At 33.9% G+C, this 288358-nt stretch overlaps 1 protein-coding gene and 2 long non-coding RNA genes across 5 annotated transcripts; 1 reads left to right on the forward strand and 2 right to left on the reverse strand.

The window, feature by feature from the left end:
- Positions 1 to 21993: 21993 nt before the first annotated feature.
- Positions 21994 to 231740, forward strand: LOC116281280 (uncharacterized). 3 transcript variants are annotated; one of them, XR_012072331.1, is made up of 7 exons: positions 21994 to 22070; positions 30278 to 30458; positions 60531 to 60601; positions 140477 to 140550; positions 143126 to 143175; positions 209940 to 210103; positions 231348 to 231740. It is a non-coding gene; the product is annotated as an uncharacterized lncRNA (long non-coding RNA). The 3 variants fall into 3 exon arrangements; XR_012072330.1 differs by lacking the exons at positions 140477 to 140550; positions 143126 to 143175 and adding an exon at positions 213649 to 213716; XR_004190687.2 differs by lacking the exons at positions 140477 to 140550; positions 143126 to 143175.
- SLITRK3 (SLIT and NTRK like family member 3) lies at positions 59329 to 69463 on the reverse strand. The gene is made up of 2 exons (XM_006200846.3): positions 69180 to 69463; positions 59329 to 63484 (listed from the first exon to the last, which is right to left on the reverse strand). The coding sequence occupies exon 2, from the start codon at positions 63461 to 63463 to the stop codon at positions 60527 to 60529; it is 2937 nt and encodes a 978-aa protein (XP_006200908.2). The 5' UTR covers positions 63464 to 63484; positions 69180 to 69463; the 3' UTR covers positions 59329 to 60526.
- LOC140696333 (uncharacterized) lies at positions 174427 to 175210 on the reverse strand. The gene is made up of 2 exons (XR_012072521.1): positions 174619 to 175210; positions 174427 to 174538 (listed from the first exon to the last, which is right to left on the reverse strand). It is a non-coding gene; the product is annotated as an uncharacterized lncRNA (long non-coding RNA).
- Positions 231741 to 288358: the final 56618 nt, after the last annotated feature.

The following is a 288358-nucleotide window of genomic DNA, read 5'->3' on the forward strand; positions in this document are numbered from 1 at the left end:
AAATAAAACATACCAAATTCTCATATTAAAATACGTATTTATTTTCAGATAACATTATGTATTTGAGTTAGCATCCAGAGGTACCCTAAATGTAGGTTGGGAAGAGCGCTTCTCTAGAGATTATTTTAAAGTGTATTTGTTTAATTTAGTTTGGACCATGTATCTCTTTATTTTTATTTATTTTTAGTTTTTTGCAGGGGTGGAGGTAATTAGGTCTACTTATCTAATTATTTTTAAAGGAGGTACTGGGGATTGAACCCAGGACCTTGTGTATGCTAAGCATGTGCTCTACCACTTGAACTATACCCTCCCCCATGGTCCATACATCACTTATCTCTCCTAATCTTCAAGTTTCCATGGATTTTCTGTATTCTGATTGTTAAATAAGTTTTAATTCAATGGCATATACCCACATAGAAATTTAGAATTTCCATGGTAAGTGTTCTTATAAATTGCCAATTTTAAAATTAATTTTGGGGGCCTCTCATACTAGTCCCTCCACCTGTATCTGTTTATGTCAGTTCAAACACTCACTTGACCCAACCTAAAAACTTTTCCCCCTTCCATATCTTTCTACTACATTCGATCATTCAACAAGTCATGTTGATTCTACCTCCAGAATATTTTCAGAATTATACCTATATTTTATTCCCTCCAATGAAACATCCTTTTTGGACAACATATCTTTTACTGCATGCTGTTTAATCTTTCTTCAATTCTTTCACATCTGCTCTTCTAGGTTAGTTCCAATTTATGCCCAGTTCAAATGCCATGTCATATGTGAGCGTTTTCCTACTTTTAGATATACAGTTTATCTGTCCTCTTTCCATTTTACAATAGCACATGGCATACCTATTGCAATTACTTATGCAAATGTTAATTTCCTCCACTGGATTGTTACATTCTTAATAGCAACAATCATGAATGTAGTTCAGAGCCTGACATCGAGTAAGTACAACGAATGAATGTTTAAAGATTAGCGTTCAATTTTAGCTTATGATTTCCTGCTACAGATATGTAAGCTGTTTATTGCATCAGTAATCTTCAGAGAACCCGAATGAATGTAAGCTAAATTTAATCAAAGCGACAGGTGATATATGAAGCTGTTTAGAAAATGAAACACAGTTGCTCAGTGTTATGTGAGAAACGACATAGTTGCCTTTAATGTTTAACTTTAAATAGCTTAACTCTCTCACTCAAACTAATTTCACTTTGAGACCAAGAAGCCGATAAAAAGGACTGCGCTTTTCTTTTGTTAAGGGAAATCTAAAAAAAAATGCATATTGTTGCAAAGCTAACTCTCTCTTACCTAGAAAAATCAAAACAAAATTAATGTACCAAAATTGTATTATTTATATGAATAAACAATCAATACTAAAGTTGCTCGTATGCTGTAGGCAGTAATTATAGTGATAGTATTTTGGAAGACAGTAATTGTAAGTAAATTTGGAGGGAAGAATCATATATTGATGTCTTTTCTCTGTATATTTATTTTCAAAATGAGTAATACTTTGTTAGTTGGTAGCTTGATGTCTGATCTTTGAAAGATTTGCTAGAAAAGATTAAATGTTTTATAAATGTAGTATTCTATTCAGCACATACATATTTTCTTAAATAAAATATATTTAATCACACGTAATTATAGTTTCTTTATAATTCAAAATATTTTTTATCATATTTTCAAATATATGGAGCAGTTAAAATAAACCTGCTACTTAAGACTGACAAAAATTATAATGAAGAGCTGGGCAAGGAAAATATTCTTATATCTTTTAAAAACTTTAGAAATGTTTTTTCCTGTTTTAGTACAAAGGGTAATATTTAAAACGGCAAATGAATATATGTTGTCATTGCTACCTGAAACAAGTACAGATAGACAGGAATATTGCTAACATAAGTTAGAGGAACACATAATTACTTGGAAACATGAAGTAACAAAGAAGTATGATCGGTAAACTTACCTTATTTCATAGCCTGCTCTTTTTGTTATGTTGTACCAGAGTTGGGCAAGGCTGCCAAAGTAATGATCAGGGAAAACTGCCCAGCTATAATTTGAGTTACTCATAAAGTTTTATTGCACTGTCACCAGCCTATCAGCATTTAATAAACTTCTGTTCAACGTGCAATTGTAAAAAATCTTAACCCTGAAAATACTTTGCATAAATATTTTTCTTTGGGAATCTAGGTTAATTAATAATCGTGCTCTCAGATAGTCTTTGACTCCTGGAAGCTATGAGCTAGCCCTAGAACATTAAAGTACTTATTTATATTTTTTACTTTTTAAAAATGTATTTCTTTTATTATTTGGGTGCTATTTTAATTACTGTTTTATATAACTGTGTGAAATTTAAACTTTCACTGGAAAATAGAAACATATTTTTAAGCTAGGATTTGAACAACATTTTCAGGAGCTAAAAATTAGCAGATACTATTTCATAAAAGGCAGTGATTAAATAAGTTATCTCCTGTGTCTCATTATTAACCTTAAGGTTGAAGAACTGATGAAATCTGTTAAGAATAAAATGTAAAAGTAGAGACATATAAGTAAGTAATACAGAAATAAAATCAACATTTTATTTATTTATTAGTTATAGCACTAATTTAATTATCAAAAATTATAGTGTAAACACATGCCATTTCATACAGGAAAAATATGTAGTATCAATTACAGTACTGGTTTAAGCTAGGATAGTGTTTAAGAGCAAAGGACTTGATAGTAGAGACCTGGGTACAAATACCAGCTGTACTACATATACCTGAGAAAATGTGGGCAAATGTATTAATTTTTTAAAGACTCAATCTCTTTATCTACAAAGCAGAAATAAAAATACTTATTCATAGGGTCATTGTGAGAATTATGTGAGTTCATGTAGCCTATTATCATTATTCCAGCTCTGCTCTCACAATGAGTCCAATCTGACTCTGAAATGGTTAGTAACTGAGTTCTGCATATAATCTGGGCACTACCTTTTCAAATAAATATGTATTAAAATAATTTGGTTGCACAAAGTAGAGTACTTAGTTTTTTGAGGCATCTTGAATATGAGTTTAAAGAGCAACAGTAAAAGAAGTATATGCATGGATTACTGCTAGACTCTGGGGAGATAAAAAGAATTTCCAATATATAAAGAGCAGTGATATGGAAATAAGATTAAAATTATTCTAGAATGGTCTCAATGGGCAAGACTAAGTCCAATGTAACAAATTATAAGTGGTTTCCTCTCTATTCACAGAGCACATAATTAGATAAGTGGAAAATCTTGTTAAATCAACCCCGAACTCCTAGAACCAAGATGTGAGCGTAGCAAGGTCACAGGATATAAGGTCAGTATACGAAAGTCAATCGTGTTCCTACAAAACAGCAATGATGACTGGAAACTGAAACTAAAATATAGGTAGGTAGATAGATAGATAGCAAGAAAAATATGTATCATATATAGAGATATATAAATAAATGATCTATGATAGCATGAAAAATGAGCACTTGGGTATAAATCCAACAAAATATCTGTAGAATCTCTTCAGAAAACAACAAACTGTTGCTGAAAGAAGTCAAAGAACTGAATAAATGGAGAGGTAAACCATATTTATGGATTGGAAAACTCAATATTATTAAGTGGGTGTTCTTAACAATTAGATCTATATATTCAATTTAATTTCAATAAAAATCCCAGCAAATAGATATAGGCAAGTTGACTGTGAATTTTCTGCATCAGTGTTTATAGAAACATTACTAATAATTTCCCCAAACTGGTAATAACTCAGGTATCCATCAACACTTGGCATATGTATACAATAGTGTACTACTCAGCAGTGAAAAGTCAGGAATATTGATTGATGCAAAAACATGGACCAACCCTAAAATTTGGGTTAGTTGGTTTCCCTTCAATTTCAGTTTTCTGACTGGATCAAAATAAAGTAATTAATTAGTGGTTTGCCCACCATTTTTTCCCTTCTTGTAAGAGTTGAGAATAAACACTTTCCAGCTTCCCATAGCTTTGAATTGAAACTAAATCTCTGTTAAGTTTTAATCAGTCATCTTTTAGATTTTCTTTTATATGTAGACACATTTTAAGTGATAGTTTCTGTGCTATTTAAAAAGCTTCATATGATTTTAAATTTTCATATCTTCAACTTCATATCAAGATTTCCCCGTCTGGTGCCATGAGCTGACCTTTGCTTTAAGCAGTTTTTTTGCTCTCTCTGTTCCATATATCCTCCTAACCTAGTTCTGTTCTATTCATTAACCTCACCAATAAGGGAGCAACATCCTCATGAATTGCTTAGATGGTAAATTCAGACAATACCACAATATAAGGGTACACAATTAAAGATACAAAAAATTACATACAGTAATGAAAAAAGACATTTTAACTTATAAATATATTGTTTTTCTTTCAAAGCAATTATAAGTTTTAAAAATTTCATTTATTAATATACAAATTATACAAATATTTACAACTTCATGAAATAAAATAACAGATAAATTGAGTTGGGTAGGCAATAGGCAAAAAACAGTTGCAAATACCAAGAGTAAAATTAAACCATACCTGGTAACTGACATTTTTAGTAATCAGAACATTTAAGTGCTCACCTACTCTCTTCATGGACTTTACTGTATTTAGACTTTGAAATATGCATTTCAATATAACTTATGCGTATCACTTATGCACATGCATATAACTTATGCAACATACACTCTAGGTTAAAAGTTATATGATTTAATATTCTAGTTTCATATATTGCTGGCCAGAAGAATACAAAAAAGGAGAAGAGAAAAATCTGATATTCACAGTGATGATGCAGAGGTACTTTGAAACCCTGAATCACCAAAAGTGTCCTATTTCTTTCAAAGGCCTATGAAAAATCTAGAAAAAAAAATGGCCATATAAGTAGAGAAGAAGGGCTGTAAGGAGGTTCTAGGAATTGTTAAATTTGTTTTGAGTTGTTATCTCTTAAAGCCAGAAGGAGATGCAGTAGATACAAATACAAAGACAGAAGCCAAGGTTCCTGCTTCAAGACACATATAAAACATTGAATAGAAAGAAATTTAGAGAAAAGTAAAGGGCTAGAAGCCAGCACCACGAGAGAGACCAAAACCCGGGGGACTACGTGAAGAGTGCCAGAAAATAGGACATAGATAAGTGCTAGTACCTCAGTCTTATCATTCACTGATAAAACGGCACAGTTGACTCTCCTTTTTTTATATTTAGGTCTCACTATTCTTAAAAGCTTTAGACCCAAATTTCCAGATAACTCATCTTTAGCAGATCTAAACCAGAAGTCATTATCATCTCCATCAAGATCATTATCTATCTATTTATTGTAATATCTCATGTTTTCTCCAAGTCATAAAGGTTCAAAATTTTCAACTCCTTTTTGTTCAGCATCATATGCAGACACTTAATTCTGCAAGTGCCCTCCCTCGAGATCTTATACACAATCTTTCTTTACTGCTTTACTGCAGTCGCTGTAATTTATAACTTCAAGTCTACATTACTGTAATTCTTTCCTAACTTCTTTTTCCAGACTCCAGTTATTCTAGTTCTCTCTTTTCCCCTAAAGAATCCTACCTCTCTCCAACAAAATAATGCAACTTGTTTTAATCCAAATGCAGTATTCCAACAGCACCAACTGCCTGGAGGTAAAGATCTAAACTACTTAACCTTATATTTAAAACTCTAAATTTAGTGTTTGCCATTTTATCTTACTTCCCAGGCAGCTCACTCTCTGGCCATGCTAAGCTCTTCCATTTTCTTAAGCTCACACCTGTGCTTATTTGGTCCAGAAACTGCATTACCCTTCCTTAATGCAAACTGTATCTATCTTTCCAGTATCAGTTGACATCATTCTTCTTCCAAAGAAACTCTTCAAATCCATCTACTTGCCCTCAAGAGCACTAATTTCTCCCCACTCCCCTCCGTAACAGTGTATTTTATACTTGGTGTTACAGTACTCTCTTAGCCTCTCTCATATTACAGCTATCCATGCTTGCTCATATTTTCCACGAGACTGAGAATAGAGAGCAAGGACAATACCCTCCTCACCTTTACTTAATTCACAATAACACACTACATTTTTTTTTTTATGAAGCAGGGTATAGCAGTGACTATCAATTGTATACCTACATCAATATTCCTTGTCAAATCCCACTGGCCAAAGATCACCAGGAACACGACTGTAGTCAAACAAGAAAGAGCAGGGTGTTTCAGCTAAAGTTGAGAGGTATTTATTACAGGACTTGGACTTATGCTAAGGGAATGTAAAGAGAAATTAGAGAAGGGGCGGGGACTGGATCTGGATTGGATAATGTCCAGAAGTGAGGGCAATTCAATAATTAGGTGTCATAATCCTTGTTCAGGAGGTGGGAGGAACAAAATGGAACTGGGGACAGCATTGATAATAAAGCAGCAATATGTTTATAAGTCAATTTTTGCAACAACAGTATAGCCTACTTAAAAGCATTGTTTATGACAGTCTCGCCAGCAGCAGTGCCAATTTTTCATCTCTCTTTTCTTCCTTTTAGTGGCAGAATCCCCTAAATTTAATAAGGTGCATGCCTATCCATCTATAAATTACATTGTCCAATCTCTCAGATGCTGATTTTGTCTATGAAACTAAATTCTAGTCAGTGGGGTGAAACCAGAGTTCATGCATGCAACTTCTACATTATATTTTTAAGAAGAAACGGCTTGCCCTCCACATCCTCTATTTGATTCTTTCTGTAAGTCAAACACACATATAGTTCTGAAAGTCAGCTTTGACCATGTATCCCCAAGGAGTACTGAAACAAGAAACTAGGAGAGACTCAGAATCCTGGATCACATTGTGAACCAGAGTTACCTATCCAGTCTAAATCATTAACTTTCCTCTGAACTGTTATGAGAGAAAAATAATCTATCTTCCTTGAGCCGGTGAAGATTTGAGTCTCTTTATAAGAGTACTTTATACACATATAATACAGATGGTGAGAATAGATATTGGTTATTGAATTACAAATTCTAATGATGAAATGTTACATATGTCCAGTATGGATCAAGAGATTGCTAGCTGGATTATGTGTATGATCTATTATCCCCTCTGGCTTCCACTGTATGGCTTGCCAAGTATTTTCACAAATCAGGAAACTATATGCATATATACACTGCATAAACATCTAGGACTAATAAGAAATAATAAAATCTTAGGACTAATACAATCACTATAAATGATTGCAAAATGGAAATTAAAATGTATTATTACTTTATTACTCATGCTTTGCTATTTTGGGGTAAAGGTTTTATTTGTTTTCGTCAAATCTGCATTCTTGAAATGTGAACAGTGACCTAGATGGGAAGAGTTGGTTCATGTCGAATACAAGTTCTCAAAGAACTCTTAGTAAGTTAATTTTCAAAATCTGTCATTTAATCATTAGGGAAAATAGACAAGATAGATTGTTACCTACTACATTTCAATCATATGATAATAAAAAAATTATTTTTTCTATGTAATATTATAAGTCTTTGCAATCCACAAAAAATGGAACAAATAATAAAAATGAATGCCTGAGAACAATCTTTCTAATTATTATTGTATATATATTGCAAATATTATTGAAATGATATTTGGTTTATGAAAATATTCCTAAAATTTCCAGCTTAATAATTTTCTTTACCTTATTTCCATATTGTAATTAAAGGGAATTTATTGTGGGAAAAAACCACTTTTTGGATGATGGGATATTCACTCACATATTGGAAACAGGTGATAATAATAGAGACTAAATAATGAATTCAAAGTATACAGACCATATTTCTCTTGAATGGCTATTTAATGTATACATTCTTGAAACAGAAGTTATATATATAACAGTGGAGAAAAATAAAAATAAATGGACTAGAGGATATTCTAAAATTAATCTGATGCCCTTAGCACTGTAAGATTTACCTACTTTAATAAAATATTTAATAGAGACTTAAAGTCATATTTATTTGGCAAATAAGGTGAGAACACTGAAGTCAGCTGAGAAACTTGTTTTCTAAATTTCTCTGGATAATTTCCATATGTTAAGAATAATTAGTAAAAATTGTGTGTTTAACAAATTTCCAATTCTAATTTGGTAAAGGTTTTAACAATGATAGTAAGTTCTCAATGAAAAATGGACTAATCACTTCAGATTCTTATTTCTTCACCCTTAACATAATTCATGAAATATTCATTAGTTGGCAATTACTAAAAAGGAAATTTTAAATTAATTAAAATAGAAATTATTTGAAGGTAATGAAGTAGCCCCTATGAGTGAACATCTCTAAGATGTAACCTTTTTAAAATTTCAATTAAAATTACATCAAATATTTTCCAATATTAATTTTAGTATTCACCCAAATCAGAAATAGTTTCATAAAACATTAGTTTTTAGAAGGGAAATACAGACTCAAAGCTCATTTAACTCATAAGTTTTCCAAGCCAATAAGCAACCACTGAATTAAGAAAATCTGCCCAGCTCTAATACTCACATTCACTACATTCTGAGATTTTTATGACCATTTTAACTATTGATATGTTACCAAATGCCAACTTTGCATTAAGAAGGATAACGAGATGAATGGTACTCCCATTTCTACAATTACTGCCTCATAAAGTATGTGAGACCTTGCACTGGGTACAAAAGTCTTAAGTTATAAAACTATGACACAATAGGAAAATCGTCAATTAAAATGAGAAAACAGACTATAGTGATATCATTTTATATTACTAGCAAATTTCCCAGATGTTTTCAGTATATACTAAACAAAGGTTACAATACTAATATTGTAATAATTTCCCCAGAATGTCTGAGAATCTATACCTACAATATAAAGTCAAACTAATTGTCAGGGTTAATTTTAGGGTTTGGACTACATTATTTGAATTATATTAAAAGAAATCCTAATCCAGGAGAAGTCCATGTGTTGCATGTCACTTATAATATACACATCTAATTAACTTTTCTACTCCTTCCCCAGTAACAGAGGAAAACAACTCAGAAAACATCTAGTGTTTGCTTTGAATAGTCACAAGGTTATCTGCACAAAACTGATAACTACTTGCACCAAGACATGTTTTGGAAGGAAAATATATCAGCTTCTTCCAGGAATACTGAGTTGTTAAGATTTTCTACTTTTGGAGAGGTCAATTTTAGCAACCTGATTTCTCAAAAAGAGGTTTGTTTTACTTACATTTCAAAATGTGGAGATTCCAACTTTCGCCTGGAATACAGAAATCTGGAATGATCATAATGCTATCACTTTTTAAACAATAAAAAAATTGGTCCCATTGTTCATTTTCACTTTTATTTCTTTTACCTTAGAGGGCAGATCCAAAAAAATACTGCTACAATTTATGTCAGAGTGTTTTGCCTATGTTCTTTTCTAGAGGGTTTATGATTTTAGTTAACATTTTTATTACCAATGCTTTCAATTCTTTGTTTGGTAAATCGTTTATTTCTATTTCCTGATAAATTATGTTTTCAGGGGTTTTCTCTTGTTCTTTTAATTGGTTGTAGTTCTTTTGCTTTTTCATTTTGCTTAACTTTCTCTGCCTTTATGAATTTAGGTGAAAGAAGTTACCTACTGCAAAGAGCTGGTCTTATATGGGAACCTCCCTGCACAGACTGCATATGCTCAGTGCCTCTGATGAGAGAGCTGGATATGGCATGGATTTAAGTCAAGTCTTTCCTCAGGGCATACTGGCAGCTGTCATTTTGGTAGAGGTCGGAGCTGGAGATGGAGGGGATAGAGCTGGAGCTGGGTGTGAGGCAGGAATTTCTCTCTGCTCAGTGGTTATCACCTCCATATTTGGTGTGGGGTCTCATCCCAAGTTGCTGCAGCAGAAGCCTTGAGGATTGGGTCCAGGTTGGCTCTGTTCCATTTAACTGTGTGTTTTTTCACTCTCCCTGCACCAGACCCTTGCCTCAGAGTAGGTGAGTGATGAAACAACTGGGACCTGTGTGAAATGTCAGCTTGTATAAGCCACAGAGTTCCAATGTGCTGCCTATGCAGGCACCAAGTGCTCTGCTCACAGTCTTGGGTGGAAGTCTCCTTTGTTCTTCACAGTTGATCACTGCTCCCAGCCTGTGCTGACCCACCCTGTTGTGGAATTGTTCCAGAGGGCAGATGGGGCCTTCATGGCCTCTGGGCATGTATCAGTGGTAAGTTGTGGAGGAGTGGTCACTGTCAGAGCTCTGGGCTGCTTCTGACATATTTCTTGAGTAAGCACCAACAATGGCGTCTGCCGTCCCACCCAATCTCTGTCTCAGGACTGGGTCACCTCTGCGTCTCTTTTTTGAGTCTTTTCCCCCGTCGTGGCCACCCCAGATCCAGTGCTGTGATGTGGAGTGATCAGGGCCTGAGCATTCCCTTAGTTTGGGCTAGAGTGCATGACTGGGCAGTCATGGGAAACCAGGCAGCTGCTAGAGCAGACCTCTCTCCACCCTGCATCAGAGGCAAGCCAGTGTGCAAATGCTCTTCATGAGCAGAATCCAGGATTCTCATAGCCCTCTTCTGTTAGTCTCAGTGGTCCTCCAACCAGACAAGATGGCTTGCTTCCCTCACATAGGACCCCAGGATTGGGGCATCCAATCTGTTGCTCAAGCTGCTCACTCCCCAGGGTGGGTGTCCACCTGTGTAATCAATCCTCCTTTTCCTCTGAGTCCCCTCCCAGTGGCACAGGTCCTGATCCAATGACTTTTCTCCCCTTCCTATCTGACTATGTGTGTATTTTTCTTATAGCCATGATTGTACAGGAGTCCTTCTGCCAGTTTCCAGTGAGAATTGACCCATATATAGATGTATTTTTGATGTGTTTGTGGAGGGAGGTGAGCTTCATGTTCTCTTTCTCTGCCATCTTGATATGAATCTCTCAAAAATATGTGATTTAAAAAAACTTAGGAAGTAAGAGTTTAACAGTGTCCATGAAAATATCTGATAACTCAAGTGAAATGGGTAAGTACAAATCAAACCCCTCAAGCTTTTTAGAAATATAAGACTAATTAATGAATTGGAAGAATGGGGAAAAAAATAAGAAAGTATAGACCATAACTATTCTCCTAATTATTTCCAAACTTTCCCTTAATTTGGATTTTGAAAAAATACGTTTAAGATAGTAACATTAATAAAAGAGAAGATAACTTTGATCTTTGGCCAAAGATAAAGGATAGGCAATAGAGGAAAGCAGAAAGTATGCAAGTAACCTTTGATATTTATTCCAGAATATTATTTAAAAGTTTCATAATAGTAGGCACTCAATAACTATCTATTGAATGAGAGCAAATTATTGGTTAATTAATGGGATATTAAATTCTTTCTTCCCGTCATAATATTTCAGAAATAGTAAAGTTCATTTGTTTGCTGTTCCGTCAGTTTCTTCTAAGACTAGTATAAAGTTGGGATAGTTCACATCACCGTACCTCAAACTCAAGGCAACTTGCTCTCCTGTCTACCTAACTGAATGTTGTTCTGGGAGATAGCTCTTGCTGAACTACTGAATATTTATATTTGAGATTAAGCAAGTTATTTCACATTCACTTCATTTTTCTCATGTACAAAATAAGTTCCATTTTAAGTAAAGTTCTGTCATATTTAATTTTTTCATCTCAGACAAATTATTTTTCAACCCTTCCTGTCCTTGTTTCCAGAATAAAATACCAGGGCTAAAACTAGGAAATTCTTATTTGTGTGTATTTCTATTTGCATACATTTCTTGAATAGCTATAAAGACGATGCTTTTGGATCTACCTGTCTCAGGCAGACAAAAGTATTTCCGACATTTGAACTTTTCTTCCTTCTTTCCTGTGTTTCCGTATCTCTGTTCTTTACAAGGAAGCAAATTTCCTTTTTGGCTCACTAACTCCTTTCCTTTCCCTCAATATTACTGATAATATGCCCACTGATATCTACTAACAATTATGTTAAGTTTTGCAGTTAGGATGACTGACGCACATGAAAAGGAGAGTAGACATTGAACAGGATAATTACTATTGTTTGAGCACTTTATGAATTAGAAAGGCCACAAATGTCTGTCATATGTGACTAGGATAATATCAGAAACAAGGACTGCATGTGCAGATTATAAAGAGTAAGGACGTCAACAGTCAAATCTCTTGATAGTGACCAGATAATGAGAGATTATTTAATCACACAAACTATCTCTTGTCCCTAATGTTTAACTCCAGAAATCAAGAATGGAAGCCCATTATATAAACACTACACTCATTTCTTTAAATCATCATTTTCTTGGTTTCAAGGTTAGCTGCAAGACATAAAAATGCAAAATAAGAAGCAAAAAATAAAGCTGGATGTAGGAGGGTATACATTTAAATAATCTTATTCTACATGTGTTTTGTTGTGATCTCTTAACATTTAAATTTATTTCCTACATTAAGCAAGAAATAAAAGTTTGCAATTAAATCAGATTAAATTTATTTTGAGTATTCTGTTGGTCACTTTGTACAAAACAGAGTGGAAGCACATGCTGTTTCAAGAACATCTGCCCTACTACTGCAATAACATCAATATTCAAGTTAATGCCAACCAGTCCAAGTGAATTGTTTTTGAAATGTCATGAGCCTACATTTTATCTTTTTAGGCCACTAACAGCAAAATAATTTTAAGAAAAACCACCAAAAGAAGATAAATCTGCAAAAGAAAATGACTAAAAGTCATGTAACACAGACATAAAAGCATTTGAAACATAAAGCAATATGATAAGAAATCAAGTCATGTAATCACTGAAAGTGTACAATGCTATGTGACTGTAAGTTGCTTTTTATTAAAAATTAATATATTAATTGAAATAAAATTAATTACTTGAAATATTTTGGGTATTTCAGAGCATTGCATAGTCACCTTGTTCTTAAAGAAAAAGGAATTTACATTTACAAACTAGTTTCCCTAGAAATGACTTTGAGGAATAAAAATACTTTAAAATGGTAATAACATATTGGGAGAGTTATTATAGAAAATTGCTGAAGTAAGTAAAACATCCGGTATTATGAAACAAAAAGTTTCCAGTAGATAAAAGGATGGGAGTTCCCCTATACTAAGTTTTTATATAAAACACTGTACTATTCTTTTCTCATTATTTTATTTTATCCTCAAAAAAAAAGGAAAAGAAAAAATATGAAATGAACAACTGCTCTAGAGTTACAAATGGGGAAGGAGAGGTTCAATATACAGTCAGTGCAAAAGTGAGACATTTCTGTCTCAAAAGGCCTTGCTCTTTGCATAAATAACTGGAGTTTAGCTTATTATATATTTTAAGCAGTAAATAATATGTTCATGCACAATATGGGTGTGAATAAGCTCCTCAGCACTATCTGAATTACATGGGTGAAGCCCCAGCGTTCACCAGGTCATTTTGTTTACAGGGATATTAGCTTGATTGTGAGAGTGTACATGCAGGAATCACATGTTACAATAGTCACTAGTTTCCAGTGAGGCACTTTGTCAAGGCATATTTCATTTCTCTTTCAACCATGGAGACTGAAGATATGAAAAGGGGCTGAAATTTTTTGAATTAAGTAGATAGTTTAAAATGCATGCAAAAGGTAAATATTATTGTATATCCAGGATGTTTGTACAGTCTTATGTATATCTAAGACTCCCTAATTACCTTCAGAAATTCTAAAATAATCTATATTTAGATAAGCCTGTGATACCAAATACCAGATATAATGTTTATTTTAATGATTGAGTCTTCCTAAGGAAAAAATGACTTAAAGTGTACTACTGTCACATTCAAGATTTTTCATTGACAGCTCTTCCCTCTTGCTGACTTGATTTCTTTACCCTCTTTACCCCTAATTGTTACCTACCTCTTGCTTATGGAAGTTGCACTAAAATCAATTTTAAAAGTCTCAGATACATTAAAAATGTTAAAATAAAATAAATAAAGTATAAAATACCAGAAGAAAATAAGAAGTTTTCTTATTCATTCTCATCTGCTTTTTAAAAATAAAAACTGAATAGAGAAAGCATCTAAGTATATTTCAAAACTCAGAAGATAGAAAAGAAAAAAGACTGGTAAATCAAGTGCACAAAAATATAAATGATCTTCTTTGCCTGAAACACCCTAAACAAAATAAAGGATTAAGAAGACAATTTGAGAAAATTTTGGAATCCATGTCAAGTGCCAAAATTTACTTTTTGGAATTAAAGGTTTCTACAAATCAATAAGAAATAGACTAATGATCCAATCAAAAATGGAAAAAGATACAAATTGACATCACCCAGGAAAAAAAGTGACTCAGTAAATAAATATGCTCAAAATCACTGATGAGAAGAGGTATAAAATTTAAAACTGCCAGATCATGTTTAACCCCTGAGCAATAAAATAATTGGATGACACTGTGATGGAGAGTGTGTAGGGAACAGTCCTCATATGTGCTGCTGGGTAGGAAATTGGTGCCAGCTTGGTGAACAGCAATTTGGGGAATGTGTACTAAAATTTTAAGTGTGTATGTTTGTTGACCCAGCAGTTACACCCATAGGTCTTTTTCTTAATACATGTATAATTGCATACATTCAAATGATGTATATTCACTGCAGTTTTGTCTATAACAGCAAAAATTGGAATTTTTAGTTCATTATATAACTAGTTAAATAGCTTATGATGCACACACAAAACAGAATATTGTACAGCCATTTAAAAGAAAGACACATATATAGTGACTCATATGGCAGGATCTCCAAGGGAAAAAAAGCAAGAACCAAGTAATGTGTATAATATATATCATTGACACATAATACCAATTTAGGAAAAAAAGCTGGATCTGCTGAGAAACACGCATATAACTTTTCTTAAATCATCCTTGTTAATATGAACTTTGTAGTTATTGTTATATAACTTAAAAGAATCTTACATACTTTGAGGATTTACAGTATTGACTTTAGATTTTCTTATTAACCTTTAATTGCCTTAAAAGCAGTGAAAGCCTAGACATAATATTATTCATTTTTATGATACATGTTCCCATCTCTTTAAAAAAATGTATTGTGTAACAAAATAATTTGAGAATTAAAATATGTAGGGTTTAATTTTGTATTGGATTCTTGTGCGAGAGAGGGGTTTGGAGGTAAGCTTCAGGATAACAACAGACAAATGGCACAATATGAACTGGAAAGTAGTAACGAACATATTTTAGCTTTGGTCAAGAGAATATGTCCCTTTCTACACATTCTTTAATTTCAACTTACTTTTGGAATATTTAAAATAACTTTAATATTTGCTTTCCTTAAATTAAAATAGTACAGCAAATGTTATATAATAAACATGATTCTGGTTGAAGAACATTGGCAAGTCACAGTCACTTTGGCTAAGAAATTGTACACTAATTCACACAAATGGTTATGTTGAAGAACTTATATTTAGAGCATTAATGTATAATGCATTCAGTGCCAAATCCAAGTTTCAGGCTACCAAACGGTTGTCTTGTTTAAACTTTCCCTTGGTTATGACATTTGCTCTATGACCATCACATTTAATTAGCAAGTTTATTTTATCAATGTGAACTTATATATCCTTACTATCTAAAAGATACATTTTCACATACATAAACATCAGTTAGAAATCAAAGTCAGATTATGGTAAGTCATTTGAAAAAAGAAAGGAAACTAAAGGAAATAGGTGACAGTGCTCTATGCCCATAATCACTTTTTAAAACAGCCTGAAGGCATCATTGATACACTATCATTCAATAGTATTATTAAAGATTAGAGTAGAAAAAAGAGTCTTAGACTGTACATCTTAGTAAGAAATTCTTCCCATTCAAGTAAAAGGTGTTTACAGTAAAAGACTATGAAATGAAATAAACAGCACTCCAGGATGGTCAATAGACATTTACTTAAGGACCAAGTGAATCACTCAAACACATTCCTTCTCTCCAAGTTTTACCCAGAATTTGGAGATTTATATTTGAAAAAACATTTCAAGATCTACTGAGCATTCTTGGTCACTGAGTTAGAACATATTCTTAACCACTGAATCTATGCAATAATTAATGATAAAACATAAATCAAGAATATGTATTTACTGGATCAAAGACATTTCAAGCTTACTTTTATTTGTTAAGGAAATATAAATGAAATAGAGCTATAAATTTAAAAACTGTTAGTGTGTTTTGGCTTTAAACAGGTAAAGATCTGAATTTGATAATATTTGATAGTACTGTCTACCCTCTAAGATTTATTTAGTTCATAACTCCTAGAATAAACATGTCTTGAATATCCTAAATAATTTTGAAGTGCATGGATTATATAATTTTCAGAAATAATCCGCCAATATACAAAGCATTCTATAGTACTGGCAAACATACTCATAAATTTCTCCAAAAGTAGGATAAAAAGCATTCTGATTGTGATTTAAAGATGCTTTCTACAGCATTCTTTAGTTCCTTTCCCAAAATTGTTGGGACCGTCATATGTTTTCCAATATTAGAATAAACTCAATTGTAATTATTGGATGTGATGCCTTTCAGTATAATGTCTTCCAATGTGGAACTTCAACTCAAGACTTAAAGAAGGGCATATAAGAGTCTCAAGGAAAACAGCTTGATTACACCAAGACAAAGCAATCATACTATTATAACAGTCAGACTACCAAAGTTATCAACAGGTGTTCCAAGGCATCCTCTGAGGCTTTCTGCTATCAAGGTTTTTAAAAAACCAAAGGGATAATTATTTTTTATTTTTAAAAGAGTAATAGATATTTCCTCAAAACATTTGTATGCACCAAGAATTTCATTACTATAACTGAATAAGAGACAAAACTCATTCAAAGGTACATTTGTAATGGGTACATTTTGTTGTATATAAATTTACTCTAGAAGTTGAATTCAAAAATTTACAGAGACTACAGAAGCAATGTCGATAAGAATCTAAGGCTCACTCATATTTGGTGGCCAGGGTCTTCCAGTCCTCCCAAATTCAGCTGTGAAGAGTTTTAGAAGTATGTCTTCGCCAAGCTAACCCATATTTACCAAATTCGTGTAGTCATAAAAAGGTCTGTGTAATTGGTAAACACACAGATTTCAGGGATCAACTAATACCTACCAAATCTGCATGTTTAACAATATTTACCACATGATTCCTAGAATTTGTACAGTTGAGAAACAGGGATATTGTTTCTTCAGTCTCTATTAACAATCATTTTTTTAACTCAGTTCTTCAAGTGAAATTCTTCCAGCTCAAATTTCTGTTAGTCTTTGAGTTGTCCAAAGTTTTATGGACCTATGCTTTCTAGAATTCCAGACATTACAGTATTAAGATGATTCCTAATCAGGAACTCAAAAAAGAATAAATACAAGAAAAGATTAAAGACCTCCTACTTTGGCTCATTACATCAGGTAATGGAGTGAAAGAAAAGAAAGATATAGCATTGGCACTTCCAATGTCACCTTCCTAGTATAACACCCAAAATGCTATGTACTTTGCTCAAAAACAAAGAAAAAGATTCAAGTATTTTGAAAATGATTTAATATCTTTGAAACAAAACATGAACAAACACCAAACAATTCTGTATAATTTCACTACTCACTGGGAAAAGCACATTTACTAAGTTAAAAAAGGAACTTTAGGATGCCAAGCAGCTACTGATTTTGAGTCCAAAGGAATGCATTATAATACCCACTTGTTCTGGTTATAAACATTTATTGATGTTAAATGTTCAGTGAGTATAGCTCTCATTGAATAATGTGGCTTCACTAAAATTAACTATTTTGGTTACCTTTACAAATTCCAATCGCTGAATCATTTCAATTATGGTTACAGAAAGTTGTCCAAACAGAGTTCAGACACTGATAAACACCTGAAATTTCTAATACCCAGAATAGGAATGACCAGAGAAGCAGCCTCCTGGCTTGTTATTAGCAAGGCTTATTTACATTTTACTGAAAGAGATCCTTAAAGAAGTCACATAAGAATCACTTGGTATAATCAAAAACAGACTCCTGGACTCTGCCCAGGAAATAATGGATCCAAATCTTAAAGGCAGTGGCCCAAGAATCTGTATTTCAACTAGATTTCTAGGCAATTCACATGATGAAACAGTTTGGGGAAATCTCTTTATATTTTAAGAACTCTAAAGATGATCAAGATAGAATTCTTCCACTACCAATGAAGTCATGGCCCTAAAGCACAGATGTATGTGAATGAGTGTTATGTTGATGGTCTATAAAAGCATTTCTTCCAAAGTAAACAAATAATAAGAGAGTCACTAGAAAACCTTCCTCAGAACAATCTGACATTGATTTTTGTCTACTCCTTTGTGGATACTTTCTAAGGCCACAAACTGAAAGAATGCAATTTTTCCTTAAATGACACAATGCTGAAGCATAGTCACTCACTTGCTTTATGCTGTTTTGTTGAAATTTTATATTCTTTATTTGTTCATACATAACATTCTGTTTCCTGCCTACTACTCTCTTTCTCCTCTCTTCCTGACCCCTGACTTTCCATCTACTCTATACACTTTCCTCATTCATGCATTTCTTAATCCAGATGGATTATGATCACTTTATCTTCAGGTGAATAGTTTATCAAGATTTTACAGCATGTACTTTAAATATTTTGGACGACAAGATCTGACATAAAACTAATTCCATTTAATAGCAAGCCATATTATAACAGCATTTACTTCTGCTTGTTTTAAAATGATCTCTGTCCGGTACACAAATCCTATGATAATCAGCCATAAAAACGATTAGATAGCACACAAAATTATGGATCAGCTTTTCCCCACATGGTTGGAAACGTACTTTTTCGAGGCACGTGTGTTAACTCAGAATACAAACACATTGGTATACAAATCTATATATCAAACTTACCAAGGGAAAGATAAACATTTCATTCATTTCATTTATTCAATTTTTTCTCACCTTTTAAAAAAAGTCCTTTTGAGAATGGCTGATAAAGAAGAGTAACCAGCACTGGTTTACACAGAAATTGATGCTCTGTAAAGCCATTTACTAAAGAGCAACCTGACTGCCTGAAAGAGTCAATACATTTCGTAAAGAGAGGTTTCTAGGAAGCACAGAGAGGGTCTAGCAGAATATTTGTGTGGTGCCATTTTAAAATAGGCTAAATAATTTATTAACATGGCTCCTTTTCTTTCACAACATTTTGAAAACAGAATGCTTCTAAAATTGAATAATTATTTAGCAAGATGAATCCTTCAAAGATAACAGAAAAAATCTGAAGAGATGCAATTAAAATTATGACAAAGCACTAATTAATAATTGAGCACATGTTCCAATATGAATGCTTTTATGTTTCTAACATACAATCCTGAAGAAATTTACATTTTGAAGCTGTAATTGCTTAGATGTCATTTTATAAAATTATTGACTTCTATTATTATGCTCATTTTATTTATTTTTAAATCTTAGGTAATGACTTTCAGTTCCATGTTTACACATATGTTATTAAAATTATAAAATTACTTTCCCATTCACAATAGTTTTAGTTTCCAATTTTAATTTTAATATGTTAAAAGTTCCTCTTAAGTCTCAGAAAATACATATGTACATTATAAAGTAGCAGGTATGTATGTGTGTACATATAATAGATATATAGACAAATGTAAGTAGATAAAGTAGTTATACTTGTATGTGTATATACGTAGTAGGCATGTAAATATGTAGGGATGTGGTATATGAGTATGGTTGTGCACGTGTGTGGATGTTGATAGGGACTTTGTTTTGACTCTTATCCTACTATAATGTTTAGTCTTCAATGAGTAGATAATGAGTGATTTATGTTCCAAAATTTAGCATTAAACTTTAACTGTAAAATCTTCACATAGTCTTGAAAATAAAATATTCAACTTCAGCAAAGTGTTGATGTTTCATTTACATTCAAATATAAACTTTTCTTCTGAAACTTATGCCACAAGCCTTACTATTTTGGGGATGAATTTTTGCATTTTTATACTCTGTATTGAAAATTTACTAGTGCTTCAACCCTAATGAATTTTACTCTTTAATAATTAAAACAGATACCTCTCTGTCATATATTTTTTTTCAATTTTTAAATTTTATATATTTTCCTATAGCTCCAGTTTAAAATAGTGTGAATGATGTTCCTCAAAAATATTCTATAATCCAGATCCACTATAATCCAACTTCCACAACCTGAATGTATTTTCAATTCACTGTACAGTAATGACTATCTACCTGTTATATAATCTAAGTTAAAATACATCATAAAAGGACTTTCCTTTTTCCTAACCTCAAGGTAATCTACCATGAATATGCATCTTTCAAACTGTCCTTCATATGTTATTTTTCACATGACATTATAAACAGACCAAAAGACTGCAAAATTCTCATTCAGGTAAAATAGTTTTAAAAAAATTTATGCATGTAATGGTAATATGGCATGAAATAAAATGATACAAAACTAATAAATGCAATTCATTTATTAAAAAAAAAACACATGATCCCAGGCATTGCTCTAGGAAACAGGAATAACAAATAAGACAGGTATGATCCATGATCGGATGGGAAGAGTCTATCAAATAATAAGAATATGACATTATTTACATAATCATCTAACACTCTTATCCACATTCTATCTTAAGATAGAGGTATTTTAAATTAGTAAACATTCACAGAATTTACCTGGAATGAAATAGCTGTAAAGAGATTACCAAGTATATACTAAGTATACTAAGTGTATACTAAGATTTTTACTAAGTAGTATATTTAGATATTACTAAGATAACTTCTAGCTTTATCTTTTTATTTGTCAGTGATTCCGCATGATCTCAAATTTCTGCCGACAGCACCTGGAGATCAGGCTACTGATAAATATTAACACCTCCTGCCATTAGAGGATACTGTCTTTACTAAGTACCAAGAAACGTTATAAATCTCTCTAAACAATTGCTCTCATACTGCCTTGTTTCCCCTCTTATTCTCACTCGGTTCCTAATCCTCCCAAAGTCTTTCTTTCATGTTAATAAACTTTCAGGCTTCTCAATATTGTTAAACTACTGGCAAACAGAAACCATGGGAGAATACCATTGACTGCCTACTCTGTCTAAACCTGAAATGCAGAAGACTTAGGGAAATTTAACTGTCCAGACTAGATCAGGGGTGACACAAAGTTTGGCATGTTGCTCACAAATTCCAGAGTGCCCCAAGTCATAACCAGTCCCTTTCCCTAAGGCCATCTTCAGAAGCCCCACTGGAATGGGAAAACTTCTATGATCTCAAGCTTAACTGTCCTTAATGATACTCCACCATTCTTCTGTTTCTCAAATAAGCTTTCTCATTCAACTACTATGAAATCCAAAATGCAATGGGAAGACATTACATGGCTTCAGACAGGGGAGTAATATAATCAAATCTGCATTTTAGAAAACTCTCTAAATGCATGTAAAGGGATACATTGGATAGTATGAAGACTAAAGGCTACTGTGATGATTCAAGCCAAGGATGTTTGCTTGCATCTAGATAGCGGCGCATGAAGAAAAGAGCCACCTCTGAAGCAGAACACAAAGTCCTTGCTGTGACCTAAAAGCTAAAGCTGGTATGGCTGAAGAATTTTTTTCTTTGCCCTGAAGAATGTTACCTTGTAGCAGAGCGTTACAGAAGACAAAAAAGTAAAATGTCTACCTTAGAATAACTGAATAGTCGGCTGAACAAAGAAAAAGTAAATAAGGAAAGGGGCATGGATCACAAGGGTGATTTGAGCAACACCTTGAAAGCCGTGAGGGAGGGTGCCACATGCACACCTGGGGCAATTACTGCGGGCAGAGGGACAGGAGGCGACAGAGAACCTAAGCAGGCGCTTACCCGGTGTGAGAGAAACAACCGGAGCTTGATGGCTGTGCAGAGTGCCTCCACGGGCTGCTGGGCTCTGCTCTGCACGCCTGCTCCTCACTGTCCCCAAGGCCTCGCTCGCTGGCGGGCCAGAGTAGGGAAAGTCCGCGCGCGTCAGCTCTGGGCGGCATCACCTTTGACCTCCATCCGGGTACCGGGCCCCAAGGGTCCACTTCCCGCTTCCCGGGCCTGCCGGGGCCTCGTTGCCTGCCGCCCGAGGACCGGTGTTGCGGTGAGTCTGACCCCGCAGACATGGAGGAACGGGGCTGGCGGGGTTGGACCCGTCGGTTTGGACCCTGGGGTCCAGGCGGGGTCCCTGCGGTGCTGACGGTGCAGACGGTGCAGACGGACGGAGCGGAGGATGGGAGTAGGAGGCACAGGCTCCGGCGCCTCAGCGCAGGGCCGCGGCCTCGCCTGAGGAGGAAGCGGGTGCAGGTGCGGCCCGAGCTGCTCCTGCTCCAGTGAGGCGTTTTCAAAGCGGAAATGGGGGGCCTGGCCTCATGGACAGTGATAAGTTTAAGGATTTACCTTAAGATGAGTGGGAACTATTGCAGTTTTGAGCAGTGAAGTAACGCAATCGATCTAACTTCTGTTAAGTAAGGCTCTTCGGCTGTTCTGTGGAGAATAAACGGTCGGGTATCACCCTTAGAAGTAAGGACAATCTGTTGCAAGAATTGAGCAGCCTGGTGGTGGTTTGGCCCAGAATAGTAGTGGAGAAGGTGGTGAGAAGTGGATTCTCGAGATACAGATATAGGTACAGATTTCTATAAATGCGCGAGGCAATAGGAAAGAAACGGCCATCTAATTATGAGCCGCATTGTCCTGAAGCCCCTCTTCTCTGTCATCTCTACCTGGCAGCAGTTCTCGAGTTAGATTAGTGTTGCGTAACCATATTCTCTTCTTCTGTGCTTTTGTTGTTTTCCTCATTGGTGATGTTACCCAAACATTTTGGTTTTCTTCTCAGTCACAATATTCAGTTCCAAGTCCCCAGGAACCCAGCACAGACCTGAATGGCATAAAGTCAAACATAGCAGAAACTGTCTGGCTCAGATTAAGGCTGTGTTCCTTTCACGTTGGTTTTTTCTGGATTACAGTGCATTCAGTGTCTGGGAAGAGGGTTGAAAGAGCATAGTCAAAAATGACTACTGTTTTGCATGGTTTAGTGATTATCATTAATTTGAAAGTCCTGATAATATTAAAGAGAAAATGCGGGATTTTTTTGTATTTATCAAAAGTGGCCATAGCTTTATAAATGACAGAGAAAACATTGTATCAGAGGATTATGCATTATTTGGTGTTATTTGGTTCTTTTCATTCTTCCATCCAAGGTAAAGATTTATGGTCATTTATGATCAACAATGTGTTACAATTGCTTTTTTATATATAGTTTTTGAAGTACAGTCAGTTTACAATGTTGTGTCAATTTCTGGTGTACAGCACAATGCTTCAGTCATACATGAACATACATAAATTTGTTTACATATGCAATTGCTTTTTTTAAATATATTTTTGAATTACTTCATTGCTCCGTTTGAAAGAAACTTTTGGTAGTGTAGTGAGTGTCAAGGAAAGGAGAAAGAGAGCTAGGGATTTTATTTAGTAAAACTTTTTAGTTTGAAATTATTATAGATTTGCATATAGTTGTAAGGAATAATTCAGAAATATCTCATGTATTCTTAACCTAGTTTCCCTCAATGGTAACATCTTGAAATAATTATAGTACAATATCTCAACCAAGGTATTGATATTGATACAGTCAAGATCAGAACATTTCCATAGCCATAGGGATCCCTCATATTGTCCTTTTATAGCTCCGCACAATTCAGTCCCAATCCCCACCTTCTCCTAATTCTCAGCAACTACTCATCTATTCTCCAGTTGTATAATTTTGTCATTTCAACAATGTTACATAAATGGAATCATACAATAAGTTATCTTTTGGTGTTTGTTTATTTCACTCAGCATAATTCTCTGGAGATTTATCCAAGGTGTTAGTAGTTTGTTCCTTCTTATTTCTGAGTAATTTTGCATGGTATAGAAATACAAGTTCCTTTAACCTTTCACCAGTTTGACACTTGGGTTGTTTCCAGTGTTGGGCTTCATGAGGAAATGATTTATAACAAGTTTTTGTGTGAACATAAATCTTCATTTCTCTGGGATAAATGCCCAGGAGTGCAGTTTCTGAGTAGTATGGTAGTTGTCATGTTTAGTTTTAGAAAACTGCAAAACTTTTTGGGAGTGGCTTACCGTTTTACATTCCCACTAGCAATGTCTGCGTGATCCAGTTTCTCTGAATCCTTACCAGCATTTGGTGTTGTCACTATTTTTTTTTTTTAATTTAGGCATTCTGGTAAGTACTATCTCATTGTGGTTTTAATTTACATTTTTTAAATGATATTGAACATGCATGTGTTTATTTGCCATCTATATGTCTTCATTAATGAAATGTTTCTTATTGGGTTTTTGCCCATTTTTTAATTGGATTAACATTATTTTCTTAATTTTTAAGTTTTGGTATTTCTTTATACATTCCAAATACTTGGTCTTTATTGGATATGTAGTACACAAATATTTCCCCTTGCTTTGCAGCTTTTCTTTCCATTCTCTTAGCAGGATCTTTCACAGAGCAGAAGGGTTTTTTTTAGACATTTTTAATGTATTTTTTTTTAAAGGTAATGTTTATTTTATTTATTTATTTATTTTAAACTTTTTTTTTACTGGGAGCAGAAGTTTTTAATATTGATGTACAACTCATCAAATTTTCTTTTTATGAGTGGTACTTTTAGTGTCATATCTAAGAACAAATTGTCTAGCTCTAGATCCTAAAGGTTTTCTTCTATTCTGTTTTCCTAAAAGTTTTATATTTAAATATGTGATTTCACTTTGAGTTAATTTTTGTATAAAAGGTGAGAATTTTTCCCCCCTTTTGTATGTCCAGTTGCTCCAGGACCATTTTGGGGAAACACTGTGCTACATCCCATTGAATTTCTTTTATCTTCTCCAAACATCAATTGGGCATATTTTTGTGGGTCTATATCTGGTTTCTGTATTCTAACCCGTTGAACTATGTGTTTATTCTCCCACCAATACCACATTGTCTTGATTATTGTACTATATAATGTCTTAAAATTGGTAGACTGTTTCCATTTTCTTTTTTTTCAAAATTGTTTCAGAAACTGGAAATAGTTCCTTCTATTCAGTTAGTTCTCTTTTTTTATATACATTTTAGAGGAATCTTATCTGATCTATGAAAAAAATCTTGCTTGGATTTTGATGGGAATTACATTAAACCTGTTGCTTATCCATTTAGGGATATTTGACATTTTTACTATGTTGAGTCTTAAATACATGAACATATTATGTCTGTCTGTATATTTAAATCATCTTTGATTTCTTTTATCAGCTTTATGTAGTTTTCAGCATGCAAGTCCAGTACATTTATGTCTAAACGTTTCATTTTTGTGTGCAATTTTTTAAAAAAATTTTAGTTTCCATATATTTATTGCTAATATGGATTTTTAAATTTTAGCTTCTATCTTTGAACCTTGGTCGTCTCACTTATTAGTTCTAGCTATTTTGTAATTCCTTGGATTTTGTATGTAGGCAATCATGTCACATGCAAACAGGGGCAGTTTGATTTCTTTTTTTTTTTTTTTTTGCCTGATTTGTATAACTTTTATTTCCTTTTCTTGCCATATACTGGTAGGAAGTTCCAGTGCTATGTTGAATAAAAGTAGTGAAGGTGGGCATACTTGTTCTCAGTCTGTAGGGGAAATAATTTATTCTTTGAGTATTAAATATAATGTTAACGGTATTCTTTTGTAGGTGCTCTTTATCATTATTCCTGTTATTCCTATTTTTATCATATGTGGGGGTTGAAATTTGTGAAATTTTATGTATCAACTGATAAGATCACATGATTATTTTTCTTTAAGTTGTTGATATGGTGGATTACACTGATCTTCACATTTTGAACCAGTTTTGCATATCTGGGATAAACCCTACTTGATTATGGCTTATAATTCTTTTAAATATTACTGAATTCTGCTTGCTAATAATTTGTTAGGACTTTTGCTTCTGTATTCATGAGGGATGTATGTTTGTATTTTTCTTTTTTGTGTACTGATTTTTTTGTCTTATTTTGGTATTTAAGTACTACTAGTTTCATAAAGATTAATTGAAAAATTTTCTGTTTTCTTATATTTTCCAGAAGAGATAGTTTTGAATTTGTGTTAATTCTTTAAATGTTTGGTAGAATTCTCCAGTGAAATCCTCTGGACCTGGATATTTCTCTTTTTCTGGATTTTCAAAGTTGTGAAATCATTTTCCTTAATAAGTATAGGGATACTTAAATTACTTATTTCACATTGGAAAGTTGTGATAGTTTGTGTTTTCTAAAGAATTTCTTTCTTGTGTCAAATCCATGTGTGATATGTGTAAAGTTGTTCACAGTATTTCCTTGTTATTCTTTTGATGTCTGAAGGGTCTATGGTGATAGTCTCTGTTTTATTTCTGATATTGGTAATTTGCATCTTTTCTGTTTTTTTTTTCTGGTTTTGCTAGAAGTTTGTCAAATTTTATTGATTTTTTCAAAGAACTAGCTCTTCTCTTGATTTTTCTGTATTGTTTTCTGTTTTCAATTGAATTTAAATCTGGTCTAATCTTTACTATGTCCTTCTTTCTGCTTGCTTTTGATTTATATTGATTTTTCTAGATTCTTGAGAAAAGACCTAGATTATTGATTTGAAATTTCTTCTTTCTAATACATGCACTTAGTGCTGTAAGTTTTACTCTATTCATTGCTTTAGGTATGTTCTACAAATTTGATATGTTGTATTTGCATTTTCATTCAGTTCATTTTTTAAACTTTCCCTTGAGACTTTCTCCTTAGCACCTGGATTATTTAGAATTGTGGCGGGGTGTGGGGGGGTTTGTTTGTTTGTTTGGTTGTTGTTGGGGTTTTTTTTTCAGTTTTTTTTGTTTGTTTGTTTTAGTCTCTAATGGTTTGGAGGTTTACCTGGTATCTTTTCTGTTACTGATTTCTGGTTTTACTTCAAAGTAGTCAGAGGATACAGTCTTAAAATTTCAGCTTTTTAAAGTTTTTTTTATTGCCCAGAGTATGGCCTATATTGGTATATATTCTGTGGAACATTAAAAGAATGTATATTCTGCTGCTGGTGGGTAAAGAGTTCTAAAAATTTTAATAAGATCCAGATGGTTGATTTTGTTGAGTTTTTTTGATCCTTGCTGCTTGTCTGTCTAGATATTCTATCAATTGCTGAGAGAATACTGTTGAAGTGTCTAACTATAATTATGGATTTTTCTGTTTCACCTTTTAGTTTTACCTATTTTTGCTTCACATATTTTGCAGCATTATTGTTTGATATACTTAGGATTGCTGTGTCTTTTTTTTGAATTGGCAGTTTTTAGTATTATATAATGCCCCTCTTTGTCCCTGTTAACTTTATTTTTTCTGAAGTCTATTTAATTTGATAGTCACAGAGCAACTTTGCTTTCCTTTGATTAATGTTTGTATTATATATATTTTCCATCCTTATACTTTCAACTTGTCTGTATTAGTATACATGAATTTCATATAGACAGCATATAATTGGGCCATGATTTTTAGTCCAGTCTGCCAATCTTTGCCTTTTAATTGGTATATTTATATCACTTATACCATTTGCATTTAAAATAATTAGTGATATGTTAACGCTTAAGTCTGCCTTTTTTCCCTATTTGTGTTCTTTTTTCCTTCCTTTGTTTTTGGGTGTATCTTTCCAGTGTTTTTGAATGTATCTTTGTGTAGTTTTTAAAAATTGATTGCTCTAGGTATTACATTATATATACATATTTATTATCACAGTCAACTTGGATTATCATTTTATAAATTTTTGTGAAGTATAAAAATCATTTCCCTCTGTATCCCTTGTCTTCTCACATTTATAATATAATTGTTTTAAATATTTCTTCCATATGTATTTGGAACCACATTAGACAGTCTTATGATTGCTTTAACCTTCAAACATAAATTAGAAAACTCAAGGGGAGAAGGAAAGCTTGTTGCATTTACTCGTATTTTGCTTACCATGCATGTTCTTTCTTCCTACTGTTGTTTCAGGATTCATTCTTTTATTGTCCCTATTATGTTTAGAAAACTTTGGTCAGTTTTTTAAGGGAGGTCTTCTGGTGAAAAATTCCCTTAGTTTTTCTTCATTGGATAACGTCTTGATTTTCCTTTTGTTACTGAAGGATATTTTTGCTAGATATAAGATGCTGGTTGACAGTTCCTGTTTTGCCAATTCTTTATGATTTCTGTGGTTTCTGATAGAAAATCCTCTATCCTTTAAATTGTTTTTCTCTTAGAAGTACAGTGTCATTTTTCTCTGACTGCTTCCAAGATATTTTCTTTGGTTTCAGCTTTCATCTTGATTATGATGTGTCCTGGTGTTGGTTTCCTTAGGTTTCTCCTATTTGGGATTTGCTTATTTCTTGAATTTGCAGGTTCATGTCTCTTGTCATATTTGTGAAGTTTTCAGCTGTTGGTTCTTCAAGTGCTTTTTCAGCATTTCCCTTTCTTCTCTCCTTCCGTGACTGTGATGACAAAAATGTTAGATCTTTTATTATAATCTAACAGGTCCCTGAGGTTGTGGGTTTTTTTCTGAGTCTACTTTTTCTCTGTTCAGACTGGTAATTTTATGGTTCCATTTTCCATGTTACTGATTCTTTTCATTATAATCCAGCTCATCCACTGAGATTTTTATTTTAATTATTATGTTTTTCAGTTTAAAAATTTTCATTTGTTGTTTCTTTATATCTTTTTTTTTCCTTTACCAAAACTTCCTATTTATTCACTGAGGCTTTCTGTTTTTTTTTTTCCCCTTCCTTTATTTCGAGAATGATCATAAAAACTGCTTAAAAATTTTTGTCAGATAGTTCAACATTTGACATATTGATTGTCTTTTTCATTAGTTGGAGGTCTTCCTGGTACTTGGATGATCAATGGTTTGTGATTGAAACCTGAATATTTAATTTTATATTATGACTCCTTACATCTTACTTAAATCTTCTGTTTAACTGGCTTTATTTGACATTGCTCCCTACATTGGGAAAAAGAAGGGTACCTTCTCATTACTACTAGAGGGAGGGAGAAATCTGAGTTTCCCCATTTGGTCTGCATTCACACATGAAAGGGAGGGTTTTCATTTTACTGGGTGAGGGTGGGGCTTCTGGCTCCCCAGGTGTCCACTAATGCTGCAGTAGGGATGACTTCATTTCTGCCAGGTGATGGTGAAAATCCTAACTCCATTAAGCATCCTTTGACACCATTCCAGAGGGGAAGGGGAAGGGCATCTGGTTACTACCCAGTGAAGGTTCCAGTCCAGACTCCCCACGTGATCTCTACTGAGATAATCCCAGTGAGGTTGTAGAGGCACTTTAGTACATACTTGTGAGGGTAGAAGTCTACTCCCTACTCAGGTTTTGCTAATGTGTGTGGACTTGGGGGTCACAGTTTTGTTTTTGGGTTTTTGGTTTTTTGTTTTTACTGTAGTAGAGTGGTTATTGTCTAAAATTATTTTTGTCTTGTTAGGCTGCCACTTTCTAGGGTTGTTTTTCTGGTAACCAAGAATAAATTGCTTATGGCCATGTGATACAGAGGGGCTGTATATCAATATGTAAAGTTAAATAGGATATTATTCTGACAGGAGAGAAATGTACACTAAAATAGATTGTGGTAAAGATTGAGGCTCAGAAACTTCATTAATCCACAACTGTTATCACCAACTACTTAGATTCCTGGGATAGGAGGAGCATGGAAAGTGCAAAGGAATTAAGAAATCTAAGAAACCTCATCATGTAGCACAAGTCATGTGGGACCAGCCGTTTAAACTTTTCCGATGTCTATTTTGTTCAACTGAAAAATGAAGAGATAGGATTGGTTTGATCACTTCTAGCAATGTAATTTTTCAATTCTGTTATGTGATTATACATACAAGGAGAAATTAATAATTATTTTCTATTGATTTCACTGAAATTAAAAGTAATTTATTAATATCATTTCGGCAAATCATGATGTGATTCAGAAATTATTCAATACTAGCCAATGATAAAATTTGAGGATGCATTTTCAATCAATGTAAACTACAAATTAAATAGAAAATTGCTGAAAAGTGATATAATCTGTTAGAACCAATCAAAACTTGCCTATTCTGTGTGACTGTATCTTTTATGTAAAAAATGCTGTTTTGTCAGTTAATAAACTATTTCCAATCCAATAAATACTGGAGGACAAAGAACTAAAAATTCAACTCTGTGGAAGGACAAAGCAGATACTCTTCACATAATAGAAAACACTCTGCAGTATCATGTTGAGATATGATCCATTTAAATTACAGGCATACCTCATTTTATTGTACTTCATTTTATTGCATTTTACAGATACTGAAGTTTTCACAAGTTGAAGTTTTGTGGCAGTCCTGCAAGGAGCAAGTCTATCAGCGCCATTTTCCCAACAATATTTGCTCACTTCCTGTTTCTGTGTCACATTTTGGTAGTTTTCACAACATTTCAAACCCTCCACCAACAAAAAGATTATGACTCACTGAAGGCTCAGATGATGGTTAGTGTTTTTTAGCAATAAAGTTTTTTTAATTAGATATGTACACTTTTTAGGCATAATGCTAATTTACACACTTAATAAACTACAATATAGATAAACATAACTTGTATGTGCACTGGAAAACCAGAAAATTTGTGTGACTCACTTTATTGCTATATTCACTTTATTGTGATGATCTGGAACCTGGAACCAAACCCTCAAAATCTCTGAGGCACTCCTGTACTTGTAGCCAAGTACTAAGTTTTTATGTAGCCTTAACTTTGTTCTCACTGGAAGTATGAACTCAGACAACTCACATTTTCACTATTTCCTCAATTGTAAAATGATGACAGCTCAGCAAGTCTATCTTAGATATCCATTTCAGTTTTAAAGTTTATGATTTTATGGTTTAGATTAACTTATTTGTTATTTAGTTATTTGTGGTAAAATACCAAAGGTTAAACTCTATCACTAAAAGAATGTATTATCCTCCTTTATCAGAGCCATATCCAGTGATATATACCATACAATTTCACCTTGGTGCCCTGTCTGGTACCTTCACTTTATAGTTCATGGAAGTCCCCTCTGCCAAATAGTTACAACTCATATGAACAATTGCCTCTTTGGACTGATTATCACTTGGAACAGCTCTATTTCCATGATGTTAAACTCAGAATATTTCCCTGCCACTTTCATTTTCCCACCATTCCTTCTCCCTCAGTTCCACTTACTTCACATTTTCCTTACTCATGTTGTTAAATTCCATGATTCTAAGCACTACAAAAAGTCACCGAATTGCTAATTGAATCCCCTAAAAAGTCAAGTAAGTAATTTTAGAGAAGTCCTCAACTTTACCAATCATTTCTTTTATTTATCTACAGTCAAATGTCAATCTGCTGTTAGATAAGTAAACATGGTCACGTTTTTAATAATTAATGGAAAAAATTCTTCTCTTTATTCTGGTCCCACTTAAACTTCCATACCACCAAATTTCTTGGACATATTACACTGTCATTCAGTGCTTCACTATCTTATACATTATGACTATGTTTTTGCATTAGATATCTGCTCACAACCCTTCCTGGATCTCAAAGGTCAGATACTCAGTGCCTCATAAATGCCAAATCAAATGACACTTTCTCTGTCCTCACTATACCTTTCATTATCAGAGGCCTTTTCATTGTCAACCACCAAGTGCTTTTCAGTTTCAGGATTTTCATTTTCTACCCAACCAATACATTTTCATCCCCAGGGTTCTTTCTTTTTTTCTTATTTTCTTCTTCTTATTATGTTTGGGGAATGTTATTAACCAAGAGACTTGAATAACTGTTTCTCTGCTGATCAATAGCAGATTCTTACCTACAACCAGATTTCTCTGAACAATGTATTTCAACTGCTTACTTGATCTTCCCATCTGAATGTCCCATAGGCTCTCAAACACAGTGCACTTAAACTGAACTTCCTTTCCCAATTTAGCTATTCTGCTGTAATTCCTTTTTCTGTAATCTCCATCCGCATGTTATTACTTTACTTTTCCCATTCCTCATTGCAAAATATTTCTATAAAACCTTTCAATATACCATCTTAATATTTCAAATCATACTCTATGTTTATTGCCATTCCAAAAAAGCAAAACAAGCAAATGAGAAAAATGAACAAGCAACAAAACACTAACCAAAAGTGTCCTTAGAGATCTAAAGACAGTCATAACTGATTGGTGTTAGAGAAACCAGGCAAGAAAAATGGGATTCAAGGAGATATCGTTAAATAGTATAGTGCTGCAGAGAAGAAAAATAAGTTAAATACAATATATTTAGCGCTGATGTTGAGGACTTTAGGCTAATATCACATTTAGAAATGAATGGCAGATTAAGAGGTAAAGGCAGTGAGTGTTGACTATTCTATTTAAGTTATGTGGCTAATGATCACAGAGTTGAGGAAGTAGAAGGACGTGGAATTAGAAGCACCTACACATGAAGCATCAGCAGCAAACAGTAGGAGAAACCATCTACTAAGATAGGCAAAAAGAAGGCAGACAGATATATCAACAATAATTAATAAGTAATAATAAGTAATAGCTTTTATTTTTAGTGCTTGCTTTGTGTCAAGCCCTGTGCCAGGTGCTTTATGTATACTACCACTTAATAATTTTTACAAAGAAATCCTCTGTGGTAGGTTTTATTATTTACTAGATCAAAAGTTTCCTAAGTTTCCTGACTGGTGAAATGGAAAATAACACAAAGTTGCTTTAAGCTTCTATTATAAACTTCTTCACATTAGAGGTAACATACTTTATCTATAATAACATCACATAAAGATTTACAGATCCTGACTTAAAATAATGATACACACAAATGAACTTCAAATGGAAAATGATTTACAAAGAATGCTTTCTAAAATAGGAGGTTAGATTTTAGGAACAGAATATTCTAAATGTGATAATATTCTTATATGATATATTTTTAGGATTTTGAAAAAAATTAAGATTAACATTTAAATCAGGGACAGGACTAGGATGAGGTAGATAAAGGAACTAGTGCAAAATTTAAGGAAGCACTCTTAGGTTCATATAAGTGCATGGTCAGCATTTGGACTGGAAAGTGAATGCTTCCTTAAACTTTTTGCCTTGGGCACTTTGCTTGCCTCACCCTAGTCCTAGCCTTACCATTTGTCAAACTTAATTATATGGTCTAAAAATCTTACAAAAAGTAATGCAGCATAGAAATTAGAAACTCTTGCTAAGGCCTAATAATGTTATGTGTTTATAGACTCTAAGACCATACTGCTTCATCTTCAAATTGTATACAGTATAAATTTAATTTAAAAATATTAATTAGCCAAGATGAGAATTGTTAAATAAGTCAGTATATATTGTATAGTCATTAAAGATATATTTAAGTGATTTTAATGATATTGTAAAATTAGCATGTATAATATTAAGCAAAATAAGCTGGCTCTAAACAGAAGTTTTATTATCTGATCCAAATTATATAATACACCTACATTTAGATATATTGGTTTATGTGCATTTTTAAAAAGCCTGAAGAAAATATATCAAAATATAAATATTTAATTTTTGTTCATAATCTTACTGGTTACTTAAACATTTTGTTCTGTATTTTTTGATATTTCCAACATTTTCTTTAATAATCTTGGGTTAAGAAGGAGAAAATAATTTTAAAAAAATGTGTTTAGTGAACACCTACTATGTTCCAAATGTAAAGTATTTGAGAATTAAATACAACATAGTCCCTGTCTTCTTCAAATCCCACTAACTAGCAGAGGAGACAGATCATACACACACACACACGCACACACACATACAGTTAGTTGTTGTGGTATAATATAGCAGATTCTATACCATAGTGCCAAAAAACTCTATGTGATAGCAAAATATTATGTTCATTCATTAACATAATAATAAATTGCATGTGAAAACCAATAGAGCTGGGTAGCATTGCTAAACCCAAAACATAGTTCATTCTTTTTTCTTCTAAGTCAGTTTTCCCTAAAAGCAACAAGAGGCAGTGTTCACCTCTAGAAAGTGATCAGTTGATGCCTATACTTCGACATGTGCTTCTCCATGCAACAGTGAATGGCACATGAAAAAGAGGGAGTAAAGGGTTGAACATATAGTTAATAATTGTTGTAAAGTTATCTTTGTCGATTGAAAAGATGTAATTTTTATTCTCTTTCATTTATATTCATATTTTGAGAAGTTATTGATAAATTTTGACACCTTTTGCTGAACACAAGTTCATATCTATATGTGAATATTATATCTTTAAGGCTTCGCACATTACACATTTTGTTAATAAACTTAAATCTAAGTATATGCCCCCTGCTGATGCAGCAAAAGGCAATAACAGATATTTTAAGTTACTGTGGATTCCATTAATTTATCATTACTTTGAAGTGATGATTACTCTGCTTTATTTGACTTCAGTAGTTACTGTTTTATAACTGACATAATATTTTGTACTTAAGTTTTTACTATTTGCTAGCAGCTCCTGTTATTTTACCTTATTCCATATGTAGCCTTAAAAAAAATTGAAGGAGTCTGTTCTGACAGTTCTTTTTATACAATTTAGTCCCCACTTTTAATTATTCCTAAAATTTTCAACAAATACCTGAATGTGATAGTTGAAAGCCAAGTGCTTTTCTTCTCTCTTTCTCTGTGCTTTTGTAGGTGTCCACGAATATCCAGAGAGCTCCTTAAAAATTACGTTTCACAGGCAAAACAATAGAGACATTAAAAAATACCAGTGAATACCTAGGACTCAGGGTGAGGGAGTGAGGAATGAGTAGGTGAAGCACAAGGCATTTTTAGGCATGAAACTATTCTATATACAACTGTAATGCTGGATGTATTAGTTTCCCAGGCCTGCCTAAAAAATTACCCAAAATTGGGCGGTTTAGGACAACAGAAATTTATTGTCTCACAGTTCTGGGGGCTAGAACTCCAAGATCAAGGTATTAGCAGTGTTAGTTCTCTTTAAATGCTGTGAGGGAGAATCTGTTCCATGCCTCTCTCCTAGCTTCAGGTGGTTTTCTAGAAAACTGCATTCTTTGGCTTATAGATGCATCACCATGAGCTCTGCCTCATGTTGACATGGTATCTCCCTGTGTGTATCTCTATATCCACATTTACTCTTTTTATAACGATACTGGTTCTATTGGATTATGGCTCAGCTCAGTGATCTTATTTTACATGTTATCTTTTTAAAGACTCTGTCTCAAATAAGGTCACATTTTGAGGTACAAAGATGTTAGAACTCAAGCATATACTTTAAAGTTGGGACAGAATTAAACCCATAACAGTGGGTGTATTATGCATTTTTTAAAATTCATAGAACTTTCCATCACAGGGTGAAACATAAGTATGCAAATTTTAAATAATAATTTAGGAAGTCGGAAGATCCTAAGAAAGAATGACCACTGTGACAGGGGAATCTAATTGCATTACAGATGTATGAAACAACCTTACTGGAGTGAGTGAGGCAAAAGGTACTGACGTAAGTAAATTTGGAAATGAATGGAGTCTGTACGATTAAAAGGTAAAAGGACCTGTACATAAGCACTGTACTCTAGTTAATAAGTTTTTTTCCCCCTCAGAGATACATATTAGCAGTCTGATGCTGCTGTACATGATACTAGAATTCAATAAGTAGGTGGTGGATGATGGGAGCCAGAGTTATCACTGTTGGAATGGGAATTGACAAATTAGCAAGGAGAAAAACAGTAGGATTATTCCTGGGATAATGGATTAGAGTTAGAGTTATCAGTTAGAACTTATGTTTAACTGAGATAACTGATGATTAGATAAAGAAATATTCATAGATATATGTTTATATAAGGATTATTATATAAAGATAGGTTTATTGTCATTATCTGTTGAAAGGGCCTTAAAAAAAAGACATCCCAGTAGTAACAAGCACATCTAGAACCTGGGTCTTGACTCCTATTACCATTTACCACTAAAAGGAACCAGAGTTTCTTATAGAAATGATTATGGCAGGAAATACACAAGATGAGCATCTTATAGTGCTAGAAAGTAGAGGAAGTGCTAAAAAACAAATCACATTAATGGGGCATATCAAAGGTGCACAGGAGCTAAGTGAAAGATTTGAAAAACAAAAAATAAAGATAGTACTGGATTATAACCAAACAGATAAAATAAATATCCATGATTCCATATTGATATAAATAAATGATTGACTAAATTAATAAATGGGAGGGAAAGATAAATCCTCCCTGCAAAAGAATTTCAAACAAATTATATAGAAATTTTACTTAAAGGAGTGAGCACATCACTCCCCACTTAAGTGTGGGCTGTGCAAAGCATACAGTATAGAAAGGGGAAAATAAAGAGTAACTTTATGGTGGAGAAACCTGACTTCAGCCTTGATGTGTTCATGATCAACATCAAGTTCTAAGTCACACTGATTATATCAGCCCTTGATATGATGAGATGAATGTGGCACTTTGTGTTCTTCCCGAAAACCCATTAAAAATTACATTTTTCCTTGAAATTTCAAATTCTATTTCTCTAATTAATGAAAGTACTGATAACAATAGTTGAAGTGCATATACAAATTAGAGTGTGTTATTGACTGTGCCTCCTTTCCAAATTCATATTTTGAAGCCCTAAACTCTAATGTGGTATTTGGATGTAACGGCTTTGGGAGGTAATTAGGTTTAGATGAGGTCATGATGGGACTCTCATGACAGGATTACTGTTCTTATAAGTAGAGGAAGAGAGATCAGGACTCTCTCTCTCCGCCACGTGAGGATACAGTGAGAAGCAGGCCATCTGCAAGCCAGGAAGTTCTCACTGGGACATGAATCTTCCAGCACCTTGATCTTGGACCTCCCAGCCTTCAGAACTGTGAGAAATAAATACAATTCAGTCATGGTATTTTGTTAGAGCAGCCTGAGCTGACTAAGACAGAATGGTTACAGTACTCAGGAAGTTTTGTAAGTGTTTTATATATATTTTGTACTGTAAAAAATTGATTCATTAAATATTCCAGAATTCCTATGAGGTAGACTTTACTATAATCCTATTAAGATTACTTGCCCAGTGTCTCACAGAAGTTGCAGAACTGGCTTTTGAACCCAGGCAATCTGATTTCAGAGTCAGTATATGCAGTGCTGTTTGTCAGACTGCTTGACGTTTACAATACATCAGAAAAAAGTAATGATAATTACACATTTGTGTGTGTGTATAGAATTATTGGCTACTTATCAGCAGGAACAAGTGTTCCACTCGTCTTCCAAATTCTACAGTTACTTCACTCTAAACCCAAATATGGTGGTCAAAGTGTTGTTTTAGTGAATTTCTGCTGCCTCCATAGCAGGGAAAAACTAACTACATTATACTTCTTTTGAAAATTCAAACATATCCTTGTTATTCATGGATTTTATATTTGTGAATTCACCTCCTCACTGAAATTTATTTGTAACCCTGAAGTTAATACTTGAGGCACTTTTTGGGATAATTGCTAGACATGTTTAGAGCAGCTGAAAATGTACATATTCCCAGTTATGGTCAAACGTGGTAGAACACTGCCTCTGTTCAGTTCTCATTTAGAGATGAGCAGAAGATGGAGACTGTAGGGAGCAGTGCAGTGTATTGCAAGATGCTCCATCTCTGACGCTGGTTGGATGGGATTTGTATCCCAACTCTAGCACCTATTAATGAGACAGTGTCAGGAAAGTCACTTAACAATTTCTGAACCTCATTTTCTCTTATGTAAAATAAAGAAAATAGAATCTACCAGGATGAGTTGTTTTTAGGATTTAATATAATCTAGATGTGACAACTGTGTGCATAGTGTGCATACATGTATATACACACACATATGTAAGTATTTTCCTTAGGAGTAGCAGTTCTCCTGACCTTTGTATATAAAATAACTACCCAGAATAGCGAGAACAAACTGTTTTTAAGTGTCTTATATGCCAGAAATTCTGTTAGATACTAAGATGTGCACAACCTCTGACCACAGAGAAGTTACAATTAAATGGGAAAAGCTATTATTTAATAGAAGAAATTTTTAATTTATTTTCTAGCTCAAGTCAAAAGAGGTAGAATCTCAGCCCTATCTAGAATTTTTGAACCATAAGGACTATTTTTCTTGATTCTTCCTGATGATTCCCAACTATGCAGTAAGATCTGTGAGTAGAGCAAACGTATCAATAATTCCAACTTAATGCTCAGCCTTTTAAAATAATTCTCAATCCAGTTCCCAAAGAAAACCTTTAGAATGTGCCCCTCCTCTCTGTTTTATGGCTTCCAAAATTACCCATAGCACATAGTGAAGGTGTGCCTTATACTTTGACTGACTTCAGGCACTAATTATAAGAACTTATTTCCTTGTGGCTGGGTGCCTGTGGTTTTTGAATTAACCATACCCCCTCCTTATCTAGTACACTGGCACTTCTGTTTTTAGGTACTGAATAACGCAAACATCTATTATGCCATCAAAGTTAATTTTCCTATTATTTTTACTCTTAATAGATGACACTGATAAGTCAAAGAGCCACTACACTCCTATTAGTGAGTTTAAATGGTTTTTAGTTTTTGTGCTAAAATTTCTTTAATGAATTAACACTTCACTCAACACTTAAAAATATATCAATCTCTACTCCCTGAAACTGAAACAAGTTAATTAAATTTAAATAACATATTTTCAAGTAACGTATTTATCCTGTTGCATTCCAACACAGATTTATGGTATGACACACATTTATAGACTATTAGTCTACCATGAATACGGATTAAGAGTGTATAAGTTAAACTGATAGAAAGTATGATATAGATCAGCTCTACTCTTTATCTTATTCCCCCAATCACTGACATTTAAGCATCAATTTTTGGAAATAATTTACTAAAAAAAAGATAGCTACCCAGTTCTAAAGTCCTGTCTCATCTCAGTATGTCTCCTTTGAGACTGAATTGTATCATTCCCATTCAGGCCAAATTTTAAACACTTTCCTTATTCCAATTTTCACTTTAGTCTAATCCTACTAGTATAAACTCTATTATATGGTCTGAGGAAAACTCTTCCTGTCCCTGGTCTAACAAAGCTTATTGTCCTATCCCACTACCATCTAAACCTTGGTCTAGTCTATACAAATCCGTGGAATCTTACTCAGCTGAGACAAACCATGTTAGTTAGCATCCTCACCTAATTTCGGGAAATTGCTACTGTCTATCTTTTGTTTTTGCCCTCCCTCTTTACCTAGCAGAGTTATTCAGAGTCTTCCCAGAAAGTACTTACTCAGCAGGTGGATGGTGCCTACAATTGAGAGATAGGCAGCTGTTGGAACAAGGGTCACTTGTTCCAGTATCACTATCAGCAGAAGCAGTAGGTAAAGGTCTTCTACATAGAACTCCTGTTTTTCCATCAGAGGCCAGGAATGACCTGAGTAAACTGAAAAAATTTGTTAGAGACATTAAACTATTCCTTTGAGCATTAACTTCTCACAGTTATTGCTAGATACCTGTCAGACTCATGAAAGCCTCTAGCACCAGGTATTTATATTTGATCACAGGATTGGTCCTGTGTATCCTTTTATGGTACTTTTAGTGCCACACTATAATTTCTTCAAAACTTCATTATACCTCTTAATTCTATACCCTCAGCATACACTTCTAAGGAAACAGAATTAATGATAAAGTTCACATGTGACCCATGCTTCATGTGACCCTGAAAAAAAAACATTTTATTATACACTCCCATATTCTTTGTGGTGGTAAAACTAACATACATTTTACAGTCAAGGGAAATAAATTATCCCACCCAAATGTAAGTTTTCCAAGATTATTATTCAACTCTGTAACCTTTTGCATTATCCTTATCTATGTAAGTTAGAAGCATACATTGACAAAAAAGCAAGAAACAGAGACAGACAGACAGACTTTTTTCTTTTAGGAAACTTTTGGTCTGTTAAGACCGGTATATAAAAGCCTGTGTAGCCTAATAATCTATTTTATTTCTTTTTCTGGACTTTCTTCTCATTCCTGAAACCTGACTCAAACAGAAATTATTAAGTCATTATTTAATGGAAAGATACAAATTTTATATTAATCCTAACCATTCTACTTTAGTCCATTTGGGTTGCCATAACAAAATATTATGGACTTGGTGGCCTATAAATAACAACAGAAATTTTTTTCTCACAGTTCTGAAGGCTGGGAAGTCCAAGATCAGGGCACTGGCAGATTTCTGTCTGGTGAGATTCCATTTTCTGGTTTATAGACCACAGTCTTCTCACTGTGTCTACACATGGTAGAAGGATCAAGTGAGCTCTCTGGGGTCTCTTTCTGAAGGTGTAAATCCCATTCATGAGGTTTCTACCCTCATGACCTAATCACTTCCCAAAGGCACCACCTCCTAATACCATCACACTGGACACAAAAATTTAATATGTGAGTTTAGGAGGGACACTAACATTCAGTCTATATGTATATAGTACATTCATAAAAACAACACCAGCCCACCTAGTTGGAATGTATTCTTAGATTTAACATAGCAGCCCCGCCAATATTAACTCTCAAAATCCAGCCTTCCACAGGTGTACTACTCTCTTTTTGTGTACAACTCCAGAGTGGATCAATTTTATAAATTTGTGCTCTCTTTAGTTTTTCTACATAGCAGTACTTCATATATTTTTAAATTTAGTTTAGAAATAAAAAATGTGCTGATTTAAAATTTCCTTTTTATACCCAGCCAGTGCATTGTTAACAAATTTTCTGAATAAATATTAGGCTTTGTGTAAAAATAGAAATTTCCCCTTTAAATGCATGAATAACATACTAACATGTTTAGTGACAAAGTATTAAAGAAAAGTACAGTTGAAAATACTTTCCCAATAGCATTTATACCCTTTGAAGAACTCAATTATATAATAATTGAGAGGAGAATGATATTCATTACCTTATACCTTAAAATTATATCTAAAATGTTTCTTTATACAATTGATTTGTGATGATCTCATGTGTATTTCAGTCTTAAAACAAATGAAACACATGTTTAAAAAGAATTCATGATTTCATCCCACCCTTTTTAACTCATAACATAATATTTCATAAATGGCTAGGGTGCTTTAAGAAACCATAGTGTTGAAACTCTGTTTTACTAAGGCTGAATAATTAATGTGAGTTCCTTAAAAACCTTGATTTTTAAAATTCTATTTGAAAGTTTGGGACATTTCATATCATGTAAAGATTAATTGTATAGATAGATTTTGTCAGAACTACATTCTGTGATTTTTCTTTCCTACAATGGGACATTGATGAGCATACATCTTAAGGGGAAGATTTTATTCTCCCATGAACTTCTGAAGCCCCATTTTAGCTTCACTCAGTGAAGCTAAATACTGAATAAGACCTTCTGAACATGGTATTAATTTTTTTTAGGAAGGCAAGACCATTACTTGTTGCTGTCTTACTGAAATGGGGTAAGGACCTCAATGTGTTTTGTTCTTTACTTTTGTAAATATACACAGTATCTGTCTCCTCTCTAGTACCTAATTTTGCCATAGATTTTTCTATGAAGAGATAATTTATTTCTACTTAGTTTTTGTTTGGGGTAAGTGGAATTGCCTTCCATTATTCATTTGAAATACATGTTTGAAGACAAGCTACATTAAAAAATAAAACTTTGTAGAGGTTTCAATGCAATCTGCAATATCAAACTAATGAATTGAAATTAAAAATGCAATGATTCAATATTGAAAAGAACACAAATGTCTACATCAAGTTTGGAAGATATAACCTCAGTTGATAAAATGTAGCATAATGATCCACAAATATTAAATTATTAAGCAAAATAAATGCTTTGACAAAAAGACAAATATATTAATGCAATTACCCTTAGAAAAACTTAGAGCAGAATATGTATGTGAAATTCAAATTTTATAGTTTTAATTTGGTACGTGTATCCTCTTACACACATGAACACCCACTATTTAAACAGAATTTTTTGTTATCATTAACTACTATTCAGAATTTAGAGAGGTCCTTGGGGTTTTAGAGGAACCAGCACCAGCTTCAACTCAGGTGAGGATAGTCTGTTCCCAAGAATTTCCTGTCTCAAGGCCTCTACATATAGTTTCAGGGATTATGCTTTGACCTCATCACATCTTGATCAAAACACCTTAACTGGTAACCCTTAGACATGAGACATGATTTGGCATTTCTTTAATCAGTAAATTTGCCTCTAGGTCTATTTAGTTTTGCTGAATTGAAACTCATCTTATCTTCTGAGTCTTAGATCTTGATAGAGATTCTTTGGTAAATGAGGTGAATGGTCTGTTATTTGTAACAGTTTCAGTATGTTTTGGGAAATTTTTATCACTCTTGCAATGTCACTTTATGTGGTCAACTGATATTCCTTACATAGTGTTTTGTTTTTGCTATCATTGGTTTATTCTTATTAGTCAGTTGAATTTTTAGCCTTTTGTTTTCTATCAAATATACTTATTTTACACACACACATACATACACATACACATTCCAAATCTCCAGGCACACTCTTTTATAGCTTAGTCATTCCTTCTATTCAGTCCCACTCTAATTGAGTCATCAGTAGATGATTTCAACAAAAAACTCAAAACCAGTGCTTGGCATTGGTAAGTACCGTGCTGACTGTAACACTTACTATTCCAGTATACTTTAAACTGCTCAACATGGCTTCTTGTTACCAAGTTATTATTTTGTGCTTTACTAGTAAAATATTGACATGATAACCTTCCTCTTATAATTTACTGTTTCAATACCTACTGGTATAATTTGTTGCAAATGGTCATCCACCTGCTTAGAATTTAGGTGTAAGAACTGAACCATCCTCTTAGTTCCGTTACAACATTCCTTCTCTTTTCTATGATGCAGTTTCTCTTTTTGAAATGTTCAACTTCTCCATTACATAAGCATTCCATAAATAGTTTTCAGAATTTTTCAAAGGAAGCAAGCATCCTTTAGTTGTTATTGACAGTTACATACATTAGTAAGTCCAAAAACACAAATCACTTTTATTTGATGTGAGCTATTGCATTCAGACATCATTTTAGTTTGAAATCATATTTGTTTAAACAGGAATTTTACTTTTCATGTATCTAAATTACTTTGCCTATTGTCTTCTAGTGAGTTTTATTATTCAGTTTTGCCAAAATAAATTTTTAAAAGGTTAAATAAATTATCCACATCCTAACAAGTTAATATCTGTACTTCATCTTTCTTCCTCCTTGTATAACTAAGCCCATCTGCCAAAAGAATTTGTCCTGTGCAAACAGTGACAGGACAGGCTCTTGACTTTTTAAATCAGAAAATCTCCTTTATTGAATCATAAACACCTAGATGATAAGAATTATGTCTCATTTAGCTCCAGATTTCTCTCCCTTCACCCTGCCTTACCTCCTCTTATCAATGGTTATTACAGTGCTTTGAACATAGTAGGTTATTTTATTTAGGGCATCATTATTACGGTTACAAAGCATTATTTTGTCCCATGAACTGGGATAAACAGCAGTGCATGTACAAATTCACATCTAATTTTCACAGATTGGTACTGTTCTTATTATTCGCATTTTATAGAAAGGGAGACTAATGCTTAACAATATAAAGTTACTTGGCCTAGGTTACATAGCTATTAGGTGGAGTGCTGGGACTCAGTACCAGCCATTCTAATTGTAGAGCCCACCTCTTAATCAGCACACTGTTTAACTCTGTATTCTTCTCCCTTTCTAGAGATGCTGACCAGTTTTTAACTGGCATACTTTTAGACTTGCTATGATGCACTTACATCCAGTCCTTATTATGTCTGATGCATGCTGTTCTTTAAATGCAGCTGACCAAGCAGCCACAATGTACTACTTTGGACACTCCATACTGTGAGGAAGAAGGCTTGTGGCATACAATTTCCCCAGACCTCTCTTTAGTTCTACTCAACCTCCTCTCATTTTCATTGCTTTATCTACTGAATTTCTAGCTCTATATCCTATGTTTCTATATACTTGAAGTCCTTTCTAGACATTATTTTTTTGAATTTTACTTGAACAGATTATGCTTATGCCTTTGATTTGAGGTCCACTGCTGCCTTGAGCGAGTTGCATTCTTCAGAATCCTGTCTTTTCAGCTCTTCTGCCTCCTGTCCACCAACGGAGGACAGAAGGCAGATTTGTAAGGCTGACTCATATTAAGTAAAATAATAAGAGATTGATGCATAAAGTAGAATATCAGTATCTTTATTTATAGTGAGAACTGTCACAGAGATCAGAATTGTTGCATCTGTTTCACAGTGGCTTTTCTTTCTGAAAAAATAACAAGGAAAGAAAAAATTGAAAAAAGAGTATTGTTTGGTGGGCATAGAATCAAAGCAGGGGTAGTAGCTGGATAATCTTAATGGATATTCATTCTGATTCACAGCAGGACACTTATCCTTGGTGTTTCTTCATGAGGCACCTTCATTCCTGACAACAGTGTTGGTGAAGTAATGACCAGTTCTTGCTCACTGACTTCCTTTAGTCAGTCCTTGGCTTTCATAGTTCTTCCTTTAACTTGATTAAGTTTTAGTTTTCATTTATTCCTTGAATAATTTATTTAAAATATTTATTGAACACAGACCACGTGCTAAGTACTGAGTAAATCGGTGAAGATACCACATTAACAAGGCAGACAGGGTCTGTCCTCACTGAACTTACAGTTCAGTGATGGAGTCAGTTATTAAAGAGGTAATCACACAAAAACTAATTACAACTGCCTTCATTACTCTGAAGAAAAACTAAGTGGTATTATGAGACTGCAAAACAGAGGACCCAGTTTTCTGTGGGAAATCAGGGAAGGCTTTCCTGTGGAAGTGATTTTTAAGGTAGGACTTAAAGGATTTATGGCAATGACATGACAGACAAGTAGTGGAAGAGACTTTTAGGCAGTGGTGACACGGAACAAGGTCCTCAGGTAGGAAATAACCAGAGGATTTTAAGTAATTAGTAGAGAGTGGCTGTAGCTGGAATTCAGTGAGTGAGGGGAAGAGGAATTAATGATGAGTGGGTAGAGGTGTGGATTTGGGAGGGGGAGACCCTGCAGGGCATTCCTGAATATGTTACAGATTTTGGACTTTATAGGAAGTTGAACGGTTTTTATGCAAGGAACAAATTGATTAGAGTTACATTTTAAAATTATCAATTTATTTGCTGTTGATAAGGTATCTGTAGAGGGTAGAGTCAAGGGTGATAATAGAATAATTAGCTATTTCTATAGTTCAGGAATAAATTATGATGGTTTAAAGAATGGTTTCTTAGAGATGGGGAGAAGTAATTCCAGAAATATTTGGGATGTAAAATCAATAGGCTGTCTTTCCTGCTATGGATTCCTAAGACTACACCTAAATTATTCTGATCATATATAGTTATATAAGAAACTCATTAACAGAAATAACTGCCTGGATTATTCTGGCTAGAATAGATGGCTAATATTTTCCATTGTGAACTGAGTGTATTATGCTTATGATTTTTACTTGAAGAGCCTCTTTTTAAGTTCTAAGGAGCAGAGTATTGCGGACTCCTATAGATTTCCTGCAAAGATCAGTAATTATTTACTGAAATTGATAGAATATGTGCAGACTGGTGAGTGCAATGATAGCAACCTGGAAGAATCCGGAAAAACCTGACCTGATGCCCAACTGTACAACCATTCTCTTAAGCCATTCTCTCATAGCAATGTGAGTCCTTTCCTACTGTTCACAAAAGCCTGCATGGAAACAATGATTATGATTTAGTTCAGAGATAAAGATGGCAGTACAACCAAATTCAAGGAGCTGGAGTTTAATTCCATAAAGTATGCCTAAATGAATATTTCAAACCATGATGAAATGAAATTGTTTTTTTCCTTGCAAAAAAAGTGTAATGATTTCAGATGCAGTTGTTGGAACAAGTCAGCATTTTTCTAAATCTGAAACTTTTAAAAAAAAAAACTATTCACAATAGTTTGAATAATTATAACTGTGACATTAAGTGATTCTGTAGCTAAGGACTTTTAAATATTGAATCACAGTTCATCTTTTCCTTCAAGTAATTTCCAGACGTTGCTGTTCTATACACTTAATAGCTGATTTGAGCTAATACAGACTGAAACAGAAATGAGCTGGGAACAGGGTGCTAGGAGTATATTTTTCAGAATTTCAAAAGATTCTTGCTTAGAGCTGACCTGAATATTGAGGACATCAGATTAGATACCACAGTATCAAACAGTGTCAAACAGCAATTCAACTCCTCCTTCATTCCTATAGTGTGTTCTGTCTATACCAATGGTTTTTAAAAAGCTTTAAGTAATTTTGCATATGTAAGACACATCTCCCAAAACTAGTCTTTCATTTCCTTGATATAATATAGCTTTGTTTTCACAGTGGCTTGCCTTGAAGTAAATGTTCAATTATCTATGCAAAATATGGTAGTATTTATTTTTGTCATTACCTTATCAAGTTCTTAATAAGTAAGTTTTCATTCCTAGAACACACCTTAAAGTCACATTTTAAACATCATTTAAGAAGCATCATTATATGATTTTATTTATAAAATTCCTGCATTTTGTTGCCTATTTTATAGCAGCTTTAAAATTAAAAGTGATAGAATTAAATTCTTCACTCAAAACAAGAAATGATGCAAACGGGAAAAATTACTGGTGCAGAAACAGGACTAAATGCAACTAAGAAAAGTTGGGAACCAGTATCACAGACAGCAAGCAGTGTTAAAGTCATTCAGAGTTCAGCCTTTGAAAATTACATCTCTTACTTTAAGGAAGAAGCCTATAGAAGCTTATTTAGAGAACTGCCAAAGATATTTTTAAATTGTGCATACATTATTGAAGGCTCTTCTCCTATTTCTATTCTAACAATATTTAAATTATGAAAACAGTAGATTCTCCACTCAGCAATGTGGCGGCTGTGTCTGCATAGGAAAAGAAAAGTAGAGAGTTGAGACCATTATTTCAAATAACATCAGCAAGATTAAATAACCCTGTGGATGAGGAAGAAGTGGTAATGTTTTTAAGCATTCACACTCTCATCATTCCTATACTTTGTGAAGTCAGTCTTTATTGACATTTTGCCTATCCCCAGGGGCTGCAGTTACAGGACTAAATCTACTAATGGGATTCATGGCCTGAATTCTACCATGCTAATTCTGAAAGAAAACATTCATTTTCTTAATAACATTCCCTTGTTTGTGAATGCTTTAAACTTTATTTATTATTCGCTACTGCTTAGCATGCAGTATTTGACATGTGGTCAAAGAATAAAATATAAGGAGATCTAATAAAAAGATATATGTAAGGCCCCATAGAAGAGAGTAAATATAAGACTATATAAACAGAAGGGTAAGTTAAGTCAGCTCCAGTACTTTCTTTACAGTTCACACTGAAGAATCTGAGATTCAGGACTTATGTCAACACAATGAAATATTTCTAGATAATTTGTATAGTGCCCAGTAATGCCAGCATAGGAATCTACTAAATACTTCAGTCAAAAACAAAGGTGACTCCTTTTGCTAAATTCACCATTCTCATCCTCAAAATATCTGTTCTTACTTCTCTGAAAAGCACTGTGGTTGGAGATGTACTGAACATGGAAAATCATGTTGCTTACAAGGATTTTTTACGTTAGAATTCCGTTATTACCTTGATGTAGGTTTCCTACTGAGAAGGACCTTGACATTACAAAATTATATTATCTCCTCTCTACTTGGATAAATTCTAAACTCCTTAGTATGTATTTAAGCCCTTCTCACTATGGCCGCAATTTGCCTTACTAATTCTCATCTTTAACCATTCCCTTTCACTTACCAAACCTCTTACATTTTCTTAACATTTCATGTTGTGTAGTACCCTCTCAACTTGGCATTTTACAGTGGAACCTCTTGTACTGTAGGGGCCCCAGTTAGGACCCCAATTCAGGATAGAGAAGAATGGGAATGTTATATGCATGTCCTTCTGCAGCCCCAAGCAAGGCCTGGCATTTCCAGCTTACACTCCCTTTGAATAGGTCTCTGAAAACACTCTACAGAGAAAAGTGTGGAACCAAACAGGAATGCCTCTCTCACTGGCACCTTCATAGCAAGTTTCTTTGCAATCTGAAGTAATGTTGAAATTCCTTCCTGATGATAATGATAGTGATAATGGTGATGATGATGATGCTCATTGCATAGTGGCCATCATTTATTCAGCATGCACTAGCCATTGATCTAAATTGTTTAGATATATTATTGCTAATAGTCGCATCTTAAAAATCTAAAATGAAACTCATGATTTTTGTTCTTAGCATATTTTCAACCGCACCCCACCTCCAGTCATCCTGTCTCAATAAAAGTCACTAACATCCACTCAGTTCTTCAAGTCAGAAGGTACAAATCATCCTTGATACATTTCTTTGCTTCATGACTTTATCTATTAGTTACTTCACCCATTGTTTCTAGCTTCAGCAAATATTTCACACCTGCTTCCTTCCATTTTCACTGCTACCAGCTAGTCTAGGCCACCAGTATCTTTAGGCTGGAATATGGGAAAAAATAAAATTTAAAAAGTAAAAGCAACACTATTAAATGCAACATGATATCCTGAATTGTATCCTAGAACAGAAAAAAAGAAATTAGTGAAATTGCTAAAATAGAAATAAAGTCTGTAGTTTAGCTAATGGTAGTGTACCAATGTAATTTCTTAGTTTTGACAAATGCACCATCAGTAAGTATGTGAGATGTTAGAATTAGGGGAGCTTGATTGAATGATACACAGGGAGCTCTCTTTACTATCTTTACAACTTTTCTATACGTTTAAAATTACTGCAAATAAACAAATTTTTAAAAAATCCTGTTTTCTTAGCTGTCATCTAGTCTCCTTCAATCCATTCTTCACAGCTGCTAGAGGGATCTTTTAAATACAAATCTGGCCCTGTCAGTTAGAGAGTTTAAGCATCTCAGAAAGGCTAAAACAACCTGTCCAAGATTATGTAGGTATTAATGGTTGAATAAGGATTCTCACCCAGATCTGACAGAATTGAGTATCTCTTAAGCATTATACTGCTGCTTCTTTATGTGAATGATGAATTCGGCACTTGCCACAAAGAAGTCAGTGTCTCCCAGGTTTGCTTATATCTCATTCATGGTTTAAATTCAGTCTAATTCAAAATCCTAAGAAATCTTTACCAATACCAACTAAACTAATAGGTCAGGAGAGTGAGGAAACGTTTTTATACTTTTCAGCTACAATACAGTGTCTGAGATCTTCTCGAGGTATGAGCTAAGGTCTTCCTGTGAGGTTATTTCAGTAATCACAATTGCCTTCACCATGATGGCTTACAGGATGGACATCTTTGGATGCACCAGCAAAATGGTCATTAGCAGAGGTCCCATGTTCTGAATTTGGAGCTTCATTCTCTCTTTTGTCATGAAGCAATTGCTGGATCATGAAGACATCCTTTAAAGTTTAGTCCCATCCCATATTCTAGAGTGTAGTGGAGAATCAAAACTATGTAAAAAAAAATTAAATGATTTTTAAGCTGTATTATTATAGCTTACTCATCTTAGTATTATGTCAGACAGCTCTAGTATCCCAAGTTCTGTTTTCATAGAGGGGAAAGCATTTATCAGTGAGACCTATTGTCTTTGGTTATCTGTGGGATCCTCATTCGAGTTAGCTTTCTATTGAACCATACATAGTAGCTTTAGTGGAGAAACTCTGACAAAAGAATGAGATTGCAAACTATAGTAGTCTTTTCTTATCCAGTCATCACTTCAACTGATAATAGCAGGAAGCAGAGGAAATCTAAATCCCTACAGTACTCATTTAACAAAGATTCATAGTTGTTGGGTTTTGTTTTTCATATTTTTCATTTGTCTTGATACTTTTGTTCTTTAAGGTAAGACCAAATAATACTGATCAAATAATACTGAATCAGAGCAGAATCTACATCCTCAACTATTTAAAGCAAATTTGATCATATTGCAATTTTAGAACTATAAACAATCAAATAAAGTACATGTTAAAAGGTGGTGCAGAAGACTTTTTATGTTTCTTAGATACCAGCATGCTATAAAGCTCCAGTAAAACTTAGGTTGACTGTGAGCATTTTTAAGGCATGGGAAAGATTTTCCTGGGAATTATTAATTATTACCATATCTGTCCTTGGTAAAGCATCATGTTTTTACACAGCTGGTTATTCAGAAAAATTAAAGTTGTTATGTTTACTAACTTTTTCAATGGGTCAAGATAGGAAACTCAACTTGTGTCCCATGTTCATAGCTTTTATAAGTTGTATATTAACTTCTTAACATATTGTTACAGCATTTTTATTAATGGAAATAGTAATAAAAGTATGTGGAATATTGGTACTCATATCTATACATATGAAGATTTTACTTTAAAACCCCAATGTATTCATTAGTCCTAAATATCATATTTTTAGATTTTAATTTTATATGAGCTTACTTTACATTTGAAAAAATTGCTATCTACACATCCTTGATTCTGTTGACTAGCAAGATAGTCTTATAGTACATCTTCTAAGACGTAGTATACTATATGCCATTTATTTGCTGTGACAACATTTTGAAATTCTGTAATTCTTTTGTACAACAACTTCTAAAATACTTGAATTATATTCTAAATGCCTTAAAAGATATAAATGTACAATTTAGGATCATTTTTTCTCTAATAGAATTAGAGTTCAAATACAAATATATTCAAGGATAACATAAAATGCCAACAAGAATATACAATTTTAACACAAAGTCAAACATCCAAGACAGTTAAGGTGTAGCACCACAGTGGCAAGCTTCCAGATACCTCAAAATAACTCTGAATTTCTATAAGGATATCCATAGCTTTAATGAAAATAAATTAAATAAATGCCTGCAAATTATTATTTTTTTAAAGGATGTCTTTGTATTTGCCTCACATGTTTCTTATTGGGCTAAATTTACCATCAGCTAAACTCTCATTGATTACTTTATTATATCCTTTGGTAAGACAGAGAATATGATCATAGTAGCATTTCAGGATTCATATTTTAGTAAGAACACCTATGATTTTTTCTCTTCTTAATGTCTCACATTAACTAAGTGAAATGTGGTTAACTGTGCATTAATATTTTGATCTTGCAAGGTAGAAATATATTTTATATATTCATTCATATGATGATTCATGCACTTCTTCATTCACCATCTAATTTTGCCCCATGTTTTTGTCCCCAGTAGGATCATGGACAGATAAATATATGAATAGAGATAGTCATATTCTTTCACTGTAAGTGTGAGCTCGTATATTTGGCTGCTATAGAAGAGATAAAATTTTTAAATTACACATGTCTCTGAGGTGGTACATATAATGCTTGTTTGTTTGCTCTGTTTTACTTAATACCCTGGGTTGAATTAACACTCCTGTACAATTTCACTAAAGTGTAGAAACTTCGGTTAAGCAATCATAACCAAGAAGACATCAGCAAAGCCTACTAAATTATTGCTGTTATTTATAAACATTTAGGCAACTAAGCACAAGTTTCACTAATGCCACATCTGCTTTATTACTGGGCAAGCTCCCTTCTCTGCTTTGGCTGCTATTGAAGAAGATAAAACTAAGTTTTATAGCTCCTCCTTTCCTTCCTTCCTTTCCTCCCTCCTTCCCTTCCTCCCTTCCTTCCTCCCTTTCTTTTCATTAGTTTCTCCCCAGAGATATCTCTCACTACTCAGTTTCCTCAGTCTTATTTCCTTGAGGTCAATGAATGTATATTAATAAAGAAATCCAAGAAAAACACAAGAACTTATTATATTTTCCATACTGTCACACTTCTTACCACCTCTTCAACACTCTGTCTTCCTCCATCCCTTTTCATCATTTCTCTGAGTTACGTACCAAAGGGCTATCAACTTTTGCAATACTGAATAAGACATACTGCTTTAAAATTCTATTCATTCTGTCAACAAATATTTACATACTGTCCATTATTAAGGCTGTGTGTTAGATATTAATAGGAAGAAAGGTAGTATTGTAGCTATTCTAGAAATAAGACAGGATCCATGAAACTCAGAAGTTTGACCAGAATGTTATTTCCCATAGCTGTGTAAAATATGGTCCTAGACATGGGGCTTCAGAAGACCCTGAAGTTAGTTTATATTCTTAAGTACTTATAATGTAATTGAAAAGCCAGAATTCTTGGAACAAACAGGCAAAGTGACTGAACTGAAGGACACTTAGGATAAAATATTCCAACATATTTTATCTAAAACAGCATAGAGTAAATAGTGTGCATAAGTGTTCGAGAGAATATCAAAATTCAGTTTACTGTATCAATAAAATACTGGATGAAGGAAATTTGAAGCTAAATTTTGATACCCATGAGAGAGATGTATTTTCAGAAAATTAAAGAATAACCACAGTGATTTGCACAAATATGGGAATTAGCAAACTGCATACACAAAAGATAAAGTATTTGCTTGGATGTAACTAAAGATACTTGTTGAGAACAGTAGTTCTCATAATGGGGATGGATGAGTGGGCATATTAGAATTACCTCAGGAACTTTTTCCAACTGATTACACATTGTCTTCCCTCTCTCATTTTCTGTTTGCAATATTTTAAAATTACTATTCTCTGATGCCCCTTGCACAGAAAATAAGAGTGGAATTGTGCTTGTTCCAGTTAGGTTAGGTAGATAGTAGATTGAAGAGAAATTCCCCAGAATTGATATCTCTACCCACCCTTCTTTAGGACACAATAGCTTATAGAAATGCTAACTTTTATTTTTGAAATCGGGTGGGAGTAGTGAAAGTATTATCTCAGAACTGGGTAGCCATGTTTGAATTAACATGAAATAAGAGGTGATTTATTATCAAACTCAAGCCTGGTTCATTTAACAAATAAAATATTACCAGCTAGTTTTTATGTGTTGTTCACACTATGTCTTACCTCATTTTGAACCTTAAATTTAAATATTTTTTTAAAATGTCATTTGTGGAATGATGCATTATGCACTTTTTTGATAAAGTTGTAGTAAAAAAAAATCCATGTATATGTGTGTATGTATAGATACAGAATATATATTCAGAATTCATTTGAGCGAGGTTCAGCTACCAGTTATCTACATTTATAAGGGGAGGAGAGTATGTGGCCCAAATTAAGGAGCAATTTCAGTATCATTTATACTGATAAAATACAAATCATAAATACCAATAGAGAAGAACAGTATTACAGCTAATGAAAAATATTTTAAACTATATATGTTTAGCTTTAGAATAGTGATAGCTTTGGGATATATTACATGACAAATTATAGTAAAATTTAAATAAATAAGTGTTCTTAAATAAATATTACTTAACTGAATTTTGTTCCTTAAATAAATTCTGATATGGGGCTGAGGATAAATTTTTAAATGTGGCTGAAAAATCAACCCATGGGTAATAAAGATTATTATTTGTCCAGGAAAAATTACTAATTAATGTAAAAAAGAAAAGAGGACTTTATAATTCACTTTACACATCTATACCATGAATTAAAGCTAAATCTCTTAGTTTACATTGTTACTTCAGTTTCCTTGTGATTTATTTTGCCTTAAAATTTACTTTTAATTATAATTGGTTTAGTTACTGTTAACCTTTGATTTCATGTCCAATCATGTTAACAGACAGTAATCGAACTGGCTTAGTGTCATCTTTGAAGATATAGTGAACCTACTATGGAATTTAAATCCTTTCAAAGATAAAATGCCAAAAGGTTTATATGAAAGTCTGGTTCAGACTTTCTCCATTAAGTCTTTATCAAATAGCCTTCAAAAGGGAAAACATTTTCACTTTTTTCCCTTCTCTTTCCATTGTCTTTGTTGAGGAAGGGTTACTGAAGGAAAAATGAGAGATTCATGGTCCTAATTAGTCCACAGACAGATTATTTATACATGTTAACATTTTCTGTAACCACCTTCCTTTTATTGCCAGCTGGAAAAGTAAGCATCTAATAAATTGTGAATTAGAAATAGAGGAACAGAGTTCACTTTTAAATCCAAATCTTGTGAAAAAGAGCACAAGTAGGAAAAAAAATTCCAGCTCAATTTAATACATTAAAATGTCCAATTTAAATATACTTTAAGGGTTTTTTTCCTTCAAATTATAGTATATGGTTAATAGTTTACATTATTTACAGACTTGTTTTTATCATAAAACTAGTTACCACAGACCCCCCCAAAAAAAGACATTTTAAGATAAATTGCTCTACTGGAATTCTGTTAAAAAAATAAACAAACAAACAAAAAAAAAACCCTTCAAATTCCAAGCAATGATGTAACAGCTGAATATTCAGAAAGTTTACACTGTAAATAAGGAAAAACTGCTGAAAAATGTGTGAATTCCAGTAGCAGGAAATAGTCTTGGTACAAATATTTTATATTTGATTTTCATTTTAATTAAACTAATATTTTGGCTGCCATACCAAGGATAAAGGGCATTTCCCAGAGAAGGAAAGGAAAAGGCTTTGAGATTTTAAAGATAAATGTCATAATTTTACAGCATTTACTGATTCTCTCTTGATCTTCAGAAGTGGTTCTAATTTTATTATTATAGATTCTGACTTTTTTCACGAGACTTTGTAAATGATTTAACCGTGAAGTGAAATATGTTGAATTGTTTTCTCACCTTAAGGTACAAGATAAGTGAATCAGACATTTGGTCCTTGGTTGCGGGAACTCATCATTCCCTGATCTTTCCTTGGCACCTAATTTGAGCTCAATGAATATGCCCTTAGTCACAAGAATATCTTGGTACTGAGACAGAAGCAGAAGTAGAAGCAGGGCTGTCAGGAATAAGGGAAGAATATAGAGCCAGGAAGGAGAAGAGAACTTCTTTCCATTCTTCTACATAATAAGATGACATTTTTGTTTCAGCATCTTTTTTCAGAGCTAACTTTGCTACCCTCAGGATTGTTTTAAATGGTACTGAAAATCAATTGTGTAGTCTTTCATCATGCACTAATAAACTCTAAACCTAGAAGTTTGTAGTAGAATGGGTCAAAAACCACAAAAGCCCTGTATTCACATATAATACAGTGTTGGTAATGTGGTACCTTTCATTATCAAGAGAGCAGCCTGCTACTTTTACAGGTGAATTAGAATTAAGTATTCAGGTTTTTTTTACTGGTCATTAGCACATTTTTTTTGATGAAACTTGTTTGATTATGATACAATTGAATACACTGCAGATTCTATCAATTCACTTATAAACAAGTGTATGAACTGATATACCAAAGAAACATTTAATTAAGTATGCTGAGCCTTTTTGTCACTGGGTATTAATGAAGAAGTTCTCCTTTTTACTAGTGTTCACTGATGTTTTAATGTTTAAAGATATTGAGAGTTTGGGTCAAACAAATTATAATGCCTTCCTAGCTATATATCTTTGAAGTTCACAAGTATTATTTTCTATTACACTTTTAAAATCATGTGAAAAATAATCTATATCAATGCAAGAGAGAAGAAAGAATACATATTCTCAAATATATGTGTATTATTTTCAGGAGCAAATATTATCAGAATTAATAAAGCTAGTCAAACTGTTACATCTTCACAACTAGCAACCCCTAGAATACACCTACTTTCTTAATACAAAAAATCTTCCCCTTCAATTCAGATCTTGTAAAATCATACTAAAATGATCATCTCTTTATTATTATTATTATTATTAACTTATTATTATTATTACTAGAGTGTTATACATTTTAAATAGTGATATTAAGAGTATTAAAATAGGATGACAAATGTCTCAAATATGACCTATATTTCTCTTATATTTACTTTCAATACTTCACTTTTTCTGTATACCTAGATAAGTTACAAAGGTCTTGTCAAATTAATAAAGCTACTGAAATTGTTTTCACCTATAAAGTTTATTCTAAAAATAGAAAAATGAAAAAGGAGCACTTATTTTTCATTTGACTAATGTTGCATATTTATAAGAGATTAGTTTCTTTACTGTGAGGACTTGACTTAAAATAAATCACAATTTGACTGAGGTTTGTCTCCTATGATTTAAATAATAAAATGAAACAAATTGGAAGATAAAAGACTTTTAAGTTCAAAAATATTAATTACAGTTACTTTTTACATTTGAATATTCCCAAAGTGAAGACTCATAATTTCATCCAGCTTCACTTGGATGGTAGCTAGACAGAACCAAGGAAAATAAATGCATGAAACTGAAATTGTTATACATGAAAGAAAAAAATCCATAGTTTACATGTAAGTATAATTCAGCATATATAAACTATATACATGTATATACAGTGTATACACATATATAGTAGTACTATATATATACACACACGATTGCCCCATTACACATGTGTTATTGCTCCTATTACTTTTAAAAGTCCTATAGTGTATGTATTAAACAAAATACTTGTATGGTGAAATTCATGATAGTTACGTATGTTCTGTTTACCTGATCTTCCCAGTTGAGGATTTTGAACTATGAGTTATAAATGTCTAAGCTCAGGTTAAATTAGCTCCTATCACTTAAGATGAAGTGGATGTCCTTTTATTACCATTTCCTCTTGTATTATCATGACTTGTTATAATTGTATCTCACATTTTGTTAAGCATTTCGTTAATGTTTCCTTTATCATAGCCATTTTACAAAAATGCAACATTTATTGGCTTAGACAACATAATTGCTAAAGGAGAGGACTGTATGAACAATGAATTTACAGTAAATCAAAATAATGTGTTGCAGTGGTTAAATAAACATCCTTATGTTCTGCAGTTACACTGTCAATTTTCATAACTCCAAACACACATATTCTTTTCAGATACTAAGGTTTAAAAGTAATACTCCAAGGTGAGAGAAAAAAAAAACCTTTCAAGCTCAGTAGTTAAACTTCCCTTGTCATCTCTCTCTAAACTTTTATTTCAAATTTGGTGGTCATCATCCTTATATTTTTCAGTATTTTGCAACTAGATGAAATAATACAACTTCTCAAATAAAAACATAACAGCATTCACATTATAGTAACGTATGTGAAAAATAATATGTTAAAACTGGTACTAAATAAAACTGGTATATCAATTTATATTATTTTCCACTCATCATCTCATAGTTAAAGGGACATTACAATACATTGTATTACTTTCAAATATTATTATTATAATTTATAATAAAAGCAATGAATAATAGCAGATATCTGTCAGATCTGGGTCTTCTTCAGTCTGACTGACCACTATGAAGTGAATTAGTAATCTATTTTTTCTTAAAACTTATCATTTTGCTGCAGCAAAAACAGAACAAATCCTAATCATAGTACCTACATTAATATCCATGGTACTTTAAGACAACATGTCTGGTATTATAAATTAAAACTAACATAAGTATTTCTAATGCACAGCTAAAATAAATGACCTGGCCAAGGGAGTAGAAAACTCCATGGAAGCCAAAATTATTTCCTTTGATACAAAATTCCTTCTCATATAAATTCATTTTCACTAAATAAATTTACTCCTCGTTCAAGGGTAAAATTACTGCTTACGTATAAGACAAGACTATCTTACTTTCTGTATTTAATAAATAAAATATAAACATAATTATCAAGTTATATTGTAATTTCATATGGTTTATGGACACTCATTTTTCAAATGTCAAAAGCACTGGGATTGTTAGGGATTGTACTTTAAGCTAATTTGTATAATATGCCATGTTATCAATGTGCACAGTTATTAAGAAGATGATAATTACTGTTAAAAGTAGCTTTGCACTTTGAGTTATTAATATGCACATGCTTTCTACTATTCATCAAAATTTTTGATTAGGAGGAATGGGGACATGATAAATAACTAATTTGGAGGGACTTCATAAATCAGATTTTAAAACACTAAGAGGTTAATACTGACTTTCTGCACCTTAAAAAAAGACTTCAAGTAAAGGATGAAGAGATAATTAGAAAGAACAAGGAAAGTGAGATAACTATGAAAAAGGTGACTTATGAGACAGTAGAAAGAAAAGAAGAAGAAACAGAAGAAGAGTCACACCTGTTTAATAGTGGGTCTGATCCCTTTGCATAAGAGCTGCATTTCAATACTGTATGTAGAGAAATAGTGAATCATGTCTGTGAGCTTTTCTTCATCTGAACTACACTTCAAATAATGGAGGACAAAAGTTTTCGGTACAAGGTACCAAATGCAAGGTAGCCCTGAAAAGTTGCATTTTATATTGATATACTTGTGTTTTTGATTTTATGCATACCTATGTTATTAGCCATATAGAATTAATCAAGAGATATATAAATTTGTTATACTTGGCATTCATGGGGCTTTTTTTTTTTTTTAGGTACAGTGTTTTAGTTTTATATCAATCACACAGCTTTAGAAGCTGCCAGTCCCCCTTTTTATGGGAAAACAAAAGTGATGTAAGGCATCAGTGACTTGCAGTGAATTACATTCCACATATAATGATAATTTCTACTAAGGGCAGCTTGAGGAAACACTAGAAGAGAATACTGGCCTCACTGCAGGATTCTGCAGTTACCAGGTCTATGAATCTCTGGAGCTCTGCTGTCCTCTACTGGCCTAATGAGACAAGTGCCTGCCTCAAAGCTCTTATATTTCTTTGTATCAGTTTAGTTTTCTCCACAAACAAGATACTGGCACCTTAAAAATCATGTTTTCTTTGGTTTCGCTCACATGTAAATGGATCATAACTTGGATTATTGTCAAATTAATTTCACAACATCATTTTAGTGTCACAGAGAAAGAAAGACTCATTCAGCATCCTCTCTATCTTAGTTCAAGCATGATTGGGGTCAGGTGTAGTAAGTGATGGGGAAAAAACAGTAGCAAAAATATAACAGTGACAGTTTTCACAGATAAAAGAATTCTGAAAAATTGGTACCAAGGCATTATATTTTGATTGGTTGGTGTGTGTGTGTGTAAGTAATTTTGCTGTACATTTTAAAAAAGAATAGTAACTTTACTTTCCTTTTCCTTTGTTTTTAACTATCATAAGATTCATGGATCCTCGAGTATCTCCTAATTGATCCTGTACTTCTTAGAAATATAGTTACTTTATTTTCTCCAGGTTGCATCCTGCCTAGGGAAAATGGTGCATCATTGGGGTGCTAAGTTTGAAATTCATAATCCAAGAGAAAGAAGTGAACTATATAAATCAGATTTTTTATGTCCCAATTGTATCCGGGTATGGGATAGGCATGGTGGGTTATAAGATTTATTAACATCACAGTGCATCAAACTTGTTAATAAACTAGCTTTCTGTATAAGAAGTTAAAGAAAGATTTTTTTAAAAATGGGAGCACGAAAGGCATGGCATAGCTGGAGTTTAAGGTTCAAGCTTTGTATCCTCTATATATAATGTATTATGTTTTTCAAAAACTTTTTATTAGGAAAGCTATACCAGACGCATAATCACTATACAATGATTAAACATTACCTTTACAATTTATAATCACTGAAATTACAGAATAAATATATGCACATTTCTTTTGAATCTTTGTGAGAGAGAAAACATTAAAAGTGCTTCCTACAAAGCTGTTAGTGATATATACCCAGTTGCTTTTTTATTTTTTTTTAATATTTTATATATATATTTATATATATATAAGAAAGTGCAGATGTTCTCCAAAAAATCTTGACATCAGGATGAAGTGTCACAAAGAAGGTGCTCATCCCTAGCTGTGTGCCTCCAGCTGTTAAACCACCAGGCCTCCACTTCAGTAGGATCCAGCCTAGAAGATGACTTTTCTCAGGGTGGTAGGAGAGATGCTGTAAGCTGTACACTAGGGGTGAAGGAAAGGTGGAGCTATGGAGAGAAGAGGAATGGATCAAACACGAACCAATTAGATTGAGTTGAATGGGAGTGCTGTGTGTGTGTGTGTGTGTGTGTGTGTGTGTGTGTGTGTGTATACCTGCACCAGAAGGAAGAGGCCACAGGTTTAGGGACCTGCTTGTGTTCAGGGGTTTGTGATTTGCCTGTGGGTATATGTGTGAGAAAAACGAGTGGGTGAGAACATTCGAGCAAGACCCACCCCTCCCTCCCCGTCTTGCAGTTTCCAGGCATGCAGCAAACTGCATTGTTAATACATGTACAGAATCTGTGCCATGATGGGAAGAAAAAAGAAAGCCACAAATGTCAATTTGTTCCCCCCATCCCTGTCAAACAAAACTACAACTGAAAAAAAAAAGTTACTGAAAATAAAGACACACTGAATTTTACTTAATTAGGATCAATACAGCGATCCCCAATATACCTTATACATGGCACAGTCAAAGTCTCAAGTTTCAGTATAAAAAAATAATGATAACATTTGCTGGCAAAAGTCTGCGAAGGCACTTCATTGATTAATGATCTGAGTATGGCCCTTCCTCCAAATCACATCTGAGAGGGGAGAGCATACATCTGTATTTTCTAGTTATCATGCGGTTTCAGTTCTGTTCAGGGCAGGGAAGTTTGTGAGAATGGAGTTATTGGGACAAGTGTAAAGGGAGCAAGGGATATATTTCTTTAATTTTTCTTTTCTTTTGAAAAAAAGCACTAATTTATTTTTTCTTTTTCTGTTAGAACCTATACGTTGTCTTCTCCAGGACTTCGAGGTAATCCGGCTTGGTTTGAAGTTTGGCCCTTAACTCGAGGTAATCACTTTTTTGGGTTTGGTGGTCTGTGAAGCCCTTTCCAGCCGAGAAGAGAAGGGTTTCTTTGAGCCTGGCGTCCTGCTGTAAGTCTGGGTATTGCATGCCAGGAGGGTGGACATGCAGTTCCTTTAATTTGGGCACTGTGCCATAGAGACAGTCCACAAATCCCACTGTGCAGGGGGCTGGTTGTGGCCTCTCTCGGTCTAGTAGCATACTGCCACCACCGCAGCCTCCCCCGGGAGGAAACAGCACCACCCCACCATTCTCGTGGTGGCGGAACCCACCCAAGTCTCCCTCAGTTCCCGCAACTAACCCTGAAACCCCACCAACTGCTGGGTGGTGAGGGTGAGGGTGATGATGATTCATGGTCACTATGGTGTTGAGCTGGGAGCTGGACACTGCCAGGGCCCACTCCTTTTCTTTTTCCAGCAAGGTCCGGTAGTTGGTGTGGTTCTCCTTGGGTGTCTCAGCAAACTGCTCACTTCCTAGGAGAACTTCACTCATTCCTGGCGGTTGTGTCCCAGGAGCCCCACGTTCGGCACTCCCTACCTCCTGGACTGATGAAACAGCCACCTCCTCCTCCTCACGAGGCTTGTAGATGGGGTTGTTGCACATCTGAGTAACTGGGTGGGGTATGTACTCATATACATGACCCACAGGCGGGGCCTTCTCTGGGGAAGAAATAGTTGGTCGTCCCCCACCTCCATTTCCACCTCCATTACCTCCACTATCCTCAAAAAGCCGGTGGCATTGCATCTGGATGCCAGTGAGGTCCACACCTTCCTGCCGCTTGCTTCTAAAGGGCAGCTTCTTCCGGCGCCGTCGAAGGACATAGGCAAAGAGGCCTGCAGCAACAAAGACTGCTGAGAAAAACAGAACCAATAGGCTGAGAATCAACACTGAAAGTGGCACAGGGCCCCCAGGAGCAGAGAACTCATATGGTGATGCACTCGTAGGCCCTCCAGCAAGGTGAGAATCTCCAGGCTGGGCTGGGGATGCTCCAGCTGGTGCGATGTGCAGCATCTCTGGGCAGAGAACTTCCAGCTCAATAGTGCGCACATCACGGTGGGTGAGGTTCTCAGGGCTCCTGCATAGCACATCACCCACCACACTGACTGAGCTGATGGTTTCAATCCACTGTTTGAAGGGAACCAGGTCACAGGTACAGTCCCAAGGATTCTCATTGAGGTCTATCTGGACAATGGCATTCAAGTGTTCTAGGACACCAGCCACAGGAAGGTAGAGGAAGTAGTTCTTCCTTAGGTTGAGCCGGGCCAGGGATGTGCCTGCAAAGGCATCCGTTGGCAGGGTCCTCAGCAAGTTATTGTTGAGGAATAGCAGCTTCAAGTTAGGCATGAGGCTGAAGGCTGCAGGCTGGATTTCCCGGATGACATTGAACTCGAAATACAAGTAGTGCAGACTCTGTAGGCCTCGGAACATGCCTGGTGTCAGCTTCTCGATATCGTTGCCATTGAGAAAGAGGCTCTTAAGGTTGGGCAGGTTGATGAAGGCCCCATCCTGGACGTAAGAAATACGGTTGTTCCCCAGATGTAAGAGATCCAAGGAAGAGAAATTCCAAAAATCAGAACGGTATATTTTCTGAATCAGATTGCTACTCAGATACAGTTTCTTGGCATTCAGTGGCCTTGGAAGAAGTTCAGAAATGTTATTAAATCCTCGCTCTTTGCAGTTGACAGTCAAGCCAAGGTCATTGATGTGCAAATTACAGGTACACCCAGTAGGGCATATAATAGGAATGGGTGGTCTGGTCTGGTAAGGAGCAATGGGAGGTTGGTTTGGACCAGGGTATAAAGCTTGGGATGTGGAAGGCGGCCTTGGTGTTCGAGGCTGTTTCGTGGGCTTGGGCTGTTTATTTGAGGACTTATATTCAACAGAAGAAGCAGTAAAATGGACAGAGGACAGCATTGAGGAAGGCTTAGTTGGCCATGCATTCTCCTTGTTTGGTGACAAGTGGGGAATCCCCAAACTAGCTTCCACCTCAGAGTCAGACAACAAGGGACAGAGTTCTGTCTTCCTGATTTCTCGTAAGTCTTTTCCATGGAAATGGAAAGGGGTCTCGCAGGTGATGTCTCCCACTAGGGCAGTGTAAGGAATGCGTTCCAGCCAACTCTTCAGTTGCACAATTTCACATGTACAGTTCCAGGGATTTTCTTCCAACTGGAGCTCCATCAGGCTTCTGCCAATGTGGTCTAGCATTCCTCGGTAAAAAAGAACTTTTAACCTGTTTCCACGTAGGTCCAAGTGGGTTAAGGAGACAGCCTTAAATAAGTTGGCTGGAAGCATGGGGATGAGATTGTCATTTAAAATCAGAACTCTCAATTTACTTAGGTTCCGAAATGCCCCACTCTCTATACGTTTAATGACATTGTAATCTGCCTGCAGATATTCCAGACTTTCCAAGCCGAGGAAGGTGTCATTTCTGAAGACGTCTAGTTTGTTCTCATGTAGATATAGCCTCTTTAAAATCTTAAGGCCATTGAAAGCTCCTGTTTGAATGTCCTGCAATGCATTGTTCCCAAGGTTAATGGACACCGCATTATTCAAATGAAGAAAACTGTTGGTGTACAATTTCCTCATTGAATTCCTCTGCAGATACAGTTTAAAAGGTCTTGACCAGAACTCAGTAATCTGACTAATATTTGTAAATCCTTTACTGTCACAATGTATATGAAAGAGGCTTTCTTTAACTTCACAGTAGCATGGATCAAAACAGGGCTCATCTATTTCCTCTGAGTCCTCTATCAGGGGAATCGGGGTAGTCCATCCTAGAGCAATTGTGCTTAGAAGAATTATCCACAACATCCTCCCTCTGTGAAGCATCTCAGCTATAGAAGGTTTCATCGTTCGTGGTTGATTACAAAACTGCAACAGAAATAAAGATGCAGATTTTTAGCTTTTACTCATATGCACTATTCTCATTGACTCCTACGTGTGGGGCTTTTTGAGAGTGGTATAGAAACTTTAGCAGTTGTTGAACTGACACTCAAAACGACCTATCAACATGCATAATATGTCCTATATTTTAAAATAAGGAGACTCTGAAATATTATACCATGTGATGACATTTTCCTGAATTAAGCCGTACTTGGTAAAGAGTGTATCATACAATCAAAAGCAGCCTTCATTGGCTGTTATAGTAAGCAGGGGAACTGGCATACAGTGATTGCTCTGGGGGTAGGCAGATTCAGTAATAATGGCCATCATTTGGCCATTACACCTGTTTGCATGTAAGAACTCACATTGACACCAGAGGTACCTATTATAGATCTGACTGGAGCTCTGATGGAAGAATAATGTTCTTTAAACTATGGGTTTCTACTCATAAAAAGACATAGCATTCTCCAAAGTTATTAGTTTAAAGAGTATGATAAATTATGAGCTCACTGACCAATATCAGATGTTGAGATGTATTAGATGATTGGTTGCTCAGGAAAACCTAAGATTTCTCTTAAGAAGTAAGCACAATATACTTAATTATAGTGTATGCTCAGTAACACACTATACCCCAAGTGCCTTTTGCCCAAGCACAGATTATTAACATCTCCTTTAATCAAATAATTTCTTCATAGGTGTATCATTTGGCTGCTTAAATCCTTTAGGAATGATTAGCCTTTCTAAAGAAGAAGCCCATGCAATTGTCACAGCTAAAGATAGTGACAGCGAAAGGATGCTGAGCCTGGAAGTGTCTGTATTAAAACACTTGCAGAGTTTAGTTTGGAATGTATATTTGTGCCTTCAAGATCAAATGAAGAACCCTGCAAAAAAGGTGGAATGGCAGGTGGTTAGTTAGAGGAGAGTTGGGTAATTAAAGGCAAGAAAGGGTGGACACCTTGATTCTTACCTGCTGATAAATGATCTATTACATGAAATACATTTCAAAGAAAGACATCATTCTTTTCCAACCAGAAGAAACAAATACAGTGCACTATTCTAATAATAGAGCCTTCCTCTGTGGCTCCCTCTGCTTGCCTAATATCATCAGTAAATGAAAATGCGTACATAAATAAATTATAATAATGCAGTTTTATTAGATTGCCCTTTCTGAGTCACTGAAATATCAATCACAATTGAATGGTTGTATTTAATCAATAAAAATAAACCAGAGTTTTTAGCATATATTTTCTCTCCACACATAAATGCATATACATTAAGGAAATATTTTGCCAACTCTCTAACTTAAAACACAATGATATAATTTATAGGGAGAGAGAAAAGAATAAATCTCCACATTCGACGTGCATATAATGTACATAGCTGTAAGAAAAAGAGAACGCATAAGAAAGCAAAGAGAAATTTGCCTCAGGCATGCAATACTCAATTTTTAGAAACAATTAATTGAAAAAAGAGAAAAGCAGATGAGGCTACATTGCAGTATCAGTTAGTCTTCCCTGCCTCCCTTATAAAATATTAAAATCTACTTAAGTTCTTTCTTTTTCACCATTCTTTTCTTTAATTTTTTTTTCTTCTTTTTGAGGTCCCTGAGATTTAGACAAGAAAGGCTCCAGATGTCTTTGACTTACCTGTTTTGCAGAAGATTTTTTTTTTTAGCATTGACCATCGGGGTGGGGGCGGGGGTTAAAAAAAAAAAAAAGCTTGAGTTTAAGGATTCTCTCTCTCCCTCTCCCTTCCTTCCTTTCGCTGAAGCTGAAGCAATGGGGGATAGAGGGGGTTGGCGGTGGGGGCGGGTGGGGGACCAAAGGAAAAAAATAAAAGGCAGCAAGCTTGAGACGTGCTGGGAATGCAATGGGCCTGTCAATGGGCTTCTTTAGGATGCAGAACTGCCGCTTGGCACACTCAGTAGAGGAGGGAGGAGAAGGGGCTGCCGCAGGCTTCCAGCTTCCCTGTCTCCGCGGCTGCCGCCGCCGTAGCTGCTCTCTCTGGGTACCGGCAACACATCACTGGGCACTTGGAGGAAGGGCGGGAGGAAGGCAGGGAAGTCAGGCTCAATCACGGTGCAGAATCTGTGACTTATCTTGGGCTGGCTTTTTTTTTTTTTTTTAATATGTGCTGTAACCCTGGATCCAGCTTTCCACGTCACAAAAATGAGCTCCAAGGAGGGGAACGCGCTTAGCATGGGGTCGGGCGCGAGCACTAAGAAGCCGTGACTATACAGTTTGTGTGTGTGTGTGTGTGTGTGTGTGTGTGTGTGTGTGAGGGAGGGAAGGAGGAGGAGGAGAGAGAGAGAGAGTGAGAGTGTGTGTGTGTGTGTGTGTGTGTAAGGGGAGAGAAAAGAATTGGAGGGGTGGAGATGACAAACTGTCAAAATAAGAAACAAGAAGGAAGAGACCAACTTAGGGGAGACATTCCTTTAGTGGGGAAGGTGGAGATGGAGGGGGCGTGTAGGCTATTATTTATTTTTATTCTTTTATTTATTTTAACTGCCAAGGAAACCATCGCTTGATTAGTTTGCTCCTCTAGTTCCCAAATCTCTGCTCTCTAGTGTAGATGGTTTGAAAAGTAAGACTACCTTCAGGATTATCTTTTTCACAGCACAAACACACTTGTCTCCAAAAGACGGGGATAAAGGAAAATTCAGGTCTCCAAAGCAGAAGAGCTGAATCTAGCTGATTCTACTTGGGTGTCCTGAGTAAGAGCTCAGGCAGCCTGAGTGACTTGGACTGAGTTTCTCCTGCATTTTGCTTCGATCTCTTTGCACCAGGAATCCTTTTGTTGTGATGCAGCTCAAAGCCTTATATTTCCCCTGGGTTCAACAGCCATGTATTTGCTTCCACCTTTTAAAAGACAGAGATAAGCCACTGCTCTGGAAGGATATGTAGACCACTTGGGTAACAAAGACACATTTCACTTCTTCCACCCAGCAAGACCTCGTAGGGATCGGGGGCAGCATTTCAGGGTTTCGATTCTTCTTTTCTTTCATTTTGTTCCCCCAAATATTTCTCTGTGATATATTGGGGAAGGGGATGGAAGAGAGTCATGAGGGTGGGGGTGATTGAGGGAGAATGTTTCAGTAAATAGGAGCCATCAGATCAGAGCTCACAGGAGCCTCTAAGAAGAGTTTTTAAAGTCTCACCTGGCGATTCTACAGTCCTACCTGCTGGGAGGAAATGCACCTTAGTGGGGAAACTGGAGAGAGGCAAGCAAACAGGTCTAGTTAGCGGGAACTGTGCCTCGTTAATCCCCCCCCCCAAACACACGAATCTTGTTACCAAGTCATGGGGAAGGGAGGGGCTTTCTGGTGGCTAAAAACCTGGACTGAACCTCACTTGCTCAAGGGCTCAAAGTTAGCCCATAGAGATGGCTTTCTCTTAAAGCGCTTTTTTACAAAACCAGATTTTAAAGGAAACACGGCTTATGTATGAATTTCTTACCATTCTAAATGTATATAAATCACCTACCTCAGCAAAACGTGTCTTAAAGTCAGTCATAAGATGTGTGTATGATATTTTGCTTTTGAAATGACCACAACTGTGTCCTCCACTCCACAGTAGCTATCAGAAACTAACTAAGCAGGCGGGGAGAATTCTCTGACATTCTCCACCCTTGATAGTCCAGACCCACCCTATTTCTCAGGTCTCAACCGAGAAGCAGACCAACACCGACAGCCAGAGCTCAGAACGCGAGTAATCCCATCTCCTTCACCAGCTGCCAGCCGCTCCCCCCACTTTTCCCCCACACCACCTTCTGCACCCAATGTGCAGAGGCGGTGACTGTTTCGCCGATCTTATCGGAACCCAACATGCGATGGAATCGATGGGTAACCGGGAGGCTTCCCGGAGCTGCCCAGTGACGATAAATGGCCCACTTTGCATTCATTCTCACTTCTCTCTTGATAACAACAGCCCTCTAAGTTTTTGATTTGGGACATGTCCTAAAGGCTATTTCACTGTTTTCCTTTCCTTTAATCTCAGTGTAGCGTATCTAAGCCTTAGGAAAAGCTCTAAAAGTTAGGGGATGAAGGGCCCTGGAGCCCCGGTTTAGAACACTTCCTGCTGGGAGCGTCCGGCATCATTTGTCCACGGGGAGGACAAGAAGCCCTTTCTCCCCACAGTTCCCCCTTCCACCTCCCCCTCCCCTTTGCCGGATCTCCGAGCCCAGTAATCTCTCCATATCTAAGATTAAATATTCCAATATGGAAGCAAAACGGTCTTCCCTAGAACAAATAATTAAAATGCTGCATCATTCATTTTCTGAAGAGCTCGGAGCCTTCCAGAGGTCCTTTTCTAATCCGCTGTCACCAGGCGAGCGAAACGCACAATGGGTCTGTTTAGAAATGGAAAATGATTAAAAGCTCAGGCCATTTTCCTTCTTACAACAGGAGCGATCCGTTGGGGGAGGGGCCCTCCGCTTAGCCACCTGGCCTATTTTTTGGAGTTACTTACGATTTACTTCCCCAAGAAAAGGGGTCCGAGGGTTTGTTAGTCTCCAGGACCACTCCTGTCATCCTTACAACTAAACGACCCAGTTTAAAAATAAAACCCCCAGCACCTGTAAGCGTACAGAAGCCACTGTGGGCAAACTATACGCTCTACAGTGCACATCCCACACGCGAGAATACTGGTTTCAATTAGGCAAAATAGGAAAGGATGGCGGCGAGTACCTAACCGTGCAGAGCGCTCTCGATCTCCGAGGTTTACTCCAAGGGGCTTCCCAGCGGGAGGTGCAAACTCTCTGGGAGGCTGAATTGTATCCATTATGCCGTCGCCTGCAATTTCTCCTCCAACGGCCACTAACTTTCAGAAAGGCCACCAAATCTCGCTTGTAATCCTTTTAAGTGTTTCCGCCTTTGAGACTTGCAAGGAAATGGTCGGTGCATACCAGTGGGAGAGCCGGGCGCGCACCTAGCGCGGCAATGCCAGTGACAGGAGCTCACGACCACAGTTCTATTTACCCTCGATGGCAGGCAGGAAGCTTGTGTATCCCAGGACTGGGTTCTTTGATTTAAATTCTTGGTGCTCTCGATTCAGCGGCGAGTCTCGCGGTCCCCGAGAACCCTGGCTGAATCTCTGGGTTTTTCTTTCTCGCTTCCTGAAAGGTTGTCACTCACAGCGCAATTCCTGCCCGAGGCCTCTTTCGATACGAGGAGCCGGGACTATCCCTTGCCTTTGCCGGGTGTCTTTGCTCTTGACCCTTTGGGTAGGTGGGAGTGGGGGTGGGTGGTGTGTACACGAGAAAAGAGGGTGGGGAGGGGCGGGAAGGAGGCAGGAAGGGGGCGACCAGATCCCAGATCCTAGCATTGGCCAGACAGCGAAGGTGGGGGCGCGGGGGTGGGGAGGAGAGGAAGGAGAGAAAAAGAGATACGGGATACAAATACAACAGTATGGCTGTACACACCAAATTCGACTTGGATTTAGATCTCGGGCAAAGCACCAAGGTGAAGCGATCCTGTCCTCAGAGAGTGAGCCCCCGAAGAGCTCACTATTCAAGCATCCTTACTTCTCGAGCGGGAGAGGGTAGGGGGCGGGGAAGGGAAGGGACCGCGGAACGTTTCAGGCCAAGGAGACGCTCACGGCGGCGGCATCTTTTAAGACTGACCTGCTTTAAAAGTGCCACTTTAATGGTATAGGAAATAACTAAAATCGGATTACACGTTACTTACCGACGTCTGTACTCAAACTGGGAGCGCCAGGTCGGGTGTTAGAAGGCAGTATGCGAAACGCTGGGCTGGTACCCCAATTCAAATCCATCAGCCACCCCCAAATCGCACACAGAGAGAGCGGCGCTCGGGAGCCCCCAGATCAGCCCATCGCTGATCCGCCAGCTTGTCCCCCCACCCCCCCGCACCCCCGGCCCCTCCTCCGCGCCAACTGTGTAAATCAGCCGCCGCAGTCCTCTCGCCGCGCATCACAGGCAAATCCCTGCTTAGGAAGCAGGGAAGCAAGTGATTTTCTCTCTCTCTCTCTCTTTCTCTCCCTCTCTCTCTCTCTCTCTCTCTCTCTCTCTCTCTCTCTCTCTCTCTCTCTCTCTCTCTCTCTCCCCCTCCCTCCCTCCCTCTCTCTCTCTCAGCTTTACAAAGAAAAACCTTGTAAAATTCAGTGACAGGAAGTTAGCATTATGTATCTGTGGATTGACTTTAACTTTTATTTGCAAATGAGAGATGTCTGTTTGGAAAATTACAGCCCAGACCAGAGGGGGCGGGGGTGATCAAATTAAGAGCATCTGAGCTGTATTGGTGGGCGGTATCGCTAAACGCCTATCAGAAGCTGTTTCCAAGTTATTTGCAGTAGCCCTCCACCTTCATGATACATAGATAACACTTTGCAAGTACAGATATTTCCTAATCTGTTTACACCTGCTAAAAGGGAGGACAATAAAACTGTATGGTGAAGGGAGGTGTGCGGGGGGTGGGGGGACATTTGCTGGAGAGATGCTGGATAGCATTTCCTGACAAATTAAATAAGGACACTTGAACAATTATTACACCTATGTGGAAGTGTTATTACAACATTATATACCCACTGGAGGCGACCATTACCCCCACTGCAGTCATACTAACGCAGTCATTTAATGCTCCATTCAGTCTGCAATGTAAACCAACGCAGTTCTTTTTAATAGATCTCCTTCATTAGAGACTTGTGTTGGAGAAAGGCAGCCCTCTACTAACTCCCAAACTGAATAGAAGGTAGCCTGGGGACTCATCTTTGTATCTCTTGCCATTCCTTCCTCAACTGAGTGCAATAAATTGTCCAAGACAAGGGAAGTTGTGTAGCTATTATAATTGTAGATGTAAAAAGAGCCCACCCTATTTTCAAAATCTTTCAAAGGAACTCTGACTCAACACTTGCAAAGAGACAGTACTCTTTTAATTTATATATGAAAACTTTTGAGAAACAGGCTTGAAGATGAGATTTTAGCCTTTATTTAATGGATTTTCTATATACTGTGTTATATCATTGTCACTCTTTATTGTATACTTATAATACCACAAGTCCAGTGTCCATATTAACCTCATTCAAAGAGAGAAGAGGATGAAACTGGTTATAGTGAAAACCAGGGGCCTGTGGGCCTGTGGAATTTTCTTGGATATTGTGTGTGTGTGTGTGTGTGTGTGTGTACACTAAATTCAGTATTGGTTATAAATAAAATGTGAGTTTAGACTGCTTTTTAAAAATAACATACTTAAAATGTTTCACTTTGTTCTCCAAAATACTCAGTTTTCTTTAAGACTATTTAGATTAACAAGATACCTGCAGGAACCAAGAAAATGATAAAAGCACCACAATATCAAAACCTATTCCTTTAAATATAGCTTGTCACATCTACTGGCATGAATTCCAAACCTCTCTTCAGTGTTTTCTTGCATAATAAATGCTTCCATGTGAATTTTACATATGTTAAAACATGGATATGAAAAGAACATTTGTCTTGGGTTTTCCACTTGCTAGGTCTCCAAATTCAGTTTTAAAGTGCTATATCCAGGAAAGATTGCAAAAAAAGTCCATCCCTGTAACAAATCAGTCTTGATTTAGGAGAAACCAAGCTATATCGGTAGACTAATGAGTCATAGGCATGTTTCTGGCCTTTTCAGGTAGTTGCTCAATTTGAGGAGAATCACTCCTGAGTACACCATATTCTATGTGGGCAGGTATGAAATCACACACACACCCCTGATCCTCAGGGCTGGAGGATATTAGAGTAAGCCTGAAAGACAGCAGGCAATATCATTCCTAAAATAGCTGAATCTCTTTAACTTTTTTTCATTTTATTTGATTTTCAAAGTTATTTGTTGATGCGAGAACTTTGAATATGTTAATATATTTACTCTGAGCAGATGGCTTGATAGTACTGGGGAGCTACAGAAGATTGAATAATAGCTAGGAGGGGTTGTTAGTGTCAGAAGTGAGTACTTCCAACACAGATATTTCAGGCCAGATAAAAAAGTTGTAGGGTAAGTGACTGTGATGGACCTTGGAGTGGTTCTTTAGTGCATTCTGTGAAGGTATTTAATTATCCATAGTTTTATTTTAATCACACATAATTTACTTGTGAAAAGGAAGAATTCTTACAGAAAAAAATGTTCTTTATGGATGATGCATAATGGATAAAAGGAAAATACAGAAGTAATGTACAGAATGTAATTTTCAGTTCAATAAAAATTAAATATTTTTATATTGCTGATTGACATATATTTTTTGTTACAAGGACATTACAGTACTTCACAGCTTCTTTTTTTTTTTTACTACTGTGCCATTTTCCAGAGAAAGACAGAAGGGTATTAAAATGAATAAAGTGGCATATTTTTCTTGTCTAGCATATATTTTACTTACTCTGATTTAAAAAAATAAATACATCGTTTGAAAGATTTAATACTAACTGAAGTAATACTAAAGAGTTTATTGTATAATGGAGCATTCACCCAAAAAAGATCCAAACTGCAGCAATCTATGATTATATATGGCATACCTAAGTCATCTATATATTGTATTCATTTGCTTTTAACTATTGCATAAACATCATGAAGCTGACCTCTTTTTTTTCTTTGTACATTCCAATAATTTTCAGGCCAACAAACTACATATTTCATAATACCAAAAAGTTGATTGTATCCTCATTTCATCAACTTTTTACCACTGTTGAAACAATTGAAAATATTGTTCCACACACAATTTTTAAATGAGAATTTAGCCTAGAAAAAAGTAGGGAAATAAAAGTGTGATAAAACAGGAATTAAATATTTTTAGTTTTGTTCTATTTTAGGGCTTTTTAGTATTTACTGAAAGAATTCAAAGGATTGAGCAATTCATACTGAAGGTTACATACTTACATTAATGTTTGTTTGTATAGATGTTCCTAAACTTCCATAGAGGAAATGTGTTTGAAAAATTTTATATAATGTAGAAAAAGTTTCCAAGCATTGGTAACTATTTTTTTCAAAAGCATCTTGTAAAATTTAGTGAATCAGGTACATTTGTAGGTGTTGACTGCGTTATCATTATAACTAACAAGCTTTAAATATGTAGAAGTAGTTACCAGATATTCAATTGGACACTGATTTTTTCTATCTTGTTTCACTAAAACATTTAGAAACATTTTTTAGGCATCCATTAAATGAAGTCTTAGTTTATTTTAGAAGTAAACACATCTTTTAATCTCAAATGTTAAGTAAACTATTTTAGGACTCTCAGAGTTAATCTTTTGAGTATGAACAACCTTCCAAATTTTTATTTGTAGTATGGATTCAGCATAGAAAGAAGTTGTTTCCTTTATAAAAGATTTTCTAAAATTATTCGGAATTAACAGATTGTAGATATCAAGATTTAAACTACTGAGAGACAAATAAAAGTGTTAAGAGACCAAGTTAAGGGGAAATTAATCAAATATATTTATTGAAATGAATTAAGCTATTGAATAGTACATGAGGAAATAAACAATAGGTGTTACGTAGTGGAAAGAGGTAAATCACGTAAGGTTTAGAAGTGAAGGCAGTTTTTTTTTTTTAATACATCATAAAAGAAGGGAATAAAAGTAATTTTATAGCATCATGGAATCTCAGAATTAAGTGAGACTTGAAAAGTTTGTCTAGTCTGACCAGGTATGTGATATTCAGATCCCTACTTCACTATCCGTTGCCAAGTTGTTGTCCAGACTATGCTTTAATATTGCCTATGATGTGCAGCATAGTATAGTTCAGGGCGGCACATTTTATTTTTGGATAAATCTAATTGATAGAAAAATGTCTAAGCAAATTGAAGAAAATTAGTTTTCTTTAACTTCCCATTCATTTGTCTTAGTTACCCCTTGAGGATTTGTTTAAAAATCTAGGGTAATGAACTTCCTACTTTTTGAGATAGATTTATATGTATTGAGAAAAACTCACCTGGAAGGTAGAAATGCAGAACCAATCTTCAAGAGATAAGTCAGAGCTAGAGAAGGCATCATTTAAATTGATATGATAATTGAAGCTGTGAAACTATAGAATTTGTGGTAACTACTACAGGGACAAGATGTTAGAGGACATTATAGGGCTTAAAAGTTATTTCTGATATATTCAAAATATTGAAGCTAATTTTCATAGAAATCTCTGTGGGACCACATTTTAAGATCTATATGTTAAATCTACTAATCTACCCTCTTAATCTACTAATTTAAAATCAACTACAGCATCATAGCGGAATAATATTGGTATCAGCTAAAGAAGCTAGGGAGCCTGAACAATACATGTAGATATTTATAAGTCAAATCAAATTCCCCCTGGTCTTTGAACTTGTGAAATCTATTTGAAAACATGAATATGAAATGAATATTTTTAAATGAGGCTGATTTCAATATAAGCCTGCTGAAAAATGTTTTCCTTACCAACTATGGGACAAGATGAAAGGTTTTAATGTGATCATGTGCTAGAATTCACAGATAATGTAAATCTTATGTACCACCTTGCAGTTAAGGATAGAACAACAATATTATGAAACACTGAATATATATCTGAACATTAATAATTCCTAAACTGACTTAAATCCAAAAAAATTGTTTTCTTGAATTTAGTTGCCCTTCTACGTCACTCTGCTGAGTGTCTTAGGATGTAGCTTCTTTCAGCTTTTAGGGTCTATCTAAATCTCCCTTCACATTTCTATGTTGTTGATCAATGTTTAGTTATTCCCATGTCTGTAACTCTGTCTTTTGATTATTGAAATTGATGTTCTTTTGTGTCTGTTGTGTTTCTATTGACATTTGGACACCTAAAAGTAAATATATGATTCCATAGATGCCATTTTTTCCCCATCATATCTAAGAAAATTCTCTTCTTTCATAGATGAATGGTTTGAATTTTATTTTTTTGATGTTAGTGTTTTTAAGAATTTGGTGAGTGGGAGAATGTTTTTTATAAATGTTATTTTTAGCAAATATTTTAAATAACAAGAAGAAAAATTAGATAAATAGATGTGGCATAGCTAAGATAATATTCACTGTTTTTTAATGATGGCAAAATTATCAAACAGTGTGGAACCTATGTTACTATAAATTTACCCCCTCCAAAAAAAATCATTAAATACTTTCTAGAAAGCTTCACCAAAAATAAAATAAAGGACAAGGATATTTGCATATTTAAGCATGTATTTTAATGTTGTACCTTTAATATCTTCAAAGAATAATCTGACCTAAAATTAATTTTCTTATTTCTTGTTTCAGTTGAGTATTTTCATTGAAAGGGTAATGGTGAAATGTCTCATGTGATTAATACAGTGACAAAATGTTTGCTACCCACTTCTCTCCCATTTTGAAAAACTTTATGATTGATTTTGTAAAATTTGAAATGCCATGAAAAGTAGCCAAAATATGTCTACACATACACAACTGATACTCACGTATGTGTGTTTCTGTATGTGTGTGAGTTAGAAGGATTCAGAATTGGAAATTAATGGATTCCTTATAAAATCTTTTAATTGTTTTGTCTCTAAAATTATTTTGTCTCTAAAGGTGGGGCAGGGGGTGTGCCTAGTTTCAAAGGCTCTGTAGTGTAGCAAACAAAATAGTTATCCATGAGATAGTAAAATTGAACTATGCATCCTAAATACTTTTTTATTGATGCTGGATGTTAGTATTCATTGAATTAAAAACCCTCGAAACACTTATGTCACAAAGGATCAGATAAATAATCCTAGGAACTGACCTTTTCCTATGGGCTTAAGCCAATGCCCTGGAAAAATAACACTGTTCAGCAATTTAATAGGCCGACATCAATTCCCCATGTGCAAGCACTTTCTATCATTTATAAAAAGGTACCATGTTTTTAACATTCTAATACTTTTTAGCTCTTATGCCAAAATATATAAAAATTTAAAATATCCAAGCCTTGAATATTTTTACTATTTCCTAGAGTCTTTAGCAATCTAGTTTAAGAAAAGGGGAATTTTTTTAAAAAAAGGATTTACAGTGTTATCTCATGGAAATTCAAGGACTGAAACAAGTACAGCCAGACCTCATAGGAAACATAATTGGAAATTAAGCCACACTTTGTCTCTTTCAGGGTCCAAATGGTCTCCCTGTCACCTCTCTCACTTCCCATCTGTTCTGTACAACAGCAGGAATGATTTTTTTAAACCTAAGTCTAATATTATCTTCTAGTAACCCTCTAGTGGCTTCCCATCTCTCTAGGTAATAGCTAGTGTTCTGACCCAGGTTCACAAGCCCTGTGTGATCTTGCTCATTCCATATTTGACTTCAACCCTATCACGTGCTCTCTTTCTCCCTCTGTCCCTGGCAGTTTTCCCTCCCTTGCTATTCCTTTAACTCACCAAGCACACACTTATCTCAGAGCCTTTGCACCAACTATACGCTCTTCCCAGAATACCCTTTCCACAAATACCTGCATGGCTGGCCCCATCACTGCATTCAGATTTCCATTCAAAGGACACGTGGTCAAATAGGCACCCTGACCGTACTACCTCAGGTAGCAATTTCCCCATTACTTTTAAACTTCATGGCTGGCTGGCTGGCTGGCTGGCTTGCTTGCTTTCTCCTTTCTTTCTTTCTTAATAGACTTTATTTTTTTAGAGAAGTTTCAGGTTTACAGCTGAATTGAGCAGAAAATACAGAGTTCCCACATAGCCCTCCCCACCCACACATACATACTCCTCTACCCTCAACACCCCTCATCAGTGTGGCATATTTGGTACAATTGATGAACCAACATGGGTACATTATTATCAGCCAAATTCCATAGGTTACGTTAGGGCTCACTCTTGATGTTGTACATTCTGTGGGCTTTGACAGATGCATAATGACATTTAGCCACCATTATAGTATCATACAGAATAATTTCATCACCCTAAAAATCCCTTGTACTCCATCTATTCATCCCTCCCTCTCTCTCCCCAAACCCCGGGAAACCACAATCTTTTTATTGTTTCTGTAGCTGTGCATGGCCTGCTTTATTTTTATTTCTACAGTTTTCTCACCTAATGAAATACAATTTATATGCTTGTCTCTCCCGCACTACAAGAAGCAGCTTCATGAGAACAGGGACTTTGTCTTAGTCATTGTGGTGTTCCTGACACCTAGAACAGTGCCTAGTACATAATGAGAACTCCATATGAATGTATTAGAGGGATTAAGTGAATGAATGGTCTCTCTAATCTCTACTTCTTTTTGAGTCTTTTTTTTTTTTCCTTTCTGCTAAGCTGCTTTCTCTGCATCAGCTAACACACAGCTCATAATTGCTACATGGCCTTTCATCTGCAACGTTCTCCAACAACTGGCAACTTCTCTCATTTACTTTAGTTCAAATTCCTGAAAATCTAATTGGACAGACATATTTTCCCAGTAAGGCCACACAAACTATAAATTTCTGGCCAGTCTCTGGAGATATTCTTTTTCAGTTGAGCATATGCTCCTGGTCTAATAAGGCTGAGCCACTTCAGAGTACGGATGATGAGGTGTGAGGAGCTGTGCGCAGGCAGCCAGGCAACACAAACACATCTAGTACCTAATGGCATTGGGGCCACAACAGCACCAATGCTTTTCACTATCCCAAGTTCTGCTCATGAGTCTGACATTATTCTTCAAGTCCAATGCATTTACCTTCTGCCTCCATATCCCTTCTTGATCAAATGACTTCTCTAACTTTTCTTTGTTACATTCTTTGTTAGATATAACCATGCATGTGCAAAACTCTATGATAATATATCCATGTCTCTGTAGAGTCAACAAGATGCCCTTGTACCCCCATTATCCTTCTACTTATGCTTTTGGTTGGTAAACAAGAAATTCCATGTGTCTTTACATAGATCCTGTTGTGGGCACACTCTAAGGTGACCTCCAATGTGTCTCACCTTTGCATAATCCCTTCTTCTTTAGTGTAGGTGGAACCTGTGACTTGCTTCTACTCAACAGAAAATGGCAAATGTGAAGAGACTTTGCAGATGTAATTAAAGTCACAGATTAGTTGATTTTGAGTTCATTGAAAGTGAGATTATTCTGGGTGAAAGTCCTTAAAAGAGAGTCTGGTGACCTCCCTGAAATGAAGACATGCTTTCCTGGTGGCCTTGAAGAGGTCGGGGAAATGAATTCTGCCAATAACCTGATTGAATTTAGAAACTTGATTCTTCCCCAGTCAAGTCTCCTGACAAGAATACAGCCCAATGGATACCTAAATTGCAGCTTTGAGAGACTCTGAGCAGAGGTTTCATCAAAACTGTGCCTGTAATGCTGACCTACAGAAACTGTGAGATAGTAAATGTGCCATAATGTGTTATGTGGCAATAGAACACTAACACAGATCCTTCATCCTAGTTCACTGTAAAAGACATGTTTTATATAGTCCTCATGTTATTTTAGTTCTAGACTCCACTGTGTGACTTTGACTTGGTCCTTTTCGCTTTGAGTTTTACATGCTAAATTGTGGAAATAGAAATAATTTTCTTTCTTAGAATACTCCTATTTGAGAACTTACTCTTATCCTATAGTTTTTCTTGTCTTAATGTCTTAAAACTAATTTTAGATCTTCTTTCAGGGGATAGCATGTGATCATGATACTTCCTTCTCTGGCCACATAATCATCTTGTTTGCATGTAGCATCCAACGTTTATCATTTTCAGCTTTTGGTTCTAATAAGGATAAACAAAATATCTTTGGCTATGAAATTCATACATCTCCTTTCATTAATGTTTCTTTTTTTTCTGTTTATGCATATAAATATTTTTTCAACAAAATGATCCTTGATAGTCCAGGGAACTTTAACTTAAAGAATGATTTTATAAGTTCAAAATATTTATGGTGGGAAGTTTTATCCCCTAATTTATCTCTGTGGCATTTAAATGTTCATTTATCAAATTTTGCTTTGTAAAAGTTGAGGATATCTGAGTTTGGTCAGTGCTCACTGCTTTATCATTTATAAATTTCCAAACACTTTTTATTCTGCTTGCAATTTTAAACTATATATTTGAGTGTCTCACCCTTCTGAGAAGTTCTATACAATACTAACCATAATGCAGCATATAATCTTATAATTTAGGAGTCAGGTAACTAATATGTTTTCATATCCCACAGTGGTATGTGTTGAGGGCATAGAAACATGAAGAATTAACATTCTTTTTAATCCCATCAGCACACAGGTTTTCAGAGACTTTATAAACTCACAGAAATTATAGTTTGATATTTGATAGTGCTGTATTTAAAGGGAAAAACCCCTTTTCTTAAGACTATGTTTAATGGTATGCCTTTGAAAAGCCACTGTTTATTTATCATACACATAGAAGTGAAAATTGAGATGAAATATTGATGAAACAGATTTCTTCTATGTTTATCCTACCAGATATTCTCAAACTGTGATTTGAAATTGAAGTGATTAAGAACTTCTATTTCCCAAAGGGGCATCAAGCTCTGGTTGACATTTGCCTAGAGAAATATAAATCACTGTAGATGGGTCCATTATTAAATAGTTTCAAAATCAAATTTTAATTTGAAAGGAAAAGTGAAGTCCCAAATCTTGAGAGGTGCAGGAGATGTAGGATAGTGATCGGGTGGGGATCGGAAATAGTGATGCATATTCATTTTGATCTGTAGGGAATAATGAAACAGCCAATAATCACATTTCTAAATGCATATCGCAGTAGATAAGACTTTAAGTGCTCTAGTCAATTAATTAATTAAGCTTATATCTCATTCAGGTATACAAATTATCCTCTTTAAGGGAAAGAAGCTTAGGGAGATATTTAGAGAGAAATTAATTCAAGGAGCTTTTGTTGAAATATTAAAGTCATATGAACACCTTATCACACGAACTAGAACTGAAACTGGTTTTCTTTGTTATCATACTTAAGTCAGTGTAGTGCATTGATAAGGAACACACTAAACATTTCTAGAGGTAAGGTTTATAATTTTTTTTTTTAAGTAGCAGAGCATGTTTAACACACTTGCATTGTGTTAGTTCAGAAGCATAGATTTCTCTTTTGAAAAGCTGCCTTTGATTTAAATACCAAAATCCTGGAAACTTCTGATAGTAGCCAGTGTTAACTGTTTTCCTTGGAGATGAAGCAAAAAGAAGCAGAAAATTAATTTGCCGTCTCTTGTTATTTGTACATACATGAGATCACAGTTTAATTTATTGTGACATATAAAAGAAAGAGTATTCATAGGGAATAGAATGAGGCTTCTTTATGTTCTTCTCTGTCTTTAAAAAAAATGTGCACAGGAAAGTGTAAATAAAAGCAGTAAGCTTATTTAACAAAGAATTTGCTGACGTTCTTGTTCCGCCTAGTTGTTTTAAGTTTGCTGCAGCTGTCTCAAGGAGCCTCCAGATGGCGCCCTGATGCCCATTCTCCCAGCACAGCGGCCGACCACTTGCCAGCTGCTGAGGAGAATGAGCTTGGAGCTGCCGGGCATAACCCGGCGCGGCTCAGAGGTGGGATGCTGAAGGATTTGGGGAGGCAGCTGCAACAGGGCATCGCTCACTGTCCAAGTGTTTCCGTTTCTGAGCGCAAAAAGAAGAACTTAAGCGGGCGGCAGTTGGAGTTTAAATTGCTTTGTAGTGTTTAAAAGCAGCGTGGATCGTGGGCAGCTTGAACTGGTACGTGCAAGAGAAACTACTGAATGGAATTGTGCTGGGTAGGAACCCATCTGATTATTCTTTGTGTACCAAACGTTCTGTGTCCTGAATTGTTCCTATTTGTATACACTCATTTCATCTTCACCTGGATCATGGGGGCATGGGATCACAGTCTTTCATTTTTCCAATGTGATATAATAAAAGCTTTACAGCACATTGTTTATTGATAAAATATGACCCAAGTAATGGTCTAAAGAAAACATGACAGTGGTACCAAAATACTTTTTCTTTTATGTTTCTTTGTTAGAGGACAAAAAAAGAAAAGTAAACCTAAACCATATTACCATGCAATTTTACCAGATATGACTTTTAAAAGACAATAGCTATATATATATATATTTAGCTACCATGGACTGAATATTAAATCACTTTTACCTGTAGATGTAGACAGAAACACACCTGTAATATATGAATGATTTTCACATCTATGTGCCAGAAAGAATGTTGTGTATCTATGAAAACACTAATGACAGAAAATATGTATCTTGTGTATGTACATTTTGTATGGTCTAATATGCCACGTGAATGTGTGTTGTGTATATGTAGACAATAACATGGTTGCAGAATTATTGCACAGCTATGAAAATGCATATGTTAGATATTGGGTAGATTTTTTATACCTTCACACATACTATTTCTATCTAGATAACTCAGTATGAAGATTATCTATTGAAAAAAGAAGATTTATTTAAAGAATGTACTTGTTTCACAGTTATATTTTAAATTTGCCAAGTTTCATTCAGTTGTGCATTTAGTTTTCTGTGCTTTCAAATTCTGAGGAAAGGTTAGTTTTTATATTTTGAACATAAAATATTGGCTGAAGTGATTATATGGAAATAGAATGCATAGATATATAAATACAGGTTACCAGGACTTGAGATAACTATAGCCAGAATCTACAAGAGCTCTGAAAATTTGAGAGTTCTGACTGGGAGTTTATATTAGAAACTAGCCAGAAAATTGGAAGATTCAAAAGTTCAGAATTAAATTAGAAATAACAGAGGCTGAGGTGTTCCACTTGGTGTTATTACTCTAAAACTAATGTTAGACTTACTTATAAACTTGCACATATTCTCTTGTAATAGATGTGTAACATGAACCAGTTACTGAATTTTAGTCCTGTCATTTGCACACAAGCAAATACAACGTAATTCAACGTAGAAGTATGAATTGAGAGCTAACTATGTAAGGTAATATGCTAAATAAAACCTGAGATGCCAAAAAAGTTTACAAGGAGTCCCTGCCCTCAAAAAGTTGCCAGTCAGATGACTAGGATGGGCATATTTGTGAATATAAGTATACAGTAAAGTACAAATCAAAATAATTGCTTTTAGAGAGCTACATGCACAAGGTATATAGAATTTAAATGGAGGGAGAAATCCGACTTAGGGGTTTTAGTAGGGACTTTATATTGGAAGGCACTCCTCTCAAGGGATGGGTGGAAAGAATGATTTTGGTGGGTGAAGATGACGATGTCCACTCAGACATTTAGTTTATATAGGGTACTGCTTTCTTCATTGGTCTCAAATGTGAGCAGTAAGAGGTCATATTGTACAGGTGGGTGAGGCAATGTTGGAGATGGCCTTGAATCTCAGGCTGGAGATTTTGGATCTCATCTTTAGTTCCTGCTCAGTGCCACTAACAATATAGGCATTCAGCAGTCTTTTAGAAACATTGAGTGCTGTTCATAATAGTGAGAGCCTGTATGAAATTTTACAATAATTTTATAATTTATTTTTGTGTATATACCATGTTGGAATGTAAGTTCCAAGACACAAAAGTTTTTCTCAACATTATATCCAAAGAACCTAGAAATTTCTTGAAAAATATTCTACTGTATGAAAGAATGAATGGTAAAATGAAGGTAAGGTCAGGATTCAATATTATTTACATTTATATTTCCTAATACCCAGCAATGATTAACATCCTCAAAATCTACCAAGTCTTTGGAGCTATTGTTCCAGCTGATTCCTTTTATGGCTCAGGCAATGCAAAACAAATTCCCTAGAATAGCCACTATTGATATTTAATCATACTCTGTTTTTAACCTCTTACCTGAATAGTCTTGCCTTAAAGTTTTTAAAAGGATTATTAAGGTAATTATAAGCTGTGCTAATTATTCACGCAGAATTCACCAGTTTATCTTTATATCTCTTCAGTAGAAATATAGTGGATATGTAACACATGTGAAACTAATAAATTTAAGGAAACAGTTGAAAAGTTTGAGGAATGCTTTTGCAGCCTATAATAAAAATTTGTCTTCTTATATGAACACTTCAAATGTTTGGCTGCCTGCAACTTAGTTTAGCCATACTCTCTAGAGCCTCTTTGTAATTCTGGGAGTTCAAAGCGATCACTTGAGAGATCCTTAGCTGTTTGCTTCCATAGTTTTGTGGGGCAGTGAGGCAGCATGTTCTGGGTCCCAGCCTCTACGTACACAGGTAGTCCTTTTGTCTGTCCCTATGTAATGATCTCTTACCTTTTATGAGCAGTGATGGGCATATGTGAGGAACAATTTTTGTCATTTGAAAGGATGACACTAAATGAAAATAAACAAACATTTTTAAGGAGTTTATACTTGTTATTCCTCAACTAAATTATAAATGAATGTATAGTGTCCTAAAAAATAAAAGGGCCAAATAAACAATGTCATTGAACCAACAGCATTAAAAAAATAAACAACTACCTGGAGTTTCCCCTTTTGTCTAAGACAGACCTTTCTTCTGATGACAATTTATATATCTTAATTTGCTCTTATATGATTCTTCTAAAAATACAGAGGAGTGGAATTCTTCAGTTTAAAAATATACATTGATGGAATTTATGTGTCAGTTAAAATAAGGATGCAGGATTTGCTTCATTTTGAGCTAATCTGCGCAGAGTCAGGCTTTTTTCTCCTTGGTGTCAGTAAGACAAATTTCCACACTGGTCCTCATCTCCATCCTGCTGGACCTGCTGTTAATGTTTTATTTTTAGCCCATGTAAGAAGAGGTGGTAAGATATAGTGACCCAAGATTTTCACCTTCTTTTAAGCCCAGAGGCATGGTTTGGCCTGGAGACAGATGGATTAGGGGAAGCATATTTTGTCCAAAGAAAGCTGGATATTTTGTTTTAGAGAAATATACTGCAATGTGTACTGCAGGATTTTCCCCCTAGTGGTTGCCTTAAAGCTGTTTTGTTTTTTGGGTTTTTTTTTTGTAACAATTGAAATTGACTTTTGTTTATATGTGGGAACTCGTTTGATGACGATTCTCTAACTTATGTTTTAAAACATTTGTGTCAGAATAGCCCATGATTTTCTTTAATCATCATTTTGAAGGATAAAAATACAATGCCTTGGAAAATATACTGGGGTCTTTTCTCTATTCTTTGGAAGACTAGGCATTCAAAAAACACAAATGCAAAATATACACGAATAGTAGAAATTTTCTACTACAAGATCCCATGTTATGCTCCTCTTTCTTAGTATAGTGAAACATTTTCTTCCTCTGGTGTCCTGATGTCACTCTTTTCTGTAGTCAGTGTCACTGAGTCAGTTTAACATGATTTTTAGCTTTTCCAACCATACTTTAAACTCCTTAAAGGAAGGAAGCAAATTCCATGCTTCCTTTAAATCTGTTTCATACTGCCAGCCACAAACAGCACTGGAGTGTGTTTATTGACAATTAAATAAATGATAAATTCTTTTCCCCCCACAGAATTTCAAGTAAGTGGTTATAGTCAAATAGCAGTGACTTCTAAGGGGCAAAATGGAAATCTTTCTAGAAACTCTGTGTACTGGAAAGTCATATCTGATATATCACTGCAGAAAAAGAAAGTTCCTTCTCCTCCAATCAACTGTTTGAGACATCTTTTTTAAAAATAATATTTGGAATATAGATATATCAATAAAGGTATAAAACTTTACTTGGTAAAGTTATTTACATCTGGACTAGATACCTGTCGGCATACCTGCGTCTCTGGGGTGTTGTGTAACTGCAGGTAGAGTATTCCAAAGTCAGAACTGCTAACAGGGTAAATCAGAGGAGTTCCTAACAGCAAGAATTAACCTTAAGGAACCTTACAGGCCTTGACATCCTTTAGAGCCGTTACTGGGGGAACAAAATCATGCATTTTTTATAATAAGTGTATTTATTAGCATACAGCAACCTGCCAGCAAGATGTACACAAATGAGAGTTAGTAGCAGCAAACTTCTATGTTAGCAAGTGCTAGAGGAAAATAATCTGTAGCTGTATTGTTAATAGGAGTGAAGAACTTCTCTTGTATCTCGGGACCAAAGGCTAACAGAAGAGCTCTTGGTTACTAAGATGTGTTCTTTTCTGGTCTCAGGCTCATTAACGATGGAAGTACGAGGGAGAGGGTATAAAGCAGCAGCTGCAGCTGTGAGCACTCTGATCATTTGTCACCTGGCATGAAGTTAGTGTTGGCAGCTCCGGAGTTCCAGCACAGAACACCAGGGGGCAAATGCCAACTGATTGTTGTTCCTCACCAGCTTGCTGGCTAACTCCAACTCATTCTTTAGATCTCTGCTGAAGTCTTCCTTCCTCCAGATAGCTTTGCCTGACCTCTCTAAAATACACTTAGCACCTTTTTCTCTGCTATTATGGCCTCATATCCTCATCCTTGCCATCACACTTAATGCCTGAAGACTTGCTTGCCCTTCTCACTAGGCTAAAGGCACGAGCTGAGTCTTGTCCAATATTGCTCATTGTCTGTGTCTGGCTTACAATATGTTAGTGAACATTTATGAATACTGTCTGTTGCATGATGGTATAATGACTATATATGGGCTTTGATGTCAGTAAAAGTTGCTTTTGACTTTTAGTGTCACATAGAAGGAGAGAAGTAAATAAATTCTCAGTTTGTGTCCTCATGTACTATCTGGCGCAGTTCTATACCTGCCTCTTAAAGATAGTTGTTAAGGTTAAAAATAATATGTATTATTATTATTATGCTATGATAATTTTCTCTTGGGCTTTCTAAATATTAACTGAGTTAATCCTCAAACAAAAAGGCTTATCGAGTTGGTGCTATTATCGTGCTACTTTATATAAGAAATAGAGGCAGAGAAAGGTTAAATTACTTGAACAAGGTTACAGAAAGAAGAATAATGAAAGCAAAAGACCAAGAACAGTGCCCAGGAGAGAGTAGACTTGTATCAATAATGGGATGAGGTACTGCCATTTTATTTTAAGAAGGCTGATTCCCATGTAACCGAAAAATTACCCCACACAGTTAAGAACAGTTTGTTCCCTGATTTCAGAGCCTTCTGTTGCAGATATTTTATCTGTAGGATTCCCATGGAAGCCAAATATGGTCAGAGAAAAACTGATGTGTGTGATCCAAGGGGATCTGTATCTTTTATTGAGTGTTTTACAGTGTTGGGTAGAACAGAAACTAAAGAAACCCTTATAAGAAATGCATTCTTTTATGGATCTCAGGATGGAAAGAAGCAAATGATAACATGGCCCACCTGCAGCATTCTTTATTTGTTCTGTTTTATTTATAAATATTTTCTTCATAAATTTTATTTTAATAATATTTACTTTTTCTCTCTGTAAAACATGCACATAATTTTTAGAAAACATGTAAAATACAGAAAATCTACAAAGAAGAAAACAAAAGTAATATATAATTACTCAACCTAAAGATAACTACTATTACTACTTTGGCATATTTTTTTCTATCTTTTAACAAAATTTCAAGTACATATATTCATATACGCACATGCATTTGTACACACATTTTAATATCAAATCATGTAATAAATACAATTCACATCCTATTTTGTGCCTACTAACTTTGTCAGCAGTTCTTTAAAAATTATAATTTTTAGTGCCTGCATATTATTACACTCTGTGCCTGGCCTCATTTTATTTAATAATTTTGCCTTTGTTTAGTATTCTCCTAATTTTGGAAATTCTCCTATTGTTTCCAATTTTAGCCTATTTAAACAGGCTTGATATGGTGCTTTACATAACAGATGTACCTCCTAAATTACCATATTAAGATGACCAATTAACATCTAGTAATAAGTTTGTTAAAGGTGAGAATACATTTCTACTCAGAAGTTAACAAGCCAAAAGAAGCGTTTTTAAATGGACTCATGCTTAAGGACATAATGAGAAAAAATTAAAATTACAGATGTAAATGGCTTAATATTTCTTTAGTGACCATGATATCGTATGACCTATAAAGGTCAGCATTATAATCACCATTTTACTGTGATTAACTTGGGCTCAGAGAGGTCGAATGACAAGATCAGGCTGCTTTAGTGGCACTGATCTCATTTCTGAGTCCTTCGCCGTCTTCATCTTACCAGGCAGTCTACATAGCATACTGATAGTACTCACAGCTCCACATGATACTTAACTTCTTTGAGCCTCAGTTTCCTTTTGTGTTAAATAGAAACAGTAATTCTCACCGCATAGGGTTTTTGTAATAGTTTGAAAATTATATAGGTACTGAGATCTTAAGAAATATATCCCAGGGCTCGATGTTAGTAGCATTGAGGCCAATAGATATGTCATAAAGTACTCTGTCACACTGAGACAGCTTCAGAATCCCCTGGGAGTTGAGGGACTGGCAAAAGGCTTGTTAACAATCCACATTCCCAGACGTGAATCTAGGAGATTCACATTCAGAGTCTGAGGTGGGTCACTGCGTTTGTTTTTAACAAGTTCCCCTGGTGATTTTGATGACATTATCTTAAATGGCAAGCGGAGATATAGGCAACTAGACAAATGAAGCTGAAGGGAGGATGAAAAGTTTAAGATGAGACAGAAATTTGGCAGTTGTCGGATATTAGTTGAAAGTAGACTGAGCCTACTCCCACCCCCAGGGGAGAGCACAGCCTGCTTAGAAACTGTCAGGATGTAAAAACAACTCAGGGCTTGAAGGCTTCATTTTCCTAGGTCATTTGAAATACAGAACACATTAAAGGAACCTGAAATCAAAAACAAAAATAATACTAAATTTGACTGAACACAAGTGGCAGACAGTAATAATCATATTAAGATGACTAAGTAACCGTTAATAGTAAGTTTGTTAAAAGGTGAGACTGCATTTCCACTCAGAAGTTAACAGGCCAAAAGAAGTGTTTTAAAATGGGCTCATGCTAAAGGAAATAATGAGGAAAAAATACAAAATTGCAGATGAAAATGGATAAATATTTCTTAAGTGACCATGATATGCTATGACCTATAAAGGTCAACGTTATAATCACCATTTTACTGTAATTAACTGGGGCTCAAAGAGGTCGAATGACAAGATACCTACTGAGCTCGGTAGGATGTGCTTTAAAGTAGGTTGATTTTGAAAGTAAATGCACTGGATCCTTGGTCCCTGTTTATCTTGATCACAAGTACATTACCTAAACTAAGAAATCTGATTTGAATTTTTTTATTTGACCTTTTTTTTAAGTGCAATATTTTAGGATTAGATCCCACCTTCTCTCCGTTTCTATTGGATTTTTCCAGCCTTTCATACTGGATAACAAGTAGATAAAATTGATTTTGCCCACTACAGGAGGAGCTCCTGGAGGACAAGATTCCTGCTTTAGTCAGTGACGGTTCCCAACGAACAGTTCTTGAGTGAATTACTTTTTAACTCATATTTTCATTATTTTTTAGTACTAGACAGAAGCATTTGGTAACTTTTAAAAAATTCTTTATGGGGAAACATCTACTACTAATTCTTTAGAAAGATACCAGAAGTTTTAGAACATTTGTGTTTTTTTGTATTGTGGGTACCTGATGTTACTTTCTGAAGAGTGCACTGAATGAAACATTTCTTATATCTAACACCAGTGTTCTCTAAAACTGTTTTTTTTTCCAGAATTAGTAAACTGCCTGACATTAATTTCTTTAAAATTATTATTGAAGGTATTAAATTCCTTGTTGTACCTTCTGCTACAGAAAAAATTTTCAGTTGTGCCAACTAATTTTATGGATCTGTTGCTGAATAGTAAACTTAATGGCGGCTATATGATAGGAAGTGGCATTTCTAGTTTACTAATAGACTTTTTCTGGTTAAATATAACCTATAAGTTCCTTATAGTTATATTTTTGAATTGGCCTTAATATATAATCTTAAAATCTTAGAGGATGAAAGAAGATCGTGAGAAGTGATTTTCAGGCTGAGATGAGAATTTCTACAATATCAAAGCATTTTCAAAGAAGTTATGCCATATCTTCCCTTGCTAATCCATTGCCACACGTAGTTACCTGCATTGTGAAATTTGTAGTTAAACCGTTTCTGAAGTCTCTCTTGCTGCTATATAAGCCCGTGCCTTCTTGTTTGATCTTATTAAAGACTGAGAAAATATAGTCACCATTCTTTTAGTACATTTCTTTTGGACAGTAGAAGGTTATTGTCAAAATCTTCCTTGGTGAGTATTGCTGACAAATCACCTATGTAGCTATGATCTTCTGACTGTTTCCTTCTGCAGAGGGTCTGGAGGAGGGTGCTGCATGCTTCACATTCAGGTGGCTAGAAGAGGGGCTTTTCCAGGCCTCCTTGTCTTCTTATTTCTACTTTTAAAATTGTTTTCCCAGGTTTTGGTTTTATCTAAACTCTTTTCCAGCTGTCACTTCTTGACCTTCTCTGCTTGCCTTCTCGCTTTCTGCTCTTGACCACCCATACTCAGAAACAAAAGAAAAATGGCAGCTGAATCCTAAAAAAATCACTTTACAGTATGATTTCATATATTCATGATCTTGTTTGTAAATTTCAGAGACACCTATCATCATTGCCCTTTAGGCATATGCTATTCATATGCATAGCATTGTGCCAAACATTAAGTGGGTTTATAAATAATGCAAAAGATTAAACCTTGTCCTTGAGATATATGACAGTAACAATAACATTACCACCCACTTGCTGTCCTGATAACAATCCTGATGGTAGGTAATATAAATACACTTGAAAAAAAAATTTAAAAACCCAGAATTGTCTGACTAAGTGATTGTCAGGGCAGAAAAAATTTTCTTCTTCCCCTCTAGGTTTTTTTGGCTGGTCTAATAAGTTTAATTATTTAAAGACATAAAACAGGTTAACAGGAGAAAAAAATTATTTTTGTACATATAGGAGTCTCATAATAGTATGAGAACCAAAGGCAGTCAGGCAGTTGAGGCTTATATGCCATCCTGACGTAAGGGAAGGGATAGGGACCTGGGGCTTCAAAATGGAAGGAGAACAATTCACAGGAAAATGAGAAGTAGCTGTTTAGTAATCAGATGTTTGCCCTGCCATGCAGGTAAGTCTTCCCGTTAAAAAAAAAAAAGTTGTCTCTGGTAATAGCTCTCATCTGGGCCAGGCCCCCTGTCTAAATTTTTTTTAGGCAGTTAAGAGAGAGGTAAAAGTTTTTCCTGAGTCTGGGGTTTCATGATTGCCTTCAGCTCAAAATAAGCCATCTGCTAAAGTGGCACATTTTAGGGTGGCATATACTGTTCCCCATCATGATCATGTTGACCATTTCACCTGCTTCCTGAGTAATAATTTTTTTGTCAAAATAAAGACCTTTTCTATCTTTTAGCTCAGAAATTTAACCTGCTGTCTCTTTTCCTTTAATATGTCATCTTCAGCATTATCACCATAGTTTTATACTACCTAGTTCTAATCACCAAAATGTCAATGGTTTTCTCTCATTCTTCTCATTTTGTAGGATTCTTTCTATTCTGGTATGTTCATGGATTTTTCACTTTGGTAAGGCTTTTACGGTCTCATTGACTGACAGGTTCTACACAGAATCTTCTAGCCAATGTCAAATGGTGCTTATTATGCGGATATCTCAAATACAGGAAATTAGATTCACTATAGACTGGCTTTGTCAAATTTATACCTATTAAAATTGGGTATAATTCATTGCAATAAATTATTCTGATCTGTGTTTATGATCTTGTAAGTCAATTTCAGAGACACTTTTCATATCTACCATTCTGTTCTTTAGAATACTTTTTTTTTTCAGCTTTGCAGATATATTTAAAAAATTTTTTTTCACTGTTCCATGTTGGAATTTTTCTGGAAAATAAAAGTGGAGAGTCATCGTAGCCTTTGTCAGTATTGCAAGATTGGACAAATTACAAATGGCCAAAGAGATAATGTATTGAGTTTGTGAGATATGGAAAACTTCATCAGTAAGAAAAGGATACTGTTTATCTGATTTGATGATCCACATCACATTGAGAAGAGTAAGAAAAATCTAGGATTGTGTAATTATTATAATTATTTGTGTAATTAAATATCAGAAAATTATGCTTTATAGATTACTTTGCTATACTTTTAACTTTTATTTACCTCTGACCAGCAAACTGCAAAACTTTAGAAATTGCTATAATTTTGCCTAAAACTGTACTTAAATGGGTCAGTTACTGATTTGGGTTTTATTACAAAAGTATTGTTGAGCAGGAAATTTCTTGGATGGCAGGTAGAGAATGATAAAGTGTTCCAAAATTATTGTTTGCAAAGGTTTCTTAAGATGTGATAACAAATTAAATTATATCAAATCTAATTTACTACAAAGGAGATTAATAGGAATAAAAGAATTCATCCAGTAAAACTCCAAACAGTATGCTTTCTTTAAAAAACTGCAGTGATGATACAGATATGTTAATTGACATCTGGGGCTTCATTTTGATAGGGTAGTCTATTTACTTACCACCCAAAATGCCAGCAGTATGTTCATGAAGACTCATTTTCAGGTATTAAGTCTGAATAGAAAACATCAAATTATATTGCATAAAGGCAAGAATAAGGCCTGGTAAATAGAAGAAAGAGCTTATCCCCGACCTCATTTTAATTTTCTTATTTTTCTTTTGTTTGTATACAGCACACTCCCTTGTCTTCTCTGCTTTCCTGTTCCATTCCACACCTGGAACAGTTTGGAGTAAAGAGATCCTGTGAAGAACACCAGTAAGACTAGAACACTGTGAAAATAAGATAGTGGTGGTGGGTTAGGAGAAAGGGTTTACTTGCATTCCAAAATATATGCATCTGCACCTGCAAGAAGACTTTTGCCATCACAGTCAACTCTTTATTATTTAAAGAACTCTCTTTTGCAGAGATTTGGCTGTAACCCCAGACTTACTTCTCTGGAGCACCTAACTGTTCTTGGCTGCCAGCAGTATGGTCTCCTTAGGAAGGATTCAGCTTCAATATGGAGGAGGAGACTGTTTGAGTACGTGTGTGACAGTACAAATGAATACAAATTCAAAGGCAAATATAAGGGTTTGGGTGTGCTGTTTTGTGCTCCCCAGAACATGCCACTTTTTCTACCTTTTTAAAAGAGATTTTGAGATTTGTGTACATTTAATGGATTTCAGTGCAGTGCATACTCAAATATATTTCATGAGGCTTCCCTTAGCCATTTAAGATTTAATCATCTGTATGTCTAATCATTTCACTCTTGTTGAATGCATTAGATAGTCAAATATTTGTTTTCCTTTCAGTGCTACCTTCAAAGGACCATTACATTTTTAATGTTCCTTGTTGAAGTTTTAATACTTCACAAAAAGAAAATGTACAAACACAATGATTCTCTCAATTCTCCAGTGGGAGAATATAACATGTGCTGACATTTTTTGATTCATGATGTTGGAAAGTATTTATTTGTAAAATCTGAATATTTAAAAAACACGACAAAGGAAAACATAAATAGTTGCTACTGTGTTTCTTTTGACGACCAAATATATAAAACAGCTATAATCACTATGGTAGGAAAGAGACCATTTTACATTTCCTATTCTTGATATATTCTCTCTAGGAAGGTCTAAGCTCCATCAGAAACAAGATGATAGATGTTCATATAAAGATAATAATATAGTGGAACATATTTAATGTGAGCATTGCTGTCCCTTTCATCCTTAAGTAAAAAATATTGGAGCTTAGGAATCTCAGTATTTAAAAGGACATTAAAAGTATTACAATCTAGCTTCCAAGGGGAGAAGGTAGTAGTATGGGATGAAACTGTTGAGAAAACTTGGGACCAGATTGTTTAGCACCTTTGACATCAATTCAGAGTTTGAACTTTCATTCAGTGGACGCCAGAGGCTTACCTGTGTTTTCTGCATAGGATAATAGGACTGCTGCTTTTGTGTTAGAAAGATAATCCTGGCAACGATGTGAAGGATGAATTGGAAAAAAGAATACTGTTGGGAGAAAATGCGAGACTGAGCTAAGTCAGTGGCAGCAGTGATGAAAAAGCAGGGGGAAGACTTAGAAAGGCATTTTGGAAGTAGCTTAATAGGCAAGGGAAAGTGAGGAGTTAAGGATGACTCTGAGGTTCTAGCTCATGTGATTGGGTAGCTAATGATACCATTAATCACAATACGGAATAGCAACTAAGCTTTTTCAGAGAAGAATTCAGATTTTAAGGGGAAAATGGGATAATGGAGTGGAGATAATGAGTTTGAAGTTGGTCATGTTGTGTTTGTTACCTGTTGGATATACATGTAAAGCAGTGTTTCTTGACTTTGGCACTACTGACTTTTTGGCTGGATATTTATTGTGGGAGGCTGCCTTTTGCATTGTGGGATATTTAGCCATTTCCCTGGCCTCTATACAACAGATACAAACAACACTCTTCTCAGCTGTGCCAACCAACAATGCCTCCAGGCTTTTCCAGGTGTTCTCTGAGTCAAGGACAAATTTACCCCCAGTTGAGAACTGCTGATACACAGACAAGGAGGTTGGTACAATTGTGTGACTGAATTTAGGATACAGATAAAACTTGAAATCAATATTTAGAATCATTAATAGCAGCAATTTAAGCAATGTGAGTAGATGAGACTGTGCAGGGGAAGAATGTAGATGATTATATAGTTATCTATTTTTTGCTTGAACAGCTCTGGAGACTGAAAATTCATAAACTCATAGATTGAGGCAGCCCATTCTATTTCTGGGTACTTTCAAACAATGATATTGTTATCATTGTCATATGTTGTTACATTTTGAGCCACATTCCTTGTGTTGAGCCAAAATTAATCTTTTCATAACTGTCATTCTTTAGTTCTATGATATTGTGATTTATAAGAAATATATATGCATTTGGTCATTCAGATGACAAAAATATATTTTTCATATATATTTTGTCTTCATCCAAAGTTCCTGGCTCATAGTTCCCCAAACCCTTGGAATTTCCTGAGCAGTAAGAGTAGTGGGAGCATCTTCAATTATAATATTTGGTTTCTTATTCTTAGTTCCTGAAAATATTTCAGAGGCTTAAAGGTGAAATGGGTATTTTATTATTCATGACAAGCCCTTTCCATCACAACTGGTTTTATGTTAATGAAGGTGACTTTTGGAGAGCACAGAAGGATGGGGGCTCATTGCCAGGGGAACCAACCAGGGATAGAAAGAAGTTGGAACTTTTGTCCTACCTTCTGGTTTCCAGAAAGGGAGGGTCTAGAGGTGGAATCAATCACCAATGGACAATGAATTAATCAGTCATGCCTACATACTGAAGCCTCCATAAAAGCCCCAAAAGGAGGGTGTTTGGAGAGCTTCTGGTGGGGGAACCAGAACACTTTGATGTGCCACAGTGCAGGGCCCCAATCTCCATAAGGATAAAAGATCCTTTGTTCTGAACCTTGCCCTATGTACCTCTTCATTTAGCTGTTGATTCATATTTAATATCCTTGGTAACAAGTTGGTAATCTAATGAGTAAATGAGTTTCCTCAGTTCTGTGAGTGGTTCTAGCAAATTAATCAAACCCTAGGTGGAAGTTGTGAGACCCTCTGATTTATAGCCATTCTGTCAGAAGTCCAGGTAACAACCTGGGCTTGTGATCGGCATCCTAGTTGGAGGTGGTCATAGGAACTTCCAATTTGTAGCTGATAGGGACCTGAGCTTGCAATTGGTCTCTGAAGTGGGGGACAGTCATGTGGGACTGAGTCCTTAACCTGTGGAATCTGATGCTATGTTCAGGGAGATAATGTCAGAATTGAGTTGAGTTGTAGGACACTCAGCTGGTATTCTAAGACTTGTTTGTTGTGGAGAACCTCCCTATCCCCGTGCGCATTGGAATTAGTGTCAGAACCTATTTACGTCTTAATTTTGTTTTCATGAGACACAAAATAAGTATGTTAGTACAAGTCAAATTATTTTTCCTAAATCCCTTCACACATTCTAATACAGCTATTGAATTAATTTCTAGGATTCACTATTATTCCTCCTGCTAAATATCCTTACTATTTTCAACTTTCCTTTGTATGTTATATTGTGAGACTTTTCGCAATATGAGCATTCTCTATTAGGTTGTGACCGTTTGAAATATCCTTCTTAAGGTATACAGCAAAGAACTGAACAAACTACATCTTTGTCTAGTCCAGTTTAGAAGAAAATAAGCCTTCGGTTTCCTGAGTTTTGTCCTAGTATTTTTATAAAAATATCTCAAAATTTCATTAGCTTTTTTGTCAGCCACATTATACCATCATCTCTTTGTTTGTTACTTTTATTTGCATGAACTTTCTGTTAAATCACATTCCGTATCATATACTACTGACTTTTTTCCCTAACTCAAGCATGGAAATTTATGTTCAGCCCTTTAAAAAATTACTCTCCTTTTACTTAGCCTATCATTTCAATCTGTCCGATCCTTTTGGATTATGATTTCATCATAGACCATGTTTTTTAAAATTTCTCCCAGTTTCATGCCATCTGCACAGTTGATCAGCATACCCCATAGACCTTAATAAAAACATGAGTAAATTAAGTCCAGAGTTAATGGGATTACATAGTGCTATGGATTTTCTCCAGTGCTTTTCCAGCTATTTTTTGCTTAAAGGTCTTTTTATTTTTATGGAGTACTATAGAAATGAGGCGCATATGGATAAACATTATACTCAGCCTTTCCCAGAAAAAACTTTCAAATGTAATTCTCCTGTATGAAATGGTAAGGTACAATATGTTCCATTTATAGAATGAAATTAATTATTTTCATGGGGAAAATTATTTTACTAAGTGATAAATAGTGTTAAGTGATAAAGGCAAGATATAAATCTGAATACAAAATGTGACATCACTGCTTATAGATAGATGTAGACATAAATATAGACATAATGCTAGATATACATATAGAGAACACCAGAATCTAAATGATGTTTCCCTCTAATGGGGTAATTAAAGTTGATGTTTTTACTTGTTACTATTTTGTAGTTTCAAATGCTATGGAATGAATTTGTTACCTTTATAAGCAGAAAAAAATATTAAAATATACTTCTACATTGTATATCTTTGAATCAACAAAATTAAAAACAGAATCTGGGAGAAAATGTATGCATTTCTGATGACATTTAGGTTGCTTCCATGTCTTGGCTATTGTAAATATTTCCGCTGTGAACATTGAGGTGCATGTATCTTTTGAAACTAGAGTTTTTTTTGGATATATACCCAGGAATGGGATTGCAGGATCATATGGTAACTATATTTTTAGTTTTTTAAGGAACTTCCATACTGTTTTCCATAGTGGCTACACCAATTTGCATTCCCACCAACAGTGTAGGAGGGTTCCTTTTTCTCCACAGAAGCACTCCCTGAGATTTTATGCGTGGTCCTATTCTCTCTTTACATTTAAAATTTGTTTTAGTATGTCCATGTATATGGCCTAAAATATCTTCTCTGTGCCTCTAAGTCATTAAGTCAGTCTTGACTTTTTCCAGCCCTACATTTCTGACTCTTTACTATCTCTTCTGATCATCTTCATGTCTACTCAAAGTCAACATATTATAAAAGCTAATCAGATCGCAGTACTGCTCTGACCATCCACCTTCCAAAACACACATGCAACACATTCCCTCTTTAAGGTGTCTTTTCTGTTAAGGACTCTACTATTTCCTGGCCGCCTATGCTAGAACCCTTGTTCTCCCTGGTCTCTTTTCACCATCCTTTATCACCATCACAGGAAAAAAAAAATCTAATCTTAATGATTTCTTCTCCAGTGATACCTCTAGAATCCTTTTTTTTTTTTTCCCTTATCTAGTTCTAAGACTAGGCTCAGGCATTCATGATCAGTCATTTGACTGTCCCAATTCTCTCTTTGTCAAATCAGAATAACTCTTGTTTTATTTCTTCTCAATTCAGAAGTCTTCAATGACTACCCTTTTACCCACTAATTGTAATTATATTATTAAGGTCCCATGAATATCAGTGATACTTCAAGATATTCTAAGCTTTAATGTGTACGGTGTGTTTCATATTATACCCCTGAAGTCCTCCCAAAATTGAAGTCTGACTGTCTTTTCCATATAATATTACTTGAGTATTGCACTCACTGAGAGAAGGAAACAGGTATTCACATAAGGGAAATTGGATTGGGATTTCAGACTTTTGTGCAGAGAATGGAAAATCCATATCTGTCAGTGCAGGAAGAAGTGATAACTTGGCTTCAGCACTCAGGCAGTATGAGGTAATCTTTTGAACGGTGTCAAATGGCTTCAAGTCTTGATTTGTTTGTCTATAGCCCTGTTCAGGATGGCACTAAGGAAAGCTACTTGAGTAGGCCTTAACATTTATTTTACCTTCCCATTGCCCTTCCTTGACTTTTCATTAAAAAGAAATGTGGAATAAAGGGGGATGAAATTAGAAATATTTAATGGAATAAGGAAGTCTTGAAAAGAGTCTAGAGGAAAAGGATGGTCTGTCTCAGAGAAGTATAGCAAGAAACTTCTATTCAGAGAGAGAAGAATGTTGGGTGGTTCTGTAGCCAGAAATGGTGAGTCAGCGGCAGGTTGATTAGAGAAGACTTATCCTGGTCTGAATGGTATGACTTAACACCAAATTATAAAGAAGGTTATGAAGCAGCAGATTAGCAGAAAAATAATTTTGCAGTTCTTCCAAAAACATTAATTTCATGTCACTTGTCACATGTCTCATTTAAAGGAGAAAAAGCAGTTTGTGGACATGAAGACAGTTTTTTCATTATTAAGCATGTCCAAAGAAAATGCTGACCAAAGAAACAAAAAAGATGTTTTGTTTTTTGTTTTTTTGTGATGAAGCCTGCAGACCTTCAAATATAATTTCCAGGGTAAATATTTGAATCCAAATCACTGTCTTTAAAAGCCCAAAGTGCTAATACTATTAAATCTTCTATCTATATATTTTAAATTATTTTTAAGTAGGCTGAATCATACATTAAATGTGAAAGCACATTTTCTTATTTAAAAAAAAAGTAAATGGAAAATTACCAAAGACACGTTCTTTGCAATTTGGGAGATGAGGGAGATAGATCATGCTAACCATTAGGTATATTGTTGCAAATGAAAAGCTGCTTTATAATGTTTATCCAAAGCAGATATTAGTGTGGTAGGTGATATTAAGCATTCCATTTAGGAATTGTCTTTGAGATTTTTCCAGACTTTTACTCCAGTTAGTGGAACTCACATCCTGGGAGTCAGAGATTTTGGCTCTACTGTATTCTAGCCATTCAGTGCCGTGGTCTCAATTTTCACGAATTGTGCAGAGAGTTACAGTGCCAACCAGTACCCTTCTTAAATCCTTCATTCTACTTTTCCATTCTTCAAGAACTAATCCCTATGAAGATACGATCAGAGAATGGTTTAGCTATAAGCCCTTCAAGGTGCAATCTACACATTTTAAAAAGACTATGTAGATTTAAAGCTACTCCAACTAATAGTCCACCTTTACTTAGAAAATGCACTCACATTCTCCCTGAGACTTTTTTTTTAGGAGTAGTCAATATCTGGTTTGAAACAGACAGAAAACTCCAGTCAGAGTATATGAGGAAAGAATGTTTTGTAACCCTAATACGGAGTTCTCAAACAGGGAGTTCTCTCTGCTGTGAATGGGGATAAGGGTTGAAGAGAAGCCTCAGTGATTTAGTTATCTTAGTCATCCCAAAACCTATTTATGAAATTTCAAAAAAATCAAAATTAGCCTGATGCAGAGGTTATTTCTTTGTTATTTATTAATTTTGGTGGTTTTTTGTTTTGGTTTGTTTAAAAGTGTTTTATTGTGAAATATATTATACAGACAAAACATGCATAATATAGATATGTACAGTTCAAAGATTAGTGATAAAATGAATGTAATTGAACCTACCACCTGAAGAAGCAGAGAATTACCAGAACCTTGAAGGCCATGTATATTCCTGCCCTGATAACCTCCTGTGCTCTCTCCCAGAGAGCTCGCCACTTTTCTGAAATATGAGATAATCATTCCTTGATTTCCTTTGTTTTCTTCCAGCACTGTATAAATTTTAGGTGTACAGAATAATGATTTGACTCATATGTATCATGAGATGATTAACACAATAAGTTTAGTAAGCATCCATCATCTCATATAGATGCAAAATAAGAGGAAAAGAAAAAAAAATTCTTTTTATAACTCTTAGGATTTACTCTATTAAGAACTTTCATATTTGTGAATTTTGTTTTATTTTAATAACCCTGTAGAGGTGAGAGAAAATGCCAGAAGAAGATTAGACTTTCATAGTGGAGACTATTAACTATCTTGTAGTTGATAAGTATAAGATGAAGGGTGAGCCAGAAAGCAGGGATAAAATCAAGATAGATCTCATAGAAATACCAAAGATCTCCTGAGTAGAGACCACTAGAGCCTACTAAAACATTGCTAAAAATATTAGACAACTTCAATAGTTTGTTTTCTCCTTCTCCTACTTCCTTTTCTCCTTTCATTCTTTTTTAACTTTTAAACTTTTAAAAAATACTTTTTAGATGATTTTTTAGGTTCATAGCAAAATTGAGCAGAAGGTGGAGATATTTCATACACCCATCTGCCCCCACACGTTATAGCCTCCCCCATTATCAATATCCTCCACCCACGTGGCACATTTGTTGCAGCTAATAGACCTGCATCGATGCATTATAATCACTCAAAATCCACAGTTTATGTTAGGGCTCACTATTGGTGTAGTACATTTCTATGGTTTTGAGCAAATGTATAATGATGTACACCCATCATTACAGTATCATACAGGGTAGTTTCACTGCCTAAAAAATCCTCTGTGTTCTGCCTACTCTTTCCTCCCTGTACCCCCATCCCCTGGCAACCACTGATCTTTTTATGATCTTCATAGTTTTGTCTTTTCCAGAGTGTCATATAGTTGAAATCATACAGTTTATAACCTTTTCAGATTAGCTTCTTTCACTTAGTAATATGCATTTGATGTTCCTCTGTGTCTTTTCATGGATTGATATTTCATTTCTTTTTAGTTCTGATTAATATTCTATTTTCTTCATGCATCACAGTTTATCCATTCACTTACTAAAGGACATCTAGATGGTTTCAAATTTTGGCAATTATGAATAAAGTTGCTATAAATATCCATGTGCAGGTTTTTGTATGGACATTAGTTTTCAGCTTCTTTGGATAAACGCCAAGGAGTGCAATTTGTGCATTGTATGGTAAGGCTATGTTTAGTTTTTTTTAAAAAACCCAAACTGTCTGTACAATTTTGCTTTCCTATGAGCAATGAGGGAGAGTTCCCATTGCTTCACCTCCTCACCAGCATTTAGTGTTGTCAGTGTTCTGATTCTGGCCATTCTAATAGGTGTGTAGTGGTATCTTATGTTTTAATTTGCATTTTCCTGGTGACATATTATGTGGAGCATTTTTTCTTATGCTTTTTTGCCATTTGTATATCTTCTTTGATGAGATGTCTTTGAAGTCTGTGGCCCACTTTTTAATTGGATTGTTTGTTTTCTTATTGTTTAGTTTTTTGGCTATATGCCCCATGTTGTATAATACATCCTTGTAGCCTATCTTTCACCCAATAGTTTATGCCTTCCTCTCCCCTCTCCTGTGTTCCCCCCAATACCCCACTAGTAACCCCTAGATTGTTCTCTGAGTCTGCTTCTTTTTTGTTATATTCACTAGTTTATAGCATCAGATGTATGCAATTAATATAAATTAACCAAGAAGGCCTTGATTTAAAATGATACTTTTTCTTCTAAATTTCTGTTAAATGAAAATTTTCCAGTGTTTTCTATTTTTACCCATGATTTCTTTGTTTCTCACATCACTAAAGTGTCCTGAACTTGAATTTTGAACAAAAAATTATTCTCTAATGTGTTTTCTCTTGTTCTCTCCCTGAATTTATATTGTTTCAACCTGGTAAGCTTGAGTTTAAATCTCTGTTATGACACTAATTATGTGACTTTGGGAAAGTGACTTTATCTTTCTGAGTCTTGGTTTTATTTTCTGTAAAATGGAGATAACATTGCTTTGTAGATTTTTTTAATGAGGATTAAATGATGTGATTTGTGTCACTTAGTGAAGTGCCTGGCATATAGTAGGTCCATGTTAATCCATCTGTCTGTCATCTGCTCTCGTGATATATGATAATATATGGAAGTAAGTTCAGTCTTTTAGAATAGATACAAATGTTAGTAATTGTCAATGCCATTGTCGTAAAACAATAACTAAACATTGATATTCAGGGACAATATATTTTAATATAATTGAAACATGTCCCTTTGTATTTATGTTCTAATGGTTTTGAATTGTCTTATAGATACTATTATATATCAAGTGTTTGTTTTGTTAAAGATTCTGGACCTACCTATAACGGTAAAACCTTGGGTTCCAATCTTACCAATTCTTTTTTAGATTTTTTCCGTTTGCTTGAAACACCTTTGTCTCTCAGCCAGACTGTGGTTGTATGTGTATCCTCATTTTTAAGCTGTTACCTCCATTTTCCTTCCTTTGACCCGTTCTTCAGTTTCCTTTCTTATCTTATGCCTCAGTAATTACAGCATCCTTAGTTCAGCTAAAATGAGCAAGTGTATCATTATGTTTTAAGTTCAGAGCAGTACAGGGAGTGAGAAGATCATGGATTGTTTTTACTTTGATAAAAATTCTTCTGGTTGTACTATGGTTCTGTGTAATAAAAGAAATGACACTGAAGACAGGATTAACTTTTGCCTTTAGTTTTAAGTTAACTTTCTTAGGTAACAAAATTCACAACTTGATGATTGGACATTCTGGAATAATAAAACAAAATGAGAAAAATGATGAAAAGAGTGACTACTAAAGACAAAAAAAATCCTTAGCTGATGAAAATAATAGAACAACTAATAATTAGACTAATTTTAGAAAATTAACAACTATGAAAGATCCATTTTAACCATTTTAAAATTTAATATCTTCCTTTTGTCTTCAAACATAGATGTGTTCTCTGTGTTATAATTTTTTAACTTGACTTGCTATCCCATGTGGTTAAGTCTTTTTGTCTCACTGCTTTATGGTCAAATTGTTTGATACTTTCTATCTTTCCTTTTCTTAATTTCATGTACTCTCGTATCTATTCCACCCCTCTATAGCACCACTGCTCTCAGGAAAGGTCAGCACCTTACATTGGCAGGAGTGATCTTCATGTATTACTTGCCCTTAACAACACATTGGGTTATAAACAGTGTGAGAAGAAATCGAGGAGACTATTTAGTTGAAGTATTTATTTTTCAAATGAGAAACCCCACCCCCAGAGAGGCTAAATGACCTGATCAAGGTTCCTTAGCAAACTAGTGACTGAAGCAAAGTGAAACTCCTGTACCCTGATTCCTAATTCAATGTAGTCATAAGATTAAGTACTAAATAAATTTCTAGTTCTAAAGGTAGAAATAAAACAGGATCTTTTTCCTGTACATGAATGGGGCTTTACTAATTTTGCTGATAGGTAACATCTTCTTATCGAATGCTTAGTGTCTTGCATGGTTGACCTCATTTAATCCTCACATTAATCCTACAAGGTCAGGAATGTTATTAGTCCCATTTTACAGATGGGGAAAATGAGGCAGATAATAACTTACTTAATATCAGGCAGTTACAGTCTCAGTTCATATAAACAATAATAAGATGAAATACATACGTCCAAGTCCTCTGAGATAAAGGTTGCCTGTAGATGGCTGGGGCACTGAGTTCTTTCTTATCTGGTCTGGGCTGGGAAGGAACAGGAGTCAGGAAAACAGCACTGGCCTAGTTGGATCTCAGTGGGTACCTCAGTCTTGGCAAGGATCAGATGTGTGTCCTGTAAGTTTCTGGAGAACAGGGTCGATATTACTCCCAGGGAGTTTAGTACAATAACCCAGTTAAAGATTTATTAAATAAAGGAATAAACTGGACCATGGAACTAGGAAATTTTTTGCTCTACTTGTATACTGAATAGTGAGAATGATATTACTACTAATACTAATTTATATATATAAATGCAAATATGCTTTCCAAGGCTGATGATTCACTTCTGTGAAACATGCTCATGAGGCCAGTAATGGAAATATAATCTTGTCAGCTTCCTCTTCTTTCACGGACATAGACATTGACCCAGACCATTTCTGTACTTTCAAGAAAGACCCTATGAGAGAATGTAGATCAGTTACTGCAAATCCATCTCCATCATCATCAGTCTTAAAAGAATCTAAAGTGCATGCTTTCCTGGTAGTGGGTCAGAAAATGTCATCTTTGCACTGGAAAGTCAGCTGTGTTTTTATGGTTGACCTCACAAATCACGTTACATATAAATTCAACTGTTTTGTAACTTTATCATTCTTTCTTGGCCTACCATAAAAAGAAGTATAGCTTTTAAAATAAATGCCAAAGCATATATCAGAGAATATCCTTAAGAAGCTTTGTTCTAAATCCTCTTCTTTCTAGCAGTAGAGCTTATCTTCTGCTTCTCACCTTGGAACACTTATCCAAGCAACCTGTTATTTCAAACACAGTGATTTATTTAAATAGAATATGAGGAAATTTAAATCAGTGTGGCCTTTAATTGATTAAAAACCAAAATTTTAAGAATCCAAAACTAAAAACTAATCTTATGTTTTGTATATTGAGGAAAGATAGATAGATATACTAATATATCACAAAAGCTTGGTAGTAGTGTTAAAATTGAAGGGTCAGGCTTAATACTAATTTTCAAATTATAAAATTTCTCTGTATGAAATCCAATTTTTAATTTTTTTCATTTTAATAAACATACAGTAATATTTTAGTAAGTATATTTCATTCTCCATCATGACTTATAATAATTTTATAGAGAAAATATTGAATAATAGGAAATGCAAATTAGCTTTTTAAAACCTATTGTTGTAAGTACATAGTTGTGTAGACATAAAATATACAGAATATTCCAAAGATTTTATTAAATTTGTTAAACATTTTCACAGTGAAGAAAATAGGAAAATAACAAACCTGTTTTGGAAAATAATAATAAAGAGAAAATAATTACTGTTAGTATAAAATCAAATGCTAAATGTTGTGATAAAATTTATATATAGCCAAAAATGAGAGAAGAAAAGATAATGCTTAATAAGAAAAACAGATGCAGTCACAAATAGGGAATGAAATGAGTGGTGATATGTAAATGAAAAGACCTGACTTCTAAATTCATCCCCCACTTACAGATTATGTGACCTTGAGCAAGTTACTTACTGCTAATGGAGATAACACTTGTCCTGCATACTTTGTAGGACTTCGTGAAAAAAAAAAATCGGGTAAAAATAATATAAAAGCTTTCTTGCAAATAGCACATAGTATTAAAGTGGATGCTAGTATTTCTACCTTTTACACTAGATTGACACCTAGTATAATTCTTTAGAATTTGACTACAACTAATTATAGCTCCTTCTTTTATTTAGATTTTAGAAAAATCTGTGGGTTAAATTGTGTCACATTAACACATTACTCCTAGATAGGAAAAGATTTAGATTGGATATTTGTCTTTTCTAGTCTTTTTCAGAGGTATTTATGATTTGTCTCTCAATATCCATGTTAGAAATTCAGAAATTTAGGGATACATTGAGTCATAAAAAGAAAATCTTAAATATTTTGAACAATAATTTATGTTTATGATGTTAAAAACCATTTAAAACTGAAATGGCAATTAGCACAATTTTTTTTTAACTTTAACTCCTAGTCTTGTGATACTTTTACTGAGCTTGTATTATTCTGGTGTTTCAAAGAAGGGAAAGCATGGGAAACTTAGACCTCATACAAGTAACTGAATGTTTAATTTAACTCTTCCCTTTTACTTTCTTGCCTCAATTTATATGGAGGCTTAAAGGAAAAAACAGATAACTCTGCATTGCCATAGTCAAGCACCTATGACTGACTCACCAAGAGGATAAGTGACAGGAGAGTGATGTAAGGAGAGAATTTTTGAAGAGAGCTCCTTTAGAGAGAGTTGTGCTATGAATCCCACCTTCCCACGAGAAGGATTTCAATGAGGTTACTCTGAGAACTTGATGTGTGTCCCTGGTGATTGAGAAGGTTAGTGGGCTGGTGATTGAGGCAAGACAAAGTAAGCCAAAGGGAGTAGTGTCAATGGGGTGAACACGTATTTCTTTTGATGGAAAGAATCTATACTTGTTTTTCATGAGTTAATGCTACAGTGTTACACGTTGCCATCACAGGAAGCAAACTCTGGAAGAGGGGTCAGATAGCTCATGAAAATTGTTTTTAGTGAGTACTGTTGGGATCAACACCTGTGGAAAGGAGGGCTGAAGGGGAAGTAGGGCTGCAAGGCTGAATAACTCTTCAGAGTTTACCCGAGGTAGTACAAGAGGGCAGATCCTTTATCTCCCCATGTTAGTCAGTCTTGAGACACTGGCTACCCATGGAAGGAACTGTGACCATAGGTGAGACATCCCCAAAGAGTGCTGAGAGTTGAGTGTAACCCTCCCACTAAGTAGGGGATTAAATTCTTCTTTCCTGAAGGAGCATCTGGGCAGTGCCTCACAGTATCCATCACAAATCCCAGGTTTCAGCTGAGGAACCCACAAAGGGAATGTCAGCCTAGAGTCTCTGCCTTCAATGTGAAGGAACTCCAGTAGTAAGTATAATGGGGTGTATCACTGGGGCACAAACCAAGGATGTATTTGAAGTAACCAACTGAAGGAAGGGCACTGCCACTGCCAAGGCAGGTATATAAGAGGGCATAAGAGGGAATTCTCTTGAACAGCACTGCCCATTATAATGTGAACCACATATGTGATTTTAAACTTTCTAGTAGTCACATTTAAAAAAAAAAAAGGAAACGAAAGAAGTGAGATTATTCTTTTTTTAACATTTTTTATTGATTTATAATCATTTTACAATGTTGTGTCAAATTCCAGTGTAGAGCACAATTTTTCAGTTATACATAAACATATATATATTCATTGTCACTTTTTTTTTCTCTCTGAGCTACCATAAGATCTTGTGTATATTTCCCTGTGCTTTACAGTATAATCTTGTTTATCTGTTCGACAATTTTAAAATCCTGTCTATCCCTTCCCACCCTCCACCCCCTTGGCAACCACAAGTTTGTATTCTATGTCTATGAGTCTATTTCTGTTTTGTATTTATGCTTTGTTTTTTGTTTTTGTTTTTTAGATTCCACATATGAGCGATCTCATATGGTATTTTTCTTTCTCTTTCTGGCTTACTTCACTTAGAATGACATTCTCCAGGAGCATCCATGTTGCTGCAAATGGCATTATGTTGTCAGTTTTTATGGCTGAATAGTATTCCATTGTATAAATATACCACATCTTCTTTATCCAGTCATCCGCTGATGGACATTTAGGCTGTTTCCATGTCTTGGCTATTGTAAATAGTGCTGCTTTGAATATTGGGGTGCAGCTGTCATCCTGAAGTAGGGTTCCTTCTGGATATAAGCCCAGGAGCGGGATTCCTGGGTCATATAGTAAGTCTATTCCTAGTCTTTTGAGGAATCTCCATACTGTTTTCCATAGTGGCTGCACCAAACTGCATTCCCACCAACAGTGTAGGAGGGTTCCCCTTTCTCCATAGCCTCTCCAGCATTTGTCATTTGTGAATGTTTGAATAATGGCCATTCTGACTGGTGTGAGGAAATTATTTTTAAAGACATTTAATAATTTAGATCATTTTCCATTTTTCTAATTGAAAATATATTTTAAGATATTTAATGTATTTTTATTTCAAGATTATAGTCAAAATAAAAATATCAATGAGATACTTTGCATTCCTTTTTTTGTTCTATGCCTTTGAAATCAGCATATATTTTAGAGTAGCCACATTTTAAGTGCTCAGTTGCTTCAAATTGGACTAATACCATTTGAACAGTTCAGTTCTAGAGAACCTACAGAAATGTCCTAGAGGGAAAAAGTCTGCTTTGAATTTCTGCCAGACCCTAGAGGTTGTCAATCCATTACATGATAGTGGCAATCAAATCAGAATTTTTTACACCTCTTATCTCTTTCAAGTTCTGTCCCACAAGGGTCAAAAACATTAGTTCCTGAGTGAGGAAAAAAAGAAGTTACCTAAATCCTCTTCCTCAAAATCAATCAGCCCAAGCTATTTGTTGCAAGATGAAATCATATTTCCTTAAATGAAGATGAAATTGTTGTATATGATTGAAACAAATGAAATGTTCAGAGCATTGTGAATGAAACCAGAAACACATCTTAAAAAGATCACTTTTGTTTCAACAGTTTTGAGATATAATTGACACCCAATCAACTACATATATATAAAATATACAATTAATTGTTTTAACATATGCACATACCCATGAAACCATCACTACACTCAAGATATTGAACATACTCATCACTCCCAAAAGTTTTCTCATGCCGCTTTGTTATTCCTCCCTCTTCCTCTCCCTCTCTTCTCTGTTCCAGGCAAATACTATTCTGCTTTTGGTCACTTTAGATTAGTTTGCATTTTCTAGGATTTTATGTAAATGAAATACTACAGTATGAACTCTGGTTTTTTAAGTCTTTTTCACTCAATGTGTTTTGAGAATTATTCATAGTATTACATGTATCAACAGCTTTTTCTATTGTATGGATTATTCATTAGATTATTCATTAGCCTGTTGATGGATATTTAGGTTGTTTCTATTTTGGGGCTCTTGCAAATAAAGATTCCCTAAACATCTGTGTACAAGTCACTGTACTGACATCTTTCTTGGGAAAATATCTAAGAGCGAAATGGCTGGATCATGTGGAAAGTGTATGTTTAACTTTTTAGGAAACTGCCAAACTGTTTTCCAAAGTAGTTTTACCAATTTACATTTCTACCAGTAGCATGTGAGAATTCTAGTTGTTCCACCTCATTGATAATACTTGGTATTGTCTGTCTTTTAAATATTATCTATTCAAATATGCGTTTAGTGGTATCAGACTGTGGTTTTAATTTGCATTTCCCTAGTAACAAACGTTGAACATCTTTTCGTGAACTCAGCCTCTGTCCATACATCTTCATTGTCATAGTGTTTTTCATGACTGTATTTGCCATTTGTGTATCTCCCATGGTAAAGTAAATGTCTGTTCAAATTTTTGCTAATTTATTTTTAAGTTGCTTGTTTTCATATTGATTTTTGAGAGTACTGTAGGTATTCTGTACACAAGTCCTTTATCAGATATGTGATTTACAAGTATTGTCTCTGTGGCTTAAATCATGTCTTTTGAAGAACAGAAATTTCTAATTGTGATAAAATTCAAATCATCAATTTGATATTTCTTTGATCCTCAGTTTGGTATTGTATCTAAGAAACCTTTTCCTAACTCAAGGACACACAGATTTTTATTTTTTTTTCTAGAAGTTTTATTGTTTTAGTTTTTACATTTAAATCATGATCCAGTTAGAGTTCATCTTTGTATATGGTGGTATTCTGAATTAAAGTTTATTTTTTTCCCTCACCTCATTTGTTCTTTTCTCTCAAGTATTATTGTCCTTCATTGCCTGGTGCCCTGTGTGTTAAAAGCCATTGTTTCATATATTTTCCCCAGTTGTTCGTTTGGTTCAGGTGGGAAGGTAAATTTGGTTTCTTTCACTCCATCTTGACCAGAAGCAGCTGTCAAGAAGTTCACTTTTAATTATTGAACATAGACTACATTTTGTGACTCAAAGTGACTTTCCATTACTTCAGAGTGAGTTGAGAAATTTTAAGAACCTGCATGAGTTTTTATTCAAAGATAAGAAAAGGACTACCCCCACTAAAGAAATTTAACAAGGCAGTGAGACACAAACATGAATGTCTGCCCTGAGTTCTCCTTGTTACGTGTATAATAATCTGCAATACTAGAACATTTATTGTTTACACACTTTTAAAAGAAGTTGATATTTGAGACCTTGATTAATTATACTTGAAAAGGAGGAGATGTTTTCCACTATGAATTTCATAAGTAATAGAAATCCTAATAAGGCCTTTCAAATCCCTCTTTGTATATCTGGGAAATCTCAAGAATAGTTCGCCAATCATGCCAACCCAAATTGGGAAAACTAGAAACATGTTCTAAATATATTCCAATGTAATCAAAATTGACATTTACTTCTTTGAAAGTATATGGTATTAAAAAGGATGATATTTATAATTTCAAATGGAATTTCCAAAGTTTAATATAACATAAGGGTGCCTATTCTGTACTGAATTCCTCCGACTTCTAGAGCCATTTCCTTTCTTTTGTTGAGTCTTCCCACTTTGTTACAATTTCTCCTATATTCAAATCACAGATTTCCATCTATTTCTAAGAGGCTGTATGAAGATCATTGTGAAAGAAATCCATTTTAACTGTCAGTCATAAGATTAACGTACTTTTATTAATTCAGCTCATCAATAAATTATGAGAAAAGTGAGAGACTAAAACCAGTTGGTTTTTAGGCCTGAGGTTAATTTGATGAGTGTGTGTCGGTATTGGGCACTGATATCAAGGGATAGTCCACATTATTGTACTAAAATTGATCCTGTATTTTTAATCATTTGACTGTCTCTGAAAAGTTTTGAGATGAACTGGAGGTCTTTTTGTTTGACCTGCATATTGAGTTTAAAGAAAGTTCTGAGTTGAAATTTAGTGTGCTAGTAAGCTTTTTGCACACCTTGCTATTACTCACCCTGGTGAGTGAGAAGTGAAACACTGGATACTTTGTAAAGAAATTAAAAAGGGAAGAATTTTTAAAGTTTGAAAATATTTCAGAAAGGAAAATAGTAGCAAGAAGATGAAAACTTCCAAAAGCAATGAGTTATAGTTCTCCCAGACAGAAAGTAAGATTTTGATGTTTGGTGTGATTTTTTATAAAGCTAGATGAAGATGAAATGTGTGAAATTCAAGATACTGATATTATGACTTAACCTTTTAAAGAAGAAAGAAATCATGTTATGCTTTTGTTAGAGTTGCATATTCCTAAATCATGGTATTCACTGCAGTTTGTCCTGAATTGTGATCTCTGTAATTGTGTGCCTGTGCAATACTGAAAATAGGGTTTCTTATTTTTAACAATGTTTTTTCCCAAATGTGTTAGAAAACAGAAAATCTGTTAATCCTCAATGTACTATTTTGAAATTTTTACCCAGAGAAACACAGGGGTATGTAATATTTAAAACACTGAAATAATATCTGTGATGTGAAAGTGTGTTAATCATAAAAAATAACGTCTGTTTTAGGGTATTCTCTGAAATGTATGTTATAAAACTCAAAATGCCATGGGAGAAAATTAGAAACCATTCATTTAACTATTATCTTCAATTAATGGAAAGTAAATGTTAAATTTAATGTGACTAATTCCTTGATCTGACTTCCATTCTTTAATATTGAGATGCTTTATGTAGGTCCAAATCAATGAACTAAATTGTAAAGTCAGAATTCCAATCTTTAAATCCTTCTAAGGTTCATTTTGTTACTTTACTCATTCCAAAAGTATGTGAAGTAAAACTAATTGTAAAAAGATATTTTAGTAAAAGTGTTTACTTTTACTCATCCTAGTATATATTCTCAATTCTGTCAATGTTGTAACAACAAATTAGTAGATAAATAATTATTTTAAGGAAGAAGTGATTTTAAGAGTTGAGGAACCCCATCACAACATACTGCAGAACAGAATATGTGGCTTTGACCCACCCAAAGGGTAAAATACCAACACTAATGTTTCATATACTGATTCTGCAAAATAAGGCTGAGGGAACTGAGACACTAGTAGGTCTTCAGTGTGGTTTTGAGATTCTGTGTCTCTTTTAAAGCTTTCAGAGTTAAGGAATCATAAACAATTGTAGGAAAAAATTGACCAGTACCTAACAGTAGCCTACATAAATCAGAAGTAAGTTTGTCTAAGCCCTTGCACCTGACTACTTGATATAGCAGTAGAGAATTCTTGAAACCAGTCATGGTAGCCTTCAATTTTGTTTTCAAAATCTCTTATTAATCTTTCTGTTTCTTTTCATAACACATTATGTACCTTTACCTTGGTTTGGCCATCATCTGAAACCTTGCTATTCCAAGTGTGTCTGCAGACCACCAGCGTTAGTTAACAATGCACAGTCTAGGGCCCTATTTCAGACCTATTGAATTAGAATCTGCATTTTAACAGATGACCAGATTGTCTTATGCACATTAAAGTGTGAGAAACGCTGATCTAAAAGACCTCCTCCCAAGTCTCTGGCAGACAAACTGCTGGCAATATGTAAGAAGTGACATTTTCTCTTGCCTATCCTTGCTTCTCCCTCTGTCCAGTGAATTACTTTTGTTTTTGGAATATCATCTTATCCTTTTAGCACTATTGATTCAGGTAAAACTTCAAATTAGGTTACGTTTATCTTTGCTGCATTCTACTTCATATTTTTTAACTCTTGCTACTCATCCCTTCTTCATACAGCAGTAACAGTGATGTTTTAAAATTTAAATCTCTCTCTCCATTCACAGTTCATGTTACTTCTCTCATTACTTGCCATGATTCAGCCACACTGGCTGGCCTCCTTTCTGTTGAAAACACCAAACGTTTTTCTTGTCTTCAGACCTTGGCCTTTTTTCTTCCCTCTGCTTATAATACACTATCACTTGCCTCTCCATGTGTATATATCAGGCCCTTCACTTGTACAGTCTCAACTCAAATATTCTGTATGTAAGGGGCCTTCTTCTATGTAAAGTAGATACTCTATAAATATCAACTTTATCAGCTTCATACTTAATACTACTTCAAAGTACATATCATAACATTCTCATTGCTAATCGTGGGTAAGAACCTTGTATATCTTGCTCATCTCTGACTCCTATCATTTGAAATAGTGTTTACTAAGGAATTAAGTTCTTCATAATTACTTGTTAAATAAATAAATGAATATAACTCCTTTTCTTGTGTCCTTTTTATTCATTCAGGTAATTAACTGAATATATACTGAACACACACTGTGTTCCAATTATTTTTCCAAATGCTAATGATAAGATGAAGAAAATATAGTCTCAGGTTCTAGTATGTTCATGATCTAGAGATATGTGTGTATAATGAGAAAGATATGTATAATTATAAATACAGTGAATAGATTTTGATAACAGAGGAGCTCATTTTAGGCTGAGAAACATACAAAGGCTGGTATTAACGAACCTGGTATGTTACAGAAATGATGACATTCATTGTGGTTCAAGTGTAACTTTACCCACTTTGAATTCTAATAACAAAAGAAAATCACTAGATAGAAGTAGAAGCTCAGAAAGATAGAAAATGTAACAGCTTCCATATTACTAGAAGGAATGCCTAGGGAAAGTTTTAGATACTGCAACTCAAATTTGAATGTGAGTATGAATAATCTGGGAATCTTGTTAAATGATAGATTGCTCAAGGATATTTTGTGAGATTGTCTCATGATCTTCAGAGACTACTAAGACTCCTCCACTCACCCTACCTGAATACAGATAAATAAAAACAAAATGAACCAAAAAGGCCATGCAAACAAACAGAAAAAAAATGGATTTGAAAATCTATTATGAAAGACATAAATGCACCAAACAATTAAGGATGTGATTTTATTCTGGCTCTTACAGTAGGGTGAATGTTCATCAATGGTGAACATCTCAAGGAGACAGCTAGAAATTTTATAAAATAAAAGAGTGATTGAAGAAAGATGGAAGTGGATTTTTTCTTAGAATGCTCATGGGCAGTGTGGTCTTCTACCATTTCTCTGAATGTAGGCAATTGGGGGGTGTCTTAACCTTTTCTGTTTTCGGGGAGCACAGATCTCACATAAATTTCAATACTGTCATCATAACCTTCTTTCATTTAAAGAGCATAAAGAAGTAAAATTTAACCTTCTCATTTTCTTCTGACTCATCAAAAATGTGTGTTATTGGTGTATATCTCAACTACAGCAGTAGTAAGACAAATCAGAATACACAAATCCAGGTAAAGTTGAGATTATTCAAAACATCTATCATTACCATGAAACATATTTTGGAGTATCAGAAACTTATTGAACCATGTCTTTAATTTTTAGAATATTAGACAATTTAAAAGCTGTTAAGAATTACAATTAGTATGAGAAACATTTTTTGGTTCAAAAGTAACTTTCTAACTCCCTGAAAACATATCATGCCCGATTAAGACATTATGCAAGTCTGACCCTATTTCTCATATTGAATTTTAGTAAGACCAAAAAGGAGAGTGAAATTTGCATATTGTTGGTGCTCTGTAACTATTTACCAGTGATGACTGTAATTATTTACAATTCAGCTTAAATAATATTACTAGATATTAACTCTTTTGAGTTCTACCTAAAGTCATATCCAAAATCTGTTTCTTAGAGATGAGTGGGCATATCCGTTTAACATAGAATAAGTCAGTGGTTCTCAACAGGGGACAGTTTTGCTCTGCAAGGGACATTTGGTAAGAAAGCACTCTTGATTGTCACCACATGACTTGGGGGGTTGCTACTGGCATCTAGTGGGTAAAGGCTAGAGATGCTGCTAGACATTTTGCAATGCGCACAACAGTCCCTCAAAACAAAGAACTATTTGGCCTAAAATGTCAATAGTACTGAAGTTGTGAGTCCCTGGGCTAAATATACGGGTGGAGGGGGTATGAGCTCGTGTGCATAGATACTCAGATAGCATGTATCAATGTATGTATTTGTGATTCCCTAGAAATTCTGAATCCTGCCACTTTTTTCACTGGCTAGAAAAGCTATGACAGTCTGTCACCATAATCTCAGAGAATGCCACAATATTGGTTGCCAATTATTCTGTAATGGAGTAAATGTTCTCTAGTTCTAACTAGAATAGATGAAGAAGTGACTTTCATTCTGATATCAAACTCCCAGTCCAAAAATAACAACAATAAAATTGATGATAAAGCTGACAATGAAAAAACTGATAATACAAAATTAAATCCTAAAGTTCTAGAACATTATTATTTCTGAGTCTTTGACCATTTGTCAGCGTTGAGAGAAATAATGGAAAGAGAAAAATACTTTGAAATTTATGTCTTTAAAATATTTCTCAGAAATATTTTTTCTGTTGGCACATTTGAGAGTTTGTTCTTCTCTTTCTTACCTTAGAGATTCATAGACGTAGAACGTAACTACCCGAAGAGAACTTTCCAACTTATAAAAGGGAGGAGTGAAGGGACATAATAAATTTCTACCATAGAAAGTGGTCAAAGAAGGTTAGTCAAAGAAAATGTAGTCAGTGAAGTTAGAAGTAGCTCAGAAGAAAATCAGAATGGCTAGATTCCTATATCTGACATATTCTGGATTGTAACAAGAAAGGTATTTCAAAAGTTGTAGTCACATCAGAGCATTTGTAACGACAAAATACACAAAACAAAGCTACTGGGAAGTGTCAATCATCTGAAACATAAGCAAGAACAAAAAGAAAGGATAACAATATGAGGAAATAATTGCTACTATGTGTGCACATGTACATGTATAAATTGATTTATGTAGTCATTTCTGAATTACAACTTATAAGGCATATTGATATTTGGAATTCATAAACCATCTCTACACCCAGGGCATTTTTCCTAAATTAAAATTTCCTTCCTCCGTGTATTTTTTTTCCTTTTCTTTCTTTTTTTTTTTTCTTCCCAAACATGTTGTCCTTAGTTCTTTTTTAAAACACTTGGACTGTTCACAATTAATATAAGGTTGATGCTTTCATGAGACCCTGACCACTTTGTAGAACTGGGTTTAAAAAAAGATAAGATTATCAGGTTGACTTAATAGGCAGAAATCTCTTTACCATCTTCAACTGAATTTAACTTAAAATTTGCTTCATGCTATCCCTATCTTCCCATTTAGCATTAATACTCTCATTAGTGAAACTTGAGGTCCACCTAAATGTAAGTAGGTTATCAAGAGCCAGGCAGTTGATAAATTAGTGAAGTAATCTTCATAAGGACTGTGACAAACTGAAGAGTGAAACCTATAAGGAGTGAGTGTTGGAGATGTAGCTTCTGGCTTTCCTTGTCATGTGTCATGAAGGGTTGATGCCCAGTGTTGCTAAACATTCCAGTTTTCATTTCTTTTTAAAAGTCAGAAATTCAGATTTTAAGTGAAATCTCCCAGATGAAACAATAAAAACAACAATAACTTCCTGTTCTGGTTTCTTTGCTTTTGTCTTTTCCCTTTTCCTTTTTTCTCTTTTCTTTTTGAGTATAGTGCATTATACATAATCTGGAAGCACTAGTTTTAAATTTCTGGCCCATATCATCGAAGTGCTTGAAATTTTTCAAAAAGGGTACCAACTAAGAATGTATTAACATTATATTAGAAATCTATTAGAAATTCAGATAGTTGGCGCTAGGGCTTGGTATGCCAAGAATAGCATTTTCATTAAAGAACCAGAATGCAACTCTGAGAAACTGTCCAGCCAAGCAAATAAATCTTGCAAAGAATCCTAAAACACTATTGTTGACTGGGACAGAGACTTGTGAGATTTTTGTCTATAAAAGTAGTACGTCAACATGTCAGATGTGGAACTGGGGAAGGATTTAAGACAATTCAGGCAATTAGAATGTATTTGCATTAGTAGAAATGTTTGTCCTCATTACTGCTTTCTAAACATCGGATTCTCTAACTTTGTGAACAATTTTTTTCTTCTTTTTGCATGGAAATGGTAAACTCAGTAAGCCAATTCAGTGGATCTAAACCAGACATACTTACATACGTTTGCTGTAGAGGTGGTGGTACAGCTTGATTCTTGTTACTTTAATACAGCTCTTGATACTGACTTGGAGATCATTCTACGTCAGTGGTTCTCAGCTTTGACTTATCATTAGAATTACCTGAGGAATTTTTTTAAAATTCTGATGCCCTGACCATGTTCCATAACAATTATATCAGAGCCTTTTGGTAGAGTTTGGGAGGGATCCAGAAATCAGTCATTTTTAAGTTCTTTAGTTGAGCAGAGAATTCTCCATTAAGGCAGTTGATTATAAGAATCTTAAAGACCATGAGGACCAGATAAGTTTCATCAATCCAATCATTCATTTAACAAACGTATTATTAAATGCTTACTGTGCACTAGATGTTTTGCTTGGTGGGGGTTTGCGGGGAATGATATGCAAAGATGAATAAAACACTTTGTGGCCTGTCAAACATTTAGAATCTTATAATGGAAGACAGTTATTGTGAATCAGTAAGTGAAGTGTTAAAATTCCTTTGGTAGAAATATGCCTATAGTCATAGGGAAAAGCCAGTTTGATTTGGAACTTAGTTGAGTTGTAGGGGAAAAAAAAATTACACAGGAATTGTCTTGTGAGTGAACTAGAACAATGGATAGAATTTGTGGTCAAAATGAATGGGATGTTGGGAGGGATACAGTCAGCATGAGTGAGAATAATTTGTCCACCTTTGATTGATTGAAGAGGATCAGTCTGAACGTAACTCACAAGTTGATTTAATGCGCTAAAATTTAGTACATAAACAGTGGTTGAAATTTTGCATTTCCACTAATGTTATTAAATAATTTAATTTAGAATGTTGGTTACATCTGTCAAGTAAAGTTTTCAAACTTTAATATGCATCATAATCATCTGTAGGACTTACTTAAACCCAGATTCTTCCCCATGTACCTCAAGTTTCTGATTTGATAGGTTGGTCAGTGGGTAGCAATACTCTGCATTCTTAACAAGTCTGAGGGATGCTCATGCTGCTGGTGGTCTGGGGATTATACTTTGAGAAACACTGTTCTCTATCAAAACACCAGATTTAGTGTTGCGTAATCTGGCTAGGGCTTAGGTGAGAACATTATTAGTAAACCATTTTATCTTTTTGAACTTCCTCACTTGTAAAATAAAGAGGCTGGACTGACAAAGAAATATAGACACCCCAGATACGCTAATGATGACTATCCTCTCAAATTGAAAATATATTTACCCTTTAAGAGGGGAAGATTTTTTTTATGAGAAAAGGGCAAAGAAATATAACAGAATAGTCAATCCCTACTATGACCCAAGCAATTCATGTCAACCCGTAGACTTTAATACCCAACCGGTGAGACAAAAGCCCAGCTAGACCCATTATCCTTTGATGGTAGCTTAGAAATCATTGCTTCTCCCTCTGTTATCATATTCTCTCAAAACTGCGAACTACTCTTTAGAGTGCGTTTTCTAATCTCAGTCTTGCTGTCCCTGAAAGGCGTTCTGATAGTTAAATATATTAATATGTATTTCTTCATCTCATTAAATTTCCATTGAGATCTTCGTACTCTACAGGGGCTGCCGCCTCTTAGCTGCTGGCTGACCCACCTTTTAATTCAGTGTTTCTAAATTCTCAAGCAGCTCTAGCATTCTGTGGTCTGTATGCAAACTTGGTAGTAGGGGAACTGAAGTGACTTTAGACTTCAGAGCATACAATGACGGTTGGACCAGTGGAGGGAGCTGTTTACTTGAAAATCACTGACCTTGGTCCACAACAGACAGAAACACACTTTTTATTGCTAATGAAGAGCCCAGTGCTAAAAACATTTATTGCTTTGAGTCAGCCTTTTCAGTGAGCTGAACTGCTTCTTTTGCTTTGAATTTCGAAAGAAAATCACCCTAAAAACTGTACCTGCAGTTGCCTTTATGATTAAGTGAAAAGTTGCTAGAAGCTGGGCTTGAGAAGAGATAACCTGTAAGATGGGTGAGACAGGTTTGTTGAATGATGAGAACAGTTCCATATTTAGTGAGATTGAGTGTGCTCAGTCCTAATTCATGTAAGGTATAAATTATGTGCGATAAAAGTGAAAAACAGTTCTTCTGCCTTAGTGCTTATTTATCTTTAGGGTCGTTTTCTTTGGAGTTCCAGAGTTAATTATTTATCTTAATAGAATGAGTAGATTTAAACTGATTAAACATAGAATGTTGAATTTTAGAACTGATGAACAGTGCCACTAATTCAAGGATGTTTAGGTATGTAAATAAAAATAATATTTAATGATGGCTAGTAAAAATCTAAAAGATAAGACTTACATAATATGAAGTTTACTTTTTTGACTGAAAAGTTTAAAATTTTGCCATGATGTCATTCATAACAGTTCAGAATATCTGATAAACTTGTGAATATAAATGTTCACTTCCCTGAATATTTATGAGATTGCTAACAATGATAAATGCAGCTTAGTTTATAAGATGTTCAATTGTTTGTTTCTAATTTCTCTAACTATGTAAACTTTTAGCATAGTTAACATTTAATTGAAAATGATAGCTCAAATAATGAATTGGAAAAATAAACTGCTCGTCAGGACACCTGAATCTCTAGAACTGGCTTCTCCTCTTCTAACATTGTGATTTTGTAAAAAGTATTTAATCTCACTGGGCTTCAGTTTTCTTAATTTAAAACTATAATGTTCAACTTCTAGGTATTTACAGTTTCCATACTTATAATTTTTTCAAATGATTCTTGCTTAGAGTTAGGCCATTTGGTATACCAAAGTAAACTAAAAAGCAGCATATTGTAAAGCCACATTGGTTGAAAACAGATTCTTTTGTGAAAAATATTCAAAAGTTAATGTTCTGTAGTTGATAGATACATACATTTTATCTGATAGTTTTTGATTGCTTAAGTATTTGGGAATACATTAGTACATCTTTTACTAATGTATTTTGTTTCATTATTAAAATTACTATTTCCTCATTATTTTCACATAATATACTTTTATAATTTTTACAATCTACACAAAAACTTAAATTCTCAAGAAATAGTATAGTTTACTTAGAATTTTTTTAAGTTAACAATGAAAAGTCAGTCTAGGTTTATATAAGAGGATAGTCAAAGAACTTTATATTATGCATCGCCTAGTAATAAATTTTATTTTTCAGGAAGAAAACTCTAAATATGATTGTGGTAAAATTATTGATGGAAACTGAAATATTAACCACAATTTTGGAAAGCCATCAGCAGGTTTTAGAAATCCTACTAATGCCTCTAAAATATTATTAAACCACTCTTATAAAAGAGCCTTGTGAACTGCTTTTCCGTTTAATCTAATAGATTAAGCTCTATGAATCCTTTGGTTGAGATTTTCTGTTGATAGCTGGCAATTCTCTGTGATAAAAAAAAAAAATCAAGTTCAGAAGCCTTTGCAGGGCAGTCTGTTTGGTTTTGCAAGGCTTTCTCTCCCTGCTAAAAGATTAGAAATATGACCTATAATTTGCTTCTCTTGCCCCGGATGTTATTATTTCATGATAATACACAGATTTGGATTTTGACTGTATTTCAGGCAATAAGAGATGTTACTAAAGATTTTATTTTACACGCAGGTACATGTGTAGTTTTTGTTTATATATCTCATTCCTAAGAAGCATTAGTATGACTTCCTTAAATTCAAATTTATGAGAAAATAATAGCGAACTATAGGCATAGCCATATTCATTGATTATCGTTATCTTTTACACAAAGGACTATAAGTTGGATTTATATGACAACTTCTTTCTTCTGTGTTTTTTTGTTTTTTAATGTATTAAGTCTTTTTGGATTTAAGACTAGAGCCCCATAATTTCTTGTTTAAAGACATTTCTAATCTATTTGGCATGTATTAATTTTACATGATTCTTAACAATAAATTCAGAATCCTAAGTCTTAAAACTTCACCGTGACAGCATGCATCCAACTTTATTGTCTCCTCTGCTGGCCCGAAATCACTAATGAAATCTCAAATGTCTCAAGGCAATGAGGGTAGCCCATCAGTTGCAGACGCTTAGTCAACTGTGTAATGAAGTCTTGTTTGTTTGTTTTCTTTTGTATAGTACTTAGTGAATCTCGGCACATTTTCAGCAGCTTAGCGGTATTGCCCATTTCATCACTACTTCTAAACTTGTTGCGTCATTTTACTAACAATTACTGAACTTTATTTTGTTCAGTATACCTAATAAGGTAATACCAAAGTAATTGGCTCTAGAGAAGCTAACAGGCACCAAAACAGGAAAATAACACCACTATAAGAGAAAGCATCTCAAAGGTGGTAAGAAATCGTAAACTGCATTTACATATTTCTTTACACATTTTCAAACATTTTAAGACTCAAGTAAAAAGCAAATACATGCTTAGTATTAAAAATAAATAAATGAATACATAAATAAAAGGATTATAGAACAAAATGTGTAAGTTCTCTTTAGATGTACCTCTCCCATTCCTAATTGTAACAGTTTGTGGTTGGTACCCTTCTCAACTTTCTTACTTTGTAGGCTCAGGGCCAGACTTTGTTTGAATTGAAGAAAAAGAAGTAAGGTGTCATATATTGCACAGATGAATCCTTGTACCAAAATTTAAATATATCACATAAATTTATAAGGAAAATATAGTTCCTGGTTTTGATTTTATACAAATGAGATTATACTTTTTAAGATCTTCAGATTATTTTTTAAGATAAACATACCATATTTTATTTAACCATTTATCCTTGATGGACATGTAGCATTATTCAGTTTTTTTATTCTTACCAACAATGCTGTGAGTAACATACTTTTTATATATGTTGAAGTATTTCTGTAGATAGATTCCTTTCTGGAACAAAGAAAACGCACATTTAAAACTGTCCTTCAAAAAGTGCATACCTTAATGCACTAAAACTTACACTGTCCACTAGTCCCATTTCTCTAGGATCTCAGTTAAAAAAAATTGCTAATATGCTTGTTGAAACATATAAACATGAAACATGTAAACATTTTAAACTTGGCCATTATCCTAGAATCTCGCATTATTTTTATTAACATTTGTGGGTAATATGTGTTAATATAATATATAATATCAGGGATAGGTGATGAATCTGATCAAATGTTTATTTAGAGGTTGCACATCTTTAATTACCCTTTCAATTTTATCTAAACTTTTAATTCTTTTCAGATATTTTAACCTTTTTCATCAATTTGGTAGTTAGGATATTATAAGAAATTGTCTGATAATGTAAAATCTTAAGGTTATTAGCTTAAGTTGTATTTAGTCTACTCAACATTTAAAAATATATACTTACGTTCTTTCCCTACATCCATAATGTAGTTCATTATAGTACTTTTTAAAATTTTTGACACGTCCAAAAAAGCTTTCTGTCTTTTGTTGATACTTCTTTTCTTTCTTTCTTTTTTTAATTGAAGTATATAATTGATATAACGTTATGTTAATTTCTGGTATATAACATAGTGATCATTTATACATATATATATATTCCTTTTCATATTCTTTTTCGTTATAGGCCACTAAAAGATATTGAATATCATTCCCTGTCTTTTGTCGATATTTCTTAAAGCACACACTTTATTTTATTACTTGAATTTGTTATTGTTGTCTAATTAAGACTGCTACTGCCGTTGCTTCAAATGTATTCATTGTTTTTACTTTTCTTAGGCTCTTGTATTTTTCTTTAGTTTCTTGAGATACAGATTTATTTTCTTTTCAAACTGTATTTGCTTGACAAATGTCTAAGACTAAACTTTTTCAGTTGAGCACCATTTTAACTGGATTCACAGATTTGTGAGATGGAGGATTTTTATTGTCTTTTATTTCTAAATGGTCTATACTTTCTGTTTTGATTTTTTAATTCAAAAACACTGAATATTCTAAAATTTTTCAAGTTTATTATTCTTTAAATTTTGTTATTAATTTCTAATAGCAAATTAATTTTATAAATTTGTTAATTTTGAGTTGCATTTTATTTTGGTTTCATTATATTCCCAGTATTGTTTCCTTTTTTTTTCTTTGTGGAATAGATTGTGATCTTCACAGCCTAATACATGCTCTTTTTTTTTTTTGATAAAGTTAGCATGACTATTTGAAGAAGAAGTGTTATTTCTTTATATTGGGTACATAAGATTATGCTTGCACATATGAAGCTTGTTATTTTTAGCACTCAGTTTTTAAATAATTATAGTTTCATCCTGAAAGTCATCCATTTATGTATCTAAGCCTGCAGTCTAATCTATGAGTAAAGTTTGATTTGACATTTTTTTCTTCCTGTGATTATAAACATTGAAAATATAAATTGTATATTTTATGACAAAAATTTATGATTTTTATCTGTTTATTTTGGGTAGTATCTATGGTCTATTAATATAAACTATATTTTTTCCTTTTGAATTATTTTACTTTGAATTCTATTCTCTTTGTATATTTGCACTTCCCTTTATTTTCAACCTTTTTAATGATCTAAATAACTAAATTATGTATAGTATCTCAGTAATTTTTAAAAGTATGTCACTTCTTTATTTTTTTAAGTTCAAGAAATATTAATAAGTTCTTACTACATATATGTACATATACACATTTACCAATTATTTGAAATACAGAAGACTTCCTGCCTGAAAGCGCTCGCAATCTACTGGTTTGTTTTTTTTTAATTTAACTATAGTCAGTTAAAATGTGTCAGTCTCTAGTGTACAGCATAATGTCCCAGTCATACATGTACATACATGTATTTGTTTTCATATCCTTTTTCCTTAGAGGTTGTTACAAGTTATTGAATATAGCTCCCTGTGTTATACAGAAATTTGTTTTTTAATCTATTTTTACGTACAGTAGCTAATGCATGCAAATCCGGAACTCCCAAATTTATCCCTTCCCCCTCCCTTTCACTTCAGTAACTATAAGTTTATTAACTATGTCTAAGAGTTTGTTTCTGTTTTGTAGATTATTAGTGTTTTCTTTTTGCTCTTTTTAGATTCCATATATGAGTAATATCATATGATATTTTTCTTTCTCTTTCTGACTTCATTTAGAGTGATCTCCAGGTCCATCCATGTTGCTGCAAATGGCATTGTTTTGTTATTTTTTATGGCTGAGTAGTATTCCATTGTATAAATATGACACAACTTCTTTATCCAGTCCTCTGTTGATGGACATTTAGGTTGTTTCCTTGTCTTGGCTATTGTATGTGGGGTGCATGTATCTTTTTGAATTAGAATTCCCTACAGATATATGCCCAGGAGTGAGATTACTGGGTCATATAGCAAGTCTATTTTAGTTTTTTGAGAAACCTTTATTCTGTTTCCTTAATGGTTATAGCAAACTACATTCCTGCCAACAGTGTACGGGGGTTCCCTTTTTTCCACATCGCCTGCATTTATCTTTTGTGGACTTTTGAATGATGGCCATTCTGACTGATGTGCGGTGATACCTCATTGTAGTTTTGAATTGCATTTCTCTGATGATTAGCAATATTGAGCATTTATTCATGTGCCTATTGGCCATCTGTATGTCTTCATTGGAAAACTGCTTGTTCAGCTCTTCTGCCCATTTTTTGGATTGGATTACTTGGGGTTTTTTGTTGTTGTTGTGGTTGTTGTTATTAAGTTATACGAGCTGTTTATATACTCTGGAAGTTAAACCTCTGTCAGTTGCATCATTTTCAAATATTTCCTCCCATTCCATAGGTTGTTGTTTTGTTTTGCTTATGGTTTCCTTTGCTATGCAAAAGCTTCTAAGTTTAATTAGGTCCCATTTGTTTATTTTTGCTTTTATTTCTATTGCCTGGATAGATTGCCTTATGAGAACATTGCTAAGATTTATGTCAGAAAATGTCTTGCCTATGTTTTCTTCTAAGAGGTTTATAGTGCCTTGTCTTGTATTTAAATCTTTAAGTCATTTTGAGTTTATTTTTGTGTATGGTGTGAGCAAGTGTTCTAACTTCATTAATTTGCATGCTGCTATCCAGTTTTCCCAACACCACTTGCTGAAGAGACTACCTTTTCTCCATTGTATATTCTTGCCTCCTTTGTCAAAGATTAATTGACCTTAGGTCTGTGGATATATTTCTGGGCTCTCTATTCTGTTCCATTGAGCCATATGTCTGTTTTTATACCAATACCACATTGTTTTGATTACTGTATCTCTGTAGTATTGTCTGAAGTCTGGGAGGGTTACTCCTCCAGCTTCATTCTTTTTCTTCAGTATTGCTTTGAAAATTCTGGGTCTTCTGTGATTCCAAATAAATTTTAGGACTATTTGTTCTAATTCTGTGAAAAATGTCATGGGTACTTTGATAAGGATCACATTAAATCTGTAGATTGCCTTGGGTGGTATGGCCATTTTAATAATATTAATTCTTCCAATCCAAGAGCACAGAATATCTTTCTGTTTCTTTCAGTCATCTTTAATTTCCTTAGTCAATATCTTGTAGTTCTCTGTGTATAAGTCTTTCACCTCCTTTGTCAGATTTATTCCTAAGTATCTTATTGTTTTGCATGTGATTTTAAAAGGGATTATTTCTTTATTTACTTTTTCTATTTCATTCTAATTGTTAAGAAATACAACTGATTTCTGTATGTTAATCTTGTATCCTGATACCTTGCTGAATTCTTTTATCAGCTCTAATAGTTTTTGTGTGGAGCTTTCAGGGTTTTCTATATATAGTATCATGTCATCTGCATATAGTGACAATTTTACCTCTTCTCTTACAATTTGTATCCTTTTTATTTCTTTTTCTTACCTGATTGCTGTGCCTAGGATTTCCAATACTATGTAAAAAAGAAGTGGTGAGAGTGGGCATCCTTGTCTTGTTCCAGATTTTAGTGGGAAGGCTTTTAGCTTTTCACTGTTGAGTATTATGCTGGCTTTAGGTTTGTCATAAATAGCTATATTATGTTGAGATATGTTCCCTCTATACCCACTTTGGTAAGGACTTTTATCATAATGGGTGTTGAATTTTATCAAATGGTTTTTCTGCATCTGTTGAAATGATAATGTGATTTTTGTCATTTCTTTTGTTGATGTGGTATATCACATTAATTGATTTGTGTATGTTGAACCATCCTTGTGTTCCGGGGATGGATCCAGCTTGATCATGGTGTATGATCTTTTTTATGTGTTGTTAGATTCTGTTTGCTAATATTTTGTTGAGGATTTTTACATCTATGTTCATCAAAAATACTGATCTATATTTTTCTTTTTTGGTGGTGTCTTTGTCTGGCTTTGATATCAGGTGATGGTGGCTTCATAGAATGAGTTTGGGAGTACTTCCTCCTCTTCAGTCATTTGAAAGAGTTTGAGAAGGGTTTGTATGAGTCTTCTTTGTATGTTTGGTAGAATTCCCCAGTGAAGCCATCTGGCCCTGGACTTTTGTTTGTTGGAAGGCTTTTAATTGCTGATTCTATTTCACTTCTAGTGATCAGTCTATTCAAGTGGTCTATTACACAAAATCTGTGGTATGTAGCAAAAGCAGTCCTAAGAGGCAAGGTCATAGTGATACAGGCCTCCCTCAAAGAACAAGAACAATCTCAAATAAACAACCTAAACTATCACCTAAAAGAATTAGGAAAAGAAGAGCAAACAAAACCTAAAATCAATAAAAGGAAAGAAATAATAAAAATTAAGGAGGAAATAAATAAAATAGAGTAAAAATAGAAAAAAATCAGTCAGACCAAGAGCTGGCTCTTTGAAAGAGTAAACAAAATCAAAAACACCTTTGGCCAGGCTCACCAAGAAGAAAAGAGAGAGGACACAAATAAACAAAATAAGAAAGGAAAATGGAGAAATTACAACCATTACTACAGAAATACAAAAAACCATAAGAGAATACTATTAACAGCTGTATAGAAACAAATTGGACAACCTAAAAGAAATAGACAAGTTTCTAGAAATATACAGCTCACAATCTACCCTTAATAATTTATTTTTACTGAGTATTAATCACATACGCCTTCACTGAAAATAAATAATTTAATACTATTATTTCTAACAATTGCAGAATCATAAGTTTATAAACATGTTCCTGAGAATTTACTTAGACTTTCAGAAATGTCTTATAACTGTATTGCCAGCTATATCGTCACTGAAAGCATAAGAAAAAGAACGTATGTGTTGTAAGCTGAAAAAAAATATTGAAAGGATATTGAGTAATTAAAAAACAAAATCACCACAAAGAAAATGGAGGAATAAAGGAAGTTAGGCAGTACCTAGTCCTATAGTCAAAATCATTTTAGCAATGTGTTCCCCACTGCCAGTGCTGCTGATCATTGGATGTCACAGCTTGTTTTACTGCTACAATGCTAGGCTCTGGCTGTGGCTCCTGCTGTCACTGCTACTTCTGTTTCTGGAAACCACTGTCACCTCTCCTGGCACAATAATGGTTCCTCCACTGTCTGAATAAGAGCATCTGAATAAGAGCACTTAGTTCACTTGCTCATGCCCCCAAATAAAGGAGCCCTGGGAAGAATTTCTTTTTCTTTATCTGGGTTCTTTGGCTTCTAGAATCAGGGATCAATTCCATCTGCAATTAAGATTCATAGAATAGGTGCATTCCAATACAGAAGGTGAATTCATATTTAGGGTAACAGAAGCAATAACAACAAGACAAAAAGCAAATATCCACTAAGTGTAGCAGAAATTAAAGAGACTGATGAGTTAAGATCTGTTGAACTTTTGGGTATAAGAGGTCAACTTTAGTTCACTAAAATATAAGCTGTAATGAACCATGGAAATCATCTCATTTAGCTGCTTCATTTTTTGTCCCCTGAGGCAGCAAAGTTTGAGTGGTTAAATGACTTGTCTATTGAAAACTAGCATGTTATTCATTAATTATTTTAGTAGATACTCAACACCTAATATGTATTAGACATAATTCTATTGCTGGTGAAATAGAAAATAATAATAATAGTAGTAGTACAGGAAGAAGGAGGAGGAGGAGACATTTTCTGTCCTCAAATATCTTATATTCTAATTAAAGATGACTAATAGAAAGCAAGTAATCAGACTGAGTCATGATATTTTTAGAAAATGTTCATTTATGTATTGGGCAATGACCAGGAAGTGACTGGTGTGGAAGTCAGAAAGAAAAGTTGGGTTACACTGAGGAAATGACTTTACAATTAAAACTTGGATGATAAATAGGCAGCTTGCAAAGATCCAAGGTAAGGGTATCTCAAGGCAGAAATCATCTCATTCAAAAGTCATGATGAATGAATAAGCTTGGTGTGTTCAAGGTACAAAAAGAAGTCTTGTATTGCTACACATAAGGAAACAAAGAACATAGTGGTATGAGATTGAAGAGATAAATTTTAGAATCTGGCTCATTTAGAACATTATATGTTTTGATTTTAGATGAAAATTGAATATTAGTATGATTACTGTTCCCTTATGTGTAGTTTTTTTCTGAAAGTTTTCAATTTTCTTTTTATCTTTTTATTCAGTATTCAACATTTTCACATTTATGTTTTCCAGGTCATTTTCTTCATTTTCTTTTGTCATTTGGTAGCACTTTGCAGTCTAGACAAGATCTTTCTTTAGTTCATAGATATTTTCTCATATTATTTCTTTGATTATTTCCCCATCCATCCTATCCATTCTTATGTTCTAAAATACCTTTTTAATGTCTTTTATGGAGATATGGATATATATCATATTTCTGAGCATTTAATTTCTATTTTAGAATAATATTTAGTGGTTCTTCCATTTATTGTTATGTATAATCCTGTCTCATTTGCTCTTTAGAGTGTATATTAGTCAAATTTTGTTGTTTTGTTTTGTGTGTGGGAGGATAGATTCATATTTTGAGGTCTAGAACTGAGTTTTAAAAAACATTTCATTCTTCTTTATTTTCTAGTTTAAATTTTTATTGTATCATTTAAAAAAGTTTTTGTTATTTATTATTCTTATTTGTTTATTTTATTATTTAAAGTTTATTTTTTTATATTTTACTTGTTTTAATATTCAAATGTAAACTTATATAAGAAAAATTTATTTTAATATTTTTACTTTACTTCTTTCATTTATTTCTTTAAATTATTTATTTATTTTGATTTCTTAGTCTTTTTCTTCTACTAAATTTTATTATTTTCATTAACTTTATTTCCTAGGACCCTGATTAGTTCTTTTTGTGTTATTGATGGTAATGGGCTTTTTGGTTGTTGTTTTTACTTTGATTAAAAACTTTCTTTAATGTTGTTGTTTGTAAATGTTTTATGTCTCAAGATTTTCCACTCCATTTGAAGGGAAAGGGTTTAATTTGAACCATATTTGTGGCTAGTAGCTAGAGTGTATTTTCTCATTAAGTAGTTAGGGTCACTATCGTGCTTCTCTGTTCTCATTAATCACTGAGAATCTTCAGTGTCAGAATTTACTAATTTAGTTTTAGCTTTTGATGCAGGGACTCCTTATGCTATTTCTCTAAGATTTTATAAAGCACTTTAATTAATTACCCAATTACATTGAGTTTCTCACATGATTGATTACAATTTTGATTAATTTAATTGTATGATTGAAATATTTTTAATATTTTTAAACTAGAATTTTGAGCAAGTGTAAGAGTAGAAGAAGTACATTTTCAACATGCAGCATCTCAACAATTTATCTCCCATCCTATCTCAAGGAGCTCTTGGAACATCTGTTCCACCAAAACAGTAGAAGCCAAGAAAGTAAGCCATGGATATGATGCAGGAAGAAAGTTTTTATTTAAAAATACTGTATGTCATTTACCTTTGTGAATTAACATCTTTAAACACTGTATACATATTAACTCATTTATATCTTATATATATTATATTATCTTAATTAACTCAAAAAATATATATATATATATTTATATCCTGAGAAGTAGGAGTTAAACCCTGTTAGAACTGGCTTTAAAATGTGCTTGTAAACCCTACAATATACTGGCTCTCCCTATCCATACTGGGAAGGAAATTCACAGAATTATGGTGATGGGATGTTTGAGCCCACAGCTATGCAGAAGCTTTTAAAGCTAAGGCCTCTTCAGGTTTTTGGTGGCTAGAAGAAAACTCATACAATATGTTATGTTAGATCTCATGGTTAATTGAATTAACTTTACTTCAATTAAAGAAAGATTTAAAAAAGAGAAAATTTAATTGAAGGACTATTGGATGACGTGAGAAGATGCATTATAAAGGACCAAGGAAAACTAAAAATGTGAAAAAAAAGTAGTAATTACAAACTTCATGAAAAATGAAGAAACTTTGTCTAAAAAGGAAAAAAAATGTAATATAAATGCAATAATAGAAGCACCAAATGCTGATTTAACATTAATGTGACATAACTGTATTGTGATTGTAGAATAAATGAGTGTAAGAACTAAATAGTTATCCTAATGGAAATAGATAATCTATTAAATGATAAATTCAGAGTTGGTAGAATTTGTATGTAATTTCAAAATGCAAAAATAAATGGCAGGATAAACAATTAAAAGAACTTCAGGTCTCCTAATTCTGGGCAGCAGAATTAGAAGACAGTGGTCTGTTTTTCTTTTAAACAACTTTTAGCATTTTCTCCTATAGTTTGAATTTTTAAAACAAGGGCACATCATTTGCTGAAAACAATAAAAAATTTTCGAATGTAAGAATAGAGGAGAAAGCAAGAGAGATGAATTGACAGAGGAGAACTCTCCACAAACCAGAACCGAGGGGAAGGAAAAGAGGGAGTCAATTCTGAAGTTATTTGATAGACTTTATTGTTAATTTGGGCTTAGAATTCAAAACATTAATATAGCTAATTATTTCATTTTACCTTAGTGTTTTTAGTAAATTTAAGCTCTCCAGATACATCTCTTCACTTTCTGTGCCAAATGTATTATTCTTCTGTGCTCCCATATAAATTAATTGCATCACTCTTCCTCATGTGTATCATGCTTTGATTATGACATCCACAATCTACCAGATCATCTCATCCAGAACCTTGGAGGCATATTTGGCACCTCTATTCTTTTAATCTCCACAGGTCACAGACTACAGTCAGTTCTGTCCAATAATACATCCTGTTTTCTCCTTACTCTTCCCCTCACTACTGCTCTGTTTCAAGTCTCATTGTTTTGTTTATTTTATTGCAATACCCTTTAAACTGCAAACTTCAAAGTTATCTCTTTTATTAACATTCTTATTATGAATAATTTCAAACATATATGAAAGCAGGGAGAAAAATATAATGAATCCCCACAGCAGCTAGTTTAAATTATTTTTATTTTACTTTATGTTAATACTAATAAGGCATCTGTGAGTTTATTTACTTTTCATTTACTCTATTCCCCCACACCATTTTTGATAGTTGCATATTATCACAGTGCATAGACATTATATACTATTTAATTTGATTATAACCATCATTTAATTTGAAGTATGGTTTATACTTAATATTTGCCACTAATCATTATCTGTACTCTTATTTATTCAGTCATTTTAGTTGCATGAATCTTGCTCTCATAGAAGTGTTCATTAAGAACAGTATTCCATGTTTATAATAATTTATAAATTATTTATTTGTAAGTAAGTTTGGTTGTAAATAAAATGTTTGGCTCATGTTTTCTTTCCTTGAATTTTATAAATATATCATTCCATTGATTTGTTGTAGGTAAACATATTTCATTTATAGTATATTTGCACGGGCTTTACCACAATCTTCTAATGTTCATTTTAGTCTTCCTTCCTGTATTCTTAAAGAGAATATGTCAAGATAGCATTTCTAACGTTATGGCTGTAGAACTTCTTTTGTTATTTTTATAGATTTTAAAAAATATAGGCATGCATTTTTTAAATCTGTTGGCTCTCTTTTTTTCCCCATAACTCTATCTGAACCTATTCAATTTAGATTCAAAATCCTATAGCTTCTCTCAGTGTAAAATGTTCTGGAAAGGACATCTGGTTAGTGAGTTTCAAAGATCCATAGGACCCGGCCTCTAACACCACAGAATTTAAATAGTCTCGTTACAGATGTCTTTGAATCAGAATGTGTACAATCCTGACTCAGTTTTGGCTGCTGTGCACTGATTTGCTGACCAGGATTTTCAGAAGTATCATCTGTCTGTAGGTGATGTGAAGTTCTCAGGCTTTCAAGTCTATTAGAGTTTGCTTTGCTTCCCTTCTCAGAGCTTCTTACACCACATAGATCTTGTTTTGTTTTTTGTTTGTTTTTGTGTTGTGTATGTGTTTTACAACAGCTTTACTGAGATATAATTTATATATCATCAAATTCAAATTTTAAAATGTACAATTTAGTAGTTTTTAGTGTATTTATAGGGTTGTGCAGTTGCAATTACCTAATATCAGAAACTGTCATTGCCTCAAAAAGAAATCCATTAGCAGTCACTCTGCGTTATCCCTTACTGCCAGTTCCTGACAACCACTAATTACTCCATAGATGTGCCTATTCTAGACATTTCATAAAATGGAATCAAATAATTGTGTGTGTCTGTATGTGTGTGTGCCTGGCTTTTTTCACTTAGCATAATGTTTTCAAGACTTACCCATATTGTACCATTTTTATAGTGCTGAATAATATTTCATTATTTAGATGTACTACCTTTTGTTTATCCAATTATCAGATGATGAACATTGGGGTTTTTTACCCAGATCATATTTTTACTTTGCAATATCTCCGTAGAGAATTTTATTGCTCCTAGTTCTCTATATCTTCACTGTACCAAACTCTTAGTCACCCTATTAAGTTTTATTTTACCTAAAGAAAGACTATTTTAAATTTAAATATGCAAGTGCAGAAAAATGTAAGTATAAATGAAAGTAAAAATGAAAAAAAGTAAGATTTAAATATATTTGAAAAAGTTGTAATTTAGAAATCATAGATGGCTTTAAGACCTCGATTTGAATGGGCTGTCTTTTAAAGTTTTGGGTGCTCCTTCAATAGAAATCTTCAACCAGTTATTGGATGACAATCTAACAAATGTTACAGAGAGGCTTCTTGCAACTGTCTGAAAGTCAGACAAAATAATCAACAAGATCACATCTGATTCTCTGCTTCTGTAATTTTATTTATCCTATAAATTATGAATTAAACTTTAAATGATCATTAACATTTTATGCTGTCAATTCTATATAGAATTAAGTTTTTGATGGGGCATCTGTTCACATAAAATATAGGCATTTCTATCATTTCACTAAATAGTTATTCTTACAACATCTTAAGCTCTTTTGCAAAATCTAGCATTAAAAATGACAGAGCTTTGTGGTAAAATTAAGGATAGACAAGGCCACTAACAATCTGTAAAACTTTGTAATAGAAACATAAACACAAATAGTGGCATTTCTTATAAATATGCTGGTACGGTTAAAAAATATATGAAATCTCTAGTAAGTATAAATATTAAAGTACATATATGACTTTGTTTACCAAAAAAAAAAAAAAAGCAAGAATGGTAGCTCTGGAATGAGGAATAAGGAAGGTTTTGAGTTAGGTTGCTTTACTGTGGAGACAAAAACAAAAATTACAAGGTATAGGAGTATGCCAGGGCTGCCATAACGGATTTCCACAAACTGGGTGGCTTAAAACAACAAACGTTTATTCTCTCATAGCTCTGGATGCCCTAAATCTAAAGTCAAGGTTTTGTCAGGGCAATACTCCCTCCAGAAGCTCTAGGGGAAATTTAGTTCCCTGCTTCTTCCAGCCTGTGGTTGCACTGCTCCAATCTCTGCCTTCATTTTCACACAGCCTTGTCCTCTGCGTTTCTTCTCTTCTTCTATCTCAAATCTCCCTTTGCCTTCTTCTTATAAGGATACATTAGTAGATTTAGGGCCCATCCAGATGATCCAGGATGTCTTCATCTCAAGATCCTTAATTACACTTGCAAAGATCCTTTTTCCTAATAAGACAATATTCACAAGTTCCAGGAATTAGGATGTAGGCCTGTCTTTTGGGGGCTACCATTTTACCTAATACACAAATATCACAGCTAACTATGTAATAATCATTTCCAAGTTAGAAGAGTTTCCCAACTTGATCCAAGAGGTTGATTGTGGGATCAGTGGATTCTTTAATGGTTTGATGCATTCAGCAGATACTTGGCACAAAGCACAAAAGTGCTAGGGAATATCATGTATGAGCTAACTAATTTACACATCATATTGACATCATTTTCCTGTTTATCAGTTATGTGTGATTAATACACTTTACACATTGTAGCAGAAATACTAACAACTATAAATTAGATGAAAACTCTGCCGTGGTTCTAGAATTTTAAGTTTCTATCAGTTTCAGAATTTTTAGAAGACCAAAATTATGTTTGATTTATTGAGAAAAACTGACAGAATGGCATAAATCATTTAACTAGAATTTGAAGTGAGTATATACAGCAGCGGGAAAATGATTTTTTATCATATGGCTCTTAAAGTTATGTGTGTACAATATAACCTTATTCCTAAAGAAAGTAGATTTTGGAACCATTTAAGTAGGGATATAAAACAGTAATACATTAATAATGGCTCGCTTAAATATATATGTATACATATTTTTTCCCAAAGAAGATATCATCAAAATACAGACTTAATGACTCTTTTCAAGGTTCACAATGAACTACTAAAGTTAAAATTTTCTAGCTTGGTTTTTACCCTTAGACTATTTTTGTCAACTTTAGCAATGTGGAGCATACTAAGATGTAGTATTTCCATTAATACCTTTTGTTGACTCAGGCTGAAACAGAATCAGATCCACTGCATGTCTTTGGGGACTAAGAAGGAAATCCTTTCATATTTTATTTCTGTCAGGTATTCTTTTTAAGAGAATATAAAATACCTCACAGGTTAAGAATTATATTTAGAAGAGTCTCTGAAGGATTTGATTACCTTATTGAAACCCTACACTGATTTCAGTGAAATCATCTCAAGATACACAAATGCATTACAGAGTATCTCTTATTTTGGAGTAAAAAAAGAGATGTTTTGAGATATGACCATAGTAGCGTGACATTGCCTTATACTTGCTTCAACAAATTGACAGTTAAAAATACATTTTCCTTCCTCAATCACTATTTAGGCTACATTTTATAATTTCTCTTAGTAGCACAATTATGTTAAATACTGCTTATAAAAATGAAGATACTTTTAGTACAAGAAGTATGCAGGCTTTGGATTCACAAAATGCTTTTTATATATAGTGTAAACAGATTCTCTTTCAGAAGTTAAGTCGGATTTGCTTTTGAAAAGGGCTGTCAATATTTCATTATTTGTAATATCATTTTAATGATTTATTTTATCATTTTTATGACTGGGAACTATACTCTAAAGAGGGAGAGAATATTGCAAGCATTCCCCATTATGTATCCTCTTTCATTTTGATCCCTTATTGTCTTAAATTCTTAGTTACATTTTTATGTCAGTTTACTTACTCATTTGGTGGATTCCAAAAAGTATCATAATACAAATTTAAGACCCTCTCCCATATATATCTTTAGCAGTTTCTTGATGATTATATTTTAAGTTATTTCAACAAATTCTACAGTTTTAAGCACACAGTATTGTATATGATGCCCATAGTATTAAATATGTTATATATATTTGAGCACATAGTATTAATACTGTGTGGGCAAGTTGGATAGGACATGGTTCCCATGAATGTGGCCTTTCGATCAGTGCAGAAGAGCTCCACAAGTCAGAGGGCCTTGACTATAACTAAATTTATTATAGAACACATGGCTGTTTCTGCTCAGCAGAACACATAAACTTAAATATTTGCTGTCATGATTAACACCATTCAGATCCCAGGAAAAGCTTCATTACGTATGTTGGCACTTGTTCTTGAAGCAAACGGTGACTGTATCCAAATATCTTGAAGATTTGTGGGCTGTACTGTTGCCAGTGTCAAAGACTGACTTCCTTGGACTGCAGAGAAAGTTTGAGAGATAGAAACACTTTAAAAAAAAGACTAATTATTTTGAAAATCCTTTCTTTCAGCTAACACGAATGTGTTAGATTCTTACATAATGAAGTACTGTTTCCCAGGAATGCCAAGTGTCCATCTTCTTGCATCTCTTTGTTCTCTGATTTGTGAGCCTTAAGGTACTCGGAAGTAAGTACATTTTTTGCAACTGTTGCACATTCTGGCTGAGGAACTTTTCAATATTTAACAATTCATATTACTCTTAATGAAGATTCCATCATCACTCTTGATGAAGGATGTGTGCTCAAGAGATATCTGCTCATATAGGGGAAGGAGAAACAGAAAAATGGTTGAAGATAGTATTACAGGATTAAGCCTCACATTTTGGCTGGATAATTTAGTTTTGACTCTAGGGTCCAAACAGAATAAGTTTTGTTAATCCATTGATACCATAATTTTTTTCCATTTTTAAGTTGTAGACTGTTACATACCTCCTGAATTTTTGGAGTTAGATTCAATGTATTTTTATTTTTTAATTTAAGATTTATTTGTGGCATTATTTCTGAGCCCATATACATTTCTGGGGATATCTTTTAGTTTTCTGCATGATGGATAATAACTTGAAAGGGCATAATTTTCTAATTATTAACTTTTTTTTAGAATCCTATCAAGTACTCCATTGTTTTCTGCAGAAGAAAGATCTGAAATTAACTTGCTATTTATTCCTTTTTCTATATAAATGACTCTCAGCTTTATTTCTTTATAAATAGAAAATTTGCTAGGCTATATATGGTTCAAATTTCCTTTTATTGATTTATTTCCTTAGAATGTAGTATTAGTTTGTATGTGCATTCTCATTTTGCTTTAATCTAAAGAATTTTTATGGTTAATTTATGATGAAGATTATTGCTTCTGCTTCAGTTCATCTCATTTCCTTCTTGGAAACATTTTCTTGGAAACATCTCCCATGTTCTCTATCCCTTTTCCTTGCTCTAGGCCACAGGAAATGCAAGTTCTTGTGTGACCTTTCTACCTAATTTTTCAAGTCCTCGTAGAATCTACTTTGTCTTTCTTTGGCTATGTGTGCTTGCTGTCTGACTACAGGCATTGATTTTGATCCCTTGAGACATTTTTACATTTTTTCTCTTATCTACAACTTATGTCCTATTTTATACTCCTCTAATTCCCAGTAGTATATTTCTAAACTGATCACTTCCCTCTCACTCTCAATTCCTAAAAGAAAACCAAACTGTTTTTAAAACATTCTTCAATATATATTTTGTAAAGATATTGAAGTTATACCAACAATAATGATAAAATAATCAGAGCCTTTTTCAACAAAATGAGAGTATCAAGTGTGTTTTGTTACTTAACTGTATAATGCTGATTAGATGTTTCAGTATGTCTTCTACTGTCACTCCTGTTTGTTACATTATGCATTGAACTTTCAAAAATGTTAGATATCATTCTGTTCATCTCTTTCATTTAGAATTACTGAGGTAGAGAGATTAAGCTACTTACCTCTATCTCTCAGGTAGTTATTAGAGGATATGAAACTTCTGTTTCCTCAAGGTTTTTTGTACTAAAACACATTATCTCATCCTGAATGAAAGATGTTTGGTAGGTCTAGCATTTTTAGAGTCATTGTTTTCCCTTAATTTCCAATTATTTTACCATATCTTCTAAGAAAACTGGGTAGAGTGTTCTAGCAGTAAGGCAGTGGCAAATATCTCTGGTCCTTATTTAACTGGCTGTCATAGGACTGGACTTACATTGGCAAATATTTAATCATCTGTCAGCCTCTTGTTGGTGACTTGAGCTAATCAATATCCAATCATGCATTTATGCCATCTGTATTCAGTTCAGCTTCCAACATGGGCCTGATTCTATTTAGATTGGCTTTGAATCTATTCTACTCTGCACTTCCGTTACCGCTACTGAGTATTTCTTGCTACTGTAGTTTTCTGAATTCTCCTTGTGTTCTTTTCAGGCTCTCTTCTTCAATGCTGATTCAGGATGCTTCTTAAAAAGAAATTTGATCATACCCACAAAACAAAAGCTGGGTTTCAGAGATGTAAATCACCAGTTAAGATTTAGAATTGCACTTTGCTGCACATGTGAAACTAACATTGTAAATTGACTACACATCAATAAAAAATAAGAACAGAAAAATATTTAAGATTGTATATTTGGAAAAAATTATAGAGATTTCCTAATGAAAATCTAGGCATTCTTGAAATTCTTTCAGGGATATTGTAAGATCAAAATTAATTTCTTTACAATTTAAGGTTTTGTTTCCTTTTACTTCTATTCTCACCTGAGTATCCAGTATCCAGAGACTACCTGACTGAATGCCAAAGATGTGTTGAGCTGCTTTCTACTAAGCCAATAAAGAGATTTTGCAAAAATGTAAAATAATGTCATGCTTCTCAATATTTCTGTTATGGAAAGTACCATTTTTGTTTTGTTCTTATAAATGTATATTAACATGTAAGGAGTTTACTTTTTGTTATTTTTAAATAAATTAATAAACACATTAAATTTTTTTCTCAATTTTAACTTCTAATGCAGTAGAAGTTACCACCTACTTTAAGCCTTCAGTTTGATTTCTGACTTTAACATTTACAAGGTACAGCCAACCTAGGGCAAGTTAATTAACCATGCTAAGCCTTCTATTTCTACATAGAAGACTTAAATAGGATCAACTAAACATGAAATAAATGCTGTTTATTATTAATAAGTAAGATCAAGATATTTATGTTGCCTTTTCTTTTAGAAATTGTGAAAGGATTTTGTAAATGGTAAAGTTTTATAAGAATATTTTAGCTGATTGTCATGAGCATTCAAGTTTGTAGATGCCCAAAACTAATTCCAGTGACATAATTTTCAGTCAGAATTCCAGAGGCCATATTAAATCATCTACTCTTTCTCTGCCAGGAATAGCACTACTTTATCTTATGGCTGTCCATTTTCTAAATTTGGATCTAGAATTATGGAAAACTGTATGTCTACCAGCATTCTAAAAAATAATATTTCTAATACAATAGATTTGCGTAGTCACAGAACAATTCAAATATGCAAAATAATTGTTCTTTGCATAAAATATTTCAGATAATTCTTTATACTTCAAAAAAACAGATTTCCATTTTTAATGTTCTTTCAAGACTTAAGATTGTAAAGTCTCAGGTGTGTTTGTCTTTAATGAGTATAACTTCTCTGAATCTCTCTTTAAAGAGAGGGGTATATCCTGGGGTATCAATTTTCAGCAATTGCACTTATCAAAATGATTAAAAGATGGCCTCTATTTAAAATCAGGAATCCTGAATACAGAATTCAGGAGAATTCCTTCTAGTAAAGAGGAGATGGGACATAGAAAACTACAGTACAGTTTTAGTGGTGCAGGTCCTTTGCTTTGGGCATCTTTTGTATTACAGCTATTCTGTATGTAAGGATTTCAGTTTTAGCTAGAAATAAATAAAATCAAGTAATGACAATAACAACCTTGTGGCTTCAATAACACATAAAAAGATCTGTATAAATACACTATCATCTGTTTTTTTCTACTACATTTTCTACAGTGGCATGCTTTTGCGTGATGGCTTTTAAGAACAGTTCAAGTCTAGATAGGCAAATGTTAAATCTGTTGACATTGAAATTAAATCCCCGATCCTCTTGTTAATGGCATAATGCTTTAACAAATATAAGATATAGCAGCCTAAAGCACACATTATCCACAGAAATTTAAGGAAAGCAAATGCATATGAAGCAAATATGTGAATTTCAACCCATTCTATAGTGTAGATGTATAGAGAAAAAGTAACTCTTTGTTTTTGTTATATGTAATCTGTGAATATTTCTTTTGGATCACAACCTTTGACAGTATGTGTTTGGCAGAGGGGAAAGGAAGTGACTACGTATATGATTCTGTCAAAAACAATCCAACTATTTAAAGTGTCATTTAGTGTTTGTTTATTTTAGTATAAAACTTTTCATTTTTTCTAATTATCTCCCCACCCTAAAAATCACCTTCATGCCATATGAACAAGAAGGGTGATGTTTTTGTGTCTTTGCAAATTTGAAGATAAAGGAACTGTGTTGGTCTTTGATTGTGCAAAGGCACCTACTGGTGTTCAGGGCAATGAGTATTTTCTACTGGCTCAGGACCCATCTTGCAGGTGAATTTGCATTCTGCTCTTTTGGTTTGGGTACTGAAGCCATCTTTCAGTTGATCTCTCCACTTTACCTAAGCACTCTCAAGCTTTCAACCACTGCTCTCAGCCCATGGTCTGACAGGATATAACTTCACCACACTATGACAAATGCCCTGGGGGGGTCCTCTGGCTCTCAATTTACTTCCAATCCGTACAAGAAGTAAAATTAGACTAAGAAAGCTAATTTTCAAAGTTCTCCCTTGATCACACTTTCTTCTAGATTTTTTTAATGAGATACTCTGCAAAATCCCCTCCTGCCAATGATTGAATAGGTAGTCAAGGGAGGAATTTCTGCTGTTGATGCTCTTTTCAGCAAAGCATTTCCCCACCTTTCTACAGTTTTTTTTCAGGATTAAAATGATTTGAACTTTTCTTTTACTTCTAAGTAAAATTCCCCTTCCTCTTGCATTGAGCTAAGAGTTAAATGGTAGACACAGAAGGAGAAATTATTGAGACTGACTTTGTAGGCCTGTCATTGGTGTGTTACATCAGAACTAAAAAAATCTAGTAAATTATCTTTTAAGAAAGTAGCCAGGCTTTCAAATTCAAATATATGCATGTGAAGAAAAAAAGCACAGCAAAAAGACAAAATAAAATGCCTTAAGATATTCAGCCTCTGGGTGGTGACATAATGGGTCATTGTTATTTATTTATTTATTTAATGGGTCATTGTTATTTGTTATATTCTTTTCTTTATTTCCCATATATTACACTACTTTTATGATCTGAAAAAAAAAGTACTGAAATGGCCTTTTCTTGTCAGAAATACCACTAAAATGACTTCCCAGATATCTCTCTCTCCTCACCAATAGCATAAAATAGAAATTGGAACAAGGAAGAGATAAGATGTGATAGGAATTATTTGGTCATAGTTGAGAACTTCCTTAGGATAAAATTGTAATATATAGATGTAATTTATGGACATGATTGGGTATGAAATTTCAAACAAAATGTTATTTTCTTTTTTCCTGAACATGGTAATGTCTCAAGTACAGTACCAGTTAGCTGGCCTTATATAACAGTGAGACTGTTTATGTAAAGAAGATACAAGAAACTTACTTAAGTGTACCAAAAAGGATAAAGTTTAATCAGAACAAAAGAGATTTTTCAAAAGGCAGCATCTTTCTAAAATCCCTTTTTAATCTCTAAAATAAAAGGGCTAGGCAAATGATCTCTAAGGTCCCTTTCTACCACAGTGTTCTCTGATAGCATGAAATCCGACTCTCTAATGAAGGATAATGCTGCACTGAATCAGGCCAAAGAGATTTACTGATAGGAAATATGAGAAACCCAAATTAATCAACAGAATGAAGGAAACTAGGACTGGCTTATGGCTTATTTTTTTCAGAATCACAAAAACAAATAGAGTTGCATCTGGTTGAAATAATGATGCTAAAATAATGTCAACATGTGAAACCAAGGGGTCTAATATTTCAATTTTAACATTAGATGAAATTGCACGTTTAGATAATATATAATTTTGATTATACTTATGAAATTACTTTTTAAATATAATCAATGATACAAGCAAAATATTTCTTTTTTTTTTTTTAATCTCTTGTAGGATCAACCAGCTGGGGCTTGAAACCATTAATTACAGTGACACTTTATCAGGAAGGTGTTCTCTGGCTGACTCACTTGTCTAAAACCCCACAAAAGTGTGGGAGATTGCCCTTAAACTGCTTAAAATCTATGTCACTTTAATATAAAAGATTGAAATGAAAGTAAAATGATAGGAACAAACAAGAGATGACAGGCTGATAGTAAGGGAGGGGAGAGAGAACTGTAAACAAACACAGAGCAAACAGCTTAGTGATTTGAGGCCATTTAATCCAAGAAAATCATTCTTATATACCTGCCTTAATGCTAAATGAAGAATCTTTGTATTGTCTCAGCATAACTGAGGCTCATAATGATACTAATTATTTTTAAAAAGTGAAGTTTATAATGTTCATATAAAGGTTTCATCAAAGATTGTTAAAGAAATACAACTTTGGCTCTTAAATGGATATATTTCAACAATGTGAGAAATGCACTTTTGTAAAACTAGTTCATTTTATTATAACAAAATATTGATTTAAAATCTCACTATTATATTTTAAATTTTAAATTATTTTATTTTATCTTAATTTTTTTTTTTTTTTAGTTAGGGAACAGAAGATGTTAACATTCTGAGAGTATCTCTTTGCATAATGTTTGCATTGTGAGCTAAAAGACCATTTAAAAAACCCTTCTTGTTGTAACTTGTAGCTAGAACATAGCTATCGCTTTATAATCCATAAGTGAACAGCTCTAGGACAACTAGGAATAATGTATTACAAAAAAGTTTACTGTAATTTTTATGCATTTTTGTATATATTATAAATGAGAAAATGTTTATAGTATTTAAAGGGATCTGCTTAATTCTATTTCTCTTTTATGTAGAGAACCATTAGGAACAGGCCTTGGGGCTGAGAAGGGCAGGAGCACTTTCATATGATGTTATACAGAAATGAATGGTAGATCCAGAGATCTTTGAGTGTGGAAAATTTGGTAATATATTAAAAAAGAGAGCATTTTAATTTAATTGTACAAATTACTTTCAATCAGAGAATTACATCCCTTCATATAGAATAATGATGGTCTTCATTTTTAAGAACCTGTGTAAATTTCTATAAATTTTTCAACCTAAACTCCCAAACTTAGATTTTATATAGACTGCAGTATGGTCACAGTAGTAATAAATTGATTATTGCTGGGGCCAGTTGACAGTTTTCTTTCAATATCACCAATACCTAGCAGTTATGGCATTCCATATTCCTTTTATCTGTTTCTTTGAATAACTAGACTACAAACTCCATGAAGGCAAGGACCATGTTTGAAAATTCAGCACATACCATAGTGCTTGGTGTATAGTAGATATTCATTATATGTTTATTCAGTGATTAAAATAATGAATGATTAGTGGATCTTTCCCATTTTTCCCTTCTTTCCCAGTTCATTTGGTTGAAACTTAAGTACTCTACCTAATTTTACTCATTACCATTTCTGATTTGTTCCTGAAAGGTAATGCTGATTGAGACCAGATGTCCCAGAATAATGATTCCTCATTTCACCATACTGCTCAACTTTCCTGAGCAACAATCCTGCAACCCCTACTTGTACAGCTAGGGTAGCCTGTTTAATTGCTTGAGTACCAGGCTCTGTAGCTGAATTATTTCCATATAGCTGATTTACAATATATAGAATGTAACAAATACCAGCTATGTCAAATACTGATTCAATGATTTAGATTTTCAAGTACTTGTGCTCTTTGTCCCCCGTACCTTGTGGGTAGTGCTAATGTCTTGGATTAAGTAATCCTATGTAACACTTTAAACAGCTTCTTGCATGAGTTTGAAAATAAATGTATATTTATTTATACATATAGGTTTATTGTAAACTAGTCATAAATATTTCTCTTCTTTGAATAGCAAGCATGTGAGTTTTTTACTTGTCTTTGTATCAGATAAGATATAATCTCCAGTATATATTACATGGAATTATTATATTAAAATATTATTCACTCATTCATTTTCACATATATTTATTCATTGATAAATATTTATAAAGTATCTACTATATACAATAGCCTATGTAAGGTAGAATGGTAAAAACAGTAATAGCTACAACAGTGACAATATGGTCTCTGACCAGATGAGTTTACAGTCTAGTAAAAGATGTAAAAAAAATAGTTAAGTATGAAACAGAACATAGTAGTCACAAAAGGTGTAATGCTGTGTTAAATCAGAATTCAAGGATCTGGTCTTATTTACGTTTAATCTCTTCAGCTCCTAGTACAAAGTCTAGTGCTTTTATCAAAGTAGTGCCTTTTTATTGTTTTTAATTATTTATACTGATTTTAAGTTACATTTTAAAGCATAAAACCTGTGTTACATAACTTACCAACTAAGACACAATTATTCAACCTGTTGGAGACAAAATAGAGGCTTATGGGTTTCATATACTTTCTATTGCTGATGAAGCCTTTTTTAGTATCACCCTATTAACTATTCCAGTAATTAATTTCATATTATATATTCTTACACGGCACATTTCTTCTATATACAAATGGAAAGGATTGTAGTCTAGGGTTTCAATTTAGGCATGTATGTTAAAGTTGATCACCAGCCGTTCAGTATTGTGCTTTCCTATTGGAGTCATGTCATAAATGTATGGATATTTTCTGCTTTAGTGGTCATGGTCTTTTATTCCTGCTTTGGCTTTTTAAAATCAGACCAGGTTTATTTTCCTAAGGATCTAAATATCTATTTATGTGTCTTTATATTTTCTCTCACCTAGTAGAGATTTAGAAAACATCGCTACTCATTCATCTTTTGGCTTTAGATCAGAAACTTTCCTTTCTACTTTGGATCAGATTTGTATCCTCTACATTAAAATCTACAAAATTATCCCATAGCACATATTTCATTCACTCAATTTTGGCAAGGGAGAAACTTTCCCATTCAGTCTTGACGTGGGAGAAACTGAAGCTGTTTACATGAAACCATCAATACAGAGGTTATAGCAAATTCATGGAGCCCTCTGACATTTTTTAAAATGGAGAACCATGGCACTGGTTTCAGAATATATGGGTCCTTGTGATTTTTAATGCCAGCTTCAAGCAAACAACACAGAGGTGTGGGTATAAAGGGCTTAATATTTTTTTTTAAATACCAAATCTAAATCCCCTACCCTGAACTTTAAGAAACATAAAATTGTTCTAATATCTTAAACAGTCAGATATTAGACTGTTTAATCTATGGTAGATATTTAATCTATGATAATAATTATAGGAAATATATTTATCCTATGGTATATATAATACTGAATAGTTATTCCGTGTTAGTAATAACCATAAGAAAGAAACTATATTGACCTTGGAATGTTGCCCTAAATATTACTGCAACTCTTTTTTGCTCAGGAAGGGTGTTTTATAAAAACACAGTCATTTCTGTCTTTACTCCATCAATAGAACCTTATTTTGTTTCCTTTCATGTTTTGTTTTCCTTCCACATTTATGCTTTTTTTTTCCCATTCTTTTTTCAATGACAGACTCAGTAATCCAACAGCAAGGAATACTCCTAAATGAATAGTGAAACCAGGTGAGATTTAAAAAGTGTTAATGGAGGATATGAGATAGAAATTTTTTCTGTTCAGAAGCTAAAGTCACATATGTGACTGTAGAATATTTAGAATGAAAATATTTTGGAAATGCAGCTAATTACCATCTATAGTGTAAGGCCTGAACAGGGAGGGTTCAGGAGAAAACTATCTTTCAACATACTCATAGAAAAAAAGACTAAAAATATGTGAACCAAATACTCAATAATAACAATAAACAGCTAAAAAGAGAAGAGTGAACAAAACTTTCTTATTCTAATAAAAGAAAACATTATGGTTAAAAAAAAGAGTCTTTCCAATAGCAATATAAACCAAAATATTCAAGAACTGTATGAAGAAAAATATAATTTCTTTACTGCTAGTCATAATTCAAGACCAGAATAAATGGAGATGAACATCAGGATAAAATGAATCAATATTGTGAAGTTGTGGTGGACAGTGTGATGGACCATCTAGATTCTTCTTCGATGAGAGAGTTGATCTCATAATTGTTAGGAGTGCTATCTGAAGACAGTCTTCAGCTGTCATCCCCTTTAGAAATTGTCTCAGCTGAAGAGAGAGACGTTGTTCAGAGCCATGGCCCTTCCCTGGTCTCTCATATCCAATAACCGATTGATAAGAGACTTGGACTATTTCAACCCAACTTGGGAAACCCCTGACTGGCCATTCTAACTCCAGAGCTCCCGATGAGGTTAGCTGATGCTGTTATTGGACCTGCAGTGTCTCAACTCCTTCTAACCATTACTATTACTTTATTCTTGTTTGAGAATATTGTGCATGCTGTCTTGGTCTCTAAGTCTCTTTTCCAGTGAACCTAGCCTGTGATAGTTAGGGCTATCCTTTCTTCTCCGATTCATTTAAGGAATTCGGTTTCCTCAATTTATGAGTCAAAACAATTGCAATCAAATTCCAAAAAGATTGGTATGGGTTTACATACTAGTTTTAAGGTTTAAGGTTTGTTTAGAGGATTTATGTGTCAAACTTCATTATTATTTTATTATATTAAATTTATTAGAGTGGAGATAAGGAGTAGGACTTTGAACCAAATATCAGAAATTCTTAAAAGTAGCCGTAGCTGCTCAGATGTCACAAGCATAGAGTTACACAAGTAAATGAGTGAAATAATCCAAAATCTTATCTATATCTATTTGTGAATATATTATATGATGACTTTGAATTGATGAGGGAAAGATAGAATACTCAATAAAATTATAGGGAAAGGAAAATTAGGGAAAAAGTATTTGGGGGAGAAAACTTTGTGGATGCCTATCTCATTCATATCCCAAGTGAAGTGCCAGATGGGTTAAAGACGTAAGTATTTAAAACAACTATAAAGCATAGAAGAATATTTTTAATAATCTTCTCATGGAGAAAGCCTCCCTAAAAGAGATAGAGCAAAGTTAGAACTCTAAAGGACAAGGATTAAATTTGAACTAATCAAATTTAAAAGTTATGATTGGCAAAGGATATCATAACCACCACACACATTAAGAAATTAAGCACAGAATCAGAATATGTTTGCAAAATATATACATGGTAAGTGTTTGGCAATCTTAAGATAAAAAGCCCTCCGACAAATCATTCTACCAACATTGCTCATTTCTTCTTTGTCTGTCATGAGACGTGCACAGCATTGATAACGTTAATTTTTAAGTTTAAATTTACAGTAAATTCACAGATTTATAATTTTTATGTTTCCACTTGCACTCCAAGTTGGGTTTTTTTTTTGTCTTTATTTCTATTCCAATGATGTAACTCTCTGCTGTCTTTATCTTCTTTTTATGCTAAACCTTGGCATTTAGCCTACAGCCCTGCTACTTCCCACCATTATTACCTCAGACAACGAGGTAGATTATAGTAGTCCCCTCCTGATCACTGGAGGAAATGTTTCAGGAACCCCAGGGGATGCCTGAAACCACAGATACTACCAAAGCCTACACTGTGTTTTCCCTATATCAATTAGCAAGTAGTATATACAGGATGGATGCACTGAACAAAAGGGTGATTTACCTCTGGGTAGAGCAAAACCAGACAGTGCAAGATTTCATCACACTACTCTGGACATCGTGGCAGTTTAAAACTTAAGAGCGGTTTATTTCTGGAACTTTCTGTTTAGTATTTTCAGACTGTGGTTGACCACAGGTACTGAGAATGCAGAAAGTGGAATGGCAGGTGAAGGGGGACTACGGTACTCCATTTAAATTTTTTTCCTGGAGGTTAGAGAATCTTTATTACCTGCTGTAAGTTGAGTAACTAGTACAAGTTGAGTGATTAGTACTACTCAACCACGCAACTGCAAGTAGTTGAGGAACTGCTGTAAATTAAATAACTGCCTAATATCAATTGAGTAGACAACTTACAGTGAAGCTAAGGCTTCTCACTTGTTCAAAGGACATTTCTCTGCTGCGCTTAGATACCCTATAGCAGAAAATGAAATACAGCTTCATGTTTGGCCAGTAAATACTGGGTTATAAATCTGTTTTACCCAAGCCCAGATATCCTAATTTACCCAAGAGCTTCTTAAAGAGATCGCGCTAGGGAACAGAGTTACTTTTCACAAGGCATTGCAGATACTGACTGTCAAGAGAGCATTTGACATTCATCTGACTGTTTCTAAAGGCTACTTTTGGGGAAATTTAAGATTTTAGTACAACTTGATGCTAATATGTGAGTTTTGGTAAATCTTCTCCAGGTAGCAATAGCCTTACAGTTATCATAGAAGTTGAGGTGTCCAGAGATCGAGGCATTTTTAAAGAAATGATACATTAGCTTTTGTTTATTTTCTGCAAGGGCATGACCAGTATGCCCTGAAACACACACTAAAAGCTACACAGTTTTTTGAGATCACATCTTTATGTACATAATTGTGCTGTGGCTCTGTTGTCCCTTAACCCCATTCCTGAAACTCTAAAATCAACTAAATTCTAGAACATAGTCTTATAAAATAACTGCCTACCACATACCCTCAACTGCTCCATAATATTTTGGGCAGGGGATTGCCTAAGAATAGGGATTTAGCATTTGACGTGGGTGCTGCTGACCTGACACTCATCATGCTTTGGCATGCCCTGACCCAGTTTGAGCCTGTGATTAATGGACAGCTTCGCTCCTGTTGTCACCATTTTCTCCCTTGAACTTCTTATCTAGCCTTTTCCTTTAAAGCATCACACCCTTGTCATGATGTGTACTCTTAATATAAATTATTAATGTACTATAAGAGTAAACTACTATTTTTGAGGATTTACTATGTGGCGCTAGCACAATTCTAATCACTTTTTAGACTATTAACTAACTGATTTTTGATACTGTACTAAGGCCTTCACCTACATTATCATAGTCTCATCTTCACAAAATTCTATGAAGTATATGTTAGCCCTGTTTACATATTATGAAACTAATGACCACAATAATTAGCCAAATAAATAATTTGGCCAGAGTTACAAAATTTTGAAATATTAGAGTTTGTAATTTTCTGATAGCAAGAACCAGAACACCATCTCCTGAAACTGACTGTCAGTGCCACCTCCTTTATAGCATGGCAGTTATGATCAGAATCCATCCCAGGAGGCACCATCAAATGGAAAAGGAATGTTGGTTTGGGGCCATCTCAACACAACTTCTTTTTCCTTCAGTGAATTTCAGGTAGCCAATGCTTCTGTTCACTCTGACTTCCTTTGGCCCCTCACTTTTCACACTTAAGGATTTTAAGACTCTGGGGTCATAACAAACTACTCATCCTAAAATTATTTATCATCTGTTTCTTAATAGCTAGAGTTGCTTTACAATCTCCTTTTATTCCTGATTAAAGCATACAGTATCTTTCCTATGTCAAAAATATTGTGTATATATACACATGACAAAAATTCTTTGCTTGACCAAACTTTAGTCAGGCTCCTGAATGTTCTTGTAGGCCCATTTATGCACTTCCTTGTAAAATCTAAAATTTTAGCAAGAGCCCTGCTAGGTTAGATTAACCACCACCCTTCCCTCAATATCTCCTCACCCTCAGTATCTAATCAGGTTACTCATTCTCCACACACCCCTCCCATGTGTTGTCTGAGCATCTGATTACTGGTTTGTCTTCAGCAAGAATTCTGTTAAGTCATTTTAGCCAGAATCCCCCTTACCTTTGATGTTTTCTCTTAGTAATTTTCCATCCACTGGCTCTCACCTTGTTCTATGGCTGTGCTGTTTTGAGAATTGAGCCCAGTCTTTCTCCCCTCACTGTAAAAATCTCATTGTATTGGTCCCTTTAGCCTATTACAATAGTCCTGAATAAAATCTGCCTTAATATCTTCAGTAAGTATCATTGAATTTTTTTTCTTTAACAGTTTAATGACATTCAAGTATGGAATATTGATAGCCATTTTGTTTTAATGCTTTCTTTCCTTTCTTCTTCTTCTTCCTCCTCTCCTCTTCTTCCTCTTTCTTCTTCTGTCTTAATTTTTTCTACTTTTTCTCTTCATTGCTGTTAATCCATTAAAAAAATACTTTAGTGACTAAATAGGTTCAGAGATCCCTCAGTCCACTCTTTTCCTCCTTGGTTTCCCGGTGTATGCTAAGAATATGTTTTATATCTTTCTTAGAAATATTATTTTATTTTTCATGAATTTCCCTTTTGAAATATTTATGAAACACATATCTTGTTACATTCAATTAAAGCATTGGCTTTCTAATTTTCACTCTGGTAGTAGTTTGTACAAAGTGATCTACCACATCATTCAAAGGACTTCAGAGTAGGTGAGAACCTATGTAAATTGGAAAATAAAGTGTTTAACCAAAATTTTCACACCCCATTGCTTTTAATCTTACTAGAAGAAAAATAGAACATTGATTTATTCATAAAAACATGTAATTGTTAGAATAGATAGTAGGACAAATTTGAATAAATAATATGTATAGAGAAGAAGATGTCGGCTCCCTGTTGTTTCAGCAGATTAACCAATTTCTGTATTTCAAAAAGTAGCAATATAAATTGGCTCCTCTGTAATATTCTATTTCTGTAGACTATTATTCCTCTTTGATTCCTGACATTAATCTAAGCATCTACTTTGCATAATACCACAAAAAGTTAAGCTGTGTCTCAAAAATCATTTCAGTACATTTGAAAAATACTCTTATTTGCCTTAGTTATTTCCTTGAAATTTGTTTTTATTTTTAATGTTGATAAAACTGAAGTATATTTAAATAAGAGATTTTCTAATTCTGATATGTTAAACTATAGCCACTTGCTCTTCTCTCATAACAACGAATCTTCTACCTCTTCCAGCATAAGGTGGAAATTGTGTTATTCTGTAATCTATCTTGTTCAATCTGCTCTCAAATTACACTTCTACTGGGGAGTGTGCACTTATTTTTTTTTAATTTGTTTTTCTTTTTCAGCCGTCACAAGGAAAAGGACTCTTTTAAAACAAATTGTATAGTTTTTGCACTTAATTAAGGACTGCATCAAAGAAGAGGAATTGAATTAGCACAGCTGGAGGACCTATTTAGTATGTGAGAGTGATTGGTGTAAGGTTTCCTAATTTTAAGAACTTAGTAATTAATAAGAATTTAACAAATATTTGTTGAATGAATAAATAAAATTAGCTTTCCTGTGAATTAGCTCAGTGTCATGGAAAGGATGAGTTGACAGTCAGGCAGAGAAGAGAGCCACCTGAGCCTTTGTTGTCTGCCTCCTTCACCCCTGTACCCTCCGTGCTGGAATGGGATCAAATGGATCTTCCTCTTTCCATTCACAGCCTTTTCACAAATTGTAATAGTTTTATTTGTTGCTTTGCTTATCTTGTGTCTGCTATCCTACTGGGATGTAATCTCTAGGTGAGCTGAGGGCTATGTCTGTCTATCTTGTTCAAATGTTTAGCCTGGTGACGGTGAAGAAGCACGTAGTTAAAATGTGTCGAGGGAATGAATTTAGCTTCTGCATGAGTTCATTTTGATTCTACTAGGAAAAGGAAAGTGATTCTCTTCGAAGATCTGTTTCTTGTCTCATGCATGTATCTGATCTGAGCAGTAAACTTGCCATAAGCTCACATTCACCATCAACTTTGCAGTCTGTTTTCAATGACATGTATCCTTAACAAAACTGGAATATTTGTTTTCTAGGATAATTATTTCACTAAATATCTAGTGTTGCTGGCATTATAACTGCCATGCTGTACTGCTGAAAAGTAGTTGCCTAAAAACCATTTGGCACTGAGATACTTTGTTTGGGAAACTTTGCATGCCTAGTCTGGATTCTTGTTACACCCCCCAGCATTGCTATACTGAGAGGCCCTAAATGTTTCGCCCTCATTGAAATGTTGACAGGAGACTATATGATTAAGGGACCTTGTCTAATTCTCATTTGAGAGGAAAAAGAAAAAAAGGGCATCTCCTACAGTTGCCAAGGATAATATAGTTGTGAGAAACAATCTCATGATTAACTGGGGTCTCTCCAAAGATGAGAGATTGCTTCTGTTAACTATGACTGCTGTTAGTTGAAAAATGTACCCAGCAGAAAATGCAAAACTGAGAATAATGGGTATAAGATATCAAAGCAAAATGGAGATACCATATTGTCCAAATAAGAGTGTTTTATAATTTATACAGGGGACATCAGGTGGCTCTTGAAAGATTTCAGCCATAGAAACATACAGAATAACTGACAGTTGTCCTCACCCTATCCTTGACTGAGCTGTAACTCAGGAGTCTCTCGGGCTCTGCTTGTCTCCACTTTCAGTGTCACTACGAGGCTCTTATAATCCCGTACTGGGGCTTTTGGTAACTGCTTACCCTTTGGCCTACCTAGTAACTTCTTATCTTTTTGCTCTTCCTGCCAATCTTCTTCCACATTAGTTCCTTTTAAAAAGGTAACTTACACTATCCAGTAGCTTAAGGAAGTAAATCATTGAGAGCTGTCAAATAGGCCTCTTCCTAGTCTGGTGACATTTACCTTTCTCCAGTTCATTGCCCTTTGTCATACCCTTTGTCTTCTCCCCTGTAAACATTATTCCATTTATACATTTCTTACCCATTTAGAATAGTCTTTTTCTTAAACTATGCCTTTCGCCATGCTATTTTTCTTTTCAGAGCCCCTTCCCCTCTCCTCACCTGGCAGACTGCCTTTGAGCGCCATCTTAAGTGCCATGTCTACTGTGAGTCTTCTTCTGACTCATGCAGAAGTGGATACTCTGAAGCATTGAATTTATACCTCTGTGACAGTAAGCATCATTTGTATTGTAACATTTGTTTATATGCCAGTCTTCACCACTGGTATGAGAAAACATTTATAAGTTTTCACTGGCAACTACTTTATAAACTTGGCTTACTTTTTGATCCCCATCAAACTTTTGTTGCATGAACAAATTATCTTGAGAGACCAGCCTCTCAGCAAATAAAAAAGATAATTTTTTAGCCTTATTGGAAGAATTCTCCTGGAAACAATGATCTGGAGTATTCAAACCAAATTAAATTAAAAATTGTTGAAACAACAATTTTACAGCAAGCATAGGGAGAGTACAATGCTAGATACAATAGTACAGAAGGCTTGAAACAATTACCTACTGGTTTCAGAGTTTCCTACCATATTAGATGAAACATATTAGGTAAAATGACACTTTTAAGAGTTTAGTCAATGTCCCAGTAAAGAAGTACTAACTCATCAAGACTTTTAATTTCCACAGAAGTAACTGCTACTAATAGATTCCTCAAGAATTGGGGTCTGAGAAAAATCTAAGTGCATGGATTCAGAGTGAATGTGGGTTAATTGGTTGCCCAAGGAGATAATATAGATGAATTAATAAAAAGGGCTGAAATCAGAAACCTGAGTACTAGCAATATTTTTGGAACAGTCAGAAGAAAGTCATTTCCTACATAAACTTATCTCATATTTGCTAGAGTGGATTGATGAATTGATTCCCCCATCTAGCTATTCGTTTTTTTCTTTTAGCACTTATTTATTGCCTACTATTTACCTGGTTCTCTTGGAATGGAATTATAGAAGCATAATTGTGCATGACACTCCAGCATCACATTTAAATTAAAGTATAATCATCATCATTATTTGAAACTTGTCTTGGTCTACCCAGAAACACACATGCTAAATAACTACTTTTTCCTGCTTGAGTTATACTGGCTGCTTAAGACATTTCTTGACTTAGTCTAAAGCAAAACAACTAAGAAACTTGGAAAATTCCCAGGTTCCAATTCACATATACAGGATTATTGGCAGATTATGCCCTAGGAATGATTCTGGAAAGCCTATAGTTTCCCCAATTTAAATTCTAATAGTAAGCTCTAATACCCAAGGTATTGATTAAATTGTGCTTTCACACATTTATTTCCTAAGATAAATATGCACAATCACACATGATTTGTTATTCTAGAGCATTTTGATTTTGGCTAGCAAAAAAATACTTAAAAGATCGTATGAGTATTACTTAATTTCTAAAATGAGGTCTGGAAAATCTTAAAATAAATTTCTTTATATGTGGTGATTCTGTTCACTAAATGAAATTCTAGAACGTGAACTCTGAGAGGGTATTGATTAAATTGTGCATACATTTATTTGGATATGTCAGAATCTAAAATTCAATTCAATTATATTATAATAATACTTAATAGGACACTTTTTCAAAGATGGAAACATTTTAGGATCCCAGAAGATTTAAAATATTCAAAATTAGTGATAATTTTGAATATTTATTTGACATAGTTTCCATAGAATCAGGAAAATAAATCCATAATGAAGACTTTGATACAAGTCTATATCAAATATAAACATTGTTATTTGTATGTAATATATAATATCACATGAAGGGAAACAATATAACATGAATTATTACAGTACTACAGACAAAAAACAAAGTTACAGCAAGAGCCAATATATTTGTATTGTATAAATAGAAAGTGCAAACTTGTGGTAGCTCTGCTAAAAGCAAATGTCACCATGTATAAACAATTCTGTTTAGGTCTATCCACTGTTACTTCTGAGGTGTTTTGTCAATTGACATGTTACATGGTATAATCTGTGTAGCAGCCAAAATACCATAATATATTGTGACAGAAAATAGGTAAAATCTATCTACTTATGTATCTCTGATGCTTACTTTCAGTTTAAATCAGAACTCTAAGTTATGAATAGAGCTGACAAAGGCAAGGGTAGATCTCCTGGCTTACAGGCTTCTGTACCTAAATAAATAATTTCTGTACATTTTTTTCTGTCTTTAAAAATTAATGTAATTTGAAGGACTTGCTTTCACATGTGTATGTCCTAATAAACGACATTTCCTTTCACACAAGATGCAATTTTTGAACATAGTTGGAAGGTTATATTGTTGACTCATAAATGTTCCATTTACCAACCTCTTATTTCTGTAGTGTTAAATGTGTGATTGAGTAACTCTCAAAATCTGACACTGGGGCATCATAGAATGGCCTATGGTGCTGTGTCTTTGACAAATGTCTGAATGTAATTTCAGTGAAATGTGAATTTAATCTAAGTGCTTTTTTTTTTTTTGAGAGAGATATTTTAAGGGGATTGAAGCACAAAGATTTTGTATTTTTGTGTTAAAATCGTGCTTTATAAAAGAGGAATAATATTTATCCTGTAGTCTTTATTTTAACATAATATTTTAATAACTGAAATGATACAGATAATTTTTGCATTGCTATTATTATTCAGCAGCATAAGCAAAACAAGAATTATATCCAGTGCTAATGAAATGGAAGTGTTGATAGCCCTATCTTAAAATAGGAACAATATAGTAATGTAGTAAGGTGGCAGTTTCTTTAGTGTTTGCCCTAGGGATACAATTCTGCTATGTCATGTTGCTGCTAATCATAGACTAAGAGCTGATAGGAGCTAGATGAATGTAGGAGAACCTTTATGTGATTAACTCTAGTAAAGAAAAACTCACTGCTTCATGAGTTCTCAATTTCTCTAGAGATGTTGACAACTCCATTAACAGAAAAGAGTTTTGAATGTGTCAGATGAGCCTGAGTTAGAGACTGCAAAATTAATTTTGAACCGCAGCTAAAGAAATAACTTGAATTAAAGTCTTTGGAAGTCATTGGGTCTATTTACATCCTGTTGTACTAATACACGTTAAATCAAAAAAAGTTTTTAAAAGATCTAACAATAGAAACAAGAGATGACATCCTTCATTTTGAGAGAAGGAATAAATGGCATGTCTTGCTTCACTGCTCACCCTAACTTATAACTGTTAAGATTTATTGAGTAACCTCAATACTGCATGTTCTGTCTGTTATTAGACAGACATGCTTTGAAATTCTTAGGTTCTGCATCAACTAAACTTTCATGCCCGTGCCTTCATAAAACCAGATGGAGAATATTACCTGCTAGTTTATCATTTCAATAAGAAAATTTAAAAATAGTCTGTCCTAGGTATGACAGATTATCTATCAGTATATTTCTGTAGATAAGAAGGTCAAGTTTATAATACACTATTGTATTGTAAAAATAAATAAGTATAGTGATTTATTGAAAATATTTCCTCATAATTTCATTAATTGTGTATTTTCTGTTTTGCATTAGATCATTAGTATCTCAGGTATTTAGATGACAGTCACTCTAGATGAAAGATGATCAGATTGACTTCAAATTCCTGGTGAGGTAAAACACGAGTAATAAGAGGAACACAAACATTATAAATCATATTTTTTGAATGGAAAATCTGTAAATCAGTATTTCTAAGTCTACTGGGGATGAGTTACAGGTAAAGAAGAAAATTATTTGTTGTCCTGGGTTTGAAAATTCTTAGGGAGACCAATAGTTCTATAAGGAGGAAAGCTTACCAGCTACCTCAGCATTATTTTTTTATTTACCATTTACTGCAGTTACAACAAATGGTAGCTATTTAGTGCATTTATTTATTCATTGTTTTAGTATTTATGTATATTTTAGTTATTACATTTTTAGCTGATTATGCACTTTGTTCTTATTTAGGTACCTTCCGAGATACCTAGTCATTTCCCTCAAGGATCTTAAAATATAGAAGAACAGGGACTACATGAACACAGAGAGTTACAGTAATAGCAATGTGTGATATTGCCATATATATGATATACATGTGCTATGCATTTAAAATCTTTTAAACATGTAAATGCATCGTAATAAATGTTTTAATATTTATAATATTAAAATGTCATATACATTTTAGCTGTGGATTCTGCAAAAAGGGATGGTAAAAATAAGACTTAACTCATGATTATCTTGAGATTAAAATGAAGTAATAAAAATTCATATTACATTACTTGTTCAAAAACCATCAATTATTGTTGCAGATGTCTGATAGATCATTTTCTATCAACATGTTCTAAATGTAGTTCTCATTTCTAGGTCTTTTACAGATTTTAATGAAAATTATAAGTAAAATTTTTTTATATTAATCCTACATTTTCAGTTTTCTTCTGCCATTGCTTCAGCCATACCTTGAATATATACACCAAAAATATCCTTATTTTCTTTATTGGCATGATGGAGAATAAAGAATATAGAGAAAAAAGAAATAACAGTGGAAACAATTTTAAAAAATGATCCTGGGGTGGGGATAGGGAGTAGAGTGCATGCTTGGCATGCACAAAGTCCTGGGTTCAATCTGCAATATCTCCATTAAAATAAATAAATAGATAAACTTAATTACCTCCCCCACTGAAAAAAAAAAAAAAAAGAAGATCCCTGTCCATAGGGAGGCAGCATTTTGCAGTAAACCAACGTTCACTAGACATTAGAAAACAGATTTCTACTAACTAGAGTGTAGTCTTGGAGTCACTACATTATAAGCCTTATTTTCTTCTGTGAAAATAAGAGGCAAGTGACTAGATAGATAGTCTTTTAATGTTATGATTTTAAGAATCCTACAATGTAAATGGAATGGACAAATATATTACAAAGAGCCTTAAGGAAAATTTTCAAAGCACCCTAAAGCAAGTATATTTAAATTACAGAAGCAAATGGGTTTATGCTTAATTCTTCATAAAGCTTTACTTTAAAAAAAATAAAAGAAACTAAAGATGGTCTTTTTGCCAAAAACGAATGCATTCATTCTGCAGATAAATTATAATTTTGTAACAGCTCTGCTATCTCATCTCCTCTGGGTTCAAAAGCATGTTCTGGTTCTCTTTAGAGAACACAGTATTTTGGGATTCATCCCAGCTAATAATCAATGCAAGACCCTGTGGCAAAAACTCAACACAGATGCTTCGATGGATGCTGATCTCATAATATCTGCAGAATTTCACTAACTCTGGTTTAGCGACTAATAAATGAATGCCTGAGTAGTTTAATACACAGGGGCTGAAAGCAAGTAGAGGAGATGGCCCCAACAGATGTCAGGAACGATAAATGCTAAAAACCTGAAAATGTCGATGGTCTGAGAGAGTGTTCCAGCACAGTGAGTCCCAGAAACTGACAGATAGATATCAAAATGAGAAAGATCACTTCTAGATTTTTATGTAACTAAGGGGGAAAAAAAAGCCTTTGCACAAAAACTACATATGTATATAAGCATTATGTTATGAGAAAGTCATTTTCCAAAGCTACAGGAATTTGTGATTTTGTGATAACTATTAATACTAGATTTTATACACTAAAGAAGATGACCCAGCTGAACACTGCCCTGATACCAAGACTTTATACATTTGTTAACATTCTCAGTTTAACTTTATTGTATTACCTAATTTTTCTCACTAAATCTCCTTTTTTGGATGCTTGTTTGTAAGAACCTAGAGGACAGAGACCAATGCTGTATTCTTTCTATCTTTAGCCTAGAAAGTACCTGGCAGAGTAATTAACATATGATAAACCCACACTGATAAAGCTTTATATTTAAAAATGCTCTCAAACACATTTATGTATCTTTTTTCTTGTAACAGTCTCATAATGAAAACAGAACATACTTTCCATGGTTTTCATAGGAAAATATTGCAGTTCACAGATTTTAAATGACTTGTCTGAAGCCAACAGCTCCTAAATAATATAACTAGTACTTAAATCCCATTCTCCTCTTTACAAACTTAAAGCTTTGGTCATCATATCACCCTGATTTCCCCCCATTTCAGCATGTGTGCTAACTTACATTCAGAAACCCTAAATTGTAGCCTCTGTATGACATAACTAACAAGATGGTGAGCTAGAATGCAAGCCCGTGGCTAAATAAAAGTTTAAAGTATTATTATGGGGTTGGGAGAAAAGCTATACTTAACATCAAAGGTGTATCATTCTACTGAACACTTGAAATGGTAATATAGTTTGTCTCTGGAGAGCCTGCCTAAGGAGATTTCTGGTTTAATTTATGTCAGTTTCTTTGGACATTAAAGAAAGGTAATTGTAGAAGGGAAATATTAGGGAAGGAATTGAGGGAAATTAAGTGTGAGGAAAGCTTGACAGCATGAGAAAAAAATGCTCTATCATTCAGTAAAAATAGCAAAGAAATTTTTAAAAATCTGTATTTTCTGGACTAAGAAATAAACTAGCTTTTGATAGACAGGAAACAAGTTACTTCTTTCTCCTCGATGGGTGTCCTGTCCTCATTTGTAAAATGGGTATAGCAATGTGAAATTTCTTCTTGTACTAAGTGGAAAGGTTGACTTAGTTTTGTATATATTTAACCTTTCATGTATTGACTCTCTATAGTTTAAATAAGGCTAAGATTATCTTTTTGACTATACTCAAAATAATCTTGTAATATTTGGGGTAATCTCAATGATAGTCGACTAAGTTTCTGTAACTAATTCCTCTTGGATGGTGGCTACTGCAAGTTATGTTCTCTAGGAGTGTCACTTTGTTCTGGCAAACTTCCAGAAATTTGCTTTTGGGCCCAGAGGGTGAGCCAAAATTCCTTGGACACTGTTTATTTTACTTACATACTTGGTCCTCTCATAAGAGAGAAAAATCTCTGTAGTAAGTCTGGATAAGTAGTTTAGCACTGAAGTATAAAGTCTGGAACAATATACAAAACCCAGAGTTATAGGCATGTCACTTTTAGCTCTAATGATATGCAATATTATGAAAGATATTCCAGTTTTGTCTTCATCACCTTTCCTTTGGATAACTCTTCTCCTTACTTACAATACTCCTTCCTAGGCTTTCCTGACACCTCTCTGGAATTCTGGAGTCCTACCAATGCCTGAACATCCTTGGTTCTTTTTGGTTTCTCTCTATCTGACCTATTACATTGTGAAGATCATAAATGACAGCTTAATTATGAAATTCTTATGAAAATATTAATTTTATCTTCCCTATCCAAACCTAATTGATGCGGTTCTCTTCCATTGTAAACTAGCAGTTAATGGAAGTATTGGTGAAATTTATGCTAAGATCTTTATAGCTCTTCCTAAGTGAATATGTAACCTGTAGGGCAGTACTTAGACATAAACAGGATATTGTTGCCAAACTCCAACTAATAATGAGATTTCATATGTCAACACATATTGTGCTTTGGTAGGGGGTGCTTTCATATATTAACATATATTCCAAGCATCCCTCAAGCACACTGTCTTGGATAATCACCTTCTCTACCCTCTTATAAAGCCAACCCTTCCCCCAGCTCCAAGGTGTCCATTGGAGAGCCCAGCTGCTGCCGGCCTACCAGGCATGCAGCCACTTGGCTCTAAGCCTGCAGGTTTCAGTGCCAGAATGTCACAGGATCCTCTCGAAGTTGTTCTAAAGTATAGACTAAGATTACCTACAATATCTGCTTTCTTTTCCTTACAGAAATGTCATGAGAATAAATGAGATAATTTAGGAGAAGCACTTTGAGATCCCAGGAAGAAAATGCATCCTATTTATTCAGGTTGTTGTTGTTTTTAGTGTTAGTAATAAATACTACATTGAAGTTGGCCTGAAGGTAAGGTCTGACATTTACTATAGCTGTGTTTGAATATAAAGCTATTGCAAAATTGGTTGTGGTTTGCTTCCATGCTACCAATATATGGTGGAATCTCTCATTTTATTGAATTCCAAGTTGTGGAATAGCTTCTCTTTCTAAGTCTGTTTGTAATGTAAATGATTTGCTTTGTAAATAAACAGCATTTTTCATAGTTGACATGTTATAATTTCCAATAGAAATGTAAACTAAATTGATGAATTCATTAGAAGGCTTATCATAAGGTGATGCTCATTTATTTTCAAGGGGTGAGTATTACTTGAATGTCTAGTTTGTTGTTATTTTTGTTTTCCTACTGTGCAAAACAATGAGGAAACCCCAAATAGCCAAAGGGAAAAAAAATAGGTGATTTGGAGCTTGTGAGTTGGAGCTAGAAAGAAAGACTTGCTACAGAAAAGACTGTATTAATTTAAAAGCAATCTTCTGTTTTGTGTGCGTGTGCAGAAGGCAGATCCTCTTTTGCTCTGAGGCATCCCTGCATTCCTGTTTTCTCAGATTAACTCTCCAATTTCCACAACGGCCTAAACCCTACAGAGAGGTGCTGGTAAAGGTTGCTCAACTTCAGAGTATAAATGCAGGCTCTAAACAGCAGGAGGTCTGAGACAGTACTTTAGCCTCATGACAGGCCAAAATTTTTTCCCTTTAATCATCTCCTTCTTTATTCTCATTGGATCATTTGTATCTGACAAGGAACAGCCTGCCCACCAGAACAGGATGTCCTTATTTATCTCTGAACTAAACCCTCCCAGAAGCAGAATTTCCTCTTTAAGAACAAGTTAAGGATCCTATTTCTCATTTGATTTTTCTGGATTAACAAAAGATTGAAAGTTTTCCTCCATTCCTAATTTTTTTTTTCCTGTAAAGAAATAGGCTGAGTTCCACAAAGTGTCACAATGTGTTCCTTACTTGAAATGTTAATGCATTATTAAAAGAATTATAACCCACTAAAATAATGTCTTTGATAAAATTCATACAATAGAACAAAACATAATAAAGGTCTGATATAATCCTTATACAGGCATAAATCTCTCTGAATTCAAATGTGTGTATCAAATGATACTCCCTTAAATATTAGAAAATGATATGCATTATCTTTATGAATAGTTATAATGAGACTACCATTTTCATGTCTGTATTCTAATAGCACTATCAATATAATGTATTCATATTATTAGAGAAATGTTAATTCAAATCTACATTACTTTACCAGAAAATGTAAAAAAGGATGCCAAATTCTGTTTTAAGAAAATGAACCCAAGACCAGAGACATTTGTAGTTTATATTTCCAAATAGTTGGCAAAACATATAGAAAGAATATATATATTTTGTTAAAAAGATGAGTACTTTAAAATTATGTGGGTAATTTATTATTATTAGCAATGGAATTTATTTCCCTCTATGCTTGAGGTAGTTTCTGGCAAGAAATTACTCACCTAGGAAACCATCAATTCTCAGACCACTCAAATCTCTTATAGTGTAAGTCTCCCCTAACTGGCACATTTTTTTTATTTCTTCTAAATCACTGATTGTGGGTAAGTGCTCCTAGTAATGATTCTGAACCTGAGATGGGCTAGAGAGGGAAGAGTAAGTTCAGGATCTCCTTATTCTCCTATTAGAAATGACTGCAGTCTGCAGAGAAGGAATTCAAGCCTCCTTTATAGTATGAATAGCTCCATGTTGGGAGCAGGGGTTGCAGTAGCTGCTGGCCTATGCTCAAAATTTACAAAATCTTAAGATCTATTGTTGAAGGAGCTTTAATTTAGTATATTATTTTCTGTTTCTAAATAGTGCATCCATGGATATTGAAGCAGAAACATATACAGAAACATGTGCATATAAATCATTTTATGTATTTGAATATTTGTAATTATATGGTGATATTTCATCTATAATTGGACTTTGCCCCAAATACAGTAAAATATGTTTTTTTAAAGTAAGAAACATATATTTAAATAAATCTTCTATGACTATAGGGCCACTTCTATGACAGTGTGGGCTTTTCTCCTCAAAAATCAAGGGAGTCATTTTTCACGTCTTTATCTATATGAATGATGGCCCTAATGTATATAGACTGAGGCCAACAGAGTTGTTTCTTCCACCATGTGGAGCTTAGGGTTCATTTAGATAAAAGAAAGAATGAAACAAAGGGTAAAAAAATAATTATTTCCACAATTTGATTAAAGAAATAATTAGGAGTTAATTGCTATTAAAGTAAAACAGGTAGCAACTTAATGCTGAGTAAATTCAAGAGATAAAATATAAGTGAGAACTTGAGTAAATGGTGATGTCCTTGAAGATGATGATACATCATTCTGGTCAGGAAGGAAATCTAGATATAAATTGGTAAAGAATATTCAAGAGAGAAGGAACATTAAGAAAGGGAAAGTTTAAGAAAGAAATATTATGTGCAGAGGGGATGGTGAAAATACTGGCTTGACTCTAACTGTGCATGTATACTAGAGAATAACTGCTCATCCAGCCTTGGATAGGATAGGTTAAATTAGATCATGGCAGCTCTTGAAAGCGAGACTGAAAAGTTTGCACTTGATGCAATGAGCAACAGGACACTATTGCAGATTAGTGGACAAGAAACAATAGCAGTGCTTTTGGCAGATTAAACCAGCAATAAGAATAGAAACTTTTGAGAAAGAAGATTCTGGAAAGGCAACCAGATTTCAAGCATTGAAAAGATAATAGATGGGTTGATGGTATGAGGAAATAATGGGCATATATCATGTCTGGAAGAGTTTTGTCACTGCTAGAAAACCAGTGAGCAGAGGAAGAGAAAGAAAATTAAAAGCTTTTCTTCCCTCTTTTCTTTGATTTGTTTAAAATTGACTCTTTCATGTGCTTATAGTAGGAATGAAAAGAGACCTTGAAGAAAGCCTGATGGAAATGTTAAAGAGGGAATGGAAAGAATTGGAGACTGGATTTACTGAGACTGGAATTAATGAGTTTAGAATATTGACTGAAAAAAAGGAAAATTGAGTAAATTGAAAAAGTTGAAGAAGTAGACTTATGAACAGTACTCCTTAGGATTCTATTAAATAGAAATTCCTAGTTACAATTATTACTGATTTTTTAATAACCCAGAGCACTAGAATATCTTGAATTGCTTTCTAAAGCTTTAGTGATTAAGTAGTACTCAAATTAGATTTAGTATATATTGATGTATGCTAATTCTATGAAACTAGGTAAGTCACATATACATATATGAAAACTTTATAGCAACCAGATATATGAAAATTGAAAACCCCTTTTCTTAATGAGAATGAATAATAGGGTTTATTTATCATTGTTTATGTGAAATAAGCATTAGAAATTATATAATATACTTAATAAAATTCCGAAGTGTTTTCTTTTTTTTTTTTTTTTCATTAAATGAAGGTACTGGGGATTGAACCTATGACCTGATGCATACTAAGCAGGCAATCTACCACTGAGCTAATTACCCTCTCCCCTGAAGTGTTTTCTTAAATTTTCTTTGTTGCAAATGCAATCTTTGAATTTTAAACTAAGTTGTAAAAATATTTTGCCCTCCAAACTTGGGAGAACATCTTATTCTTTTGTAATAAACTTCAAAATTTAAAAAAAAAGTCATTACTTGATCAACCAGAAAAGAAAATTCAGAATGCTACTGGCTTGTATTGTTTCTCTGCTTGAGTTCCATTATAATTTATGCTAGGAAGGCCATGTTATTATTAATGCAAATGACCAAATTTATTTCCTTAGGAACAGGGCTAATGTAAGGGTAGGGTCAGGCTATTATCAAATTTATTTCTTATGTGAAATTACTTTAAGAGAGATGATCACCTATAAACAGAAGATGAATGCTTCTCTAAAACCTGCTTTCTATAGGAAAAATGTGATATGTGCATTTCAAATATTTGTAATATTCAAGCATAATTTATCTTAATATTTGAGAGGCCTTTGTTTACTTAGATGAGCTTTGTTGTTAACAAGTATAAACAAGATCCTAATTAATGAATTGCTGACATTCCACTCTTGTAGTTATTTTTCACAATTTTTCAGTATTTGTTTTTTATTTTTATGTAAACAAAATTTAGAAAGAAGGCAGGTTTAGGAGCGGTGATAATGACCATTTCAGTATGAGGACAGCTAAACTAACATCTGTCACTTTGTCAGTGCTTACTTTATGCCAGGCATCATAGTAAGTTCTTTATATGCAGTATTTGATTTTTTCAAAACCTGTGAAGGGTATGTACTATTTTACCCATTTAAACCAAGAAAAATAAGTTTGGAAATTTTAATAAATGCTTACACAATTACTAAATGTCAGAGCCAGTTTCGAATCCAAGGATGAATGATTTTCATAACCATGAGTTTAACCACTTTTCTGAACTACCTTTTGATATCTGGTTCAGAATGAGGAAGTGAATTGCCTGAGAGGGCACTATAAGCGGTCACCTGGAGTTTGTATCCTGGGAGAAAACAAAAACAAAAAGGAATGTAAAAACAATATAGAAGCATGAAAATTTAAAGCTGGGAATAAAATTTTGAATCCATATAGTACAAACCATCTAACAGAAAACTCAGACTCAAACCAAATGGTAATACAGACAAGTAATATCAAACAGCATTTAATTTATCAACTGCTTTTATAATCTAACTCTGTGGTAAGACCCCAAAATGTCATGAGACCAGTCCTTTTTGCATTAAAGAGCTAATGGAAATGGGGAAATTATCTTAGGGAACACAAGTTGGAGTATTGATAATCTAGTTGCCAAGTACTTCTCCACAGCTTTTCAAAGAGAAAAAAGAGCTGTTGTGGTAACAGAAAATTTTAATTTCAGATTTAGACAAAAAACTTATTGAGCATCTTCAATGCACCCAACCCCGGATTAGGTACTTCCACTTTTACTATCTCATTTAATCCTTGCAACTACATTTAGCACTATTAACGTATGGTTACATAGGGTCAATATTAAAATTTGTTGACAAGCATAGTCATTTTGGAATTATCTACTGATTCCATATTCACAGTTAGAAATTATTAAATCTTAGTGGCAGTCTGGTGTGAATAGTAATGCTTTGACAAATGGAATTGACAAATAATTAATATGCCTTGGTCTATCTAGGTACATCTTAGGCCATAGGGTGTGTTTACACTACTATTTAAGATTTTATACCCCACACCATCATACTGTAATTTATGGGTGATTTATGGGAGCTTCAAGGATGATTTTGATTACACATGATTTTTCTATGGTGACTTTATAACTTTATCTCCAACTTAACTATGTATTGTTATTAGAACAAAAATATTGAATAATTGTATACAAGAACCAGAATCAAAGTTTCTAGACCATTGTAGCCCTCAGAAACCTGTATCAGAATTACCTGAGCTGTTACTGGAAATGCAGATTCCCAGGTCCACCTAAGACCAGCTGACTCAGAATCTCTGAAGGCTTGTGTCATGGATGTGCATTTTAAACAAATCTGTGGATGATTTCTGTGCACACTAAAGTTTACAAACTTGTTCTATATTCTCAATCCAAAACTTTTCCACACTGCCACCAAAGGATTAAGTCAGCAGTTCTACAAAATTTTCCTCTTTATTTCTGCATTAATACAATGTAGAAGATTCCATCTCATATGAATCAGGCAGGAGCTCATCTTGAGAGGAAAAATTCTCATTGTGGGAAACAATTATTTTCTCTTTTTTTTGAAGAGTATGCATATGTATACAGATGTGTGCATGTGTATGTGTATGTCAAGTAGAAGTGTTTCCTTCATTCTCATATGAAGAAAACCTTTGTACAATCAAATTAGGTAAATATCTTCAAGAAGAGATGCCACATTTGTCTGCGTTTGTACTTACTTTTGCTTCCCCTATCTACACAATCTGTCTTAGTGAATAATGGACATCCTGTCTTCTTCTGTAATACAGACTTTGAATTTCAGTCATGGAAATCATCTTAAAAGGTCATCTTGTCCTTCCTTTGACCTCAAAGCCTCATATATTTAAAATTCTATTTTTTTTTAAATTCCACATTTACAATGTTCTGAAATCCCTTGGGAAACCATTTAGTGTTGAACAGCCTTTTCCGTTGTCAAAAGCTTCTTTCTCCCTTTGTTTTGCTATTAGAATTCATTTTTTTTCTGAAATGTTTTGAACAAAACCAAAAAAGAGCTGGTCGTCACAATCTGTAGAATAGCTCTTCATTGAAGACCATTAATAATGACCTTTCAATCAGCTCTTCTCTAACCTAAGTAATAATGTGAATCTTTGAAACCTTCCTTAGAATTCTCATTTTTTAACCCTTCAATTATTTTTCTTTCTCTCTCCTGAATGTTCTTCATTCTTCTTAAGCTCTGAAGTGGGAAAGTAGAAACACAGTAGGATCTCACCAGTGCTGAATTTAATAGGAGGATTATCTTGCTGTTCTTATTTACTCTACTCTTATTTATGCATCCCGTAAAACTCTGAGAGGTGCAGATAAGATGTAAATGGGTGTCCTGATGCTCATGGTCTTGAATAATTTCATAGCACTTTTCATAAAAATATGGATGTTATTCTCAGGAACCTGGGTACTTTGTAACATAGGTAATTACTTTCTGCCTATCTATAGCATTTTAAGTTTCAATTAGATAAATTATTCTTCACTTCCACTTGTAAAGCCATTATTGCAAAAAGTTATTTGCACAGAACAGAATAACTCTGCATTTTAACAGAACGAGAAAGAACCACTTTATATCCAGCCTGTAAAGAGTCTAACATTCCTTAGGGGTATGAAATACCGTGATAGAGAGCCTTGCTTTCCCAACCTAATGCACACAGTCCAATATGCTCTTTATATTTTCTTTTTTATTCTTCTCTTGCTTAGCTATCCTAAATTCTTACAAGAAAATCTATCTTGTTAGTAGCATTTAGGCACTAATTCCAGTGAAATTTTAAGTAAAAGATGTTTAAACTAGAACATGAAATTTGCAAAGCTCTAAGTCAGATTTACACTTCTTTCATCACTTTAACTAAAAATGCAGAGGACTTACTTTTGGTTTTGCTTGTTTTGTTTTGTTCCATATTGGAAATGGCCAATAACATCATATATTCATTGTTCTATACGAATATATTGGATACTTATTGTGTCAATGTACCCAATTAGTTTGGCTGTTGTCAGAGAAAGTCTAAAACAGATGAACACACTCTGGGTTTCTATGTGTTCTCATACTTACTTTCTATTGAAATAGTTTGTGGGATTTTTTTGCATTTTATTTCTTAAAAAGAGATGTCTTCAGTGTTATCTCATTTATTTCAACTTCAAGACACTTCCTTCTGCATCCTTTCCCAAGCAACTCTGAAATTCCACATCTTTATCTTAACTCGGCTCTGAACACAATCTGAAGACTCCTGGATGTAGATGAAGACCTGCGCAGGCATTATTTTGCTGTGCAGAAGGGTGGCCTCACTAGCACATCCTTATCTCATTTCTCAAATCTTAACCCTTTCTACTCAGCTACATTCTTTCCACCCTCAAGCAAGCTTATAGAAATTTAGGGAAGTTCTGCAAAGATGTTGAATGTTTGAGCTGCATCTTAAAAACACAGATGTCATCTTGCCATACCCTGTCTTTAACAGAACCTTTTACCTGTAGGATAAAATCTATATTCTTTTGTATGCACTTTATAATTTGACACCATGTTATGCCAAAATATTCCCCCTATTCAGTTTCTCTGCCTTGTTCCACACACACCCACAATCTGTTGTTTTTCAGTTTATGCCTGTTGTCCCCTTTTGCTCTATTCTGGTACGGATAAAAATTACGTAATCATCCCTTTATTAAGGTGTAGCTTATGCATTTAATGCATTTGTGGAGCTTATCTAAGTTTCCATTGCCAGACATTGTTTCCTTCTTTATGTTTCTATGACAGGTAAAAAAATGTTTGCTATAACATTTAACAATTTTATCAACTTTTATTAGTAATCTTCCCTTTGCTCTAGAATATGTGCTTTAGATGCCAGGCTATATAATCCTTCATTTATTCATTCACTCATTCAATAAGTATCTTCTTCTTATTTTTTTTATTTTCTTATTAAGACCTACTAGAAGTCAGGTACTATTCTGTGATATAATGCTGATGAGGGAAACAAACAAGGATCATGTTTTAATATTGTTTTTATTCTTTCTTTTTTTTTCTTTTTGTGAGAGGAGAGGACTGCAAATATGTAGAAAATTTAATTCATTTCAGGTTGTGATAAAAAATAAAACAGAATAATGTAATAAAAAGAGAGTTTGGATTTGGTCTAAATTAAAGAAACTGTTCAGGAAAAACATATCTGAGAATGTGATCCTTAAGCAACAAACTGATTGATGAGAATGTTAGCGCCATGAAGTTCTGGGAGAAAAGAGTTCTAGGCACAGGAGGGGCCCAAAACAACAAGAATGAGCTTGGTGGCTTGAGAAATTGAAGAAGAACCAGTGTAACTAATATGTACAGAGTGGAGGAGCATAGTCAGAGGTAACATGGAAGGGGTAGTAAAGAACTGTATGAGCTATGCTCTTAATAGAGGTTCTTCAGTTAATGTTTCTTCTTAATGAATAGTAATTGTAATTGATATTAATTTAATATTTTAATTATGTAATGAAAGGCAGTGAATAAAAAGGAAATTGATGAGTAAATTTAGATGCATAATCTTTGAACATTTCAACCCAATACTGCCAAAGCACCGTTATGAATATATAGTATAGTATAGTATAGGATACTGTCCACATTGCAATGTGCTTTTTACACCATAAAAACAAAAAGTATGTCTGAAGCTATACAAAATAATGTTACCATAGATGATCATGCACACTGTCTTTCATGATTCTAAAACAATTTGTAAAGGAGAGAATAAAACATATTTTGATGTCAGAAGAAGAGATACATTAAGGATGTGGAAGCAAATTTGGTTATTTGTAAATATAAATCTTTCTATGGATATATTCAAAATGTATTAGACTATAATCTCTTAAAGGAAAGGATATTCCTGTTTTATCAGTCTTTGTATAACATTTAATTAATGCCATTTACACAAATATTTAATTAAATAAAAATACATATTCTAAATTATGTCTTAAAAGTTCACTTTTGTTTCCTTAAACAATTAAAACAATTTTTAAAACCTCAAAGATTGAAGTATAACTTTTTGTTCCTAGTCTTTTCATAGAAATTTTAAATAATTTCTACTATTTTTTTATAAACTGCATTTGGATAACTTCAAAATAATTTTGTTCATTAAAAATTTTTATATAAAATAATCATTGAGACTGGCCTATCATAATTAACAAGCAAAAAAATCACAAAATAATATTCTAAAGGCAAGGGAAACTTCAACATTACATAATTGTTTTCTCTCACGAAGCATCAGGCAGATGGTCGAGATGACTGTGGTTCTTGTTGAGTGGGAAGTAAGAACATCTCCACATTGTACCATGGACAAGTGTCAGCTAATAAGTACAGTTTTAGTGTAAAATTTGATGGAACCTGATATTACACCTTTATAATGAAGTGTTCATGCTTCAATTATCCTTATTTTGAGATTCTCTAATGATGCCTGATCCATATCATAGGCTGGGAATTCCCTGTAATATTTCATTAGGCTTGTCAACCAGATATATTCATAAATGAGAATAAATGATCATGTCAGCATAAGTTATTGTGGTAATTTGTGAAACTGTTAATGAGATTTTTTTTTAGCTCATCAAAGGGAAGAGCTATGTCATTAAATTACTGCACAATAATTTTATTTTGATACAGTAAGTGAACTGATATTTTATCAGAAACGACACCCTGATGCATCAGTGAACTGAAGATGAACAGCTAAATGTTCCAGTGAAAGAGGGCTGATGTTATTTAGAAGCAGTTAAGACTTACAAAGGAATGTGCGGCTAAAAAAAAGTGATTATTTTGAATTAATTGGATATTTTTGACTTTTTTAGAACATAATTAGGAAATAGTCAATAATAAGACTTACCTAAATTTATTTTTAAAAATATATACTCAAACATTTTACAATGTAACAAAGATGTGGTGTTCTTGAATGTAGACCCAAACATTAAGTGTTTATAGGAAGCTCAAGGAATAAGCAAGTCTTACAGCGAACCTACAGGAATCATCAGGTAATCATGGGCGTTAAATCTGGGCTCTGCTGGGCTATAAGGAAAGAAGGAAAAGGACATGGACCCAAGAGAAAAACTTGTGTGTTTATCTCAATTTGAACAGTTTTTAAAAATAAATTGTATAAACATTCTAGCAGGAAAGGAGGGTGGTGATAGTGGCAGACACGGCACAGCATTCTATCAAAAAGGAAGGAAAAATTGGCTGTTTGAATGGAAGAATCTCCACCTGAATGGAGAAGAGGGAGCACTTGAATTTACTAGAAACTGACATTGGAGGTATAGAGTTTGTGAAGAAATCAGTTCATTCAGTGTATGTTTTTCACCCCTTAAGTGTCATCTCTTTGGCATCCAGAGATCCAGTACAACTTTTGTGATGCCTTTGGGAGCGTTAGAGACCAACTCATCAAGGTTCATACAGTTCAAAGGCAATGCACAAAATATTTACAACCTCTGCGTAAAAGAGCCTTTGAATGAAAACAGGAAAATATGCATATATAGATCTTCATAGTACATCGTTATAGGTGTGGCTCATAAACAGTTTAAAATTAAAAAACAACAACTGTGGTTTCATTTTTGTCTCCTTAATGTTCCTTGGTAGGTGAACACCCTTCTAAAATTTGTCCTACCTGTGATTTTTAACTAAATAAGAATATCATTACTGGCTCTCACCTTAAATAAAAGCTAGGTCAGTCCCATAAGGTTTGGAGTGCACTAATCTTAAACCTGATTGATAAATGTAATCATTGATTTCTTAAGAAAATATTTACTGGATGCTTACTGGCAATAGGGACTTAGGTAAGAAGCTGAGGATGCATTTATATATGAGATTCCTTGTGAAGTAGATCCTATAACTTAAGGAGGGATGTAGGAGACACAGTAAAGGAGAGTGAATTATTAAATTAGTGCATTAAGAAGTGTAATAATTCTTTAGGAAGGCCACAGACATGGAGGTATGTGATAGTTAAGAATGCTTTGTGGAGAGGAGTGCCTTCAGTTGGGACATAAAGCAAAGGCAGTAATAACTTTAGCATGCTTTACATTTGTATGAAAATTTTATACGTTTTATTTAATTTTCTTGTTACAAGAACCATGAGCATTATTAATTTGCTCATTTTCTTAACCTACTGAATCTCAAAGGAGTTTGTGGTAGAATCGGGAGTCAGACTCAGGTATTTTTGTTTTGTTGCTTATTCTATTTGTGATACAGTGCTATTCAATGGAGGATTTAAACCATCAGGTAAGCCCTTTACAGGAAACTTCATTATCAAAATCATGGAGTTAGTATAATGTAAACAGCATAGGACCTGTTGTTCAATTATTGGCTTTATTCAATTTTAGCTATGTGACCTCTGGCAGATTTCTATACCTCCATTTCATCTACAAATAATGAAAATAATACTTACTCACTCACAGGATTGTTTTGAGGATTAATGGAACAGTACCTGCAAAATCCTTAGGCTATTATCTAGTGCGTATTAGGCCTATAGTTCTCATATTTTGGGTTTCAGGGCCCTTTTACAAACTTAAAAAATTGTGTAACCTAATGAATATTTGTATTGGTTATAGCTATCAGTATTTGCCACATAATTTTAAAATATTTCTCTATTAACTAAAATTATAACAGTATACCCATTATAAGCTACAATAAATGATTTTTTTAAGAAAAATAACTGCATTTTCTAGGCAGAAATATTAAAGTGTGGCTGTGTTGTGTTACACTGTTAAATTTTTGTATGTCTCTACTATTTGCCTTAATAAAACAGTGCTGGATTATCGTATCTTTTTCTGCATGCAGTCTGTTGTGATATGTTGTTTTTATAGAAGTATGTGAAGATAATCTGGTCATATATAGATATGTAGTTGGGAAACTGAGAAATATTTTTAAAAGCTACTCTTACAATTTAACTATCCTTCCTGAGTGACCCTCAGGCCACAAAGAATCAAACTTTCAACAAAAGTCTTCTGAATTGTTTACTTCTAAAACAAATAAAAATACACAATTTGTCACACTGCTGTATATAATGTTAAATGTATATGTTAGATGTTACTGTTAAAAAGCTTCCCCCCAAAATACTTAAATGTTAAAAGTCAAAACCTTCCTCAGAATATAGTTTTTAATTTGATATGGTCAAATGACATTATAAAGCTACCGTAAAAATGCTTGTAGCTCAGCCTCTGTTTGCCAACAGAGGTTGCTCTTAGGTTAGCGATTACCTTGAGATTATATGATATCAAAAATATTAAGCAGCCGAATGGAAGCTGTATTATGATGTAATTATGCAGAAGTTAGATTTAAATTAAATAATAACTACTTGAGTGACTCTCACACAAGTTTTAATCTCCATATCATCAGAAAGTATACTCTTTACAAAGATATCTCTATAGCAGAACAGAAAGTGACATCCTTGAAATGAAAACAGCTTATGGCTTCCTAGGAACTAAGAATTGCTAATTTACAAAATCAGAAAAAAATTTGAGACTTATTGGGACTGATTTATAAAATCATACACTTATTCTAATCATATCATTTCTTTGGTTTGCCAGCAAAGGTGCAAACCAGTGCACATGTGTGTAAATAAATATAAAGATGCAGATAATTATATGTATATGAGAAAAATATTTTGTTGTAAATAATTTTTAAATTAAAAAATTTGTCAGTAAGCAGAATGATAAACTAAACAGTGATATATAGACTATTTCATTTTTTTGCATAGGTCCATGAATATGCCAAGTTCATTTCACAAAGAACAGTTATAGAGTTTGAATTCCCTTGTGGTAATTCGGAGATATATAAAACTAATTAAATCGAATACTTCGTTAAAATGGTACTTTAAAAACCTATTTAATTTTAGAATTTTTAAAGTGTCAGAGAACATTTTGAAATAGAACTTTTATCTTCATTGTTAGGAATTTGAATCTTTGGAGATTCCTAGAGTAATATGATTTTTTTCAAATATTCATCTGAAATGAAGAATCATGTGAAATACCATTTAAAAAGACCTTGTTAGTAACAATAGACTATCTATAACAATGATCTATATGAGGAGTCAGCAAACTTTTTCTATAAAATGCCAGGTAGTAAATATTTTAAGTTTTGTAGGCCATATGGTCTCTATCATAACTATTTAAGCACATTATAGCACAAAAGTGGCCACAGACCACGTGTAAAGGAATGAATATGGCTTTGTTTCAATAAAACTTTATTTATAAAACAGATGATGGACCAGATCTGGCTTGTGGGCAGTGGTTTGCCAATCCTTGATCTATATTATAATATTACAGAAAAAAATTAAATGATTTTTATCAATAATTTTTTATTTCAAGACTAGTTATCATTGTTTCATAGCATTTCTTGGGCACATTGTTTTACTTAACAGTATGTTACAATTAGATTAATGTTTCCATTATCAATATTTTTAATAGACCTGATGCCATATTATATAGTTTATATATATACATATATTTGCATTTTATATGTATTTTTTATTCCAGTGTTGTTACCCTTTTATAAGTGAAAATTATAAATATAATTACATTTAATTTTAAAATGTCACTCTGGGGAAAAAATTATGTATGTCTTATATAGTTAAAGCTACTAGAAACTATAGCCTTTGCTTTCTTTTTCTTTTTTACTTTTTTTGCAGCAATGTTTATTTTCTTACAGATCTATCCCAGATTATTTTTCCTAATTTTTTGTTATTTTATGCTAATATATTAAAATAATACATTAAACTTGTTTACAAATACTGTTAATACAAACTCTTAAGCTGGTTTTATACTAGACAAACAATAATAGAATTTCAGTGCTAAGATATTCTATTAGAATATAAAAAAGTAAGTCATTTTGAACTTCTTCATGGAACAGTTCAAATTCTATCTTTGTTATTTTATTTTATTTTATTTTATTTTATTTTAGAAATGTACTATTGTTGCAATCGTGTAGCTATTACAAGGAAAAATTTTGAGTAAGCCATTTTCATCATTGCTCAGTCAACTGACAGGCCTGATGATAGCTGATCATATCAAATATTATTTAGAAGCCATAGACACAATAATGTCTGATCAGTAGTAATGGAAATAATATTACAAATGATAACAATTGGAAACAACTGTATTTCACTTAATGATTGGCTGCCTGAGTATCTTGCAAAACACGTTATAGACTCTGAGAGAGGCTTGCTTATTTGTTTAGTCAATCTACCAGAACTATTTATTGAGTTTTTTTTAAGTATATAAGCCAGGAACAAGTTACACAACTTGTCTCAAAATTGCAGAGTTAAGATTCACAGTACTCTGCAATTCCAAGCAGTTTGTGGCAGACTGCTTCTCAGTTGGGAAATCACATATGTCTGTAATATGAATTTGCATTGGTTCAAAAACATCTGACTTCTGAAACTATATATAAACTCTATTTGCTTGCTATTATGATCATATCACTATTGCTTTAAACATATAGCTACTAAATTATCATATGCATTGGTATTAAAGACATAAATAAAATGGGAATCTACAAATACATTTTAACTACTTTTAAATACTGAAATATCTGAAACAGTATCTTCCAAAAGATGTTTCTTAAGTTTAATATACTTAAGAATATGTTTTGACAAATACTTCAGAACTGACAAAATTAAAGGTTACCTTCTGAAGTGTTTGTTACTAAGCCCTCTATGTATCATATAAGAACTTTTATATTTCTTGTGAAGAACAATTATTAATTTATGTTTATATGTACATGTAGTTTTCTACTACAAATATTAGTTCACAACAAAATTTTTAATCCTGAAGTTTTAAATTATTTCATATAATTTCAGTTAACTGTGGGTCTGAACAGTACTAATGTAATTTTTTAAATTCAGATTGAACTTCTTAAAAACTGCCTTTTGGTAAACTGAATGAATGTTTTATTCAAACCCTTTAAATGGTTTGCAAACCTATTCTAAAATATTTCATATGCTTAATATGTGAAAATATTTTCCTGAGGCATTAATACTTTACTCCTGACATTAAAATGAATGTTTATCCATTAAGAAAAATAATGATGTCATTTATTCTTAGAGTGTACTTGAACTTTCATTTCTTTAATGGAGAAAACAATGTCACAAATAATTCAGAAGAAAATTTAGATCACAATTGGCTTTTCTACCAAGAAATGAAAATAAAATATTTAAATTTTAGCTTCCTGATATGCATAAAGGATATGCACATATTCATATATAGGTAATTTTAATCTAAAAGCCCAAGAAATATCCATGTTAATATAAGTCATTTTGAATACCATACCTTGATTTCAAACTATGTATACTAAATACATGTGTCTTATTTCTATTGAAATAAAGCATTAGTTATGGTTACATTCAAATGTTACCATAAATATACATAATGTTTGAATCTATTGGAGCTGTCAGTGGTTGTATGTTATCTTGGTTTATGGTGAGGTAGAATAGTATGGAATAAACTTGAACCTAGAGCTAAACTTCCTCCATGAATGAACATATTAAGCTGTATACTCTAGGCTTAAGTCCATGTCGCCTGACAGTACTCAGTACTTAAAGCCCATCTCATAATAAAAGTGGGCTTTAGGTTTGGCTCCTCAATATACTCACAAAAATTTAGCACTACAGTCACTTCAGTTAATCTGTAAAATGTATATATCCAAGCAGTATGACTAGACCAGCTTTCTAAACTATGTCTTATGTATAGAATTTTATTGAACTGTTAACTAGTGAGAAAAAAATTTTAAATAAATAAAAGAGAGAGAAAGGAAAAAAAAAAGGGAGAGGCATACAAGTAAAAATCAGTTATAAAATTTTAAAGTTAAATAATTTGAGGAGCTTAAGGCTTGGCAGCTGAAGATCTATCATATTCAGTTATCATAATGTACCTTTAGTTCAGGGCTAGTACACAATAGATATACAATGAATATTTGTTGAATAAAAAATGATTGAATAATATAGAATGTTGATCTTCCAAATCCTTATAGAGGGTGTCTTTGTTTTTTTTTTTAATAAGCAAAGAATAGTGCATTGCTATATGCCAGTCATTTTCCCTTCATTCTAATGTCCAGCAGTTTAACTGTAGGTATTTGAAAGTTACCCTTAATTTTTTAATGAAGTAGTATAAAACAAATAAAATACAAGGAGTAAGAGAAAGCTAATAATAATTATATTTACTATATAAGTATAGTAGTCAAAGCAGTCACTCAACGTCAAAAAAAAAATGGAAATAGAATGCTTTAATAGACAGGTAATGGGGAATCCAGGAACAGGCAATAAGTGAATGTCTGTGTTAGCAGGTTGGTGGGCTTCCTCAGGACATCTTTCAGCCGACTCCTAAAGGAACAAAATACGGGGCAAATTATCAAGAAAAGCACTTGGGCATCAGGCACCCAGGTTTGAAAGCTAATACTTACACTAAGGAAAGGTCTAGATGAGAAACCCAAAGTCATTCTTGATTACTCGCTCACCCTTATCCCTATTTTTAAAGTCATCAAATCTAGCCGATCCTGTCTGATAGGCTCCTTCTCACAATCTTTTCTTTATGTCCATCTCCTAGGGCACCAGTCTCATTTGGAATACTGCTATGACCTCGTAGTTGGTCTTCCTCCTTCTTTTGTCTTGCCTAATGAAATCTTCATATTTCAGCCAGAGTTCTCTTTTTACACTGGCCCTGTCTATCAGTGCATGTTGTTCTTCTGTGTCAGTCATGTCTGTACCTCCAGCTCCTAGCAGTCTCAGGCACAGTCTCTATAAATTGTTTAATAAAAGAGTGAATGACTAACAGCAAGGATGATTTCATCATAGTGATTTTCATTTGTTTGAACTAAACATCTTAAATTCTTCCTGGCTAAGATCAGAAATGTCCTTGGTGTCAGAGTCAAGCTGAGCAAGTAACCAGGATTTTCAGGATTCCAGAGCTATGGAGGGAGGAGGCAGAGCCTGATAGATTGCTTCTGTATCCACATTAAGACTCCAATCAGTTAGTAGATTTTAGAGACAGGTAAGTGCTCCATAATTCTGAACTATGATGTCAACATGTTTTCTTAGCTAACAGCATTCCATTCCAGTTATGATAACTTGCACAATGAATGTCTGTCACAATCTACAAGTATAGGATCCCACTGAAATCTTATAGTGCAGTTTTGCTTTGAAATATAGCAGAATTATTCCTGGGTGCCCTTTATGTGAAATAGAGAGAGAGAGAGAGAGAGAGAGAAAGAATATGAATCTTGGTCATTGAGGATCCCAAGCAATCTCATCCATTTTGTCCTCATGTCTATTACTTCATTTTGGAAGTTAATCTGTAAAATCCAAGTTGTTTTTTGTTTTGTTTTGTTTTTTCTCTCCCTTTCTTTCTTTCCTTCTTCCTCTCCCTTTCTTTCTTTCCTTCTTTCTTTCTTTCTTTCTTTCTTTCTCTTCCTTCCTTCCTTCCTTCCTTCCTTCCTTTCTTTCTCCCTTCCTTCCTTCCTTCCTTCCTTCCTTCCTTCCTTCCTTCCTTCCTTCCTTCCTTCCTTCCTGTCTTTCTGTCTTTCTTTTTCTTTCTTTAGACAGGGAGGGACTAAAAACAGTGAGAAAAGATTCATCTTTAAATGCCATTATGGATGAGAATGTTGTAATTATTTCTTTGTACTAATTCATGAAATAAGATCAGGACTCATTCCTTGATCTGTTTAATAAATAAAGAAATCTGTTGATTTTAAAGAAGATTGACATGTTTTAATGATTTTTTTTAAATTATAAAAACCAGACAAGCCCATAATAGAAAATTTGGAAACTTTAGAACCCTAAACACTATGTCAGTCATCCAAAAGCCACTACAGTTACTTTTCTGGCATTCTGCCATGTGTCTTTTAAAGGAAAACTCTGTACTTGAAAAAACAACCTCAGAAACACCAAAGGATACACAATATAAAGTAAGCGATAAGGCAGCTTACAAAAAGGACCTGAGGCTATAAACTCACTGAGGCTTGGCGGAAGCTGTGTGTTAATCATAAAATTTACAGGAGAGAGGATTTGGCAGGGTGGAAATGAAAAATTTGGCTTAGTTAATTTAAATGTAATTCATAATATTTATGTTCAATTAAAAGTTGAACTATGTTGTCACTACTAAAATTGCTTATTTCATTTGTATATGTATTTTACATTCTACACAGATATCTTCCATCAAGAAAACAAAGTCTTAGCCTAAATAGCATCAAAATTTGAATTGTTAATTATTATAATTATCATTTAAAATTTTTTAAATTATTTGCTGTCTATTTCCAATATTAAAACTCAAGATTGATCCCAACATCCTTGAGATTGTGCCCTGACACACTTCCAAAAGAAGAGGAATGGCCACATGTCACCATTTAAACTGATAAAAAAATTACTTATGCTTTTGTTGTTGGATGGATATTTACATAATCAGATTACAAAAAAATATAAGATAGTATTTATAATTTATTTATCATTTTTTTGTTTTGTTCAGGTTTTGCTATCCTAAATGGTCTAGGTAATGAGAGAGGCAAGTTTCATATTATCAATATTATATGCATATTGCAGTACATCACTATATATTTGGAATACTCCAAATTTATATTACTGGAATAAGAAATGTAACTCACATGCTACAATCTGTTTGTACTGATCATTTTGACAGACATCTTTTTGTAATAAATAACCCTCTACCCTGCCTTAGTAAGTAGGTGATTGTGAAAGTGACTTATACTTCTCTTTATGATTTTGAGTCCTAGCTTTCTTCTCTCTTCTACAGAAAATATCCTCATATAAATTCCAAAATGTATTCTGTGCCACATACTTTGAATTTTGCTGCTACAGTTGGTAGCAGTGGTAGCAGCACCATTAGCATACCAGTGGCATTAGTAGAAGTACTTTGGTAGCAGTGGTAATTTATCTTTATTCTTTTATTTCTAAATATGCATGTGTCTTCTTTCTAAACTCATCCTTTTCTTAGGCTCTCTACTGTCTTGTAACTATTGCTCAAATCTCCCTTCCTCATTAAATTTCAAATATCCCCCCAGATATCTCCCAAAAGGCCTCTTGCCTTTGTCCAAAAACTCAGAGGGCCCTTCTTTATTTTCCTTCATTTTTGTCTCCTCTGCCTACCCTTATATTGAATTTTGAATGTCAGAACAGAACCTGTAACTAGATACTTTTATACAACATAGTTTATGCTACACAACAGTACAACCTCCAAATTAAAGAATATCATAAAAATTATTATAAGCCTAAAATGAACAAAGCTATCGTTGGATTTTATCTATATGCTCTTACTGAATGTAATTTGAAAACAAATCATAAATTTTACATTGTGAGGATTAGGGAACTTGGAGTACAAGGCCTATGTGCTAAAGATACATTAAAAAAAACTGATAAAGTGGCATTTGTCTTATTGTTTACAACCTTGTTTTAAGTGTGTTTCATAACATTAAAAGATTTTTTTTAAGTAAATACAAAGATTGTGTTGAATTTACAAGGAAAATTTTCCCTCTTTGCACTGAATATGATTATTACACTCCCTCTTTTTGATGTTAAGGTGTTCTTACCACTCTGTCCTCAACTTCCTGCAATTCTGATTGAGAAGAGAATTTTTAGTAACCTATTAACTTGCTGTTCAGTTCCTGGGAGAAGACTAATGTGACTATTTAATGGAATTCATATTTCAGTTTGGTTATGACTCTGCCTTATACTGAAAGTCCTAAAGGAGAGTTATTCCAAGGTAGTGCTATAGGAAGAACAATAGTGGTATTGATAGAAACCAGGAAGTTGGAATGGAAGCCTTCTTTCATTTAAGTTCTAGACATAAGAAATTTAGAAATATAGTGAGATATCAAATACCAATGTTTTGAAAGATATGGAGAAATATGACAGAAACTAAGAGGAGAAATCAGAGAAAAGTATATTTTTAGCATTATCAGTATATAGTCGTTAATGCAGATTAAATCAACATGCAAAGAAGTGTAGAGCAAGAACAGTAATTTTTCTTTGAGCTTCAGGAGATACCCACATTTAGGAGGTTAGTGAGGAGAGATTGTAAAGGATCAGAAAGTTAATGACTGGTCAGGTCAACGAACTGTTTTAGGTAAAAAGATCTTTTTCATGAATGAAGAGTTGGTCACATATGGCAGTAAGATTTACAAGAACTAAAACCTAAAAGAGTACATATCATTAGTCAATAGAAAAGTAATTTGAGATTTAAAGTACATGTTCATATACTTTGAGTAAATAAACCAAATTGAAGAGATTAAGAAGAGGTTATAATTTAAAAAATAGCACAGAACACTAAATTGAGAATTTTATGGAGAAGAGCCTCAATTTTTGCCTTTGAATGCTGTCTCATCAGCCCACTTATCTAAATTTGTTTCACACAGTACCTTTCTTTTCTTATCCTTCTCTTCTTTTATGTCAAGTCACCGTCTAATTAAGGAATCATACCTGTTCCTTGACAGCAATGGAGACTGGAATCATAAAGTAGGAAATTCATTTCAGCATATAAAGCTTATTTTAAATGTGCTGGACAGCTGAAAAAGCACAGTGTCCACTATGAGACTGTGTACTGAGTGATCATTCCTGTTTGAGTAGGATATAAAACTCATTTTGAGAAATAGGTATAATTCTAAAAATACAGCCAACAAATTCAGGAGAGTCTTAATATCAGACTAACGAATTGAGACTATTTGGCAAATGATGTCCTGTCAAGGAAGCAAATAGTGTAATAGTGCATTGTTTTCAGAAGATTAATTTGGCAATAATATATGGAAGAGAAATAAGAGCAGAATCAAAGTAGTTAAGAGGTTTTTTGCAACATTGAAGTCAAAATAGCTCATGAGTCCTGCCTTTAGAGTTCTAGTGGCAGCAGAAATGAAAAGAGGTAGAGGACAGTATAATTATAAGTATATATACACTGTGTAAGTAGATTTTAAAGAACTTGACAATGATGTGAAGGCAAGTGAAAAATCTAAAAGTTGAGGCTGGTTGACTATGTTAAGCATATGAAAAGAGAGGAGAGTAAGATGATGAGTTAGATTTTTGTCTTAATAGAATTTGTAGTGGAACATTCAGGTAGACATGCAGTTTTGAGGAATAGACATTGGCGAGGCAGGGGCTAAGTGTATGGTAAAGCAAGCACTTTAATTATAAATATTGGGAAGAGACATTCAGACTTTCTCTGAGACCGAATGGTAAAAGATCAATACAGTAAAAGTAGTTTTCTGAGTCTGAGAGGATGTTACCTGAAGAAGTTTATTCTTGGGAGTTGTTATTAAATGTGTGGATTGGACATTTTAAAAGCTGTGTGGCTGTGTAAATTTTGGCATTACTTTCTTGTGAGTATGCTAAGGAATGAAAAAAAATTGTGTGATATAAATAATGTTTTGGAATAATGAGTTCCCAGTAAGAGATGAATACCATGGTTTTTTTAGGGGGATTTGACTTCATATATTTAAATCTTATTCAACAGTAATTCATGGCCTGAAACCAGAGAAAGAACAATAAACTCAGGGGAAACCTGGGATTAGGGTGGATGCAATGTATAAATGTTGTGATGTGTTCTGGAGCTAATTGTAAGTAGAGATTAAAGAACTGAGTAAATTGACAGGGTAAAGTGATAGGAGTTGCTACTGAAAATATAAAGACTGAATTTAGTGAACCCTAGAGAAAGAAAAGGTAAAGGTTTATAATAATGAAGAAAAAGCACCTAATTTAATATTTTGAGGTTGGAGAGGTTCTGTGTGATGTCCATGCTGATGAGAAGATGATATGTGGCTTGAAAAACATAAGAGGTGTTAAGGAAAGAAGTTACTAGGTAGATGATGGATTGGCAATAGGAAAAATGGAATTGAAAGGATGATGAGGAACATTGAAAAAGAAGAAAAATGATCCAGGTGTTTATTTTGTTTTAGCTGAAGTAGTCAGGTTGCAGAACTTCTGAAAGGATCACAAACAGCCTGATTTGAATTTGAGGCCTCAGGGAGAGGCTCGGCTTTCAAGGTTGCAAGCACACACCTTTGCAAGGAGTATTGGAGGTTTAAATAGGATGAAACAGGATGAATATGAAGATTTTACTGTTTTACAGGATTGGGAATCCATCTTTTCTATCCTCATCCCCTTTAGCAGTATGTCTCCTACGGAAGCCAGTGGGAATATGAGTTTGTTTGTTTGTCTGTTTGTTTGTTTTAAATGACTTTACAGTTCACTTTCTCTTGTTCTGAGTAGGTCTGTGTATAAAATCAGGCCAACACACACATATTTATTAGGATATATTCTTAAATTTAGAATATAACCCATTTATATGAATGTATATCTTTATTCAAAAATAACTTATCACTTAATCATCTCTTCTACATTCATCTCCGACTACTTCTTTAAACATATCCTGAATTCTCAACTTTACTGTTTTCTGTTGCCCATTTTCCTTTGTGTAATCCTGAGCATGAAATACCTGTTCATGTTTTTTCTTTGATTAATAGTCTTTCCCCACCTTGCCTTTCCCCAATCCTAAATGTTGAAATTATAGATGCCATTTGTGAAAACTGTTTTCTCCATTCTTTTTTAAATTCTCAACCAAACACATACGATTTCTTCCTCTATTGTTCCCTGCTAGCATTTGTCAATATTTTTTATACTTAACATATCCTTCATTTCGTATTCTTACTATATCCTGATTTTTGTACACTTTCTTCCCTGCGTAGTAAATTGTAATCTTACTCATCTTTATATTCCCTGAAGTGCCCAGCATGCAGTGTTTTAGATAATAAGCTCCCATATTTGTTTGAAGATTTGCTATAATAGTGGGTACAGTTTTTCATTTGATCTGGTATAGCCTTTTAATTTATTTAACTATATCATCTTTCAATTAGACCATATATCTGAATGTAATAACATAGTGTCATTCATTTTCTTTATATGTTTCCATGCCTCAGGGAATGAGATTTTTAAATATACTAAAGATAGTCTTTGTTCTTGATAATAGTTACAATAACTCACCAGTGAATTTAAATTTTTTTTTAAAAATTTTTCTACTGCCTCTGGTGATATTTGATAAAAAAGAAGTACAGTAACAGTGGTGGTAATTGTAGTTTACTGCCCAGAATCTGGAATTCCACTTTTTTAAATGAATTCAAAGACCTGTGTGTCTCCTCTAACAAATAGAAATATTCAAAAAATCACAAACATCTAAAATTAGTCAACAGAATGTTAAAAAAAGGAGACTGTGTTCTTATTAAATAATGTCATAAGTAATTATAATCTAATTATATAATGAAATTTTAAAAATATCTAAAGTATCAGTTATGGTTGAAAGTAAGTAGTGGTTCTACAATAAAGTAGTTATCAGAAAGTACTGCAACAAAGAAGCTATTTTCATTTAAAAATTTAAAATCATTTAAAATCATTTAAAAATCATTTCTGGAGGCAAAATTTAGTAATAATTTATATTATTATAGTGTGACTGTGACAAAATTTCTGATTATAAATGCCAAGATAAATAAAAAGAGGTGTTAATATTTATTTCAGATTATTAAACCAAAGCAAACACAAAAATCTGATATCATGATGCTATCTATGTCAAGTTAAATCCTGAACAATTGACTCATATGATATTAGACTAATTTTTATTTCTGTGATTTATTTCTCATGAATTCTGTAACTAGCCTGGGAGTACAGTAGCAAAACATGAGTAAAATGATCAGAACAGTATCTCTTGCTTGAACTTGTTGACAAAATAAAAAACTCCAAAATACAAGACTGGCATTGTTACCAGTATTCACTTTTCAAATGAGAAAAACTAAGGGTACCCTGGGTGAGTTATGTCACAGGTTGAGTTCTCCAGGAAGCCGACTTGAGATGAAGTGTAGGGTGCAAGGTATTTATTAGGAATGGCTTTTGAAATTGATATTTGTGAAAAGGAGAAGAGGGAAAAGTCCAGCTTTGATGCAGGTTGGACAGCCTCAGTGGACATTATAGGGAGCTCTGGAACTGAAACTGTGCAGTCAGTATCATCCCTGGTTGAACTGAAATTGAAATGGTTCCACATTTATAGTCCTGCCTCCAACAGTCAATAGATGTGGCCTCCAGGAAGGGTGTGACCTTGGGAAAAGTATATGGGTAGCTCAAACAATCCGGTAAGGGCTGACAGCTGCAGGTGTTCTGCCAACAGCACTTTCAATAGCTGAGCAAGAAGTCCTTCTGTGACAGTGCATCTGGGCAGAGCATCTCTATGTCCATAACAAAGTTAGTTGACCAAGATCACAGTTACTGGAAGAACCAAGATTCAAACTAATCTTATTTATATCCAAAGTCTGTGTTCTTAACCATTATACTACAAATCCCTTGTCTCCTTTTCTGCAGATCCTGAGACCCATTCATTAATATGAAAGCCTTTACCTAGCTATTGTTCCTACTGGCAGTACCATAGCTTATTCTTCAGTGTCCACTTAGCATGCCTCAGAATCATAGAAAGATAATCCTCAGATTCATGAGACCATCCTATTGAGCTTCTTTGTATTTTTAGTTCAAGAGAATTTGTAGCTATCCATGTTCATATATTATATAGATACACATATGTTTATATATTATATGTATTATGTATATATGCATATATGTATTTATATATCAAACATTTATTAAGTAACTAGTATTTACTAGCAGCTTGAAAACCCTAGTTTGTGAATAGAATGAAGAGAATAGTAGAATGGTCTTGAGTCACAGAGCATTTTCATTTCATTGTGTTACCAGAGAGTAGGTTCTTGTCTCATCACAGAATGAATTCGGAGATGAGACACAGATGTCAAGAAAGCAAAACGAGGGTATATTAAGCAATAGTATGCTTTCAAGGGGAAAGCAGGCAGTCTTAGGAGAGTAGCTGCCCTGAAATTCTTTGGCAAGCTGATTATATGGGATGTAAAAACGCATGGGTGGAATATTCATTGGGGAGGGATGAGTTTGCAGTAGTATTTCTTGATTTTTCACCCCAGCTTTACCCTTCCGAGGAGAGGAGGGATTTTTGTCCGTATTTACTCTTGATCAGAAGTGTCATGGCATTGGTGCATGATGGGTACTTCTTATCTGCTAGGCTAATTTTATTGTAATGAGAGTATAATGAGCAAAAGGTTATATTTGAAGACTGGAGATTCCCTCCTTTTTCCACCTTTCTTTGCCTCCAGGATCCTTGTCACCCAAAAATGTGTGGTTTCCTACCAGTCTGGAGGTTCCTGCTTTTCTTTGTTTGCCCAAGGACCCCCATTGTTTACAAGATGTATGGTTTTTCTGCCAGATGGTTCTTGCCCCCCTTTCCCTGCTCATATCTAGCTATATGCCTGCTCTAACAGTTGGTTCTTTAAATTAATCACGGTCCCTTAGTTTCTAGAACTTTGAGAATAAGTCAGATCACCGATTTTATGCTGACTGACTGCTTCTCTCAAAATCATTCCTTCTCCCTGGCGCCCACCAGCATCTTCAGACCATGCACCTGCACTCTGTACCTCAAGTGGGATTCTTTCCCATTTTTTATGCCCTAGTCAATGAGAGTTATTTTTTTTCTTCCTTAATTTTTAGTAATGTGCTTCAGCAATGACAGTACTCTACTATCTTTCCCATGGGATTCAAAGGGGTTCATGTAAATAAAATTCTGGTTGGTCACAGTGCCCCACCAGTTTTGTACTTGCCCAGAACTTGGTGTGCTCTGCTTTTATGAATCCACTTTGGAACCATAGATACTTGGATATGGAAAAATGAATTTGATAGAATATCATAATAATTACAAGAAAAATATTTCTACTGTAGTAACAATTGGTTACTTGGAATTTTCAACTATAATTTCGGAAATCACAGAATGGATGAAAATGTATTGTAGAAGTGATGCCAGGGAAAGCTAGCCTTTGCTGTCTCTCACGGGTGCTTTCCTTCAGGTTGGTGTATCTATCATAGGCAGTGTCTGCTATTCACCTATAGACACGGAACCCAAATGTGTCAACAATCCTAGAGGCAGTCTGTCTCTTAAGTGTCATTCTAATTTGGCTAACGCAGCACAATTTTCCAACTTGCTTCTCTCTCCTCCCTGCTATATAAACTGGAAAACATAAACTATCCTTTTTTTTTCAATATTTTTACTTGTAGGATTGGACATGTTAAATAGTTCTGGCCAATGTGTGCCAAGGAATTTCTGGAAAAGCTTTCTCTTTCCTGACAAAATATCCAGGTATCAGAGACACAGACTCTTCCTCTTAATTCTTTCCCTGAATGCTGACTTGGTGCCTTGAGCTGAGGTAACAATCTTGTGACTGTGAGGAGAATGTTAACTTAATCTCAGAGACTTTGGATCCTGGCACTGCAAGCTATGAAACCAACACCAGCATCTAGCTATCTTTAGTCTTTTGTTATAAGAGAAAAGATTAACCCCTATGTTGTAGCCACCATTGGCCTGTATTCTGTTACTTTTGAGTGAAAACATGCTTGATTGCCTATACATTTATGATGGCAGTTTATAAATTTATAGTAAGAAATAACTATCAAAACTATCAGAATACTATCAAACCTATCAGAATACTTATTTCAACATATTGAGCTGTATCCTTATAGATGGAAAACCAGGTTATAAACTGCTTGGCAAGTATGGATTCTTAACAAATGGATTTCATTAGAAAGAAAGAGTATCTAGTGACAACAGATTCAGATAACCTGATCTCTGTTAGCACCACAGTAGGAATAGCTTTGCCTATGGAATGAAACACTCCAAGTCAATTGGATAGGATTATGTTTACTCTGAACTGTACTAGGATGATCCCTGAAAATTTGTCCACTGTGACTCTCTTTTTCTAACCTGGTTTTAGCACTTACCAACTGTGTAGCTGTTGGCAAGTTCCTTTTCCTTTGTGCCTCAATTTTAATATGATTATAATAATATTTATTTCATTTTGTTTGAGGATTAAGTGAAAGATATTCTAAAGAGTTTAGACTATTGCTTGAAATGTAGTAAGTGCTCAATGATTTTAGATTTATTTCACATCTAGCTAATTCTCTTTCTTAAAGACATGCTTTCTCTATATATTTTAATGTATTCAGTCAAGATAGAATCAGATCTGGTGACATCAGAGTCCTTATGCTTCTTTAGGATGGTGTGCATATCAGTACTCTAATTATTCACTGATATAATTAAAAATCTAATGTTTAGAGAGGAATATTTTCTTCACAACTATCTCTCAATTTAAACTATTTATGTACTTTTGAGGAAAAACATGGATAAAAATTAATACTACTCATATACATGCACACAGAATTATGCATAATCCCTTATAAATTTTGGTATGATCTAGTATAAACTTTTTGCCATGAAGTCAGGAGGCAGGGGCTTATATTCAGTGTAGTTTAGAAGTATTTCTGTCAAAGAAATCATAGAAGCTCACTATTCACAGCCTGTTGCAAAGTGCTTCCTGCCCAGCATTCTTTCCCTGCTGTCTGGTACTGCTCAGGTGCTCTGAGATTACCCTGTGACAAATCATGATGTTTCAGAGTGCTTTAAAAATCTCCTACAAAACTTTTAAATGAAATAATGAGGCCATTAAAAATTTTTGAGAGGCCTCCAGATGGAAACTCCTATGAAAATGTGTCACAAACTGAACCAAAATGGTTTTCAGCTGCATTGTTATAAAAACTAGATTACCCATCTCATGTCTCAAATTAATGTAAGCTCATTTAGAACAAAAGGTGACAATCTTCCAAGTAAATACAGAATTAAACTGCAATATTACTGAATAACACAAAGTTTTAAAATTTTTAAATCTAAAATGTTAATTGAAGTAGACAGAATAATGCAGCTAATGGCTGATGACTAATACTATCTGAGTTTTCTTTGGATATTAAAGATGATGTTACTTTGTTTAGTTGTGAAATTTATATTCACCTTTTCCCATAAACAGTCTATTTACTCTTCATATGGATGTTAAATGACAAGAAAGACAGAACTGTGTTTTTTTTTTTGCAATACATCAGATTTTAAAATCATTTTTACAGATTTAAAGTAAATCCTAAGAATTCTCATCACAAGGAAAAAAAATACTTATTTTGTATCTATATGAGATGATGGAAATTTACTCGACTTACCATGGTAATTATTTCATGATATATGTAAGTCAAACTATCATGCCTTAAACGTATACAATACTGTATGTCAGTTACATTTCAATAAAACTGGAAGAATAAATAGAACAAAAATTCCTTTAAATTTCTGAAAATTATTTTCAGATAAATCAACCCTCCTACTGAAAGATAAGGTCATTTTTAATTGTGGGGGAAATGTTTCAGTGTAACACAAATGTTTCTGATAACTCCATTGTTTTAATCCTAAGGGTCACAGTCCTGTTGAGTCCATATCTGAAGACTGATATCATCAGTTATCTCTGGCTGATCATGTATAAAGATGGTGATGATGATCATGACAGTGTTTGCTGCAACAGTAAAATAGTTAACCAATATTTTAGCACTTTTTGTAATCCAGAAAATATACAAATTAACATACTTTATCAAACTATTTAACCAACAATTGAAGTAATTTTTTAATCTGCATTTTCTACATAAAATTGAAGCTTAGAAGGGCTAAGTAACTAAGTGTAATTTAGTCAGTATACTAATTTAAACACAGATCTTTTGGACTCCAAAATTTGTGCTTTTAAGCAATAGCAATATATTTAATTATGTATACAAAATGAATGAACTACTAAGTGTACTAGATAGGTTTTTAAAACTTTACTTTTTCATGTTAATTATAGAAATTGCACTTAAAATTGTAATTGGAGATGCTGATTCCATTAGCTAATTTCATACTACTAAAACTTGAATTTATTTTGGAAGTATCTTATCTCTTCTAGAAAAATGTAGTTTATCTCACAGTTCACTTCTCACCATTTTCTCTTTACTTTCATTCAAGTTTCTCAGAACCACCTAAATATTAACTAGTGCAAAGTGCATTCCAAATATTTTGTCATTTCTCCTCTTCAACTTTGAGAAACAGCTATCATAATCCCCATTTTACATAGATTTTAAGTGCTTTTCAGAATTTAATTATTTGTCCACGTGAAAATGCCACCATTAACTTCCTGTAGTAGAAATGGTAGAGATGTTAGAGTTCAGGAGTCTGACCTTAAAGAGAATTTGGTAAGAAAAGCACAAGTTACCACAGATGTGTAATACTAAAGGTTTTACTACTGCAAAATATGCGTCTCTCTCTCTCTAGCCTCTGATACCAATTTCCTAACTACTTGCCATCCATTCGGTAAACTAATTACCACAAAAACAGGTTTCTTCACTATGTTCACACTCCATTTCCAAAAGCAATATGTGTATTACTCAGGATAGGTTAGAGTATGCCAAAGAATCTAATAAAACCCAAATTACAAATGGCTTAATACTTTAAATGTTTACTTCTCACTGAGACATTATCTGATTCACACAAGGTGTCTTGCTGGGTGTCGCTCCTTCAAGGCTTGACTCATGAGTTTAAGCTGACTTAATGGATCTAATGCTGACAAATGGGTTTAATTCTGTTTTTCAGTCATGCAATTGGGAGAACATGGCTTTCAAGGTCACCATGACAGAAGAGAGAGCCAGAGGGCTTGATGGGGTGTTTTAAATTGCTAGAGCAGTAAGTTTCTTAACATTTTGTCTATCTGTTAGTTACATAGACAAGTCACGTGAACAACATAATTGCAAGGATGACTAGAAAATCTCAAGGAGCACATGGGAATAGTCTCTGCTACAGTCTCATACTGAATCATCTTACTGAATTTCAAAATCTGAGGAAATCTATACAAACTTTACTTTTAAGATAACTGGAGCAGTTTTGGATTAGAAAATCTATAGGACCCATTTCAGGACACTTCACTGTGTATGTCAATGTATACAACAATAATAATGCCTTTCTATGCCACTTAGAAGCTGCAGTTACAAGATTAACCTTTATTAAATTAGTTTGTGAAACTGTGATTTTATGCTCAGAAGGGAGGTAGTGTAGTAAAACAGGTATTAGAAAGTTGGTGGAGCTGGGCTATAGGTCTAGCTCTAGCTGTGGTCTAACCTGACACACTACGTAACCTCTCTGTGCCTCATTGCTCTCATGCGTTAAAGGGAGAGGGCAGCTGATGGGTTTCCAGATGTGTCTCTGTCCCTGAATTCTATGGCTTCAGCCATCTCAGAGGGCAGGAAAGCAGTGGTCAAAGGCACAAACTCTAGTGTCAGAATTTTTCTTTTCTTTTTTTTTAACAAGGGAAAAGACAGCTTTTTATTTATGTACATACAGAGGAGTTCACAGAAGAACGTGGCTGTCAGAATTTCCTGGTTTTAATCCTGCTTATTATTTATAAGCAGTGTAAATGTAAAAAACCTTCCATGTATTTCAATTTGCTTATCCACAAAATGTTGCCTCATATGTTTCTTGAGAGGGTTAAATTATTTTATATATGGAAATTAATATACTCAGAACATAATATGCAATACTTTTTAAGCTATTATTTTAGTCTAAGGAAAACCACTAAAATAAAACTTGGTGGCTTGTTAGAAGCACCAAGTTATTTGTGAGCAAAACTAAAAAGACAATCTTGGTTTTAGTTCTTTCCATTTCTGTTAGGCAGCACCATTACTAAAAATTCTAAATATTTCCATAAAATCATTGCTTCAAAAGTGATTTTTTATAAAAGATACCAAAAATGAAAATGTAATTATCTCCATCTATAGCAAAATGTTCACAGGTATTCCTACAAAATGCTTATGTATCTTTAACTATGGGGAAAATGTTGAAGACTCTTGAAAAAATATCACTGAATACTTAGAAGAGCAGCAATTTATTTCATACCTAAAATTTAAATGTGAAATACCCAAACTTAGACATGGTAGCTTCTAAGGGCAATTAACAGAGACTGGAAAACAGGACATTTTTCTGATTTTGAACATGGCCTCATTCCTTTGATTTGTGTTAAAAAAAAAAACAAAAACCTAGTGTTTTAGCAGTATTTATTTCACCTGCTTAGCTAATTTAAAATCTGTAATTGTTAATAATAACTTGTCATATTTTAAAATAAGAAAATAATATTTATTTTATAGAACTTAAAGAGGAAAACATTTACTTAGTGATCGCTCCTTTTAATTGTTTTTTACTTGCTTTCAGGTTGTTAATTTTCACAGCCACACTCAAGGAAGAGTATTATTATGCTCTTGTTCAGACAGGGGAACTAGGTTCACACAGCATGTACACGTCAGGCCCAGGAATTATTCAAGCCCAAATGCCAAATATGGGGTTCATTCTGCTGAACTTCAGTACCTACCTCAATGTTCAAAAAAACTAGGGCTCCTATGAATGAACAAAAGAAACATTTTATTATGAATCTGAGAGTGTGGAGTTTGGAGTTGAAGGGCCTGGCTTCTTTGAGACTTAGATCATATTTCACTGTCTTCAAAGCTGACTGAAATTTTCCCAGAAAGAGAATGATTTTTCTTCAGACAAGGCTATATGAGCATCTATATTTGGAAATTGTCAAATACCATGCAAGTAATGTTACTACTATTATTCTTATCATTGTTGTTTTAAGTACAACTATAATTTATAGAAATATAACTTAAACACGAAGTTTCACCACACAGAAATTTGACGTATTTTCCTTAAGGCTATAAAGGCTCCCTCTTAGTTATTAAATTCCATAGCTACTTTATTGTCATCAACCGGCTTAATTATTTTGTGGCATTTGATCTTTATTTTCAAAAGATTTTTCCCAGATTTATTGAGATATTATTGACATATGACATATTAAGGTGTACAATGTGATGACCAGATACACATATATAATTGCAAAATAATTACCATAGTAATGTTAGTTAACACCTCTATCTCCTCACATAATTACAATTATTTTGAACGTGTGGTGATAACATTTATGATTTACTCTCTTAACAACTTTCAGGTTTACAACACAGTACTGTTAATTATAAATCGCCATACTGTGCATCAGATCCCCAGATCTTATTTATCTTATAGCTGGGAGTTTATTTGCTTCTTAAAACTTCTGTAATGGCTTCTTTTTTTTAGTTGAAGTGTTGTCTGTCACAATGTGTCGATTTCTGGTGTACAACAAAATGTGCCAGTCATGTGTATGTATGTATGTATGTATGTATGTGTATATATATGTGTGTGTATATATATATATATACACACACACACACACACACATATACATACATGCATTCATTTTTTATATTCTTTTTCATTGAATATTTTTACAAGATATTGATTATAGTTTCCTGTGCTCTACAGGAGAAATTTGTTTTCTATCTGTTTTTATATATAGTGGTTAACCTTTGCAAATCTCAAACTCCCAAATTTATCCCTTCCCACCCCATTTCCCCTAGTAACTTTCAAATTGTTTACTATGTCTGCAAGTCTGTTTATGTTTTCATTTGAGTGCTTGGTCTTTCCCAGTGGCAGACAGTCTCAGGCCAGTGACTAAAATGTGCATCTTCAGCTCTAACCTCCCATTTAAATGCAGGCCTATATTTTGAACTGATTTTCTATGTTTCCAGATTTATATTCTCTGGGTTCCACAAATTCAAAATCAGACAACTGAATTTATAGTCTTCTTCAACAGCATTTCAACAGCGTATCTGTCATCAACCAATTTTTTCCAAGCTAGAAAAATAATAGTTACTCTTAATTTCTCTCTCCTCTTCATTGCTTAAAAGTAAATAGTCTCCAAGTATTACTTATCCTAACTCTTAGGTAGGTTTGAAACCTTCCCCTCCTTTCCATTCTGATTTCTGGCATCTTGGCTGGGGTTCCCATTGGTTCTTGTCAGATCTCCCCCATTAGCTTTCTAAAAGGCTATTCACTTTCCAAGTCTTCAAGCTACAAGAAGCATCATTAATTTGATTTGTCATTAATTTGATTCTTAAATTACTGATCTTAATTTGAATGTAATTTGCCCCTAAATACATCACAATATCTGAAAGGCCCTCTCACAAGCCTAGAAACATGATATTTAAAGAGTGGGACCCTGTAGTCAGACAGACGTGGGTTAGCACCTGTTGCAGCCAGTTTAACTAGTTAGTTGTGTGTGAGCTTAAACAAGTTATTTATTTGGAGCACAGGATTCCCATTTGTAAACAGAATCAAAGACATGTGAGAATTAAGAGAAAATAGATGCAAAACACCTATCACAGTGTTGGGAACACCATAGGTATTCAATAAGTGGTAGTTAAGCTCTGTTCTAACACATCCCTTCCCTTCCAACCCAGTAATCTAAGCATCAATAGATCTGAGATTTTCAGCATTTTTCAATCATGTCTATTCCTTCCTAATCTATTTGTTTATGTCATTGCCTCTGCCTGGAATAGTCTCTTCTGCCTGGTTACTAAATAATTTCCTCCTTGTCTATAGAAATTAATTTTTTTCTTTTTGGAATTATTCTGACATTTAGGCAGCATTTATTTATTTTATTACAATTTTTGTCACTTCAGTGACTCACTTGGGTAAGGAGGCACTCTGCCTCATCTCCCTGACTCCTAGATTATTTATATATTCAGTGAATATTTGCTGAATGAATACAGTATGCTCTTTCCACAAATGCCTACCTTATGGAATTTTGCCTAAATTAAATGTAACTTTTTTTTCTTCTAGTCCTTTCCCCAAATCTAGGTTTTTAATCTCTGTCTTACAATTTTTCAAGAACTTCTCCTCCCAATTTTTACCACATTAAAAATTTCCAGAAAAATGGTGTCTCAGTTATAAGAATCTTTTTATTTGTTTGCCTATATTAAATAGAAAAATGGATATTTAATAAAACGGTAGCAAAAAAGTGAAAAATAGCCACATCAAATATAATGTAAAATTCATTGTTTATTATACAGGGACAAAGTTATATGGTGGAAAGAAAATAGGCTTTGAAGGCAATTTGCCTAGACCTTTTCTTAATCTTGATTTTCACTATGCTTATTAAAACTTCTTTATTTCAGTTCCTTGAATGGGATTAATAATACCTATGTCTAAGTTTAATGTGAAGATTAAATGTAAAATAAATATGTAAAGTTACTAGGCAATACTTTTATGAAATGGAAACATTTCTCCCAATTAATAAAAAAACTAATAAAAAATTCAAGTAGACAAAGGAAAAATAAAAGACAATTACAGAAGACACATTAATCAATTTTACAAATATAATATTCATCCTCTGTAAAAACTAAAAATGTAAATTAAAGTAACCTTGAGAAACAGCATTTTCTATTCATTAAAGTAGCAATTTTTTAAATATATAACAACTAATTCTAGAATAGTTTAGGTGAACCTAGTGTGCTGATTTATTGCTATTGGCACTATAAATTCACATAACTCTTTTATAAAATGCAATATATTTATATATAACAAGACCTATAGTGATATTTATACCTTATCTTGATACATTTCTGCCACTTCATTGTCATTAAATAATTCAATAGGAGTTGAAAGATTATAAACGTTAAGCTATACATTGTGGCATCATCCAAAAAATGCTACCATTTTGGACAGGACAGATTATAGATACATATTCAAGAGAAACAGAAATATTCTTAACAACATATATACTATTATTTCAACTATTAAGATGAAGTGTTAATTTTCATTTATATTTTAGCATACAACATTGTAAAAAAAACAGGGTGAGACTTTGGCTCTTTTAATACAAAATTAAGTATTTTAACTTAACTGTTTGTGTGTTTTTTTTTTTTTCCAGTAAAAGTCTTAAGCCTTCGAACAAGTGCCTGATTTATAAACTACAGCTACTCTCTTGTCATAGAAAATGATGGTGGGCTTCAGTTTGTATTATGTTCACATTTTAACCTTGTTTCTATGGAATTAATAAATCTTTCTAATTCAGAGCTGTTTAGTATGCAGAATAGCCTGAACATTTTCATAGAGAGTAACAAATGAATGACCTTTCTGAATTAAGTCAGACTGGGAGCCTACTCTTTTCACACTTCCTGCAGTCTATATTTTGTTGATCTTGTAAGTTAGCAAAGTAAGAAAATGTATTCAGAACCTTATTAGAAAAATGTCTAGCATTGTGCCTTGCACATATTAGATGCAAATGCATGATGGTTGAATTAATTGATTTTATGCTTCTATCAATTGAATCCGAGCTAGATTTGGTGAAACTTTTTTCTTGGTAGGATTTGCTTTTTCTTCACCTATTTTACTTCGATGTGTCATAAGCAAAGAAAGCCAGAAACATGGATAACAAAAGTATTAGAACTTTTGACAGCTCTGGAGATGAACTCAGAGTTTTCATATAGCCGTTTTCCACCTGAAACTTTGTACATGAGTGAAATATGTCAAGATTTTTGCCTTTCATCTTTTTTACCACTTTATTGAGGTACAATTGACATGAAAAAAGGTGTCCATATTTAATGTATACAACTCAGTGCTTTAGGGGTAGTGCACACCCTGTCACCACCATCAAGACCATAGACATATCCTCGAACATTTCTATCTCCTCATATATTATTTTAATTATTTGTGTGTGTGTGTGGTAAGAACAATAAGTTCTACCTTCTTTTAATGCAGTATTGTTAGTTATTGACAGTACACTGTAGTAAATCTACAGAATTTACTTATTTTGAACAACTAAAACACTGTACCTTTTAACCATCATGTCCCCATTTCCTCCTCCCCATCATCCCTGGTAATCATCATTCTACTCCCTGCTCCTCTGAATTTGACAACGTTAGATTCCACTTATGGGTGAGATCATACAGTACTTGTCTTTCTGTGCTTAGCTTATTTCATGTAGTATGATTATCCTCCAGGTCCATTCATGTTAATAAAATGGCAGATTTCCTTTTTCCAAAGTAATAATATTCTATTATATATATGATGAATATAGATATGTATATATATATATATATATATATATTCCATGACATATATTTAGACAGTTAAGTTATTTCCTTATCTTGGTTGTTGTAGATATGCTGCAGTGAACTTAGGAGTACAGGTATTTCTTCAAGAATCTAACTTCAATTCATTTGGATAAATACCCAGAGTGGGATTGCTAGATCATATGGTAGTTCTATTTTTAAGCAGAACTGTTTATGTTTATACTTTGAAACCTCTATACTGCTTTCCATAGCAGCTGCACCAATTTACATTCCCACCAACAGTGCACAAGTATCCCCTTTTATCCACATCCTTGCCAACACTTGTTATCATTTTTTTTTAATAATAGTCATCCTAAAAGGTGTGAGGTGATATAACATTGTGGATTTGAATTGCATTTCTCTGATGATTAATGATATTGAGAGTATTTCCATATACCTATGGGCCATTTGTATGTCTTTTTTTCTGACATGTCTATTCAAGTCCTTTCCCCATTTTTCAGTTGGTTATTTAGTTTTTTCCTTGGGTTTTATGAGTTCCTTATATATTTTGAATATTAACTCATAATTAAATATATTTTAAAAATATTTTCTCCCATTCTATAGATTACCTTTTATTTTGTTAATAATTTCCTTTGCTGTGCTAAAGATTTTTTTAGTTTGGAGTAATCCCACTTTAATTTTTCTTTTGTTGCTGTGAGTTGGTGTTATACCCCCCAAAATATTGCCAAGACCAATGTCAAGGTGCTTTTTCTCTGTGTTTTCTTGTAAAAGTTTCACTGTTTCAGGTCTTACATATAAATCTTTAACTCATTTGAGTTGATTTTTGTAAGTGATAAAAAAAGTTTCCTATTTCATTCTTTTCCAGTTTTCTCAATACCATTTATTGAAGGGACTATAATGTCTCATTTTGTATTCACAGAGCCCTTGTGGCAGATCAGTTAGGTCTATGTGTATATATATTTTTTCTTTCTGATATCTCTGTTTTGTTTCAATTGTCTATATATTTACTTTAATGCCAGCATAATTGTTTGAATTATTATAGTTTTGTAATATAGTTTGAAGTCAGGGAACATGATACTTCCAGCTTCGTTGTTCTTGCTCAAGATTGCTTTGATTGTTTGTATTCCTTTGTGGTTTTTTATGAGCTTTAGGATTGTTTTCTCTATTTCTGCAAAAAAATGCCATTGGAATTTTGATAGAGATTGAATTGAATCTGTAGGTCACATTGGGTGGTATGGAAGTTGTAGCAATATTAATTCTTATGTCTTCAAGTTCTGTCATCAATCATATATAGTTTTCAATGTACAGATTTTACTTAGTTAAATTTATTCTTAAATATTTTACTTTTTGATGCTATTATAAATTGGATTGTTTTCTTAATTTCTTTTTTGGACATTTGTTGTTAGTGTGTAGAAACATGACTGACTTCTGTATGTTGATTTTGTATCCTGCAATTTTACTGAATTTGTTTATTCTGACAGTTTTTTAGAGGAGTCTTTAGAGTTTTCTGTGTATAAAATCATGTCATCTTCAAAGAGACAGTTTTACATCTTCGTTTCTGATTTGGATCCTTCTATTTTCTTTTAAATTGTCTAACTAACCTGGCTAGAACTTCTAATACTATGCCAAATAGGAGTGGCAGAAGTGGGCATTCCTGTCTTGCTCATGATCTTAGAGAAAAAGTTTTCTGTTTTTCCCTGTTAAATATGATATTAGCTGTGGGTTTGCCAAATACGGCCTATATGATGTTGAGTTACATTCTTTCTATACTGAATTTCTCTAGAGTTTTTATTAAGGGAAAAATAGTAAATTTTTCAAATCCTTTTTTCTACATCTCTTGAGATGATCATGATTTTTATCTTTCATTCTGTTACTGTGATGTATCACATTCATTGATGCGCAAATGATGAACCATCCTTGTATCTCAGGGATAAATCCCACCTAATCGAAGTATACGATTCTTTTAACGTGCTGTTAAATTCAGTTTGCTAGTATTTTGTTGATTTTTTCATCTGTATTTATCAGGTTTATTGGCATGTACTTTTCTTCTTTTGTAGTGTCCTTTTCTGACTTTGGTATCAGGATAATGCTAGTCTCATGAAGTGAGTTTGGGAATGTTCCCTGGAAGTCCCCTTCCATTTTTTCCTGCTCCTGGCGTCCCCAAAAGATTGAGCCATTTTGATTCACTCCATGTACTGTGTGGGCTAAGACAGTATTGAGCCTCCTGGGCAGTGCCTTACAAGGCTGAGGAAGCCAGGAACTCCTTAGTTTCCCCGTGGGAGCAGTCACTAGCTTAGGGGGTCTCCCTTGGTACTGAGTTGCGCCACCCTGGGCAGGAGTGACACAAAAAAAGTAAAATTGTTCTTCTTACCTTCTTTCTGCATCTATTCTTGGATATTTTGCTCTTGTGTGGTGCTTGAACCTCTCAACTGAACTCCTGGACTCCCAGAAATTTATTTTTATTTGTAGGTAGTTGTTCAAACTGGTGTTTTTGTGGGTGTTTTGAGGTCCGGAACTGCCTATTCCACTACCTTGCTGACGTCACTCTAAAACTTTCTATGCCTTTCATATTTTATTAATAATTATTTACTTATAATTTATTAATAATTTTTAAAGTATTTATTTTAACTGTAATATATATCCTGTTATTTTGGAATTACATTTCCACATAATTTTAATTTGTTTTCTTAACCAAGTTTCAAGCTGCTTGAGGACAGGATTATTGTTTATTATTCCTCACAAACCCAAATAAACCTCAAATGGTGCTATGCCTAATTAAATCTTCAAAATGTGTTAATCTGATTTGCTTTGTAAACACTACAGTAAATGTAGGTAGAATTAAAAAAATATATAAGCACAAGAATTGAAATTATGTTTTCTTTATAGATAATAAAGTCACAGCTTTTAAGTACTTTTTATTTAGCTGAGCTATTAAAAATGTCTAATAATGAATAAATATGCATTTCATTAAAGAGGGAAAAAGTGGAAAGAGTGAAAAGGTAGAAATTATGCAGTGGAGAAATGCATTTGAAAATGTTGATAAACAGAAGTGTTTCTTTTTATCTCTTTATACCTCCATGTACAGAAAAAATCTCCTTTTGATCAGAGCAGCTAATTTTCAAGTGAGCTATGCCTTCAGACTAAGTGTGACCAACTTTTGGTTATACTTCATTTTCTTTTCATCAGCCTGATGTAATAATTCAGAGCTTTTCTTTTTAGTCTCAGTTTTAAAACTGTTTTCCTCTGCTCCCATACTTTTCACTACCACTATGTTAGGTCATTGTTGGAAAGAAGGATCACCACTGAGCTTATCTAATCTAAAGCAGAGTTAGACTGTAAATGAGTTGGTTGCCATTTGTAAGTACTTCCTGGTTCCAGAAATCCAGTCTTCACTGATGAATCCCCACTGCTATGGCTGTACAGTCTGTCGTCACCTATAGTATGCAAAGCCAGAATGCAGTCACATATTTTTACAAAATGGGCACTGCTGACAACCCAACTCACTAGTTATTCCCTAGTGAAAACATACTAGTGTATATGTGTATATACTACTGGGGGCGGCCCTGCCTGGGCCAGGCCATATCAGTCTGCTCACAGCGAGCCCCCGTGGTCATTCTCGTGTCAGTGATTGCCCCATCTCTCCTCCCCCCACCCCAATGATCCCACAACCATTCATTTTTTGTTTTTTAAAATATAATTTTGTAAATGTTACATAAAAATTATATATATATGTATCTCCGTAGTATACATTATGTGTATATATCCGTATATGTGTGTATATATATATATATATATATATATATATATATACTAGATATGTACCTAGTAATTAATTTATTAATGACTCACTAAATACTTATGATTTTTTTTTCTTATAACACAATCTTCAATTTCCCCAAGATCTATCCTTATTTAGGCAGATATTTAAATAGAATCACTTCATTATTTTTGTTTTTCAGTTGTCTTGGGAACAATGTAATAACACTAGTAAGATATTTTCTTCCAGACATGAAAAAAAATATTTTGAAGATATTTAAGCTGTTTAAAGATCAAATTTGGAGGATAATATAAACTGACTCATTGATTATGGATTGTATATCAGTGTACTAGGTGATAGATACATAGATAAATACAAGCTGGTGAATGATTATTGTGAATCTGCTGGGGTTTTATTTAATTGTTTTAACTGCTGAAACAGATTTTCACATTGGAATTTATCAAATATTATATGTATTGCAACAGTAGCAACATTTTAAAAGAAGCCCCTAAATTCCCGAAGGCAATGAAGTGTCTATTCTAATAGATCCCTTAATGTAAAGTTTTGCTTAATGCATGACCTGGATGACTTTGTTGAATTTCCTTGCCTGGATCAGTACTAATGATATTTCAGTTCTGCTCTCAGAAAATGAAGTGTTATGCCATAACATAATATTTATAATATATCAGAAATTAAATGATAATTCTTTATAGAAAATAATAAGGGTGCAGAAAACATAATAGTTGTACTTCTGAATGATGTGACCAGAGTTTTTGCCCTCACAGAGTTACCTCCTTTGATTGAGAACATGATTTCAATATCTGGTTTTGGTTTGATCTGGTAGCTTAGTTCTTTGGTTTCCTCAGAACTATGATCTGTAAATTCTCAAAGGGTATTGAAGGTTCCTGAATATTTACACTTCTCAAGATACAAGGCAATTAAAAAACGTGTAATTTATATACTTAAAATGTTTAAATATATGTATGTCCCAGAATTTGGTCCTAGGTCATCCTTTCCTTTCTATCAGTTTTTCCCCATTAGGTGATCTATCCATTCCCCTAATTTCTAATATCACCTATAGTGAATACTCTCCAGCCTTTATCTGTCTTCTTAGGGTCAAATTATATATACAAGGTATATTTGATCTCACCACTTAGGCCTCAAAACATAATTATTCTCTCATCTTCCTACTGTACTTCCATGTTCCTCCCCCAGTCTTACTCATATTAATAAATAACATCACATCCACTCTGCTGATTAAGCTAACCTGTGAGTTATCATTAATTGTCTTTCTCTCATCTCTCATGCCTTGCACACCAGGAAATCTTGCTTCTTTCCAAAATACATTTTGTTTGCCTTACTACTAGCCTAGTCCAAAATATCTTTCGCTTATCTGGGCTAATGCGATAGTCAATTTAATGGTTTGTCTGTTTCTACTTTTGCTCCCTAATTAGCCATTCTCCACACAGCAGCCAGTGTGATCTTTCAAAATTCATGGCATCTTTCTGCTCAAAACCCTCCAATGGCTTCTTATTGCACTTAGAATAAAATTCAAGCTTCATGCAAGTCTCTTCATGATGTAATTACTTTGTCCCTATTCAATCTTACTGCTTCTCTCTCTCCTCTCCTCACTGACTTTGCTCTAACCCTACTATCATGCTTTAAGTTTTGGGAAAATGACAAACTTATTTCCACCCTTGAAGCTTGTATCTGCTTTTCTTTCTGCTTGAAACTCTCTGCCCTCTGATCTTCATATGCTTAGCTTCTTCTTTTCATTCAAGTCTCAGTACAGTGTTGTCTTTTCAGAGAAACCCTCCCTGAAAATCAATCTAAAGAATTACCTGAGTTCTGTTTTATCCACTGTTTTAGTTTATGCATATCACTCATCATTACCTGAACTTATCTTACTTGTATATTATTTTTCTCTCTTCTAAAATACAAATTCTATTTTGAACAGTGACTTTTTTTTTCTGCTTTTTCATCACTCTGTCTTCAACCTCTGGAAGAATAATTGGAACATACTAGATATTTACCCTGGAGGGGTAGGGGCACATAGAGAGGGATAGAGAGACAGACAGAAATCATTTGTGAACAATATGATACACGTGATTGACATATGATCCACATTCCCTCTGACTGGTTTGGGTAAATGCTATTCTATGTGAGTCCTGGATACAAAAAGATTTTGGAGGGCAAGAGAGTTTGGAAGATTCTTTTAGAGATTTAGAAAGCTTTTTTAGTCTATTCTGTAAAGTTTTGCAGTAAAGAATCTTGATTATCATATTTATTCAAATGAATCCTAAAGTTAGTTGGCCCTGAAAAGTTTTCCTCCTCTTTTAAAGTATTAACCTTTGGAAATGCTAGTCTAAATCAACACAATGTCCCACTTGGAAAAGAATTAAGTTAACAAGGATAACTTTTTGTTTTTGAAGTTATTTAAAATAAAGCCTCAATGAATAAGAAAGATATATATATATATTTGTGAAAATTTTGTAGCGAATTAGAAATAAACAGACTGAGAAAAGAGACAAACCTATACTAAAAAGAGAATCTGGTACATAGCAAGTAAATAACCAAGAGTAGAAATCTACAAAACAATGAAAATAGCAAAAATAAAAAAAAGGAAAAATGGATACTTTCAAATAGTGCCAGATTTAGAAGAATAATCCTGGGAAATGGTGAACAGAAAATAATATAGTTGGTAAAAATGTGTAACTATCAAACTTGTTTTTAGAAAGTCTATAAAAAATGAGACAGCATAAACATGAATATCCTGGGTATAGTTAGGGAAAGTGAGGTAAAACCAGGACTTCAAAGTTAAGTCAAGGGATATATTAGGGAGATTAAATTGAGAGTAATAAATTCATGAAATTTATATTTGACTACAATGTAGAGAGAGAGTTTTTAAAAGCTGCTGTTTAAAAAAAATCTGATATTCAACTACATAAAATTTTAATCAACATGGCTATAGTGCTTTGAACTGTCATCATATATTTATACTTTGCTTTAAAGCTTAGAAGAGTAGATATGTATTTTAAAGAAAAGCTTGTTATAGAGAGGGAATGTATTGTAACACGCAGTGAAAAAAAATTGTGTATAGAATCCCTGGGTCTCCATTTTCCTATCCACAGAATCACTGTTATATTTTTAAACCTTATTCCTGGAAGCACTGCAGATGTCAGATCAATTTAGAAAACCAAAGAGTACCTCTGGGAATGATATGGCAGCAAGTGAAATAGTATTTGGCCAAATTAAAAGTGTATGCCAAGGATGCCAAAAATCACAGTAACCTGGCAGGTATGTAGCTATCATTTAACTGTATGCTCATTACCGGTCTCTCCACCGAAAAACTACTAGCTGTTGATGCAGTGAAATGGAGCCCGTGATTTAGGCAGTGTCTCTCTTTCGATGTCAGTAGAGCTAGTTGGGTGCTGTACCCAATCACAAAATAGCGTTTCTCAAGCAAACTATTTGGGAAAAAGCTTTTAACAAATTACATCTTAACTCACTTAGAAATGGGAGAATATCAATTTAGGGATTATTTTTGGCTATAGATCTTAATAATTAGAATGATGTTCATATTCTCAACTATTTGTATACAGATTAACCTGATCTTAGTGTTTACTGAAGAGTTTTTCAATTTTAAATATTTATTCTGTAAGACAACTAATAAGATAAATATTGTTTTAAATAATTTTTTTATATGTTCATGGTTCTTGGACCTCTGCTCTCTTGTCTTTATGCTGATTTTGTAGTTAATGTTGCTATTTGGAAAGAATTTTTTCATAGTTCTTAAAATTCCAAATTAGCTTAAATTGCCCAAGTGCCTGGAAATGCAGTATGTGTTCTTAACTTTAGGAGAATTGGTAATATTTATAAGTAGTCTTCTCTGGATCTACATTATTGTCCTCTTAATGGATAATGCTCAGTGGACTGCATTATATTTTAAAGTGGGAAAATCTGCTATTTTTTAAAGGGCTGTAGTTTTTCTATTTCATAATTCAAGGAAGAATTTTATACTAAAGACATTAATTCAACATTACAAATGTATTATACAATACATTATAAACGTATTGTATCAGGGTATTTCCATATTTGTAAGGTTCAGATGTAATCAAATAGTCTCATTAATCATATATATAGCAGAAAGAATATTAGATTTGGTCTGAGTTTGTGACCTGCCTCCTCTAGGGAGAGTGTCCTTAGTCAAGTCATTTCTCTTCAATTTAGTTCTTTAATTAATAATGTGAGTCTAACACCTAAATATGAAATCGTGATATTTTGTAAAGAAATTCAAAAAATTATCATGTCATCATTATGGTCATCTTTATCATCACCAATTTACATAGTGATTATCATCAAATTTAATGGAGTCCATAGAAGATTCCAGAACTCCCACACTCACAAACATACATACAAATCTGAATCCACGATTTATGGGATTAGAAGGCAGAATTCAGAATTAATATACTATCAAGTAGCAAATATAATTTTGACTATTTTCTATCTATTCTATACTTATATACCTACCAAAATTTCTAAATAGCTAACTTGGAGAAATAAAAGAAGAAGATGCAGAAAGTATAGATTTGGAAGATGTAAGTGAAATAAATTATTGGATGCTTCTAGGCTGTTTCTTGACCAAGTTGAAATCACAGGTAGGACTTTGGGCAATCACAAATAAATAGATTCTCTATACTGAATTTTAACACCCAAATTATGTTTTAAATAATGCAGTTATATCAGTTATACAACCTGACAAAGAAATATTTGTTAGAGTTACTGTAATAAGAGAATCCTGATACAAAATAAATTATAATATCAAAATTAGTTTTGATATACAGTACATTTTATGCCATTTGTACTGGACAATGATAATGTAAGATAAAATTAGATTATTAAATAATTTAGAAATTCTTTGATTAAATACACAAATGCAAGTGTTTTTGACAGATTCAGTGATCAACATTGTTGAGGGCAAACTTCCAAATCTAGGAATCAAAACAAATGAAAAAAGTACACACATCTGGCAAATAAAACTGTGTGAATCCTTTATTATTCTTTATCAGTTTAGGTTTTGCATTGTATATTTTCTGAGTTTCACATTGATTTTGTGTGTTCATGTATAGCCATAAGAAACACATAACATGCTAAAGTATAAATAACTAAGCTTAAATAGTGTGATCGTTCATTCATCCACTCATCTACTGAGGAAACAAGGATACTGAGTATCTTTTTTCACTCGGCATTGTAAATACAAAGCTAAATATCACATTTTGGTGTTCAGCCAGTGAGGAGGACTTAAAAATGATGATTAAAATCTACTATGAAAAGTGTTGCTGCACACATAAACCCCCATGCACAAATCATATATAGTGTTGGACAAAGAAAAGTGTAATTTTAACTTTTCACATAGGCAAGGAAGGCTTTAGGGAAAAAAATCACTTGGTCTAGGTTTCTGAAGCCCAACAAGATTTCCAAGCACTTAGGACAGAGTTGCTTATTGTAGAAGAGAGAAAAAATCATTTGCAAAGGCAAAGAGGAGGGGTATATAGCCTGAGATGAGTGAGGTGGGATAAGATACATGATGAAGAAAAAGGCAGAAACTAAGTCATGGAATACTTTGTAATTTCCCTTAAGGAGTTTGGAGTTTAGACTATGGTTAAATAATAGCCCTGATGCTAATATAGCACTTGAATAATAAAATCTGATTTTCAGTTTTGAAAATTCATATGAGAGCAATAGATCTAATGCATTGAGGGTATGTAAAGTAGAGGCAGAGACATGAAGTAGGAGGTCATCACATAGTTTTACAAGACATAGTGAAGACCTAATTTAAGCCAGTGAAGATAAATGGGAAAATGTGGTGAAAAAAATGCTGGAATGCAGTAATCTATTGCATGTGAGGTCGAAACAGTGAGAGAGAAGGAAGCCTTCCAGATGGCTTCATGATTTCAGGTTTGGACAGGAAGACTATAATTTTTTTAATCCAAATCAGAACACTTCTGAAAGTGGAAAGGGGTTCTAAAATAATCAAACTTCTGTAATGTTGCTATTTTTTCTTAATGAATTTGTTGATTTTTATACTTGTGGATTGATAAAATACTTTTACACAAAAGCTATTAAAATTATTTATGCAAGTAAAGCTGTAGCGATATATATCAAAGCAAAGCAACACATTATATAAGTAATGTATATAAGCAGAAAATTATATAAGTAGAATTATTATCTTTGTTTCACATTCATGTATTTTAACCAGTTTCTAAAATACCTAGGAATACATCTAAATGAAGAAGTAAAAGATTTGTATTCTAAAATTTCTAAGACACTGATAAAAGAAATTGAAGATGACACAAACAGATGGAAAGCTATACCATGCACATGGATTGGAAGAATTGATGTTGCTAAAATGACCATCCTACCCAAGGCAATCTACAGATTCAGTGCAAAATATCAAAGGCATTTTTCATAGAACTAGAACAAATCTAAAATTTGTTTGGAAACAAGGAAGACCCCAAAAAGCCCAAGTAATTTTGAGAAAGAAGAACAAAGCTGAAAGTATCATGTTCCTTGGTTTCAAACTATACTGCAAAGCTATAGTAATTGAAGCAGTGTGATACTGGTACAAAGATACACAGAACATACATCAGAATGGAGAGCCCAGAAATAAACCCATGCTTATATGAGCAATAGTGACAAATGACAAGAATATACAATGGAGGAAAAGACAGCCTCTTAAATAAATGGTGTTGTGAAAACTAGACAGCTACATGCAGAAGACTGAAACTGGATTACTTTCTCACACTATATGCAAAAATAAGCTCATGATAGATTAAAAACATAAATGTTAGACCTGAAACCATAAAACTCCTGGAAGAAAACAGGCAGGCCCTTTGGCAGTGGTTTTAACAATATTTTTTTGGATCTAACTTCTCAGGCAAGGGCAAGAAAACCAAAAATAAACAGATAAGACTACATCAAACAGAAAAGCTTTTGCACAGCGAAGGAAACTATCAATGTAACAAAAGCAACCAACTGAATTGGAGAAATATTTGCAGATGATATATTTAATAAGGAGTAAATATGCAAAATATACAAAGAACTCTTACAACTCAACATCAGAATACAAATAATCTAATTTAAAAGTGGGCAAAGGATCTGAATAGACATTTTTCCAAAGAAGATATACCAATGGCCAACAGTTACATGGAAAGATGGCATCACTAATCATCAGGGAAATGAGATCAAAACCATAGTGAGATACCACCTCATACCTGTCAGAATGGTTGTTATAAAAAGACAACAAATAACAAGTTTTAGTGAGGATGAAGAGAAAAGAGAATCCTCATGCACTGGTGGGAATGTAAATTGGTGTAATCACGATGGAAAACAGTATAGAGTTTCCTCAAAAAATTAAAAGTAGAACTACTTTATGATCCAGCAATTTCAACTTCTGGGTATTTCCATGAAGAATATTATGGAATATCATTCAACCACAAAAAAGAATGAAATCTTGCCATTTGTGACACCATGTGCTGATTGAAATAAGTTGGACAGAGAAAGACAATTACTGTATGATCTCACTTATATATGGAATTTAAAAAACAAAACAAATCAAGCAAAATGATAACAGACACATAGATACAGAAAACAAACAGGTGGATGCTAGAGGGGAGGAAGCTAGGGGTGAAATAGGTCGAGGGGATTAAGAGGTACAAATCTCCTGGTATAAAATAAATAAGCCAGGAAAACATAATATACAGCATAAGGAATAAAACAAATAGAAAACAAGTCAGTTTCTTAGCTATGCATTTTTAATATGTTCAGATAAATTCAAACCATTTTTTAGTGTGTTGAGATAAATTTTTTAAAAAATTAAATTGCTTGCAGTCTTTTTCAGTGTTGCATGTTATTGATAATAGAATTGAAGTAGTTGATTGCTTTTATTGTTAAAGTTCTGTAGGCCAGGAATATTTTTAGTGAAGAAAATTTTTCTGTATTTTCCCTAAGGTACATGTAATTCTGCTAAACAAATGATAGTCTTCATTCCACCTTTTTTTATTGAAACATATAAAAATTTTAGCCCAGGTGTTTTTTATCAGCATTGCTATTTTACCTTTCTTCATAGTAACTTTCTATAATAAATACTTTTAGATAACAAAATTCATCAAATAATATGCTCTATGATTTTTTCAGTGTCTTGTCAGACTTAGATGATGGAGAAAATATTGCAGCAACATTGATGTCCCTAGAGTATGTCATTCTAAATGAAATAAGCTAGAAAGAGAAAGAAAAATACCATATGAGATTGCTCATATACAGAATCTAAAAAAAAAATAGAAAAAAAGAAAGAAAAAGACAAACGAACATAAATACAAAACAGAAGCAGACTTATAGACATAGAATACAAACTTGTGGTTGCCAAGGGGGAGGAGGGTGGGAAGGAACAGACTGGAAGTTCAAAATTTGTAGATACTGACAGGTATATATAGAACAGATAAACAAGATTTTACTGTGTAGCACAGGGAAATATATACAAGATCTTGTGGTAGCTCATGGTGAAAAAGAATGTGACAATGAATATATGTTTGTTCATGTATAACTGAAAAATTGTGCTCTATGCTGGAAATTGACACAACATTGTAAACTGACTATAACTCAATAAAATAAAAAAAAGGCTTTCTCAATTTTATTCTGTTCTACAGACTGTTAATATATTCAATTTAAAAAGGAGACTTTAAGAGTTATTGTCAGAGTGCAAGTTATTCTGTAGCTTAATTATAGATTTTCAAAAATAAATTATGTACTCAATGTTTGAGCTCTCATCTGATTTTCCAAGTTCTTTTATTTTGATTTGTTTCTGTATGAAAAAAGTTTTATTCTTTACATTTCCAAATTTTGGTTTCAAAAGTTTCAATTATCTGAAAGTGTCAAATTTGACCTTTTTTTTTTTTACAATTTAAAAATATTTCTAACAAAAGAAGTTTGAAAAAATTAATCAAAATTTAGAAAACCGTTTTACAACATATTTCAGTATCATTGTAAGACAATTAGATTGGTTTACAAGATTGCTTTTTAAAGGCTTAAACATTTCCATACATTCAATGAGGGTGAGCAACAAACAGAGAAAGTGTGAAAACCTTTTAATGTGTAAAATGTGTTTGTGTGTGTACAGAAGTGATAATATACTGCTTGGTATATTAGATTGGTAAAATATTGTATATTATTTAGATATAGTTATTAATTTTGCATATATATAAAACCAACTCCGAAGATTATTATCTTAACTCTGACTTTGTAATTTAAAACATTTATATTTTTATCTCCCTAAAAGCCTGTAATTTTAATCTTCAAGTTTGAAATTTTAATTATGTTAGAATTGTCATCACAGTAATCTTGGATGTTTCACCATAGAATAATTAAGTTCCCAAAGCTTTACTTAGAGCCCATGAATTAGATAAGAATATTATTATTGGGATTAGTCTAATTTACTATGTGACACAACTATTGAGATTAAATTAAACCTCATGTCCCTAACCATTTGCAAAGTGCTTCTTTGGGAGCTAGAGACAACTCATCAACAGTTGTTGCTATACTTTTTGTATATACACAGAAAAACTTGAGATTAAAAAAGGGTGAAATTAATTTAGAATAGTCATTTAATCTAAATGAAAAGTCACGTTCCAAAAAGAGAGAGATCAGTTCACTTTAACTATTTTAATTAAATCAAGACCTACTGCCATCTGGATCTTTGCTTTTTATTTTTATTGAAATATACTTGATTTACAATATTATGATAGTATATAACATAGTGACTCAAATTTAATTTTTTTTAATTTTCTTTTTAAAATTTGCTGTTGCCTCTCCTACAGATTTATGATTTGATTTTTATGTGGTCTGTGGTATCACTATAACCCCACATATGGTGAGTGATGAATGTCAACAAACATTTTGTGCAAGTCGTAACAACTTTTACTAAATTTTTCACTAAACACCTATTTCTTGGATTTTAAATATCTTGGTTCTTTGCTACTAAAAGAGTTTATTGCAAAATGAAAGTTTCAGAAATGAGTGAAATTATTGGTTGTGAATATTTAGCCTAAAATATATGACAGTAACCACTATAGCAAAGGTGTGGAGGCCACTACAAACTCTAGCAGGACCCCTCAGCCTCTATTTCCTGCGTATATTTCATGTGCACTTAACTTCTGTTTTCCTGCATTTCATATGACCCTCCACTAAATGGAGTCTTAACAGTTTTGTGAAACTCACAGGCTATAAGACAGGCCAGGAACCACGTGCTGAGACAGCAAACGGTGCAGGGGCAATAATGTCAAATACTCCTCTATCACTTGAGACCAAAAAGTGGTACCTATCTGTGTTGTTTAATATCGGAGAAAGCTTTGTGTTTTCATGCATATAATACCAGGTGTAGTTCCTTTGTCTCTGGAAAGGATCAGGAAAAGATAGAAATGTTACAACTAGTCACTTCCCCCCCCCCAGATTATTTACATGCTAAAGGGAATATTCTGTTTACTTAACTGGTTCTCACACACCACTGGATTATACCATGGCCAAACCTGGAAGCAAAAAAGTGGATGTTTACCATACCCAAATAATGATAAAGCAATCCATAATAAGAATTCTTAAAAATAAAAAAGATTTTGAAAATTTGGTACAAGTGCTAAAGTGAATAGGATATAGGAACATCAAGGATAAACTACTGCTTTCTTAAGCCAAATGATAGGTAAATTCACCCTGGATATGGGTGAATTGACTCATCTAGGAAGGGAGAGGTAAATTTGAGTGTTGATGATGAGTTTAACTTGCCCATGATCAGTTGTTGATAGCTGTGGTATATCTGAGTGGCAGTGCCCGGAAGATGTTTGGAAATAGTGCTCTGGAGTACAGGAGAGTGTTGAAAGATAGAAATACATATTTGGAAGTTTTCAGCGTATGGGCAGTAGCTGAAATCATGTGAGATGAAAGATTAGGTAAGACATTTTGAGCACTAGTATTTGTTGAGCATTTCACTGACAGTTTCTGGGAATAGGACCAATGGCCTTTGTCTAGATATTAACAACAAAGGAGAGTATGTAGTACTATTACTTTACTCTAAATTACTTGTGTATTAGTTTCCTGTAGTTGTTATAACACTTTACCACAAACTTGGTGGTTTAAAACAACAGAAACTCTTTCACAGTTCTGGATGCCAGAAGTCCAATAAATACTGCTGGGGCCTAAATCAGGGTGTTATCATGTCCACATTATCTCTGGAGGCTCTAGGATAGAATTTGCTCCTTGCCTATTCCAGCTTCTGGGGGCTGCTAATACTCCTTGGCACATGGCCACATCACTCTAGTTTCTGTTTCTGTCATCACATTGTTTACTTCTTCTCTTTCTCTGTCATAAAATCTCTCTCTGCTTTCCTCTCTTTAAGGATACATGCAATTATATTTAAAGCCTATTCTGGTAATCCAGGAAGATGTCCCCATCTCAAGATCTTTAATATAATTAAGTGTACAGAGCCTTTTGCTGACATGTAAGGTAACATTCGCAGGTTCCAAGGATTAGGATATGGACTACTTTTTTGGTGAGGGAAGAGGTGCTATTATCAGCCTACCACAACTTGTATCTACCTAATCAACATCAGTGTGTAGATTTTTCATCATCTCTAACATCACCCCTGAATTTGGAAGGCTTGGGTGAAAAAAAAAAAGTGATGTGAAATATCTCATCATTTTTTATTGACTCTGAGTTGAAATGACATTTTGGATATGTTGTATTAAATAAAATATGTATTTAAAATAATTTTACTTTTTAATTTTTTTCAATATGGCTATTAGAAAATTGAAAATTGCATATGAAGTTAATGTTACAGTTCTTTTAGGACTAACCTGGAGTGTGTGTAAGTTTAAATCTCTTTATTTTATAAAGAAGTTGCTATTTTCTTACAAATAAATAATTACATTTCCTGAAGGCTGCATACTGTGTTAATTAACTGCTCAATTTTATTCTATAGGTATACTCTGCTTTATTGTAATCTATATTTATTCAAATTATTTACTGCTGCTTTTCTTCATTTCACAGCAGTCAACTAACAGGACTTCCTATGAAATCACTGACCACCGTGTGCTCCTCCAGCCTCTTTTAACTCCTAATTCTAGGAGCCTGAGAACTAAAGCGAACCACAAAGAGCCACAAGCACTTACCCTCAACCCTGATGAAGCAGTTCACAAAGAAAGTCTCACATGGTGAGTGTTAAATTGGCTGACAATCTATTAGACTAAAAAGAAATGAGGTGATTTGGGGGAGTTGGTGAGAAAATGAGGGGAAATTGTTTGTGATGGTGAGGGACCCAAGGAAAATTTGTGGGTAGAAGAGTCTTCCAGGAAAGGAGATTTGAGATTTGAGGAGGCCTGTGGAAGAGTTGGAGACAAGTCCTCAGAGGAGAAAATCCAGGAGGTTTTGAGCAGTAAAGGTCTGTCAAGAGAGAGAAGGAAGGACACTACTGTTTACTAAGACTGCACTGTCCACTGAGTACTTTCATGTATGTTATTCTAAATGTATTTATAATATTCATTTTTGCACACAAATTGAGGTACAGAAAGATGAAATGATTTTCCCAAGGTCACAGAACTAATAAGTATTGGGGCAAATTTAGGATCTATCAATTAATGGGTGAATATTCCTTTAGAGTGTGAATCTGCGAGGGTGGAAAACATGGCAAGAAAATTTGGGACACTTCCATGATAGAAATCTATGTGTGCTTCGAGTTGGGGAGAGGGGAGGCAGGCCAAGGAAATATTTGTACCTGGAACCATTGTGGCAGCTGTCAGAACACACCACATCCAAAGGGCTCAGAAGAAATGGAATATTGGTTGGCCTTTTAACTAGTGAAGGTTTTGAACTTGATGAGTTCCCTAGCATCCCACTGTATTTCTAATAAACTTAGACCTTTGCATTTTTAGATAAATGCCTGTAAGAAATACAAGCATAGATAAACTTCAACAGAGCTGAAGCACCATGAAAAGACCAGTTCAAGTTTTAGATCACTATTAAAATGGTGTTAAAAGGACTATGCCAGCTCATAATTAGGTGACTTAAAGGTACCATGATACCACTTCATCCTTCAGAATTACCAATTATATGTTTCTCAGTGTATCCTATTCTCTTTAGAAATCATTTCATCTTCATTTCACCCAGAACTTGCAAGGGCTCAACACCTTTTCTTCAAATATTAGCATTACCCTTGCTTCAGAGGACTCTTTTATTCTTGGGCTCTGAGAGACGTTATTTTATTGTTGCCCTTCCGTGACACACTGTTGGTCTTTAATCACTATCTGTAAGTAGATAAGAGAGTAACTGCTGAAGAAGAGTGGAGAGAAGAAAATCCTACAAACTAATAGACTTGGCCCAGCATAAATTTACCAAGTCCAAATATAACTTTTATTCTTGCTGCTCTTTGGCAGCCTCCTTTTATTAACTGCTTGGGGTTTTCCCTAGTCTGAGTTCTCAATATTCTTCTTCACTTCTAGCTGTTAATCTTGCCTTTCATTTAGCCAAAATCAAGACACTTGACCCAAGCTCTCTGATTTCACCTCATTTCAGTCGATCACTGTCTCTACATACATTTGGTTTCATCCTTCCCTGAAGTCTGAGGAAAGAAAGCATTTTAAAGCAAGTATCTTTAACTAAGCTTTAGCTCAAATACCTTTTTGTTTTCTTAAAAAGGTAATTGTCATATTTACTTTTCTTCTATTATCTTGAATTTTTCTTTGTTGACTCTTACAGACATGGTAACTTTTTTTTTTAAGTTTTGGCAAATCAGTAGGGAAATAACATATTATTCTTTAAATTAACCTTTTTTGAATTATGTGATTGAAAATTTAAATATTTAGCAGTCGTTTTTTTCCTGCCCAATGAATTATCTTTTGAATATTTATGCCCCTGTATCTATTGATGATTTAGTATAGATTTGGCAATGGTTTTTAAACTTACTTATGAATTAATATTAAGCATTTATTATTTCTATGACAAATACGTTTTTGTTCATCTTACCAATGTCTAAGAAATGGTAGAAATTTCAAAGGTTTAATTTTGTGCAGGACATTAATCATTATTTCCCTTTGTGATATCTTCAAATGTTTCTATACTTAGAATGTCACTTGATTTCTATATTTCAGATTAATATATACTTAACTATGTTTACATTTCTGTTTTCATTTTACCAGTGTAAAGTTTTGAATTCATGTGGAATTATTTTACTCTTTCTCATAATGTTACTAATTTATCATAGGTCATGAAAATAGCAAATCATCTTTGACTTGTCCAGGTTAATTCATAATCCATGTCCTTAATTTAGAAGGTACAGTTTTCCAAAATTAAATCATATTTGACAACTTTACTGATTATTCTATTAGACAGTAGACATAGTAATGATAAGAATTATGTCATATTTGTATTCTAGTACACAGTATAATCCTTAATGTGTTATTTAATACTATGTATATATTTAATGGGCTTTCAATAAATGTTTGCTGAATTGGATTACAAAATTTGGTTATTACATTAAGTCAATGCCATGGTAATTATTTTATTAATGCTTTTCAGGCTGTTCTTGAAACTATGCTTTTGACCAAGTCAATTTATATATCATTCAGTTGTCCTCATTGCTTCTATATCCTTTCTTATTTCTATCCAGCTTCTGACCATGTTGGCATAATCTCCTCTCTGTTTCTCATTCTAGCATTTAGCTGCTTAATTTCGAAGGGCACATATTTTCTCAGTGTTTCTGCTTCTTTTCAACACTTCAGATGACCATCTATCTTTATTCTCTAGGGCTCCCTATCTGCATGAGCTTTTTTATGAGACTGGCCTTGTCCATTTATAAATATGGCAAGCTTCACTCCCCTAAAAGTCTCTACACTTTAGGCTTTCTTATATTACCTGCAATATGAACACAAAGACATAGTTGCTTGGTTAGTTGTTTATTGACCATATATTTTATTTTATGAGAATCATTTTAAATAGTGCTAGCTTTAGCAAAGACCAGAGGGATTCGGAGATTCCCAGTTGGAAATTGTTAAGCAGATTGTGTTTGCTAAGGAAAGGAACTCCATAGTGGATACATAAATTGTTTTAAAAAGATAAAGGAAATACAAGAATGAAAATGCAAGAAAAGCAGGCACATATCCTGGTATTTTTCTTAATATTGGAAAACAGCTTCCTATGTAGTCAAATGATCAAACTTTCTTAGAGGAAAGAGGCTAGAGAGGAGGGACAGGTAGTTAGAGATGAATGCAAGGAGCTGAACAAGAAAATAGTATAAAGATCTTGACAGAATAAAATTAAGCACCAAATGACCAAGTGTTTGTTGCCTTCTGTAAATTTTTTTTTAAGAAATAGACTTGAAGAAGAAGAAACAGTTGTACATGTTGTTTTAAGACCAGTGAGAAGAAAAATGGTAAGTCAGAGACTAAAACTGTGTGCTTATGTCGTAAAGTAAGACTTATAGAAAGAAGACTTCACAGTCTTGCCTAAGGACACGTCTGTTCATCTTCATCCATGTACTAGGCAAATAAAAGAATGTAGAGGTATTTCCTGTCTTGTATAACTCCACAGGTTCACATTTTTGTATGAACTATATCATAATTTTTGTAGGAACTTTAACATAATTTTCAAGTTTAATAAGCATAAAGTTATAGACCTGTAATGTCTCTCTGTGATTTATTAAATAATCACTGTAAGTCAAATACTATGCTACATTCCTAAATCATGTTTCATTTTATTGACACAGAAACCCCATGAGGTAAACAAGTGTAATATCATTTTACAGATGAGGAGACTGAAGTTTAAGGAGATCAGGTAATTTGTGGGGGTCACAAAAATATAAGTGGCGTAGCTGAGAAATTAAACCTAGGAATCTGATTAGTCATCCATGGATTTAATAGTTGTATTTACAAAATATATTGCATATTTGTTTTCATTAGTAAGTGGTAATACTAATAACAATGTACATTTTTATTGATGACTCAGAATCTTAACAATAGTCATTTAAAATGATGAAAGTGATGTAGTTAATTGGATTAATTCTAAATATAAAAGGTCATATCCTCTCTCTGGATCTTCTGAATAAATCCAAAACCCCATTACCTTTTGATAACTTTATTTATTGCAAATGTAAGAACTAATAAGTAAAGTGAAGTGGGTACCTTGGTAAAGAATGTTAATACTGAGACAGCTGTCTCATCATGTTAGCCTATGTAGCAATACTTGATAATTCCAAAATTTAGAGTGGTAGACTATTGAAATATAATTCTGCTTTTTAAAATTTCTTTGGAGATTTTAAACGAAAGAGAATATTGAAGAGTAAAGAATCTACTAAAGGTCAGGTAGGCTTATGGGAATGATAGCGTTGAACAGACCAGGACTTTTTATCAGGAAGGTGAGTTTACTTATTGCTTCAAAGGAAATGTATAAAAAAGAAATTAGGCAATGAAAAGAATGTTTTGTTGGTTTATTTTTGTTATGCTATGACATGCCAGCTGGAAATAACCTATGTTTCCATTAACCTCTGCTCCCTTGCTGCTGAAGGGATAGCTTTATGGCTGAAGATTGCTTCTAATCATCTGAGTTTGGGGAAAAGAGCCCATTATAGGCCCTTTGAGTTTATTGTTCCATTTGAAAAAGAAACCCTAAGAAAACCTTTCTTGATTTCTTTTTTTTTTTTAGCCAGGTTTGTTGTTGTTGTTTTGATAAAATACATGCAACATGAAATCTACCATCTTAATCATTTTAAGTGTACATTTCAGTGGGATAAAATGCATTCATAATGTTATGCAACAATCACCACTATCCAATCCATCTATATAACTTTTCCTCTTGAAGAACTGAAACTCTATACTCATTAAAAAATAATTTCTCATTCTTTCTTCCCTCAGCCTCTGCCAAACACCATTTTACTTTTTCTAAGAATCTGCCTACTTTAGATACCTTATATAAGTGAAGTCATACAGTATTCATCTTTTTGTGACTAGTATGTTTGACCTAGCAAAATATGCTCAAGGCTCATCCATGCTGTAGCATATTTCAGAATTTCCTTTGTTTTTAAGGCTGAGTAATATTCCACTGTAATTATATACTTTATTTTGCTCTTCTACTCATCCATTGATGAGCCCTTGGGTTGCTGCCATATTTTAGCTATTGTGAATAATGCTACTATGAACATGGGTGTATGAATATCATTTTGAAACCCTGCTTTCAGTTCTTTTGAGTATATACACAGAAGTGGACTTGCTGGGTAATTTGGTAATTCTATTTTTAATTTTCTGAGAAACTGTCATACTGTTTTCCACAGTGGCTTTACTATTTTGTATTTCTACCAATAGTGCACAGGAATTCCAACTTCACATCATCACCAATAGTTATTTTGTTTTATTTTTTAACATCAGTCATCTTAATGAGTACACAATGGTAACCCATTGTGCTTTTGATTTGCATGTCCTTAATAATTAGTGATATTGAGCATCTTTTCATGTGCTCATTGGCCATTTGTATATCTCCTTTGAAGAAATATCTATTCAAGTCTTTTGTCCACTTTTCAACTAGGTTGTTTATTTATTTGCTGTTGAGGTTTGGGAGTTCTCTATATATTCTGGATATTAATCTTTTATCAAAAATGATTTACAAATATTTTCTCATTCTTTGAGTTGCTTTTTTCTCTCTGTCTTTTGATGTGCAATTAAAAATTTCATGAAGTCTGTCTTGTCTATTTTATTCATTGTTGCCTGTTGCCTTGATGTCAAGAAATCATTGCCAGTCCAATAGCATGAAGTGCTTGTCTTGTGCTTTCTTCTAAGAGTTTTACAATTTTTTTCATTTTACATTTAGGTCTTTGATTCATTTTCAGTTAATTTTTGTATATAGTATTAGATGAGGTTCCATCTTTTTTGCATGTGGAAATCCAGTTTTCCCAACACTATTTGTTAAAAAGACTATCCTTTCCCTATTGGATGGTCTTGGCACCTTATCAAAAACCATCTTACCATACATACATCTGAGGTTAATTTCTGGTATTCTCTGTTCTATTCCATTGGTCTGTTTGTCTGCCTTTGTGCTAGTACCATGCTGTCTTAATTACTATAGCTTTGTTGTAAGTTTTGATAACAGGAAGTGTGAGGCCTCCAACTTTCTTCTTCTTCTTTTAAAATTGTTTTGTATAATGAGTCCCTAGAGATTCTACATGAATTTTAGGATTGACTTTTTTATTTCTTCAAAATGTCATTGATATTTTGATAGGGATTGCATGATCTGTAGAGCACTTTGGATAGTAAGGACATCTTAAGACTATTGAATCTTCCAATTCATTAACATGGACTATGTGTCCATTTCTGTATACCTTCCTTATTTTTTTTCAGCGGTGTTTTATAGTTTTCATTTCACAAGTCTTTCCTCTCCTACCTTAAGTTAATTTCTAAGTATTTTATTCTTACTTATTCCTACTGTAAATTGAATTGTTTTCATAATTTCTTCTTCAGATTGTTCATTATTAGTGTATAGAAATGTAACTGATTTTTGTGTGTTGACCTTATATCCTGCTACTTTGCTGAACCCATTTATTAGTTCTAATAGTTTTCTTGTAGAATCTTTAGGATTTTCTACATATGAGATCATATCATCTGTGAACAAAGATCTTTTTACTTCTTCCTTTTCAGTTTGCTTGTCTTTTTCTTGCCTAATTGCTCTGGCTAGAACTTACAGTGATATGTTGAAGAGAAATGGCAAAGGTAATGCATTCTTGCCTTGTTACTGATCTTTGAAGAAAAGCTTTCAGATTTTTACAACGGAGTATGATGTTAGCTGGGGGTTTTCCTGTATTGTTTCTACTATATTGAGGCAGTTCCCATTTAGTCTTAGTTTGTTGACTATTTTTATCAGAAGAGGGTGTTGAATTTTGTCACCTTTTGCAGCTTTTGCTGCATTCATTGAGATGATAATGTGTGTTGTTTTTCCTTCATTCTGTTAATGTGGTATATTACACTGATTTTCATATGTTGAGCCATCATTGCATTCCAGGAATAAATCCCACTTGATCTTGTTGTATAATCTATTTAATACGCTGCTGAATTGAGTTTGCTAGTATTTTGGTGAGGACTTTTGCATCTAAGTTCGTGTGGGATATCGGTCTGTAGTTTCCTTTTCTTGCAGTGTCTTTGCCTGGTTTGTATCAGGGCAATGTTGGCCTCAGAGATTGAGTTAGGAAGTGTTCTCACCTCCTCTTCAATTTTTTGGAAGAGTTTGAGAGGACTTGGTACTAGTTTTTTAAATGCTTGGTAGAATTCACCAGTGACGTCAACAGGCCCTGTTTTTGTTTTAGTTGCTGTTGTTTTTTGTTTGTTTTTTTGGGTCAGGAGATTTTGGATTAGTGATTCAATCTCCTTACTAGTTATGGGTCATTCATATTTTCTATTTATTTGTGATTTAATGTTGGTAGGCTGTGTGTTTCTAGAAATCTGTTAGTTTCATCTAAGTTATCCAATTTGTTAGCATACGCAAGAAAAAAAATAAATCAACAGAACTGCCTGCAAAAGATTTGATGGCAGATCTACAAGACAGAAACTTTAAAACAGTTGTCTTAAAAATGTTGAAAGAGCAAAGGAAGATATAGATAAAGTAAAGAAAATGGTGTATGAAGAAAATGGAAATGTTAATAAAGAGACAGAAAACCTAAAAGTAACCAGAAAGAAACTCTAGAGCTAGAAAGTACAACTACTGAAATAAAAAATTTACTGGAAGGGATGCAAAGGCAGATTTGACCAAGTAGAAAAAATAATTAGTATACTTGTGGATAAAACAAATAACTTTATGTCTTTTTGTATGCTATGTGATTTTTTTGTTGCTGTTGAAAACTGGACCTTTAAATCTGATAATGTAACTCTGGAAAACGTATTCTCCCTCAACCTCAGGGTTTGCTGGTTTTTGCTTTTGTTTTATTGCTATAGCCTGTCTCTGTGATAGGAATCACTCTAAAGTGGAAATATTAGATTGTCTCAGGTATTTTCTGAGCCTTTGCATTTCCCTAGATATGCACATTCACTTTCTAACTTGTCCCATAAAAGCAGTTGCTTTTGAATACCCTAGGTTTTATATCTGGCCTCAGAAAGGAAAAAAAATTTAAAAAAATAAAAAATGAAGGGGAGAAAAGGGCAACAACCCTGTAAGTCCCCTCAGAGTCATTATAGCCGGAGGTGGAAGAGCTTGAAGTAATGTGGGGAAGTGTACCTGCCTCTTTGTTTGTATCTCTGAGAGTAAAAACAGCAACCAACAGCTAGAACAGAGATCCTCAATATTTAGAGGACAGAGTCCTTTTTTTCTCCTCCTGCAAGATGCATTCAGGCTGCTCCAAAAACACCTGCACAGCTGCCTGCCTGGGACTGGGGCTGAGGATCCATAGCTTCTATTGTGCCAAGAGTTGAAACTAACAAAATTAACCAGTTACCACCCAAGCTTTACCCTGATTGTTGTAAGCCTTCAATAGAATCCAGAGTTCCAAAATAATTGTATCAGACAGCTTTTACCAGTGCAATTTTTGTTCAGGTGGGGAATCAATTCCGGGTGCTTCTTACTCCTCTATCTTCTCAGAACTCTCTTGCTTGATGTTTTAAAATAGTTATAATTTTAAGTGGCTGAATTATTTTTTCTTTATTTTAAATAAGTTGAATTTAAAAATAATAAAATGAAATAGCTACTGACTTACTTCAGCTACTATAGTAGGACTGTTTTATTATTATTAATTAAAATATACTAATTATATTTATATTCATTATATGCTTAAGAATATATATCATATCAGTGAAATGATTTTTTAATCTTTTTTATTTAAGAATAACACTTCTTTTATCAATAGTACAGGTAATTATGCATTTTTCTAATCAGTAGAAGAATACATATGTAATAGAAAAAATATTAAGTATGAACATCTTGTCTTTTTTCTACATATTATCATCAAATTATCTCTGAACTTGGATTAATGGAGAGAAAGAAACATTTAAAGTTTTGGCAGTTGCCTTTTTTTGTTCAGTTACTTGGTTAAATCAAGCCTAATCACTTTTACCAAGCTTGACCCTTCAATCATTTCCCTGTTGAGATGTAGAACAGTGTCATTTATCCTTATGTGCTTAGGAGATTTTTATCCTAAGTCAGAAACAATGATAGTCTCAGCCTGTTATCATACTGACAGATTGGCAACTTTGCAACCTGCAGAAGACATTTTAAAGAAATACTTATTTTTCATTCATTATGCACTAAATTACTAAAACACTCATTAAGTGCCTGTTATGTGTATAAGGTACTGCTTGAAGGACTATGGATGTAGAAGAGATCAAGGCATGGTATCTGTCTTTAAGGAACTTCTAGACCAGTAGTGAGAAGTAAAGCTGGCTACAAGAACAAGTTTATTGAAAAATCACCTTTTTTTTTTTTTGTTAGAGTTCAGTATGAGACTCAATAAAAGATAAAAGAAAAGACTATTTTATACATAGAGGCAGGAAATAGTCATAGAGGAAGTGACACTAAGTGTCTTAAAAGATGAGACAGCCTAGTAGGGAAAGGGATTGGTGGATTGAATTGCAACCTGAGGAACTTGCGTGCTAAATAGAGGGACTAGAATGGATAAAGACAAAGAATCAAACCATATGGCATAGTTTGAGAACTGTAAGTCATTTGGGATGGCCAGAGTGTAGGTTATGAGGGGAGTCATGGTAAATACTATGACTATGAGAGGTAGGCAGGGCCCAGGTCTTGTCAAATCTTGATAACAAGCTCAGGTGTTTAGGTTTATTATAAATGAAAGATTTTATATATGGAAATACAATAAACATATTTGCAGTTCAGAAAGCATCCAACCCCTGTAGCACTCTGGGTACTGTGAAATGCACATGTGTGAGAGTTAGAGATAGACGACGGAGAGTCAAATTATGATATTTTTGCACAACCTGAGTCCTTGGGTCAGCCTATTTCCGTTTCTTCCATGTGATTCAGCACTTGTCTTGTAGGGAACTTGTGCCCAACCCGGTTCTGGTTGTGGCTTTCTGAATGATTGCTTCTACTAGAGATTTCTGTTCTAACACAAGGAAAAGTTCCTATTTTGGCTTTTGAGACTAGTTGTATATTTAGCAATTTTTAAGACCTCATGTTAGTTTTGTTTCTTTATAGAATGGGAACGTCTCAAAGAGTTGAGTTGGCTATTTTAAACTAAAAGTTAATTTCTCTATCTTTTTTAAACATGCATTCATGGTTTGTTTTAAAAAACAAAGTGGCATTCAACTGTAATAATATTAAAAAAATCTTAATATTGACAAGTATAAATCTTAACTGAAAAAAATCATGTAGTCTTAAGACTTGCTTCTCCCCAATGGTTACCCTCTCTAGAGGCAATGACTTTCATTTTCCTGTTCCTTGGTATTTAAATACGTATTTCTAAATGATGTGTTTTCTTAGCATTTCTTATTATTTTTAATTCACAAATTAAAATAATTTGTTAATTCACTGCCCTGGTGGCTGAGGATCTAGTGCTCTACCAAATTTTCCCAATATTAGTAAAATCAGTTATCAATTTTCACAATAGATGATAATGAATAAGGCCACTTCAAATCTAAGTTGTTTACTATAAGAACATTTCTTTTTCTGTATATCCTTTCTTGCATCAGCTTTCACTTGTATAATATTCTCTTTAAATGTAGATTTGATTTTTTAAATATTTAATTAGCTTATCTATTTATTGGTATCTCCAATTTGTCATAAATTCATTCCTTCTTGTCTCTATTTTCCAACTGTGGTCTGAGCTGGTGGTTCTTTTGTCATCTAGGTTCATTGTCTCACTTTTATCCCTGATGAGATTCATTATTTCCTGAGTCCTGTATCTTGATTTGATCCATTGGTTGATTAGTTGATTGATAACCCCTTGTCCTTGGAGTGTATCTTTAAGAACACACCTACGAAAAGTTACACGGAAGAGTATTTTTATGGATCTTCGTGTGTCTGACTATGTTTTATGTTTTTATTAAACTTTATGGCTGAATAGACCTTTAATCTACCTTAAATTTTAAGTTTTATTTAGATATTGAAAATTATTTGTTCCCTCATAGCTTTAGTAGCTTTTAGAGTCAATGTGAAAAATCTGATGCCATTCTGAATCCCACTTTTTGCTTTTGACATGTTTTTCTCTGAAAGACTTTAGACTCCCTTTGTTATTTCTGGTATTCTGAATCATAGTGATGTGTCTTAATGTACTTACTATGTGACCTTCCAAGCCAGCTACTTATGAAGTTCTTTGATAGTTTGTTCTGTTACTTCCTTGATAATTTCCTTCACTTTCCATTTTCTAATCTTTTCCAGAACTTTTTTCAGTCAGACATTAGGCCTCCTGGATCTAGTCTTCTAGGTCTCTTATCTTTCCTTTTAGTTTCTCTTTTCTCTCATTTATTTTTCACTATGAAATATATAATACACATAGAAACTTAAATATATATATATACTGTTTAAATCATAATAATAAAATGAATATTCTTGTTTAAGTTAAGTTAAGAAGAAATAGAACATTACAAATAACTTAGAAGCTTTTGATGTTTCACTTAAGAAATATAAGCCCTCTGGATTAAAGACATTTGTATCTATTCATAGTTAAGGGATATCTCTCTTTTTTTCCTTTCCTTTTTTGAGTGAATATTCTATTGGAAAGATATATTTTTTCTTCTTTACCATGTTAGAATGGTTAATGATTTTTCTACTATTAACATAAGACTATATTCATTGGACAAATCCATAATGGCCTTTTTTATGTTTTTCCTTTGGTTTAATGAATATTTTGAATAGGATCCTTGCTTCAGAATTCATAGATACAATTCATTTGTAAATTTTCTTTCTCCTACTATGTTATAGTTTGAGAACAGGTTAAGGAGTGTTCTCTCTTAGCCAGTTCTCTGAGAGTGTTAAAGTTATATTGTATCATAACTTTATACTGTGTCAATTTAGTTAAGCTGAAACAGCACTTCCCAGAAGTCCTTTCCCTTTCTGGTTCCATGAAAGAGTAGGCCTTGAGTGAGATTTTTATGGACTATAGAAGAGAAGATTAAGGAGCAGCCATCGTTCTTGAAGGTTGGCATAGATCACCAGGCACCATTGCAGCTTGCACATGTTTTTGCTGATTTGCTTGCTCACCTTGTTGGGCCTCCAGCTCTTCTAGCTTCTGTACTTCATCCTCCTTCAGCTCCTCTGACTCTTGAACCACATGCATGTCACTAAGGGCACAGGTTCCTTCTACAGAAGATTGAAATTAGTGAGAGATAGATATGGATTCCAGATTGTCCTTGTGTCCTTGGTTCCAGATGACCCCTGTTCTCCTCTGCTTCATGTCCACCTATTATCTTCCCAGTCGCTGCCCTTATGGATGTCTGGTGACTTCAAGCCCATCACAAGATACAAAGGTAACAAGTTACCTGGGACTTCTGAGCAGAAGGTGGAGAGATGTTCCACATATCCCCTATCCCCACACGTGTATCTGCTCCCATTTTCGATAGACATTTTCTCTGTCTTCCACATTTGTGTAAGAATTGATTTCAGAGTTGCTCCATAAGCTTGCAGCCAGTGCAGTCACTCAAAGCTTTGTACTCAGAAGGGTGCTCATGCTCAGCTGTTGCCGTTTTGAAATTCATAATAATTTTATCTTTGAATGTGTGTTGTGTAAGTAAAATCTGATGAGACAGTGGATTGTGGAGCCTTGGCTAACATGTGGACCTGCCTTCTTTGGAGGAGTTCTTGGCTGTCCACTTCCTGCCCTTGCCCAGTGACGGCTGCCGTCTTCTAGAGCCAGCAGCCCCCTGGGTATGAGTATGAGAAGGGTCGAGGTCGAGCACATGCACCCCAAGCATCAAGTCACAGGGCTGGAAGAATCACTAGGCTAAATCGTTACTTCCTTGCTCTCTTTCTTTCTCTTTCCAACGTTGTTACAAGACAGATTAGGTGCCTTTCAGGAATTTTGTACAGTATCCATTGGTGCACATTTATCAGTTTGCTTTTGAAACATGGAAATCAGTTTAGATAATATTTGATCTTTTTCCAACAATCAGTCATTAAAAATATAATGGTAAAATTATATTCCTTTTTTGCAGTTGAGAATAATCATTGAAACACATCTCAAAGGTATTTGGTTTTAGAATTCTCTTAATGAGGAGAAAAAATAGATATGAAAATAGTAAATTTCCAGAGATTTTGGTGCTATCCACAGAAGAAATAATTTAAGTGATTTAGCAATAAGTTATAAACTTTGAACTCTAACTTTTCTATGAAGTCATGGTTTTATTTTATTATATAGAGAAAGGGGAACTTATCCAGAGCTGCCGATGCATTCATTGAGATGAGAAAAGGAATATCAATGGAGAGAAGCAGAATGAGGCTATTCTCTACATTTAATAACCTCTCCCCTTCTGATTTTCAGTTTCTTCTTTTCTTGTCAAATTCTCCTTACTCCCCAAGGGCACTCTAAGAGTAGAAAAGCACATTTCAACATAATTTAGAATAGCAAAACAATTCTCTGACATAGTCCTCCTGTTTTGCATATTGAAATGGTTGCTTAGAATGAGGGAATATAATTTTATATAATGAGCTCACCAATTTTTAATATTTTTTATAGTCTGAAGAAGATAGGAAGATATGAGCTGTTGGCTTTGGAAATAGAAACAGCTGTGTTCAAATTTGTGTCTGCTTCTTATTAATTTAGTGACATTGGGAAAGCTAATTAACCTTTCTAAGTCTTAAGAAGATTTAATAGTAGGATGATAATTTATATAAATTTATTTACAAACTATTTTTAATTTACCTAAGTTAACATGCTCTCACTGTTCAGCTGAGGTGTGTGTGGTGTGTATGCATGTCCACACACAATTTAATGGATTCAAGAAGCATATGCAGCCATACAGTAGCCATTTTCTTCTGAAGGAGAAAAGCTATTGAAAGGAGGCTTGGATTCAAATTTCAAATTTACCATCCGTTAGCTACATGACCTTGGATAAGTTACTTAACTGCTGTTTTGTTTTATGCACCACCCATCTTCTTTCCTATACTGGCCAGTTGAAGAAATTGCTTGGGTAAAGTGAGTTTCATTCTTGGAGCAGATTCTTTATCTTTTCCAGACCTTTTATTATCCCCTAGCTAACCATCTCATTATGCGTACTGCTAAGGTCAGAGAAAGGTTGTCAAACAGCAAAAACTTCCTTTGTCTTTTAGTGTCATTACTACACATGCAGTATATTCTTTATACACTTATACTAAACCACCAGTTTTTTCTTTCTTCCGTCTGTCATTACTATGGTATAATAACAATATGAAAACTTTTTTTAAAAATTGTGTACCAGTCTGCTTAGAACATATGTCAGACTATTCCTGCAAAGCACTGGGTGAAACAATCCCCAAGAGACATCTGTATTGAATCAAGAACTCCCTGGAGCTATGAATATTTGTTTTGTTTCAGTAGTTTTTATCTGTCTTTTCTTTTTTCCTTCATCATCTTTACTTGGGAAAAATTTGCATTGAATCTGCAATCAAGCTTACTCTATTTTCCCCAACACAGTAGTGGAAAAGAAATAAAATGTACAGCCAGCATATCGTTGATACGCAGTTACAGTAATGCTGGTGAATGTGGCATTTATGTGCCTGACAGATGTTTGCCTTTGTGATTATTTAGAATTATATTTTCCATTGCTTTTTGGTAATGTATATTAAGAGAAAGCTGAGAGCTGAAAATTTAACTCTGAGTAAATTTTTCACTAACAAAAAAGTACAAGAAACAAATAACATTGTTTTTATTTCTATTATTATCAACTACATCTGATTCTGACAATTTATGTCTGCCAGAGGTCGATTGCCTGTCTCTCTGTCACAATATGAGTCCTTCACACCCCTTCTTTACCAATCACCACCCCCTATAAAATCTTTTCTTCTTCCTCAGTAAATTGCATTTTATGTGCAAATTGTAATATTTATTTCCAAACTTGTTTATTATTTATGTAAGTATATTTTTACTGTTGAATGGATATACTTTTCTTTGAAACATTATTTGTGTACATTGAGATAGAATGGATCATATTTTCCCATTACAATTAATGGAGAAATGTACACACATACGTGTATATACACACGTATATGTGTGTGTGTGTGTGTGTGTGTGTACGCAAAGTTTTTAGGAACCAATAAAACTTATCAACTAAAAATGAGTATAGATTTATTCCTGAGAGATTGAGAAGTCAATATAACTTTTATTGTCTGTAAATGTAACTTCCTTATTGAATGTCATAAATGAACCTTTACATTGTCATTTGATATTAAATTCTATAAATAACATACTATATGCATAATGTTACAAAGTGTACACTTAAAAGGCATTTGTATAATTGTTATAAATTTCAAATATTATTTGTTATATACATGATGTATGAATCTTAACATTCTGTTTAAAAATCCATAACTTAGAAATACCAAAATTTGATAATAAATGTCTAATTTAAAGATGTGAAATAGAAGACTGAACACAGAATCTAGCCTTTCTTCTTAGAAATGTTATATTTTAAAAAAATTTTTTTAACTTCTTTATGCTCATTCATTAGTGCAATTCAGCTTTATACATTATACTATCTTCTTAAAAGTAAATCTTTCCCACATCCTATTGTTTATAATAATGGTTCCTTCTACAAAATCTTCCTTAGAATATATGTAAAATGTCTTAGTGGCAATAGTGAAGGTATGAAGGCTTCAACAGCACTTGTGCCTTTGTCCTTGTAAACATAGATAAACCATAATTTGGATGATGAACTCCTATATCTGTTCATCTGTTCCTCTGTCCACCCATCCATCCCTGTCTACCTATATGTCTGTCTACCTACCATCTATCTCTGTTAGGTTTATTCATTTCATTAAGAAAAGATAGGGACTTGAAGCTTATTTAAATGTAATAAAGTTCATTTGACCTTGCCTGAAGAAGGGCTCCATAGACCCTCCTGAATGGTATTATTATTGCATAGGTTACTTAATTGCAACATCTTAATCTGTTGAATAAAAATAGGCATAGTTTTTTTAACTAAGGGCAAACTGCATCAATATTTCAGATAGAGACTCCAAGAGTTAAAATATAAATCCTTGAAATAACCAACATACCAGAATCAGAGAAGAACAAAAAGAAATATTTAGTAATTTTGTTAACATATGAAAGGACCATAGAACTTTTAAACATGGGAAATATTCACTGAGGCTAATTACGAAGTTAAGACCAAGTTGCCAATGTAATGGCTTTGGCATTAGGAGAACCTGACTCTTGCTCAGATAATAATAGTGATGGTGATAAATCATAATACTATTAATCCTAATATTACTCACTGTTGCTACTACCATAGCTAACATTTGCTAAAAACTTAAAACTGTCAGATATTGTGCTAAGCATTTTGCCTTAATAGTTGCACTTGATTTCACATTCCCGGTGTGAAAAACTACTATCACCTGTCTTTTTACAGGTAAGGAAATAAGCTTAAAGAAATTTAAAGAAATTTTCCAACAGTTTCTCAGCTCATAAACTGAGGATCTGGGATTTTTAAAGCCAGGTTGTTTGACTATAGAATCCACTTTCTTAAGCACAATGCCCTATTTTGAAAATAATCACCTTCTCAGGATCTCCATTTCTTTATTTATAAAATGAGAAATACCAGATTAACAATATCCAATTTTTATGGAAAATCCATTATTTTGTATTACTAAGTATTACAAAGTAAGTGAACATTTAAGAAGAAAACCTTTTCTTGTTTCTTTTTATTCTCTGTGATAGCACTATATGTAGCTTAAATATTTATATCCACAATACCCTTTGCCTTTCTTGATTAACATTTGTGGTATTAGGAAATCACTTTATAAATGTGTAAAAAACACGACATGCACAAAGTAGTCTCCTCTCTTATTCCCACTTCTCTAATTTATTGTTTTGTTATAATGTTTTATTATTTAAGTTCAGTTATTCATTTTGAGGCTTTTTGTAGTAATATGTTTTGTAGTCTATTATTTATTATGTCATTAACTACTATGAAATCATATCAATATTTTAATAGAGTTTTCCATTATTGATCATTATTCGGAAATTTCCTAATCACTTTTAGCACTTATAGCAAATTATCCTTCTTGTCTCAAATTGGTTAATTATTTATAATAAAACCTCCTTTTCCTGTGGTTCAGACTATCCATGATCAGTTTTTCAATGTTAAAAGCACTCAAATGGTAATTGAAAGGTCTAAGGTGTTTTAACAAAATTTAATTTAATTCAGATGAAAATATGAAAAACCATCAAAATTCCATGTAATTCTTGATATATTCAGGTCAGTCTTAGCACTGCAACTCTGATATTGTACAAAAAAAGTAAATACCTTACTGATGGCATTAAAAGTCATTATTTTTAATTTGAAAAAAAGCAAGGGGATCACTATATAAGAGTTTTAAGATTGACATTTTTGTTTTTTAATTTCTCCTTTCCACTTGGCTGATGTAATGGCCACTATTACTGTGTGACTTATGAAATCAATTACTTGGTAAGGGATTAAAATCTGGGAGACAAATTTTAGAAGGTATATTGAAATATTTCACACACTGACTTTAAGACTTGATTGTCTGGAGTAACATTTCAATGTGTGGTTAATAGAAACCACATTTAACTAAACCATGCATATGGAACTTGTCTTTTTCCCTTGTGCAGAACATGGTAAATCTCTTCTTTATTGTTTCTGTGGTAACAAGTAGTAAACTTTATTTCTTAAGAATATATAAAATGAATTGGAGTTTTTATTTCCCAAACGCTAAATAGTTACATTGGGCCAAACAAAAATGTGGACGAGCTTTAGTGAAGGTAACATATTTCAAGTCTGGGATTTACCTTCCAGTTTTATGGGAAATAAAAACAATTTCAGTATACTCTTGTGTCTTTGTGTTCTCTTTTCATTGTATTTTAAATAACTGTGGTATAAAACACATTTCAGAAAAAAATGTGTTCTAAGTTTATTATTTCCTCTTTATTACTGATTATGGACACATTATTTAAAATATTGCACATAAACATTCAATGGCTATAGTTTTTATTAGTGCATTTTATTTTTGTCATAATATATTCCAAGGATTAAATGTAAATTCATAGGTGAATTAATGTCATCCCAACATACCATTATCATTTTATAAACTCACTTGACACAACTTGTCATTCTATTTAAATGTGCTCAAAATCATTTATCATAATTTACAAGAAATATTTTTATTAGTGATGTAGGTTAAAATATGATTGAATGCAGACTGAACATGACCTAGTCAGTTATAATGATTGTAATAAATTTATTTGGAATAAATTTTTACTGCAATGGATTAATTCATTGTGAATATAATTATTTCATTTTCAAAATAAAGCTCACTGGCCAAAATAATTAAAACAATCAAACAAGTGACAAAAATTATCAAATTACAAGTGAAAAATATCTCTTTAGTTTATAATAGATTAGATATTTTATGTTTGTTCCACGCCTACTATCAAAAATCTTTTAAGATAGCATAATTTTAAAACATATATATACAAGATAATTTAAAGAATCAATTTGTAAAAGTGGAGGGATAATATAACAGATAGATTAGGTATATTGTTTAAACTCTTACTGTACTGAGGTAATTTGAGAACATATGAGATAATGTATTCAAATTTCTCCCTGTAGGTTATGTTATAATAAATACAGGTAATTAAATTCATAGAGAAATCTCAAGCCTCTTTTCAAGAAATAAAAATTTTCAGATATACATTCCTCACTGCCCATTTTTATTGCTAATTTTTTTGTCACTGGGAGTTTAATGATCAAAAGAACAGGACTGAACAGGCTTACAGACTATACTTAAAAAGATCACTCAACAGAGTGATGAGTACCTGAGGTATATATGTTGAATTCATAATCATGCATCAATAGAGGGAAAACATTCATATGTGCATTCAGCACGAAAGGACTGCCTTCTACAGTGGCCTGACAAGAGTGGGGCATTGATAGAGCAGAGCTGGAAGAATTACATACAGTTGGAAATCAATGACATCAGTGCTGAACAACTTATAGTCACAAATTTAAAAGAAGGAAGGAAAAGGAAAAGAAAAAAAAAAATCTGTTAGGCTACTTCAGCAACCTAAGCAGTTTCTGGAATCCTTGCTTTTGGAGAAACTGAGTTTCATTGGGCTTAGAAAGAAACATCTATCAAGAGGGTGAGAAGGCAACCCACAGACTGGGAGAAAATATTTGCAAAACACACATCTGATGATGGACTGTTACCCAGAATATACAAAGGAGGCTTAAAATTCAACAGTAAGAAAATGAGCAACCCAGATTTTTAACTGGGCAAAAGATCTAAACAGACACATCACTAAAGAAGATAAACATACGGCAAATAAACATTTGAAAAGATGGTCCACATTGTATGCCATCAGGGAAAATTAAAATGAGATAACACTATACGCCTATTAGAATTCCTCAAACCTGAAACGCTGACAAACCCGAGTGCTGGTGATGGTGTGGAACTCTCATTCTGCTGTGAGAATGAAAGATAGTACAGCCACTTTGGAAGAGAGTTTGGCAGTTTCTCACAGAATGAAAATACACCTTCCAAGCAATTTAGCAATCATGCTTCTTAGTATTTACTAAGGAGTTGAATGAGTTGAAAACTTATGCTCACCCAAAAACCTGTGCACAGATGTTTATAGCAGCATTATTCATAATTGCCAAAACTTAGAAGCAACCAAGATGTCACTCAGTAGTTGAATGGACAAAATATTTCATTATCTACTTGTAGCAGAGTGCTATCAAGCCATGAAAAAACATTGAGAACTCTTAAATGCATATTACTAAGTGAAAGAAGTATATCTGAACAGGTACACACTATATGATTCCAACTATAGGACATTCTGGAAAAGGCAAAACTATGGAGATGGTAAAAAGATTAGTGATTTACAGAGGTTGAGGGGAGGAAAGGATAAAGAAGCAGAGCACAGAGGATTTTTAATTCAATGAAACTAAGCTATATGATAAAGAGGTGGATATAAGTCATTATGCATTTGTCAAAACCCTTAAAATGTGCAACTCCACGAGTATACTCTAATGTAAACTATGATTTGGGGTGATAATAATGTGTCAATATAGGTTCATCGATTGAAACAAATACATCACTCTGATGAGGGATGTTGATAGCGAGGCTGTGTATGTGTGGAAGAAAGGTATACAATAACTCTCTGTACTGTGTATTCAATTTTGCTGTAAACCTAACACTATTCTCAAAATAAGTGTATAGAAAAAGAGAGAGGGAGAAGAAGAGAGGAATAGTGGAGGAGAGACAGAGGGAGCAACTTTGGAGAATAAAGCCAACCAATGAAGCTCAGAAGAAAAAAAACATGAAAATAGACCAAGAGAGCCAGAAATGATCAAAAATTTCCCACAGCTTTTTTTTTTAAGTCAGATTGGATGTAGACACAGTCCTATTGGACTAGGAAGTATGAATTATTCAAACCTAATCATAAGATCTTTACACCCTTTCAGACTATTTAGATTATGACCCACATAAGAATTACATTTTACTTTGCGATTCATCACACAGACATCATACATATGCACAAACATTTGAAAGAAAACATTCACTGAACAATTCTATACTTACTACATACAATATATTCTGATGTTTTCTTTTATTCAATGTTATTTAAAAACATGCTGCACAAGATTCAGTTAACTGACTTCTTTTTTTGTAATTCCATTCCGGTTTATGAAACGTCTCCTGGAAGCCAGTCTAGTGTTCAGATCAAAGATTGTGTTAGGGTCAGTCACACAAATGATTGCTGTCCTTTGGTATTTTGCAGATCCCAAAATGAACAGACAAAACTAATTGAAAATCTCTGTCTGCTTGGACATTTAGAGGTTGACTTAATCTGAGACTCTAATGGACATCTTGTGGTTGAACTCACACATGAAGAACTGGACTTGGCAAATATTCTATCTTCTGCTCCTCTGGCCAGAATCATAGCACTAATGACTGACAGTTATTGAATACTGACTTCTAAGTGCATGCTTCCTGGGAATTGATTAGGTTAGCCAGAAGAGTTCCTGATGGTTACATGCAGCCAAGGAAAGTTACACATCATCCCCTGGGTTATTAGAAAGGAATCTTACCCTACACATAGAAAAAGAAAATGAAAAGTGTTGATGTTGGGCTAAGGATGTGAATGATCACTGGCTAGCACTAAATGACATTTTATCCCTCTTTGTGGAATACTGCAGTGATTTGATTTGGTGAAAAGAGTTTGCACACATGTACTCAATGCTTTATTCCTTCCTATGGCCACAAAAGAAAATTTTGCCTTTGTCTACTCAGGCTTTTCTATCTTTGATTTCTTTTATCTACCTCCAGGAACTGCTATTATTTTGCCCCACCATGCAAAGGACTGTACTGGAAGGAGCTGAAGAGCTGCATCTTTACTTGATTAGCTCCAGAGCATGTCTACATCTGAGTAATAGCTGGACTTGTACTGGAGGTAGCAGTGGGAGAAAATCATAACCATCATCATCATAGATAGAGAAAGGGGAAAAGGGCTAGAGAGACAAGAATCTGTACAAGGTGCATTGGGGAATGCTCTTCTGAGGTTTTGAGAAGAAGAGAGAATTTAGAGAAGCCTCTATCCTATTATGAGGGTAAGAAAAAAAGACAAAGGAATTTAATGACATGTTGCCCTATGTTTTAAAAAGTAATTCCATTAGTGTTTTCTTCAGCAATTGCATTAAAGATTTAAATTGCTTTCAGTCATTTTTTGGTTGAAATTCTTGTGTTATTGCATTATTTTTGATGTAGTAATAACAATAGTATTATTATTATAAATAATATTAAAAGAATACTAAATTATTATTTTATATTTGTAGAATACTATATGCTGGGAGCTAGCTACAAACTGATAGGAGTTAAATAAAAGCTGAAAATTAAAAGTGTTAAAATCTCTTATAGTTAAATTTTTCTAACATTATGTAATACCAAGGATTATTCTTTAGTCCACCTCTGGATCTCAACTCACATTTTGAAGTTACTGGCAAAGGGAGGGATTTAGAATATTAGTAAACATAAGTACAGCATAGGTATAAATGCAAGGAAGCTAAATTCACTTATTGAAAATACATTTTAAATTATGAGTCATTTCATTTTTCTCTTACTAGGAATACAAGTTCAAAGTTTCAAAGGCAGTACACAGTGGCACTTAACAACCTTTGTAAAGATTAAGGCTCAAATCTTAAAGCAACCAAGCAGATAGCCATGACAGTTTAGATATATTTCAACTTTACAGAGTTTTCTTTTTAATGTCTTAGTAGTTGATGGCATTGTGAGACATATTCTAATACCTACTAGCTCCATCAAATAGTAGACAAGACAGAGAGTATGAATGGAGATCATTATTGATTGTGCATTGTGTTTGACATGATACACTACAGTGTTTTGAATACCCAGTTTTATGTATCTCTGCTGATAAATGGAAATCTTTATTTTGTCTGTTTTATCTGATTTATTACACTATTGAATTCAGAAACTATACTCAATCCAGTATGATTCCTCATCTGTCTTTCAATTTAAAAATAACTACCAAAACAAAAATCAATGACTATTTAAAAGAAAAATGAGTCAGACGTAGCCCTCCTTCTCATATAAGGAAAAAAATGGATCCTTTTCTTTATGAACATATCAGCTGGCCAGGGAGAATCATGCTCCTCAGTACTGGTTTGATAAATATTAATGTCTATTCCAGTATTAATATTTTACTTTTAGTTGTGACACCTTAATATTAGCAAAAATGTCATGTGACAGAATCATAAACCTGTATGTTAAAGTTAAACTACATCAACTGTGTGTTGGGCTGGAGGGGAGAATTTTGCTTCCTCCTTTGAAGCATTCTACAACAGTGTTTCTCAATGCCTGTTCTCAGGGCTACTGGCATTAATCACTTGTTAAAAAAAAAAATTCCTCATTTCCATTCCTAGTCCTCCTGACAAAGAATCTTCAGGAGTCACAATTTAGAACCTACATTTTTAAAAAGCACATTTTGAATGAGAAATACTGGCCTGTGTTTCAGAATAAATTCACAGTGCACAGAAATCTTTAATGTTCTAACTAGAATTAACTACCAAGAATGTTACAATTAATAATACCAGATAATTTACAATTAATTAAATTTTAAGTAGAATTTAAATTATATATTTAATCCAATTTGAAATATTGTATCACTATTTTAAGAACAGTAACAAAATATTTTCTTATCAATTTAGAAATATGCATTAAAATTTTAATTATTTAATAGTAATTGAGAATCTAGTTAGTTAAAAATAAAGACATATATAATATGTGACATTAAATTTTAATATTTAATAATACTTAAATTACAATGACATTATATATTCCAAAAACGTTTAATGTTTAATGTTCTCTACATAAGATTTGTGCCAAGGAATTTATTTTAAAAAAGACGGTGGAGTTTATAAGATATTATGGGTAGAAGCAGACTTGGGAATCTGCTAGGAAACAGCCTCCAATACCATGATGAGAAAAGAGAAACCCAGGGAGGTAGCAGAGCCAAGACTAGCACTTGGCTCCTCAGGGCGTTTTTTGTTACACTACATGTCATTCTGACTTGTTATACATGTGCCTTTCAAAATGGCGGTAGAGGATGGCGGTTAAGAGCGTGTATTTTGAAGTCAGAGAGATCTGGACTTGGAACACTAACTGATCTACTTTTGTAACATTAGAAAAATGTCTTAATTTCCTGTATCTCAGTTTTTCAACATATGGGAAGAACAGAACTTTCCTCATTGGATGGATACAAATAGTAAATGAGATACAGAATTTTGGGTGTCTGACCCCTTATTGCTATCTGCCTTATATATATTCAGATGTATTTATATTTTGAATTTAATATGATTTTCAATAGGTAACGCATTCAAATAATTTTTGAAAAATCAAAGCAGTATGAAAAAACATATAGTAAAAATTCTCCCACCTTGCCCCTACAAGTCTTCTTCCCCTTACTGATAGATAACTATCTCATTATATCCCATTTTATAGATGAACCAGAATGTTTATCCAGTACTTTACTAATGCAAAATCATGTCACTTCCAAACTTTTCTTTTTATTGCAATGAGTGCTGCAGGAAATAACCTTGGACAGAAAAATATACATAAGTATATCTGTAGGAAAAATTTCTAGAAGTCAGATTACTGGGTGAAAATATAAATGCCTTTGTAATTTTGATAGATGTTGCAAAATTACCCTCTTTAGAGGTTTTTAATGTGTAGCTTCACTAGCAATGTCTGAGAGTCCTTCTTTCCCCATAGCCCTGCTAGCAGGGTATGTTGCCAAACTTCTAGATTTTATCCCCAAGTAGGACAAAAAAATGCTATCTCATTGTATTGTTAATATTCATTTTTCATACTAGGAATTAGGTTGAGAATCTTTTCATTTATTCAAGACCAATTTGTATTTCCTTTTCTGTGCATAACCTTTGCATATTTTTAGGAAGTGGACTGTTGATCTTTTTTTAAGTATAAACATCCAGGAATTCTTTTTATGTATTCAGGAGATTGACTCTTTGAAAGCAGCGTCATCTGAAATCTTTTTTCAGGTTTTCATTTCTAGAAATAGATTTTATTTTTTGGAACAGTTTTAGATTTACAGAAAAATTGAAAAGATAATACAGTGAGATCTCAGATATCTTGTACCCAGTATCCCATTTTAATATCTCACATTAGTATGGCATATTTATTATAGTTAATGAACTGACATTTATGTATTATTGACTAAAGGCCATATTTTCTTCAGATCACTTTAGTTTTTACCTAATGGGCTTTTTAGTTTGTTTTGTTTTTGTTTTTCTGTTTCAGGATCCCATCCAAGCTACCCCATTACACTGTCATCAGATCTCAGACTCAGGTTCAGTCTGCTATATGAAATACCATAGGCTGGGTGGCGTAACCAACATACATTTATTTCTCGCAGTTCCGGAGACTAGAAGTCTTAGATAAGGGTGCAAGTCCAGTGGATTCTTGGTGAGAGCCCTCTTCCTGATTATATCCTTGTATGGACTTAGAGAGAGAGCTCTTGTCTCTTCCTATTTTTTTAAAGGTGTTATTTTTCCTGTCTTGGGGGCTCTGCTCTCATGAGTTCCTCTTAAACGAATTAAGTCCCAAAGATCTCACTTCCAAATATCATTATATTGGGGATTAGGGATTCAACATGTGAGGAATTTGGGGGAACATAATCATTCCATAGCAGGTTCTTCTTGACTATGAAAGTTTGTCAGATTTTCCTTGTTTTTTGACCTTGACAGTTTTGAGGATTACTGTTCACATATTTTGCAGGATGCACTTCTGTTAGAATTTGATAAAGTTTTTAATGATTTGACTGAAATTATGGGTTTTTGGAGGAAGATTAGGAAGGTAATGTACCATTTTCATCACATCATGTCAACAGCACTTGCTGTCACATGATTTATCTCTGTTGATGTGGACATTGATCACCAGGCCAAGGTTGTGTTTGTAGGTTTCTCTACTGTAAAATTACTCTCCAGTTCCACCCCTTTTCCCTACTGTTGTCTTTGGAAAAAAGCTGCTATGCTCAGCCAATTTCAGCATGGGGAGTTATGCTTCCTCTTCTCAAGGAGGTAGTTTCCACTGACATTACATGGAGTTGTTACACAAGGAAGATGCATTTATTGCCCTTCCTTTAAGCATCTGTTCTAATCTGTGTCATATCTGATGCTTATTAGTTCTCTTCAGGCTATACTTTTTCTTGTCTTTTGCCGAGTTTAATAATATTGTTGAAACCAGACATGATGTATTGGGTAACAGGAACTAAGCTAAAGGCCTTTAGTGTTAAGGTATTATTTTAACCTAGCTAGGAGTTAGGCTGTGTTTTATGTTTGCTGTGGCTATAATTGCCAAGAAGCTTCACGTTCCTCTAGCATCCCTGCTTTTGTCTCTCTTGCTGTCTTTGGAATCTCCAAAGAACTCCTCCTTCTATGGAATCTGGGCCTTTCCGTTGTATTCCACTGTCTATATGGCATAAAGTATATGAGAAGGGAGACATTCTATAATCTTATCATTTAACCTCAATCTTTTACTGGGCTTATATCACTGGGCTGTGACCTTCACAACTATTTCTTGGCCCCCACCAAACACAACCCGAGCCTGCATTAGGTGAGACAGGAGGACTAGAGGGGCTGGAGTTGGGTAAATGCCCTTCCCCTTAGAAGAGAGAAGACTCTGGTAGTCTTTTTCCCTTAGAAGAGGGATTTTGGTATGGAGAATGTTTTGGGTATATTTCAAAATGATTTTTTCCCTCTATCTTTGCCAGAAACCTGATGGAATATTTCCTGGCTTTTCTGTGGTAATCCAGTGGAGTTCTAGAAGTAAAGCACAAAAAGCATGGGGGTATTCCTGAGAGACTGAACCCCAGAAATTTCTCAAACTCATGCTTGTGCACACTCGGCCTCCAACAATTTGTCAAACTTATTATTTGTTTTCCTACCAGTTTCTGGCTCTAGCTACTTATGCTTCATTTAAAATGACCTTGGCTGGGATTCTGTATATTTATCTCTCTCGCCAGATTTCTGAGTGGCGCTTACCCATCAACCTCATTTCCTACTGGGTCTAAGAATAGTCATTAGTATTATTTAGGTTTTTTTTCTTTTTTTTTTTTAAATATAGTCAATTTACAATGTTGTATTAATTTCTGATGTACAGCATATGATTCACAGATAGAGAGATAGATAGATATTCCTTTTCATATTCTTTTTCATTATAGGCCATTACAAGGTATTGAATATACTCAACAATAGGACCTTGCTCTTTATCTATTTTATATATCATAGTTAGTGTCTGCAAATCCCATACTCCCAGTTTATCCTTCCCTAACCCCTTTCCCCCCAGTAACCATAAGTTTGTTTTCTATGTCTGTGAGTCTGTCTCTGTTTTATAAATAAGTTCATTTGTGTCCTTTTTATATTCACATATAAGTGATATCATATGGAATTTTTCTGTCTCTTTCTGGCTTACTTCACTTAGTATGACGATCTCAGCTCTATCCATATTGTTGCAAATGGCATTATTTTATTCTCTTTATCACTGAGTAGAATCCCATTGTATAAATATACCACAGCTTCTTTATCCAGTCATCTGTCAGTGGATATTTAGGTTGTTTACATGTCTTGGTTATTGTAAATAGTGCTGCAGTGAACATTGGAGTGTATGTATCTTTTTGAATTAGCATTCCCTCCAGATATATGCCCAGGAGTGGGATCACTGGATCATAGGGTAAGTCTATGTTCAGTTTTTTAATAAATCTCCATACTATTTTCCATAATGGCTACACCAAATTGTATTCCCACCAACAGTGTAGGAGGGTTCCCTTTTCTCCACACCCCTTCTAGCATTTATCATTTTTGGACTTTTTAATGATGACCATTCTGACCAGTGTGAGGTGATAACTCATTGTATTTTGATTTGCATTTCTCTGACAATTAGTGATATTGAGCATTTTTTCATATGCCTATTGGCATTGTGTTATGTCTTCATTGGAAAATGTTTAATTAGGTTTTTTGCCTATTTTTTGTTTGGGTTTTTGTTTTTTTTTAACTGAGTTGTATGAGCTATTTGTATATTCTGGAAGTTAATCGCTTGTCAATCACATAATTTGCAAATATTTTCTCCCATTCCATAGGTTGTCTTTTCATTTTGTTTATAGTTTCAAAATTTAGTGCCATTGGGAAAGCTAATTAACATTTCTAAGTCTCAGGAAGGTTTAATGGTAAGATGACAACTTATATAAATTTATTTACAAACTTTAATTTACTTACGTTAATATGCTCTCACTGTTCAATTGAGTTGTGTGTGTGGTGTGTATGCACATCCACACACAATTTAATGGGTTCAAGAAACATAAGCATATACAGTAACCATTTTCTTCTGTAGAAGAAAACTTATTGAAAGGAGGCTTGGATTCAAATTTCAGGTTTACTATCCATTAGCTCTGTGACCTTGGATAAGTTAATTAATTGCTCTCTTTTCTATTCCATTGATCCATATGTCTGTTTTTGTGTCAATACCACACTGTCTTGATTATTGTAGCTTTGTAGTATTGTCTAAAGTTTAGGAGGGTTATTTCTCCAGCTTTGTTCAATATTCACAAATCAATCAATGTGATATGTCACATCAACAAAAGAAAGGACAAAAGTCACATGATCATCTCAGTAGATGCAGAAAAAGCATTTGATAAAATTCAACATCCTTTTATGATAAAAACTCTTATCAAAGTGAGTTTGGAGGGAACATATCTCAATATAATAAAAGCTATTTATGATAAACCCACAGCCAACATAATACTCAATGGTGAATAGCTGTGAGTTTTTTTGTTTTTGTTTTTTGTGAAGATAGGAGTGATACCTTCCAAGACATGTTGGAGGTAAACCCAAAAGTTCTATCATTTATTTTTTGACTATTTAGAGAGTTTATTTATTTATTTATCATGTAAATGGTGTATTATCTATTTTATGTATTGCTGGATTTGATTTACTAACATTTAGTTGCAGATTTTTGTAGTTTTTTTTTTTTTTTAAATGAGGGATACTGATACATCATGTTCCTTCATGGAAATGTCCTTGTTAAATTTAAATCTAAGTTATTCTGGCCTCAAAAAATGAGTTGGGAAATAGTCCCTTCTCTATTCCCCCAAATAATTTGTATAATATTGATATTAATTTCTCCTTACACATTTGATAAAATCTACCAGTCAGGCCACCTGGGTCTGAAGTTTATTTTCAGAAAGGTTTTTAATTACAGTCTTAATGACTTTACCATATATAGGTAGGTTAGTTTTTGTGTGTGTGTGTGTGTGTGTGTGTGTGTGCTGATTTTCAGTTGTATTTTCCACTATATTTATCTGTTTTATCTAAGTTCTTGAATGTATTGGAAAAATTTTAAATAATATCTCATTCTTCTTTTTTTTTTTCTGTTTGTGAGGGGTGTTCTCTCTTTTCTTTCTGATAGTGGTAAATCTCTCTTTTTCCCCCCCTCCCCTCTTAACTCTCTTTACTTGTTTACTTTTTCTAGGAATTTACCAGCTTTCTTAATCTTTTTAGAGACCATATTTTGACTTGTTAATTTTCTCGATTGTTTTTCTATTACACTTATTTCTGCTTTACTCTTAGCTTTATATGTTGTGTCATGTGTTTTCATTATCATTCAGTTCAGCATAAATTCTAATTTGCTTCTGGTATTTCTCATTTCTCTTTATTTAAAGGTATATTGTAGAAATTATGCCTTTGAGGACTTTCTATCTTATTGTTCTTGATTTCTAATCTAATTCTGTTGTGATCAGAGGATGTATTCTACATACTTCAGCACTGTGCGATTTATTGAGACTCATTTTATGGTCCACCATATGGTAACTCTTTGTGCATGCCTGCACTTGATTATGTATTCTTCTATTGAGTGAAACATTCTGCATTTGCTATCATTCTAACACTTAGGTCTAGTGTTTTGATAGTTTAAATCACATTTTCAATACTCGTTGATTTTTGGCTATTTGTTTACTGATAGGGTGATGTTTAAAAAAATCTGAGATTATGAATTTGTTAATTTTTGCCTTCATTTCTGCCTTTAGTTCAATTTCAGCTACATTGATTTAAAGTTCTGTAATTAGGCATTAAACATTTCAGAATTCTTATTTGTTCTTGGTGAACTGAAGTGTTATTATTATAAAAATTATTCTCCATTAACAGTCCTCTTTTTTGAAATCTATTTTGTTTTATACCATTTTAACTACATTAGGTTTCTTATGCTTAGTGTTTACATAGTATATCTTTTTCTGTATCTTTTTATTCTGTACCTATCTGAGTTTTTATATCTTCTAAGCAATTTGTAGTTGGGTCTTGCTTTTTTATTTAGTCTGTCAATCTCTGCCTTTCAGAGGCTTAGGCCACTTAAATTTAATGTAATTATTGATGTGAATGAGTTTAGATTTATCCTCAGTTCCTTTCCATTTGCCCCACTTGTATTTTATTTCTTTTGTCATTTTTTTGAACTTAATTGAGCTAAGTGAGTATCTTTTACTATTCCATTCAATCAACTCTAATGGCATTTGAGATCGTGATGTCGATCTTTCATATTTTTCTTTGGATTAAAAACATGCATCTTTAACTTACCACAATCTATTTTTAATTTGTTATTATACACCTGTATGTATAATGTTAGAATCACACAAAAATGATTAATTTTGTTTTCCATCCCTGCACACCTGCCCTCCCCATCTACCACACACACACACACGATTTTGGCAAAAGGACAACAAATTGAGAAGCCAAGTTAGGACCCAAAGCATTTATTCCTAGCTGTATGGCTTGGAATGAAAAAGTAAAAGCCTTAGTTTCCCTCAGGAGGCCACTGCATATGTAACAACTGCAATCAACTGATGCAAATAACTTTTCTGAACAGGCAAATGGGATGCACTTTGTATGTTTTATAAAACTAAAACTTTCTTCTAGCTGTCAGAAACACTGAAGATGATATGTTTGCCCCAAGAGATTTTTTGTTATTTTTTGAATTATGAATATTTTAAATATATAGCACAGCCAAAAAAAAAAGGCCTAAGGCTATAGTCACTAATGTGTCTATCATTTACATTTAACATGTTAAGATTTTATCATATTTATGTCTGATTGCTTTCCTTTTTAAAAAATTTTTAAAATGTTTCAAGTATATCTAAAGCCTGCCCCTCCCCCATCCCATTCTTCCCCCTCTCTTTTCACACATATATTCTTTACAGTAATTAGAGTACATATTTCTGGGCCATAGTTAAGGAAGATAAAAAGAAAGTATGGCCTCAGATTGACTATAATACCTAATTTGTCAATAGTGTGGTTCAAATTTTTTATATCCCTTCTAATTTTTTGATATATTTAATTAACCCATTTCTAAGACACACGTGGTTTTGGACTATAAATTTAATTTCTTCTACTTTTGTTCAGTATTTCATATATTTAAAATTATTCTGTTAGGCCACAGGAAATCATGATAGTTACATCTTATTTTTACTCTTTTTTCATTATGTAATGACTTTCTTGTCCTTAGAGTCAGTACAGGGAAATGTTTTAATTCAACCCTTCCACTTAGACATATTACTTTATGTCTCAGTAATACAGTTTGATTATATTTAAATGGGATATTTGTATGAACTTTTAGTAAGAGCAGGGATAATACGAGTGAAGTTTAGTAGTAGTTTAATGATTAAATGAGTTTATACATAATAAGTGTTCAGAATAGTGCTTGGTTTGTGATAAACTCTAATATGTATCAGGGTAACAAGATGTTAACTGTCACTTTTCTGTTTGGGCAGAGATCCCTAAGGTCAAGAATAATATGATAGGTGTAAGTGGCCCCTCATTCCAAAGTAAGGTGCCAATTCACCTATATTAGACATATTAAGGACATATTAAGAGTTTGTTTGGCCTTTCAGCTGGCTTTTGATCTTTACTCACCTCGAAATTATATGCAAGGAAGAAAGTTGAAAAGGCCCACTGGGAATTCTTTATAAAGTTATCAGCATGGTTCCTCTCCTAACACTGGACAGGCCTAAAACAGTTAATGAGAGAAGAATAAATTATAGTAAGAAAATAAAGAAAACAAAATCACCATGGTTCCATATCATAGCTTATCTGATATAAGCTAGGTTAGAATCGGCAGAAGTAAAAAGCTTTAATTGCATGGAAGTTTGGAGTTTTCAAATTGGACAGAAAATTTCAATAAGTGACTGAACAAGCTATGGAAAAATCCTCATTCAAGAGGCAGAAGAAAAAGTCCACAAAGAAATATTCAGGGAGAGTATTGAAAAGGAATGAAGCTGCTTTTCTTCACCTTTGACTGTGTCTGCATATCAATAAAACAGTGGTTAGTAGTAGACTTGTCCTATCTGAGTAAATGAGATCCTCAAATATGAAATGCCAGTTATAGACTTAGGTACAGAGCCAATTTGTTTAAATATATCCTATTAAAATAGGACAGATGCTTATTAAACCTATGCAAACAATATTACCATGAAAAGAAACAAGACTCTATGTCTTTGTGAATTCTGAGGTGATAGAAAGAATCAGAAACCATTTAGAAATGGTTCGTTTCGGTTTACAAAAGTATAGTCTACTAAATTGAGGGTTAGAGATAAATGAAAAAGAAAGTGACTAAGCCCTTTTATACATACATAAAAAATGCAAATTAATATAATTCCAACAATATTCCAGACAAATAACCACAATAGAATTTCCTTTATCTGTTTATTCATTTCTATATTAATCAATTACTGTCTACTGAATCTGGGGTTAGCAGTGAACTTTCATGGAGCATGTCCACTTCCTGAGTGCCAAGAGTCCAGGAAATTCTGATTCAGGCTACTAGAGCAATCTGCACATTGTCTAAACAGTGTGAGCTTAAAACTGTTTACTAAGAGTATATTCTTTGAATTATTGACATATTGATAGTTCAGAATATCTGGTATAGTCCTTTGCATGAGGTGCTGTGATTGATTGCCTTTGTTGAAGAGACTAATTCTAGTCTGTAACTTATAGCAGAGCCTCCTGGGAAACATCATGAAGGAAAAACCTGTTTGATAATGAGACTGTAAATTTATTATAATAAATTTTAGTATAAGAATAGAGAAAGCTAAAATTCTCTATTAGAGTATAGTGAATAACTATTTTATAAGACTGATCAATATTTCACATGAAGGACAAGAGTATTTTATGGACAGTGAGGACATTAACAAAATATTTACAATAGCCAAAACATGGAAACAGCCTAAATGTCCATCAACAGGTGACTGGATAAAGAAGATGTGGTATATTTATACAATGGAATTCTATTCAGCCATAAAAACCGACAACATAATGCCATTTGCAGCAACATGGATGCTCCTGGAGAATGTCATTCTAAGTGAAGTAAGCCAGAAAGAGAAAGAAAAATACCGTATGAGATTGCTCATATGTGGAATCTAAATCACAAAAACAAAAACAAACAAACAAAAACAAAGCATAAATACAGGACAGAAATAGACTCACAGACAGAGAATACAGACTTGTGGTTACCAGGGGGGTGGAGGGTGGGAAGGGATAGACTGGGATTTTAAAATTGTAGAATAGATAAACAAGATTACACTGTATAGCACAGGGAAATATACACAAAATGTTATGATAACTCACAGAGAAAAAAATGTGACAATGAGTGTGTATATGTCCATGAATGACTGAAAAATTGTGCTGAACACTGAAATTTGACACAACATTGTAAAATGATTATAAATCAATAAAAAATGTTAAAAAAAAACTCTAGGGCCTTTTCCAAAAGAATGCAATTTTTGAAATATTAACATTAATAACAGTTTCTCTATAAACTTAAACTAAGGTAAGTGTCTCTTCTGATTTGACAATTCTTCCCATGTAGTTCCTGCAGTGACATTGAGCTAATTAAGAAATATGGAGCCTATTAAACAAACCTACTCATTCTAGAACCCACCCTTATTTTATAAGATGAAATAACAAATCTGTGTGATTTTCCTGGGGTCCTCTGGGAAAACTCAAAGATAGTTTTAGCTGTGAAATATAACCTGAAAATGTTATTTCAGTTTTTAACTTAGGATCTTATCTTGGGAAGGCAAAATCAAAAGAATTATCAAAAGAGATTTGTCATTTAGTAAAGTTAGGATCTTAAGTGCCTGAGAAACTGTACTTGTTTACCTATTTAATCAAAGTCATGAAATGTTTTAAAATGAACAGAAGAAAGTTACATTATAAGAAACTCTAGTCTTTCACAAAGAAGGAACTTTTGTTGTTTGTGTTTTGTGTATTATTGTTCTCTTTATTTTAAATAATCAAGGATACGATAAAGTTAACACCAAGTAGAGAAAAATCATTCTGGAGAGACCAGAAACTTCATGTCTATCTGGGAAAATTACAAAGAAGGTAAAGAGTAATTTTTACCATTTTATGTTAGCAACTCTAAGAAGAACTTACCATTTTAACAGAGATAAAGTTAAATATAATATTTGGCAGTAAAGAATGCAGACTTTTTTTCTTATGAATAAACTGATCAAAACAGAGTAATCTTTGGCAAAATTTTAGCACACATTATTGCATCTTTTCAAAACCTTAGTACATGTAAGTATTTTAAGCCAAAGCAAGTAAAACTTCCCTTTCTGCAAAACTGCAAATTTTTATTGCTATTCCAGTTTTGTGTTTCACTATCCTCTTTAACATTCTAGAGGGCAACTTAGGACAAAACTACCCTCTTTTTATCTTGATGAACAAAAATGTATTCCATTACTTTGTCTACATACTCGATGTCACTGCCACCATAGTCCCTAGTATAGTCTCAACAACTTGTATTAATTATAACTTCGAGCCAAAATAACTAACTTCTATTTCACACAGCAAACTGAAAAGTAGATAACTGGGGTCTATCATGTATAAGCATTTTACCAGACCACCAAAGGTGAACTGATGCAGCCATACAAATCAGTTGACCATCTTAAAGTTGCAAACATGAGCTCATTTATGATCATTACCCAAAGATATAGCCACCTTGTAGTATATAAATAAGAACAAAAAGTATATAAATTGAAAATGACACTTAGTAAATATTAATAGTGCTTTAATGTTTAATCATATTCTGAAATTAAGATTTCAATGATTAGTCATAGTTTTAAGTTACTCAAGAATCTTGAAATTAATGGTTAGTCTGACATACTACAAATATAGTTACTATTATAAAAAGTTTGTAATAATTATGATTTAATTTAGTTGACTACAAATTTAGTTTTTTATAATCTTAAACCTTATGTAAGGATAATATTAACTTCTTATATTAAACCAATATAAGAAGTTTAGGAAGTTCAGATTACCTGGTTTCCTCATGAAAAACAAGCCCAAATCTTTTAAAAATAAAACATATGCTTACTTTCTTCCTATCATACTAAACCCAAGCCAATGTTATTTATATTTTTAAAGCCAAACTATTGAATAAGCCTGATTTGTCCAATGATTCACTTAATTATGTGTGCTTAGATTTTTAGATATTTCCGGGGTAGCAGTTTCCATTAAGAAAAATGTTTACGATGTGTAGCATCCTTAAGGTTTTAGAAGCACACTTTCCTTATTTTCTGTGGATTTTAGGAACATTAGATTTATATTTAAGTATATGTATTTTTATAAAACAATCAGAGTAGAGCTGCTTTAAGAAACCTAATCATCTTATTTATTTTAATGCCCTCTGGTGGTAGGAAAAGATGTCACTCTTGCACCAGAAAAAGTAAAAGCTTCTCTGAACTACAGACACAGAGAACTTACAGTTTTACTGTTACAACATCAGTCATAGGTCAGAGGTAAACCATAAGTATAAAACCCACCAGGTAGATATAAAAAAGCCATTTCCCTTCCCCATGGGCACAATGTTCTTAAGAGATGTAGGTTCATAAATAGACAAATAAGACTAGCAAAACATTCCTTGTCATCTATCACCCAACAGAAAACAGATCACCATCGTCTATCTGACAGAGATCTTCAAGTAGTCAAACCATAAAACCAAATTCCTAATTACTGCAGCTATCAATGAGAACAACTTAGTTCACAAATTAGATGCAAAAGCAAAACACAAAATCACTAGGGAAAAAAAAGCACAACTAGAAAGTCAGGAAATGTAAAATTTGGGGCTTTACTCTGAGAGTCAAAAAAGACTTGCTTGGACTTAAGTAGCCCACGAGGTGCACTTTGCTAGTAATGCAGTTGTTGTTTTGTTTTGTTTTGTTTTGTTTATTTCATTAGGTAAGTCCATTTGGGCATCAAAGTAAATGACCTCCACAATAGTTAAAGGTTAAAAAACATGATTCTCATGCAAATATAAAATAAACATGTGTCAAAGGTTTTATTCACTCAATAGTTAATGAGGGAAGCAGTACCATGATAAAGCCTTATCACAGAGCATTTAAGTAGCTAAGATGTTTAGGCAATGATAGCATAAGATTGTCGAGTTTGATTCAAACTGGTCAATGTCCATAACTTGTAAGTTTTGAGATCTTTTTTAAGAGAAAAAAATTACTTGCATTTTTACCAGTCAAAAAGTCTCACATTAACCTTAGACACTTAAGAGTTGTAAGAGAGCCCAGTAAATAGAAAGTCTAGAAAGTCTAGCCCAACACTGTACTGAAGAACACGTATCTCCATGTTTTACCTGTCTTGTCCCCCTCCATGTTTTATCTAGTTTTCCTTCAGGATTTTTCTATTTCTGATTATTCTTTTTCCATTATTCATTTTCTTGTTTTACGGACTTATCTTAAATCTTATTAAGTACAGTTTTTAGGCAGTCAGATGGAAATGAGCACCAGGCGGGGGGAGGGGAAGGGGGAGCAACCCAGAAAATAACAGTGCACCTGCGCTCGGGATGAGGGGCTCCAAAACCTTACTTTCTCTAAATGAGGGCCAGCAAAGAAGCCGGCTAGAATCAAACGCTGCGGCTGCGAAGTAGAGAGAAGGACTAAGCTTAACTTGACCCAATGCTCATTGTAATGTAGTTAACGTTACACTTTGAGCCTCCTCCCGTAGGTTTCTCTGTGTGTATCATGGGTAAGAACGTGCACGAAAGAGATGGGTGTGCCTGAGCACAAGGAACGCGAGCTGTCGGTCAGCCTGAACACCCGAAGAAAGAATGTGAGATATGAATCAATCAATCACAAAAACACCCGGTAAGCGAGGATGTAAGAACAGGAAAAACAAAGGTGTGGCACCATTTTTTACTCTCTTGGATTGCCCCGCCCACAATTCTCAGGGGGTGTACTATATTCTGCTACCTTTTTACTTCACTGATAAAATCTTCTGTTTATATCATGTTCTCTGTCACCCGTTAGAAATTCATTTTTTTCAGGTGACTAAGAACCGAGGTTAACTTTTATTCCCCTCCTCCCGGTAACATAGTAATTAGAATTTTTTGTTATCTTTGTATCCTGAAGTTTTTCTGTCTCTTAGTGTCACTAGTTCGATTTTTCATTTTTGTCCTTCACATTTATTGTATTGACTTTTATTCCCAGTGTTCAACGATCTTTGATTCTTCATTCACATTGATGGATAAAATATGTTGATTTGTATATGGGACTAGCAGTGTTTTTTCTTATGATATTCGGGGTTATCTCCTTCCTAGATCTCACTTTTGCATGAGAAGGTGACTGTATGTTCTGTGTAAGTGGATTGTGCATTTCGATAATCATGGTTTCCTGTAGAATGCATGGGCAGCACAAGGGCAATTAAACTGGTGACATCCACCATTTCCAAATTAAAGTAGATATGTGAGATGGTATTCTTTAATGTCATCTGCCCCAGGGTGGCTTTCCTTTCGCTTTATTTTAGGATTTATTGCAAATTGATAAAGTAGCTTAATTCTGCTCTACTGTTCTCTCGACTCTGGGAGCTTTAACCAAGAGTCCTCTTCAGACAAAAAGCCCTCCTTCCACAGAGGGTTAAGCCTTAAGGCAAAGTCCACCCCTTCTTGCTGGTTGGTATAAAAAGGAAAAGGGGCCAAGGCCCAGTGATCAGCTATTCTGAATGCTGTTATTCCTCAGCCTCCTGTTCTGTGTATTTGCTGGTTCTAAGGCTGAAGCATCCCCAAAGCTCTCTTGAAAAGGACAGTACATACCTTGTTTTTCTCATAAGATTTCACTGTTGTGATTTCTCTAGTAGTCACTTATGTATGCCTTTTATCTTTCAAGTTCTCTAATGAGAGTTCTGCTTTTCCCACTGCTATCATGGTTTCATTATTTTTTAACTTAATATAATTTTTAACAATAACTATGTCATTTAAAGTCAAAACTTAGAATGGAGAGTAGGAAAACATTTGTGCTTAGTCTGCTGTTTTCAAACAGAATTTAATCTACCATAACCTAATTCTTATTTTTATTTTTATTGCAAACTGTATGAATTATATTGGAATACAACTTTTAACTTACCAGTGATTAAAAGAAACACATCTTTTGTGATAATATATCATTCTTACTACATGAGAAACCCTTAGACTATATGTAAGATGTATTGGAAAGAAAAGCTTTTCCTTCTTCCTACTTAGGTCCAGTGTTTGGGGATTTGCAGATTAACTGACCATAAGCAGATTAACAGAAGTAAAGATAAATTGTATTTATACTTTTCATGCAGAAGTTACTCAGTTACTCACTGAATAGACAGAAATAAAGGTTTATATATCAAAATTAACAAAAATGGAGAGGGGGCATTTAGGGCTTCTATGGGAAGGTAAGGAAGGTTCTACTGGGCTTTTTTGTATGCTAATGGAAATAGGCAGTGTGTCTCCCTGACACTAAATTCTCAGGAAACTCCCTCTGAAGGTTCATGGCAGCTGAATTTTCAGGAGGCTCTGCTTTAGTCTGATAAAGGAAGTTAGATAAGATTTCTTTCTGCCTCTTCTGTAGCTTTAATGCTTTTACTTTACAATGATCTTTATACCAACTCCTAGAGTCCAAATGAGCCCTGACATTTCTGCCACTTGAAACTTCTCTAGGAGTTTCTTAAAAGAAAAAAAGAAGACAAAAAACTATATTGATTGGTCTGGGTTCAAAGTGTCTGTAGATATTGGAGTGGGGACAGCAATGGCAATCTGGTGGGTCCCCTGGTTTGTAGTTTGAGTGCACTTGGTGATGGCAATAGTCATGAGTGTCATAGTGAGACAGGAGAGAAGGGAGGAGGGCACAATCATTAAAAGAGTGACAGAGCAGTCAGCACCAAGATGGCAGAAGATTCAACTCCCAGTAGACCTTGAGGCCCAAGATGGCAGGAGATTTGACTTCCAGTAGTCCTTGAGCTTCATTTAATGCTCATTGTACTATATTAGCGTGGTCAGTGGCACTCCCATAAACGCCATGACAGTTCCAAGCCTAACTGTAACCCAATTCCCAGGAATGCATGCCTCTTCCCCAAAGTAGTTGGAATAGTCCTCCCACTTGTTAGCATATGAAGTTACCAATCTCATAAATACTAACAACTCCGCACCTTGTGGTCTCTCCCTTGCCTTCTGAGATGGCCCCCACTCTGTCTATGGAGTGCATTTTTCTGAATAAATCTACTTTCACTCAACTATGGCTCACTGCTGAATTCTTCCCTGCATGAAGCCAAGGGCCCTCACTTGGTGGGGCACATCCCAGGGCCTGGACTGAGACCTGGGACATGGGCATCCTCCCTTGCCCCATTTTTCCTACATCAATAGTCATGGTTATTTTCAGGAGCAGAGAATGGAAGATGCAAGAATTCTGGTGAACTTCCAGACTGGCCCCCACCAAATGTAATGTAAGTCCTTTGAAATTATGTCAAGTTGTCCTACTTCAGTTTGTAGAGCTTTGGGAAAAGAACAGCTATTATACAACCTAGAGTCTCAAAAAAGATCTCGACAGTCAGTTTTTAGTGCTCAGTGACACCAAGTCAAGAGAGTGGGAGATAAACTAGAAACATTAATTATTGACAAATTAATTACTGGAAAATGCTCAAGATTTCAGGATCCAGTTTACAGAGGGGTGAAAAATAGCTCAAAGATGGTGAACAGGACCAGAATCTGATAAGCCACATGGTGGATTATAGATTTCCATTGAAAAATAAAATTTCTCTCTACAAAAGCTTCCATTGTTCAGAGATAATCAAAGTAAGATTATTTTTGTTTCCGAACTAAGTCTAGTCTTATTAAATTTGTCCTATATATTTACGTAAGTGCAGCAAGAATAGTAATTGAACATAGGCTTCTTTTTAAGTTTGCTTTACTGGAACCTTTTTAAAGGGTGCCTTAGATTGGACTTTTAGAAGCCAAGCCAGGAACTCATCATACTTCACTTGCAGTACTTAGAGATTGGATGGCTTCCTCTCTTCTCAAGGTGCCCCCCAATATCCTAAGTTTCCTGGGCCTGCCAGGAAGTGACCTTCTTCTCTTATCTGTAAGTCCAAAATCCTCATATGCTATTATCAGGTCAGTTTTTCCCAAAAGGGCTTTATAAGCATTGGCTCATAAAGTCAACCTTAGTTCCTTAAAACTGTCTAGTCACATCTGATTCTATGTACATCATTCTCAAATATAACATTCCAGTTAAAGCCTTGATAATAGGATCAATTTTCCCAATTATGTCCTGTTACAAGAACCGATTCTCACTGAATTTATGCAAATAACTGTATTGCCATGTAAGAATACTTAATGAGAGTTTCTGAATTCTAGAGTAATCAGATAGGGGGAAAAGATAAATGTTTCATTTCTGTTTATAAATGTGTAGTCTACTAAATTTTGGTAAGTTATAGATAACTTAGGAGAAAAGAAAAAAAAGGGATTTCTTAAATCTAGAAAATTGAACATTAAAGAACCAGCAATGTTCCAAAAATGTTCATAGAAAAACCTTATAATTATTTATTACTTCACTTAATCCCATGTAATTAATTCTTGTTCTGCTTGGTCTTGTGTTAGTAGTTTCATGAACACATCAGCTTCTTCACCAGAATCCTAGAAGTCCTTATTCAGTCCAGTGCTATGATTTCAAAGTTATTAACACTATCAAAAGACTATATCTCAGAGTACCTGTCGTGGTTGTTTCCATGGGACTCTGAGTCAGTCCTTTTTGTTGAAGATGAAGGATCTGGCTTGTAGCTGGTTACAAAAGTTTTCAGGAAAACATCAGATTAAAATGCTGACTGTGGATTATAAGAGACTTAAAATAGCTGTGGTTAAATATCTGAATAGAGTTCATTAAAATAATGTAATTTACAGGTAAATTTGGTTTTCTGTGGCTTACAAAATTTTAAATGTAAATGAAATTACTGATGATAACATTATACTATTGTTTTCTACCACTGGACAAAGCGACATAAGGACATATTGTGGACAGCAAGGGCATTGAAACATTTCTAGAAATTTTATGTAATTTCTGAAATACTTATATTGATAAAATTTACCTATACAAATATAACCTAGGGAACGTTAAGCATCTCTTTTTATCTGACAGTGTTTTTCATGCCAGTCAATGTATCAAATAAACCTGGTGACTTTTTAAACATTTCTCTTTTTACAAGGTGAAAGAACACACTCTGAGATTTTTAGGGGCCCTTTGGGAAATCTCAAAGTCAGGTCAAGACCAAGATTTTATTTAGGATTTGATTTTAGGAAGGCAAAATATCAAAGGTTGTCAAAAATGTCAAAATTTTTAAACACTCTTAAATAGAATCACAGGTCACAATAAAACAATTCTTTGTTATCTATTCAACCAAAGTGACAATAATAGACTTAGAAAGTATAAGTAGGTGGCAATATGACTGTAAAACAAATAAAAAACCCACTTAAATTCTTTAACAGAAAACGTGTTTCTCTTAAATAATTGAAGACGTAATAAAGACAACATAAAACATGAAAAACCATTATAGTAAGATACAGAATCTTTCTTTCCCAGATTACTTAAAAAAGTAAAGAAAAACCATGTACTCTCTTATTAAGAGTAGACTACTAATTCAAGAAACTTTGTCTTTTTAAGAGAAAACCAAGCTTAAGTTCTGCATTGGTACATTGCTATTACAGCTCATTTTAAACTCTTATAGTAAATCCATTTAATCTTAGGTATCTTGATCACACATGGTAAGAAATTCTCTCCTCTCTTTCCCTCCTCTCTCTCTTCCACTGTCATTCTTTGTCTCCTTTTCTTTACTGTAGACCCTTTACAACTTTCGATATCCATCAGGTTTTTGTCCTATGCTCTCTTTATTTTCCTCATTTTGGAACAACCTTTAAACAACCTGTAAACAACTACTTTAGGACAAAAGTACTCTTTTTTCCCCCTAACATCCTACATTCCTTGAAAACTTTTTGTGATGGTTAATTTTTATTTGTTAACTTGACTGAGACATGAGGTACCCTGATGAAACATTATTTCTGGCTGTGTCTATGAGGTTATTTCTGGGTGAGATTACATTTGAATTGATGAACTAGCTAAAGCAGATTACCTTCCCCAATGTGATTGGGCATTATCCAGCCCATTGGGAGCCTGAATAGAAGAAAATGGCAGAGTAAGAACAAATTCATTTTCTCTGTCTGATTGCTTGAGCTGGACATCAGTCTCCTCGTGCCCTCTACTGGAACTTACATCATTGGCTCTCCTGGTTCTCAGAGCTACAACACAGGCATTCTTGAGGCTGCAGCCTGCATATGGCATATCATGAGATTTCTCAGCCTGCATAATTGCATAAGCCAATACTCTAATAAATCGTATCTATCTATCTATCAGTATCCTATTAGTTCTCTTTCTCTGGAGAACCCTGACAAATACATTTTTCATATAAAGGTTTTTTTGTTTTTTTGTTTGTTTGTTTGCTTTTTCCCTTTACCCTTATTGTTTAGAGTGGTTTCATGTATACATATGTACATTTTTTTAATGATTAGTAACCTTTACTTAACAGAGAGAATGAGAAAATAGATAATTATGAATTGCTTGTCATGTCATATACCAGCTTTCTGTAGTAGATTAGCAATTTTTTATGAATATATCAATTTACAATTTCTAGAGGCATATGCTTCTTTATAGTACAATTTTTTAATGTGATAGAAAGGATATGGTTATTAACTAATTCAAATATCCTCATTCCTTCTGTAAGAAGTCAAATTTTATATATTTAAACTTACTTTTATAGCTAATGTTTCAACATTTTATCTTATTTAGAAATAATCTGTATATTGAGTATCTATTACATAACTTACAATAACTCTAAGGTTTCAAGTTCCCAAAAAGACTTTGGAAACTACTTTTAAGCAGATATATTATAAGGTAAAATTATTGTGGAAATAAAGTTTGTCAGCATAATGACTCGGTTTGATTAAAATCAAATCTATGTGTTTTACAATTAAATATCTAGTAGATATAACCTTATTTTACTAGTAAGTCTGGGTGAAATAAAACTGTTTGTCTTCATTATAGTTAATGCTAACAACTCTGAAGACATACCAGTTTTACTAAACTGACAATATTAAACTAATCTTATTCACCAGAGGTTTATCCAAATCATCTGAATTTGAAAAGCAATTAGATTGCTTTTTATATTTCTGAGAATTTTAGAACTAATTTATGTAAGTGCTTATTTTACTCTAAGCCAATAGAAAAGAGCTCCTTTATTAATTTGGTAATATCATTTGAAGGTAGAAAATGTCACATATATTTAACATATATACATACAGATAGACAAATGCAGGTAGAGATCTTTATGGCTTTCATTATGAAAATTTTAACAATGAATCAGGCATAAATAGAATAACACAAAAGTCACTAGTTTCTGTATGAGTCAATTCTCATCTTTGCTCCACTTTATATTTTTATCTGAATTGTGTTTCTAGAAGGAACATGTTGTTATCTGCTCAATTTGAGGGCTAGAGCTTTCCTTCAGTATTTATGGAGACTTTCAAGATTTTCTCTTGTCCTGCCATATACTCTTATGGAGGCTGTGGACTAGATTTTGTTTCCAATTAAGTCTTTTTTTTTTTTTTTTTGAGAGTCCTTGATTCCTTTGAGATTCACTGAGGAGTAGCAGGGGGGCCTAAAGTTCCAGTAACTACAGAGAATCGAGGGGCTGGAGTAGGAAGGGAAGGTCTTAGTGAAGCCAGCTTCGGAGGATGACATTTCTCAAAGGAGCCATTAAACTTCTAGATTATCCTTAGAGATTTCTTCCAAAAAAAGAAGCTTGGGATTCTAACCTAGCTTCAGAGAGTATACTCATCTTAATGTGACTCAACCCAAAAGAGTTTTTATGGCTTAATTATGGACACAAAATTTGTCCCCAAAGGACACAGAAAATGTAGTCCCCATACCAAAAAATAGTCAAAGAGAAAAAAGCAAGGACACTCATTGCTATAGGCAGTAAGCAAAGGCAACAGGAGAGAAAGAAGCGTCCTTATGGGCTGAGACCTTGTATTTTTGCTCAAATGAAATCCGGAAAGCTGGCAATGATCAGTAAGATGACAGCAGCAAATGGGCTGTCCAGGTTGCCCACATTTCTGCCCAGCTGGCTACAAATAACTCAGCCCCCAACCTAACCTCCGATCACAGATCTGACAGTCTGCCCTCCAGCCCCACGCCAGGCAAGCAGAAAACCAAAGAGAGCTCTCTCTGGATCCAAGCCAAGTTTTTAGGATATAAAATTAAGATGGAAGGAGAACCTTATCCAGTGCTACTGGTGACCCACAAACTCACCAGCCTGTGAGGTGGGTTCAAGCAACAGGTGTTGAGGAGGACAAATTTTTTCTCTACCCTTCTTGGTTCTTTGGCAGATACAATAATCAAATTAGCAGAAGACAGATTAACAGGAGAAAAATAATTAGGTACACATATATGGGAGCCTCTTTAAAATATGAGACCCAAAGGCAGTCAAGCAGTTGAGGCTGATACACCATCCTAAGCTAAGGAATGGGATAGGGCTGCAGGGCTTCAAAGAGGAGGAGGGTCAATTCATAGGACAATGGGAAAAGCAGATATTTGGTAATTAGATGTTTACTCCAATAAACATAGGTCATTTAGATAAAAGTTTTCTCTGGAAATAACTTTCTTTCTCTGAGTCAGGACCCCTCTAAATTATTTTAGACAATTGAAGAGGAGGTAAAAAGCTCTTCCTATATCTTTTAGAACTGCAATGTTCTCAACTCAAAGCAATCCACAATGGCACAGTTTGGGGAGGGTAGTTCTGAACCCTTTCACAGGCTTATAAGATGTATGCCTGAGTTCTACATTATGATTCTCCACAAAACCACAACACAAAAGAGAAGGACAAACAGGAGTGATATATGTATCAAGAGTCACAATATCCAGAGAACTAGTTCTAACCTAAAGTTTTCTACTGTAAATCTAAATTTTGAAAAATCTCTTTTTTTTACATTTTTTTTCATTGAAGTATAGTTGATTTACGATGTGTTAGTTTCAGGTGTACAGTAAAGTGATTCAGATACATATAGATATAGATATAGATATATAGATCTTTTTTTTCAGATTCTTTTCCTCCATAGGTCATTACAAGATATTGAATATAATTCCTTGTGCTGTATAGTAAGCCCTTGTTGGTTATCTACTTTATATATAGTAATGTGAATATGTTAATCCCAAACTCCTAATTTATCACTCTCCTTTCTCCTTTGGTAACCATAAATTTGTTTTCTGTGTTTGTGATTTTGTTTCTGTTTTGTAAATAAGTTCATTTGTATCATTTTTTTAGATTCCACTTATAAGTGATGTCATATGATATTTGTCCTTCTCTGACTTACTTCACTTAGTATGATAATCTCTAGGTCTATCCATGTTGCTGCAGATGGCATTATTTCATTCTTTTTATGGCTGAGTAGTACTCCATTATATATATATATATATATATATATATATATACCACAACTTCTTTATCTATTCATCTGTTTTTTTATTTTAATTACAGCTGTAATTAAATGGCTGAGTAGTACTCCATTTTATATATATATATATATATATATACCACAACTTCTTTATCTATTCATCTGTTTTTTTATTTTAATTACAGCTGTTATTAAACCTAATGTGTCTAAAGTGATGTAATTTCAACATGTAATCAGAGATAAACAATTATTAATGTTACCAGGAGGAGGAAAATAAGAGTTACCTCAGTTTTTAGTCACCTGAAAAAATATGAATTTTTAACAAGAGACAGAAAGCGTGATATAAACAAGATTTCATTAGTAAAAAAGTAGTAAAATATAGTGAAATCCTGAGAATTGGGAGCAGGCCGATCCAAGAGAGGAAAAATGACGCCGCTCCTTTGTTTCTCCTGTATATCCTGGCTTAGGGGTGCTTTTGTGACTGATTGATTGATGGCTCAGTTCCTTGTGCTCAGGCACACCCATCCTTTTTGTCCAGGTTCTTACCCATGAAGCACACAGAGAAACCAACAGGAGGGGGCTCAAACTGCAATGTTAATTACATTACAATGAACACTGGGTCAGGTTGAGCCAAGTCCTTCTCTCTACTGTGCAGCTGCAGTGTTCAGTCCCAGCTGGCTTCCTTGTTGGCCCTTACTTAGAGAAAGTAAGTCTTTGGAGCCCCTTATCCCGAGCACAGGTGTACTGTTATTTTCTGGGTTGTTCCTTTCCCCTTTCTCTCCCCCTGCCTGGTGCTCATTTCTACCTCACTGCCTAACATTACTGCAATATTTTACATGAAAAATCTCTTTTAGAAAATGCAAGAAGAGGCTCTTACTGCCTCTGAGCAGAGACCCGTGAGCAGAGATCCAGGAATCAGACTGTTAAAAATAGTTCACTGTTGTTGGCTTATTCAGAGGCTTGAGATCTCAGCTGCAGTCTTTACCAAGCAGGGAGTCCCCACCAACCTGTCCTAGTCAAGAAGACCGTTGAAAGGAAAAACTTTCTTCTCTTCCAACTCAGGTTGGGTAGTGAGGGCCTGCAAATTGACTGACAATTGACAGATGAACTGGAGAAGACACAGTTTATTTATACTTGCACATGGGAGTTGCTCAGTGATAAGTAAGTAACTGACTAGCCAGAGATAAAAGTGTGTATACCACACTTAACAAAAAGGGAAAGTGTAGGGCAACAATGGGAAAGTATGAAAGGTGCTACTGGGCTTTTTTGATTTTAACGGGAATGGGCAGTCTGTCTTCTCAGCAGCTGAATTCACGGGAACTCCTTCAGAGGAGGGTTAATGGCAACCCTATTTTCAGAAGGCCCTGCTCTAGTTGGTTGAGGGAAATCCAGATAAGAGTTCTTTTTGGATCCTCTGCAGCTCAAATGTTTTCACTTTATAATAATCTTTATACCAACTCTGGAATCTGAGTGCGTCCCTATAGTTAATTAATTATAACATTTCAGAAGTTTTTAATTAGGTTGGATTAAATTTAAACAACAAAACAAAAGCATATAAATTATGGAATAGACATGAGAATTGAAAATAAAATTAATTGTTCAGGACATACCACAGAGAAAATTAGTAAGTTAATAGAAATATACACATATTCTAAGAAAATTTCCTCCACTGCTCTTTATCTCAATTTATCAGAATCTAAATCTCAGCCAGGAAGGTGTTAAATTATGTCCTTTTAAACATTACACAAGACAGGCCACCATAGGTAACGTCACAATACTCAAACCTATGGACTAAAATAAAATCACAAAATGTATGAGTTGCGGGTTAAGTTTTATTTGGGGCAAAATGAGGACTATAGCCTGGGAGACAGCATCTCAGATAGCTCTGAGAAACTGTTTCAAAGAAGCAGGGAGAAAACTCAGTATTATATATGATTTTAGTGAAAGGGGGTACCTGCAGTCAAAGGCAATGTAGTTGGCACATTTAGGCAGAAACTTGCTGCTAGCCACGAGGATTGGATTTCACAGTTAGTGATTTTAGTGCTTTTCTAGATATGAGGAGACGCAAGAATTGGGCTCATAAAATCTTCTGAAAATATCTAACTAACAATTGGAAGGCCTGTTCAGCCAGTTTTCCTAGGCACAGAGCACCTCATTCCTGATCTCCATCCTGAACTCCTTTCAGGGAGTGCTGGAGGTCAGTGGCTGCAGCAGCTCATGATTTAATCCAAGCAGAGGTAGATGGTAAGTGCCAACATGGTTCAATCCTTGTAGAGGCAGATGGCAAGGGCCAATTTTTGGTTAGCAAACCCGTATGTATCGACCGAGTTTTATTTCTAATACTGAGAAAACAGTCATAATCTGTCCTTACAGAGACATTATTGGGATGGGCTGCCTCTGCCTGTTCTGTGGTAATGTTAATGTTAAAATATGGAAAACAACCTCCCTGTTAATATATTATACATCAAGTTACACTTTTAAAAAAATTTTTTTTCAGACTCGTACTTAACAAAATTGAAGGTTCACTGCATTAAAACACAATGCTGAGTGGCATTGAATCTTTTTAATAAGAGATAACAGTTGAAAGAAAAGGAGAAAGAGGTGAGAAGGATGAGGAAGATGGAGTGATGCCAGGGAAAATAAAATTCTCATTTTACTCAAGAGCATGTGAAAGTTAAAGTGGTGGATAAGGAAAAAGAGGAATTGCAAATACTTGATAGTTTGATGCAATCTGAAAGAGTTTTAAATGATAAAGGAAATGTGAAATGTGACTTACTTTCGTTTCTATTCATCTTCTTCTGGTGTTTTCTCTGTGGTTTACCTTGTCTTGCATTTTTAAAGGGACTTCAGGTCTTATCACTCTCCCGTTGACTCTCCTCTGTGTTATTAGTACTTTCAGAGGCAGCATTCGTTGTCACTGACAGACATACGTTTGTCTTTCTTATCGGATCCTTTTGGTAACTTTTTAAAAATTCACAGTCTCTACATCTGTAATTTCCATTTCTCTTTACATTAAGTTACTAAACATCTTTGTTCTCCTTTCTTTCCCTTTATTTTCTTCCTCCTTTCACCGCTTCTATGTCTGACGCTTTATGCAATTCTCTGCCACAAATACCTTTGACTTACCCATGTCTCTGTTCCTTGTGACACTTCTTGGATATTTTGTTGCTGGAAAAAATACCACCTCTCCTGACTGTTTATTTCTGTAATCAAAGCACCTTAGTTAACTATTTGAATATACATTTGTAATATCTCAGGGTAATATTAAAAGATAATTTCAGATAAAAGTTGAAGTTATCTGTTGTGTCTGCCCTCATGAGACAGGTTTCCTCATGTGCTATTCAACATTTAGCTGTGAGCTGTAAGCTATATTTGTGGGAATCCTTCATGCTACTGGTTTTCTGTCCATTTGCTGGGTGCCTTGGTTTCATTTCTTAAGTGCAGAAAGTCCTGGATGAGTAACTAAGCTATCACTGCTATTTTAGATTAGCTATTAATGTAGGTCATATATGTTATTTAGTTTTTAGGGAATCTCTTAGTATGGTTATTTTGTTTGGGTTTATTTTTAGTGTATTTTTAGATAACTTTTAAATTCTCTTCACAGCTAAAACTGATTTGTGATTAAAATATTTCATTCATCAAAACACATTAAATTCTCTGTATATTCCAAACTCCCATGTCATTTTAAGATTACATAACCTCTTATTTTAAAATAAATAAAGCTTTTATTTTTTAAATTAATTAACTAATTAATTTTTGTTTAAGTATAGTCAGTTTACAATGTTGTATCAATTTCTGGTGTACAGCATAATAGTTCCAGTCATACATATACATACATATATTTGTTTTCATATTCTTTTTTATTATAGATTACTACAAGATACTGAATATAGTTCCCTGTGCCATACTGTATAAACTTGTTGTTTATCTATTTTATATATAGTAGTTAGTACCTGCAAATCTTGAACTCCTAATTTATCCCTTCCCACCCTCTTCCGCCCTTGGTAACCAGAAGTTTATTTTCTATGTCTGTAAGTCTGCTTCTGTTTGGAAATAAGTTGATTTGTCATTTTTTTAGATTCTACATATAAGTGATATCATATGGTATTTTTCTTTCTCTTTCTGACTTACTTCACTTAGAATGACAGTCTCCAAGTCCATCCATGATGCTGCAAATGGCATTATTTTATTCTTTTTTATGGACGAATAGTATTCCATTTTATAAATAAACCACAGCTTTTTTATACAGTCATCTATCCATAGACCCATAGGTTGCTTTCGTATCTTGGCTATTGTAAACAGTGCTGCAGTGAACATTGGGGTACATGTATCTTTTTCAATTACAGTTACCTCTAGATATATGCCCAGGAGTGCTAGATCACATGATAACTCTATTTTTAGTTTTTAAGGAACCACCATAATGTTCTCCATAGTGGCTGCACCAATTTACATTCCCACCAACAGTGTAGGAGTGTTCGCTTTTCTCCACACTCTCTCCAGCATTTATTATTTGGAGATTTTTTTATTATGGCCATTCTGACTGGTGTGAGGTGAACCCTCACTGAAATTTTGATTTGCTTTCCTCTAATAATTAATGATGTTGAGCATCTTTTCATGTTCCTGTTGGCCACCTTTATGTCTTCTTTGGAGAAATGTCTATTTACGTCTTCTGACCGTTTTTTGATTGAGTTGTTTGATTTTTTTTGATATTGCACTGTACAAGCTATTTGTATATTTTAGAAATTAAGCCCTTGTCAGCTGCATCATTTGCAAATATTTTCTTTTACATAACCCTTTTTAATCTCACCTTTTTTTTCAAAAATTGCTCTTCCTATTTTTAAAATAGGAGTAATTTTTCTTAATATTCACTACCTCGAACAATACCAGGTCTTACTAATTTGTCTAGAAATAATTAGAAATAATTTAAGAAAAATGTTACTTTTTCAAAAGAAGAAAAAACACAAAACAAAAATACAGACTTAAGAATGTTAGAACTAGAAAATACTGCTTTAAAAATCTTTATGTTATTACATTTAAAGTCCAAGTATGAAACACTTTGTCAACTGGAAAAAAGTGTGCAAAGTATGATCTGTGAGTTGAGTCTTATTCACTGTCTTACTGAGATCTATAGCCGGGTAGACAGCCTCTCAGACAGCTTTGAGAAGCTACTCTGAAGAGGTAGGGGAGGGGCTGGAGAAGGCAGTGCATATGTGATTTTTAGCTAAGGAGTATGTGCAATTCAACATACATCTCGGTAGAAGGTTACTGCCGTCATGAGGAACAGATTTATTGGTTAATAATTTTAGTGCTTTTCTAAGTTTGGGAAGATGAAAGAAACCAGGTTCATAAACATGTTTCCTAGAATGTATCTAACTATCTAAGCGCCTGTTTTGCTTGTTTTCCTAAAGTGTAGAGTGCCTCATCCTGTTCTTCATGCTGAATTCCTTTTAGGATGCACTGTAGGTCAGTGACTGCAATGGCTAATGCCTTAATTCTTGTAGTATCAGATAGTGAGCAGCATTCCTTGTTTTACAGCTTCTATCATACTGAACTTTTAAAAGAGATTTTATCTATTATAGGATTCTTATTTTTAAATTCAATGTCTTTGAGATAACTGAAAGTTACTTAATGAGACTTAGATCACTAAGGGAAAATTTTAGATGAAAATTTAACTCAATTTAATTTTAAGCATAAAAATTATATTATATGTACAGATAAATTTAGGTTCATGTATACGGAAAACAGTTTAGATTTTTAAACTGAAGTAAATAATTTAATGTTAAGTTTTGGGAAAATTTTTTAGAGCATCCTAGAAAATTATGATCATCATCTGCTTCATTTAAGCATCACAAAACATATCAGCTGAATGCTTCTTAACTATGAATCATGTTTGTTGGCCTGTAATTCTATTTTGTAATTTTCATCTAAACCAAATTAATTCTTCTCTCTTTATGCCAATGCCTGGCACAAAGTATATACATAAATGTTCATCAAATGAGCAAACAGATGAACACATGCATTCCCAACTGGAACTACTATGTGTATATATTTATGGCCTAGAAAGAAAAGGAAAGACTAACCAATTTTTAAATGATAGAGTTAGTTTCTCTCTGAACATTTTTAGGATGATAACGTATTCCAGTTTATGTAGAACAGTCCTGCTTAATACTTGTTGTCCTCCTGTAACTATTATGTTTCCTTTCACTCTTCAAAAGGTTCTTATTTGGGCAATAAAGTACATGTTTCTTCTTGTACTTCTATTTAAGCGTATATGTGAGAGAGAATAGAGAAATGCCTGTTTTGCTTTACTATTTTCATGTCGTTCCTGGACCTTAAACTAAATGATTTTCCTATATGGATATGACCAGGTTCTACCTCAGAATATTACTTTGGTTGCAGAAACACAATGCCAGAATTCTCATATCATTAATTTATTTGAATCAAGGCATCGAATGCCTGTCTCTGCTTAGATTACATCATCAGATAAACTCATCTTCTAGGCGGATGCTAGTGAAATGGAAATGGGAATAAGTGCGTTTTAAAGCACTGCATTAAAGTTATATACGGGATGCTTGCTTATTCCGGAGTCATCACCAGTGTAGCCTTTTATTGTCATCATTACAGAAGTAATGTGTAACAAAGTGATCTGAATTCATACAAACAAAAAGTAGGTGAAAGTTGTAGCCGTTACAGCTGTTTACATCCTGTTAAATATGCTCCACTCTTCTTCTGGACGCACACTAGAATCCTCCTTTGTTGCCTCTTTGAAACCAAACTAATGACCAAAGCAGAAACTTTCCAACTGTTCATGATTTTCCACTTTCCTCTTCCATGAAAACCTGAATCATGATTAAGCTTCTGTATAACCTGGCTCCTGAGTATCTAATATGTTTGGGATTCCCACTGTTCTGTATGTACATGAATGAAAATTGATTTTTTTTGTTATGTTAAGCCACTAAGATTTTAATAGAATTTGTTACCGTAGCATAACCTAGCCTAATCTAACCTAACTCTACCATTTAGATAAGTAATCTGGAAAACCATAACCTAAATTAGGCTCTGGTAGTCACTTATGTGAACTTAATCTTTCTGACTACTTTCCTTAACTGTAAAAATGCAGATAATCACACCTTCCAGTCAGATTTGTTTAAAAGGTTAATTGAGTAAATTTAAGTGAACTCGTCAGATATTGTGGTCACAGGGCCTTACATATTCCTTTATTGCTTACAAGTTTCATCCGGTCAGATGGGTAAAAAGTAGAAGAGCTATCGGACTTAAAAATAACATTTATAAATTTACATTTACAATTTTATTTGTTATTCTTGTGGAGGAGTGTATCCTTAACCTTGAAGTTTGACCAAATGCTAGGTAGTTGATGCCAGAAGTTATTTCATAACATACTTCAAAACACATATACATGTATAAAATGTAGAAAGGACCTTTTCCTTATACTTTTGACTCATAGATAAACTTAAATAACATCTGGAGTTACCTTATTTTTAAAAAAGCTTTACATTATTTTTACATTAAATAATCAAGACTATTCCAGGTCTTAGAATTTTTGTCTTGATATTTTTCAAAAATTGTGGACTAATTTATGTTTATTTGGAATGTTCTTTAACCAATTTTTTTTTAATGAAAACATGGTTTTCAAAACTAAGATACCCTTATCTAAAGGAAATATGTTTCTGTTAACATTTTTCTTTCTGGGGCATCGACACGTGAGTGTTTCATTATATATTCTCTTTCTTCATGTATGAATTATTTTTTAGGTGCATCTATGTTTCAATAATAATTTTGCTTCATTCCCTGGTAATACTGAATAACCAAGTCATTATAATAATTGAACAGTATGAAATTAGAGCACTGAAGAAATTTCTAAATGCTAAAATTCAGAGCTTTCCCTTTACCTGTGGAGATCTGGTGTTAAGCAGCCTACAATTGCATTGTGGTCTTTTTCAATTTCCCAGGCAATTACCAATACAGTTTCTACCAGAAACATATTCTGTTAGTAATTTGCCCTACAGAATTAGTGTCTTACTTCATGCAATGCTGTATTGCCTGCATTGTCGCTGATTGGCAATCTCACCATGCATTCTGCTCAGTCATTACCTGCCAACTCCACAATGAGAAAAAGGCTGCCATTCACTAAGTTCCCAGGTGGAGAAATACTTTTAGTTTCCTATAACTTCAAAGTGTTGAAATTTGTTTTTTGATAAATTCACCTAGTATCTCCCTACTATGCACCAATAACCTTAATAAAATTTGAATAGATACTATCTTAAATTAATGACTTGAAACTATTCATCTTGACAGTACATCAGTATTAGCAATAAATAAATTTTCTTCTCGTTAATACAAATTTATACAAAGATTATTTTTAGCTACCATTTAATGGACATCAACTTCATGCTATTGCTAAGTTATTGCCATTTTTTCATTTTCCTATTTATTTTTCAAAACCCTTTCAGGAAGATAGATAGGATCCACATGTATATGTATCCTGTACTGGAATATAAATGTCACTAAGGAAGGAGTATTGTGTATTTTTCAGCAACACGTCAGAAGAGCCTGAACAGTGCTCGGAACATAGTAAATACTCAGTAAATATTAGTCGAATGTATGAGTGTTTTCTACCATTGTGTAAATGGAAGAGCTCCCTATTTGGCAGCCCTTGGCAAAAAGCTTGATGGGATTTATGACCAACCAGAAACAGTGAAGATATTATACTCTGGTATCCAGCAAGATAATAATCCCACAGGGATATTTGTCTGTTTTACTCCATGATTTAGCTAAAGCCCCTGGAACAGGGACTAGCACCTAATTGGCAGTAAGCTCAAAAAATATTTGTTGAATAAGTGAAATTTTGTTTTCAGTGTGAATGCTAAGATGAACAAAATTTAAGATATGTCAGAGTGAAAGCCATTATTTAAATAAGTGTTTTCCATTATATCATATTTTAAAATAAACTTTAGTACTTTTTTATATTTTACTTGATCCTAAAACTGAATATGCATAAAGCAAGTGTGATAGTTCTCTTTCAGTAAATGTACTTGCTGAATTGTCCAAAATCAAGTGAATTTTCTGAGAATACAGAATTCACTGAAGAACTATGATTACATATTGGTCTTCTGCCTACTTTTTAATAAAACAGGGCTTTTTAAGGCATCTGAATTTACTGTTATTTGAGAAATTTTCATGATGTTTAGATAATTACCTAATGCTGTTTTTGTGTGTAGAGTCTTTAAGGTTTTCTTCATATAAGTCCACGTCATGTGAAAACAAGGAAATTTTACTCCTTCCTTTCTGATTTATCTCTTTTTCTTATCAGATTGCTCTAGCTAGACTTCTAGTACTAGGTTGAATAAAAATGGCAGGAGTGGGACATCATTGCCTTGATCCTGACCTTAGAGGAAAAGCTTTTAGTTTTTTACCATTGTATATAATAGTGGTGGGTTTTTCAATCTTATCTTTTAGCAAAGATTGAGGTGCTTGTTACTTAGTATTGAGAGTGCAATAACTCCCTTTGAAAACGTTAGAATACAATCATAAACCTTTAGGCTGAAAGTTTCATAGTGATCATCTTGTACAATATGCTTTATCTCCATTCAGGTAAACTGAGGAAGAGAATAAGAAGCCAAATAAATAATATACAATATATATGAGATAACTTTTTACTTTATATTTTAACACCTTGATCAGCAAATATTTTTAGTTGGAACTCAGTATAAAGTCACTTATATACAATACATTTTTAATGTTGAAATCTTATTGCTTATGGCTCTAAATTCAACTCAGAAAATGCCTTAGATGGAATTTTCCAGTACATGTTTTATTAAAAAGAATGTATCCTTTATACAGAAAAGACTATTAAGAACAAGATATAGCCATGATTTTTAAACCAGTTTATCATTACAGATCTTTAAAGAAAATAATAATAATGATGGCAGCAACAACAACAATATCAACAGCACAGGCATATTAACATATTTAACCCCAAAGAGCCCCATGAGGTCAGCACTTTTACTACTTTTATCTTACATATGGGAAAATGGAATCTGACCCCAGTCATTCTAACTCACAGAATTGTCTTCTCAAGCACCATATTTTTCTGTAGAACAAATACACTCTGAACACCTATGTTTAAAACAGTTGAATACATAGTTAAACCTTTTTTGGATACATTTTCCAGTGACTTACGAACTTTTGAATAGTGTGTCATTGATTTTCTTGTTTTTTTCTGTGAACATGAAACAGTGGACAGTTATTAGATGTAATTTAGTGATCAAGTGGAACATCTTGTGCTTCAGCAGGACTCTTGGTCAGTTTTTGAGTAATGCAGTTTGCAATTTGAATATGGGGGTGATTGTCCTGATCTTCTGTCAAAGGGCATATTCCTGGGGTTGATTTTGAAGTTAATGAGGGGTTTCATAGGCTATAATAATCGTTCTTAGAAGAAAGTGTAATGGCACAGAGGCCAGGGGTCCTAGGTTTTAATTTCTGTTTCATAAATAGTCATTTGGCCTTAGCCAAGTCACTTAACTCTATGAGAACCATTTTCCTCTCTTTTAAAGTGAGGAGGTTGGAGTCTTGACCTGGATCAACTTGAAGATTCCTTCTAAGTCTATTTTAACATTCAATGATTTGTGACCTAGGCCTCATTAATGGTATGTTAATAGTCAAAATTAGGCCCAAATGAAATACATTAGGTTGCTTTTTATATGCAACAGATACTTTGGGGTTTGAAAGTCTGAATTTTTAATTTCCAATTTGAGATCCTCTTTTTCCTGCCCTATGCTCTTTCAGAAACCTTTGCTCTTAGGAAAAAACCAAAGAGCATGGAGTGAAGACATAGTTCTTTGAGTATTTTTAAAGTATTTAACAAGTTAAATTTAAGGATTTAATAATAAGATAAATATCTAAATTTCAAAAACAAAGCTTAAGTCAGACAGTCTGTCAACTGTTCCCTGTCTGAACTGGAATGGCAAATGAAATACATTACCACACCTCACCCATGTAGACAAGTTATGTAATGTATCAAGAAAGAGGAATGACTTTGGACCAGCCCTCTGGAAAAGATGCCCTTACTTGGCATTCCTCGCTGTGATCCTTGAATAGTGTGCCTGAGCAGTTGGAAGCAGGCTGGAACAATTGAAAAATACTGAATTAGTGGGAGGTAAGGGAGCTATCTGCAACAGCTGAAGCAAAATGAACTTTTCTGCCGAGAAAAGCAGCTTAGTTACAACCCTCTGAGCTTAGACGTCAATCCATCTGCAAGCAGGACAAGTGTGGGTGATATATGGAAAGGATATTTTAAAATCTGCTTGAGCTTGCCAATCTGGAGATTCGCCCAGGAAAGAGAGCCTTAGAAAAATCACGATGGAAACAAGCAAATTTTATCGTATTTATGCAGAACTCAAGAGCCACAGAAACTAATTGGACAGACTCCCATAGCTAAGCAGATAAAGATTTCATCATTAATAATTACTGTGACAGAAAGCTCTTTTAACTGTTTTTTTCTAATATCTGTTGCAGTGATTAAATAAGTATGTGTACTAGTTTTGTGTAATATCATGACAGCAAAAATACTTTGCCAACATGCCTTTATAAAGCTCAACCTGCTTTCTTGTAACTTGCTGAATCTTAAAGCAGTTTTCAAATATGGCTATGCTGTCAAATTAAAGTGGTAGGAACATTTCCTTCTGAAGTCAGGAACATTTTATTTTGAATGCTCAAGAAAAATCACAAAAGCCAATTGCTTTGTTCCTTTATATTGAAAGTGGATTTAACATCTTGAATTATGCAAAATATTTGTGACACTAAATAATAATGATGCACCTTTTCTTTAATATAAACAGAATTATTTTGCCAGCAAAGTGAAACATCCTGTATTAAAAATAATATTAATGCTTATTGGTTGTGTGTGTTATTGTCTTTTGCAGACATTAGTTGAATCACCATGATTTATTCCAAATGAGATATTTTTAATGAAAATGTGTCACATAGACAAGCTAACCATTTCCAGCAATAATGTAACAGCTTCAAAAGGAGATACTATGGTGTTAAAGAGAAGCATATGATTCTTGGTGTAAGTGCCAGAGAACTCTATAGTTTTAATGTGTTGAATCAGTACAAGTGATGCAATGAATGATTAGATTTTATACTAGCAACTTAATCTGAAGGAAGGAGACATTCTTATTTAGAGATTTCATTACATTTCTTAAAGTTATAAAGAAAATTTGCCAAAAAGTTTTCAGATAAAATAAAAATAAAAAATGAACTTTACAGTGTAGTGATTAATTTTATAGGCAAAACAGTATCTTCGAGTTAGTGAAAGTACTCTAGATGGAGTATAACTAATCATATTTACTTTAGTAAAAATATTTAATGTTTAGCTATTGAAATGGTAATCCTAAACATTAGTTATTTAAGGGTTCCAAATTCTAGTGTCTCAAATGACAGTTCTGTTTTAGGATAGGTAGTTAAATAAGACAGGTTATATTTATTAACAATTGGAGAATTAAAATAATGGAGTCCATAGCAACCAGTGAATTTTATCCTATTTTAATTCACCTGTGCTCTTTTGGAATACATTGGTATTGATGCACTCCACTTTTAAAGACCAGCAATGAAACTATGAGCCCAGCTATCGTAGGCCACTGCTGAAAACCAGACAGCAGTTATTACTGCATGTTATCAATGAAGCTGTTGTCCTACATCTCATAATAATGCAGCATGGAATAAATTCTGACCAGCTGTAAGAAGTTGTAAGAAGCTACTTTCAAATTAAAAGTGGTATTTAAGAAAAGGATTCACTTGTAAAGTGTTAGAAATTAATTTCTTTTTCTGTTGTCTGGCATCCTTAAACCACCTCCAAACTTAGTATATTTTCTACTTTACTCTTTTTACAGTGAATGGCATAGGACATGATTTGCTTTGGAGGAAGTCATATTTTCCAGATTTTGCAATTAGGAATAGATTTGTTGTGGAAAGTATATTCTTTAGTTTTGGTAGCTTTAATTCAAACTGCTGTAGTTGAGTAATTGTGTAATTAGTTGTTGAATGGCTATCTTTCAGCAACTAGCATTCTTAAGATTATAAACTTAGTGAAGACTGGAGTGGTGTCTGCCTTGTGAATCACAGCCCCCATCCCTAGCATGAGGCCTTATCATAGTAGGCAGTCACTCATTAAGGAATTGCTTATTTTGGAATGACTGCACCGGCCCACACCTAGTCACTGGAAGGGAAGGAAATTCAAACCCAAGCTGCCAACTCTGTGCTTGGTGCTTTAGAGACTGTTTTGAATTTGTAAGTGACAGGATATGAGCTTCAAATTCATGGATAGCATTTCTCAATGAATTCAAAAATTACTGTTGAGTAAACTATGTGTATAGTGAGTATCTGGGCCACATCACTTGATCTGTTCTTGTGACATGATTTCAAGGTGTGCTATTTATGGAAATGCCTTTAAGTTACAGTTTATACTGCCTATTATGATTCTGGAGAGTTCATGGCTAGGGCCACTATTTCAATTCTCAGAGGGAAAATGAGATTTTCCAGAGACACTTTCTTTTTCCACAGAGTTTGTATCCCCAGCTGTAGTTGAAAATGCCTGTTTGATTCTAGTGGGAAAATCCTGGACCGAATGTGAGCAAATATTAGCCCTTTCCCATCTCGAACCCTGAATCATCTGTTGACCAATTGGGCCACTGTTATCTTAATTATCCTCTAAAATCCTTTCTGGTTCTGAATTTGTATTAAATTAATAGTAATCAAGTTTTGTGTTTTACTTAATTCTGAAAAAATTTCATGAACTAGATTTTGACATCCCTATTTAAAATGAGGAAAATGAGACAGAGGGAATTCAAATTTAGTTCCCAATTTAAGCACTTAATCTTAGGTGATTATTCTATAGTAAACTAAAGATGATTATAAGTATACTATTGCTCACAGTACTTTATGAATATCAAATATGATAGAAAATACTTCTTGTAGTTAATGTAATTTGTAAGCTAAAAAGTAACGTTTGCAACATAAGCTATCATCAGTGCCATTTAATCCAGGCATCAGAGTACCGCAACTGGGGAAAAACATCCTGCGTGGACACGAAATTCTGCAAGTACCAAAATTACTTGTGCTGCAGAATTATAGGCAATCTTAAATATTTGGGGCTTAACTTTTATGATTCTGTGATCTTTTGATTCTTTAAATGGTGTAGTCATTTCAAACTGCAACCACAGACATTATTAGCACAGTGCAGATAGAACTCTGCGTGGGCTCTTTAGGAGGCCTGGGTAAGTATTCTCATTCTGCTTTGGAGATGAAGCCTAGATGGGCAGTATTACCTCTCTTAGAATCTGAGAAGGAGGATCATATAATGTGACACACTTGTAGTCTAGCATTTTTTCTTTACTTTTTCCCTGTATATTTGGCAAAATTGATACCAAAGAAGATTCCAAGATCGAATTTCCTTGCCTTCTTGGCAGCTGAGAGACAGACATTTGACCCAGATTCTCCCAGTAAAATATATCTCCAAAATACTTCAGGTCAGCTGGGAAAAAACAGAAGAAGCAGTCTTTTTAAGGAGTATGGTGAATACTGGTAAATATGGCAGAGCTTGGCACAGACACTGAGTTTGAGGAGCAGTTGTGACAGAATTGCAGAGGGTAGGGTCCTGTGTTCGTGGTTCACCTTGCCTGTGATGAAAACAAGCCTGTGAATAGTTTAGTGGTGCTGTTTTGGGTATTACTTTTGGTGGCATGGTTTCTAAACCCAGTTGTTGGGTCCTCCTGGAACTTCTGATGATTAGCTTACATTGTTTAGTAAATTTTTCTTCTGATTCACCTAGTTTTCTCTCTTTTTGCGGCTAATAAATCTGTATAAAATAAGCCTATCTCACATAGCAGAGGCTTGTGTTAGAAGAATTGTCCCTAAAGATTCCATATCCTAATCCTTGGAAACTGTGAATATATAAAATTGCGTGGTTTACAGATGTGATTAAGATTACAGACCTTGGAATGGTGAATTCATCCTGGATTATCCATGTGGGCGCAATTTAATCACGTAAGTTCTTGAAAGTAGAGACCTTCCTTGGCTAGGTTCAGAGAGAGACAGAGAGATGTGACAGAAGTTTGAGGAAGAATTTTAAGCATGATAATTATTCTGTCTGCTGTTGCTTTGAAGATGGAGAAAAGGGGCTATGAAATAAGAAATATAGATTATCTCCAGAAGCTGGGAAAGACCCTTACCTGAAAATCAGCAAGGAAATGGAGACCTTATTTTCACAACTAAATGAAACTAAATTCTGCTCACAACCTGAATGAACAATAAAATGGAATCTACTCTAGAGCCCACCAGAGTTCTGACCTACAAAACTATAAAATAATAAATCTGTGGTTCTAGAAACCGAATCAAGGCTAGAGCAGATCATGTCATTCGTGGAGCAGTATCTGACTGGGAATATTGTCCAGCATTTGTATAAAGCCAGGAAAGTAAAGTCAGTCTCTGGAGACATTGATCAGATGGAAAGCCAGGCTCATTGTGACAAAGCTCCAAGTTTATAATCATCTATTCAGTTATCAGCCATCAGGTGTGCTGACGGGTCACAAGCCAGCACCCAGTCCACCCGAGCCACCAATGCTCTGTCATTTATGCCTTGGTTTTTGTTACAAACAGCTTTCTGTTCTGGATCCTGTGATATTCTGTTCCTGTCACTCATTCTTTTATTTTCTGCCTTGAACTTTGCCACAGCTTTACTAGCTGTCACCTTGGCTGTGACATAATCCAAACCCAGCTTGACTATGATTTTGATTTTTCTCCTGCAGACTGCTTTGTTCCACTGTCTGCTCCAGCCTGTCTTATAAGACTCACCCTGACCTCTGGGCTGAGGTTCTAACTCAGAAAGATCTCCGTGCTTAGTATCAGGAGGTAAAGTATAGAGAAGCAGTGAGACTGGTATATGGCAAAATTCAGAGAGAGAAATAACATAAAATGCAAGATAAGGATTGAATCAAAAGATAGTGAAATTACCCAGGGCTAGTGATAACGGACAGTTAAACTATTAATGCCTGTACTTATCTATATGTAAAATTTGGAATATAATAGCACTTCATAGATTGCTAATAGTACTGAATAAAATAATGCACTTAATGCTCTTAGTTTAGTCTCTGGCACATAGTAGATGCTTTATAACTGATACCTATTTTTATTGGTATATGGTGTATATGGTAGTGTATTTTGTATATACTGAAAGCATCCTGAGGGAAGGAAAAGGGAGGTGTGTCTTAAAATATTTCTCTAAATTGAACTGTTGTCTCTGTGAAAACAGTCTTTTGATTTTGAAATACATCTGGTCATCAACATTCATTTAATAAATCTAAATGTTAATGCTAAGTTATTTTTCACTAAATCAATATGAAAGCCCTTTAGGAATGATACTTAGCTTGACAGAAAATCAGTGATCTAAAGCCTTATTTTTCACAGTATGGTCTGGGGGGGTATGTTTGAATGCCTAATCTCAGACCCCACCTGAGACCTACTAAGTCAGAATCTGCATTTTAATAAGATCCTCAGGTGATGTGTGCACCCTAAGGTTTAGGAAGCACTGATCTAAAGTACCAATATCAAAAATTGGAAAAGTAGCCAAATTAAAAATTTTAACTATTCAGAGTTACCACTACAGGAAAACTATTCTTATGTCTTCTCAATTTCTTTTCATATAAAATAAGGACAGTAGACTACCTATTTCATAGAGTTAAGGTGAAGATTTAATGACCCATAACATTATTAATTTGGTAATACATGCAAAGCTTTCTTTAAGTTTCCTGGCCATTAGTAAATGCTTATCAAATATACATATGATTAGTATGCTTCTTTATTAGCACAAGCCTCCTCTTCCCCCTTGTCCAACAATCCTATTTAAACGACATCCATACAGTAACTTGGATTCAACTCATCACTTGCAAAGGCAGCCACAGTGGATCAACCCTCTTTTGTCCCTCTTTTGGCTGGATCATAGGGACTAGGATAAGAAAAAAAATGCCCTACATTAACCTTATTAAAATGCCTACTATTTATTGAGTTTTTATATAGACTAATTCATTGCCTGTGAAAATTCTTCAGCTTCAGATATTGAGGCCTTTAAAAAAGTACTGTTTTCTGTAAGAAAAAACCTACATGAAACATCTAAAGTGAGAAAAGACATAGATGAAGACATGTGGATTTTTATATCTGCTACAATAGTATAAGCATGAAATAGAAAAACAGAGACCCAGCTTAGAAGTCAGCAGGACCTGGGTTTAAATTCTGGCTGTTTTTCTTACTTACTGCGTGACATCTGGCAAATCAGTTTACTCTGAAGTTTAGTTTCCTCATCGATAAACATCCGCCTTACAAGATCATGGTTCTTGTTAAATGACACCTTTTCCATGCTGTTTGGCACAGACTAGGCATAAAATAAAGCCTATTTTACTGTCTTTTTGGATTTTTAGATATATAAATAAGGTATCTATCAGGGTTATATCTCTAAACATTAATGTGTGTTTTCATGTATTTTCCTCACCCTCTTCACATTGTTTTCTAAGGCATTTTATCCCATCTCCATTTATCTGTGGATAAGCAGAAACAAAGCCTTACATGAAAGTACGGGACAGAAAGATTCAGCCACATGTTTACAGAACAGCCTAAGACTAGATAAGTGTGGGCCTGAATATAGAAGAAGAGAATGTGGAAGGGCAAGTGGTAACTCTGATTGTAAAAAAGGAGAAAAAGGACACTGGACATTGGGAAAAAAGAGGAAATAGGACTTTTTTATTCAATGGCTAGAGCCACAAGTAAAATGGATTGAGAACCAATGTTTCTCCAAGTACATTTCCCCAAGTCTTAACTAACCCATCATCTAGAGGCAAAACTCTGTCCAATACTCCTGAACCACTAAGTGTATCCTGAACATATGTTAAAGGAGTTAGACTGTATATTGGTGACCAAGATAGAATCAAACACAACTAGAGGTGGCTTTAGTATCTATCATCCATAGCAGAACTGTATACACTGAAAAAGATTGCTCCAGTCTGGATCTTGATTCAAAAGAAATCAAAGACCAATCAGGTATCTTGGAAGGGTAATGATTGAGGCTTCATCCTCAAGTGAACCTGATACTTAGATATGAAAACCCTTGCACTTTCATGAATTTGAGTGATTACTAAAGCTTTAAGTTGTCACAGAGATACTAGAAAATTATTAATAAATTTTATATATTTCAAATGTATGTTTTATTTGTAGATTATTAATAATGATTATATTTTTATTCATACATTTGGATACATGAACATAATATTTTTAGCATATACAATTTACCCTGTAAGTTTCTTGAATGTGTTGTTATATTGACATTTTGGAGCTTCAGAACCTGAGAAAACAAATGAGTTGTTGCCAGAGGGGAGGGGGTTGGGAGGTTGGGTTCACCCCTTCAGTAGGCGAAGGGGATTAAGAGGTACAACTTCCAACTATAAAACAAACAATACCATTTTTCCATTGATGTTTAGTTTAGTATTTTTATATGCATCTTTGTAGATAGCTAGGGTAAAATTAGCCACTTGAAAGTAGCCCAAGTTCTTTGATGAAAATTCTTTTATTTTTTATCAAATGCATTCAATTTTATAAGATGTATTGAGGACTTACAATATACCAGGCACTAATTTGCCAAGACAATAACAATGAAAGAGATAGCTTTGATAAGAACTGTGTTTAATGTTACAGGAATATGTGGAAATGAATGTTTCAGTCCTCATATGTTATGATGTTTTTTAAAAAAACTAATTTAATTCATGCTTTTTCACTCTGCAGAAGTTTTTCATATTTTAGAAAAATCATCTGAAAATTATGACATTATTAAGATCTTTTGTCTTCATGTTACTCTTCAAAGAGTTTAAAATTAATTGTTCAGACTTAAAATTTTTATAGCAGCAGATTAGGTAATTTGAATCGATCTTCATACTGAATACAACTTTTAAAAGCTGGATGAAGTTACAAACAAATTGTTTGAAAACACTGTAGAACTAACAAGACTGTGAAAGTTATGAGGCCAAGATTTGAAAGGTAGAATTCTGAAGATGGTTGGCATTTGGTGCCACTTTCTTTTGGGGAGTGTTGGCTTATTCTGAAAGAGGTAGATCAGTGTTTGAGAAGCTGAGCAATTCTGCCGAGACTCTCTCAAGGCTAGAGGGAAAACTTGGGTGAACAACATTAGTTTAGCTGTCCTATGGATTGATGCCTAATTTCAAATCATAGCAAACTTGAAAATGAATTAAGGTAATTCCAGATTCCTAGTACCTCTAGCCGCATTAAATTAGTTTAAACAGCTATGCTGTTATATTCAGGAAGCTAAGTCATTGAAATTTTTCGAAGACTACAAGAAAAAAAAATTCAAATAGTCAAATGAATACTCCAGAAATGAAGAAAAACAAGAATTGAAATTAGGAATTTAATAGATTGGTTCAACAATAAAATAGACATGCTTTTAAAAAACGTAATTAGTGCGCTTGAAATAGGTCAGATGGAAATTTCCAAGGAGAGGTAAAAGTATGTTAAACACAGAAGAGTGTTTAAGAGACAGAACAAGTGAGAAAATCAAATACATATGTAATTGGAGTCCCAGAAGACAATGGAGAGAATGGAATAGAAGCAATTTTTGAAGACAGAATTTCCAAGAATTTTTCAAAACTGATCACAACAAATAAGCAAACCCCAGAGACCTTATGAATGCCAAACAAAATTAGTGAGAAGAAAACTGCTCCTATGAGTCTGTTTTCACTTTGCTCTGTTTGTTTGCTTGCTTTGTTTTTTCAGATTCCACGTATAAGTGAGGTCGTGTGGTATTTGTCTTTCTGATACGGAATACAAATGAGTTGTTACCAGAGGGGAGGGTGTTGGGAGGTTGGGTTCACCCCTTCAGTAGGTGAAGGGGATTAAGAGGTACAACCTTCCAATTATAAAACAAATAAGCCACAGGGATGGGTAATGTACAGCATAAGGAATATAGTCAATAATATTGTAACAGCTTTGTATGTTGTAGACTTAATGAAGTAATCATTTTGTAATGCATATAAATGTCAAATCACTATGTAGTACACCTGAAACTAGCATAATATTGTACGTCAACTATATTTCAGTTAAAAAAAATTCCCAGGTATAACAGTAAAATTCCCGGAGAGAGTGAGAGAAGAATGACAATCTGAACAGCAGCTAGAGAAACAAGACAGATTAATTTCAAAGGAACAATAGTTAACCTGGAAGTAACTTTTCATGAAAGCAATGGAAGTCAGTAGACAAGGAAGTGGTATGTTTGAGGTTATGTAGGATGAATAAATCCAGAGATCTCATTTGCTACTTGGTAGCTATAGTTAATAATGCTGTATTGAATACTGGAAATTTGCTAAGAAAAAAGATCTCAGGTGCACAGACACACACAGACACAAAAATTTCATTGTGTGAGCAGACAATATGTTAATTAGTTTGAGTGTGGTAGCCATTTCTCTATGTAGATCAAATAATCATGTTGTGTAACTTAAATGTTATATAATTTTTATTTAGAAAATGGAAATTTTAAAAAGGTTTGCATTATTCTATTGGAGACATAGTGAGTACAGAGGTTTTACTAAATAATGCTAGGTCAATTATCACTTTAAAATAGAAACTAGTAAAACTATGAAAATGGAATCCATATCACAAAAACCGCTGTGCAGTATTCCAACAATGATGAATTTTTTTAATTTCTTAAAACCAAAATTTTATAAATACAAATGGATAAATGTTTACGATGCCAAATTGGTATTTTAATTTGAAATAGTGAATTTAAAATCTGTGATTTTTAACTGCATTCCTAAAAAAGATTATTTTGGAAAAATATAGTCAAAAAATGAAAATACTGAAATGTGCAAGTCATCAGTTGAGTAATACAGAATAGCCAGGCTAATATGGTATTATAAATATTTGGAAATCTTTTCTTAGACCAAAAGCTCAGTGAAATTACAATTAACAAAAATAACTTAAAATAAGACAAATAGTTGAAATAAAAAGATGGATAGCTACATACAAATGCAAATGGAAAAATAAAATATCTTTTAAATATTTAAAAATGCATTTTCAGTACATAAAATATAACAGATACTTTGAACTGAAATAGTCAAAACTGAATGTGGTAGTTAATTTTGAGAACCCTGACTAATATACCAGATAAGAACTCTGCCCAGACAGCTTTACTGAGAGATAAATGAAAACACTCTTTTTATGGATTAGAGGATTGCACATGGTAGAAGTCTCAAATTCCCGGCATGTTTGTATATAAACTGCAGTCTGAGTGAAAACTCCAATGGCGTTTTTATGAAAATTGACAAGCTGATTCTAAAATGCATAGAGAAATGTCATGGGCCAATATTAGACAAGACATTCTTGATGAACAATAACATTGTTGGAGGACTTTCAGCAAGTCTTTTTGCAGTGCCACAGTAAATAAGGAACTGTAGTATTAAAGAAAAGTTAGATACATAAATCAATGAAATGGAATAGAGAGCCCACATACTCTTGGACACTTGATTTATGAGGTTACTGAGGAGTAGTGGAGGAAAGATGGTCTTTTCAGTGAGTCGGTTGAATATCAATTTGATTAAATAAAAACTAAGTGAAAGAAAACTGACCTCTGTATCACTTCATACCCCTAAATCAATCCCTGGTGGATTTTAATATTGAAATGTGACATGCAATATGTATAGCTAGAAGGTAATAAAGTAGAATATCTTCACAGTATTACAACAGCAAAAAAAAATTAAATAATGTATGAAAAAAGTGTTAATTATAAAAGCAAGAATGGTAAGGTTGACTATATTAAATTAAGAACATCTGTTCAGAATAAAACTCTCTTAACAGATTAATAATATAAAACAAAATATGAAAAGATATTTTAACACATGTAATTGGCAACAAACAAGAGACAAGAAGAGATATTTTACAAAAGGTAGTATCAAAATATCCTACAAAATCATTTAAAAGGTACATAATTTGCTACTATTCAGGGAAATGCAAGGAAAGCCTTTTATAAGGTAGCATTTTTTAATTCACTAGAATGGGTAAAATTTGAAGAAGTATAAAATATTGTAGGAGATGTGAAGAATCAGGAACTATTAGGTGTACCTGGTAGGAGGGTAAATTGTTACAAACACAATTTGGAAAACAGTTTAATATTTTTTGGTAATGTTTCAGATCTGCATACTTTTTGATCCAACAATTTCACTCCCGGGTATATTGCAAGAGAAAGGCATGCACAGAAAGATTATATAAAAATGTTCATAGCTGCCCTCATACAACAGAATCTGTGCAGCAATGAAAATTAATAAATTATGGCTACAGAAAAGTATGAATCTTAAGTATATAAGCTAGAGACCAAAGAATATATACTATACAATTCAATTTATAAAGAATTCTAAAACTGGCAAGTTTAAACTCTAGTACCAGATACCAGAATATTGGTTATTTTTGGGGAGGAAGGAAGTGGTAAAGGTGGAAAAGATACATAAAGGGGCTTCTCTGGTTGAGGTCTTGCTTAACCTGGATGATTGTTACATGATTGTTCTCTGGGATAATTTGTTGCACTACAGATTTGTGTACTTCCCTGTGTATGGGTTGTACTTCATAGTACAAGTATTTTAAAATCCTGATAGTTAATATAATAAAAAATCATTCTTAAATACGTATTTTGGTTGCAGTGATTAAGAGAAGCCTATTAACATGGGAGGTGTACTGCACTGTTTGCTTGGCTAGGTGTTTTGCTTGTTTGTGTGTGTGGAAACCCAAGGTACAGATCTCATTTATGTTGTCATGTGCTTGTGCCAGTGAGAAAGGACTAAACTACCCACCTGGCAGGACTTTAACTCTTTCAGGCCAATAGAGGTTATTTGGAAAATTACCACTTTGAAGTGAATTAAATCAGCCAAACAGGTTTGTACAGTCTTACATGCCAAATGTAAGTGATAAAGCTGCCCTTACATTTAAGGTTTGACAGTGGAGGCTGACTTGTTTGAAAAATTGAATTTCATCTGCCAAAAAGGGAAAACAATGCCATCTAAAAAGTCCAAACAGTATGACGATCACTGTATTTCAAAGAAACTGTGTATGGGCCTGTAGTGAATCCCCCCCATCCTTTCTGTGAACTTCTCTTTGTGGAGGTCAACTATTCCTGCATAGCTTCATGAATATCGTATTAAAAACAAGTTCCTCAGAAAAATGTAGAATCTGTTCCTTTGGTCGGAAATTGGGTGCTGAATCAGGACATATGAAGCCTGTGCAGATTTATTGTTCTATTGTCAGGTAATTAGCAGCCTGTGTCTGATGCTGTGAGCTTTCTACAAATTCCCTCTGATATATCTATACTCTTGAATGAAGTCCAGTAGAGGGTTAGGCAATGATCTAGTTGGGTGACTGACCACAAAGATCTACAATGAACATAATTATGAATTACTCTCCTAATTGAAATAAGCATAAAATCTATACATTTAGAATATTAAAAAATCAAATAATCAAACATATTTGTTTAGAATTTTTGTTTATTTCTTTATTATTTAAAAATAAACCTAGGCTTAAATTTTATTTTAATTTCAAAAGCAGTTTATTTTTAACTTGTTTTAGGAAGAATTTATTGTTTCTATCACTAAATGAACATAAGCCAACACTAGTGTGGTTTATTATTTAATATACTACAAAACAATTTTACTTCAGAAATTATGGAAGCTAAGACAATGAGGAAAAAATAAATAAAATTTCAGACCAGGATTCCAAATGCCTTAATTAAATATTCAAAAATTCAACACATCCTAAAAAGACCTCTTAGGAGCTGAACATAAAAAATATATATTTTTCAAGGAATTCTGAGGATTTTCTAGAGATTTTATCACAATTAGTCAAGACGGAGATGGTCATCACCTACACTCAGAGAAGTCCAAAATATTAAGGAAAGAAGCTTGATGCAATACTGATATTACAGAGCAGTTAAACTATTGCACTTACCCCAGATGGTGCATCTAAGAAGTATGCAGAGAAAATTAAAATGGATGAAAAATTTCCTCCAGTGACCATTTGAAGCAGTGACCATAAAAATTCCAGACTACAAAGAAGCAAAGCAATTTGGAAGACTTTTAAAGAATACAAACAGAAGACAAAACCTTTCAGTCCAGAGACATTTGAAATGAAGTAGATCCCAAACCTCTAAGTATCTATGACTATTTTTTGGAGCAACAGCTGTAGTAGGTGATAAGGGTAGTTCATCACTTTTAAGAACGGTACAAAACAGAAGGACACTAGCACTATTGTAGTAGGTGATAAGGGTAGTTCATCACTTTTAAGAAGGGTACAAAACAGAAGGACACTAGCACTAATGATACATTTGTCTTTACACTATAAACTGTTGACATACCTGCAATCACATATGATTCATAGATGCATCTTTTTCAAGTTTTGAGTTGAGTCAGATATTGTATTAACAAACAGCACAGGGGTTAATTTCCTTAGGCTTTTTGTTTATTTTCTTGTGGTTAAAAAAATATAACATTTGCCCTCTTAAGGATTTTTAAGTACACAGTATAGTAAACTATATGCACATAGTTGCACAACAGACTTCTAGAACTTTTTCATCTTACAGAATTAAAACTCTGTGCCCGTTGAACAACCTCTCTCCCAGCTGCCCACCTCAACTTCTGGCACCCACCATTCTACTCTCTGTTCCTAAGTATGTCTGACTAGTTAGACACCTCATACATGTAGAATCATGTAGTATCTGTCTTCATTGTGACTGGCTCATTTCACTTAGCATAATGCCCTCAAGTTTCAACCATGCTGTAACAAAAGACAGAATATTCTTCTTTCCTGAGGCTGAATAATGATTTCATTGTATGCATATACCACATTGTCTTTATCCATGAATCCACTGATGGACATTCAGTTTGCTTTTACCTCTTGGCTAATGTGAATAACGCTGCAGTGAACATGGATGTGTGATGTTCATTTGTTGAATGGAGTTTTCTCTTCCTAATTGTTCTTGTTAGGAGGTTGTTTTTGACCTCAGTAAGAGGAATGTGAGTGGAGCGATGTATGGAATACAGCAGTAAGAAGAGCAAGTGTGAAACATTCCTTTAAGAAGTTGGTGTTTATGTAAGAAAAGAGGATAAGGCAATGGTTAGAGGATGATATGGGGCTGAGTTAACATAGTAAAGAGTTTAACTTATCTATAATTTTAGTAAAAGAACAGATTATCAGGGAAAAAACAGGAGATTGTATAGTGAGGAAGCAAAATTTTATAGAAGATGAAAGAGAAGATGATTTAAGACAAAGTTTGGAATTTAGCTTTGACCTGAAAGAGAGAAACTTTTCTTTTGAAACTTGGGGCAAAGAAGTATAGTTGGATATAGAAGTATATGTTTTTAAGTTAAAGATTTCATGCCTAGAGTTCTCCATTTTCTTTATGAAACAGAAGGCTAAATTATCTGCTTATAATAAGGGTCACAGGCTATTGAGGAACAGAAGAAAAATGCAGCAAATTTTCACTGAGCAGAATTGGAAAGGGAGCAGTTAAGAGACTGTTAAAAATTTCTAAGCAATCTTTATGACCTCCTTGAAGTTAGAGAGCATATATTTGCAGGGGTACTGACCAGTGTAATATTCTCCAAGGGCTCTCAGCAGTCTAGTTGCAGACAGAAGTCTTGGTTGTTCCAGAATTGACTTATTCTTTCATTTTCACTCATTTAAAAGTGTACTGAGTACCTCATATTTGCCAGGCACTGGGTTTTGCACAGGATGTGCACAACAACATCAACGAAGGAGAACCGATGGATATCAGTTAGGGTTCAGCTAGGGAAGCAAAACCAGTAGGAAAGAGGCCCAAGCAGGATGAAACTCCAGGGGCACGGCTAAAGCTCTCACCCACAGGGGAATTTCTTCTCTCTTTCAAGGAAAAGCTCAGACCTATTTTAATGTCCTTCCAACTGATTGAGCCAGTCCCACCCAATTTATCCAGGATAAGCTCCCTTATTTAAAGTCAACTGATCAGGGATTGGCAAAATATCTTCACAGCAACACATAGATTAGTGTTTGATTGAATCAGTAGGGACTGTAGCCTAGCCAAATTGACATATCTAAAAAGTCATTATACCACCCTTAAGAAGTTTATTTCCTAGTTCAGAGTAAGATGGATAGAGAGATGATAATATTAGAGTATGCTTGTCCTGTGAAACAATGAGGACTTCTGAACACAAACCAAGGACCACAGGAAAGGAGGGGTCTGTGCTGAGTAGGAGCTAGCCAGGAGAGGTTGGAAAGTGGGTACTGGCAGAAGAAGCAGCTTAGACAAAGTTCCAAAGACAGCATCTCCCATTCAGACGACAGCAAGTAATTCAACTCATTTCAACTGTGGCATGTGAGATGGAAGGAAATGAGATAATAACAAGCAGCTGAAGTCAGATGATAAAGGACAATACATACCGCAAGAAGAGCTTGGATATTATCTTGAAAGTTATGCAAAGCTTTTGGAGTTTTTAAATGAGATAATGCATTTAAATTATCTATCACAATGCTCGTTATGTAATGTATCCTCAATAGAACAGATATTTTATTATATAAATGGCTATAAGTAACAACTTGATATAAAATCAGCAGCTGCATGAAGAAAACAATGAACATGGACAAGAATGAGACCATGAAGGTTATAATACTTTTCAATTGGAAATGAGGTAAGAATTTAAATATTATCTATAAGAATGTAGAGACACAATAGGATCTGGTGAGTAGTTGAATGTGGGGGCAAAGTCAAGAAAGCAGAGGGTAGTTATATCCTGATTTCCGCCCCAGTCCAGTGGGTAGATAACTATACCAGTCATCAAGGTAAGAGTATAGCAGGGGGAGAACTTGGGAAATAGATACAATGATGAGTTTAGCACTGGACGTATAGAATTTGAGTTGCTTTAGAGACATCCAGGCAGAAATGTCAGATAGTTGGATTTCTGAGTGTGAAACTCAGAAAATAGGTTAGATATGAAGGCATAGGCCAGTATTTCTCAGATTCTAGCATGCATAAAACACCAGAAGCTCTTGTTAAAATCAAGCTTTCAGAGACATATTCCCTAATTGGTGATTCTCAAACCCTGTGTCCCAGAACTGAAAAGTAGTTCATAGACCAACTTAGAGTCGTGCTTGTAAAGATTTTGCAGAAAATCCAAACACATGGAAGTATAATATTTTTTAAACTGTGAGAACAGATGAATTCAGCTAGGTAGAGTAGGAAATTATGAGAGTCAAAAATGGAACCCTGAAAAAAAAGATAAACATTAAATAGATTGGCTGAGAAAGTTGAACCTTCAAAGAAAACTGAGAATGGTGGGTAAGAGAAAGTTACAAGGAATCCCAGGAGTGGGAAGGAGTGATTTTCAAGAATGAAAAATCAAAACAAGTGCCAAATAGGCAGAACAGTCGATAATGATATTCACATATACAGCGTTATTATCTTTATCAACAAGCTCCTTGGAAAGCCAATTATCAATTAAAGCAATGTAATGGAGATAGTGTTTGAGAAGATTCATTTAGTAATTTATTCAACAATTATTTATTGAGTTCCTACTCTGAGTCAGGCTCTGTTCCAAGAAATAAGAATGTAAGAGGCAACAGGACAAAAAAGAATCTATGTCCTTAAAATGGGAAATTTTTAAAAAAGCAATAAATATATAGAGGTTTAGATGGTGAAATGATATGGAAAACAATAAAGCAGAGGAAATATAGTGCCAAAAGGAGGAGGGCTACTATTTTACGTAGAGTAGTTTGGGAAACATCTCTAGGAAGCTTCCATTTGACTGATGAGCCCAAGGAAGTGTAGAAAAAAAGCTATACAACTATCTTGTTAAAGAATATTATAGGAAAAGAAAATAGCAAATGCAAAGATCCTGTGTTGTGTGCATGTGTGGAATGTTTCAGCATCAGCAAAGAGATCAGGGTGGATGAGGGGAGAGCAGTGAGAGAAAAGGATAGAGAAATAGTAGATCTCCAGAATGTGTAAGGCCTTGCAGGCATTTGCATGTTATTTAATGTTTATTCTGAGTGAAATGAGTTGCCTTTTGGAAATTTTAAAAATAGGAAAAACGTGGTATGACTTATGTCTTACTAGGATTACTCTGGCTATTGCTTGACAATAGCCTGTAAGTGAGTGAGTGTGAATAAAGGGAGCCCAGTTAGAGGTTATTGTAATAATTCAAGTTAGAAATGGTGGTTTGAGCCAAGGGTAGCAGTAGAGAAGAGTGATTGGAATCATTTTATATAGTACTGAAGACAGTACTGAATCATTCACTGGTGATTTGGATGAAGATTATGAAATGAACACTTCAAGGATAATCCCAAGTATGAACTGAACATGGAATGAAGCATCATTTATTTAAATAATGGGGAAGAAGATTGTGGAAGGTACAATTTGGTCAGGGGTTGTCCTGGGTAAGGGTGGAAGTGAATCAGTGTTCAGTATTAGACATGCTATGATTGAACATGCTATGTTTAAACATCTAAGTAGTGATACTGAAAACAAAATTGTATGTATGAGTCTAGATTTCAGGGAAGAGACTGGGTTGGAGATGTAAGTTTGGGGGCTATCATCATATAGATACCATGAGGCTGGAGCAAGTCACATAGAAAATTGGTTAAAAGGTGAAGGAAAAGAGATTCAAGGACTGAGACTTGGGCCATTCCAATATTTAGAAATCAAGGAGTTGAAATGGGAGACAGCAAAGGCAACTGAGATGATATGGTCAAAAATGTACGAAGAAGCCTTCATCTACTTGGCCATTAAATAGGCATACAAATGTTTTAATATTTTTTCCATTAAGAAACCCACACTGATTCCACATTTTTCTCCAGCTCTCACTACATATTTTTTCCATCAAGCAACACTTCTTGAAAGAGTAGGTTTTTCTCACTGTCTCCAATTTCTTTCTTACAATTCTCTCTTGAAAACACTCCAGTCAGATGTTTGTTCCAGCAATACACATGCTCTTTTTAAGGTCACCAATGACATCCTCATTGCTAAAAGCAATGATCACGTTTCATCTCCCATTTAACTTGGCCCATTAGCATCACTGGATGCAATTATATGCTTCCTTCTTTCTGAAATGTTTGCTTTACTTGGCTCCCTGTCTCCCCGGCCCTGTACAATGACTGAACCTTTGCTTTGCTTAGTTTCCAGGAAAGCACCTTGTCTTCATTTTCCTCCCACTTCTCTGATTATGCCCTTTCAGTCTCATTTGCCGATTTCATTTCTTTGATATGTATAATATGTATATTCCTTGATATTCCCTGAGGTATATATATATATATCTCAGGACTTAGGCCTTGGAATCCTTTTTAATATCTGCATTTACTCCCTACTTAATCATCCAGTTTCACATATCTGTCTGCTAATGGCTCCAAAATTTGTATTTCTATTCTAGATGTTTTCTTTGAACTATAGACTTTAATACAGAACTACCTAATCAATGTCTACTTAAATGTCTAATAGGCATCTTAGTATCTTCAAAACTGATCTCATGACATTCATCCCCAATAGATCCACACTCAGTCTTCCACATCTCAGTACATGACAATGCCATTTCTCTGGTACTCAATCAAAAACCCATATGTCATACTTGATTTCTTTTCCTCACATCCTGTATTTGACGCATCAACAACTCTGCCTTAATTAAGCTATTCTTCTGCTCAGTATCCTCCAATGGCTTCTTTTCCCATTCTTAATAGAAACACAGATCCTTAAATAATCTACCAAACCTCCCAGATCTGACTTTCCATTACCCCTTTGATGTTTTCTCCTTGCTCTTATTTACTTGACTTCAGCTCCATTTACCTTCTTGCCGTTCCTCAAACATATCAGGCATCCTCCCGAAATTAGAAACTTTGCATTTGCTGCTCCCTCTTCTGGAAAGTTCTCCCCTCAGATATCCACATAATACAGTTCCTAACTTTTTTCAGACTTCTACTCAAACTTAATTTTTTTCAGTGAGTCCTACCCTGGCTACCCTATCTAAAACTGCCTGAATTTTTTTTCCCTTGGTAAACTGATACACTTTATATTTTACTTAGTAATCTTTATTATTTTTTCCAAACTAGAAAATAAGTTCCATATCTCCCAGGTCTAGAACAGGGCCTGGTATGTAATAGTCAAGAAATTATTTGCTGAAAAATGAATAATGAATATAATCTCTCTTGCATTATCAGCATTTATCTCTTTTCTAGCTCGTACCTATCAGCATACAAACATGATTTTAAAATCTCTCACCTTAAAAATAAGAATATCCCTTAAATCTCTAACTCCCCCTGCTCACGACCCACTTTCTCTGCTCCTTTGATAGCATGTAAAAGGTATCTCTTCGTCATTACTGTTTCCTTTTCCTAACGTATCTAGCTCAAATAAGGCTTCCACTTACACTTGTCCCTTGCCTCTGATGGCTTTTTGGTTGCCAAAAGAACACTCACACCTTTGTCATCTATATTCAAACCTCCCAACACCATTCAACAGAATTGAATCTACCTTCCTTCTGGAAATACTCTCTTCTCTTGACTTTTTGGATAACACATTTGTATTGCTTATCTCAGATTTGCTCTTCTGTATCAGTCTGCCCTTTGTATGTCTGATTGGCAGAAAGAAATTCACACACGTGAATGTCACCTCCAAAGAGGGGTGGGAAAGTAGCCTTGTAGACTTATCTTTTAGTCAGAGGGGACTCATAATTGGCAACTTTTTTAAAAAATAGAAATCTGTTCAAAGGTGCTGGAGACTTAAATGTGACAAAAGTTAACTACACCTCTCCAGATTGAATATATTACAGAATACTCTGCTTTACCTTCAAAATATATCTTGTATCCATCTGTGTCTTTAGCTTCACTGCATCACTTTAGTTCAAGTTACCATCATTTCTTTGCTGGAACACTTAAATAGCTGCTTGTTCTTCTATGGCCGTATTTTCCCCTGTTCCATACATTTTCCACATAGTAACTTAGAATGATCTTTTTAAAAAACATTGATATCCAACCACTTAGAAGACTCAGTGAACAGTGACTTCCCACTGTACTTTTACTTAAGTCCAGATCTTTACCATGGTGTACAAGATTCTGTATGATTTGGTCCTTTAACTTCCTATGTCTCAAGGACATCCCATAGCTTTCCTAATTGTCAATGGTTTTCATATCCTTGAATGTTTTCCCTTATTCTCCCCTTTGTCTGCAATATTCTGTGCCAACGAAACCATGAGGCTATTTCCGTTTCACCATTCAGTTCTCATCTCAAAAGTACTTCTTCAGATAAACTTCTCCTAACTAAAAAAAAAAAAAAAAATAATAATAATAATGATGATAATAATTAGTCCCTCATCCTATCATCCATTTTATTCTATCACTCTGTTTAATTTTTTTCTTTATGGCACTTGTATTATGACTTCTGATTTTTCTATTTTCCTTTCTCTAGGATGAAAGCTATCTATAGCTATCTCTACCCTTTCACCAGAGCCTAAACAGGGCACATGGTAGACACTCAATAAAGAAGGTAATTTTCTATTTCAGCTCTAAGATAATACTTAATTGAGGAGTGGTACCAGAACTCATTTTTTGGAACATGGGTGTAAGCAGCAGTCTCCAAGATGATGCCTCCAGTGATCCCCACCTCCCGGTATTTGTACTCTGTGTCTTTCCCTCCCCTTGAGTGTGGCTCATTTATTGACTTGCTTCTAATGAATAGGATAAGGTGAAAGTGATAGGTTGTCACTTCTGAGATTAGGTTACAAAAAGACTGTGCTTATATCTGGGTGCCCTCTACTGCAGTCTCACTCATTTGCTCTGAGAGAATCCAGCTACCATGTTGTGAGGAGCTCACATGGCAAATAACTGATGTTTTCAGCCAAGAGCCACTGAAGACCTGAGGCTGCCAACAGCCACATGAATGAGTTTGGAAGGGATCTTTCCCAAGTCGAACTCTAAAATGACTACAGCCCTGGAGTGCAGTTTTTGAGAGACTCTAAGTCAGGACCGCTGATCTAAGCAGTACACGAATTCCTGACCCCAAAGAACCAAGAGATAATAAATACACTTTATATAAAACAATGAAGTTTTGGGAAATCTGTTACACAACTATAGTTAACAAATACAGTGGGAAGCATCTTGTGTATTGTGTATTTGGATTGTGGGAGATTATTGTGCACTCAGAAACCAGAAGAAGGAAAGGGAGTTAAAAATTTACAATAGAGAGAGGGTCATTGGATAGAAAATGGCCTAGGAAATATTGTATCTATTTTAATTACTTCTGAATTTTGCCTTATTTCCACCATTTTTTACATGCCAAGGCATTAAAAAAAAAAATACTTCTCAGGTTCTCTTTCTTTCCCCAGCCACTTACTTAAATGTATGTGTAATAGCAGGACAAGGGACTAGGAATGGGGCATCATTCTAAAGAAACTAGAAACATTTATTAGATTAGCCAATAAACAGTAATGCCTCAGCTGGGAGCTTGTTATAAATGCAGACTCTCAGGCTGGAACCCAGACCAACAGAATCGTTATTTTCATCTTCACACATCCCCAGATGGTCCTTATGCCCAGTACTGTTTGAGAAGTGGTGCCTTACATTACTAGTGAAGTTGGAACCATTCATCTACAAAATTGATACTTTAACACAACCTAAGAAGAAAGTATATCTTATATATTGTAATTTGTTTATATTAGTGTTAGGGCTATAACATGCAATTCTGATTCATGAAGAGATATTATCATGGGATCTGGAGTAACTACAGTTCTTGATTTACAGTCAGAATAGCTAACACACTTCAAATGAACTTCAAATGTTCATCTAAACTTCATTGTTTATATAGAAAAGTAAACAGTTCGATTACCCTTTGCCAGGGTTACTGT

The sequence above is a fragment of the Vicugna pacos genome, chromosome 1 (genome assembly GCF_048564905.1).
Source record: "Vicugna pacos chromosome 1, VicPac4, whole genome shotgun sequence".
NCBI lineage: Eukaryota > Metazoa > Chordata > Mammalia > Artiodactyla > Camelidae > Vicugna > Vicugna pacos.

Bases quoted from the DNA above. Each gene is read 5' to 3' on its own strand.
- SLITRK3 (XM_006200846.3), bottom strand. From the start codon at position 63,463: ATGAAACCTTCTATAGCTGAGATGCTTCACAGAGGGAGGATGTTGTGG.